General features: G+C 41.4%; 1 protein-coding gene across 2 annotated transcripts; it reads left to right on the top strand.

The window, feature by feature from the left end:
- Positions 1–160,652: 160,652 nt before the first annotated feature.
- On the top strand, positions 160,653–280,050 carry NECTIN3 (nectin cell adhesion molecule 3). Of its 2 annotated transcripts, XM_084638406.1 has the most exons (9): positions 160,653–160,992; positions 196,569–196,907; positions 202,343–202,639; positions 206,600–206,717; positions 216,202–216,353; positions 232,764–232,902; positions 242,065–242,149; positions 271,551–271,613; positions 272,196–280,050. In XM_084638406.1, exons 1-9 carry the CDS (start codon positions 160,836–160,838, stop codon positions 272,370–272,372), a joined length of 1,527 nt encoding a protein of 508 aa, XP_084494532.1. In that variant the 5' UTR covers positions 160,653–160,835; the 3' UTR covers positions 272,373–280,050. The 2 variants fall into 2 exon arrangements, with proteins under 2 accessions (XP_084494532.1, XP_084494531.1); XM_084638405.1 differs by lacking the exons at positions 232,764–232,902; positions 242,065–242,149; positions 271,551–271,613; positions 272,196–280,050 and adding an exon at positions 225,689–228,637 and having other exon boundaries at positions 160,664–160,992.
- The last annotated feature ends 8,308 nt before the right edge of the window (positions 280,051–288,358 follow it).

Genomic DNA, 288,358 nt, shown 5'->3' with positions numbered 1-288,358 from the left:
CTCTTACAACTTGAATCAGTCAGCTTTCCCAGTTTGAGTATAGCAATGACTATCACTTCCCACCAGGCTTTTAGGATGATTCCAGATTCCATGGTTTTGGTGTTCAGTTTTGCCAGCCATTAGAGTCCCCTGGGGCCTAGTTGATGAAGAAATTCTGGGGGGGTGGGGAATACTATCTCCACAGGCCACCTTCCCTTTCTTCATTGTGGCTAAACCCTCCTTCATTTCATCTGTACTGATGGTGAAGGGGTCTTGTGAGGGGATTGAGGTCATTGTCTGATGTAGTTGACGATGGATCTCTCAGTGTTTGTCTTGGTCCTTTTGTGCTATGGAGTTGGGCCAGACTTTTGAGGTCTGATATTCCATTGGATTAGCAGCTCCAAGATGTCATAGTAAGGCTCAGGCACGGCAATGAAAGTGTGTGAATTTAAAATCTTCAACACACTCAATCCACTGCTGGCATCTGGCTGAGTCTAGAGACTCTAATAGAGCTTTTGCAACATGTGGGCTGCCTGACTGGTTGTACTGCTGGTGGAGGTCCTGGGTCTCTTTTTTGACCAGCAGTAGCCAAGAAGAGTAAGGCTGCACACACCAGTCAGGTTAAGGGCTGATGTTTCATCAAATAAATTTGAGCCACAAGTACTCCTGTTCTTCATCCAATTGAGAGAGACTGTTTGTTTCAGTAATAAAAAGCAAACATGGTCACAGTATGTATGATAGTATGGCATATGTTGAGTACTATTTCTGGTACTTTTGAGAGTTTTCAGTTGCTCTTTTTTAGCAATAACAAATTACTCTTGGGTTGCAAAGAACAGTCTGATTTCCTGAACACTAGCATTGACTTTCACAGGGGAAATTTCAATTCAGTTTTATAAGGGGGACTCGGCTAGAAAAAGCTTCTACCTAGGATCTCAACAGAAATAAAATATTGAGGGTATTAATGACCTTAACCTTTAAAATGACAAATTGTTGAGGGAGATGGCATCACAGATATCCTTATCATGCTCCCTGACTGCAGGCAACGCACGCGGCATTGGGGATAGAGGTTAGAACTCATGGCCTTCAGCATTAAATGCAGTCTCCTAATTGACTTGCATAAGAACTGCAGTAGCCTCAGTATAGGATATGTGTTAGAGCAGAGCTTTGAGGTTTTGAGTCAGATGTTCACACCAACTTTACCTGTTTAAGCTTTTATGGTTTTACATCCTTCCATCCCTCACCCATGTTTTGCTTTGAGAATGAATGCATCCAAAAACTGAAGGAAAAACTGAGTACCAACTGCTAAGTCTGTTTAACTTTCTCTGCCAAATGCATAAGCTCGTATAACTTTCTCAAAGTCTCTGTCCTCACATACCTTGCAGAACCTTCCATTGAACCTGGCCTCAAATTTGGGTTTGTAACAAAACCTACCAACAGCACATTACACCTGAGAACAGGTCTAACAAAGCAAGTATCCAGAAGCAAGTGTGATATATTCCATCCAGTAGAGAGCAGTGGTGCTCAAGCCAATGTATTACATCCTCAGCATTGTAGTGGTTAAATCAGCGGATCACAGGTCAGCTTGACTATTGCCTCTTCATTATCTCGAACCAACACATTATGACTCAACTTATTTAATATGCAGTGAAACTCAATCTGGTTCTATTACAGCCATTGTTAAAATCAGTATGCCAGCCTATATCAGAACTATATCCGTACAGGTATATTCAGCTACATGCAAGCTACTTAACCCATAGCAACAATAATCCTTGAATACTGCAGATGTTTTTTAGTAAGGCCTTCGGAACCCTTGTACTGGGTTACCAAAAGCTTAAATGCCTGTGAGCCAACTGAGAGTGAAACAAATTGAATTCATATCTTGAGTTTAAGGACAGAGCTTCTCAGAATGTAACCATAATCTGAATTCCTATCAACTTTATCACCACATCCCTGTGGGAATTCCTGAAAGGACTGAGAAAAACAGTCAATTATTCAACTAATGAGGAAGCTTAGCTAAAAAATTTTGACACATACTTTTGAACCACAGGTTTATTCAAAGCTGGCAAAGGCATAACAATAGTGTTTTGCAATCAGTAATCCTGATAGTCAAGGGATGGGCTATTCTTATTCTTTTGTTCCCTGTCAAAGTGGTTGTGCTTCAGCAATCAAGCCATCCATAAGAGTAGCCTGGCTAAAAGCCTGAGCATCAACTCATTAACTCTGTGATGATTTTCTATAAAGATTCACAGATTCCAAGGCCAGAAGGGACCAATGTGATCATCTCACTGGACTTCCGGTATAACACAGGCCATAGAACTAACAGAATTTTAACTTCCTTCTTTGTTACAGCTAGGTTATCAAAATGGCTTAAATTCTCTCAGGCCTTGTCTAGACTAGGAAAAATTGTGCTTTCTTCCAGCCAGTTGTTAAGCCTGTTCAATTGAATGAACTGATGAAAAATGCTCTAGCCAAGTTATCAGAGGGTAATATAACACAATGTTGGTCTCTACTAACTAAGGTTCACTGGGGTATGAAGTTTACAATTGGGCAGTATTACAGCTGCTAACACCATGCCAGTGTGTAAGAGTGGACTTACTGGTGTAGGCGCCATTGTGGCTGGGTATGGCATTGCAGCTTTTGTTTACAGCGCTCCTTGCTGATGGATGCTCCCATCCTATGGGAGTCTCTCTTCTTGCAATTTGGCCTTTCAGTCAGATCACATTTTAGCTCTACCTCTTGTGATGGAAAAGCAAGTCCAACAAACTGAAGTTCAACCAATAAATCCAAGACCTTCTGTCATATCTCCAGCCCCTTCTCACCACTTTTCCAGTGGCTGGCGGGAGAACCCAGGCCCATCCTCCACACTCAGCTTCAGTCCAGGGACCCCAGGATGAGTTCTGTTCTGTCAGATACATTGCAGTTGCCTCCCTGGATTCCTTCCTTATCAGGCCTTTTTGCCAGCCCTTTCCTGGGTTCTTTGTAACAATCCCAGGGCTTTTCCCCAAAGGTCCAGTTCCTGCCCTTGTGTTAGGGCCAAACACAGAAATTTGCTCCAATCCTGTGCCTTTTAGGCATCTTCTTCCCAGGCTTCCTCCATGCCCTTCAGAAACCTTCTTGTCCTCCACAGGTCTTGCCTCTCTACCACCAAGGGAGTATATATAGTGCTTCCCGTCCCTGCAGCCTCTCAAACTTCAATGCAAGTGCCCCTTAAGTCTTACCATTACGCCCTTTTGGACTTCACTGCCTCAGGCTTTCTCCATGTTCTTCCCCCCCTCCCGTTCCTCACATGTTCTTGTCAACTGCTGGAAATGGCCCACCTTGATTATCACTACAAAAGGTTCCCTCCCTCCACCCCCGCTCTTCTGCTGGTAATAGCTCACCTTACCTGATCACTCTTGTTACAGTGTGTATGGTAACACCCATTGTTTCATGTTCTCTGTGTATATAAAATCTCCCCACTGTATTTTCCACTGCATGCATCCGATGAAGTGAGCTGTAGCTCACAAAAGCTTATGCTTAAATAAATTTGTTATCCTCTAAGGTGCCACAAGTACTCCTAGGCTTTCTCTGGGCTCAGAACAACCTGCCTCTGGCCCCATGCTCCATTTCCTCCAGCTCCACTTCCTCCCAGGCCTCTTCCTGGCTCAGAACCCTCTGGCTCTAGCTCCTGGCTTCCCAGGCTTCCCTCTGTCTTTAGCTGAAGAAGAAATTCCCACCTACCTCTCTCCTGGGTTTCCTCACTGATGTTCAAAATCAAAAGTAACTCATCGCATGAATTAATGAACAGGGTGAATTCAAAATCATTATGCGCCATTCATAGTCTAATTATGTCTTGTCACTGACTGTTGGATGTTGAAATGGACGATATACAGAGCACACTGCATCGCTCACCTAATACATAGCATCAAGTCTGTTCAGATTTTTTTTCCCCATTGTGACAATTGAGAACATAGAGTCACTTTCCTTCAACACTGAAAAACGTTCCTGATTGGTATAAATAAGTCAGTTTTAACTGTAAAGCTACTCCCTTGTTAAATGGAGCAGTACTGAGAGATTTCCTCGGCCCTCACCCATCTGGCTTTGGGCAGTGTATTTAAATCTAGCCTACATCTTCATAATAATATTAACACCAGGTTAGAACATTTCCCTAAGCATTAAAAATGCAGCTTAGGTTAAAAGACCATTTCCAAACCCCCTCTAGGAGTCTGGAGAATAGCTTTCTTACTGCAAGTACATCCCCCAAAATAACTGACTAGTTGGAACTCCCATCTTAAAGCTTTAATTTTCACCTTTCTTGCCACAAAGCATGGTCTGTACAAGAGCTCCATGTTCATCAGTGACGTTCACTCTGCACAGCATGAAGTTCTGATCAGATTAGGTTGGGTTTCAAGACTCCAGAACTTTATTGCTTACCTTTAAAAAAAAGAAAAACTATTTCCATTTTGGTTTTGTATTGTAAGCTCTGAGTCAGCCTCTTCTGCGTACATAGCATCTAACACACATTTGGGTTCTCAACAGTGGGAATGCAGTATTTGAATATTCAAAGAGTATAAAGACTCTTAGGGACATCCTCCAAACTCTTTAAGTCCCTTTAAGTCTCTTTAAATAAGGCATCTGACTGGCTTAATAAGCCACTGTGGTAGTCCACATCACCTCCTTCCATAATCCCAAATTCTGTATAGAATTTCACAGTAACCAGGGAGTTTTGATAGACAATAAGGGTGGTTAATGTAAGCATTTTGTTCACACTCACAGTTAGCACCCCCATTGATACAAATAGAGCCTTTGTTATCTGAACCTAGCCAGCCAATTGCTAGGATCAGTGTCTTTCAGAAAAGCCTGATTGCTTTATAAAATCAAGTTTTGATTTTTTTGAAATCAGGTTGTACCAACAGCTAATTTATTTAACTGCCCACATTTCTCTGTTCTGATGGGAGCCAACAGCTGCTACTGTTACACATACTAGAGTTCTCTTAGCATGTGAGTATTGCTGAGTATTTGAACAAATGCTGCATTGTTAGTTTTTTGATGCATGATTTCTGGGGGAGCTGTTGCAGGCAGCAAGAAAGTTTGTCTGATTTAGGTTCTATAGAGCCATTTCTAGGGCATAGTTTTCCCCTGGGAACCAGGCACGAGTACACAAGTTGAAATTTCTGAAAAAATCTGAGCTATTTGTCCACCTCTGTTCAAGGACTGGTGTATATTCTAAATAAAACCCATTACACTAAGGAGATACCTAGAGACCAAATCACCAGTTTCTTCAACAGGGCCCAGACATCTGCAGAGGTGAGATTGTCAATATATATTGGTAAGTAGCTAGCACCATGAGGGTCTAAATTTGAGGGGAGCTTTTAAATGCCACAGTAACACACAATATTTCAGGTTAATTGGCAGACTACTTGAGGACCTTATTCCAAAGCAGTTTTGCTGTTCTTTTCAATGGGAGTAACATCGGACCCTTAATTAGCATCTTTTTGGTACAGTACAAAGACTAGAAACTTTAATTAAATAGAAGCTTAAATACTGCAGTAATGTGAGGCCATTAGTAAAATACAGGCACTGTCTCAGCACCCACAACTCAACATATCATGTGCCTTTAAGACATAGAACATATTCCTATTGCCCTTTGTCATAAGCTCCAAACAAAATTGCACAGAATTGTGAGGAAGAGACAAGTTTTGTTTTTCAGTGTGATGGGATACCTGCCCATCCAAGGGTACTCATCGGTTTGTTGGTAAACTAAATTTACCACCCTCAGTCCTATATCTGAGAACACCACCTTCTCCTTTCATCCTCATTATACTTAATTCAGCTTCTACTACTGAAGGTACTGAGGTTTGGATTCTCTTTTGAAGCTTTAGAACTAGTGATCTCCAGAATTACATTTAAAAAAAAATAGTTAGGACAGGTCTGCCAAACCCACCAAATGTGCAAGCTCACTTGCTGCAAATTTAATCAGATTCACATGTTTAATGAACTTTCAGCCTAAGAAAACAAAATATGAACTATTATTCCTGGGGGAATTCTGTACCACTGTAGATGTGAGGAATTTGTCCCCCACAGATTTTTTTGCTTCCCCGCAGAAAAATGACTTTCTGATGGGTAAGCAAAGGGAAACCACAAGAGTGGTCATCCAACCCTGCCCCGTAGTCTGTTTCAGGTGCCCAAGGCAGCCGGCAGAGAGCTAAATCACTGTGGAGTAGGGGGCAGGATTGGAGAAGACCTGGCTGGTGGCTCCTACCCTGTACTGGGCTCAGCTGCTAGTCCCAGCTGGGGAGGACAGGACTTCCTCTTCCCCTGTACGGCACCCAGACCCATGTCAGACTCAGCCCCAGATGTCTCCCCTGGCTGTAGGAAGCTCTGCAAACTCTCTCCTGCCCCCCGCTTCCTGTACCCATTGCTCCTCAGCTGCAGGGGGAGGGATCACTGTACAGGGAGCTGCTCCCCCATCCACCCAACCCCCGTGCATCCAGACTCCCTTATACCCAGACCTTCCCACTGAGCTTCACCCCCACACACCCAGAACCCCCCATGATGATCCCCACGCCCCCTGCACCTGGACCATCCTGACAAGCCACCCACATCCCCACCATACCAAGCCCCAACCAGCTGCACATGGATACCCACCCCACTCCCCCAGCATCTGGAACCCCCCCCCCCACCCCGGCTCCCCTGCTGAGCTCTATTCCCCCCCCCCCCCAACACACACACACACACCCAGACCTCTCCCTCTTGCTGAGCCCCAACCACCTTCACCTGGACCGCCCTGCGGAGTCCCATTACCATTGCTCCCAGAACCCCCCAACAAGACCCTGTGTATCCACACACACCCCCGCACCTGGATACCCCACTGAGTTGTCCACATCCTGATTGCCCCACACAGAAACCTCTGACCCCACATCTGGATCCCGTCACACTAAGCCCTTCCACAGTTGGATCCTGCTGGTCTGAGCCTGCTCACCCACAGCTGGTGCACCTGGCACAGAGGGGGCAGGGCCCTGGGGTGTTTCTGGGGCAGGAAGGATCCTTGTGCTGTATCAGGGTTGGGTGCAGCCTCACTGCTGAATCCATGTCCCAGCGGGGAGCTGAACAGTGATCTCTCACCTCTATGCAACCAGTGGCCTATGCTCCCCAAAGCTACGCTGGAGCTTCCACATTTATCTGACAAATAAAATGTGCAGAGTTTTAAAATACTGGGCACAGAATTTTTATTTTTTTATTTTTTTTATTTATTATTTATTTATTTATTTGCACAGAATGCCCTCAGGAGTAAACTATTTATGTGATGTATACTACTGGGCAGACAATACTGTATTTAAGTTATATAAGGATTCACTCCTTCCACCCTCATATATACAACCACCTTTTAGACTGCTCATGAAGAGTAAGAGCAGTAGGGATGGAGGAAACCTACAGGTTCTTTTTACACTTAATATTATTTTATAGATTTTTACAGATTTCTATAGAGTGGCTCAAAAGACTAGAAATGTGATTCTGCATTAGAAAAGCAATCCTCAGTTATGCTATGATTCAATTACCTATGGAACATTCTTTAAGGCTATTCTGTAAGTTATACGATTCAGCAGCTATTTTAAACACCATCAACAATAGTACATTACAACATATAATCAGGGGATAATGTATTTGCCTACTGAACCAATGCTAAATTGGAAATTAACCAGGACACCTAACCTAACAGCTATACTAAAAGTATTTCTACAGTGTGTTTAAGGTCCAGCAGTCCTCTCAAGGCCCTGTTTATCTACTTGGCATTTGGCACAAACATTTTTCTAAAAGGAGCCAGATAGCATGACCATGATAAGCCATATAGGCACCACACTGAGCATCATCAGGGAAACATGGAATGTTAAATTTGCACTGTGCCCTATGGGGAACAAAAAGATTGTTACTACATGTAATGTAATCACTAAGTGAAATCCAGTATTCCCATCACAGTTAAATGTATAGCAATGTATTAAATGTAATGTATTCTATTTAACGCCATCCGTAATGAGGTTAGTATTCATTGTTCCCTTAAAGAATGAAGATGCGATGCAAGGGATGAAACATTAAGTTATTCTACCAAATTACCATTACTAAATATGGCAACAGATTTAACAACTGCAACTTTATAGCATCCTCTAAATGAAAATAATAAGGCACTGAAGTTAAGACAGTGTATTATGGACTCTGAAAGCAACCCTCCCTTTTTATAAATCAAGGACCCGGCATTTGGTGTTAGGGCTGGATGAATTTTTTTTTGGGGGGGACAAACAATGCAGACTTGAAAACAGTGAAGCTTTATGCAAATTTGGTGTCCGTTTTGCTGAATAATTTTGGTTGAAAATATTTTAATTTTTTCGAAATAGCGTTTCAATAGTTTGGTTTGAAATGATGGTTTCAAAATTTTGTTTTATTAAAATCCAACAATAGATTTAATGGTTCAAGTCAAAGTGAAACATTCTGATGTTGTTGTAATGAAATGTTGTTATACTTGAAACAATTTTCTCAGATTTTGGAATTGCCAGCAAATCAAAAAATCTGTTGTTTACACAGCTCTATTTGGTGTGCTCTCTACAAATGTAAGACAGGCTCTCTTCTGGACCTGTAAAGCAAGTTAGGTTCTTGTGTTGTGGGAGTTGAGGGCTACAGTTGTTTCCCTATTAATTTGGAAGCAGGAAGATGGCAAGCATTTAAGAACACTCAACTACCACCTTGTCTGAGTCAGAGGAACATGCTTTATCATCTTCTCATTCTGCTAGGATGGGATTTGGGAGCAGATTTTGGATAGATTTTAATGGTTAAGTGGTGCAACCAGTAGTAGTATCAAGTTACCTTTGTAAGCTCTTGCTTCTTATTCAGTGCCTTGATCTGGGGCTTATGCAAATCAATTCATAAAGATATCTGGGAAAATTGTGAGGACAGTGAAGTCTGTTATTGGGCCTGCTTCCTGCTCACAACCACTTATGCTAGGATTTCTTCCTGATTGTCTGGAAGGCCTCTTGCATTTTAACACATTATTAAGGGAAGACAGTTCTAACCTAGCACTGGCCTCATTCAGTACTTCCACTAGTTTCACTGCTAGGTCTTTGCACACCAACATTGCTATAGTTCATATAATAAACCACCTAGCAGTTCTTCTAAAGGCACGTTTCAGATGCAAAATCCTTCCTCAGCCTCTCTCCCTATTACCCTCAAAAGTCCACACACCATCTGAAATCCCTTACTTTAATAGGAAGAAAATGTTCCAAAACAATGTACTTTTATCTCAACAGCCCCAAATTCTAGGAAGTTTCACCTACGTTTATTATGGGCCCAACCAAAACTATGTTTAATCAAAGTTGGAACAAAGTCCTAAAGCAGCTCTGACCTTAATTTCTCAATTCAAGTCCTTTTTTGACAATGCAGTGTTCTTCCCACATTAGGTGCTCCAGTTCTCACTCTGTAATCATCCGCAAGAAGGTAATTTCTCTCCGTGAATCTATCAGTGTCAGCACTGACTCACTAACTTGGCCAAGCTGATGTTTCATCCAAAGTTGAACATCTTTGTATTAAAATGTTTCATCAACCCCAGTTCCCATTCCTCACTCAAATATACTAATATTCACAGTGTTCTTCAATGTGGAACAGAAGCCCAACAGTAAGACAGTTACTTGTGCTGCAATCTGTATTACCTTATTTTTTCTTCTATCTACTCTTTGTTAGCATAGTTCTTTGCTAAAATGTTGCAGTTGGCATTAAGGATGCCAACACCTGTTTGTATTTCAGATTGAAAGATTCTCTTTTCTCCTTCTGGGATCTAGCATCTCCGTGGTGTGACCCCTGAGACCACAGAGGCATAAATCATACAACTAGCGTAAAGTAACAGCTGTGACCTTGTAGCCTCCCTGCCTCAGAGGCCTCAAGGAACAAAAATCAACACCCATGAAAGCCTGATAGAATGCATTCAAAGTTTGTTTGGACATTCCACAGCATTTGAAGTATGGCTTAACTGCCTCAGACACATGTCAGCTTCCTGAAGTCCTGTTCTGAGTAGCACAACAACATGGCCATATCATGTACTAAGCCCTGGGTTTTCCCATATCAGCAACTAATTTTCCATAAGCTGATCACACACCACTCCCTCTGTCACTGAATTTCCTACAATAGTTTCCCCGGTACATAAAGTAACTGAGTCCTTTTATATTAGGAAGCCGTATTTCCAGACCAAGCTCTTGCTGTCTCACTTTGCATTATTGTCAAGTGTATGTGTATCCAGAGGTTCAGATGCTAAATTTGAGACCCAGCAAATCTGGGGCCATTTGGACCCTGGGCTTTTTCCTGCAACTTCACAGAGCTGTATGGGCCCGTTGCAAAGTTGATGGCCAGCAAAAGTTAGAGCCAAACCTCAATGTTTTAAGAGTGTTTGAATACTAGAAATTGGCTTGGGCACACCTAATTTTTAGTACTTGAAAAATGTATATTGGTAGAAACTTTTGACTGACAGCAGCAGGATGCCTAGCCACCAACTTGTCTGCAGATATATTTACCCAGGAGTCCAAGTTTTAAAGATGAACCAATAAAGCTTAAAAATGGGGAAACCAAAAGAGATATCTGTAAATGCTATATATATCTGTAAATGCTATATACAGTTTACATTTGAAGCATTATTAGTTGGGGCAACTGCTTTGGTATGAGGAATATGCAGGAAGAGTACTTAACTGAGTTTTGAAGGATGCATTCACTGTTTCACCAGCTAACAAGTCAAACAATTTTTCCCCCCCTTCAATGAGACTAAGGGCTCTGTAGGTCAAATTGAAATACATGCTTAAATGAACAGAACATAGAATGTTTGCCTAATGCTTAATTGTTATTTGGATGAGCAAGTTAGAGTGTAATTTGACAACTGTTTTAAAAGGCAATGCTGGGATAGGTATGCAATTTTAAACTTACCAGTATGGATTGGGAACAGAAAATGATACACTGTGTTCCAGGTGGTGTTAATGGAGAATTCCTTGGTGTCTCACGTATTGTAGGTCCTGCCAAACTGTATGAAGATGCCAATCCTTTAGTCAATCCACTATATTGATATTAAATACATAGGGCTAGGGTGAAATTGCTAGCAAACTGCACTTCAAGTAAATACATGAAACTTAGCTTTAAAACCATTAGAAAAGGAAACCACAGGGATGCTTTCCCCCAATTTAATTTTCTGTTCATTTAAGCTCTTACTCTTCTTTAAAGATGAAAATTGAGACTTGAAATTTTTACTCTAAGGGGTTCAAAATATTTCTCCTGTTCAAATCACACTTAGTGCTAATTGTCCTGTCTGGGATGGTTAGCTCCAGTGCTAACATCACAAGAACTGAAAAGCAAGTACAGTCCCAGCCACTCAAATTTTTCAAATTCAATAGATACATGATACCTTCACAAAACAAACTCTATTTCTTTGTCTTTGTCCCTACCTCCTCCTGTTGTATCTGTCCCCTCCCCTAACCTCCTCTGCTCTCTTGTACAAAGCAAATAAAACTCCAGTTTCAGATTTCTAGACCAAGTACGGGCACACCTCCAAGACAAAAAAGCATTACAGTATGTGGTCGTTTTTCACCCTACATCCAACACAGGTGCATTAAAGGTCATAAAAGAGAAGCCAGTCATAAGGGGAAATTATTTACAACTCAAATGATATATGGGAACAGATTCAAATAGAATTAAACTATTTAAGCTTAAATTATTTACAGTGAATAAGACCCTGGCCAGATCCAAAGGTATAAACAAATGAAAACAAAGTTCTTTGGTTTCAGAGTAAGTAACAGGGCCCCTACACTTCGGTTTGGCCATGGTTCTACTTACAAACATATATGGCAAATCTTTGGGTCCCAATCCACTATTATAACATTTAATTAAGTAGACAAATAGTGGCTAGTCAGTCTCCCCTGATACCCTTGAGGGTCTATATTAACAAGCTCTAACAAAAGCAATAGAGCACTTCCACATAGCTACATTTAGCAAAATTCTAAGAGTCAAGAAAGCCACCAGTCCACCAAATTCCTCCTTTCCTATGAGGAAATGAGTTACAGTGCTTTTATATCACAGAGTGATCAAAGGATGTGTTATAAATAGGAAAAAGTGTTTTGTGAATTTTTCTGCCTTCATTGATGTCAAATTTCTTGCTGACTTCATTAGAAAAAATGCAGCCCCTGTGAGGACACTGGAAATTTAAATGTTGAAATGGTTTTTTTACCTAGCATTGCATTAGAGACTGCATTTGCATGTTTGAGATTTTATTTTTTCATCTTTTATTTCGGTTAATGGAATCGATCTTTTGGAAGGAGGTGGGGGCACTACTGTACAATATATTTTTCTGTAGGTTCAGATCAATGAGAGAGATTCTGCATGGGTTGGGAAGTATGGAGGAACCTGTCTTTTTGAACTCCAAAATTGATCGGAACTTACTTTTAATAAACTCACTTGAAAAAAACAAATCTGCTACCTCAAGAGATTGAGAAGTGTAGACTCCTAGGATGTATTTCTACTGCTATACCACTGACTTGATGTGTTACCTTGGACAAATAACTTGATCAGTTTTCTTTATACATAAAAAGGATGTTTCTCAATGATTTGTTGAGTTAAAATGTTTGTAGTGCTTTGGATGCAAGATTCTATGTATGTTCCTCATCACATACTGGGTGAGAATTTTAGTATTAGTAGGGTTTTAAGAAACGCCTGCTTCCTTTCCATGTATCCCTGGGTACTGTATTCTTCCAGAAAGTCGCTTTTCTCTTCAGTAGATGGTACATGCTTCAATTATAAATTGAAACAGTGGTCAAAGGAAGCTGCTAACCTATTAAATTTCTATGTCTTTTTAAAGATCTAAGTAACTCAGTATCTAAAGAAATTAAACAATGTGTGCTTTTTTCCCCCTTAAATAGAGGAGCTTTGAACATTTCAGCTTGTTTTGTTACCTGATGTTCTTACACACTGACATTGTGTATTCACAGTTTGGAAGCACATATACTCTATAGGCTATGTGGACCTGATTTAAAACTTGAAATTTATACGGAAGAGCAATTCTTCTGAGATATGAGATCACGTACAAAGAGTGGCTGCATACCCAGCATGTTTCTTAACTTTCTCCCATAATAGCAAGATTTTATTTTATTTTTTTCTTTAAAGAAATAGCTCGACTGTTGTGTAGTTTCCCTTTGTTTCCTTTTAGCAAAAGAGCTAGTTCCTCTGTTCCAAGCCATTTCCCCAGACAGATCTATTTACAGCACCTGAAAGCTGCCAGGGACTCATTTGATAAAGTGTGCTGTCACTTAACTCATGTTTGTAAACTAGCTGCTTATTTCAGCCTACAGTATAGCAGGTCACTGTAAGTGTCAAGGCAACCATGACAGCCAGGGAAGGTCTGATTAGTCAGGGTGCAATAAACAAGAAACATGCATATATTTAAATCTCTGCAAGAGGGTATAACCTGTTAAGTCTTATTTAGAGCTTGCATCCCAAATCTGGATTTAATGTTTTTTCTTGCTAATTTAGTGTTAGGCAAAAAGACAGGTTGACAAAGAGAAAGTAGTAAGCTATGGAGAGCTATTGTACACTCCTAGCTTCTTATTCATGCCTGTTTCCCCCTACTTGCTTTGGACCTATACACATGAGAAGACAGAGTTAGGGCCTAGAACTTGTCCTCCTTGATTTAAGTGCTAAAAAGTCTGCTAGTGAGTGCACAATGAGTCAGTCAGTGACACCAAGGGTTGGAAGATGCTTAAATACTATCCCCACCTATATGGGTCTACAAATCTGGTTGGAACTCAAGGGGTTGTTATCACTTGTGACGCCCAATAAGTCTGGAAGCAAATCAAAACTAGCTTGTCACGATAGAGCCATTTCCTTCTTCCAGTCTTAACTAGAACCTCAAAGTGTTGAAATCTGGCTGGAGTAGCTCACTTAAGCTCAAGTTGCATTTTGGGTCAAGCTTCTGGCTAGTGGGGTTTTTTTGTTTTTGTTTTGTTTTTTAATTCTTTTTCAAACTTGCTAGTCCTACAAGAGGCTATGAGATATATTTTGTAATATGTTCACATCCCCAATAAGTCTGACAAGTAAGTGCATCCTTCAATTTTCTACCTATTCCCCTCTTCCTGTTTATCATCACTAATGACACGGCAACAGGCTGCTTCTTTTGTTCAAAAACACTTCAAATGTTAATATCACTTTGCCTTTTAATTAAAGGGCCTTTTTGTTTTAGCCCTTGTAATGGGACAGCACCCACCTCTCATGAGCACCCCTTTGTGGTTGGGTGTGTCTGCAGTATTTCAGTTCTGGTGACCCCTGTCAGTGGTTTCTCGGGTGTTTTTTCAGTGACTCAGCCCTCTGGCCAAGTCTCACACACTGTCTGTATGTAAGTCAGACCAGACCCTTTACGGGGTATACAGTCTTTAACTTGTCCTGACCCTGGTATGGGGCTCTACCACCAGGACTTCCGCCCTGGAGACACTGACTTCTTGCAGCTAGTCCTTATGCAGTTCCAGCAGCCAGCCAGGAGCTCCTTCTTTGCTCTCCTGGTCCCTGCCCACACTGACCTGTTCTTTTGGACTGCCAGGAACTCAGTCCTCTCTCTTCCAGCTCCTGGCAGCAACTATTGCTCTGCAACTCCTTTTATATGGCCCTGCAGTGTCTCTCATTGACTGCTTCCCTGCAATCAATCTAGGCCTCTTGGAGGACTTCTCCTCTGCTCCTTTGTGGGACAGGGTGTGGCAGCACCCTGAGGCCTCCAGCAGGGGGCCCCTGGCCTAGTCTGCCCCCCCTCACTTCCCTCCAATCAAGTCATCCTGCTTTCTGTTATGGTGCTTGACATGCAATGGCATTGTTATGAGCTGAGTGAAACCCTGTTAAGAGTTGAGTTAAAATCCACTTGAGAGTTATAGGTGAGAACTCACCCTTCAATTGTAACTGTAAGCATAAGACCTCAGGTTAAAATAAAAGGTGTGTGTATGAGCCCAGGCGGAAGATTTTGGTGAAGTATTGTTCTGGGTAGGTGCATGTGGAAGAAAGAATACAGAAAGTGAGAAGCAGACTCAAAAAAGCAAGAAACGCATTGATATCCTAGAAAAGAGTAGAGAGAGAGCACTTGGCTCAAGAAGCTTAGGGCTATTAAACTAAAACTGAAGCTTTTGTTCTTGATTTCTTGTGCATTCAGAGAAGCAGGCCTTTATACATTCCTTGTAAATGAATAAGATGGCATCAAAGAGAAAATACCAGGCTCCATCAATATCTACTTCCAAATGGAACATCCCCAGGGCCCTGAAATTTGACTAGCTTCACAGATTGAAAAGGGACAACGGTATTTACTCCTGTACTGTAAAAACTAGGAAAGTCTTTGGCGTGGAGAACCTGCTATCTGTAAGAGGTATCATTAATGGTTTTCACTAATGAGGATAATATTTCTGCTTCTCTAAAATGTGAATTCCTACTTTGTATCATCCTATTGACTTTGGCAAAATCCAGCTTATCTATTACATTATACTGGATGATAAACTTTATACTGTGCCACCGGACGTAATGCATGACATTGTATTACAGTTATCTGTGCAGTTGGTTCCATCTGCTGATACTAATGCAATCTGTAAAGTATGCTATAGTTCACTGTCTACCATGTTCATATCTGTTAAGCAACAGTTTTCAGTAGTTTTGGTCACCACCGGAAAGACTGTAAGAATAGGCTAGAGGTTTATTCACATATATCCTCTCTAGATGTATCTCTGGCTTTTCCATATTTTCCCAAATGAAAAGTCCCGCTTTCTTTTTAAGTGTTTGTCATAAATATAAAGGGAAGGGTAAACCCCTTTGAAATCCCTCCTGGCCAGGGGAAAGCTCCTCTCACCTGTAAAGAGTTAAGAAGCTAAAGGTAACCTCGCTGGCACCTGACCAAAATGACCAATGAGGAGACAAGATACTTTCAAAAGCTGGGAGGAGGGAGAGAAACAAAGGGTCTGAGTCTGTCTGTATGCTGGTTTCTGCCAGGGATAGACCAGGAATGGAGCCTTAGAACTTTTAGTAAGTAATCTAGCTAGGTATGTGTTAGATTATGATTTCTTTAAATGGCTGAGAAAAGAATTGTGCTGAATAGAATAACTATTTCTGTCTGTGTAGCTTTTTTGTAACTTAAGGTTTTGCCTAGAGGGGTTCTCTATGTTTTTGAATCTAATTACCCTGTAAGATATCTACCATCCTGATTTTACAGGGGGGATTTCTTTATTTCTATTTACTTCTATTTTTTATTAAAAGTCTTCTTGTAAAAACTGAATGCTTTTTCATTGTTCTCAGATCCAAGGGTTTGGGTCTGTGGTCACCTATGCAAATTGGTGAGGCTTTTTATCCAACATTTCCCAGGAAAGGGGGGGTGCAAGTGTTGGGAGGATTGTTCATTGTTCTTAAGATCCAAGGGTCTGGGTCTGTAGTCACCTAGGCAAATTGGTGAGGCTTTTTACCAAACCTTGTCCAGGAAGTGGGGTGCAAGGTTTTGGGGAGTATTTTGGGGGGAAGGACGCGTCCAAACAGCTCTTCCCCAGTAACCAGTATTAGTTTGGTGGTGGTAGCGGCCAGTCCAAGGATAACGGGTGTAATATTTTGTACCTTGGGGAAGTTTTGACCTAAGCTGGTAAAGATAAGCTTAGGAGGTTTTTCATGCAGGTCCCCACGTCTGTACCCTAGAGTTCAGAGTGGGGGAGGAACCTTGACAGTGTTATTTAGAGAACAGCCAGGGAGACGAGTTGCATTGAGTACCGTATTATTCCAGCATAGATGCATGGCTCCATACAGGGTCATGTCTTGGGCTGAGTGACCTATAGCAGTACACAGGCTTGCTCTTAGGGCACCCATTTGGATTCCATAGCCAGGCAGCACTTCCACTCAATGGGGCTTGTTAGCAATGGCCTGGGTTGAACAGTTAAGTGAAAACCTGCATCAGGTCATCTCTCCTAAAGTCTCTGGCAAGGCTTTTATGGCTCTGAATGGGTGACTCTCCCCAGGGTGGAACAGATCCTATTGGCTGTGCTGATGTAGCTATGGGAATGTAGATATATTCTCAGCCTCAACACTTAGGTCCAGAGACTATATGATTTAACCTCCCTTTCTACCATGTTGCTGGAGAAATAAGGGGTGAGAGGCTAAAAGCAGAACACTTCACTTTGAACTGCACAGTCTCACCATGCAAGGAATTAAGGCAATCAAATTTGGATTGAACATGTTCATCAGTTCCAAAATAGATCATCAGGACAGGAAAACTGGGGAATCCTGGAGTATTTAACATCTTTTACAAAAGGAAGAGTTTGCAAAAGTTGGGATTTATCACATACATGTAAGCACATGGAGAAACTGGTCATTACAGATACCCATCTGTGAATTTTGACTTGACAACCTTCAAGGGCTACCACAAACATGTACATCCAAGGAGACATTTCCCAGACTTTAACAAATCTTTTAATAGCCAAGATTATAACAGGGTTCAAAAAAGAACTAGATAAATTCACTGAGGATAGGTCCGTCAATGGCTATTAGCTAGGATGGAAAGGGATGGTGTCCCTCGCCTCTATTTGCCAGAATCTAGGAATGGGCGACAAGGGATGGATCACTTGATGATTACCTGTTTTGTTTATTTCCTCTCAGGCACCTGGCATTGGTCAGGTTGGAAGACAGGATTCTGGGCTAGATGGACCTCTGGTCAGATCCAGTATGGCTGCTCTTATGTTCTTAATCTCCATAATTTTGTTTTGCTGTTTACATTGCCTGAGTCAGAAGGCAAGTGTCGAGAAAGGCAATGATGTCTCTCATTTGTGAGGCATAATGTAGTTGGGACATTTAATGTGTTAGCAATTTACGAGGTAGGTGCAAGAGCCCACAATAAGTACTTTTTATGCACAAAAAACTGCTGTAACGAGCAACCAAACTATAGCAACTAAGCTAAATCAAGTCATCTGACTGTGCCTCATTACTGAAGCACATACATTAAGAATATACCAGTATAGCATCTGACATTGCAGTTTGTGCCAGAACATATTTGAGTTCATGTTACTTGGCATCTGATCATCATCATATACCAACACAGTATGGTAGTGTTGCATCCAAAATTCTGACAGCATTAGAAGTCATATTTTAATCATCAGATTAAATGTTTACCCCATTAACATCCTACTACTCAAGATCAGAGTTTATGGGATTACCTCAACCATCAAAACACCCATGAAAATATATTTTAATGTAAAGAGTCAGAAACTGAGCCATGTCCAATAACACAGCACAAAGGGGTGAACCACATTTTATCTATAGATTTAAAACCATTTTTGTTATCTGAATATTTCAGAATGGAAGGATTTGGATTTATTTGGCTGGCCATCCCAAATTCATAATTCACAGAACTCTTATGGCATGGTTCTAGTCAATTGCACTGGCTGTCTCCTATTCAGGAGATTCAAAACCATCTGTCCTTAGGCAGATTTCCTGCCCCATAGATGTAACACAATTAAGCAGCTTTGAGTTTCTGTAAAGCTCTGCAGCCCAAGTAGCATGTAGGTACAGAACTTTTGAACTTCTGAATCCAAACTAGGAACTCCTGATATAGTTGATACAACTTCCTGCAATTTAAGAGTCCTTTATAGAATAATGGGCTATTATGAATTTCCTTGCTACAGAGCACTTATTGGACAATGTGATGTAACATAAATGGGCTATTAAAAACACTGTATATCTGTCTTAATTGAAAGAGAAAGTAAAGTAGGTATTAGGGTCTGGGTCTTCAGTCATTTTCAAAGTTCCATGGTGCTGTATATGGACTGTGCCAGTAAACAGCCTCAGACATTCAAATGAGATGATAAAGCTATATTAGTTATATATAATATAACTAATATATATAGGGCATATATAAAGTCTATATGCCCTATTACTTATCACTCATCAGTAACTGACCCTAAGCCTCTTTATGGAACTTAAAATTCTCAAAAGAGCTTCACAATGAATGGCACGCAGTTGACATGTGAAAGAATGTGAAGCCATTTAGGGATTTCAAGTTGCATTTAGTCAACTGATTTAAGTACTTGTGGTTTGCATCATGGTGAACAGTACACTGCTGTCGTGCATTTTTATCCACCTTGGTATCATTTTCTCACCTGCTTCATTTTTCCCCCAAGAAGTGTTCATCCTTCATGGTAATATCATAGGCCAATATCATCCATGCTTTAAGAAGGAAGTTTCAGTCAGCTCAAGCGAGTTGCACCTGTTTACCCTGTGTCACATTCTGGCTCCTTATATTCAGGCATTTTTAAAAGTGTTATTGCCTAATGTTGCTTAGTGAACTTGTATATGGGCAGAATATGCTGTCTACTAAGAGTTTCTCCTCATTGTAAAAAATAAAGTAGTACATTTGTGGTGCTCTGATTAGTTGCTAGCAAGGGGAAGAACGTGGTGTTCAGTGATCGCCCCAGAGCCAGGGAGCAGGATAGAACTCTGCTTCATTCAGTGTCTGAGTTCTAAAAGATCAGAATTGCATAACATGAGCCTCTGCATAACTTAATCTATTCCAACTGATTCAAGCCAAAACTTCAAGATACAGTTCCCCAAAAAGGATTAAGCTGCAAGCAAGGTAGTTGTTCCAGTGAATTACAGCAGGTCCTACCACTAGGTGGCCTTAACAGCCTCATCCCATTGAGCAGCTTGACAAGTGCAAACAAATGCAAACAGATTTGTTTCAATTACTATGTTCTACACCCATGAGAAGTGTCCAAAGCTATTAGTTCAAATTATTTACTCATCACAAATTTATCTAGACCTTTGAAACTTTGCTCTTCAAGACACGCACTGAGAAGAGACACAAGCTGAGGTCATGGGCTGACACCTCTGAACTGCTCTCCCACTTGAGTTGAGGGCTAAACACAGTCTTCTAAAACTGTAGTGACAAAATATTTGTAAAAATACTGCCCCCAGACTTTACTCAGTGAATTCAGAATGCAATGTTCTGTAAAGGACCATCCAGTAGGTCTGGCTTGAGTTAATGTGTAATGTGGGGAGGAAACAAGCTCTCGATACCATGGGTCAGTGACAGAGTTAAGTGCACCGGAAGTAATTGTGAGTCTTCAAGCGTTCACCTTCTGTTGCTGAATTTTATAGCCTCTGAATATTTGGCATGTTTAGTGTAATGCTGTTTGCTTTATTTCTAGAATGCAGTGTCTGCACATTAAAAGCTATTGAATACGACGGACCATGATTTTAAATAATGTCCCTACTACATTCCCAATTATTGACCATTTTTATACGCTACGTTTCCATTATTAAATCCTTCACTTTTGGGTTTAGCTAATGGAGATGAGAGAACTGCTTTTAGAAGGTAAAAATCAGGCCACAACGTTTTCCCTTAGGTGGTATGAGAGGGTGCTACTATTTTTAGTTTCTTCATTTTCACACTCAGAGGTGATTGGTGGTGTTAATTATGACATGCAATATAAACTTAAACAGGTGTTAGTGATGCCCTACCCAGCTGAGGTCAAATAGCATATTATATATTATGTGAGCCTTTTCTCAGCCTTCCAATCCAGTTCCTCTAATTAACCATTGTATTTGTTTAATCATTCAAACCCAAATCATTTGGACAGCTGGCTCATCTTTACTTCTGCTTACTCAGTGAAGTTATTGATTTTTTTTTAAAAAAATGCTGATCTTCAAATTAGGACAGTCCCTCCAAAAACCATCTGTTTTAGTGTCTGTAGAGAAGTTCTATGATCAATGGATAATAGAGACTTATGATCACTTTGCATCTCTAATACAGAAGTGTAACTGGTTATCTGGGACAGCATCAATAAACATGTATCACAGTGAAACTGTGGCAACTGTCTCCCTTCCCTCTCACCCCACCCTCTGCACACACTAATGTCATCCAAGTGCACTAAGTTAACAATGAATGCCAGACCAATCCAGCCTCTCCCTTGCACCTCAGTTTCTGTAACAAGCCATGTGTTCTGTGGCTATGCAATCTTCCTGTTTAACTGACCCAGTAAGACCACATCATTAAGTGTTTGCCACTGAATTCTCCTTCTCTTGCCCCATCACTTGGCACTGCATTGTTGCCGAAGTTTCGGGGGCTGTGTTTATGGGATTTTTTTTTGTGTGTAAGTCACTTAATGCACTTGTACAGGGTCAGTTATGCAAGTATTCAGTGTCTTAAAGCAGCAATTAGCATCTTGACAAATATCTTCAACAGAGCTAAAATACTGAATTGTAAGATTTATATTCATGTGACAAGGCATGTTCCAACTCCTCTTTCTGCTATAGCACACGCACATAGCTGAGTTTTTATCTAACTTTCAGGACTGAGGTACAAAAAGCTATGATTAAAAGATCAGCTATGAGTATCACATTATCAGTGGTTAGTCATCATAATATTTCTTATCTTAATTAAGAGAGCTAAGTGCCATCAATACTGTTCAGATAGTCTCCATGTGATTCCGATAGTTTATAGTCAAAATAGAAGAAAATTACAGATGAGATGTTTCTCCACTATCTAGCAACCTTGGACGTTTGCAATATTAAAGTTGGTACTGAACTGCTTCTTGGCCATGAGTAGACAAGAAGCACCTTGGAGGTGTACTTCTCATAAGCAGAAGCAGTTGAGCAGAGAATTAAAGTATAATGGATATAGGTAAGCAGAAGGCAAGAGAGGAAATGCAAAGTCAACAAGAGGGGAGAAAAGAAAGTGTGACGGAATGGGAAGATAGAAGGCAGCAACAAAGCTGGCGAACAAAAAATTGTAGTCAATGGAGTCTAATCAGAGACTGAAGTTTGAGATGAAAATGAAATCCAACACTGACAATGCAGAATCAGTCTTTACGTCAAGTCTACCTCTATTAAACTGGACTATGCGCTTTATTTCCTCTGGGAAATGATTCCACAGTCCGATAGACTGTGTTGCTATTAAACATTTCCTTATTGTGAGCTGTAGTCTCCCTTCACTTAACTTAACCCCATTTCTTTAAATTATACCTAAGACATCATTATGAATTAGGAGACCCTTTCTGCACAATATTCTCCAGGGAATCACTTTGCTTGATTAGAATTAGTATAATCAAATGGGTAATAAATTCCTTTACAGCAATCACACACATGCCTTTTTTTACCCATGTTTTTACAAAGATGTGAAGATATACCATGAAGTGCTCCCCATGTGTTAATTGTTTTTATCAGCTTAAATCTACTAAAGCAATGTTTACATGATACAAAAATTTCAGATATGTACCCATAGAAACAGCTAACCCAGACTTATATTCCGTAAGATGAAAGATCAAGCCAGAAAGACAATGTTATGACTTAGTTCTAAATTAGGGTGAGAGGTGGGAAGGTCACAACCCAATAAGATTAGAGTATGTCCAGTCAATTCCATTACAGTATTAGAGGAAAATATTTACATAATGGTGCTGCTTTGAATCAATACTCATTGTCCTTATAGAAAGGCGTTAAATGTATTTTCTCCAAGGAAATACAGTATTATTCTATTACAACAAATCATCCATTTGAACATGGCATAAGAAGTAGGGAAAACCCTAGTCATAAAAAGAACAGGCTCAAATGACATTGGAAAAAATAGTGAGAGTCTAAAAAAAACTTAACTAGGTGACTTTTTTTTTTTCCCCTGAAAGTAAACATTTTACTGTTAGAACTGCAGCAATTTTCAGATGGTTTATGATCCATTACTTAGAGGATTTAAGCATATATCCTTGTGAGAGGGTGGACTCACCACTGCAATACCTCCTGCTGGCTGTCCCAGGGATTAGCTCTGCTAGCCAGTGTGCCTTCTGGTGATGTCTCACCACCATCACTCCTGTTCCAGGACCCACCTCACTCCCAGGACTATGATGTCCTCTTTATGACACGGCCCTCCAGCCATATCATGCTCTGTTCTCCCCACTTCTAGGGGAGATGTACTGTAGTCCAACAGTTCAGTCACTTCCTCAGTGACAAGTGGGGATGAGGGGTGTGTGACAGGTTGGACCCCCTTCTGGGGTGCCACCTTATGTGCTAAGGTGGGCTCAGTGAGACCCTTTCCACCAGCCTGTGTTTCCTCACCATGTTCTTGCTGTGCTAGGCTCTCAAGCCTCTTCCAGCACACACACAGGTCAGGCACACCCAGCTGCAGACACAGACTTAGCTCAGGGAATGGTCAGCACTCATGTGCACAACTCCTTTGGGGTATAGGCACAAAATAATATTGTCTTGCACTGTATAGAAAGATCTGAACAGTGCAAGCTCATAAAAAATTCACCCTCTCCCTCAATCTGCAGAGAGATATGCACAGCTTTTTGCCCCATATGAATTGCACAAACTGGGTTTTGAAATAAAGAAATAAGTTTATTAACTACAGAAGGTAAATTTTAAGTGATTAAAAGGGATAGCAAGCAGAACAAAGCAGATCACTGAGCAAATAAAACAAGAACACAAACTAAGCTTAATACACTCAAGAAACAGGTAACAAAATGTAATTCCTCACCCTAAATGTTGGTTTAGGCAGGTTGCAGAGTTTCTGTAACTTGGAATTCCAGTTATTTCTCTTTACAGGCTGGATCCCTGTCTCAGCCTGAACTCAGCCCCTGCCTTTCCCTTCAGGTGTTTTTAGCAATCTTCCTTCTTGGACAGGGAGGCAATCGAGAAGAGTCATGATTGACTTATTCCCAGCCTTAAACAGAATTTACATAAGGCGGGAATCTTTTGTTTCCCAGTCTGACCTCCCACCCTCTTTTAATGGAAAAGCACTGAAAGCCCAAGATAGGGGTCTAGTACCAGATGACACAATCACCTGACCGTGTAGTGTCAAAGCAGCAACCCTGGGAGCTTCTCAGGAAGACGAGAGATTTGTATCTTCCGAGTTTGATTGCTCATCCTAATGGCCCATTGAGGCTGATTGACTACTGTCTAGTGAGTGTTCCCCCAAATACACAGTTGTAATGGTTGCATAGTCAATATTCCTAACCTCAGATTCAGAAATGATACATGCATACAAATTGGATAAACACATTCAGTAGATCATAACCTTTTCAATGATCCCTCACATGACCCATCTTGCATAAAACATATCTAGTTGTGCCATATTCATATCATAACAATATTTCTATGAAGAATATGGGGTGTAACATCATAGGGGGGAACCAGGCCCACCTACTACTCTGGGTCCCAGTCTAGGTACACTGCAGATGGCAGCCACATGCTGCATCCCCTCCAACCTCTCAGTCTACTTACCTGGGCTACTTCCCCTCAGCCCCAGCACTTTCTCTGCCTTTATATCAGAGCCTCAGCCTGCCAGTCTTAGGAGTCGACCAGGAGCTCTCTCTTGCTCTCTCTCCTGTGATCCTGCCCCACACTGCTCTGTCCACAGTACTAGATTTCCTTCCTCTCCTTCTACAAGGCAGCCAATCCTCCCTCCTAAAGCTCCAGGGAGCAACTCTTCTTGCTGTGCCCAACAGCTCTTCTTATAGGGACCTCCCAGGCCCTGATTGACTGGTCCTCACAGCCCCTTCCTATTGGCTGCTTTTTGCAGAGCCTCCCTAGGGCCCCATTAACCCCTTATGGGCCAATGTGGTGCAGACGCTCCATCACAATCCTGCACATGAGTTACTATACAGTATGTGGCAGCCCGGTGTACTTCTACTTGCACTCTACAGCAAAAAGCTTCGTACAAGGGGTCAGTGAGCTAGCTCATGACAATGCAGGAGAGAAGGCTTTACCACCAAATGGTGGCTATGCATATTCTCAACTATTTCTACTGTATTGCAGGTCTATGTTTCCCTTACGTGTAACTTATTCTAACATGCTTATGACTGAGTATTCCACAGCTTCCCTTTACTCCAGTAATAACTTCTCATTCTTTCTTCAGCTTTGATCTTTTTTGTTTTTGTTTTTGTTTTGTGACTTCTGAGGTACTTCTATTGTTGCTGTCAGAGGCATAAGCTCTGAGCAGTCCCCCTGAGGAGACTGACAGAAATGGCGTAGCAGGCCATCATACTCAGAACTGAACCCTGTTTTCTGTAATAAAAAGACAATCCATAATAATAAACAGGCTATGATTGTAAGCTAAAGTTGCTGACTGAGCTTTGTGTAGTGGCAGAACTTGGATAAGTTTTTTGTTACTTCAGAGGAAGTTTATCTTTTAAGAAAGCCACATGGATGTGCACTTTTAGTTCATGTTGTGTATTACCTGAACTTTTAGTATCCAAATGTTCCCATAATGTCATAAGCAAAGGTGTGGACAAAGGAGCGAAGGAGGTTTCAGTGTCTGATTCTCTGCACACAGCACCCAGCAAACTTGTCTTTGATCTATGGATTGCAATTATTGTCCAAGGTCTCAAAGTCTACTCTTGGCTGCTACAGAATTCCCATCAGTTAATTCGCAAGTTTGAATTTTAAGCACAAGCTGGACTTTTCAACCAAGGTGAATGTACAATGGATAACATGGAAAGTAATACTGTTCCACAAGTTGTAGAAGTTCCTGTGCCCCTACAACATCTGACCCTGTTGCCTTAATACTGCTTGGTTGTTTGTGTGCCCCCTTTATTTCATCTCTTGCTCCCTCTGCCATAATTGCAATACTCTACAATTGAGATGCCACAAGAAGAGCAACACCAGGAGAAACAAGGTGAAGATGTGGGAAGCGACTGAGTTGGAGTTAATAGACAGAAGCTACTTGGATGTCAATTCCTACAGCTATCTTATTCTTACAGATAGAACAGAACAGCGACAACAGTTTACAATCTGCTATGATGGTAGCTGGCTTGAGCATTATGTAGGGGCTTGTTTATTTACACTGACCTAGAAACAATGCCAGTATTTAGTCAAAATCCATGCGACTGCCAGCTAATGGAAATTCTTCTGTAACTCAAGTGATAAGGACCCATACTTTTGAAGCACAACCACCAGCATTCAACCTCTTATTGCCATCCAGTCTTAAGCAGCTACAGTATGACATGAAGCACTAGTCATGAACTTTTAGATAACTTGCAGTTCTTGTGTGTAACATTTCTATGATTGTCAGTAAGGCCAAATATTTTATTTAGAACAGAGAAACAGGATTTGGAGGGCAACGGAACATGAATGCAGAGCCTGGCTGCCCAAACCAAACTGCAGTTCACGTCCATCATCTGACCGGAACAAGTGCCATTGTTATTCATCTCTTCAAGTTTTCCAGTATTGCAGGCATTCACCAGCAAGACGTATATATGTTTTTGCTTTACATTTTCCTCATTCTGATTAGACTTAGATATGCAGTAATTACATTTTTGTCAAGAGCATGTATTCAATCCCATCTCTTCCCTCTATTTTTGTTTCCTTGGTGTCGCACCTGTTGTCTTTGGTCACCTTAGTATAGTTATCGTCAAAAAACATTTGATTACTGGCCGCATTATTAGTACGTTACACATTCCGATATCCCATACTACCTGAATGCTAGAAACACCTAGACTGCCAGAAGCTTGTGAAATGCTTTTAAAAAAGCAACTGCCTTCCACAGCGTAATCTGCTGCCTGGTAAAAGTAGCTGCTTTTAGCTATGATTATCAAGAACACAGCCCAGTCTAAATCTACCCCACAGTACCAGCTTCTTAAAGAGGGCACTATTCACATCTAATTAATGGGCTGCTTCTGACTGAAGATCAGGCTGTGCTTTTCCTTCTCTCCCCTTAATACTACTACTTATAGTAAAAAGTATGCATCGTCATCTACACCATACTATTTCCCTAACATGCAATTTTGACATTAAGTATTTTATTCATTTCATTTTAACATGAACTTTCATTTTAATGTACCTTACTATTTTTCTGAAAGAGCTTTAGAGCAATCAACTTGGTGTGTAAATAATATTTTGCAGCTTTTGCTAGTAGGCAGGTCCTGGAAATATAAGTGAGGTAGACAAAAAGTACCCTGGAATTTTTGTAGAAATTATCTAAAGAATTTAAATTTCTCTAGAAGTCAGTTAGGGGTTTGCAAGAAATTGTAATGGCACAGTTTTAATAGAAAGCATATGCCTTCTGTGTAATGTAACCATGTTCTACATAGTTACACAGGTATATTACAAACTATTTAATTTTCCCCACTATTAAATTTCCCTAAAGATCAGCCTGCAGATATTTATTGACACCCTTACCAGCTGCCTTATTTCTGCAGAGATTCCTTGACAATTTACTATTTGTTTTCTTGAAATACAAGTACAAAATACATAGAACTTGCAATATGAAGGTTCATGTCAGTATGATACGATCCTCAAATATTTGTATCAAGACTGAAAAGAAGAATGACCAAGGAGAAAATAGTAATTTGTAATTTAAGCAAAATTTTACAGAAAGTGGCACAAAATATTCTTGTGCAGGACATATTGGGTAGTATCTGATTTAAAGTGATTAATTCCACAATCCACACACACACACACACACACATTTGCACTTGGGAAGGGTGGCTGGCTCAGTCAACTAGTAATGCACTATATGACTTGATCTGTTAGGTTCACATCTACACTTAAGTAAAAGGTTTTTTAACACATTAGCTACCATGTGTCATCTACATGAACATGATCACACCTGAGTTCAAGTCATGTCATATTCTGATGATTGCTTGGTGCCAATGGAAATTATTTCAGTTCACATCGGTAAATGGATACATCACAGAAGCCACAATAGAGAGGAAAGGTGGTTGAGGTAATATCTTTTACTGGACCAACAAAAGTTATATTACCTTACCCACCTTGCCTCTCTAATATCCTGGGACCAACATGACTATAACAACACTGCATACAAAGCTACAATAAACATTAAATGGCAACTTACTTGAGAAGTCAGTGATTATATGTGGAGTGCGGGTATTTAACTACCCTCATGCCACCAGGGGTGGTCTCTGTACAGTTGAGCTCTGAGGGTCATTTTCAGAGCAGTGTAGGAAAGTTGCCTGCCATTGTCCAGGCTGACTGCATTCCAATGATGACCTAAGGCCAGGTCTGCATTATAAACTCAGCCCACATCCATCGGGGTGAGATCCCTGACCAACGGGCAGTCCCAACAGAAGCCCCTAGTCTAGAAGTAGTTTGTCCATCAAAGTTGTGCTTTACCACTATGTATCTTATTTCTCTCAGGTGGGGGGCTGAAATAAACCACTATGACAAAACCACAAATTTGCAAATGTAAGCTGATCCACTCTAGGAGCCCTTAATGTGGTAGTAGATACACAAAAGGCTTCTGGGCCAATTAATCCCTACCCCTTTCACTAGGACTACAGTCAAACTAACTGTGAGCCAGCAGCCAGACTCACACTTGTTTTTCTCCTTAAGTGTTTCTGTGAGTTGTTTTAGAGTTTTTAGATAATCAACAGCACCTGTAGAACATGCAGATTTTGCTCTCTGGGTATGCTCAGTTATGCTTTTAGTCAGCATCAACTAGCAGTTCAATGTTATTTGTGTTAAGAACAGTTTCTGGCATCTTAAACTCTCCCTTTTAGAATGATTGAAGATTTTCAGACAAAGTTAGAATTTAATATCTCAGCTAGATGAAAAGCCACGTAATAAGTACCAATCACTGCATTAGCCGTAGGAAAGGCCATGGGTGCAGTGTTTTCAGGAGAGCTCTTACTACTTTTGATTTATGTGCGTGTAGTTTACTAGTTGGAGTGCTTTGTTGCTTTCCATACAAAATAAAAATGGAATCAATGCACATCTTAAACGCTTTATGCTGAGATGCTACAAATGGAAATTGCCTGCTACCTACAGAGTAGTTAAATATCAGCCTGCAGTTCCCAGTTACTTATGAACAATTTAGAAATCCCATCTGCAATTTGATTTTGTTTTCTTTAAGTCTTCCAGCCTTGTATTTTAAAGGAACTTTTTGTCTAAAGAACAAGGAACAGCAATCCCAGACACGTGGATCTTCCTCCCCATACCTGCTCATCATCCCATTCTCCACTGAAAATCAAAAGCTTGACTATCTGTTAAATACTTTAAACCTCTTTCACAAGCCAGGGACTTGTGCACACAAGTGCCATCTCACAGAGGGAACTGTAAACCAACTCACAGTGCAGCCCCAAAGGAATCTTTGTCTGGACCCACAGATGGAAGACCATTATTGCCCCTACAGAGTGTCCCCACTTCCTATTCCTCCTTCACAAGATAGGGGCAGCTGGGAGATGGGATAGATATCACCTACGCTGATAGCCTGGCCAGAGGAGCTCAACAAAAGTCCATTGGTTCCTGCACCTCTGAGGGGACAACATGTAAGCAGTTTCCCTATGGATGAAACACTGTTACACAGGAAACAAGTAGTTCCCCAGCTTACACCACTGTCGTTAGCATAGGACTGGGTTTGGGGGCCTGTTGTGGGCATAGTGTTTTTCACCTTTGACTGGGAAGGAATTTTTCCCTTATTTCTTAATTGACTGGGAGAAGGTGGATTCCCCTCCTTCCCGCACGTGCCCCCATCTTCCCACAGCAGCCCAAGGATTCAGAGGTTAGGTCAGAAAGTATGGTTCAAGTTCTCAACTTTGTAGGCATCCAGTGCAGGGACTAGTTCCATAGATGATCTGGTTCACTGGTAAATCAGAATGGAAAGTAGACTTAGGGGAAGGCATCCTTTAAAAGAAGCTGGGCAATGGGGTTGGGGCTCCTAATGTCTAGTTCATTGATTGGAAAATCCCCTTTCTCCAGCCCCTTACCACTCATGTAAGGGGAGGGTCCCAGCAATAGGCTGGGACCGTCTGAAGAGCAGTTGGAGGGTCTGATGACAGCCCTCCAATAGATAGAACAGATTACAAATGAAGGATGGCCTGCGCAGTACTAGGTATTGCAAAAGTGTTCCCAGATAAGTTAGAATCACAGTCTAGTTAATCTACATCCCCTCTGTCCTGTCTTTCTTCCTGCATGCCCAATACAACATTTACCTTTCTAAGTACTAATTTCAAGTAAATATTCAGTACCCCATGACCCTTTTCAAAGGGTTAAAGTGTAACTTAAGTGTTGTAGCAAACATCCAGGCCCCCCGTTTAACAGCTTTAGTAACCAAGGCTGTTTGAGGTTTGTTTTTTGTTTTGTTAGTAAAATGACTCCTATTTAGCAACTGAAGATTGTCATATTAGAAAACATCAGGTTGAGAGAAACTTCTGTTTCAAATAATTATTGAATCAGACCTCAAGAATCAGCACTCAGAGTCACACCTCAAATTTTTAAACTAGTTCTGCACGCAGATGTCTGAAGTCATTTATCCTCATGGGGTGGATAATGCCCTGCACGCTTTCATCGCTTGGTCACTACTCCAGATGTAGACTTGCAAAGGTGTAGCTAAGAAGCTAGTCTTCCATTCTTCAACAGTGTAGTTTATTTGATGGTAATATCTGGTGACAGAAAAACAGACTGAACAATTTCATCTCTTTACTGGGGTATTACAGTGATGAGGGACTCCCCAGCTATGACATATGTAGCCCCACCCACTTGTGGGCTCCACATAGTAGGTTATCGTGAGCAGGACCATCCCTTTGAGACCATTATCAGATCGTTTACTTTGAAGTCGTCATAAGGCTTTTCTAAAGCATGGTGGAACTGGGGTCAGATTACAATTAGTAGATGCAGCAGGCTTTCTTCCAGCTTAGCCATAACCAAAGCAGGGTATAATTGGGTACAGTTTAAGAACTGAGGTCATATTCATGATAATCAGGCCCACACCTAAGTAACTTAAATGATGTGTAAAGAAGGTTGATGTGTTTGCCTTACTGTTGAATAGACTTGGTAGTGACAGTGTACATGCTGGGGAGATGGCATTATGTGGACATATATGGTAATAGTGGGGTTGTTTGTTTTTTTGCAGTTCTATTAAAACCCAGGACACTGTAGTTCACTCAACAGTTAAAGGTACATTATGGCTACTGTTATGTTTCTGTGCAATGAGACAGATTGAACACAATTTAAATTAAGCGCAACCAGTCATGTTCATGAACTATAGCCATGTATAGAAACACAACATTCTTATTTTGATTACTAACCTACAAAAGTATTCTACTGCATTAAGTCAAACAGCATTATTAGTCTCAATTTCTATGTGACTGTAGTTATCTTGGCAAAAATGCTTATTGCTTGCTTGTAATATGCTCAGCTCTGCAAGTGAATTTACTGTCTCTCTCTTAACCAAGTTGAGTTTTTAGTTTGAGTTTCATTAAACCTTTTAGGCTGTAGATACAAAATATAATATTAAAATCTATTAATAATGAATTAAGGGCCTCAAGCTAGCTTTTATGTTTTTCAGCCTTTCAGTGATAAGTACTGCACTTACATGGTTACCTTGGACTTGGAGGCCCAAGTGATAAATTAATGTTTAACTTAAGGACTAACTGGTCCATTATATGAAGCAGCAGCTCAGTGAAGTTAAACCCATAATATTTCAAAATAACAATTGTTCAAGGATGCTGTTGTGGGGTAGGTACACCCTGTCACAGGTGCTGGGTCACATACGGTGAGAGTGGAAAGAACTGTATAGCTGAAAATACGTTTTACAGCTACAGAGGCATCAACTTCTGACACTTGGTGCCAGTCACTGGTTTACAGAAAGCAGATTTCTGAGCAATTTCCTTAATTAGAATGAATGTTTCATATCATAAATAAGCAACCAAGACAAGCATGTGGGTCATCATAATCTCTAAGCATCATGTATGGAATTTTAAATGCAAATACATCTCATAAATGCAAATTTATAATAACCTGAATTAAGATTAAGATTTAGTAACCATTTTTTCCAATTAGTAATAAGGTCTATCCCATATTGTTACTTCTGCTATTTAACAGTGTTCCTCTTTGCAAAGTATAGCATTGATGTATGACCTGTATTATAAGAATGGTCATACTGGGTCAGACCAAAGGTCCATAAAGCCCAGTATCCTGTCCTCTGACAGTGGCCAATGGCAGGTGCCCCAAAGGGATGATAACCAGACAGGTTATCATCAAGTGATCCATGCCTTGTCACCCAATGCCAGCTGCTGGCAAACAGAGGCTAGGGACACCATTCCTGCCCATCCTGGCTAATAGCCATTGATGGACCTATCTTCCATGAATCTATCCAGCTCCCTTTTGAACCCCATTAGAGTATTGGCCTTCACAACACCCTCTGGCAAGGAGTTCCAGAGGTTGATGGTGTCTTGCGTGAAAAAATACTTTCTTGTGTTTGTTTTAAACCTGCTACCTCTGCAACCATCCCAATACATCAGAAGCAGCTTATCTCTTAACATTTCTTTTAGTAATGCTGTAGTTCAATCCCCAAACACTACAGTTAACCCAGAAAACTCTAGCCATCTTAACTTGAACATTTTCACTAATATGACAAATAGCCATCTCTGGCAATTTGCCTTCAATTAACCTAACACAAAATACAGCATATTTGACACCCACTATCCTTACATGATATTGGATTTACCAACATATTGTAATTAGTTAAACAAAGCAACCGATTTGCCACTGAATAGCTGAGAAGCGAGTTGTTTAAGGTGAGAATTGGGCAGGAAATCAGTTTTCCTGTCCCATGAAAAGTTAATTTGAGAAATTTTCCTTTCCCAAATCAGGACAAAAGTCAAAAATCAGGAAAAAATGGGTCTTGTCAATCAATATTTCATTTTACCATTTCCCCCACCCCACCCCTCCAATTGTTATAGTCAGGTTACATTTCTTAACTAAAAGTTTCCAGCTGGGTACCAGATTTATTGAGAACAACCGCTGAAAGTTTTTTTGAAGAAAATTTTTAAATTGCTGAGTAACATAAGTCAAAATGAACCTTCCCCTCTCCCCCCCCTTCCCCCAATGTAAAGTTTTTGTTTTAATCATCATTTTCAAACATTGTTGAAAAATTCCTAGCTAGCACTTTAGAACTGTGATATTTTATTGTTCTATGAGATAGTTGTTCCAACTTAAACTCAGTTCTAGGTGTTGGTTCAAATTCAAGTAAACTGATTATTTCCCCAACATTGAGCCATTTTCACTAGAATTTTGCACTAATTATTTTTACTAGACAATACTACTGTAAAAGGGAATGAATGTTCAGTTTCTGACCCAAATAGTTCTCTGAGGTCTCCTGATTAGTCAGGAAGCAAAATTCAAATATAACTTGCCATATGTCGTGACACAATACAAGCAATAGCCTGAGCAAACTGTCATGCTAAGCTGATTAAGGGTAAGACACTCTGTTCGGAGTTCGCAAAGATACTAAAAATTCACAACAGTTCCAGGAAGTGAAACAGTTTATTCTTTGCTGGGAATAGCTTTGCCCATCTCTAGTTTTTCAGTCTGATCCTCTTGACTTACTGCTATCTTATTGTAGGTAGAAGAACTACTTAATGATATTCTGTCTCGTTTGTCAATCATTGATCTCACTCAGATTTGAATGAATATCATCCAATCATTTTACAGCTTTCCAATTGCCAACATCAATTTTTAGTTTATTGCTACACTAGCAACAGGAGTAGAATAGAGCTGATAAGTTAGTACATTGTTTGCTACAAGCTGTTAAATGGTTCTCAGCTTATGGAATACCCATAGACCAACACAAATAACCTGATAGTTTGATATTATACATTTCTTCGTTTTCACATTATAAATTGGCATGCTGTGACCCAGGAACCCATTGGTGCCAACTGGCAGAAGGCAGTGGGGTGCATAAGATTTTACAGAAATCCCCTTAATTAGATATCTCCATAATTTTTACCAAAGGGTAGCATGCGAGGTCTCTACCAAGAGCCAGTTGTTGTAATCATTGTGAAATGTATGGATGGATAATATTTAAGAAGATATTATCTATACTAAAAGTTATGCTCTTAAGATCTTGGACTTAAGGCAGGTCACCAGGAAGTGACATACCTCAGGGATATTCCTTCGATGCAGAAGGTAACTAACATGTATCTTTCTGTCTGCTTGTTTGTGTACTGTATGCCTCTTTGCATACTAAGCCAGGTGACAACTGAAAAACTGAAATCGACAAGAGAGGAAATCTATAGAAAGAAACAAAGACCAGGGCATGTCCCGTTTAAGGAAGACAAAGGATTGGTCAGCTGTATCTTGGAGTGCAAAGAGACACATTGAATCCTTCACCTAGGTGGCAAACTGACAGTGTGCATATCTCAGGAACAACCTAGCTGTAAAGTACTACAAAGATATTGGGTGAGTACTACTTTATTAGCCATAAGTGTATCTTGTTAACTAGGTCTAGGCTCTAGAAGCCATGGTATGATTCCTTTTATGTGTAACCTCTTGTTTCTAAGACTTCTATTTGCATCTCTGTTGCTTTGTTAGAAAAATTCGGTTTCACCATAAGCAATTGTAAGTGCTATGAATTAAGCAGAGCAGTGATCTGAGGCGCAACTGTGGGTGGTCTACTTCTTTAGAAGCAGGGGAGCAGTGAGCACTGGGACTGTCCAGTGGAATAGAGAGATGAGTGGAGAGCTTGGGTGGTTGGGATGTGCAAATCACTAACCTATAAAGTAACAGGGCCTGCATGGCTGTTGTGGGGCAAGCATACCCCATCCCCTCTTGGGGCAGGGTGATGGTAATTATTTCCCTGCAGCTGAGTCAGTACAGCTACCCTGTTCAGGAGGGCTGCATGGCCTAGTGGCTGATCAGGAAGGTGGGCCCACCATCTAGGGGTGGGTGGCAGCTGAATAGGGGGACCCAGCCCTCTCTGCTCTACCAGGTCCCAGCTCAGGTCCCAGGCCCTGATAGTGGCAAGTATGCTCACCACTGGGTCAGCAAGGAATCCACCTGAAACACGCTGATACCACCTGGCACAAGGACCAGTCCCCCTGAGCTACATCCTACCCTGTCCCTGGTGCAGTGGTCCCTGGGTTCCTTGAGTTGCGTGGCTCTCAGCATCACTCCTTGGGCATCCTAGTGGGTCTCAGCATTTCTGGCTTCCACTGCCTGGTGCCACTGGAGCCTGCAGCAGGGTCCTCCCTCCTCAGCAGTCAGCCCTGAAAGAGCTGACCTGCTCCCTTTTATACCAAGTCTCCAGCCGGAGCATGCCCAGCAGGGCTGAGGGGGCTTGACTTCCTCAGCCCAAAGACTAGAGTTAACCCTTGCCCTATCAGTGTGGGACAAGCATGCCTCGTCACAGAGGCCTAGAGGGGAATGCTAACATGGCTGGTGCAGTTGAGGAGCTGATCCACGTAAAGCACAGACAAGGCTCTCTCACACTCAGGACAGTTGGTAGCGAGGTGCCTTACAACTCTGGTTACCCCCAGCTTACCCACACATGCCTACTCTAAGTTTGATCTATGTTGCTTTGTATGATTAGAAGCAAAGCTATGACTGACTTGACATGAAAATCCAAGATAGTATCCATGGAACAAGTCCCTAAACTCTGGATCCAACTAATATTTGCAACAAGCAAGATGTGGATACTCTGTTTTGTGGCCTCAGCAGAAGCTGAAAGCAGCTGTGTTACCAAAGAGGTCAATGGCTTTTTAGCAGGAAGCCCGAAGTGAGTCAGAGAGAGGTTTAGTACTACCTTTTGGGGAGCCTTCCATCATAGTGTTATTTGTTTAGTGGGTCATCAGAGTTGTACTCTTTTACCCAGCTTTATTTTCATGTTGTTAACCCTGTATATAACTCTAAATTGTTATTATTGCAGTCTCCCGCTCTAGACCTTTCTTTCAGGCCATCCAGAAAGTAGCTGCTGAATTCATCTTCCTCTCTTTACCCTGTTACTCATTTCCTAATTCCTCCAACTTCCACATCAAGTACAAGTTTCTTCTTCACTTTCAAGGCCTTTGTCCTCCTCCTCTCCTCGCAGCCTCACCTCATTTACTTAAGTGTCATATTAAGATTATTCAATAATCTTAACATGGGCTAGAGCTGCTGCAAATAAATACATCTGTAAATACAACACTAGTCCAGGTGAAGTTACTGTTTAAATTCCCATTTCTTGTATTGTATCCCCTATTTTTAACAACAGCTATCAAGTTAGCATAGGCAGTACCTTACAAATATGGGTTGTTACATTTTGCAGTTACGATTGCAGCATTGTGACAATGCCTGCCTCAGAACTAAAAAGCATATGGCAAAGCTTCTCTTTTTGGCTGTGACACCTTCTCGAATGTGGCATGCCTGTCAAACTCCTGAGTGATGGACCTTTTGTTTGGGAGTCCTACCATGTCAGCATACACTCAAGGGGTGAAATGAATGTAGTATAAGCCTTTCATTCATTCACTTTGGTTTCTCTCCTAAAAATAGAGCTATAATCTCACTTTCGTTTCATTTTGCCTTCAGGTTACAGTGGAATCATTTGTTAAAAAAAAAATGAGAACTACTTCTGACCTGTGAAAATTGACTGCATGTGGAGTAATCCATTTGTTAGATTATAAATTTAAAGTGTCCAAAATTATTCTAAATCGACAGATTATTCCAGAGGGCTTAATTTCTCATTGGATCTCTATTACTCAAGGGATGGTAAAGATGAATTTAGAACATTTAATGATGCAGATGTGTTGATTCTTTCAAGTACACATTTAATAGTGAGTTCCTGGAATGAGCCAATTGATTACAAACCAAAAGAATTGTGTTAACACCTATAGTTACTAGCAATTCCTACCTTTGAGCAAGCCAGTTGTCTGAAAGGGTTCTTTTCATGTACAATCTTTCAGAGCCTCCTTTTCCCCCTGTTTACTTAAGTTAAGTGTCGATACTTATTACCTCGTGTGATCAACAGGGAAGGATTACACTCTTGGATGAGTCCATTTAAATTACAGTGTGTTCCACATAAAGGATGTGACATGACTGTTTATAGCACTGTGCAAGAGAAATAACCTTTCGCGTTCTAGGTACCACTTTCATTTTATTTTCAATCAGTCATTTTAAGGTCAATATGGAATGCAGGTTATGCTGATAGAACTTTCACCTATGAATGACATGGTTGTATTCCATCTGGGGATTAGACACTGGTAATGCAATTCTTAGCTGTTGTCTTTCCCAGGCTTCAGCCTGAGGTTTCTGAGTAAAGAGAATATTGGTTGTTACAAAACTTGGGATTTATTCCCAACTCTGCTATAGACTTGCGGTTTGATTCTGAGCAAGTCACAGAATCTCTTACCCTCAGTTTCCCTCTGGCTTATGATGGCCTCCTTAACTACCTGAGACATGTGAGGTTTAATTCATTCACTGTTTGTAAAATGCTTTGAGATATTTAGATGGAAGCAGTGAAAACCAAGGAATCAGGTAAAGATTATTCAAGTTTAAAACCTAAAAATGAGATTGCTTTACTTCAAGGGAACCATTCCTTCATTTTCATGTACTTTTCAAAACAACCCTCTTAATATGAGGAAAGATTTTGAAAAAAGTCAACTGATTCTGTTAACACAAAGTTTTCGATGGGCACATATTTAAGGCAAAATTAAGTTAGTGCTAGAAAATATTCACCTGCCCACACTACAAAGGCTCACAATCCACTACTCGGGGGGAAAAATAGCATTACACTCATCCTTGAAGGTTAAAAGTGCTCTGTTACATTTTGTGGAAAGCCAATTTGAGACTAGAGAGCTTGATACTGAAATCTCTCCATCCTGTCAGCAGAGAACTGATAGTTCTTAGACTTTTGCATTTAAAACCCACAGTACTTGAACCTCAAAAGTTCCATTTTTTCCAGATATACTAAGGGTTCTGAACCATTCCCATTGGGCAGGTAAGTCAAGTTTTAGGCAGATCCAAGTTAGAAGAGCAGAAATATACATAACTTAAGTTTTATATCAACTCCGATTCTTACTTACTTTTATCTGTGCAAATGTATAGTATTTTTTAACTTCAAATGCCCATAAATCAGCAAGTAGTAAATAATCTGTTATGACACAGGAACAATGAGTGAGAATTCAGAATTTAAGGTTTTAGAGATGCAGTCTGAAACTCATTTTCATGCCCTGCATTATGTTCAGAGTCACTATCCCTTTTGTCAACAGTAAATAAAGGAATTTAATGACCATCTGATACAAATGTCTACAGTGATTGCTTTGCAGAGAATCTTTCAAAACCTTAGAAACAAGCTTTATTCAAAACACCCAGATAAATGGAGTCACATAATACCAGATGGGGAAGTCTGAATCCTGAATTGTGTCTGACATTCCATTGTCCTGCGAATTCTGAAAGCAGCAGTGGAAGAATTGAGATACTTTGCTATATGCAATGCACATTTGACTAGCTTGTCATGATATAGCAGTAGAGCCATTCAGAAATGGTTCCGATTCCTGATGCCACACTATACTACTATTTTAGCCTAAGTGAACACCAGTATCTATTATTTTGAGCTACCCTTTTAACACATTAACAGTCTGCTTTTGCCAAATTCCAATTCATATATACACAGCCTCCACAAGTCAGCTAACGGTTTGTCGGTTGACTTTTTCTTGCTGGGTACTAAACTTGAAGCATGTCTGATACCCAACAGGAATTTAAGCAATAGGACACCAACCATTTGTTAAATAAATACTGTATAGGATTACCTATGTTCAATAAAATACAAAATTCTTCAATTTTGTATTGTCATTTTTAATCATAAAGTTCTCCATAATTTATGCAATGCCATAGATAGAGGAGGCAATGTTCGCTCAACCCTTCGAAACTGAGGCAGTTTACAAGTCATGAAAATGGGTTCAGGGTTGTATATTTAATTGATATGAACAAAGTTTTACCCTCAGAATCTGTTATGTTTACAGCATACACACAGAGGAATTAGATAAATTCACCATTTTTTCTTGCTGGAAGTTTGCAAGGTAGCACTACTTCATTTTTTAGAATTCAGAACCCAAAAATAGACACAAAGAAGGCTGCTCCCTAAGGTACAAAGATATGACTCATGTTAGAGGCTGGCTTTTCCTCTGATCGCACACTTCCCGACAGAGTCCCCAAGCCTGCAAGCAGAACCAGGAAACCTGCCTCTACCCGGCTCCACTAGCACTCTTAAAAGTGATAGCTTGCAATTCCAACACAGTCCTCAATACACCACAGGATTCAGTTACTGTTAGGTCAGAGCACTGCCAGGTGTCTCCCCCTGTAAGAGCCAGTGCTGGCCAGGCACCTCGCTTCAAAATCACTTGAAAAGATTACTTGGACAGCAGGAACAAGATCCATCCCTTCAGGAAAGCTGGTACCACTTCCCCCGCTTTTATCTTAGCACTGAAGTAGATGTTAAGCTTATTACCATGCAGAAAGTTTACAGCACAGAATATACAGTTAGTTTTCCCAATATATGATAATTCCCTTTAACATGCATTAGTAAACAAGTGCAAAGTAACTTTGAAATCTTGGTTTTTTACTGTCTCTCTCCATCTGCCACTTGCCACTCCCCTCCCCTCGCACTTTAAAATATTAGTTTGCTTATCGTTGATTTAACTCATGATTTTAGACATTTTTGGGAGACTAAAATTTTGTTGTTAAGGAAGGTGGCCAGCAGCAGAGAAACTCACCAGTTACAGTGGTTTAACACCCTATTCGGACATGTGTATTCTGGAATAAGTGTATACATATGGGGAGTAACACTGTTGTAATTATAATTGTATATGTGTAGTTAAGCTGATAAATGTCCCTGTGTCCACAAGCCCTGAGGATATTGAGAAGCAGGGCAGGTAATGAGAAGCAAGTGAGAAAACCCAAGCAGCACTTTAACTGCTGTTAATGACCATTTTACTGTTTCACTCTTATTAGACACATACCAGAATCCATCCTGAAAAATGGCCAGAATCATGAACAACTAAATTATTATTCTGGCAGTGGTGTTTTGTAGAAGTGGATTTCCACTAATTCCTCTCCCTCAGAATTAAAAAAAAAAAATCCACATTTCGCTGATGCATAGTGATTAAGAAATCCCACCTCTTTATTTTATACTTAGCCAATAAAAAGGTGGCCTCTTTAATAGAGAGCATGTTTAAAAGGCTGCCATTTACAGCTCTTGCAGTGTTCCTGTTCCACTGTTCCCTTCCCTCCACCTGTTCCACTGGCATTATGTCAGTTTGACTATTCGTCACATTTTCATTCACTAACAGAAGGATATTGCCCAGTGAAACCCGTGGCCTTAGAGATATGAAAATTTTACTTTTATTTGTCTATTTGTTAGCAAATTGTGCCAGTTTCAACATTAACCAGTGACACAGAACCAAGAAGCTGACTTATTTCTATGAAATGTTGTATATACCTAGTTGTGGCTGGGTAATTGTCACTTTCTAGATTTGTATTATGGTAGTTGCAGCCTTCCCCAACAGTATCTATGGTTTTGTTTTTTTCTGATTGAGTTAATCTTAGCAAAGCTTTCTGAATCTTCATAGACCCCGTGCTACATAGTCAGTGACTGAGTTATAAACTGGTTCCAGGTGAAACTAGATGGAGGGGAATAAAGTCTACACAATATTTGCAGTTCTGCGTAATAGCTTGTTCATTTGTGGGCCTGTTATGGACCTTGTACATTAAACATGAAAAGCTCAGCTGCTATGAGGATTAAGAAAGCTGAAACTTAAATCAACTTTCAGATGCAGTGGGAGTTTCTATTACTGAAATAAGTAGGTTTTGAAAAGCCTAGGGGCTCGCATGCCCGACATCAATGGCTCTCAGAGTAATGTTTAACAAAGAAATGTCTCTAATGATTAGCAGCATTTGAAACATTTTCAAGGACACTGATTGATATATAGTTTTGTCAACCCATTAAATGACCTCTACTAGAGGCACAGAATAGCCCTTCTAGAAATTCCCCCAGTAAGAAATTGAAGTAGGCATTCAGCTCAGGAAGAATTTGTGGGAACAAGCACCTGTCATTCCAGCTCCTCTGTTGCTATTCAGCTCTTCTGGTCCCATTAAGATTCTCAAGTGGGAAAATCAAAGTTACAGTAACTATTGGACTAAAGTTAGTAACCTTTGAACTTCAGCTCAGAGACCAACTGCCCAAGTTACTTGAAACTAGTAGGAGAAAGCAGTATACTCTAGGGGAACTATCCAATCTCACACTAGCAAGAGGCTGAAGGTGATTTAACAGTAACAGATATTGTATGCAACTAAATGATGGTTCAGATTAGTGTATTGTGCCATTCATGCATGTAAGCCAGTTCTATTTCAGCAAAGATGGAATTCACTCTGTAATCTTAAATTGACACCATTCACGTCCATATGGCAAGTATATGTTCTTTTCTTGTCAGTGTGCCTAATTATATGCCTCAAACTCAGCCCCTGGGCTCAGGGCACCTGTGTTCTCTCCCTCCACCTTTTAAAATTATTTGTCATGATAGAAGAAACATTTAATATAGCTCTGACTATCCTAGCTCTATATAGGAATAACAGCTCTTTTAACTCCTCTCCAACCCTCTTAGTAGATATTTATCTGCAGACATCACTTCTTAGATCATGGGAGGGTCTGATATCAAATTGAATCACTACTGAACAGATGGTGACTCTAACAACAGTAGCTGAAACTTGTGGAAAGCAAAGTATGGTTATTAACACCCTTCCCACTGACATAAGATGCATCAGCACTAGTACTTTGATTCCCCTGGTCATGGAGCATGCTCAAAGGCAGATCCACTCTGGCTACCCTAGGATCACTGGTGCAGGAGTGGAGCATCTCAGAATTGGGAAGTTTTACACTGCCTTTATTACCTAGGCCTTAGTGCTCACTGGTGCATCCTTTCAGCTATAATGATTTTAGCCAGGGGTGAAAGTAACTTAAAGGACTTACTGGTACGCCAGAGTCCTGAGTGGGGACATGGCCTTAACCGGAAGATTTAAAGGGCAGGGGCTCTGGCTGTGGCTGGGAGCCCCGGGGCCTTTAAATCACCCCGAAGCTAACATCTGCAGAGGTGGCTAGGAGCCCTGGGGCTCAGGGGCAAATTAAAGGGCCCAGGACTCCGGCCACCACTACTGCAGCGGCAAGAGACAGATGGGAAGTTACATTATGCACCTGGAGGCAGATGGGAAGTTACATTATGAATACAAAGCCTATCAAACATGTAAATCAACTAGATGGGCTGTCAGTGCACATCATGTGGCAAATATGGTATTTTATCAGTTTCAGATGGAATTTCATCTGTCAAAACTCATATGACTATGTATAGGGAAAATTAGTTTACAAGTACACTGTCTTCATTTGTAAGCTGCAGCTTTAATATTTAGTTGTTTTCCCTGTAGCTTTAAATCAACAGCTTCTTCAGAATTAGGGCAGCGCTATAAAACGCAATTTCTTTCCCCTTTGGATTGTACATTAAGATATGACTTCTGAATGAGGGCTAGTTAACAGAGGGTGATCTTTTAACTGAAGGGTTGAAGACACAAGCTAATGTGATCCACATCAAATTCCTCCCGTATTTGCCAACCACAACAGCTTCTCACATCACAAGTTAGAAATTCAACCCACATTTAAAAAGCTGAGTCTAGGCCAGTATTTGCTGTCAGCCATTTTGCTATTGACAAACGTTTTTCCAACAAAGAAGATTCCCACACTGTAGGGTCTGCCTAATCAAAGTTAGCAGACAAGGCATGGTAGACCAGCTTTGTGTTGTATCCTTATTCTGCCCATACTCTCTCCAAGAAGGTTTTTATAGAATTTGAGTATCCCTACCCTTTTCCCACTCCATAGGTATTTTAATATTGCCACTATGCTCATCCTAATCAGTCCCTGCAAAAATCATTTTGAGAGAAACGTGGACTGAGTTAATTACCTGTAAGTCAGTTACAACATCCCACCAACCTAACCCACACATTTTAACTGACAGGAGGTCAAGCGCAGTTTAAGCTACAGTAACTCCTCACTTAAAGTCATCCCGGTTAACGTTGTTTCGTTGTTATGTTGCTGATCAGTTAGGGAACAGGCTAATTTAAAGTTGTGCAATGCTCCCTTTTAATGTCGTTTGGCAGCCTACTGCTTTGTCCACTGCTTGCAGGAAGAGCAGCTGGTTGCAGTGAGCTGGTGGGGGCTTGGAACCAGGGTGGACTGGCAGCTCCCACATCAGCTCCCCGCTCCCCTAAGATCCCGGCAACCGCCTAGCAGGCTATCAGTTGCCAGCAGTTCAGCTGTCCCTCCCCCTACTGCCCCATGCTGCTCCTGCCCTCTGCCTTGGAGCTGCTTCCCGGAGCCTCCTGCTTGCTGATTAACTTAACAAGGCAGTGTACTTAAGAGTGGGGTCAGCGTACTTAAAGGGGAAATGCGCATCTCTCTCTCACACACAGGTTGTGTGTCTCTGTCTGCCATGCTGTCTCTCTTCCTCCATTCATGCTGCCTTGTAGAGTGTGAGGCCACATTAACAATGAGTTAACCCTTGAAGGCTCAGCCAAGTGTTCGTTCATCCTTTAGCAGTAAGGCATTCCCTGGGAAATATCCCACCCTCTGACTTCACCACCTCAACCAAGCTTCACAATCATCACTGCTGTGTACAGTATTATATTGTTTAAAACTTATACTCTGTGTGTGTGTATATATATAATATAGTCTTTTGTCTGGTGAAAAAATTTCCCTGGAACCTAACACCCCCACCACCATTTACATTAATTCTTATGGGGAAATTGGATTCACTTAACATCGTTTTGCTTAAAGTCACATTTTTCAGGAACATAACTACAACGTTAAGCGAGGAGTTAGTGTACTTGACCACGGGTTCAGAAAGAGTTTTAACCATTCTTTCTAGTTGTAGAGGTGGACTGAACTTGTTATACTAAAAAGTAAATGAATATTGTGAAGAGTTGCATTTGATAAACTAGACAAGCCATTTGCAGACATTTAAGCTGAACATTGTGTGCTAAGTTCTATGACTCCTAGACCCATGTTTGACCACACTAACATCCAACTGAGCATATAATTTACTGAAGTTATGTGCATTTGTGCCTAGCCTTTGGCAAAATCTGAGTGGTAATATTTTAATAAGTGTGTAAGTGACCTACAGGTATTAGGACTGGCTTCTCCCTTCACAGTTTGTACTTTAATACATAGGGTAAACAAAATGGATCATCCACAATTGGTGCTAACAAGACACACAAAAAAGGTGTGAACCATTTTAAAGCCAGGGTAATGTGAGAAAATTTTAAGAGAAAGCTCTAACCGTGTTTATTTAGGTCACCCAGTCCCCATTATAATACAACATACAAAACTGACACTTCCCATTTCTCAGAGAATGAGTGTTGGGAAGCAGCATGAAATATAGATATACTGACACATGTCTTTGCTCAAATTATGATTTGCTGGTTACAGGAGACAGGAGAATTTCCATCCTAGAAGCTTTAGTGTTCTAAGCTAAACATGATTAACTTGAACTTGGCCTTTTCAGAAATCAACTTTTAATATCCCCTTCCTCTTCAGTATTCTGAAATAGCAGTTTATAAAACCAGTGCTTCATGTAAGCACATTTTTCATTACTTTTGCTTAGACAAGAGTGACATCTTGCATGATTACATTGCAGTGCCAATCAAATCAAAGCCTTAAGCTTGGTAACTTATGGAATACCCATACCATACCCAGTCTAATACACATTCTAGCACCTTTAAGGAAATTTTCAATTTTTTATTCAACCAGTTCTGTATGGATTATTTGTTACAAACAGAAGAGACTTTTCTATTTTTAATGTTCAGAATGACATTTTTTAATGATGAGCTTTGAAGACCCAAGGGAGAGAGCTTTCCCCATGAAACACAAACTTAAGTTTGTTGCTATCCCAACAGGGTGTTTGAGCCTCAGTCAAAGGAAGGTGGTCCTACTTATATAGCTAAGTGGCAAAATAAAGTTCAGCTTGTTCACAATAATTTACAAAGATGAAAAGGACATAATGACCTTTCCCTCCCCTTTTCTGCTCTGGTGTTTGATAACCTCTTCAATGGAATGTTGAGTGTAGCAAAGCTCCCAAGAAGCACCAAGCTGGAGCGAAAGCAACACCTAATGACCTTTTGTTATGAAGGAGAAGGTATTTTTAAAAAATTAATAAATAAAAAAATCTTGGTTTATTGTTTTAAAACATTGGTAAAACAAACAGAAAAGAACAGAGGGCAGGAGGCTGATGCCCATTCCATCTCCCCAGCTAAGACAAAATTTTCCAAATACAGCACGAGCCCCCTGGCTCAGACTGAGTGTTTGGGACTGAGGAGGGGCCCTAGGAGAAAGGTCTCTACCTTTTCAGCTTCAGGCGCCACTTCCCTCACCACAGAACAGAATGAATTCTTCTGGGTTGTCAGTGAGGCGAAAGGTCTTCTACTTAGGTTATGTGATTCACCCCAAATTCTCTATCGATGTGTAAAAGGGCCTGGACTAGGGGAGGGAAAGGTGTCTGGAGGTTACAACAGAAATGGGAATGCACCACACCAGGTTTGGCACAGCCCCCTGCAAGCAACTCCTGCTCCAAAGTTGAATACAAAGTTGATTGGCTGCTCCACTAAGCCTTCTCCCTATTGGCTGGCTCAATAAGACCTCTTCTAATTGGCTGGGTTCTGCACAGCCTCCCTAAGGTTGCTTTAACCATTTTTCTGTTTGTGTGGGGTAGCTGCCCCACCACAGGGCCAAAGAGGGATATGAATTGGCCTAACAAAATGCACCCCATGGACTTCTCCAGTTCCAGTACTGTGACTGGAAAATACAACCACTGAATGATCCATCCAGAGCAACCCCACAACATCTGGATTTGGGGGCTGAGAAAAAAGTCATTAGGTCATTATTGCTTGCTTAACAAACATGGTCCCTACTCAGCACAACCTACTGAGAATTTTAAAAGTTCTCATAAAAATTCTCATTTATTAGTCTCTCAGCTAAGGTTTGTTGGTTTAACAGGGTTAAACTTTCAGAATTACGTTTTAGGGTTTTTTAGCTGTATGTCAATACATGGTAACTCACTTCATCACATTTTGTGAGCTCAGAAGCGTCAAGTTCAAATACTTCATTACAGATCCAAAGCAACCATCCTGCCCATCAAGTTCAGCTTCATCTTTCCTCTTTCCTCTGGACCTTGAAAGCTATTTCTCCCTGTTGGTTTGTCATTCTGTTGTATCTGTCTATCACTTGACAAAACTTGAAAAAAAAATCTGTTGCATATGTTAAACCAGCTGTTCTTAATCTGGTTTTAGCACAGGAAAATTTGCTTTTATGGGGAGAGACCTAGCAATCACACCAGGGAGCATGCATGCCTGCAAGTCAGGGCTGAAGAAAGTTGTCAAAAGGGAAAAGGCACATACAAAGAGGAAAAATGAGCACTTAAAGCTTCATTTATATAATTCCACTAGCAGGGTGCTAAGTGCCTTGTATCAAACTGGTGGGCTAACAAGCTCCCTGCCTCAAGTAATACCATTTTAGTTGATGAGCCAACCCACTTTCTGAGGCTAGCAGATTTTACATTTAAATGGTTTTAATTTCAACTTTTATGTGGTGCATAGATTTATTTTCAAACATAGTCAGCTCTGACTGACAGTAATGGATCCTTAACTAGGGTTGCATGGTTGTGTTCAACAAGCAAATAAAATCCTTGCACACAATGCATTAGTCAGGATGTTCTCTGCAGTAGAACATGCAAATTTCCCCATTCTGGAGGGCACTATACGTATGCACTTTTTAATTGAGGAGCAAGCCATGTGCTTTGCATTTTGAAGGAAGTAGACCACAGTTTTGTTGTCTCCCCTTTGTCTTAATTTTTTATAAAAACAACTAATTAGGGAATTGCTCTGATCTCTTAACTGTGAGTTTTTATTGTTTATGAAAAAGACCAACTCAAGAAATACTGGAGATGTCTATTACCGTGAATAATAGTCTCTGAATAAATTCAAAGCAGTTAAGCTGATCAAAACATATGGAAATTAATTGAGAAGTTAGCTACTCCTTTCTCAGCCCCTATGTTTTTGACACCATCAGCACTTGATTCTGTCATTATTAATGTGTTGCACACTGCTCTTCCACTTCAGTGTGATTCCTCTGAGTAGTATACACAGAGCTATCCCTTAGGATTAGAAAGTCCTCAACGTGGATGCAAACAGCTAAGAGTCAATCCATTTTGTCTTCCATCTGCATCCTGCTCTGACAAAATGCCATACCAATGATATGATTAGCTCCACCTTCTTGATAGCTTACTCCAGTGGTTCTCAACCAGGGTTACATGTACCTCTGGGGGTACACAGAGATCTTCTAGGGGATACATCAACTCATCTAGATATTTGCCTAGTTTTACAACAGGCTACATAAGAAGCACTAGCAAAATCAGTACAAACTAAAATTTCATATAGACCAGGACTTGTTTATACAGCTCTATATATTATACTCTGAAATGTAAGTACAATATTTTTATTCCAGTTGATTTATTTTATAATTATATTGTAAAATGAGAAAATAAGCCATTTTTCAGTAATAACGTACTGTGACCCTTTTGTATTTTTATGTCTGATTTTGTAAGCAAGTAGTTTATAAGTGAGGTGAAACTTGGGGTATGCAAGACAAATCAGACTCCTGAAAGGGGTACAGTAATCTGGAAAGGTTGAGAGCCACTGGCCTACTCCACAGGCATACCCTCTCCAACCATTCTTTCATTACTGGGATAGCCAGCTCTAGCTTTTACTCCTTAAAGTGAACAACCTGTGCCTTCTATTCCTGCTGAAAAGGGCGGAGACCTAACACCTTAGGTGTTCACAGTGACAGAGTCAAACTGGAAATTGAGTTACCCAATAAGAGGTTAGCTGAAACTCAGAACTTCAGTTCCCATCTAGTATTTGCTGCCTGAGTCAAGGTTCTTCTGTGGTGCAGTACATCCTAATGTCAGTGTATTAGGTGACAACTACCTGACCTAAGTGAAAAGAAAAGGAGTACTTGTGGCATCTTAGAGACTAACCAATTTATTTGAGCATAAGCTTTCGTGAGCTACAGCTCACTTCATCGGATACACCGATGAAGTGAGCTGTAGCTCACGAAAGCTTATGCTCAAATAAATTGGTTAGTCTCTAAGGTGCCACAAGTACTCCTTTTCTTTTTGCAAATACAGACTAACACGGCTGTTACTCTGAAACCTGACCTAAGTGAAGTCATTGAGCTCCAGAAACATTCACAAGAGAGAGAATAATTCAAACTCTTCACTGGAGATTAATATCAAGCAACAGCAGCACAATGACTAGGTAAGTAGTCTTCACAAAAGGAATGCTGTTTATGTAGATCAGGAGCAGAGCCAGGTTTTGAGCAGTGACAGAATCAGGGTGTGACAGGTAACTGTGCTTCTGCCTTCAGTTATACCTATGGTCTTGAAAAAGCACCACACATCCCCCAAAACGCCCCCGGGGGGGTGGTGGTCACCTCCTCCCATTAGCTCTGTCACTGTACTAGGTGACCATCTATTTTCTTCTTCTTCCAGCAGGCCTATCATGTCTGAAGTTGGAGGTTCTAGTCTCATCTCCCCTGCCCGACAGAAATAGTGCACCATTTTCACCAGGCTCCTTTGTATGTCATTCAGTTAATTTAATAAGTACTATACTTTCCCAGTTAATTATTTTTCTAACATAACTGACAGAAACAAGAGATGCCCAACCAGAGGCTGACTTATATTTATGTCTGACAGAGCACCAAACAACCCAAATGCAATTGAGCAGATGTACATATTGTCTACACTATGCCCATGACATACTGTCATCAATATATAAGCTGTTCAGTCAGTAGTTAGCCCCCGGTTCAATATCCAGCCAGTAAAGGGCTCCGTAATAGTAAAACACAGGAAAGTGAACCACTACCACAGGTCAGAGAGGACCTGACTCAGAAGTTTCAAGGGAGCACCTGTAGCAAGCTAAGATAGCAGCTGGGAGCTGGTTGCAAGTAGGTGGTTTGGGACTTGTCTGCACTAGAAATGTACGTCAACCTATCTTAGGTCAACTTACAGCCACCACAGTAATTACTACTGTGGTAACTACCACTAGCCTCCTTGGGTCGGCGGTGAGCGTCCTCATCAGCAGCACTTCCACCAACCTCAGAAGGGAGTGCTTGTGGCTGCCCCACAAGCTCACAGGCTCCAGGGGGGGCTGCCCCTTCGCTCACTGTTCCCTGCCGGGTTTCATGCCCCTGGGGAATGTGGTCCAGCTGCTCCGGCTTTACACCCCGCTCCCCACCAGGAGCGGGGCAGCCTTGTCAATTTCATTGCTCCATGAGCTGAGAAACTGACAAAGGCTGCTCAGCTCCTAGCTGGGTCTGGACTCCCGGCTTCTCGCTCCAGCTGGGAGTGGGGTCTATTTCCCCCCACTCCCTGGCTCCTAGCTGGGAGCAAGCTCCAGCCACCCAGCTCTCCAGGGTAGTGGGGGTACCTGGGCTCTAGCTGCCCGGCTTTCTTGTCAATTTCATGACATTGTAATACAGTTGTCAAGAGGCTTGGGGAAATGCACATTTCAACTGTCCCTCAATGGCAAGGAAAGTTCAGTTTACATTCTAAAAGCTAGTCTTTGAGCCTCAGGCTATATGTGTTTTTTACCTTATACTATATAGTTCAGTGTTCAATACAAGACGTTGAGACACAGGCTGATAAGTAACTCAGTTGAGAAAAGGCAGCTGGAGAGGTACAGGGCTGACGTCCACGAGCTATACTGAAGAAAAAGCTAGCTGTGTGCCTTCTCTTCACTAGGATTTACAGGGAGTACGCTCTGAGATATTGTTTCCATAAGCAACTGCTACTCTAGGACCTCTTCTATTCCAACCACCGACTTTCTCTGTCTACCACCTCTATTTGCAACTGAAAACTCTGAGATAATGTTGGACCCAGAGGCTTACCGCACACACTTGATCAAATACAGCATGATATTACAAGTGTGACAATGCATTAAGAGAAGGCCTGATAAAAGAAATACATCCAGGAAACAACAAGTTTCATACTGTGACTCCTTTGTGATTGACACCCATGGCTTGTGTATATTCTCTCCTCAGTGTGCATTGTAATTCCCCACAGCCATTCTCTGTAAGATGGTAACCAAAGACCAGGTTTTCCTTTGTATTTAACAGAGAATTCTCAGTCCTTTTCCTTGTCAGGAGGTCTGTCTTCACACCTTCAAGGCTATGATCAAAACCAAGCCACTACGCTGTGTTTATGCAGGAAAAAAACACAGGGTTTTTTGGGGAATCCTTAAGATCCGCACCCACATACAAGAGGAGTCCCTTAGGTTTAGGATATAGGCAAGGTAATTCTCACCGACCCCAAAATCCATTATTTGAGCCTGTACACATCAGCACACCAATGTTTGAAAGAATAAGTTTGTCATGTCCCGCTTTTCATAGCCTCCCTGTTAAAAGTGTTGAAGTCAATTCACATAATCACTGTGAATCAACAGTAGCTGCATCAAGAAGACAATTAACCCTTTATTCTGCATTTTTCTTTTAGAATAGTCTACTTCTCTCTTCCCTGCACAAGAGTACTTTTTTGGAGTTCTGTTTACTGAAGATGTTCTTGTAACACTGATGAACAGTCACAGCCCCTTTCCTTTCAAGTTCTTAAGTGATTTATTAGCTTCAGGAGTTAAGTCGTCTTATAATATTACATCTATTTTGTAGTTATGTAAACGGAGGCAGAACATATATCATTGGTAATATCACAGCAATGACTTTCAGAACTGAATCTAATAACCCCCCCAAAAAAACCCTTCCTGACCCCTCTCCCCACCAACAAAGTCTTAACTTTTTCCTCGGCTGACTGCTGGACCACGTTGGAGAGCTGTTCTATGTTAATTTGATGCTCATAGCAGTGTCATGGATCCTTTGTCTGGTTTGAGAGGGATAGTTTTTCAGAGATCCAGCTATTGTATTCAGTCATCAAATGGCTCATAAAACCTACGTACTGTGAGGCTTTAATTGCCTCTGTTAATTGCCTTATCCACATATTTTGCAGTTGTTGACTTCATGTTATGGAGATGCAAGAGATTTCCTTGACATTGGATAACTTTGTCTTTTGATGGAATTTTTCTTCATGTGTACCCTCTAATTTTGCTGTACTGTATGTACTTGCATAAGATATTAAAATAGAAGTTTGTTTCTTTGAGAACAGAGACAACTGATTGAAGCATAATACATTATACATAATAGAATGCTAAGTTTAAGTCATTATAACCATTTTTTATGACTATGAGTTTTTTTTATTCTGGGACTGGTTCAGAGTACTCCTTGCTAAAGCAGTAAAGAAACATCGATGCAAAATGTTGGCAAAGACAAAAAAATGGCCTTTTAGAATCCTAATACAATACTGACTTCTCTTCCTGGATTTTTTGAAAGCTGATGGAAGTAGATACCTCTGATCCATCAGGAGAAGCTGAAGTAGGAATAGTACAGAACAATTTAACAATGTATGTAAAAAAGTTGATACAAAGATGGAGCAAGCTCTAGCTAGATTTTGTAGCTTGTACCCATCTAGTACCAGTCCCACCGAAATATGTGCTACTATTTCAAACAAGCTTTTTGTCAACAGAAACTCAGTCTAGAATTTTATTTCTTCAGTTTCACTTCACTATTGTAATGGCTTTTAATTCCAACTGCCCAGTCCTACCTTCTGACTGGCCATTTGAAATCAGACATCATAGCTTGTTTCAATCGTCAGTGATGCACAAATCAGAAATCCAAGAATAGTCAACATCTCACCAAGCAGCATACAACAGGCTAAGTAGTCTGTTGGGGAAATATACCCAACCATGTAATCTACAGAGATGGACTAAAAAGCACAAATACATAAGGTTCTTCCCAAAGCCACTATTATTCTCCCATCAGGAGGATTTGATCAACTCAAAAAAGGTGCAAGCAATACTGTGCTATTAGCTAGGGTAAGTTGAAAGCATAACTCTAGTTCATCACATGTTCTGCATTCTTGCTTCCTCCAGCTGCAGTAGCTTCAACCAGTAGAAACCCGGTTCCACCATGTGGTAGTGACCGCTGAGCAGCTGGCCATGTTTTTAATTACTATGCCTCATTCACATTGATTCTGTTGTCTTAAAGGACTTTAGAGACAAGTCCTTTTGGTGTCTCCCTTAACTTCATTGTCCCTAGTGTCGCTACACCAGCTGTTTAAAATTTTAAGGCCAGTTGCTGATAACTAGGTTATCATTTATCTTAGCGTCAGATATCCTTCAGTGCCAGATTAATAGGTAATTGCTTGTGATTGGCTTGATATTGAAAATTAAAAAAAAAAACATTATGGCAACAAGAAATTCAAGTAGCCACCTCTTAGGCTTGGGTCCCACTTGCAAAGTCTTTTGGATCTCCAGAAACCGTCAGAAACCTATCCAGTTGTTACTGATATACCTTGATCATCCATCCTTGCTATTTTTCTATTTCATATTTGTGTTGCAGTTCTAACAGTATCATTTGTTTAATCTGCATTTAGTATCCATTTTTATTCCCTCACTGGATTAGAGCTGGTATCTTAAAATTCACCATCTTTGCTTAAGCCATCCCCCAAATACTTTCCTTCCTTCTTACACCCCAGTAAGAATAAGTAAATCTTATAATATTTCTTCCAGTTATGTCCAGAGCCTAGTCCAATTTACCATGAATTTTTCTTTGGTTTAAAGTGGACATAAACTAGTTATCAGTCTTAGAAAGTTCTGACTCATCTATAAATTAGCTTTTTATAAATCGAGTTAAAAACAATTTTTCAATAATGATATTTTCCCACCTTTGTTATTTCAGTAAAAATCTTTTATAAATTGAACCTTACCTATCACTTATTACTTTTGAGACTTTCATGAAAATGAAAAGGCAAGCAGCAATTAAATTCAAGCCAATCATGGTATGTACAGACTCATTATTGAAATATTAAATCTCACTGTCTCAAAATTACTGTATGTTAGATGATTTGAACACCTGTTGAAGTAAATGACTACTGTTAGATGCACCAGTAATTGGCTCCCTTGTTATTTTCTTAGGCTAAAGGGCACAGGATTGAAGATACATGACAGTGTTATCAAATCAAGTTTTATGAAAGCAGGAATTTGCTACATCCACCTTCTAGTGGCTAAGAAGCCTTTAGGGATTTGGATTAACAGGAAAACCACTTCATGTATAGTTTACTCCACGGCTCTTAAAAACAAAAATTCAATACAAGTAGGATCAAAACAGTAAATTGTTAGCTTTTTCTTGACACAGTCTTCAGACTTCTTACAGCAGCTAAATATATTTTTCATTTATCTGAAATGCCACAAAATTTTAACTCACTGGCCTGTCTCTCATTCCTGACCATTCCAAGTAGTCAAAAGCATGTTAAGACTGGATAGTATTCCAGTCAGCCTAAGGTTAAGACCAGATTGGAATTTAAACTACAAAGTTATTTTCTAATTTAAATGTTCTGAAAAATGTAGTAATGAATGGAGTGTTATAATTTTATCTATACAATGTACTTTTGTAATACATACCATATTAACAGCTGATTTTCCTGTTTCAGTGCACATTAGTCTTTGCCAGCATGTTTTATGAGCATAATGCTACATAATGATGACATATTGCTACACAATGATGACAGGAGAATGGTTACAGGATTGGAAAACCTGCTCAACAGTGATAAGTTAAATACATTGAGCTCTCTGAGTCTAACAAAGAGGAGGTTAACGGGTGACTTGATTAGTGTATGAGTACCTAGATGGGGAACAAATACTTGATAAGGGGGTTTTCCATCTGGCAGAGAAAGGTATAACATGGCTCATAGGCACCAACTCCGTGGGTGCTCCGGGGCTGGAGAAAGGGGTGGAATGGGGTGGGGAGAGGGTGGTGCAGGGGCGGGAAGAGGCGGGGCAGGGGTGGGGCCAGGAGCGGGGGGGGGGGAGTGAGCACCCACCGGGCAGAAGGGAAATCAGCGCCTATGGCCTGGCTGGAGTTTGAAGCTACACAAATTCAGATTGTAATTAACCACTGGAACAATTTACGAGGGGTCATGATGGATTCTCCATCACTAGCAATTTTAAAATCAATATTGGATATTTTACTAAAAGATCTGCTCTAGGAATTATTTTGGAGAAATTCTAGGGCCTGTGTGATACAAGAGGTCAGACTAGAGGATCACACTGGCCCCTAATGGCCTTGGAATCTATGAATATATGAACCGTGAATGCCTATCATGCTGACTCACACTGAAGATTTCCATATTAGATCAATGCTTTAAATTAGGGCACTATACCCCAACAGGACCATTGCTGACCCTAGCATCAGGTAGCCCTGTAACAGACTTTATGCATGTTCAAGTCTTCCATTGTGGACTTGAATTTTTAGATTATTAAGTTCTATGCTCTGTATAGCAGTTTTCCCTGCAGTCCGGAAGCTACTTTATCACCAAGGTCATGGTCAATCTGAGCTCACAGTGAGGGCTAGAAAGATGACATAATGGATTAAATGTTAACTTGCAGGGTTCATTTCTCTATTAGCATGCAGACAACCCTGCTTAACTTACTATCTGAGAATCTTTAGTTTACACTCTGAAAAAACTTAGATGAGAATCAGCTTCCCAAAACTCAAGTATCTTGTGCATATCTCAGTTCATGAATTGCTCCATTGGATTTTGCCCCACGTTCATTTTATTCTTGTTTTCACAAAGTATAGCTAATCACCTTATTTAATCATTTCATTGTTTTCTCTACTGTTGTGGTTAATTCATACGTAATCCATGTGTGATGACTAGTTTTAAATGGTAGGTATCGTTATAGGAATAAGCAGGCTAGTATTTTAGGGGTATAAGGTTAAAAGCATTTATGAGTGTATTAGGTATACAAGCGAAGGAAGTCTAATGCAAGGCCTTCAGGCTGTGGCCTGTGAGATTTTATCTTAGCCATATTTGGCCTTAGATCTAAGAAGGGTTGACAAGAGGGGGTGACCCAGGAGTGACCCTGTACCAGTAAAGTTAACAGGTTACTGTATAGTTGAAAGAGAGCACCTGAGACATGAGGACTGGTATAAGGAGCTTGGTGTAAGGCCTAAGGCCTGAACTAAAGTTAGGATCTGCTGATATAAAGCAAAGTAAGCAAGACTCAGGCTATAAGCAAAAGTCAGGCCCTGTTACAAAGTAGATGCCTGCTCGTAGGTTCACTATCCGAATTATGAACTTGGCAAGAACAGGAGTGGTGTTGCAAAAACACAAGCAGAATACCCCAATACAAGGCTATGGTATAAACACTCCTCAAAGATGAGACAGGGACGTGATAATACAGTCCTTAGGGAATGCGAAACTTTGGTAAAGGTTACTATTATTTAAGGTACCATTTGTAATATCAACCCATCAATAACATAAAGATTACAAAGGCCTTCGTTTCCATATTGGAAATGGCAACTTATCACTTAAGGCTCATAACTATTAAAGAGCATGTTAAAGTTACATCTTTCAGGATTCTTTAAGCTCCCTCTCCCACACACACACACATCCCGAATTGTATTTGGTAGCAGTAATGAACAGCTTTGACTTCTGTTTTCAACTTGCAAGTCAAGCCTGTCTGTTCTCTTTTAGTGTCCCCTGACAGGAATTCTGGAGAACAGCCTTTTGTCATTTTCACTGATCCTCCTCTTTGTTGTATCTTTCATTGAAATTTCTTATTTACAACTCCATTTCAATTCCATTCTTTTCATCATGCTCCTTGGTCACACTTTTAATGTGACAAATCAAGGTGATAGCATATATATGTTTTTTCTAGTCCTTATTCATGCTTCTTTTCAGCAGTAGGCAAGGCCAAGGGTGACCTAAGTACTGTTGTCTAATAAGTAAGCTGTGATATGACAACATAATCTAAGCATTTCTTCCCTTGGCATCCCTGCAGTTTATCCTAGTCAGGAAAACCAAGCTGCTGAATTTGCCTTGTCCTTAAACTTAGTTTTCCATTCCAACCTGGATAGACTGACAACGCTATGTGCTCTATCCTGGATTGCTGAGTAAAATCTCATATCTGCAGAACATGATAATAGAATTCAAGCTGTTGTGCATGTATGATGGCTTCCGGTCATTAAGACTTTAGAAATTTTTACAAAGCAAAAGTGTCACCTAGAATATGAAGTTTGAGCTCTTGGTCCCATTTAACTTAGATCTGAACCTGAATGTAAGGTACTAAGTGGCATGAAAAGTTTGGCTTCAGAGTCTGAGCATCTACTCAGACATTTTTAGCACCATAGCACGAGTAAGTAGACCCAGGCTCTGAGCCATACAGTTGATTAAAACCGGGGGTAATGGGGGTTTTAAACCTCAGTGTAGACATACCCAACTGAAGACTTAATTCCTGCTTCTGTTTAAGGGCAGGGCATTTTGCTACCCACTTCATTAGGTAGCAGGCAGCAAGCTCCAAATCCTTGCAATATACTTAATTGTGCTATTTGACTACAAGGTCAAGCCTGCTCTGCTTTTGCTTTTTCATGTCTTCACAAAAACCCTCTTTTATGTAGTAGTTTGACTTCCTTTATTACCAGTTCAGCCTTTGGGGCCCCCTGCTGGAGGCCCTGCAGTCCTACTACACACTCTGTCAGGAAAGGAAAAGCGGAAATTAGTCCTCCAGGCCTGCCTAGAGAGGCCTTGTGGACAGCCAGCTCAGCTAAAAGGAGCTGAAGGGCCTTAGCAGGGTGGTTCCTGGCTGGGGCTAGAGGGTGAGGAAGGGGCCCTGGCTAAAGGTGCTTGATCGGCTGCATTTCCTGGGCCTGGAAGGGAGAGGGTCTAAAAATTTAACCCTAAGGTGATGGGCCAAAGGAAAGGGACCAGTTGAGAAGACAGCCAAGTAATAGCAGCAACAATTAATTAAAGGAGGCAGAACATGGCTGCAGTTTTATAGGGTCCCTGGGTTGAGACCCAGAGCAGTGAGTGGTCTTGGGTCTTCCCACTAGTGAAGTGGCCTAAGCCCTGAAAAGAGGACACGTCTCCTTTAGAAGCCCAAGCAAAGGGCTGAATTTAGAGACAGAGAACTGAAGGCCCTGGGAAGGGCAGATGGTTTATTGAACTCTTTTTTACCCTGGAAGGCTTTCATTTTTTGCTGTATGACTTGGAGAGAGACCTGAGCCATTGAAGACCCACCTAGGGAGATCAGAAACCTACAGGGAGCACCAGGAGCTGGCGGGGGAAAGCTTGCAGTACGACACCCAGCTGCGAGGAGGCACTCAGCCCCATCACAGCCGTTGATACAGAAAATACATATCTCCCACTATTCAATGGAAATATTATGTTCTCTCAGCTGGGGAGACCAGTGCCTGCCACTTGCCGCTCCCTCTCCCTGACTGTCTCTATCTTTGTCTGCTGCCCCCATTCCCTCATTTTCAGTCACTTAAGGAACAATTTTAGTAGGCCAGCTGCCTCAGCCAATCCCAGATAAGTCCTACTATCATGGCACTTTCTTGCTCCATTCCCAACTTTCCTTAACAAGTTAGTAACATTTTATGCTCTCGCTACTCTGTTGAAGTACTAAGTGTGAGACCACAGACACCCTGTTTCCCCCTGAATTTTAGAGGTGGTTTCAGAATAGGATTTATGACAAACATTCTGCCGAAATTCAAATGTTTTCCAGTGACAGTGACTCAAGTTGCTAATTCATAATGTAACAAGCAGTCAATTTTTTTTACCCTATTTTGAATGGGGTCTGGAAATATACCTGAAATATATTGCATGTCAACGTATTTATCTTTCAGAATTTTAAATACTTTCAACCCTAGAACCCAAGTAGTTTTGGGCATACAGCAAAACACAGAATGTAAGGTTCTTCCTCTTACTCCAGAGCAGACTTCCACAAAGTAGTTTCAAATACTAAAGTTTGAATTTACCATAAATCTTTATTCTGTACTTTGCGCTTCTTCCAGACTGCAACACCTACCCAGGCATTTCTCCATTATGTATGCTGTTTGTTTCAGCACAGGTGTTCTTCCTTTCATATGAAAGGCTTTATTATTATTATTTTAGTATGGTTTTTAGTTTTAAAAGAAAAAATAGAAAACTGAAAACTAATTTTTTTATATGATGGTCCCTATGGAATCGGCAAGGAGGCTCTTTTGCATGAGTTGGTTTTTTTGTTTGTTTGTTTTTTAAACTCAATGAATCCAAATTGAAAGTGTTTATATTTCTTTCTTTGTCACAAATGCAAATATCCCAATTGCTGCTTCAAGAGGAAGCACTCTGAATACATCTAGAATTATGTAGTTAATTAACTCTGCTAGGTTTTTTGGGAGTTAGGTTTGTGAATTTGAGCCTATAGAGAATCCTGCTCATGAGTCCCCTACCCTCACTTCCTCAAAGTAACAACTGAAAATGAAGTGTCTAAATACTTTGTTTGCTTTTGAACCCACATTTGTACTTTGACTTGAAGCTATAGATAAAGTTCTTTAGAAGTCAATATTTTTGGATTCACTAAGGTCTTTATTCTCAGTCGATTCCTAAGTATGATGTACTAGTCACCATTCCCCCCACTTTCATGAGCCTAATCTAATCAAACTATTTGATGCCATAAAGCAAGATACCACCGGTTATACTGCAAAAATATCTTGATTTTACTAACTACTGTTCAGATATCTTAGGCACTATGTAATGTGACTTTTTTTCCTCTATTCCAAGAGCTCATTCTTCCTTAATATCTTAAGACACCCCTTGTGTAAAAGATACTCACTTTTGCCTTACAGGAAGACATGGTAGTTCTGCACTAAATTAGGCTCCCATTGGCCTAGCCTCAGCCTCTCAGTTCAAGGAGCCTGGAAAATGTACTATGGTGGCTTCCTCAACAGGTCATTGCCTTCAGCTCTCCTCCCAAAGGATGCTGAGCATCATAGACAAGGATGTGCAATTCTAAATAGCCACAGACACGCTTTTTGCCTGTAGCCCTTTTCTGGAGCAACCCAATGATGGTAGAATATATTCACTCCTTTTTAATTGGTTCTGTAGACCACCTTAAGATTTTGTACTCCTCAGGCTGATGGCATCTGTCAGCATTGATCTTGATGACACTGAACTATATTTAGTACTCAATGCCTCCACTTAATATCTAGGTCAGTATCCCTCATAATCTCAAGGATTCTGACATATTACCCCATATCCTATACTTTTGTAATCAAGGGGGAAAGATACTTGAATGACTTAGTCTCATAGTATCAAAGCCCATCAATTTAATCACAGGTTGGTTTAATGTTTAAACCCTTTAGGCATGACATAGACTAGAGGATAAGTTTAAAAGATATTTGCGCTCTTCAGGATAAGATGACTGTGGCAAAGTCAGCCTACCCACTGTATAGCTAGTATGACAACCACATACTCTCTAGGGGACCATCTATGTGTCTTAATCTTGCAACTACTTCCTCACTTTACATTATTACTTCAATGTGCATTTCCATTCTCAGCTTCATTTTAATTGGCAGGAGATGCTGTTATTATTTTTGTTCCATTTGTTTGTAGTCTCAGACACAAGGCTTTTATTTTAAGGTCAGAAGGGCAAGCAAAAAGCATGTCTAAACCATCATCTGTGTGCTTCTTACCCCTTTTTTTAAGTTCTGGTGGGCCACCTCAACAAACGTTCAGTAACAAATTATCTCTAAATTATAAATAAACACCAAGACTACTCATGTGGGGATGGTAGAATTTGGTGGGCAGAACTTGGGTAACAAACTCATTCCAGTTAAGCTGACAAGTTTCCCTTGTATATTTGCATCTCACTTCCATAGGGAATTCTGGCTTTGTTTGGACCTATAAACTATGGCTCTATGGTCATGAATGCCTTGAATAAATTTTGTTTATTTCATGACTAGTGTTAAATCCCAACCCTGATTCCCCCAAGCCAGTTTACCCTAGAGAAACCGTTTGTGTCCTCTCAGTTCATTTCTATTTCCTTGAAGACATTGTATTTGATTCAGTTTAGCTCCTTTTTCCTTAATCTGGATAACTGTGCTAAGGTATGTCAAAATGCAGGGTCAACCCCACACATTATCTGAAAGGAGATGTGCATCACACCAGTGCATTACCTAATTTACTGGTAACCTCTGAAATCAATGGGTCAGGGACAGTCTTCCGTTTTTGTACCGTGTCTAACACCAAGACTAGGTTCTGTGGTGACCTGGAATCCTACTTTCGACGTCTCCGACTCAAAGAATATTTACATATATATATCTTACTATATGTTCCATTCTATGCATCCGATGAAGTGGGCTGTAGCCCACGAAAGCTTATGTTCTGATAAATTTGTTAGTCTGTAAGGTGCCACAAGTACTCCTGTTCTTTTTGCAGATACAGACTAACACAGCTGCTACTGTGAAAAGTGCTACCGCAGTACACCTAAATCAAAGATTTCACTTTACATGTTTTACAGCTGGGTAAGTGCTATGCATTTGCTTTTATCTTCAGTGCGGTTCAGCAATGTCCTTTTTTCCCCATTAACATTCCCACAAACTTACAGGAAAGTGAATTTTGTTGGTATGAACGTTCATAGGAAGTGGTAGCACAGGTGGCACGGGCTGTATGCAGGGATTATTTAACCAGTTTGGGAGCTGGATTTGTTTTAAGTATTCTCATGCAACTGACCCAACAGCTGAACATGTCTGAACTTCAGTATTTGATTAATACATGCAGAGAAATTTGGCAAAGAAACCTTCCTAAGTAAAGAAAATATAAACAATCTGCTTATGAATATGCTATGAGCATACTTTGTCCAGTATATATTTGTTTTTCATTGGTATTTGTGAGCATACCTGGAGAGACAGCTTATTCCTTATACAAAGACTTCAGTAATTGTCTTTGAAGATTTCAACTTAGATTTGTCTTCCATGATGAAGGTGCGACTATCGGCCTCTAAGAAGTTCTATGGCAAGACAGGTTTAACAGGAAGTTTGAAATGTTTTTGAAAATAGACACTTTGTTTTTTTAAACTCGTAGTGTGTCTTAGCCATCACTCTGAGACTAGATCATCACTCAGCCATTACTCCAGGCTTAGATTCAAGTAACAATTTTATCATGTTTATTGGATGATAAAAACAGATTTTAAAAAAAATCAGGCTTCCTCTGTTTATCCTTTAACTTATAACTAAGGCTTCTGATTTTTAGGTTTCATCTCCCTTCCCAATCCTTTACAGGTAAAACATATGGAAAAGCAATTCTTTACACAGCCCACTTACTTACTAGGGCAACTCTGATCCTCAAGGGAGGCAGAATAACTTGTTCCTCCCTCTTCAGGACTCTGACTCCTGGACTTCAGGACCATTAGAGCCAATGAGTCCTGGGTTCCCATGAAATGGTGCCTTCTCCTAGTGTATGAAGGGCCACCAACCCTATGACCTCTGGGATATTACGTTACTAGCAGAGTAAATCCAATAGACAACTGACAGTTTATTCACTGTGCAGGAAAGGGGTAAACTAAAAGAAGGGGAGGGGGACAGGGATGTAAAGGTCTCAGGGATGACGACTAAATAAGGCCTACCCAGTCTTGCAACAATTGAGACCACAAATGAAATTAGTTTGATAAAACCCCACTCCTCCTCTAAATCCCTCCACAACGCTGAGTAGACAGGATGGAGAAAGCTGGTGCCAGAATTATTATGCTTGCTTTGTAAGAAGGGTCCTCCAGGCTAAGAATGCCCCTTTAGCACCTCCACAAGATACAGCTGTAATGAGCACATTGCAACTGATCAGCTTGCACCTTTGCCTGAGGCAGAAGCTATCAATATCTGCTGGTAGCTATTGACTACTTCACAAAGGGGCCTGAGGCACACTCAGCAAGAAACTAGGAGGCTGAGAGAGTAGCTGGGGTCCTCATAAATGAATTCTTAAGATTTTGAGGCCTGGGTAAGTTACACAGACCTGGTGGGAGGGGAAACAAGCTTTGAATCTGAAATATTTCCACATGTTTGTGAGATTCTAGGGACCCATAAAAGCTGCATTACCCCGGGACACCCACAATCTCATGCCATGGTGGAAATATTCAAAGGGACTTTGGGGAGTAAGCTGACTATCTTCATACAACATCACCAAAGGAACTAGAACCAACATATCCTATTGATTTTTGACAGCTTAAGGAACAGCAATCAGCAAGGTACAAGTTGAATCCCTGCACTCCTCATGTTTGGGCTTGACATAGGGACCCCATCACTCCTCTTGTATGGCTTTTCTGAACAGGAACAGCGATTTGAACCACTTGGATCACGTAGAAACCCTACAACTCAGAAACTCAGAGAGCTCTCAACTTTGTTAGGAAAAGTTGGAGGATTGTCTCTAATGATGACTATGATGTAAGATCACTTGGGGAAACTTAAAAGAGGGGACCTGGTCTGGTTCCACAATCTTGGAGAAACAAGAGTAGGAGCTCTAAGCTGGATAGACTTTGGGGGAATAAACTACTGACCCAAATAAATGTGGTGGCATACAGGATACAGTTGGGTCACACAACCAGACTTGAAGTTCTCTGCAACAATCATCTGAGAAGCTATTGAGGGACAGGATTTCAGCTTGGTTGCCCCCTGAATATACGGGTGTAGCTGTGGAAAATGAGGCTGGAGAAGCTGTGATAGAAATAAGTTACTGTGATGGGGTGTACCTGGTCCTTCGTGGCCCTCTGCTAGAAGCCCTGTCATTCTACTACACCCTGCCTCCGGAAAGGAGCTGTGAAGGTGGATCCTTCAGGCCTGACTAGAAAAGCTTTATAGAAGCAATCAGAACCCAGCAGGCTCCGATAAAATGAGCGACAGAACCTTAGCGGGTCAGTTCCTGGCTGGAGCAAGAAGGATGCTCCTCTCTGGCCACAGGAGAATGACTGGTTATGTTTATTAAACCTGGGAGTGAGAGGACCTGAGAACGCTAAACTTAAGATAATGGGTGGAGGTGTAAAGGAACCAGATGGGAAGTGGCCCAGGGAATGTAGCAGCAACTTTAATTAAAGAAGGCAATAAGTACATGGCTGCTGTTTATAGTGTTCCTGGGTTGGAAGCCTAGGGGCAGGCCTAGGTTCCCCCATTGGCTGCTGGCAAAGTAGCCTAAGCCTTGAGAAGGGGATAAGGCTCTTTAGAATCCTGAGGGGAGGGTTGCATTAAAGGACCAGTGATGGGGCTGAAGACACTGGTGTTGTCAGATAGATTGTTTTTCTTGGATACCCGAGAAGAGGTCCATTTCTGATTGTGTGACTTAGCTGAAGGGCTGAGCTGCTGAAGAACTGACTATGGAGGTCACAACCTACAGGAGTCACCAGGAGCAAGAAAAGAGACTATGGCACCACAACCAGCTGCTAGACAGCCCTCATGAGGTGAGCTTCACAGTAACCCAATGGAATGGACAAGGACCATCATCTGGAAGATTTAACAGAAACAACAGACACATCAGAAGCCCCTCACAAGAGACCCTTCTCTGGTGATAGGTTGTTTTTTTTTTCAATCAGGTAATGAAAAAATTATAAAGTTTGGATGGGAATAATATCAATTTGGGTTGGTGATGTGAAGACAGTCTGAGAAAAAGACATTGTAAATATGAAAATAGTTAAACTTGTATCATTTGCAGTTTAAGTTATTTCTTTGTTTATGTCTGGGAGGGGTTGTTGGGTGTCAATATTTTGTGCTTCATTGAGGCAGTTAGTGAAGTCAGGGCAGGAAGCATTGTTATAGGTTGGGTCAATGCCCCTTAAACTGATCCATTTAGCAGCTAACCTTCATCCAGATTAAATTTAAGAAACAATAGGGGTGTCATCTTGTAGCACAACCATGGGAAAAGCCTAAAGAGTTTTCCGTGGTGTGCTGACTGAAGCGTTTTTGGTGCTGTGAGCAAGGAAACTTCTTTTGGTTCCTCCTGTGTTCAGAGAAACAAGATTTTGTGAACACTTCCTACTTTATCAGGATTGTCAGTCTGAAACTTGGTTCCCCTGAAGCCAAGGACTCTGTACAGGCTAAGTTATGGAGATGCTAGAGCAGCTGCAACAGTAGAGTGGGGAAAGCCAAACTGGACTTATACCCACTGGATTTGGCACCTGTGCCCCTGGGAATCTTTGTTATGCAATTAAAAAAAGCTTTATTTTTAGTGTTCGCTACTACAAGTTAACACTAAAGTCAAGCAGTGACAAGGTCAAGACGCAGGCTGCATCTTTCAGGACATTTTTATGTCTCCTCAGAGAGGTTATAAGCCATTTTGGCCGATGGATTACTGGAATGAGTACACAAAAGGTGCGTAATTGTCATTTTCCATAGTTTTTAATTGAACTCCACTCAATTTTTAAAATTCAGTCACTTCCACGGGCATTTAGTGTGACACAGGAAAGGTCATGGGAAGAGTCATTTGTTTTTTCTGACTGATTTGGGATGGCTTTGGATTCACTCACATGCTTTCTATTAAATGGAATGCTTCCATCTAAAATTTATCTTCACACACCAGAACTGCTGTATTATGGGTCATACGCTAAAGCTCCCTTTTGTTTTCATGTTTTACTGTATTTGCTTACTTCCCATAGTTAGATTTCTTACTGTTACGTATGGTCAAGTTACCAATTTATTAGAAATGGGTACATACCAGGTCATGTTTTAAGGTAGTCACTGCAATAAGTTAGTCAACACTCCAGCAGTTGGTGTTCTGGATTACATAATAAGCGATACCACTCGGTTCACCTAAGAATGCAGCATGCCAGCTCAGGAGAAGACACAGCCAGTTTAAGAGAAGGTATGCACGTCTTTTGTTGCTGATGGTACATTCTTTTTTTCTCAAATGGAAATAAGGGTACATATTTTTGCAAAACCAGAACTAGTTAGATTCACATATAATAGAGCATGTAAACTTCAATAGTTGACCCAACTTAATTCATGTAATTTGTTTCAACTCCATGGACATGAATGAAGCTATATCTGCTTACACTAGCAGTCAGATTGGTCCAATATCCTGACTCACTTTCAACTGCAAAGCAAACTTTATCAAAGAGGCATGCAATTAACTCGTAAGAGGCTGCCTGGACTACTGGGAGAACTGGTCAAGCATCCCTGTCAGCATTTGACCAGACCATAAATTATTTTTTAAAATCCATCTACAGTTATCCCCAATTTGCTAAATGACAGGTACTTAGTTTTGCATGAACTACTGTCCATATTACTATCAAGTTAGAAATAGATGTTCACCTTAACAGTTAATAGCTAGCAATCAACTATGGAAGCATTTAATTTCTCTGACACATTAGCCACCTCTGTCCTACCTCTTTTCCTTCCTAAGTTTGAACAGTCACTTAGGGGTTTTGTCAGTAGGCTGACGTCTTTCCCCTAGAAGTTCGTTACATATGTTTGGGGAGTTCAAGAATTTGTTTAGAACCCTTGCCCCTTGTAGATGTTACCACTTGGTACAGATTCTAGAACTGGTCCTTTTTACATGATCAGCTAAGGAAAATTCAGGACCCTGATACCCTGGTATCCCAGTCTGAAGTAGAAACTGATGATTCAATCTCTTTTATTTACAATAATGTACCAAGTCTTCTTTCTCTGAAAAGAGTAGCAGGCAAATAGCAGGAAACATTTCCAAGCCTATTTTTCTAGCCTATTGTGATGGGGTGTGCTGAGCCCTTTGAGGCCCCCTGCTGGAGGCCTTGCGGTCCTACCACACCCAATGCCAGAAAAGGAGCAGTAAAGTTAGATCCTCCAGGCATGCCTAGAAAGGTTGCAGGGAAGCAGCCAATCAGTGCCCATCAGGCTCAGTTAAAAAGAGCTGCAGGGGGTGAGGAGGACAGTTGCTGGCTGGGACCAGAAGGGTAAAGAAGGACTTGAAACTCCCCAGGTAAAGCAACTGCTGAGAAACTCTGCTCAAGCAGTGATAGGGTTGTGAAGCTCCAGAGGCCTGTGAGAGAGTACCGTGATTAAAAATGGGGGAGAGACTGTTACAACCTCTAAAGGCAGAGAGGCCTGAGAGAAGAGGTTGAGAAATCAGGACAGAGACTGAGAAACTCTCCAGGCAAGGAAGCCTGGGAAGGACCCTGCTCAGGGAGGAAACAAACAGAAACCAAGAGACTGATGGTCTAAATAACAGCAGCAACCAAGTAAAGGAAGCAGTATGTGGCTGCTGTCTTTAGGGTCCCTGGGTTGGGAGCTGGAGTAGTCGGCCTATCCCCCTCCCCCCTGGAAAAGTGGCCTAAGCCCCAAGGAGGGGATATAATTCTGCATGAAAAGACCAAGAAAGGGGCTGGGAGTTTAAACAGGCCTAGGGATGGAACCAGAACACCCTGAAGAGGGCCAATCATTCGTTGAACTTTGTTACCCCTGAAAGGGGACTGAAGTTAAGGAGTAACCTGGTTGGAGAGCTGGAACACCAGAGAATCACTGAGGACAAAGGGTCTGCAGGGACAAAGCCCTGGAGGCAGTGCTCCATAACGGGCAGGGACAGACTTAAAGCTAGCCTAGAAGAAGCTGAGAACTGAACCCAGAGACAGGATTGTGGATACTGATAAGGACACAGTGATAGACCCTGTTGGACCTTTGTTACCCTGGAAGGGGTTCATCATGCATTTAGACTATGTGTGACTTAGCTGGAGGACTGAGTCACTAAAGACCTGTCTCATGAGGGCAACAGCTGATGGGGCATCATGAGGCAAGACAGAGTACAGATTGTCACCCAATTGACAGGCAGCACTCACAAGAGGTGAGCGGGCCCTTGACACCCACCCTCTTTACCTCAAACAAAACAAATGTCTCAGGAACACATTATTCCACTTCCAGGCTGTCTCTGCTTGACTTTCTCTCTTCTCTGGCCCTGTTGTTACCACTTTGTGTCTGTGGATAGGACAGACAAAGCAGAAAGTTTCCCCATCCTTTACCCAAATATGCAAAACCCTTTCACCCAGCAGTCCAAATTCTCAGTCAAACTCCAGTATGCCTTACTTTAGGTGGGACACCTTAACATTTTTATAGCTATATTTTAAGATTGGAGCATTCTCACCCATTAGTTCTAACCCAACACCTATTTCTTGCCACATTAACTGTCCCCCTTCCCCAAAAAATAATCCGCTTTGGCCAGATGAGATCTTCTCTGCAGTAGTTTTTGCAGGTAGCTATCTTTGAGAATGCTCTCATGTGGTGCGACTGATACCAGCTGCCACTCCTATGACTTGTATATTCTTTTCTCAGTTGAATGGCAGGGGCTGTATTATGACCTGTTGGCCTTGGTTTTCGGAAAAGTTTCCAGCCCGACTGCGAAGACTTAATTTGCCAGGGAACCACCTCAGTGACCAAAGCCTGATACATCTTTGTGAAAGCGATTTGTCCCACTATCTTTAAGATGAGCACTTAAGCTATGGAGCTGTTTGGTTGAGGGACACCTGAAATACCATCAGTTCATGATAACATTGCATATGCTTTGCATGAGTAAACCATTGGGTTGCTATCTGCAGCTCCTAATTACTCCCTTTTACAGCAGTCTCAGACCCATGACTCAATTCTTTGAGGTTTTCTTCCATGCTGCGCTCCCTGAAGGTAAGCAGGGCTAGGGGACATTGATTATCCACTACACTGCAGTCTGTAAGGGTGGCCAGGAGAAACTAGCTGAGGGCCTAGAATTAAATCAGTCAAGCTTTTTTTTTTTCTCCCCCCTACCAACCTCATCTTCATATGGGATGCTTACTCGCACCATTGCTTCTTTTCTGGAAGAGCAAAGCAGGACATACCTATATGTAGCAATAGCTGAAGGATAATTGCTTGGTAACTTACCAGAATGCAAATACTTATTGCTCTTGTTTTCCCAGGTAGCATGATTATATAGCTGTAACCTCATGCAAAGGTATGAGCAGTCCCTGCAGGCCCCCTTCCAGTTCCATGTGGCACTGCAGGTGTGACCCCTTTACTTTTCCCTGATTGGGCGATAATAGGTCTCTTTTCAGAGCAAGGAGAAGCCAACTCATAACAAAGTAGCATCTCCCTTTTTCCATAAGGACTCACTATAAGAAGCTATTACAACAACTCATGAGGCTGGGTTTGAGGGCCTGTGATTAAGATCTCTACAATTAGCTCTCAAAAGTCATCCACCTTTGGTCCAAGGTAAGGAGGCAGCCAAAATTTGCAGTCAGGAAACATGGCTGCTGATTCCAGCTATAGGAAGCTTAGATGCTAACTTTGTTCTAGCACACTGCTTGCATCACTCTTGCTCACATATGTGAATAAGAGCCACTTGTCTTTTAAGTCAGCTTCTCCAATCTTGCCGGGGGTACCCCTTCCATATTAGCAAGGTGAATTTTGTCCAAAATCTGTTTTTCTCCTAGTAGATACAATCAATAAGGATAAGGATGAAGCATGAGGCAGACTTTCGCATCTGCCTTGGTCTCTCAGCCCAACTTTCTGCATGGTCAACTGACACTGGGGGCTCAGAAGAGGAGCTGAGCAATAAGACTTGCAAAAGCTAAAGAGATGGCTAGACAACCCCTCATTTGACAGTCAAATGGAGCCTGATAATTTAGTCCGAAATTTCAGATACAAAGCTGGCACATATTAGTAAAGCCCTGCAGTTGAGAGGACTTAAAACCCATTTTCCCTGCTGTGGAATCAGAAGAAAATTGACAGGAACTTCCAGGAGTTGGACATTTCTCTGCTGGTAGTGACAGGTCTGGTTCTGCCAGGTTTTCTAGGTTTACAGTATAATTCCTAGGTGACCTCATACAAGAGATCAGTATTCCTAAGATCTGTGACCAGTAGTGGTCCCAGACATTTCTCTCTTTGAACTATTTAAGTTCATGGTGTTTATTAAAGGGATTTTCTGGGGCTTATTGCCCCAGAAAGTGAAGCAATCTAATACATTCAGAACATGCTGAACATTCAAATAAATTGAACATTCAAATAAAGTTTGCTAGAATAATTTGACAACAGCCAATGAGAGTCCTTCAACAGCCATAGCTGCTAGTGTCATCAGAAGTCTCGAGTTTGTGTCTACAAAATTGGTGTGATCATATAGTGGCAGCTCTAACATTTTTGGTTTTATGTTTTTTAATTTTATCACCTGCTACAGTAAGCAGTCTTAGGGTATGTCTACACTGGCAGAGTTACAGTGCCATCAGTTACAGAGCCACTCAGAGAGCACTGAAGGGAAACTGCTGTTGTGTGTTGACACTGTCAGCTGCCTGTGCAATAGCATATTCACACTTGTGGCACTTGCAGCGATATTTGAAGCGATGCACTCTGGGCAGCTATCCCATAGAGCATCTCTTCCTCTTCTGCCGTTAACAGTTATGGGAAGGCAGAGGGGGTTGCAGGGCATCCTGGGTCCTGTCCCAATGCTCTGGGATGCATTGCTTTGCATCCCAGCAATCCATGTGCTTCGGTCTGTATTTGGCAGCATCTTTCAACCGTTTATGTACTGCGTGCTTTGCCTCTTCAGTCTGCAGGAATGGATCCCACACTGTTGACCAATATGCTACTCTCTCTGACTAACACGTAACACTCTGTTACGAGTGGCAGCGGAGTTATTCCTTAAATTGCAAAGGCAAGAGGAATGCAACATTGATCTTGCCATGTGTAGTAGCTATGACACAAGATTGCTTGTGGCATTCATGGAGGTGCTGACCACAGTGGAATGCTGCTTTTGTGCTTGGGCAACAAGCACTAAGTGGTGGGATCCCATCACCATGCATGTCTGGGATGACGAGCAGTGCCTGCAGAACTTTCGGATGAGGAAAGCCACGTTAATGGGACTGTGTGATGAGCTTGCCCCAACCTGTTGTGCAAGGACATGAGAATGAGAGCTGCCCTGCTGTTGGAGAAGTGCGTGGCAATTGCACTGTGGAAGCTGGCTACTCCAGACTGCTATTGATCGGTCGCTATCCAGTTCAGAGTGAGAAAGTCAACCGTTGGACTCACGTTGATGGAAGTGTGCTGGAAGTTAATCGCATCCTGCTCTGAAAGACCGTGACTCTGTGCAACGTGTGTGACATTGTGGGTGGCTTTGCACAACTGGGTTTCCCTAACTGCGGAGGGGTGATAGATGACATGCATATTCCAATTCTGGCACCAGACCACCTAGCCACCGAGTACATTAATCGAAAGGGATATTTCTCAATGGTTCTCCAGGTGCTTGTGGATCATCATGGGTGTTTCACAGACATTAATGCAGGCTGGTCTGGAAAGGTGCATGATGCACACACCTTTCGGAACACTGGCCTGTTCCGGAAGCTGCAATCAAGGACTTTCTTCCTGAACCAGAAGATCACCATAGGGGAAGTCAAAATGCCCACTGTCATCCTGGGAGACCCTGCTTAGCCCTTAATGCTGTGGCTTATGAAGCAATACACAGGGCACCTTGACAGCAGAAAGGAGCAGCTCAGGCTGAGCAAATGCAGAAAGGCTGAGTGTGCTTTTGGCCATTTAAAGGCCTGCTGGCGCTGCCTATATGGAAGGCTGGACCTGGCCGTTGACAATATTCCTATGCTTATAGACGCATGCTGGATGTTCCATAATAATTGTGAAGGGAAGGGTGAAAGCTTCACTCAGGGCTGGACTGCTGAGGCTCAGCACCTGGAGGCTGAATTCGAACAGCCAGAGACCAGGGCTATTAGAGGAGCGCAGTGCAGGGCCATAAGGATCAGGGATGTCCTGAGGCAGCAATTTGAAGCTGAAAGCCACTAATATTTGTTGCTATGCTCAGGAGGTGCAGTGCTTGTAATGCTAGGAGGTGTTTTGTGATTGGTGCAGACGATGCACTATGAAGGTGTAAGAAAATTGCCTGTTGCTTTGCAGGGCTCTGTTTCCTTTCAATTAATGGAATAAAGATTGCTTTCAAACCAACACAATTCTTTTATTAAGAAACAACAACCGGAGGAGAGAGAGAAACAAATAAACAAATCAGCACTGAGGGGGATGGGGGAAGGGAGGGTCCCAGGAGGAGGTGGGGTCATGGGACGGTTAAAGATTTGTGTATGTCTAAGTATTATATCCAACCTTTTCCTGTGGAGTACAGTGCAGCGGATACTGTACTTCAGCAGGGCTAAACTGCAGAGGGATGGGTGATGAGTGTAGTGGGTACTGGGAGTCTGCAGGGCTGGACTGTGATGGGGCAGGAGTGGAATGCAGCAGGTACAGACTGGAGCCAGGAGGTTGATAAGAGTGTGTTGATAAGAGTGTGTGTGGTGTCTGGGGGGCGCATGAGAGTTTTGTGGCAGTGGCTGCGGGGAACTGTGGGCACGGAGCTGCTCGGTTTGCAATGCTAGTATCGCCTGGAGCGTGCCCACTTGCCACTCCATAACGTTTAAGAGCCGCTCTATGGCTTCATTCTGGCACGCCGCGTTCTCCTTTTGGTCTCTGTTATGGCTGTCCCTCCACTCCTTCATTTTTTGTTTTTTGGCCATGGAGTGCATCATGACCTCAAACAGAAAGTCCTCCTTAGTTCTTCATGGCTGCTTTCTAATTCTGCACAGCCGTTCAGCTAGCTATAACAAAGAGGGAGGCTGGACTCCCAAGGTCATCTCTGTGAAGCCAAAATGCAACATTTTACAGAAGCAGTATGGTTTGCAACACAGAGAACACTGATTTAAAACACAGCCACTATTCACATACCTGACCGTAACTGGCTGACCCCAGGCAAGCACACATGAGCCACAAGACTCCCCAAATTGTGAGTAACCTTGGGGGCAGGGGAAATCAGTGTTCTAGGACCATACTGTACACTGGGCCCGTGGCTCTTGGGAAAAGCCAGCACTGTAGGGGGGGCCTTATAATCATTACTGTCCCCACATTTTCCACAGGATGTGTTCATTATGGAAGATATCTCACTGTTGAGGGTGAACAGGGAATCAAGGGAAGGTCTTCTCCAAGATTGCGGCTTCTGCCCTGGCCTTTATGTGACTTGCCTGTGTGCAGCAATGGTCACCCCCTCAGTGATGGCAGAGTGGCATGGGAAAGTTACCCTTAATGGGGCAAGAAACAAAGCATCTCTGCAAAAGACCCTGTAGCAGCAGATTGGCCAGTATCTCGAGGAGAGTTTCATGGAAATCTCTGAGGCAGATTCCCATGAAGTGAGGGAGTCAATCAGCAGCCTGTTCCACCGCTCAGACTAGGCATGTGGTCATATGTGCATCATACAGACACAAGCCTGCTTTCTGCAACCCTCCTGCCCACAACGACTCGCTTCAGCAATCTCCAAAATCAAAGCCACTTACCGGGGCCTCCTCTGCTGTTTGCGCTTCACCAAGCTCCGACAGCTGTGACTGGGTAGCCTCCTCTGGGGTAGAAAAGAGCTCCGGGCTGCATGAATCTCTGAGCTCCAAGTTGCCCTCTGCCTCTGGGTCCCCCTTCCCCTCCACGTCCTCGTCCAAGGTTTTTTTCCTGGCTTGATACACTCTTGACTGGCATGTGAGCCCCCGAAGTATCCACAGTGGCCTTCGCAGTGGAGGTGGGAGTCACTGCTGAGTATCTCGTCCAGCTCTCTGTAGAACCGGCAGCTCATGGGCGCAGCATTGGAGCAGCGATTTGCCTCCCGTGCCTTGTGGTAGGCATTCTGCAGCTCCTTCACTTTGACCCTGCACTACAGGGTGTCCCGGTCATGGCCCCTTTCTGTCATGCATCATGAAATCTGTCCATAGGTATCATAATTCCTATGTCTGGAGTGCAGCTGGGACTGGACAGCTTCCTCTTCCCAAATGCTGATGAGGTCCAGCAGCTCGGCATTACTCCAAGCAGGGGATCTCCTGGTGCGTGGAGCAGGCATGGCCACCTGGAAAGATGCGCTGAGACCAGTGCACACGTTACCAAGCAAACAGGAAGGGGACTTTCAAAATTCCCAAGGAATTTAAGGGCTGGAGTTGATGGTTGGTCACCTGGGCAGGACAGTAGAGTTCAAACCGATGACCAGAGAGGCAAGAACAGGCATTGTGGGACACCTCCTGGAGGCCACTCGGAGCGCTGTAATAGACCAGGGTGTCTACACTGGCACCACGGCGCTCTACCCCCAGCACAGAAAGCTGTACTCCTCTTATCATACAGGGTGGATTTTTTTACAGCACTGCAACTGTGCAGTTTCTGCACACTAAGTGGTTTGGCAGTGTGTACACCTCGGGAGTTACTGCGCAGAAACTTGTCAGTATAGACAAGGCCTTAGCCAGGTTCTTCATTGTTTCAGTGGCTTGATAGTGGTTTAACATAGAAGCTGTTCCAGCTCACCATATGTAGCACCTAGCCTGCGAAAAACCATCTATTCATTTGACTTTGCTTCTCATTATATGGAAATCGTGTATTGCCACTGTATTATATTGATAGCTTATCTGCAAGTCTAAGACGGCAACATGCTGCACTGGCTCCAAAAATCTTGCATCAATAGGAAACCACACCCACAAAGCATTAATTAGGAATTTAGCCGAACGTAAATTCATGCACACCTGGTGTAGGCTTTACAGTGATGCTAGGGAAATTGAGTGGTATTAAGGGACAGAGGCATCAGTGCCTGACTTCATGGAGTCACTTCACTTCTAGCACAGGTGTCGTCCAATAGTTGAGCATCGGACTTTTGATATCCCACATTCCTGATGCAAAAAGACTTAAGATAAAAACTGAATCTTAAATTACAGACCTAAAGCCAATCTACACTACAAGTTTTTGCTAGCATAGCTAGATCTGACAGGGGTGTTGTCATAAATATAAAGGGAAGGGTAACCACCTTTCTATATACAGTGCTATAAAATCCCTCCCAGCCAGAGGCAAAACTCTTTCACCTGTAAAGGGTTAAGAAGCTAAGGTAACCTCGCTGGAACCTGACCCAAAATGACCAATGAGTGGACAAGATACTTTCAAACCTGGAGGTGGGGGCAGGGGGGACAAAGGATTTGGTCTGTCTGTGTGATGGGGACAGACCAGGAATGCAGCCTTACAACTCCTGTAAAGTTAGTAAGTAATCTAGCTAGTAAATGCATTAGATTTTCTTTTGTTTAATGGCTGATAAAATAAGTTGTAGTAGAGGGAATGTATATTCCTGTTTTTGTGTCTTTTTGTAACTTAAGATTTTGCCTAGAGGGATTCTCTAGGTTTTGAATCTGATTACCCTGTAAGGTATTTACCATCCTGATTTTACAGAGGTGATTCTTATACCTTTTCTTTAATTAAAATTCTTCTTTTAAGAACCTGATTGCTTTCTCATTGTTCTTAAGATCCAAGGGTTTGGGTCTGTGTTCACCTGTACCAATTGGTGAGGATTATTATTAAGCCTTTCCCAGGAAAGGGGGTGTAGGGCTTGGGGGGATATTTTGAGGGAAGACGTCTCCAAGTGGTCTCTTTCCCTGTTCTTTGTTTAAAACGCTTGGTGGTGGCAGCATACTGTTCAAGGACAAGGCAAAGTTTGTACCTGAGGAAGTTTTTAACCTAAGCTGGTAAAAATAAGCTTAGGGGGGTTTCATGCAGGTCCCCACATCTGTCCCCTAGAGTTTAGAGTAGGGAAGGAGCCTTGACAGGTGTGATCTCTGATCTTTTGCGAGCACAGTTCCATCAAAGGTCATAGTGCAGGTGGAGTTATACTGGTTAAATTGCAGTTGTGCCACTAAAAGCTTATTTTCACTTGGTCTGGTGTAATGAGCAATGTCGGCCAAAGTGCAGCCATCCTCGTGTAAACTGCATCCATGTAATCTTCATTCCAAATGCTTTGCTGGGAGTGTCCTTATACAGCTACACTGGGAAAGAGCTCTTATTGTAGGCCTGGTGTAATAGTCCCATCTTCTGAGGTTCAGATACTTGACTCCGTTAAGAGCCACCTTCTGCCCTCTACATTGCAAAAACTATATTGGTCAGTGCACCATTTTATTTCTCAGATAACTAATCCGAGAAAGCTTCACTAGTTTTCATAGTGAACGTTCAGCAACTGTCATTTTTCTTGAGTTTTATTTGGTGCTGTAAAGTTGACATCATTAATAATCATATTGGAAATGAGAAGCAATGAGTCAACGGTTTCTTTTATACTAATGAGTCAACAGATGGTTGCACCCTTTCTCATTACATCTTTTGGAAATTGTCACTGTGCTTTCTGATGAGCAACAGCATGTAGCATTTTTAAGGTTGATTAAGCAAATATAATTGGCTACAGTTAATGTTTTTGTGTAAATGTAAAATATTCAGCTTAAAGATGATTGTTAATCTTTAAATACCTTATTTAAAGTGATGTAACCAACTCTGTATTTAACATTTAGCAACTCAGTGACTCTTTTCTTCAACTGTATTTTGTCACAAAACTCCACTTAGGGCTCATAATTAGTGCTAATCATAGGTTTTTAACCCGTTCCCACCACATTTGCCTTTCTTCTTTGTGTAGATTATACCCTAGCTGTGTCATCAGCACATTTATCCATTTTTGGTTTTCCTAAGGCCCTGTCTACATGAAAGTTGTACCACTTTGTACCACAGTAGTATGAAGTTGGACAAGCCTCTAGTGTTGATTCCATTAAACAGGGTAAGCTCTTACAGTAATACAGCTCCTTACTTGAAAAGTAGTGTGTGTGACATTACCCAGGATACAATCTGCACTGTTGAAATGCATGTCATCACAGTTCTCCAACCTGGGGTGCCTTTCTCACTGCTTCACTGTGAGAGCTACCACTCTTGGGTCTGCTCACACACAGCATCCAGCATGTAAATCACTCCCAGTTATATTGTATGAGTGCTATACCCAGCCACGCTTGAATTACACTGCAGAGAAATGCCAACAAATTCCCAGTCCCAGACTTTCCCCAGAATATACATCTTGTACTACCCAATTCTCGCCTGGACAATACAAGCTCATAGAAAGTCCATCATTTTATTAATAGAAAATGATATGCACAAATCCTGTTATCCCAGATGGAGTTTCCCCAAACACTTCAGTGTAAACACACTGGCTTTATTGTTTTATCTAAACAAGTGTATTAACTACAGAAAGATTTTAAGTGACTAGAAGTAATGAGGCAAAAAGGTCAGAATTGGTTACAAGAAAATAGAAGTAAAATGCAACTAATGCCTAACTTAACAAGCTAAGTGAATTCAAAGCAAAGTCTTTCTCACCACATGTTTCAGCAGTCTTATTGGCTGAATTTCTTTCAGTCAAGACTCACCCTCCACCCCACCCACCCCCACGACAAATGCTGTTTCCTTTGTTCTTCATTTGTTGATGCCATGAGTAGAGAGAAAGGGAGGAATAATTTGGGGTGTGAACTCTCCCTTCTTACAGTACTTTCTCTGCTTTGAGAAGAATCTACAGCCGAGGTTCAGGTGACAAAGTCTATGTATATGGGAACTGCTAGCTGTTTCTTTGTCAAGATGTGAAGTTTTTTCACCCACACCCTCTTTTTTGCCAAAGAATTGCCACCTAATCAGGTGATGGTCCATTTGATTTTTTTGACACCTGGGTGATGTATTGGCTAGCCTTTTGTCTCTGGGAACTGGTTTGAGACTGCTCCCCAGACTTGAAATATGTCATAGTAATATCATTCTGTAGAATCTTTTAACTTTACATACAACATTGCCACATATTTTACCAGGACACTAATGGTCAGCAAATCATGAGTTTTCAAATGATACCTCATAAGGCATAGTTTGTACAAAATGAATCATAGTCCTGTAAAAGGGGTGAACATTGGGATACAGTCTGTCACAGTGAGTTCTACTGTTAAACACATCTGCACTGGTATAACTGCTTCCATAATAGAGGGTTGTCAAGGTTCCTTCCCCACTCTGAACTCTAGGGTACAGATGTGGGGACCTGCATGAAAGACCCCCTAAGCTTATTTTTACCAGCTTAGGTTAAAACTTCCCCAAGGTACAAACTGTTTGTTTTACCTTTTGTCCCTGGACCTTATGCTGCCACCACCAAAGTGTCTAACAAAAACAACAGGGGAAGTGCCCACTTGGAAACTTCTCCCTCCCCAAATATCCCCCCAAGAACTACACCCCCTTTCCTGGGAAAGGCTTGATAAAAATCCTCACCAATTTGCATAGGTGAACACAGACCCAAACCCTTGGATCTTAAGAACAATGAAAAAGCAATCAGGTTCTTAAGAGAACGTTAAATAAAGAAAAAGTAAAAGAAAAACCTCTGTAAAATCAAGAAGGGAAATACCTTACAGAGTAGTCAGTTTCAAAACTGAAGAATAAAGGAGTTGGAGGCGCAAGTGGTGTTCTCGTCCATCCTCCCCGTGGAAGGAAAAGGCCTAGGTAGGGAGCGTCGAATCGTGGAAGTCAACGAATGGCTACGCAGATGGTGTCGGAGAGAAGGCTTTGGTTTCTTTGACCATGGGATGGTGTTCCATGAAGGAGGAGTGCTGGGTAGAGACGGGCTCCATCTTACGAAGAGAGGGAAGAGCATCTTTGCCAGCAGGCTGGCTAACCTAGTGAGGAGGGCTTTAAACTAGGTTCACCGGGGGAAGGAGACCAAAGCCCTGAGGTAAGTGGGAAAGCGGGATACCGGGAGGAAGCACAGGCAGGAATGTCTGTGAGGGGAGGGCTCCTGCCTCATACTGGCAATGAGGGGCGATCAACAGGTTATCTCAAGTGCTTATATACAAATGCACAAAGCCTTGGAAACAAGCAGGGAGAACTGGAGGTCCTGGTGATGTCAAGGAACTATGACGTGATCGGAATAACAGAGACTTGGTGGGATAACTCATATGACTGGAGTACTGTCATGGATGGTTATAAACTGTTCAGGAAGGACAGGCAGGGCAGAAAAGGTGGGGGAGTAGCACTGTATGTAAGGGAGCAGTATGACTGCTCAGAGCTCCGGTACGAAACTGCAGAAAAACCTGAGTGTCTCTGGATTAAGTTTAGAAGTGTGTGCAACAAGAGTGATGTAGTGGTGGGAGTCTGCTATAGACCACCGGACCAGGGGGATGAGGTGGATGAGGCTTTCTTCCGGCAGCTCACGGAAGCTACTAGATCGCATGCCCTGATTCTCATGGGTGACTTTAATTTTCCTGATATCTGCTGGGAGAGCAATACAGCGGTGCATAGACAATCCAGGAAGTTTTTGGAAAGCGTAGGGGACAATTTCCTGGCGCAAGTGCTAGAGGAGCCAACTAGGGGGGTGCTTTTCTTGACCTGCTGCTCACAAACCGGGTAGAATTAGTGGGGGAAGCAAAAGTGGATGGGAATCTGGGAGGCAGTGACCATGAGTTGGTTGAGTTCAGGATCCTGACGCAGGGAACAAAGGTAAGCAGCAGGATACGGACCCTGGACTTCAGGAAAGCAGACTTCGACTCCCTCAGGGAACGGATGGCCAGGATCCCCTGGGGGACTAACTTGAAGGGGAAAGGAGTCCAGGAGAGCTGGCTGTATTTCAAGGAATCCCTGTTGAGGTTACAGGGACAAACCATCCCGATGAGTCGAAAGAATAGTAAATATGGCAGGCGACCAACTTGGCTTAATGGTGAAATCCTAGCGGATCTTAAACATAAAAAAGAAGCTTACAAGAAGTGGAAGGTTGGACATATGACCAGGGAAGAGTATAAAAATATTGCTCGGGCATGTAGGAATGTTATCAGGAGGGCCAAATCGCACCTGGAGCTGCAGCTAGCCAGAGATGTCAAGAGTAACAAGAAGGGTTTCTTCAGGTATGTTGGCAACAAGAAGAAAGCCAAGGAATGTGTGGGCCCCTTACTGAATGAGGGAGGCAACCTAGTGACAGAGGATGTGGAAAAAGCTAATGTACTCAATGCTTTTTTTGCCTCTGTTTTCACTAACAAGGTCAGCTCCCAGACTGCTGCGCTGGGCATCACAAAATGCGGAAGAGATGGCCAGCCCTCTGTGGAGATAGAGGCGGTTAGGGACTATTTAGAAAAGCTGGACGTGCACAAGTCCATGGGGCCGGACGAGTTGCATCCGAGAGTGCTGAAGGAATTGGCGGCTGTGATTGCAGAGCCACTGGCCATTATCTTTGAAAACTCGTGGCGAACCGGGGAAGTCCCGGATGACTGGAAAAAGGCTAATGTAGTGCCAATCTTTAAAAAAGGGAAGAAGGAGGATCCTGGGAACTACAGGCCAGTCAGCCTCACCTCAGTCCCTGGAAAAATCATGGAGCAGGTCCTCAAAGAATCAATCCTGAAGCACTTGCATGAGAGGAAAGTGATCAGGAACAGCCAGCATGGATTCACCAAGGGAAGGTCATGCCTGACTAATCTAATCGCCTTTTATGATGAGATTACTGGTTCTGTGGATGAAGGGAAAGCAGTGGATGTATTGTTTCTTGACTTTAGCAAAGCTTTTGACACGGTCTCCCATAGTATTCTTGTCAGCAAGTTAAGGAAGTATGGGCTGGATGAATGCACTATAAGGTGGGTAGAAAGCTGGCTAAATTGTCGGGCTCAACGGGTAGTGATCAATGGCTCCATGTCTAGTTGGCAGCCGGTATCAAGTGGAGTGCCCCAGGGGTCGGTCCTGGGGCCGGTTTTATTCAATATCTTCATAAATGATCTGGAGGATGGTGTGGATTGCACTCTCAGCAAATTTGCGGATGATACTAAACTGGGAGGAGTGGTAGATACGCTGGAGGGGAGGGATAGGATACAGAAGGACCTAGACAAATTGGAGGATTGGGCCAAAAGGAATCTGATGAGGTTCAATAAGGATAAGTGCAGGGTCCTGCACTTAGGACGGAAGAACCCAATGCACAGCTACAGACTAGGGACCGAATGGCTAGGCAGCAGTTCTGCAGAAAAGGACCTAGGGGTGACAGTGGACGAGAAGCTGGATATGAGTCAGCAGTGTGCCCTTGTTGCCAAGAAGGCCAATGGCATTTTGGGATGTATAAGTAGGGGCATAGCGAGCAGATCGAGGGACGTGATCGTTCCCCTCTATTCGACATTGGTGAGGCCTCATCTGGAGTACTGTGTCCAGTTTTGGGCCCCACACTTCAAGAAGGATGTGGATAAATTGGAGAGAGTCCAGCGAAGGGCAACAAAAATGATTAGGGGACTGGAACACATGAGTTATGAGGAGAGGCTGAGGGAGCTGGGATTGTTTAGCCTGCAGAAGAGAAGAATGAGGGGGGATTTGATAGCTGCTTTCAACTACCTGAAAGGGGGTTCCAAAGAGGATGGCTCTAGACTGTTCTCAATGGTAGCAGATGACAGAACGAGGAGTAATGGTCTCAAGTTGCAGTGGGGGAGGTTTAGATTGGATATTAGGAAAAACTTTTTCACTAAGAGGGTGGTGAAACACTGGAATGCGTTACCTAGGGAGGTGGTAGAATCTCCTTCCTTAGAGGTTTTTAAGGTCAGGCTTGACAAAGCCCTGGCTGGGATGATTTAACTGGGAATTGGTCCTGCTTTGAGCAGGGGGTTGGACTAGATGACCTTCTGGGGTCCCTTCCAACCCTGATATTCTATGATTCTATGATTCTATGAAAACCTAGAGAATCGCTCTAGGCAAAACCTACAAAAAGACACAAAAACAGGAATATACATTCCCTCCAGCACAACTTATTTTATCAGCCATTTAAACAAACAGAATCTAACGCATATCTAACTAGATTGCTTACTAACTCTTTACAGGTTTTAGAGTAGCAGCCGTGTTAGTCTGTATTCACAAAAAGAAAATGAGTACTTGTGGCACCTTAGAGACTAACAAATTTATTTGAGTATAAGCTTTCGTGAGCTACAGCTCACTTCATCAGATCTCTTTACAGGAGTTCTGACCTGCATTCCTGCTCTGGTCCCAGCAAAAGCATCACACACACAGACAGAACCCTTTGTTTCTCCCCCTGCCCCAGCTTTGAAAGTAACTTGTCTCCTCATTGGTCATTTTGGTCAGGTGCCAGCGAGGTTATCTTAGCTTCTTAACCCTTTACAGGTGAAAGGGTTTTTCCTCTGGCCAGGAGGGATTTAAAGATGGTTAGCCTTCCCTTTATATTTATGACAGGGGTTGTACCAGTATGACCATTTGGTATAAAGATTATATCCTTAACCAAATTAATTACACAATTGAAAATAAAATTGTGATTAGACCCAGCCTAACTTAACCTTTCCACTTAGTCCCTCCCCTACAGTTGCATTACTTTGTTCCTTGTTTAATTTCCTCCACTTCATCTTTCCAGTTGAGGTTGATGTTATCTGCATGGAAGCAATGATTCAGAAAAGCACTTCAGCAGAAAAACTGGGATCTGCAAGCAGCTTCCAAGGTATAGCCTCAAATTACGTTTTTATTTTAGCTTTGTCTTTTGACAAGTTTTCCACTGAACTCTGTGACTCTGACTACATCTTAGTAGCCACCCACTAGATCAACTGCAGGTCAGAATGTTACTTGTGACTTTTCTCTGGCAATTGAAAGATTTCAAGTGAATTTTATATATATTATATTTTACAGTATACTCATGTGGAATTATGTACATTCCTCCCACTCTTCACCTGAAATGCTTAGCTAAAGCCCTGTTAATGGCTGTATGTTTAAGCTCTAAATGACTTTTGAAGTCAATAAGTTTATTATGAGCATTATCAAGTGACATTTCTACAATGTGATTAAGTGTAAAATAAGGACCAGATCTTGCAGACAGTATGCAGTAGTGAAGGCAGGTGTACTGGAAACAGTAAACTTCATGGTCAGCGTTTGCAGGATGGGGACCCATCTCAGAGCTTTTCAAAGCCAAGTATTATATATTCTATTCTCAGGAACTGAATGGACTTACAACCTTTGGTAGCTGTTAACCATTTGGCTGTTTGCTTGGGAAAATGTTGTATTGAGCTGGTCAAAAATTTCAACAGAACAATTTTCTGTTGGAATTCTCCAATTTTTTGAAATCATCAAAATTAAACAGTCTCTAAAGAATGACTCAAAGTCCCTTCAAAAAATCAAGCAGTTTAAATCAGAAAGCATCACTAAAAATACAGAGCTCACATTAACTTAACTGATCACGTTCTTCCATGTGATTTCCACTATTGCTGGCCTCAAAACTGCGCAGAATTAAGCTTAAGTGATAGTTTTGATTGGTCAGTTCTCACATACTTCAGAATCTTCCAATCCATTTGTACTACACAGGTTTCTACTGTAGTCATACCTGTAATATCTGATCCCCTTCCAGTAGCACATTAAGCAACTTTATTAAAATCTGTCACATATTAGTTATCACATCCTCTCCCCAGGAAAAGAAGTATGTGCAGTGGAGTGTCTAGTTTTGGTAGGGTTTATTTAGATATAAATGTTGCCATATTCGTTAGATAAGGCACTGTTAAAGCAACATGCTATGCAGTTGGAATGGAAGATGATGAGGTTTAGGGTGTCCTTGATTCCCACCCATTTCATCTCCTCAACTTGGGGACTGATTCTTTCAAAGTATCAGCTTGGAGGACTTGTTTTCAGCATTGATCCCTTGCTTGAATTTGATACAACTCTGAGTGAACTATTTTCAAACTCACAGGTACTGATATAATGTCATTTATTCGACATTTCAGCATGGTAGGAAGTCCTAGACCTAATAGATCGATAAGTCATATGAACATACACCTGATATGTTCATGCAAAAAGTCACTTGTGTTAAGACTTCATCATCTAGGGGTGGTTGAAAAGTTTTCTGGCATGATTTTCAAACCAAAAAGCCCTTTTCAAAAATCTGAGATTTTCTGTGGTGAAGTTTGTTTTACTGGAAAATTTTGATTTTTTTTTTCTTCTATGGGAAGAGGGACAAAACCGGCCCCCAGCTGCCTGCCTAGCAGGTTCTTGTCATTCACTTCTGCCAACAAAACTGACAGAAGCTTTCTCATAGGGCTACCAAGGCTGAGAACTGAATCGCTGCATCTCAGTTATGTCTTTTGCACAGTTCTGGTGGTGCTCCTTAGGGCTAACTGCAACATGCCAATCTAATCCCAACTGATTCTGCTAATACCACCACAGGTTAGTGCATGAAGAGAAGCCCTTCCCCGTCAAATACCCCTATATACTATCTAAAGCCACACCTTCATTTCTTCATGTTGGAAAGGCTGAATAACTCTCAATATTAGATATTCACCCACCTTTTATCTATTCCAGTTTTGTAAAAAGCAAGAATTTTTCTTTGATAATAGCACTCAGGTTCTAAGTAAATGCTCTTTTAAAGTATTATCCATTTATTCATGCTCTGCACACAGGATCTCCCAAGTAAAGTACCTTATTAATAATCTTCTCTTCATTCCTATATTGTACGAACAGAAATCCTACAAAGAAAAATCTCTTAGGAACTCGGCAACATCAAGGTGCTGTAAAAAGCATAAAGCTACTAAGTGAGCTATGATTTTTCAAGAAAAAACTTGAACTCTCAAGGATTCCCTTGCAAATAGAACAAGAATCAGTTTCCATATCCTGTACTGAGAGCTAATGGGAACTTGATAGGTCAATTTAAAATTTCTGATGTGGATCACTGTGTTTCAGTCTTAAAAGAAATGGGTTGAGCAACCAGACCCTTGCTCTTTGTCAGACAATAGATCATGCAATGACAGCATGTATGAATATACTTATGATCTTTTGAAGTTCAAGGCTGTATGAAGGCCACTGCCTCAAGTCTCTTGATATGTCACCTCCCTCCTCCCCATCTCAATTGAAAGTCAGGAATGCATGAAGCAGCGACACATACAGATTATATTTAATGTCAACTATGGGACCACTTGAAATTCAGACACAGCTTCTTTGTTAGTACTTGAATACACTTTATTTCTTCTAATGCATTACTTGAGTACTCTTGCACAAATGCAAAGATGGAGTCAATGGAGACTTGCTGGGTGTTAGCAGGTAATGTCAACTGTTTAATTCTTTGAAGGGTTGCTGTAATCATTCACCTAAATATTCTGATGGAAATTGTTAGCATCCCATCCCTAGAGAAAGGTCTACTTACTTTTACATGTAGTAGATGCAGCAGCAATGAAAATGTGCCCCCTCTTCCCTGCAAAATTACTTCCATTCTGACCTAAGGGCATTGCCACTAGCAACAAAATGCTACTTCAGATAGAATTTTTATTTTTGACCTCTAGTGAGATGGCCACCAAGATAGCTATGCAGTGCCAACTGATGTCAGTTTTCATATTTATTTTTCCCAACTAATGAAAAGTAGGTGTAAATAATCACACCCTTTGGTCTGTCCCACCCCCACCATCCCAATTTAGACACAAGCACTACTTTACTGCAGCCTGCCTTTGAGCCATACATTCCTTATATGTGGAAACCTACCAAGTAACCATGTTTCTTCCATTAAAAAATGATGGAACATATGTTAACTGAATTAATGCAGGGATATTATTCCATTCCGCCATACATGTATATTCATAATTTGGAGTCAAGGCAGAATACTGAAGCAAGAACACTGGGGTTTTGGTTCCACAATAGGGGATATTTGTTTATAATTAGCTACCTGAGTAGCTTTCTCTGCTCATGTTGCATCTTCTTAGCATTTTCTTAGTTATTCTGAGCGAGCTTCCAAGAGAAAATATGCCAGGGACAACTCCTCAAGAGTCCTAAGCCCTGGGCCAGAGGATGGAAGAAATCCTATCCTGATATCTTGAGCCACACCATCTCTGGAGGAAGGAATGTTGGGACAGGGCACTGGGACTGTTAAGTTCTCCTTCAACCTTGCACTTTAGGACAGGAGTACATCTGGTAGCTAGCCAACTATAGCAGCATGTTCCATGGACTGAAAGAGGTAGGTTCTCAACCACAATTCTTTAGGTAGTATTTAAGAGCTGATCAAGGACCAAGATGTTTTTGTGGGGTTTTGTGGTGGGACATAACTTTATTTTTGTAATCCATAAATCCAGTGCCGTGTTCCTGGGGTGATAGGCCTCAGACAAGCCAAAAAACCCCTTGGTTCTCTTCCAGAATTTTTGGGGAGACCAGAATTAATCCCAGAAATAGGCACTGCACTCCCTATCTGGGAAGGCACTAAAGGCCATTGAAGTGGCCTCTCTAGGGAGTCATGGATACACTCCCAGCAATAGCAAAGGTACTGACTCCTTAATGCTCAAAAATATTGTGACAGAGTCCAAATTGTTCCCCAGCCTTCGTCCCAGAACAATGTACCCACCGGTACCTTGTGCTTGAAGGCTAATGTTTGGGTGGGGTGAGTTTTGAGTAGTCTTTCAATCGCTGCTGCATGACCTGGTGTCCGTCCCCACATATATGTTAGGGTCCCTCCACTTAGTCTCCACTGCAGCTGTTCTCCAGTCTATTCCATGACCCAGTCCCCAAGCCCAAGGTACTAGCTGAATTTCAGCCTTCTCCATCAATATAAACTATGGTGACCACCCAAACTCAAAGGTTTCAGCACAGTCCCTGTACCAGACAACTGGCCCAAACCAAAGCCAACAAGGTGGCCTGCACCATCTTCCAACTTGGGCAGGGCTGAGCTCCTGCTCTGGAGGGTGTGACACTAAGTACCCTGTATTCCCACACAACAAACTAGTGTAATAATCTTTGTACAAAATATGCCTTGTGAGGTATCATTTGAAAACTAATATTTTTTCCATGAGGTATTCACACCGTGTATGAATGGATATATGCTGGAATTATGACTAAAATGTGTTTAAACCAGGCGTGCCAGAGGGCGTTGGTAAACAGGTCTGCCTTAGACAAAGGAATGTGTATTTCGTTCTCTACCCAGCCTAGGCTCTGTGCAAATACAATGGAAATCCATTTTCACATATTAAGTAAACAAAGCTATTAAGCTAACAAGTGCGGGAAGAAAGAGCATGGAGCTTCCTTCACCACCAGATTCCATGTCTCTTTCCTCAGATGGGCCAACTCTCCTGTGCCTGTCCCCTTAAAGTTCATAATGTGGAAAAGACCCACCATATCCATTCTTCCAAGCTGTGTCTGCAGCAAAAGTCTCCACACTTGTGGTCATAACTTGTTGTACAACAGAACCTTTCATAGAGCCCCTTTTTACCTATTCTTTCCCCTCTCTTTACTGGCATTTAGTGTTAGCTCATATATTTGGCATCATGATATGGTTACTGAGTTAAGTCAGAGGGTAGGTCCTACGATCTTGAACCCTGTCAAGCACTGTAGTGGTCTCAGTTCATACATGTTGCAATATCTGTTCCCTTGGCAAAAGAAGTGTTGCACAACCCTGTACAGAATACTGAAAAACATACAAGTATTGTGTATTCCTTGCAAACTGCAACTCTGCTCTATAGAAACTACACTGTACAGAGAGGGCTGGGCCAAACGATTTATCTCATGTCATTCAGAAGTAGAGCTGTATGGGAACTGGAATTGACCAGAAGGAAAATTTTGCATTTCTGGAAAACTGTAATTCTGAATTCGAACCAGGAGATGGATTTGAGATGAAAGGGACATCTCCAAAAAATTGTTTTGGACCAAACAAAATTGTTGCTTCCCAAACTTTCCAGTCTCATCTCCACAGATACATGGTCACCAGCCCTTCCAGTTAGCTGCATATGACGAGCTTCCTGGCTCCTCAGCAGCCCGGCAAGCTACCTGGAAGTGTGACATTGCTTCCCGCATCTCCCATTGGCCGGGAACGGCGAACTGCGGCCACTGGGAGTTGGAACAGCCGTGCATGTGGACGCTCAGGTAAACGAAGCGTCTCGCGGCCACCAGGGGCTTATCCCAAACAAGCTGCGAACCAAGTTTGGGAACCCCTGATCTAAGAGGATTCATTTTCCCCTTCCAACCCAAGGGATCTGGCCAACAACCAGGCCAAACACTGGAGAAACAAGTTGCTCCTTCCAACATGACCAATGTAATCCTTTGGATGAACTGGAAATGCTTTAATCAATTCAAGCACCATGTGTTTAAGGTAAGATTATGCCTTGGAAGACTTTAAAAACTGAAAGCTAAAAGGAAGGTAGTTAGTCTTAGGCTGTTTTTGCCACTTCCTCTATAAAGTCCCCTAGGTACAGTGAATGTCAGCAAAAATTGGCTCAAATTTGTTTAAAAAACATTATGAAATACTTATTTCTTTCCAGACTTTTCAAATGCTAGGCTCAAAAAAAGTATGGTGCTGGTTGGATTGTTTTGTTTTGTTTTTTTTTTGGCAAAGTGAAATACATATCTCCTTATAAATATTTAAGAATGTTCTCAACACTTCTGAATTTGGCAGCATATCCATGAAGGTTTACTTCCCATTTCAATCTTTATGGCAAAAAAAATTAAGCATACTACCCTAATGCCTCTGATATTCTGTAATCCAATACTGCAACAGTTCTGAATAAAGACTTCTGCCAACTAAGTGGGCCAGTAACCAAACAGAGATTGTTTGGTTGCCACTTCAAACATAGAGCTGCTTGTTTACAGTAGATTAGTAGCAAGGAAGGATTCAAAGCCTAAGGTTAATTTTTAAGTTTCGTACATTCACCTGACCAACATTCTTTTTGGGCAGTGAAGTATAGTCAAAGGAAACAACCTCAGATTTTACTTTGAAATCACCCAGTATGAAATAATCCTATCAATTCCTATAGTACTTTTGGTGACCATGTTACTTCTCAGCTAGGAAACCAACCTAGTAAAATTCTGTAGGGAATTGCAATTCTCACACCTGAAGCTCCCTTTCTCAAAAGTGCAGAATAGCTCATAAGTTCTGATATTTACACAAATGCTGAACTGTTAAAATTTAATAACAAGAAGTATTACTAGGTAACATACCTCTTGTTACATGCTTGAATGTTGCTGGAACAAACTTTGAATTCAGACTTCAAGTTGAGTCCTATCTGCAGAGTAAAACAAAAGTTCCACTTGCTCCTTTGGATGTATATGCTTCAAGTCTTAACAAGTTGTTTTTACCCTAAAGCAGGGGTGGGCAAATTTTTTGGCCTGAGGGCCACATTGGGGTTCCAAAACTGTATGGAGGGCTGAGTAAGAAAGGCTGTGCCTCCCCAAACAGCCTGGCCCCTGCCCCCGATCCACCCCCTCCCACTTCCCGCCCCCTGACTGCCCCCCTCAGAACACCCGACCCATCCAACCCGCCCTGCTACTTGGCCCCTGACCGCCCCCTCCTGGGACCCCAGCCCCTAACCGCCCCCCCAGGACCTCATCCCCTATCCAACCCCCTCGTCCCCTTGCTGCCCCGACCCTTATCCATGCCCCTGCCCCCTGACAGGCCCCCGGCACTCCCACGGCTATCCAACCCCCTCTGCTCCCCGTCCCCTGACTGCCCGCCCCCCCCCCAGAACCAACTGCCCCCTGTCACCTGACTGCCCCCTGGGACCTCTTGCCCCTTATCTAACCCTCCCGCTCCCCGCCCCCTTACCATGCTTCTCAGACCAGCAGGATTGGCAGCCGCACCACCCAGCTGGAGCCAGCCAAGCCGCCGCACTGCCTGACAGGAGCTCGCAGCCCCGCCGTCCAGAGCGCAGGTGGCAGGGTGAGCTGAGGCTGCAGAGGAGGGGGATAGCAGGAGAGGAGCCGGGGGCTAACCTCCCGGCCAGGAGCTCAAGGGCTGAGCAGGACAGTCCCACGGGCTGTAGTTCACCTACCTCTTCCCTAAAGCAAAGCAATAGTGGCTTGTTTAGAAACTATTCTTGTCTGTACCTCTTTGGGGTCAAGCTGCTTGACATGTATTGTTGTATCCTGTACGTGTCCCAAAACAGTAGGTGTGTGCTTCCTACGCTCTATTGCCAGCGTAGACACTTGATTGCTTTCTGTGCTGTAATTGGCCTCTGGAGCTGTCCTGTAATGCCTCAAGTGACCACTCTGCTCATTCTTTTGAACTTGGCTCCCCTGGAGACATGCGCCTCTCCCCCTTGCCCTTTCAGAGCGCTGTTTCTGACAGCCCTTGTGTGCTGTGCAGATTTGCTCCGGGACACAAAGGAAACCATTAATGTGGAATGTTCATGCTGTTGAACACAGAGGCAGGGGGGGTGTGTGTGTGAGAGAGAGAGAGAGGTGTGTGCAGAAAGCCCAGGGAGAGAGGCGGGGGCTGATGTCAGGGTTTCCCCCTGCCTCAGGACTGGTTGCTTCCTGCCTCTATCTGAACTTACAAGACAGCATGCTGACACACCCTTTGTCCCCGAAAAGACACGGTCCCTCTTCCCCCCTCCATACACGCATACACTCCCTGTCACACACACTCCCCCCACCCCACTTCAGTTGGAAAGCAGCTGGCCATGTAGTAGGATGCCCATGGAACAATGAGATTGGGAAACCTGCATCATGGGATGCTGTGCCTGCCCCATGAGGCATTGCAAACCCTTCCCAAAGCACCCTGCAGCCAGTGGCACAGTGGAATAGCGACCACAATGCACTGCTGTCTTTGCCCTTGCAAGAGCTGCTAATGTGGATGCGCTACACCGACACAAGGAGCAGAGTGTGGACACACAACAGCTGTTTAATTCCAGTGTTTTAATAAAAGTGGTATAAGTTGTGGTGCAGAAACTTGCCAGTGTAGACATATCTCTAGTTTCACAGGACTCTAAGTCCATTATTGCCATCCCCAGAAGTTCAAAAATCTTGTAAGTCATTTTACTAGCCCAAAATATATGAGGTTCTTTCAAGATTAATTATTCGAGCTCTTCTGTTCTGTGTCCTCCCTGCCCACCCTTTGCTGTGCTTCTGACAAGTTAGACTGACTTTAAGGTCAGAAGGGACCATCATGATGAGTCGAAAACCATCCCGATGAGTCGAAAGAATAGTAAATATGGCAGGCGACCGGCTTGGCTTAATGGTGAAATCCTAGCGGATCTTAAACATAAAAAAGAAGCTTACAAGAAGTGGAAGGTTGGACATATGACCAGGGAAGAGTATAAAAATATTGCTCGGGCATGTAGGAATGATATCAGGAGGGCCAAATCGCACCTGGAGCTGCAGCTAGCAAGAGATGTCAAGAGTAACAAGAAGGGTTTCTTCAGGTATGTTGGCAACCAGAAGAAAGCCAAGGAAAGTGTGGGCCCCTTACTGAATGAGGGAGGCAACCTAGTGACAGAGGATGTGGAAAAAGCTAATGTACTCAATGCTTTTTTTGCCTCTGTCTTCACTAACAAGGTCAGCTCCCAGACCTCTGCGCTGGGCATCACAAAATGGGAAAGAGATGGCCAGCCCTCTGTGGAAATAGAGGTGGTCAGGGACTATTTAGAAAAGCTGGACGTGCACAAGACCATGGGGCCGGACGAGTTGCATCCGAGAGTGCTGAAGGAATTGGCGGCTGTGATTACAGAGCCATTGGCCATTATCTTTGAAAACTCGTGGCGAACGGGGGAAGTCCCGGATGACTGGAAAAAGGCTAATGTAGTGCCAATCTTTAAAAAAGGGAAGAAGGAGGATCCTGGGAACTACAGGCCAGTCAGCCTCAACTCAGTCCCTGGAAAAATCATGGAGCAGGTCCTCAAAGAATCAATCCTGAAGCACTTGCATGAGAGGAAAGTGATCAGGAACAGCCAGCATGGATTCACCAAGGGAAGGTCATGCCTGACTAATCTAATCGCCTTTTATGATGAGATTACTGGTTCTGTGGATGAAGGGAAAGCAGTGGATGTATTGTTTCTTGACTTTAGCAAAGCTTTTGACACGGTCTCCCACAGTATTCTTGTCAGCAAGTTAAGGAAGTATGGGCTGGATGAATGCACTATAAGGTGGGTAGAAAGCTGGCTAGATTGTCGGGCTCAACGGGTAGTGATCAATGGCTCCATGTCTAGTTGGCAGCCGGTGTCAAGTGGAGTGCCCCAGGGGTCGGTCCTGGGGCCGGTTTTGTTCAATATCTTCATAAATGATCTGGAGGATGGTGTAGATTGCACTCTCAGCAAATTTGCGGATGATACTAAACTGGGAGGAGTGGTAGATACGCTGGAGGGGAGGGATAGGATACAGAAGGACCTAGACAAATTGGAGGATTGGGCCGAAAGAAATCTGATGAGGTTCAATAAGGATAAGTTAGGACGGAAGAATCCAATGCACCGCTACAGACTAGGGGCTGAATGGCTAGGCAGCAGTTCTGCGGAAAAGGACCTAGGGGTGACAGTGGACGAGAAGCTGGATATGAGTCAGCAGTGTGCCCTTGTTGCCAAGAAGGCCAATGGCATTTTGGGATGTATAAGTAGGGGCATAGCGAGCAGATCGAGGGACGTGATCATTCCCCTCTATTCGACATTGGTGAGGCCTCATCTGGAGTACTGTGTCCAGGTTTGGGCCCCACACTACAAGAAGGATGTGGATAAATTGGAGAGAGTCCAGCGAAGGGCAACAAAAATGATTAGGGGTCTGGAACACATGAGTTATGAGGAGAGGCTGAGGGAGCTGGGATTGTTTAGCCTGCAGAAGAGAAGAATGAGGGGGGATTTGATTGCTGCTTTCAACTACCTGAAAGGGGGTTCCAAAGAGGATGGCTCTAGACTGTTCTCAATGGTAGCAGATGACAGAACGAGGAGTAATGGTCTCAAGTTGCAGTGGGGGAGGTTTAGATTGGATATTAGGAAAAACTTTTTCACTAAGAGGGTGGTGAAACACTGGAATGCGTTACCTAGGGAGGTGGTAGAATCTCCTTCCTTAGAGGTTTTTAAGGTCAGGCTTGACAAAGCCCTGGCTGGGATGATCTAACTGGGAATTGGTCCTGCTTCGAGCAGGGGGTTGGACTAGATGACCTTCTGGGGTCCCTTCCAACCCTGATATTCTATGATCATCTAGTCTGACACCTGCACATTGCAGGCCACAGAACCTCCCCCACCCACTCTTGTAATAGCCCCCTAACCTCTTCTCATATGTAAAATGAGAAACTGAGTTTTAGCCACCACACTTCCATATGAAATTAGTTTTTGACCCAGCCCCACAATTTAGCTCCACCTCTTTGTTCTACAGCATCTCTCTGCTCCTCCTGCAGTTGTGCAGGTTCTCCATCCCCTCTCAGGCCTGGGAAGGCAGCTCCAGGGGGTCCTCTTCTACCCCATTGTAGCCTTGGAGTTCAGGAGATGGGAGAGATCAAAGCAGACCTATTTTTCATAAAAGGGTAAGAAAAAAGGGAGAAAACCTTTAGCTGTTGGGCTCTTACTGCTCCTTTCCCACCTCCGCTAGCCAAAACTGTTGCTTTGCTCCTTAGCTCTTCTCACCCTCTGCCGCAGCTATGATTGGCTGTTTCCCAGGTGGCAGGAAAGGTAGCCAGCAGCGTTTACCCAAGGGCAGTCCAAATATTCCATGCAGGCTTGAACTTCTCACATAGTCTATGAAAGCCAGTCCCATGACAAACACTTTCTCCAAAAAAAACTTTGGAGATGGCAACACTGTCTACATTTTATTTGACAAAGCAGTGTCTATCACTTATAATGGTAGCCATTTACTTGAGCAAATCTTTGATACGTTTAAGTTGTCACAAGAGCTGCATTTACTTGGTCAGTCCTTATGCTCTTTGCTTTACACCATTATCCTGTCAGTTTCAGTTTCTCAATCTAATTGGCCTTGTCAGCTAAAGCCTGTTTCTTTAATTGTATGGAACATGTTAGACTCAAAATTCCCACAGCTGGATGTTTGATTGGCAGAAGTCACTGAGATGCCTTTCCACGCTCCTTGGGCTTGCTTGAATAAGAAAAGCAGTGATGGTACCCTTCAGGCTCCTTAATTCACAATGCCAAAATGAGCTGTCGTCCATATTAGGTTTACAGCTATTCCTACTTAGTTTATCTGCTTGGTCTTTGTAAAGTTAACTATTGATCCATTTTGAAAGTCATCGGGAGTAGAACAACTATTAAGATCAATAGGACGGTTTATCCCCTGGAGATACTGTTTAAGGCTCTCTGCTGACTCAGGTAGTTATTGCTTCATCAATTACACTGTTCAAGTTTTCAAAATAGGTTGCAACCATAACAGCTGAAGGTATTTTATCTCGGACTCCAACTCTAGAAGGCAAGGTAACTTCTTGGGATTGGTGCCAGTATAATATAATGTGTACCAGTGCAAAACAGCTATAAGATTTAACTGCTGTTAAACAGAGTATCACTTTGTTGATGGGGGGTGGGGGAATGATGGCCCCAGCTCCAAGTGTCAGCACATATTACTGTCCATATTAGATAATATTAGGTTGATGGGAATTGCATTGTACTTCCATTCCATACAAGTAATTTAATTCAAGTATAAGGGGTACAAAAAATCATTTTTATGTTAACACAAACTTGGTAAGTATTCTATGCTTGTTCTATTGCATGGATTTGAATGGATCCTGGTCAAATACCATTTCAGTCCTGTTTGGGCCTCATGGTTTGTTAAGTGTGAACAATGGGACACTGTCTGAAACTGAAGAGAAGCTAATGCTTCCTAAGTATGTTATTGCCTATTCACTTGGCTGAAATTCATCTGATCATCCATCTGTGAAATCATTTTTTGGCTGAATGGTGATTATGCAATTTTGCTTTGTAATTATTACTGTTAAATAGCTATGTTTTCTTATATGCATTGCCTTATTTACATTACCACTTAGAAAAGCTTGAGTAAATATTGGCTTCAACTACAGTGAACTGCCTTTATTTCCCACCATTGCACTATCCCAGGGGAAGATGACTGGTGGGAGCTCTAGTTAGTCTAGTGTAAACAAGGTACTAGAAACCACTGGCATTTACTCTTGTGTCCAGACTCTCTCCAGTCATATTTCAGCTACATCATTACTTGATCTACACCAGACCCCTACCACTGTGCAAAATACGCTGGTGGAAGCTCAATATCACGAAATAAAATATATTCAGTGTGAACAGCCATACAATAAATTCTATTTAGAGTAGTCAAATTATTTACTTATTTTCTGTAGTCAAGCAGATCATTGATAGTTTGTTTGCATGACGGCTTAAATGTTTAAAAAATGATTTTTTATTTGTTTCAAACAAACTGAAGTTCTACTGGGGGTGGGGGGGGGGGATTCTTGCCAGAACGAGAGACCAAAACAATATCAGATTGATTCAAGGCAGTATTTTTTAAATTGTTGGTTTTGTTAATGTTCAAATGAACTATCTGGACTTGTTCAAAAAGTTCTTCATATTTTATTTAGCCAAAACTGTTTGACAAATTCAGTGCACAATTGCACAATAGTCATAGCTGAAATTTCCACTTAAATGTACTCTTTGCAGGAAAGGTTTCATTCAGCTCTTTCGACGTTGACATGTCTGTTTTAATAAATAATAATAGTTACACTTAGTCAGGCAAGACGTTTTCATCAGGTACAGCTTTGTCGTCTGAAATACCACTAAAATCCCCCTACATCTTTATTTTTTCATTCCTGCTTTAAATCATCATCTGCATGGCACATTTTGGCATTGTCTACGCTGAAATACAGCATCTTATTGAAGTGGATTCTACCCAAATCTAAACAATGGAGAAGCTTTTGAAATGTGCTGTTTGATTGTGATTAACTCTGACAAATAATAATCCCCCTCTAGCATGCGAGTTTTTTACCTCGTTGCTTATTGTTTCCAAACAGTACGAAAGTCAGAGTAATTTAGAGGTGCAGCCTCTTTGATGGTATTACCAACTTAACCTTTGCATATAGCATCATGTACTTTTATTATTGTGCTTGAGCACTAGCATTATTGTATGACTAATGTCTGCTCAGCTTTGAAAATGGTGACTGCCACGACAGCTTTCTTCCAAAAAGCTTAAGCAGAGATGGAGTTTGTTTTCATGTAGTTAAGGTGACTGTCCATCATGTTAGCAGCTTTAAGGCTTATAGATCCTCTTCCACCTGCATGTAGATGGAGAAAAGCAGACCTGGGTATATGAGTCCCAGGGTATATGCCAGCACCTAAGTGGAAGTTACCTTAAATCTAAAAGCCAAGATGTCCTTATAAACTTACTATCCAAGTCAGCATTGATTTAACATGGAGTTTTGGTCGTTTTACTATTTTATTTAGCTTAAGTTTAAAAAATAATAATAAAGCTAGGGATGCTGTTTTCCAGCACTGTTACCCAAGGGATGAATTTTCAGCCTATGCCCTGCCATTTTGATGTTGAACTGACCACTGTTGCTGCTAGGTACAGGAAGTTCTCAGCTTTACGACGTTCAACTTAAGACGAACGGCACTTACGGTGTTTCTGAATTGACACCCTGGTTCAACTTACGACCATTGGTTTCAACTTTACGACACTCGGTCCCGCAATAGAGTGGATTGCTGTTCCGAGTTACAATGTTTCGACTTACAATGCAATTTTCAGGAACCTCTCGGACTGCCTGTATTTAAAAACAAGTGTTACTTCTGGTGCTCCAGAGGTTGGCGAGCTTCAATCTTATAGACCACAAGCACACATTAAAAGTTTGGGAACTCAGGTTCTCTATTGCTGCCTGGGTAGCAAAAGCTTTTGTCAGAGTAAGATTAATGAGTAAATTCAGGCACTCAATGAACAAAAACTCTTCAGGCAGTCATATAGAGAAAGGAGAGATCATCCTGTTAAAGCTTTGACTGCCTTTTGAGCACAAACATTTTATAATTAGTGAACGCTATAAAAGCCAGGATTAGGCCTCCTCCTTTCTTCAGAAATCCATTCTAAGTAACCCCAGACATTCTGTTCTATCAGATTTTTATTACAAGACCATGTTCGTCAGGCACCAGTTTTTAAATCCATTAATCAAGACTACCAAGAGTCACATGCATTTGCAGCTCTTGCTCATCTACCCCATCTCAGCAGCTCTCATATGTGAGCTGAGCTATGGGCTGGATGTGGGCATTTGGTTGCAGTTGTGCCTTCTGGCCAGGTGTGGTTACTGTGACTTCTGCGAAACAAGCTGCTGGGTACTTCTATTGACTGCTCCTCTGGATGGATTACAGCAGGAAGGAAACAGGGAATGGAGGATAGTGTGGGGGGTAACAGCACCAGCACCAAAAGATGAGGAGCCCCACTTAACTCCCCAGGTTTCCTCACCACTAGCCAGCTGCACCAGGCACCACCCCTCCTATGCATGTCCCCACAAACATCCCCACCAGCCTGGACCTTCCAGCTTATCTAGTTCCTACCCAGCTTAGCCATTCGCAGACTGCTTCTTATGTTCATGGCATACAAAGACACACACTCTTCCTGAAAGGTTGCAACATAACACTGTTATTCCTTAGAATCCATAAATCTAACACAGGGGTGCCCAAACTTGGTTCGCGGCTTGTTCAGGGTAAGCCCCTGGCGGGCTGTGAGACGCTTTGTTTACCGGAACATCTGCAGGTATGGCTGCTTGCAGCTCCCAGTGGCCATGGTTTGCCGTTCCCACAGCTCCCATTGGCCGGGAACGACGAACCACTGCCACTGGGAGCTGCAAGCGGCCATACCTGTGGACACTGAGGTAAACAAAGCGTCTCGCAGCCCGCCAGGGTCTTACCCTGAACAAGCCATGAACCAAGTTTGGGAACCTCTGTTCTAATACAACCAATAACACTGAGACCAAGCAGAGTGCTACCTAAGGCAAAGAGGCTCAACTTAAACTACTTTGCTCTCTAGGCTGGCTCTTTTGCAGAGTGACTGCTGAGCATCCATCAACACAGACCAGATGCTTCCTTCAGCACCTCCTAGTCTGCAAGGAGGATCGGGAAACCCCTTAGCAATTAAAGTGACAGCTTGTAATTTTGACAATTTCCTTTACACCACACTATCCCCACAGACAGCCCACAGTTTCGTCCTCTGGCTACCTACCCCCAAAACAACTTCCAGTACCTACCCACAGACTTAGACTTGGCAGAATTCTTTTATTATTATTATTGTTGTTGTTGTTGTTTAGACAGATAACATCAATGTTTGTCTTTAAGCATTTTTTTTTCAATTTATCTATTTAAATTTTCACAGTTGTGCAAAACTGTAGGGGTTGGACAATAATTATTTAGGGACAGACCTTGAGATTCAAAAAGTCAAAGCTTTATAACCGTTAAAAGAAACAAATGTAAACATCAAAATATTCAAAGTAAATAGCCTTTAATCAAACTCTAAGTTTTCAAGCAGCGTTTTTTTTTTTTACTTTGCCTATCTGTAAGTTTCCATTATTATTGATGGGACTATTTTTTAATCAGTTTGTGTGTATGGTGAAATTGATGTTGATAGATATTTACCGATAACAATCTAATCTTCCATGACTATACATAATGCAGTTACTGCTGCCAATTATGTACAGCTCTGTCTTGTTTTCCACTGATTGCTAAAAGGTATCATTATGTGCATGTTGCTCATTAAGTAGCGTTTGCAGAAGATGTAAGTAGCTAGGCTTGTTAGCTATGATACTACAGGTTGCAATTCACAAGTGTGACAAACACTGGGTATCATTTTGCTCCTATTGAAGTAAAGTCGATTTGTCATTTTTATTTTTTTTCTGTTGAAGGGAAATGGAGCCAATTATAAGTAGCGTGAATGGTGGCAGTGCTGGTGTAGACAGGGTCCCAGCTGGACTCCAGCATTTTAACCTTGTCATCTAACCCTGCCGGAAGATTAGGTGTAGCGGGGCGGTCACCAGTTCTGGTTAGGAAGGGATTAAAAGCAGCCAAGGGAGGTTGGTTGGGTAGTCAGCCACAGGTGTGGTTGCACCCAATTAGGGCACAGTTGGCCCTGATAAAAGGGCAGGCTCAGGGCGTGATAGATTCTTGCTCCAGCTGAGGAGCAGAGAGAACCGGGCTGCCTGGGAGAGCAAGCAGGGTACCTGAGGCAGAGCAGGACTGGGGAAAGGTAGGCAGAGCTGTGGAGCTCTGGCCTGGTGAGTCCCCAGGCTGAGGCCTTGCTAAAAGCCAGGGGAGTTGCTGGGGCTGGAAAGGCAGCAGGTCCAAACCCCCTTGCCGATAAGTGGCCACTTCAGACTGCAGTTTGCCCCAGAGGGAAGGGGCTAGATGAGGACTGGCAGTGGGTCACTGAGGCGAGGTGGGCTTAGGGGATTGGGGTTCGCCGGGGAGGGGAGACCCAGGGTGTGGGGGCACGGCTGTGGAGCACCCCAAGGTAAGGGGCACCAGTGTCCGAGAGGAACGTGAGGACTGAAGTGCTATAAATGGTGGAGATCAGGAGGAAGCAGGCACTGGTAGGAAGACACTGGCCAGCAGGAGGCGCTCCGAGGCTGGAACTGAGCTAATTCCCAGATGACCAGCAGGAGTGCCGTGGTAGCGAGTGCCCACCATGCTACAATAGGAAATTACACTAGCATTGTCCTATAATGACCAGTGGTGAGCTGGAGTCAGTTCGCACCGGTTCGCGCGAACCAGTTGTTAAATTTTTAAGCCTGTTTAGAACAGGTTGTTAAAGGGGTGGACAAACTCGAGCTCGCGGGCCACATGTGGCCCACAGGACCGTCCTATCTGTCTCACCTGAGCTCTCGGCTGGGGAGGCTCCCCTGTGAATTTTTACTCACCCGGGGGCACTCCGAGCCTTCGGCGGCAGGTCCTTCACTCGCTTCAGGCCTTCGGTGGTACTTCGGTGGCGGATTCTTCAGTGGCGGATCCTTCAGTGCCGCCGAAGACCCAGAACGACTGAAGGAACCGGTTCTTCAGCTTCTGACACATCATCACTGATAATGACCCATTATTTCCTAGACCTTCTCTCCACTAGGACTTGTGGCTCAGTTTCTCCATCTTTCAACTGAGATTAACATACCTCACTACTTTATAGGGTTGTCAGTAATAGCAAGTTAAAATGTTTCTATTATGTCCAAGATGGCATCCTCTGAGAGTTTTATAAGTGTTAGCCACCAAGTAAAAACCTACTTTGCTGAATTGTATAGCCACATCATTTGATAGATATGGTCTGTCATAAATATAAAGGGAAGGGTAAACCCCTTTGAAATCCCTCCTGGCCAGGGGAAAGCTCCTCTCACCTGTAAAGGGTTAAGAAGCTAAAGGTAACCTCGCTGGCACCTGACCAAAATGACCAATGAGGAGACAAGATACTTTCAAAAGCTGGGAGGAGGGAGAGAAACAAAGGGTTTGTGTGTCTGTCTGTAGTCGTCTTGGCCGGGGACAGAACAGGAATGGAGTCTTAGAACTTTTAGTAAGTAATCTAGCTAGGTATGTGTTAGATTATGATTTCTTTAAATGGCTGAGAAAAGAATTGTGCTGAATAGAATAACTATTTCTGTCTGTGTATCTTTTTTGTAACTTAAGGTTTTGCCTAGAGGGGTTCTCTATGTTTTTGAATCTAATTACCCTGTAAGATATATACCATCCTGATTTTACAGGGGGGATTTCTTTATTTCTATTTACTTCTATTTTTTATTAAAAGTCTTCTTGTAAAACACTGAATGCTTTTTCATTGTTCTCAGATCCAAGGGTTTGGGTTTGTGGTCACCTATGCAAATTGGTGAGGCTTTTTACCAAACCTTGTCCAGGAAGTGGGGTGCAAGGTTTTGTGAAGTATTTTGGGGGGAAGGACACGTCCAAACAGCTCTTCCCCAGTAACCAGAATTAGTTTGGTGGTGGTAGCGGCCATTCCAAGGATAACGGGGGTAATATTTGTTACCTTGGGGAAGTTTTGACCTAAGCTGGTAAAGATAAGCTTAGGAGGTTTTTCATGCAGGTCCCCACATCTGTACCCTAGAGTTCAGAGTGGGGGAGGAACCTTGACATGGTGGCACAGCGGTGGGATTAACCTGAAATCATTTTGAGATCCAGTTGAGATTTTTTGAACTAGAAATACAGATTTTAAAAAGGAATTTTTAGGAAGTCCAGAAGGCAGCTTTGAAACTGAAAGCAGCTTGGTTTCTCTCTGCTTTGTGGCCAAGCAGAGACAAAAGGGGATTATCTTGTGAATTGCAGGTTTTCTTTGCCTGGAGGCAGGGTACTTAACTCCTGCAGGGAAATTCACAGTCTTCCAACCCAGAGGTTTTTTTTTTTTTTTTTCTTTTCTTCCTAAAAGTAAATAGGGGGTGTGTGCTCTACCCATTTGCCTGGAGACAAAAGTGGCAGGGTTTTTTTTTAGGATTTTGATTTTTTTTTTTGTTTTACAAGGAGCACAGGTTTGAAAAGAAATTTTTTTCTTCTTTGGGCTGGGTAAGCAGGTTTCCAAGTAGTTGGAGGTTTTTTGCTTTAATTTGGGCCCAGAGCAGAGACAAGGGAATTGTCTTTTTCTGTAGGCTGACAATCACTATCAGAGAATAGGTATTCTATTCCAGCACAGCAAAATTTTACAGCCAAGTTTTGTTTGTTTATTTCTAAACCTCGGGTGTAAAGTTAGTTAAAAACAGAGAGGTTAGAATGGCCAAATCCTCAGCTCGACTACAGCTGGAATTAGCCAAATTTCAGGCTGAGGAAAAACAAAGGGAACATGAAAGACAGATAGAACTCATGCAGCTGAAGAAGGAACAAGAAAGGGAGGCAGAACAACACCAAGAGGCTGCCCACAAGAGGGAAATGGAGGCAAGGAAGCCTGTGGAGGAGGAGAGGGAAAAAGAGAGGAAGCATGTGGAGGAGATGGAGAGGATAAAGGCCCAGCAGAATATACCAACAAACCCTAGCAATCCTTCTCCAGGTACCACTTCCCATCCCAGAAAGTTCCCCACCTACAAGGCAGGTGATGATACTGAGGCCTTCTTAGAAAACTTCGAAAGGGCCTGCCTTGGGTACAACATCTCTACTGACCAATACATGGTAGAGCTGAGGCCGCAGCTCAGTGGACCCTTAGCTGAGGTGGCAGCTGAAATGCCTAAAGAACACATGAACAAGTATGAACTGTTTAAATCCAAGGCGAGAGTCAGAATGGGGATAACACCCGAGCAGTCTCGTCGGAGGTTCAGAGCCCTAAGGTGGAAACCAGACATGTCATTTACCCGACATGCCTACCACATTGTAAAACATTGGGATGCCTGGATATCAGGAGCAAGTGTTGAATCTCCAGTAAATTTGCCCTTCCTAATGCAAATGGAACAATTCTTAGAGGGTGTTCCTGAGGAAATAGAAAGATACATCCTAGATGGGAAACCCAAAACTGTAATTGAGGCAGGAGAGATTGGAGCCAGATGGGTGGAGGTGGCAGAGAAGAAGAAAACTGGTCGCAGTTGGAGCGGAGACCAGAAGGGACCACCCCAGACCACACCCTATTACCGGGGGCCGCCCAAAGCCCCACCTACCTCCCAAAGAACCCTCCAGACCCCTTATCGTCCCACCACCCCGTTCTCCAGCAACCCTCCTCGCCCCAGTGACCCGTCAGCTGGACGATGTTTTAAGTGTAACGAGCTGGGGCATGTAAAGGCCAACTGCCCCAAGAACCCCAACAGATTACAGTTCATTGCACCGGAATCACACCAGAGGTCCACAGGCCCAGATACCTCCCAGATACCCTTGGAGCGGAGGGAAACTGTGAGTGTGGGTGGGAAGAAGGTCACCGCGTGGAGGGACACCGGAGCACAAGTGTCAGCTATCCATGCTTCCTTAGTGGACCCCAATTTAATCAACCCAGAGATCCAAGTGACGATTCAACCCTTCAACTTGCCAAGGGTTCAATTGTCCAACTCTTTCAATTTGCCTACAGCCAAGTTGCCTGTCCAGTACAAGGGCTGGTCAGGAATGTGGACTTTTGCAGTCTATGATGATTATCCCATCCCCATGCTGTTGGGGGAAGACTTGGCCAATCATGTGAAGCAGGCCAAGAGGGTGGGAATGGTCACCCGCAACCAGGCTAAACAAGCCGTGAGGCCTAGCTCTGTTCCGGAAACTTCTATCAGGACCCAGTCAGAGGTGATGGACCTGGACCCCAGGCCAATGTCTGCAACAGCAGTAGTGGATCCAGTCCCAGAGACCCAGACGGAACCAGTCCCAGAACCGGAACCAGCCAAACAACCAACACCAGACCCCGTGTCAGCACTGAATCCAGTACTTGCAACCTCAACACCAGAGGGCCCCACCGAACCTGAACTGGCAGCAGCCGATAACCCTACACAAGAGGCTCAGCCGGAGCCTGAATCCCAACATAGTGCACCAGCGGAGAGCGGTTCACAGTCAACAGAAACAGCTCCATCCCCTATATCGCTTCCAGAGGGACCAAGCCTAGGTCCACAATCCCATGAGGAACTGATGTCTCCAGCATCAAGGGAACAGTTCCAGACCGAACAGGAAGCAGATGAAAGCCTCCAGAGAGCTTGGACGGCGGCACGGAGCAACCCACCGCCTCTCAGCTCTTCTAATCGATCCAGGTTTGTTGTAGAAAGAGGACTTTTATACAAGGAAACTCTTTCTGGGGGACACCAGGAAGACTGGCATCCTCAGAGACAGTTGGTAGTTCCAACTAAATACCGGGCCAAGCTCTTGAGCTTAGCCCATGATCACCCTAGTGGCCATGCTGGGGTGAACAGGATCAAAGACCGTTTGGGGGGGTCATTCCACTGGGAGGGAATGGGCAAGGATGTTTCTACCTATGTCCAGTCTTGTGAGGTGTGCCAAAGAGTGGGAAAACCCCAAGACCAGGTCAAAGCTCCTCTCCAGCCACTCCCCATCATTGAAGTTCCATTTCAGCGAGTAGCTGTGGATATTCTGGGTCCTTTTCCGAAAAAGACACCCAGAGGAAAGCAGTACATACTGACTTTCATGGATTTTGCCACCCGATGGCCGGAAGCAGTAGCTCTAAGCAACACCAGGGCTAAAAGTGTGTGCCAGGCACTAGCAGACATTTTTGCCAGGGTAGGTTGGCCCTCCGACATCCTCACAGATGCAGGGACTAATTTCCTGGCAGGAACTATGAAAAACCTTTGGGAAGCTCATGGGGTAAATCACTTGGTTGCCACTCCTTACCATCATCAAACAAATGGCATGGTGGAGAAGTTTAATGGAACTTTGGGGGCCCTGATACGTAAATTCGTAAATGAGCACTCCAATGATTGGGACCTAGTATTGCAGCAGTTGCTCTTTGCCTACAGAGCTGTACCACATCCCAGTTTAGGGTTTTCCCCATTTGAACTTGTATATGGCCGTGAGGTTAAGGGGCCATTGCAGTTGGTGAAGCAGCAATGGGAGGGATTTACACCTTCTCCAGGAACTAACATTCTGGACTTTGTAACCAACCTACAAAACACCCTCCGAACCTCTTTAGCCCTTGCTAGAGAAAACTTACAGGATGCTCAAAAAGAGCAAAAAGCCTGGTATGATAAACATGCCAGAGAGCGTTCCTTCAAAGTAGGAGACCAGGTCATGGTCTTAAAGGCGCTCCAGGCCCATAAAATGGAAGCATCGTGGGAAGGGCCATTCGTGGTCCAGGAGCGCCTGGGAGCTGTTAATTATCTCATAGCATTCCCCACCTCCAACCGAAAGCCTAAGGTGTATCATATTAATTCTCTAAAGCCCTTTTATTCCAGAGAATTAAAGGTTTGTCAGTTTACAGCCCAGGGAGGAGACGACGCTGAGTGGCCTGAAGGTGTCTACTACGAAGGGAAATGTGCTGGTGGTGTGGAAGAGGTGAACCTCTCCATGACCCTTGGGCGTATGCAGCGACAGCAGATCCAGGAGCTGTGCACTAGCTACGCGCCAACGTTCTCAGCCACCCCAGGACTGACTGAACGGGCATACCACTCCATTGACACAGGTAATGCTCACCCAATTAGGGTCCAACCTTACCGGGTGTCTCCTCAAGCTAAAACTGCTATAGAACGGGAGATCCAGGATATGTTACAGATGGGTGTAATCCGCCCCTCTGAAAGTGCATGGGCATCTCCAGTGGTTCTAGTTCCCAAACCAGATGGGGAAATACGTTTTTGCGTGGACGACCGTAAGCTAAATGCTGTAACTCGCCCAGACAACTATCCCATGCCACGCACAGATGAACTATTAGAGAAACTGGGAAGGGCCCAGTTCATCTCTACCTTGGACTTAACCAAGGGGTACTGGCAGGTACCGCTAGATGAATCTGCCAAGGAAAGGTCAGCCTTCATCACACATCTCGGGCTGTATGAATTTAATGTACTCCCTTTCGGGCTGCGAAATGCACCCGCCACTTTCCAAAGACTTGTAGATGGTCTCCTAGCGGGATTAGGAGAATATGCAGTCGCCTACCTTGACGATGTGGCCATATTTTCGGATTCCTGGGCAGACCACCTGGAACATCTACAAAAAGTCCTTGAGCGCATAAGGGAGGCAGGACTAACTGTTAAGGCTAAGAAGTGTCAAATAGGCCTAAACAGAGTGACTTACCTTGGACACCAGGTGGGTCAAGGAACTATCAGCCCCCTACAGGCCAAAGTGGATGCTATCCAAAAGTGGCCTGTCCCAAAGTCAAAGAAACAGGTTCAATCCTTCTTAGGCTTGGCCGGTTATTACAGACGATTTGTACCGCACTACAGCCAAATCGCTGCCCCACTGACAGACCTAACCAAAAAGAAACAGCCAAATGCTGTTCAGTGGACCGGAAAGTGTCAGGAGGCCTTTAACAAGCTTAAAGCGACACTCATGTCTGACCCTGTACTAAGGACCCCAGACTTTGACAAACCGTTCCTAGTAACCACAGATGCATCCGAGCGTGGTGTGGGAGCAGTTTTAATGCAGAAAGGACCTGATCAAGAATTCCACCCTGTAGTGTTTCTCAGCAAAAAACTGTCTGAGAGGGAAAGCAACTGGTCAGTCACTGAAAAAGAATGTTATGCCATTGTCTACGCTCTGGAAAAGCTACGCCCATATGTTTGGGGACGGCGTTTCCACCTGCAAACCGACCATGCTGCACTAAAGTGGCTTCACACCGTCAAAGAAACTAACAGAAAACTTCTTCGGTGGAGTTTAGCTCTCCAAGATTTTGATTTCGACATCCAACACATCTCAGGAGCTTCTAACAAAGTGGCTGATGCACTCTCCCGTGAAAGTTTCCCAGAATCAACTGGTTAAAATCGTCCTTGAGATGTGGAAAATATTGTTAGTCTTTATGTACTTGGTAGTATATTTAGAGATGCATGTGTCTTATTAACTCTGTTTTCCTAGAGCTCCAGGAAGAAATCCCAGCCAGTGTTTCACCCTAGCTGAGATTTGGGGGGCGTGTCATAAATATAAAGGGAAGGGTAAACCCCTTTGAAATCCCTCCTGGCCAGGGGAAAGCTCCTCTCACCTGTAAAGGGTTAAGAAGCTAAAGGTAACCTCGCTGGCACCTGACCAAAATGACCAATGAGGAGACAAGATACTTTCAAAAGCTGGGAGGAGGGAGAGAAACAAAGGGTCTGTGTCTGTCTGTAGTCGTCTTGGCCGGGGACAGAACAGGAATGGAGTCTTAGAACTTTTAGTAAGTAATCTAGCTAGGTATGTGTTAGATTATGATTTCTTTAAATGGCTGAGAAAAGAATTGTGCTGAATAGAATAACTATTTCTGTCTGTGTATCTTTTTTGTAACTTAAGGTTTTGCCTAGAGGGGTTCTCTATGTTTTTGAAACTAATTACCCTGTAAGATATATACCATCCTGATTTTACAGGGGGGATTTCTTTATTTCTATTTACTTCTATTTTTTATTAAAAGTCTTCTTGTAAAACACTGAATGCTTTTTCATTGTTCTCAGATCCAAGGGTTTGGGTTTGTGGTCACCTATGCAAATTGGTGAGGCTTTTTACCAAACCTTGTCCAGGAAGTGGGGTGCAAGGTTTTGTGAAGTATTTTGGGGGGAAGGACGCGTCCAAACAGCTCTTCCCCAGTAACCAGTATTAGTTTGGTGGTGGTAGCGGCCAGTCCAAGGATAACGGGGGTAATATTTGTTACCTTGGGGAAGTTTTGACCTAAGCTGGTAAAGATAAGCTTAGGAGGTTTTTCATGCAGGTCCCCACATCTGTACCCTAGAGTTCAGAGTGGGGGAGGAACCTTGACATGGTCATTTTATTCATATTACAAATTGACATTATTCACAATCTGCCGCTATGATCACTTATATAAGCAAGTTGGTAGTTTGCTCAAGTTCTCTGATTCCTTATTTGTTAGTAGACGTTTCATGTCACTTTGTCTTTCTATTATTATTATCATCATCATCATTCAATAACTGCAGCAGATAGGCAGACAATTCTGGCCATCCTTTTGGCTCAATAGGCAGTTTGTGAAAGTTAGGTCTAGTCACCCTAGTCACCAGTGGTTATCAACTGTTAGCTCAACAATTTCAGCAACTGACCAGCAGCTCTAGGACCCAAAATTTACATTTGACTACAACTGTAGCTACTTCACAATGGTCTTCTGGTTGAGCTTTGCAATTTCAGAGTTTCAAGGAGCAGAAGCTTGCCTGTTTATGTTGTATCCCTTTCTCTCTGTGGGTTCCAAGTGCACCTCTTTCTTCCAACCACTAGCCAAGACCTCAGGGCATTCATCCCAGCCCACCTGGCCAAACTCCTCTCCTGGGTGAGGAGGGATTCTGTCATTCCAGAATTACCTTGAAATAGGTAGGGCCTATTACTATTAATACTGCATTATTAGACCTGTTGCTCAGTTAACTCACAAATATAAGACTCGTCTATATAGTTAGGTAAATTGTATAATGTAAAGCCTGATTAACACTGTAATTAAGACCGGACTTGACAGTTTACATAGGTCAGGTTCTTATGTTACACCCTTAATCACAAGACTCAGCTTTTCAAAGGGAACATTGTTTATTCTGAGAGTTTAAACCTTTTGCTTTAAGAACTTCTTGCAGGCAAAGACCTGCTCAGGGCCGAGTTACAGGCCCACCTCCAATGGCAGGCAAAGTGCACGCATACACAAGCACGCTCTGCACTCTCTAGCTTCTGCAGTAGCTCACTCAATGTGCCCCCATGCTACTCTTAAAGGGATAGCTTCCATTTCCCTTCCATAATTTATATAACCATTAACAAAAGTATGTACAGTAAACAATTATTCAAAATTATTACTGAATATAAACAAGATTACTCTATTTCTAAAACATCTACTTCAGGACCTCACATGTATATCCTACCTAATAACTAATCAAAAATCTAGTGAGCCTTTTATCCTGCTTTTAGCTGCTTACATACTGCAATACAATTATTAAAAAAAAATTCCGCTTTTTTCCAAATACAGCTTAGTCAGTCCAGTCTCTGAACCTTAACTCTCTTGATTATATGAGATAGTGTCTTATTTTTTTCTATCAAAGGAAAATAAACATTCCTCCTCACTTACCAGTGTGCTGGGAGGCAATCTCTATACCCTGGAGAGTTAACAAGAATAAAAACTAAGGCTTTCATGAGCCTATTTCAGCAAGTAAAATCCACCACCAAATCTAGACAGCTCATTTCACTACAGGGAAATCAAAATAAAAAGAAAATAAACATTTTTACCCGAGTGTCTCAAAGGAAAACTTCCATGCTCTGACAGAGATAAAACAATCCAACTCACAGGAGCACCACGTCCCTTAGCCACACTTTCTCTGGAAGTGTTCTGACTTTAATATCTCCATGAAAAAAGGAAAGGAGAAGAGAAGGGGTGGGGGACTGAAAACTTCAATCTTCCTTCCAAAACCATTGTTATAATCTTTTGTCTGTATATATATATATATATATATATATATATATATATGCCTTAGTGATTCCTGGTGGAAATAATCTCCCCCTATTTGGCAACCTGAAACTTTTCCATGCTTCCTCTCATGTAGGATATGCACACCTCACCCCAGTATCCTATAGGACTCCACTCAGTTATTATAAATTCAGTTTACATCCAAGAAATACTGCACAGTAAAGTCAGACCATATTGTGTACACATCATCTTCCTTTTTGCAATCAGCAAAGAATAAACCTTGTTAAATCCTTTAAAAAAATATAGGTGTCAGTACAAACTGACAGCTCGCTAATAATTGTGCTTACAGGACACTTTACAGGGTATAAGGAGGTGTTTTAATATATTAGGAGCACATGTACAGTACCATAAAGTGTACTGTGAGTCTTATTTTCACTGGCCATTTTTAAAATTGGAATGCTAGGGTCCTAGAGAGTTGCAGTTTCCACAACTTTTTGCCTCGCTCTGGAAAAAGTGTGGTGTTCCAGACTGAGTGCTGGGGAGAAGAGGAGGTGGGTTCAGCTGAAAAGAAAGCTCAGGGGAAGGGAGAGACTTTGCCTTTTGTTTTGCATGTAAGTTCCAAAAGAAAAATGGGCGCAGGCAAGAAGTAGATATCAACACTGTACAGAGACCACAGTTACCAACCAAGCTGGAAAACTCTTCCAGCGCTTCCTTCAGCAATATCTACAGACTTGTCATTTAGAGTTCTCCTTCAGAATCCCAGTTCACCCACATCTGTGTAGAATTTCCTTAAACACTTCCACGATGAAATCTCTCACCATGTCAGAAAGCTACTTTTCTTGATATGTGAGCAGAGCCCTCTTTTTCACCCAGTATAACATCTAGCACAGCTAATTGCAAGAACCACTCTCTTTCCTTTAGGATGTGCAGAGGAGCTCTTTTAAATACTATGGGCCAGATTGCTTCACATGAAATTGGCCCCCGGGGGGGAGGCGGGGGAGGTGCTGAGCAAAGGTGGGTTTTTACCACCTTTGTGCCTCCACTGTGTACAGGTCAGAGAAGCCTCTTATATACACTCACCTGCCTTGTCCCCTCTGTGCTAGCACTCAGGAACAACAGGAGTGTAGGCACGTGCTCCCTGCCCACTGAGATTGCCCTGGTGTGTCTCCTGCAGTAGCAGATCCCTTGTGGGTGGTATGTGGCTATGCCAACTCTACACCTTCCTGAGACTCCCCTATGTCACAAGAATTCCTTCGGGGGTGGGAATGGAATAATATTGATTATTATTGCCAGCGGTGATGTGGCAACCATAGGCTCTTTGAATTCTTCTTACCATAATGGGCCTTAAAATATTATTAGCTGAAATATTACAGGTATTATCTATAGTGTATATGTAGGGAAGAACAAGGGAATAGCACCGACACTCAAATGAAGTTATATTTGTCTTAAGTTGGGCACATTTGAGGAGTCACCCTTGTAAAAGTTGCTATCAATTTTTCTGTCATATGGGAGAAACATTCATATGCTTTCTCTTATTCTGTAAGTGTTCCATCTGAGCAATGAGGGCATCCGAATTCTTTTGTCTTCAGTGTCCCCTGGGAATTCTTCAATGCTGTGTCAGAGGGAATAAATTTCAAACCACTCTATAACTGTAACATGGCAGGAGACCTGGCTACAGTGAGGCTATCTCATGACACAGTTATCACATGGTTAAAATTATAGGGTAGAGGATACCTGACTGGTCCTATTGAGACAGGTTAAATCCCAGTTTGTCTATGGGTATGTGAACGTTGCAGGTGGCAGCATGCTTCCCTACTTGGGTAGATAGGCACATACTAGCACTGCTCAAGCTAGTGTACTAACAATAGCAGTGTGGCCGGGGGCTAGCCACCTGAGTACAGACCTGCCTGGATCCATCGAGTCAGTCTGTCTTCCCAATCTGGGAAGCATGCTCCCAGCTGCAGTGTAGATGTACCCTATCATCCAAGAACCCAATTTGGGGATATTTTCACACTGAAATTGAGTATGTGTTTTTATCCATACATGGACCATTTTTGTTAATCATTTGGATAGAACATGTGCATATGTCTTCTAGAAGGATATGACTGACAGTCTTAAAACTTCCAAATGACCAGGAACAGATAAAAGAAATCCATGATTTTATAAGGTTTCTATTGACTGAGTAAGTGTAAGATACACATCTAAAAATCATTTAATGTTGTTTACGTTGTAAGAGGTATCTAATTCTATTTTGAAAACCGGCTGCCCTTAAAATGCATTTGTCAGAACGTACTGGCAAATGGATGTCTCATGTAAGTAGATTTCTCATTTTGTACTCAAGCGCACTTTGTTCTAATCAGAACGAATTTTTCAGTTCACTACAGGGTAGTCTCCAATACATTTTGGAATAATGTGTTGCCTTTATCTTTCTGAATGAGAACATATGGTATACCAAAGAATTTCAAGCTGGGGAAAAATGTTTTACTCCCGTATGTCAACAATAACCCATCTGTTTGTACTAAGAACATGGCAAAGAGGTTACTCAATTAAAGCAGCTATTCTAAGCAGCCGTTATTTGACACTTCAATTCGTGAAAAAAGTTCTGTTATATTATGATGGAAAAATACATAATCTATTCAGTGGATAGCACACTGCTCTGCCACATCTTTCTCTCTCTCTCTCATTCACCGCCCCCCCCCCCCCCCGAGAGGTGACAAATGTAACAGAGATGCAATATTTCCAGTTTTAAAGAGAGGAAGAAAGGAATTGCTTCAGTATTGCTCCTAAACTCAACCTAATGCTTCTTTTAGAATAACACTAGAGCCTGAAGAGTGAACATCAGCTTGTCAGATGCAGGCTGATGAACCTCAATATGGCTTCTGTTTTAATTTGTTCAGTCGGGTCTCCCAGCGGCAACTCCTAATCCTGGAGTGAGGTCTTCGGATCTCCAGAACTTATTCTCACTTACACTAAGGCTCCCTAAATTATATTTAAGTCCCCTTTACACTGTCATAGTACTGGGATGGTGGCCTTAATGTAAATAAGACTCAGGCTCTCCACCTTTTCACCGTATGCCCTCCACCTGCTTCACAATTTTCTTCTACCTCTGCGTAACAATACTTTTGGTAAGTATACCTACCCTGAAGCATTGAAAGGTATTGAGAACTCTTGATCAAGAAGAGGTTAGCAGCACATTGATAAAACTCACCAATGACACTAAACTGAGAGGTGCTAGACGTATGAATACCAGGATGGCATTGTTCTCAGGAACCCCCAACACTAATGCAATTCATTTGGCGTGATGGACAAAAGGATGTTGTGAATTGATCCTTTACTCACAATGTAGAGTTTGTGAACAGGAAAAAAGGGCTGAATTCAACATAATAAGTAGTTCGACTAGTTCTGCCTGGAGCACTGCATTTTGTCCTGGGTACATCAATACAATTAGGCTATTGACAGGGGACACTGAAAGAAAAGCAGCAAAAATTATTAGGAAGATGGAGGCTTAGATTTATGAGGCAAGATTAAATGAGCTACAATCAATATGTATAGCGGGGCTAAGCAATGACTAAAGGTTTGATAACTCTTCTACTATATAAAGGTGGAGACTTCAAATATGGAAAGAAATTATTGAAAGATGTGGATTAAAACTAGGAATAATGGGATGAAATTAAGAAAAGAAAAAAGGCTGAAAATCAGGAAATAATTCCTGCTAGTGAGACCAATTTAAATGGTGGAATAGTCTCCCAAAGGAAGTGGGGAAAGCTCTGATCCTTGGAAAATGTAAAACTAGGCAGAAGAAAGCACCAGTAAATAAAGTTTGCTGGCAGGGCAATGGATCCATTGTTTTAATAGGTACCTTATGTGTAGAACTTCTATGATGCTTTAGACCAGTTAGTAGATGTTGCTATTCTGTTACTCAGTTTACCATTCCCAAGGGTAGCTGAGCTCCCAGGCAGTGCTGCTGATCAGCCAAACGTGAGGCTATAGTTGAACTTGGATATGTCACATGGCAAAGTAGGTTGGTCCACCTACTTTATTTGCTACCATTGTCAACTTAAGAACTGTGTTTCTCATTTTAACTGATGCTTCATCTACAGTAGAGTTATGTTTTATCTTTAGCAGGCTGGGAATCTGTATTTCTAGCATTTTAATACAGTAGTTTCTATCTAGCAGTGACTCCAGTGCAATTGGTAAATTATACATATTTTAAACCGAAACATTGGAACATGGCTGAGCACAGTGATGAATTTATAATCTGAAGCCCACTTATAAGGTTCCGCTATGACGAGGGGACATAATTCTTTCTGCAGGCTAAGGATTGTCAGTAGACTGCTCCATAAAATAATAAGGTTTGCAGTAATAATTTCATGGATTGACTGCAATTTGATAGTCTTTATTTGCAGCATAAATTCGTGGAAAGCTTCAATAGTAAACAGCCTCTTAAATGAAATATGTGCTCTTAATATTACGATTTAAATTGGGGTTTTTTCCTTCTAATTTTAAAAAGCATTCTGTTGCTGCTTTATGTGGTTGTGGAGCCTCCAGGATTTAGTAAAACTGCATGCAGCAACTAAAGTCTGGAATATTGCAAAGAGGTTACAGGACTTTGTTACTGGTCGGTCAGAAATCATAATAAACAGAAGCCTTTGGTATGAGTCTGATCTTACCTTAGTTTTACCTTAGGGCAGCACTAATGACTTTAGTGGAATTACTCCTGATTTACACCAGCATAAATTCAGATTCAAACACTTTGCATTCTTCTTCTTTGTGTGAGAATTTGGTGGTAGTGAAAGGTTTCAGATTCACATCCCTAGAGATTAATCTTCTATTTATTCACAGATGAGGGACAACACCGGCAGTAGCACTTCAATCTCTCCCCACACAGCTCCATCCATGAGCCATAGGGCTTGGCTACACTTGGGAGTTAGAGCACATTAAAGCAGCCACGGGCTCCCTAGCTCACTACCCGTCCACACTGGCAAGGCACATAGAGTGTTCCTGGTACTCCACCTCGGCGAGAAGATTAACGCTTGCTGCGTCTTGGCTGAAATGCCCAGGAGTCAGTGTGAACGAGGTGTTGCATTACTGCACTCTGATCAGTCTCTGGAAACATCCCATAATCCCCTTAAGTCAAGTAGCCACTCTTGTCATGGTTTTTGAATCGTTGCAGGAATGCAGATATGCCCTTTCAAAGCTCCATTTCTGACAGCCAGCATGCTTATCTGCTCTGAGACAAAGCAATCATTACTATGGAATGCTGTGTGTGAGAGAGAGGAGGTGGAGGTGGGGTCTGCTGCTGTCTGAACTTACAAGACAGCATGCTGACATGCTCTCAGCCCATACAAAAACCCACTCTCTCTCTCCCCAAATACACACAACACACTCCCTGTCACACCCCACCCCACCCCACCCCACCCCCCATTTGAAAAGCACATTGCAGTCACTTGCATGCTGGGATAGCTGCCCATAATGCACCGCTCCCAATGCCGCTGCAAGTGCTGCAAATGTGGTCATGCCACTGCGCTTGCAGCTGTCAGTGTGGACTCTCTCCCTACTGCGCTCTCTGAAGTCTGGTTTAACTCAAAGCGTTCTACATCTGCAAGTGTAGCCATGCCCTCAGTCTTGACCTGCTTGTATGGCGGAGAGGATAATTCATTCTCCATGCCTATTGAATTCTTAGTTTCATTAATGAGAATGCTGAGAAGAGTGTGAATTAGTGTCAGTTGCAAGGTGGACACCTGTCCATTGAGAAATGGACTAAGGCCACCAGACAGTTATCATAGTAATGACTTTAGTAGTGGTTTACTACTGACTTTTGACCCCAGATAAACTGAGCTGGATTTCAACTAGTAACCTAGAGATGAAAAGCTCTGTATTCTGTTACCAGACCTTTGAGACATAAAAAGTCTTCTTTATTTTATATGCAAGAGTTTCTCTTACAGAATAGTAAATCTCTTATTTATAACTCCCCTGCTGATTAATGGTGTTTAACGCCCACTTGAGTATGGGTCACCTCCTTTGTTGTCACTGGAGAACTAGTAGTGGGAGATTCCCAAATTTACAACATATTTTAATATCAACCATACAGCAACATCTAGCAACTATCAACCAGTGTGACAATCTGTATCTCAAAGTAGCCCCCATATTCATCATTCATATATGGCTGTGATATTTCACATGGTATCTTACATGGCATGCTTTGTTTGAAATATCACAGCCATATATGAATGATGAATATGGGGGCTACTTTGAGATACAGCATGTCACACTGGGGGCAACCTTTTATGGAACTTGATTTCTCCCCCATTTTTAAAGTCTCTTTCTACTATTTCACCTGGGTTACTTTGGATTTTAGTATACTGTTGTCCTTGCTCTCGGTCTTTCTGATGTGTAGTCTTTTTTACATACCTTTTCACCTTCTTTCTCTACCAAACATTGTTTTACTTCTGCTCCCTTTTCATTTCCTTCTCCCTTGGGATCTTTCCCAAGGTCTTTGGGTTCTTGGCTTGTCTCTTGTGTCTGTCCCATTTCATTCTTCTCTAGCCCACATTTGGCTTCTACACCTATTTCTCAGGTCCTTCAGTCTCTAGACATCTTGTTCTCCAGGTATTCTTCTCCTTCCTTCAAGGAACAGGGCTCCAATCTATCCTAATCAACAGAAATTGGGGCAACATCCTGACCAACCTAAACTGCTTCAATTGAAATGTTTCCCAAATCTCTAGAGGCACCCTCGCAATTTAGCAGACTTTATCCTTCCCGGTGGATTACATATTAGCTTCAATCTTTTCCCCCAGCACAATCCATTAAGACTTCAGCCAGTCTCTCCTAACCAAGTGTGTCCCCCCACAGCATAAGGATCTTCAGCTTTTTTGCCTTTCCTTCCAATCTCTTCCTTCCTGTTGCCTACTTAACCATCCCCCTTCTGATAAGCTGAATCCCCCTATTAACTGATTAAATCACCTAGTCCGTAATCAATTATCTGCCCAGTTTGGCCCTTAGGGGGAAGCTTACAGATGAGTCAGCCATAGGCTACTTCCACTATACCACACACCCCTACTTTACATTTATTTTGCACACTTGTAAAAGACTATTCAAAGTGCAAGGCTGTCGTGAATCAGGCCCTAAGAGTTTATGAATTAAGGATACTGACATTATTTTCACAATTCAAAGCTGGCAAGATAAAACCATATATTGATTTTAAAAATCGTTCTGTAACTGCTGTAGACTTATGCTCCAAATGGAAAAACTATTACATTATTATGAGGAGGAGGCAGCACTGTATGGTGGTAATATCAAGGGACTGACCTGGGTTCTGACTCATGTCTGTCTGAGCAAGTCATTTACACTCTGCGCTTCAATTTTCCCTTTCTGTAAAATGACTATAGAAATGTTTGTCAAGTGCTCTGAGAGTCTCAGGTGAAAGATGTTCTATAACTGCAGATTACTGCTATTATGCATTTATATGAAGAAAATGTCCATTTTCACTTAAATGTTTTGTTCAAAAGAATGTCTTGTTTACCCATAAACTCATAATTAGGGTTTCGGATTTTCCGTTTTCACCAATGAACAGCAATTAAGCACCCTGATACCAAAAAAATTGACATTAGTGTTTATCCAATAAACATCAGCAACTGTTACTTGTCTGTAAGGAATTGTCTACATGGAGCAGTAATGCGGCCTACAGGGGTGTGATTTCTAAAGCACATTAACATGTTGCACATTCTTGGGTCTATATAGACCCTGCTGGTGAGCACTTAAGGTTCCTTAGTGCACTTTAACATAGTACTGTTGCAAACAGCACTACATTAAAGAGTACTATAAAGAGATTACTCATTATAGTATATAGTATTGTAACCTGTTTGGGTTTTTTTTTTTTCCTTTGACATCTACAAAAATCTCAAATGACTAAAAATAAACCCCCAAAATGAAATTAATAAACTCTGAGAAACAGAAGCCCTACCCATAATTTTATGTAATAAATATTCTTCAGTGTGATTGTTGTTAAAACGACCAGGTTGAGTGATTCTTTAATTACTGGTGCTTTTCAATAGCTTTCTGTCGTAGTAAATGGGATTATGATCCCAAAGCTTAGTAGCCTAAGGCCTAAGAACACTTGACTGAGAGACCTTCAGGACTCCAGAGGCTGCAGTAGGACTTTAGATTCAGTGGGTGGCATGTTTCCTCCCAAGTCAGTGCTGAACCAAAACTTGACATTAGAAGGAGGTGTAGCCTTTATGGTGCATTGGTTTTACTGATTGATTGGTCTCTTAAACCACACTGGTCAATAAAAGTTCGGTTTCCTGAGGGCTACAGCATCAGGAATATTATCAGTATTATTAGACTGAGACACTAGAAGCACAGGAGAAACAACTGCAATTTATCACAAGTCCCTTTATTAACAAATCTGCTAAGCAAATAAACAATCCCTGAAATACAACAGCGGTTAGAGAGAGATTGCAAAATGTTCAGCCATAGCTATAACTGGCATCACTCACATCTCCTGTTGGGGGACCCTGGAGTGTCAGTCATTGTATTCCTAGTCATCATCTTTATTCCATCGTTATCATTGTCACCTGTAGTTGTCCTCCTGGAGTCACCCCAGGTGTTTCCCCGCTCCAGCACACAGGCAGTACCTTTTATCCTGAGTTACACTGAGACCCACTGGAGGTGTCTTCTACCACTTATAACGTAATATAGAGAATCTAGCCAATTGTGGTTATTTCATGTTCTGTGGTACTTTCTGCCAGAGAAAAGGGGTTCACCCCAGTATCCTCAAATAAATTTGTTAGTCTCTAAGGTGCCACAAGTACTCCTTTTCTTATTACTTGGATAGTGATAACGAATGGGTAGGGTTCAGAGAAGCAGATCCTGTACACTGCTACATGTGTTAGCCCTTTGGTTTGCCAACTTTGACTATACAGCCCTGTGTCACAGCTCTGTTCCTGGCTGCTCTGCTGATTCTTCTACATCTTAAATGCCTGGACTGCTGCTTTGTGCTCCAGTGCTGGCATTCTCTCATTGCCATCTAGGTCTGCTCCACTCTCATTGCTAGTTCTCATCTGGAGCCCACCCACTCCTGCTAGAGAAGTCTCTAGGATACTCATCTCCCATCTGTTTGCTGTGGCACTTGCTGCTATGAGACAATGGGTGATTTTCCCACTCAGCAATGATTGCTAGATAAGGTGTGACTTCCAATGCTGTTGTCGCCATTGATCTATATTAGGGTTTTCTATAATGCCGTCAGAGTATTATCTAAGCACTGTAGAGTTAAAATCCAATTCAGGTGGCTACATTTTGCTTACCTGAAGTCTTTCTTTTATTTCAGTTTAGCAAGTTATATTCAGTTAGTTAGAAGCATCCTCTTCTAAATGGTTGTGTAGTGTCAGCTACCGATGGTAACAATGAGTTGCATGTAACTGATGGTTGAGGGGATCCTTGTACTAGGTCAGATCCTGCATTCAGGCTAAGCAGTGATTAGTTTAAGGTTGTAGGAGAGGCAAAGGTGGCTTTAAGCCTCCTTTGTGACCCCTCCCCCACAACATCCTGGGTTTGATCTGTGCCCCAGCACATGTTGGGACAACCTCAGAGCTGCTCCCACTCATGTCAACAACCCACAGCCACCAAGGGGCAATTTCACAAGTGTTGGCCATGTCTTTACTTCAGATGTGCCCTGTGCACCAGTGGCCAGTCGGGGTACAGGAGCTCCTATGGTCACTGTACTTCATCTGGAGATTCACCAGGCAGGAGGAATCCTCAAGGGGACAATTAATGAGGCATACTGCTTTCACCAACTGAATGGCACAAAGCAGCCAGATCAGGGCAAAGGATGTGGCCCATATGTCTGTAAACCAACATGAGTTTCGTAAAATAGGTGTTATATAAATGTAAGGTATTATTAGCTTTCACCTACTGTTATTTAATTCCTCATTTTCCAATTGTTTGTGTTGTGAACAGATTTACATATACACAGTATAATTAATTAATGCCTGCTTGTCACTTTCAGTGACTTGGTGTTAGTGTTCAAAAGAACAGCTTGTTCCATGCGCTTTGGTAAGTGTTACCAACAACTTCCCCATATAACATTAGTCCTTCAATTCCCAGCTGTCTGGGTCAGGTGACTACTTAAGAAATAATCTGTACAGCTGAGTTTTGAACTAAGGTTATAATCATAAAAAAATAAAGTTAATGAGTTTCAATTGACTTGGGAGGAGCCAGGATTGAGTCAGAAAATCAACTGCGTCAGTACCAGAAAAGGACTTTGTTCTGACGGGGAGCAGGAAATCTTCATGGGAAAATCAACTCATTGTAAGACATAGTGTGAATCTTCTACTCTCCACATGTCTGCTGTACATGTTCTAGGGATAATGAGATAGTGTGTTTAAGTAATTAAAATATAGGCTAGGCTGGGGAAAGATTCTTAATGATTTCACCTTTTGCCTTTTATGTAGATTACTTTGGTCTGAAGTGCTGAGAGAAAAGTTAGTTCACTGTATCTTTTATAAACGTATTATAAGATTAAGCAACAGTTATAAAACATATAAGAATGTATGCAAAATATGTCACTAGCTACCTTAACGTATTGTTTTCCTAACCCAATTTACAATAAAACAGTGCAATCATCAAAACAAGAGTATGTCTGTGATATAGTCAATAGGTCAGTGGTTCAATGTATCTGACTTCCCAAAATTACTACAATGAATAAATAAATCAAATTGTAGCTAACAAGTTAAGGAAAACAACCCTCTCAAGGTTTTATGGGACGGATAAGGGGAGACGTCACTCTCTTCGATTTAAGCCATTTTCCTAAGGCCAGGTCTATACTATAGACCTACGTCAGTATAATGCGTGACCCAGGAGTGTGAAAAATCCACACCCCTGAGTGACATAGGTATACTGACCATAGGCCCCCGTGTAGACTGTGCTATGTATCGACATAGCTACCGTCTCTCAGGGAGATGGATTAACTACGCTGGCAGGACAGCTCTCTCCCGTCGGTATAGGAGCATCTTCACTTAAGTAGTACAGCAGTGCCGATGCAGTTTTTTAAGTGTAGACCTTGCCTGGGTATCTATGAAAGGTAGAAGGTATTTCTTGCTTTGGGTAGAAGGAAGTACATCTCTTTACATGATTTTCTTGATAACTTCCTTTTTAGGTTGTTCTCTCCCATGAAGCTCCACTGCTCACAGAAATTGCATCAAGTTTATGTCTCTCTAGTCTGTTTCCCCACTTTAACACAGTGCCTGCATCCTCTTGGCAGTCTTGCACAGATACAAAGTGATTTCTAGAATCCCACACTTATAGCAGCTTTAGAATGACACTGGTTTAACCCAGAGACCTCTTAGTGTCTACCTTGTGGAACAGTTAGTGACACACACACATGCATGAACACTAATGGGTGTTGGCACAATTCAAGCATCTTCTAATTGCTCTAAAAAGTGTTTTCAGACCTTCTTCTCAAAGTCTTTAGCTCAAGTAGCTGGAACTAAGTTTATATTTATCAGTATTTCTATTGATGACAGGATGAATTTGAAGCTATTTCGCATGCAGCAGGAGGGAGCTTGGGCTCTTCTCTTTCAGTTGCAGACTTCAAGTGTGGCTTAGCCAACAGTCAGAATTTTTTGCCTCTTTCTTTGGACAACCAGAACAGGGAAGATGCAACTTTGGGTGTCCTTGTGGTTGTGAGAGAGCCCCCCCACTTCTTTCAGCATGGTTAGGGTCTTTTCTGGGGATTCCTTTTCCTCTGCCTCAAAGGACATCCTGATATCTTCAAAGGCTAATTAGGTGTTAAATCCTAGTAGCTGTGCTTTGATGTGAGCCAGTGGACTGGCATCATGATCTTGAAGACACATTAGAGATTCCAGGTTAGTGTGTATGTGTCTTCAACAATTCACTGATAGCAGCAAACAGATGTCTCTCAAAAACATGACTTGAGATGGTGCCATGTGATAAGGAGCTGGCAGGCAAACTTCCACTTTGGTCCAAGACATAAATGGCTTTAAATATAACTAATGACTCATCAGCATTACATGTCCACTCGTTCCTACACATCGTCATGACAATGAGTTAGTTATGACACTGGGATAGTAACTCTAATGGCTTGTCTACACAGCTTGTCTACACCAGTGGCAGTGTAAATTTTAGTCCACACCAGTGTGTCATGCTGATGCACACTAAAATTTCTCTAGCATGTGTTAATGTAGTCCCATTTCAAACCGTATTATGTTAACGCTCACTAGGGAACTTTTAGCACACGTGCACCAGCAGTATCCACATGGGGCAGTTAGTGCCAGACACGCTGGGGCGAACTAGAATTTACACTCCACTGGTGCATGTTAGAGCACCGTGTAGACAAGAGGTGGGGGCAGAGTCTACAGCAAGTGGGTGACTTTACCCTAATAACCTTTTGCCCACAAGTGTAACCTCTCTTAGTAATGCTAACTTTCATTAAACATTTGGCCAATTAAAGTTACTCAGGCCTAGGTTCCCTACAATGTTTGTAGCTGTTAAGGTTTGTGCGGGAGAGAATTTGGTTTTGACGACTGTTCAGAATTGGCTCCTGCTGCCAAACCATGTTGGACAAGTTATGGGCTAAAAAGCACCCAGCCTTCCTGAGCAGCAGGGAAAACTGAGCTCATCAAGCTAAAAATTGAGTTGTAAGGATGCACACTTGTCACCTCATTGACTTCTCATCCGTTTTGATTGACAGCATCCTCTTGTCAAATCACTCTAATGCTTCAGACATATCATCACTCACTCATTTTTGTTTGTGTTTTATTTTTACTAGGAACATTTGATGGGGTTCTTTTTCCCACAACTTACCTCACTTTTTTTCCCACACAGAGAACCTCCTTAACACATTTGGGGGAGGAAATTCAAAGCGACATTACCTCAGAGTAGCTAGAGGTTTTCCAGCATGGAGCTGGTGGTTCTCTTATGGCCAAGATGGGTAAGCGTGAGAGGGGAGGTATTGTATCATTTCATCATGCGGCTCCCTTTGCGGGAAATTAACCTTTCAGCTGGTACATGCACCCTCTCATCCCATGGAATTCCTCCACTATTGCAGGGCCCCCCCACCACACACACAAAACAAAGATTGTCCTGTTTCTTCAATAGCTCTGTGGTTTGGGGACACTCCAGGTTAGATAGGAGGGAGGGGAAGGGGAAGTTGGAGGGGGAGGAAATTAATCAGAGGTGTGAAAGTGAACCTGTGTGTCTTGGTAATTCTGCACCTTGCAGTGTCCCATATGGATCGCTGCAACTGGTGCACAAGTTAGTGTAGCCCTCAGGCTGCTCTAGCCTGCATCAGGAGAGGAGTTAGCTCCAGCAGCTCCTGAGTAGATGAGAAGCAGCAGATACATGCTGGTGCATGGATGAACCAAATCTAAAACCAAGGGTTGGATGATTTCTTTGAGCTAGATACCTGCCTCTTCCTCAGTGAGATTTTACACATCCTACCAGACTCTGTGTCTGGCTCTCTGCAGTCCCTGAGAACTACTGAAAATTTCAAGTTTCAGAGTAGCAGCCGTGTTAGTCTGTATCCGTAAAAAGAAAAGGAGTACTTGTGGCACCTTAAAGACTAACAAATTTATTTGAGCATAAGCTTTTGTGAGCTACGGCTCACTTCATCGTATGCATACCTTCAAGCAGTTTCTCACTCTTCCACACCTTTGTTATTTTGTTTGCATTCTGATGCTACTGATTGGTGTGTTTGCTGTGAGGTGAGATGTACAGGTACATTTCCCTGCTTGACTGGTAGAAGGAGGCACCGGTTTTCCTGAAGGAAAAAAAATTATAAGGTGTTCTATATGTGGCTTTTTCCTTTTTTTTTTTTTTTTTTTGGTGGTGGTGGAGTTTCCTAATTCTGCTCGTTACCGAGGTATATCGTCTGTAGCTATGTAACTGTTGTGAATTCATTTTCTGCCTACCAGACCTTATACATTTCTGGAACTCTGCTCTTATTTCAAGACAGCTACCATTTTATGATCATTCTGCATAGGCTGTAAGGGAAGGCATCCCCTGTATCTTTGTTATGGAACTTAGTTTTTTCCACTGTCCCTCTTAATCTACAATAAAGACTGAAAAAAATATGTTGCTTCACTTATATGATCACCATTAAAAAAGTTAAAATTTTACCCACACGTAACACAGTGGTATGAAAATATTGACATTCTTCTGGTGATGCTGGTGTATGGATGCAACTTCTAAAAGAAAAGCTGTTGGAACACAGGACCTTTTTAACCCCTCTTTTAAAAAAAAAATAGGGAAAGTGACAAAAGGAATAGGGAAGGGGGGAGTCAGAGGAGTGGGGGAACCTAAAAGGAAAGAAACAGAAAAACATGACCATATGAAGAAAAGGAGGACTAGTGGCACCTTAGAGACTAACCAATTTATTTGAGTGTAAGCTTTCGTGAGCTACAGCTCACTTCATCGGATGTATTCCACTGAATGCATCCGATGAAGTGAGCTGTAGCTCACGAAAGCATGAAATGAGCTGTAGCTCACAAAACCTTACGCTCAAATAAATTGGTTAGTCTCTAAGGTGCCACTAATCCTCCTTTTCTTTTTGCGAATACAGACGAACACAGCCGCTACTCTGAAACATGACCATATGAATGAGTTTCATCGAAAAGTGGAAATATATATGAATATAAGGTTGCTGAATTAGAATTTTGTGTTGAGAGAGAAAGAAGTATGATGTAATTGGAAATAAACCCAGAAAGAGACTGAGAGGTTAAATTACCAGGGCACATAAACATATCAGAAATGGTAGGTGAAATAAAGCATGGGGGGATAGAAATATGGGTAAAAGTGAATATTGGCTGAAGAGAAAGAAGATTAATATCTGAGGTGCATCTGTTTAGATTGAGATAAGGGAAAAAAGGGGGGTTCTGATTGTAGTATACTTTCCATACACAGACAAACCATGTGAAAAAGCCACTACAGTGATTGCAGGGGGTTAATTTATTTAAAGTTCTTTTGACAGGGTGCAGATACCCTGCCTGAGCACCAGCAAGCAGAGATCTCACACAGGTATTCAGGGCAGGGCAGCAAAGCAAGGCTGGAGATTGAAGAGCCAAAGAGATGTTCACAAAGAACATAGAAAGCTATTAGAACAGCTACCTTGTAAAAAGGGGGAAAGCAAAGTGTGGAAAGGTGGGGAGCCACGCCCATTCACTAGGTTTCTGCATGACTGTTCTGGTTAATTGAATGTACAGAGCTTTGGACAACACTTTCCATCCTAGGTGCTTACAGTAGGGCTTTTAGGGCTTGGCTACACTTGTGAGTTAGAGCACATTAAAGCAGCCCCGGGCACCCTAACTCCCAACCCGTCGACACTGGCAAGGCACTTAGAGCACCTGGACTCTGCAGCTGGAGCGCTCCTGGTCATCCACCTCCACGAGAAGCATAATGCTTGCTGCTCCTCGGCTGAAACGCCCGGGCGTCAGTGTGAACGAGGTGTTGCATTACTGCTCTGCGATCGGCCTCCGGAAACGTCCCTTAAGTCAAGTGGCCACTCTTGTCATTGTTTTGAACAGTAGGAATGCGGATATGCCCTTTTAAAGCTCCGTTTCTGACAGCAGGCATGCTTATCTGCTCCGGGACCAGGCAACCATTACTGAGGAACGTTGCTGCTGTGAGTATGTGAGAGAGAGAGATGGGGGGAAATGGGGGCTGCTGCTGTCTGAACTTACAAGACAGCATGCTGACATGCTCTCAGCCCCCACAAAAACCCACTCTCTCTCTCTCCCCACATACACACAACACATTCCCTGTCACACTCCACCCCACCCCCTTCCCCTTCTCCCCCCTCCCCATTTGAAAAGCACATTGCAGCCACTTGCATGCTGGGATAGCTACCACAATGCACTGCACTCTGTGGCATTGCAAGAGCTGCTAATGTGGCCATGCCAGTGCCCTTGAATCTGACAGTGTGAACACACTGCATCGCTTTCCCTACTGCACTCTCCGAGGGCTGGTTTAACTCACAGCTCTCTACATCTGCAAGTGTAGCCATGCCCACAGATTCATGGTCAGGCACCAAAACAGAAGCCACCTGGTTTACAAAGGTGCTGAGCGCATATTGTTCCCATGGACCTAAATGTGAGTTGTGGGTGCTTAAGGCTTCTACTGTAGTACCTCCTGCCCTACAAAACTGAGATAGAACATATCCCTCTGAATGGCATAGCTCTAGCACTGTCCATTAAAGCCATGACCCTACAGTGGTCACATCCAACCCTTAACTTCAAAGTGTGATTTATGACAAAGAAAATTCATGTAACGCCCAGGTGCAGAAGGGTAACTCACAAGCCGGTGTGCCCCTCATGGCTGGGCACAGTGTAGCAGCCCCTTCAAATCTGGTGCCCCCTGTGGACGGCCACTCCACGCCTGAGGTGGTTTGCCCCGCCTCACAACCCAGCCCTCTGGCCAGGTTGTTTATAGTCCCCACCCCTTCTAGGGTAATAAAGAGTATGATCAATCAGTCCAGTCACCATGTGCCAGGTATATTTTCCCTACCCTAGCCTCTATAGTCCTTGCTCTCATATATTTGGCAAGCATTACATCCCTCTTCTTGGAGGCCTCCTTCCTCTCTGGGTTCCAGCCCAGGGAGTCTGACGTAAATATCTACGGTCTGCTTCCTCAGATTTACTACTGCTTCCTTGGGCCGCTTCCTACCTTCACCTGCCTCCAGCCCATCACAAAGGAGTCAGAGGTGTGTTGCCAGCTGAGAAATGAACAGTGGAAGAACCTATCTGTGGTGGAGAGTACACTATTAGTAGGAATGGGCAGAGGACTAAAATAACCCATAAAGTGAGAAACACGGTGTAACATACTCTTTCCCTGAGGGAGCAATCAGAACTACCTATTGGCCCTTTTCTGGGGTGGGATTCCCATATACCCGCTTCTCTTGCACTGTAAAGCTCCTCGTGAAGTTCAGGTCCATGATACAGTGTGTTAGCTTTCAGCCTACTATGACACTCACTTAAAAATTATAATACCATTATCTTGCAGCCCCATCTTATGCCTTTGAAACACTCATCCGTATATTTGTAAGGCACTCTGGGGTACTTCATCAAAAACCAGCCAAAGGATTACATAAAGTGATGCAGTAAGAGGATCTGGACTGGTGATATGGGAGGAAGTAAAGAGCTACATGAGAGGGGATTTTATGGGGAAACTGAGTCACACCAAAATTCAAAAATACTCTGAGAGTTGGAATTGCTGGGGAGAAAGGCATTTTTCCAAACAGACCATTTTTATTACTTTCATTGCTATTACCTCACCTATCTTGTCTATTTATATCTTTTATTGGATCAACTTCCGCTAGTGAGAGAGACAAGCTTTCAAGCTTACACAAAGCTTGTCTCTCTCACCAACAGAAGTTGGTCTAATAAAATATTATTTTACCCACCTTTTTGGCTCTGATATTCTGGGACTGACACGCCTACAGCAACACTGCATACACTGATACAGGCACTTTGACAGGTACAAATTTGCAATGTTTAAACAAAATTAATATTGCAATTTCCCAAATAAATATTTGTCCACATACATCTTTGTTTGTATAGCTATGATACAACCAGCCCAGACAATAATCTCATTCATACACTTTTTAATATTTCATTTTGTTCACACATTTCTCTGGGTGACAAAGTTTCAGCAAAGTTTTCCCTTGAACTCAGAAGGCACAACACTCCCAAATACCCAGTCACAGAACAATTAAAGTAAAAGGATGTAATTTAAAAATAATGAGCATGGGGCACCTGCTCCTTAGTTCTCCTGAGACTGTAGTAAACTATTTCCCTAAATATGCCCTGCTTTGTTTCACTGTTTCCATGGCCAGTTCAAAAGCTCAAATATACCTATTTGTGAAAAAATGCTAGTGAGCTTATAACTCTTCACTGGCTGATGAAGTCACAGAAACAAACTCCAAGTTGCAGGAAGTTTATTGAAGCCCAGTCCTGGCTTGTATTTTGTAGGTTTTATATGAAAGCAGAGTCCACTACACACCTTTCAATATCTGTCACTTTGAAAGTCATCCAGCCGTGCTCAAACAGCTAGTGCTCTAGGTGAAAGTTGAATTTTGTCCTAGGTGGACACTGAACCACTTAAATCACACACTTCAATATGCTTTCAGATATATTAGGTGCCTTCCCCATAGACTGCTGGTAGCACACTAAATGACCTCAAGGGCAGTTTCAATATTGCTTTGAGGAGTATAGGGGATTGACTATTGAGACCTGTCGACTATCGGTTACGGTGGTGCTACGTTTTGGGTATTCTGGCTGTGAATCAAGTTGCATGAATTACATATTGTCTCCTTATCAGCATTTTAATTTTTCCCTATGAAGGGGGCTGGAGCCCACAAGAAAAGGACCGAGAGCAAAAAGTTTGCAGAGAAGACGTAATTTCCATGATATTTTACAAGTTCATTGTTGAAGCTGGAGGCTTTTCATGGTAATATTTTCCATATATTGTGTAAGTATAAGTAATGGAACTTGATATCTTGCAGACTAACTGGTTGCAGGGTGCCCATAGGCCTTAGCTAAATAGACAGTGAAGGCACTTTCGATAAGGAGGAACCACTGATTAGTACGGGAAACTCTGACAGGCCAGTCCTGAACTACTTTTCTCTGACTCTGCAGTTTCTTAGCATCCGGGATACCTTTGATTTTCCCTGAAAAACAGCAGGACAGCACAGCTGTAACTGCCCACTCAACTTTGCCTTCTTCTTATAGACAGCTTTTTAAAAAAAGTAGTGCTATTATAATGCAAACGATAATACTAGTCTTCCCTTAATTGGCTTTCTTGTTCTTCCTGCTCGGCTGCTGCTGTTAAGATTATCTGAACTTTTAATACATACATTTATGTAAAAAGATCTGCAAATTGGGCATGTCACTCAGGCTCCTAGCATGTGGCCAGTGTAATCCTCCTTGTGAATCTTGGGCACTCTTGATAGACACACTTGTGAACAGATTGTCAGCATTCTCAGTGGGCCACGCTGCTCTCGTTCATAAATTCCTAGTCAGAGGGCATTTGAAGCAGCTAAACAATTTAAAGTTCCACTGATGCCCCTACCTGCTACAAACAGCTTAGCTGGCTTTGGAACGGCAATCAGAGACTTTTCACTGGATTATGCTTGTGGAAGATTTTGGATTATTTTGTACGACTGAAACACTTATTTATATCAGAGCTGGTTATGGTATAAAACAATTACGAATTTTTTCTTTCATGGGAATTCAAATCCTTTAGTTTACTAAAAATTTCAGGATTTAAGCCTCTTGATGATTTTTTTTTCAATTTCATTAATATTGCAGCAATTGGTGTGTTTCTGAACATTGTTGAACATAATATATTCTGCGTCTGATACTCTAAACATGTCAAACATGCACCTCCCCTTGACTTCAGCAAGTGTTCTGTGCACAGATGAGCTGCAGCTAATAACCATTTCAACAAGAGATTCAATCAGTGTTTTAATTACAAGTGATACATTGTATTATTAGGTTTCAGAGTAGCAGTCGTGTTAGTCTGCATCCGTAAAAAGAAAAGGAGTACTTGTGGCACCTTAGAGACTAACAAATTTATTAGCGCATAAGCTTTCATGAGCATGCATCCGATGAAGTGAGCTGTAGCTCACGAAAGATTATGCTCTAATAAATTTGTGAGTCTCTAAGGTGCCACAAGTACTCCTGTTCTTTTTATTGTAGTATTAGGTATTTTGTTATTAAACATGTCCATCCCTCTTATTTCCTTTCCAAATAAATTATTAGTATTTACACAAGAGACCCAGGGTGAACTTCAACAATGATATGATGTACAGGTAAGATGTACATCAAATATAAGTTGATCCAAAAAATGTATGTAAGTAGCAATGTAACCTGCAGCTATCTGGTAGTCACTGGACTGCAATAAGAATGTAACCTCTTGTAACTTTCCTCTTGTAACTTTCCCCCTCTTGTCTTCCTTGCCTCCTCTTTGAACACATTATGGAGCAAGTACGACCAAAATCAGAGATGGTAAGAGCAGGAGGAAATTCCCACTTAAGTGAATTTAACCATGGGAGCATTGGGGATGGTGCAGGCAGAAGTTAAAGTAGAGAGAAGTAGCGAGAAGTAGTGGGAATGTCCACAGAACTATCTGGAGGCCCCAGGATATTGAGGCCCACAAGAGCCCTGTGAGTCAAAGTTTCTTTCAGTCTATTGGGCCACACATTTCAGGAAGGGGACCTGATAGGAGGAAGAAAAGCTGGTAGACCAGTAGGACACTGGAGCATTAGGGTATAAAACTAAAAACTTCTACCATTCCTATTAAATCATGTCCTCAAAACAGTACTAGTGGCCAGCTACACTGAAGTTATATGTCAGTCTAACACTGATTAAGGAAAACATTCCAAAAAAGCTTGGTGCCAATTGACAAAAGGTACTGAGCAGCTGTTGTCCCAGTGGAAGCTAATGGAAGTTATAGACACTCAATATCTTTCAGGATTCTGCCTTAGATTTTTAAATAGTAATCCATTCCCAGTTTGTTTCCTTTTCAGTACTGTAAAATAGTATTACTATCCAGCCAAAAAAGGATCCCAACCTGATCTAATCTCTATGAAGCAGTTTCTGAAAACAATGATTCCTGTTGTTTGTTTTACTTATATGATATTTCTGTGTTCTAGAGAGTCTGCTCTGAAAGGAGCATGTGACCCTTAAATAGAAGTTTAAAGCACTTGAGAAATGCCTACGGTACTTGACAAAGGCAGTTATGCATACCCCATAATCACTCTCTACAAAGAAGGGCTATTCTGATCTGAGCTGTGCAATGCCGCATACAGTGTTTCTTTACTTGTGCCTGCAATTGCAGTCATATGGTTTCTGAGAGATGGTGCAATGTATGCTGCATGAATTAGAAATTAGGCTTATGTGTGTTGACTGGCAAAAGGAGGAATTTGTAAAGCAGGAGGTACACGGCTGATCTTTCAGATTCACTGACCAAGCGTTCCACCTCACACTTTGTTAAATAAAATTTGAGTTTTCAGTTACAGATTCAATCTTAGTGCTTACTTTGTAATGAAAGAGGTGCTGGGGCTCAAGCAATTTTTCTACATTAATAAATGATGCAGCAAGCCCAAAGTTTACAGGGCAATGAACTGCCAAGACTCGAGGCGTCAGGGCTCAGCCCTGACAAGCCCTGGCACAAATTAAGCACTGTTCAATCTACTCTATTACAGATAAGCATGCGTTTCCACACAATCTGGCATCTTGAAGTCCAAAGCCTGCTAAAGGCATAAAAAACATGTAACCCTTCTGCCTGTCAGAGTTGGCAGCAACAAGGGCCGGGTTCAATATCTAGGGGATCCATTCCAATAACACAATGCAAACCGGCTCGAGCCCCCACCCAGTGACCTGGGACAAATATATACCACCCCCGCTGGGCGCCTCCAAGAGGCAAGACTTCCCCTCTCGCAGGCACATAGTCTGAGTGTAGCAAAAAGCCTTTTAATAACAGAGAGAAACAATTTGGCATTATGTTGGGGAAACACCACCAACAGGATTCATAACACAACCCATGAGCAAAAAAACCCACCCCAAGCAAATTGGGGCATGCCCCTTTCCCTTTTGTTCTTGAGTCCAGCAACCCAAATCACCCAAAGTCCCAAAAGTCCAATGACCCAAAAGTCTCTGTCCCTGGTCAGGGCAGCCCCAGAGTTCGAAAGTTTATCTGCGGAGCTTTACCTCCCAACCTGGGTGGAGATGGGACGGGGGTAAGAGGCACCTTACATGATCTGAAGCTGACCGCCCCACAGCTCCATAGGCCTTCGCTTCGCTTCGCTCCGCCAGCCGCCCCACGAACTCCTCCACCAGCCAGTCCACAAACTGCTCCACGTCCCACCAGCAGCTCCCGCCGTCCTATGAACTGCTCCACCAGCCTGTCCACAAGGCACTCCAGCCGTCCCGCAAACTGCTCCACACTATATCTTCAGGCTCCCCTACTACTTAACACAACACCCAGTGATTTCAGCTCTGAGTCAGTTCAGCTCTTTGGTGAATTCAGCTTGTAGTAGGGGAGCCTCAGTGCTGGTGCACTATTAGCCCAAAGCGAGCTCAGCAGCCTATAACTAGACTGCTAATGGAATCAAAATTAGCTCTGATATTCCACAGTAGAAAGAGGAGGAACTGCAATTAGCATGTAAGGCCCTCACCAAGAGGCCCATACCACCACATATTAATACTTGTCCCCAGCCTCTCTCAATTCACAGAGTTTTAAAACCCATGACCCTTGCCTAGCGAGTGCTACTTAGTTGATGGTGAGTCCCTCCATCATAACAAAAGGCCAAGTACAGTTCCCATAATCAGGGTAATAACAATTTATTCTTCCTGCCCCAATAACAGAGACACTGGGGATCCCACAGCAGCCAAAGTGACCATTTGGGCAGCTATGGCCTCATTCTAGGCGGGGTGGGTGTGCCTATGCAAATGAGATCGGCCCCTGAAGTTCTTTTCCACAACTTGCCACACCTCACCACCAGATGTCAGGGTGGAGCTCATCCTGACACTGCTTACAAACAAAATCAGTCAGGCTGGGAAAATTTTAAACTGGGAGAGTAGTTTTAGTGGTCTAAATTGAGAGTCTCTGGGACCAGAGGCCTGAGCTTAATGAATTCAGATTTTAATCTTCCCTGTTTATCCTAAGTTCTGTCCCCACATCCTGGCTTTTGTAGCTGTGGAACTGTATCATTACAACTAATTCCATCTTCTGCAGAGGTGAAAGATCCATGAAGCTCTGAGAGCTGGAAAAAGGGTAGTGGTTGTTCCTCTTGGGCTGGGAGCTTGACAGAGGTGTGGTTTGAGGAAGGGAGTTAAGAATTAACAAACTTTTGAGCTTATACAGAGCTCTTCTACAGGTCTGGGAAACATGCACAGAGTGTCACAGCTAAATACAAGGTGGAGCAGATTGTTCAGCATAGTAGTTAACACAGATTTCAAGGGACCATTCAAGGTGAAAATGATAAAAGACAAAAAAAACCATATCACTCGTGGGTGAACACTTTTCACAAAGTGATTACTCTATATCTGACCTCTCAGTCCTCATCCTCAACCTGGACAACTCTTTCAAAAGATGAGCCTGGGGGCTTAAATTCATAACTTTGCTACATATTACAAATCATTGGCTGAATAGAGACACTGGATTTTTGGCTTATTACAACAATCTATAACCCACCAACAACTCCCCACAGCTTTCCTTTTCCCCCTATGACTGGAGGGGTGTTAACAGGCCACTTCACCAGGAATGGTCCCTTGAAATATGTGCTGACTACTTATGCTAAACAATCTGTTCCACCGTGTATTTAGCTGTGATACTCTGTGTGCATTTTCCCCAACCTGAAGAATAACTCTGTGTAAACTCAAAAGTTTGTCTCTCTCTCCAACAGAAGTTGGTCCAATAAAAGATATTACCTCACCCACCTTGTCTCTCTAATATGCTGGGACCGACACGGCTACAACAACACTGCATACAACATTGAAAGCAAAGTATCGGTTTCAGCAGATTTTCCCATCTTTTTCATGCTTGTTAGCTCTTCTAATTTTCAAGAGAACATAATTTAGAGTATCATCCAGACTTCTTGTTGGAATTTTTTAATTAACCCCACACTGTGTCCTTCACTTATAGACCAGGCTGCAAGATAAATCAAATTCAATCTAATCATTTTGCTGATTAAGGACACAATTTGTTTAAAAAATTGGCTGCTTCCAATCAAAGATTTGCAGCATTCAATGAAAGCCCAACTTTTGAAACTTGATATTTCATAACAAAGTGAGACCAAAACTGATTATCCGGAAACTGGTCATTCTGCTTGCATGACGAAGTGAGAGAGGAAACAGGAGTGCAATTAATTTTCTCTGATCTTCTATGAATTAAGACAGAAAAATTATTAGTCCCCCCAAAATATTTATTAATTTAGAAAAAAATAACTTGGGTCAAGATTTTCAAAATTGGGGGCCAGATCCTCGGCTGATGTAACTCCTCATAGCTTCATTAACTTCAATAGAACTACACCAGTTTATACCAGATCAGGGTCCAGAGCACAAGGCCTGCAGTTAGGCTCCTAAATTCGTATTTGTTCACCTGAATATGTGACCCGATAGTCTAAAGTGCTGAGTACTCAGTGGTTCCCACTGACCTTGAGCTTTTTCATTATAAAAAAACAATGCAGGGCTTTTTATGGCAGTACTTTCACTTCTTCCTCAGCAAACAACAATTTAATTATATTTGCATAGTAGCCCTTGTTATCTTCATACTTTCTTTATGGCTTTAAAGGGAACTTCTGTTGCCCCACAATGATGCTGACTTAAAATTTGCAACAGCTGTGGTAGATCAAGCTATTGGTTTTTCAAGACAAAACCTCCTACATCAGTTGGAAATACATTATGAGTTGAAAAAAAGAGATAAAGTTCCTTCCTTAGTGCCTGATCCTGTCCTGAATCCTCAGTCCCTGTGAAATGGGAGATAAAGGGGATGGTTGTGATGGTTTAGGCAACTGTGAGCTAACAAACTATTGAAATAAATTGCTAGCTCAGCTCCGAACAAAAACAATAATTCTCAGTAGAAAACCTACTTCAGTTAAAGTAGCTTTATATACATGGACAAAAAGCTTCTTGATATGCCTCTCAGGGAATAATTCCACTGTAGAGTACAATATACAAAATAGTGTAAATTATCATTATGACCCCATTGAACTATATATTAGGCTATCCTTTTTTCTTTTTTTTCAATATCACACAAAGAATCCTTGCATTCTTTGCAGCCTGACTGCAGATTATAGAATCCTAGTGGGCATGATTCTCATCTCACAATGGTTTATATCTGTGCAGCTCCATTTACTGGAAAAGTGGTACTCTGATAATAATGTATAGTAAAGGGAATTAAAACCTCAGAGCTTATTTTTAATCAGGGTTGTGCTTATCCACTGTAAGGGCCGAATCCTATTTAGCATTGAGTTAGTTTAAATTTGGTAGATAACATGATGTATTTTTCTAGTATAAACAAACCCTTATACAAAGAGAAACACAAAAGCCACTCAGAACTTGGTGTGTATCTGAAAATACATTGTTTTGTCATTTTAAACCAATAGTTGTGTTATATAAATGATCTGAAATCTTAAACAGTTTTTTTGGGCCAGGGTCTTCTTTTATGTACAGTAAAGGAACACAGGCGGAACTTCAATGAGTTCAGTTGACTTCCAGCAGTGTAAAACTGGTGTGAGAAAAGAATCAGAATCCATCTATCCATCCATCCATCTAAAATTTCATTTCTCCTGTAACCATTGTTCATTTGTGCTTTTAGCTACCGCTTTGTTACCCTTGTTATAACAATGATCTTCACATTTGCAGTAGTAAAATACCATACATTCCCATGGACAAAACCAGGGCTTAAAAAAAGCTCAGAAAAGATTTTGCACAGATCACGTGTCAGAGAAGCATGTGTAGGCTCAAATTGCAACAGGAGACAAAGATCAGAAATTCCTGGAGGTCTGCGCACATGCAGTTGTGTGCAGTGTTTTGCATGCACAAAGGAAGAAAACAGTGTTTTAGCAATATTCTTTATTAGCAGTTGGGGATTGTGAAATTAAGGAAAGACAGTAAGTGTGTAGATTTCCAAAGGTATTTCCGTTATGGGAAGAAAAACATGGTTCATCTTCATTTTTAAATAAAATCTATTTAAATGATTTATAATATAAATAACAAATACAAACCAAATGATAATACAAAAAACATGGATAATGATAATGTGATAAGGATTGTGTGTGTGTGTATATATATATATATATATATATATATATATATATACATAATATATGACTAAGTAAAGGAGATATCTCATATTAAATCAGAGTTGTGTGTGGGTGTGTGTATCTATATCTTTCTAGTATTCATAGGGTCACCCTGTCCCCACAAGAATTCCCATAAGAGGAGAGTCTAAGGGGGGAGGAAAACTTCATGGGTGAAATCATGCCCCATTGAAGTCAATGGCAAGACTGTGATTGACTTCAATGGAATCAGCATGTCACTCCATGAGAATCACTTCACATAGACCACATTCCTACAATAAACTTTGTGCAAGTTACCCACTGCACCCTGCGTGAGGCCTCATTGACTTCAGTTTGGCTCCACTCAGGTACAGGAGTATTCCAAGTAGGTGCTTATTGTAGGATTGAGGTCACAGTTTTCTCCAGATTATTCTCTGGGCAGTGGTTCTACTCCCAAACTCTGTGGGTCTTAGGAGATATGCAGAAGACCAGGGATATAGTCAGAGAGAACTTGTGTGTCTCTGTTCTGGCTCTCAGGTCCCTGGTCGCCTCTTCTTTCCCAGGCTACACAGCTCCATAGTGGACTGAGTAGCAAGAAGTCCTAAAGCAACAGCTGACCCACCTTGAAGCTGGAGCTCCATGGTGCAGAAGGAGGGCTTGCAAATGTTAATGCAGCCTCATACTGCATTATCTGCACTATATTTCTCATGGGGCTTGGTGGATGAGAGGATAACAAAGTACTTTTTTATGGAGTGCTTGAGTTTGCACTTCCTTTCTACTCTCTAAACTTATTTTGAAGATCTGGACAGAATTGTGATATAATTGATAAGGGTATCTATTGAAAATTATAGTCTGTACACATCTCAAAATAACCAAGGTGGGGATTATGTTTATTATTGATACAGCCTTGAACTTACATCAGTGTGATTCCAGAGGTGCAATAAGCATCATCAAGGCAAACTATCACCTTTCTAATTGCTGACTTTTGGTGATATTTTTTTCCTGGGCATTACAATAGTTTATTTTTTTTAACAAAAAAAAAATTATTCAGAAAAGAACATAAGCTGAATTCTTGAACTACACTTCTTACTTGCACACATACAGCCCTTAAATTGTACGGTAATCACTGTATTCCATTTTCCAAGTGTTTGTGTTTTTTTATTCTGGTACATGCTATTTTTATATGAGCTGCCTACATTAGAACCACTGCTAAAATGCAGACATTCTGAGTACATTTTATCATTAAAATACCTCCCTTTCTTATTTCCACTTATTATTGTTCAGAAACTTGCAATTGTGTGTAAAGCTGGCGCTTTTACCATTGTCATTTTAAAAGCCCATCTCTTAAATGAATAGCAATAAAATAAAACTTTCAGTAACATTTAGCTACAGTCCATGAGAAATAATGACCCAAATTACAAACATGGCAGTATCTAAGCTGCCTCCAGTAACACAGTTCCTTTGGAGCATCACACTGAAACACTGATTTAGCTCTGACTCAGAGAAAGTGACACCTCCAGAGACATTAGCACTTAATTTGTCATCTAGGTAGGTTTTTTGTAGGTTTCCTATATGAGTAGTAACTTTGGATAGCAACTGGACTGCACACTTTGGAGAGTTTTTAAGGTGCTATGAGAAGTTTTGCTGGTGACTCTATGTAGTCAATATTTGATTAATTCCTTATCATACCAGCAGGGGCTCTTTGCTGTCGAAAGGTGCCATTTTTCAGAGATTCCAACCACTTGTGACTATAAACCAACTTCCAGCCAACTTCTTCAGAGATTCCAACCACTTGTGACTATAAAAGCTCCCATAGCACCTACTACAAGAGTAAGTCCCAGTGTTCTGGCCATATTCTAATTTGGGGAAATAATATTCTATTTCCCTAAACTTCCCCTGCATTTTTCTTCAGGAATTTATTTTCTCCTTTCCCTTTTATAAACTCTTCACCATACCACCAATTCAGAATACCTCAGGTTCTGCTAGGGCTGGTTTCATCCTCATTATATTAAGACCATTCCATTTCCCACAAACTTAGGGGACTTTCAAAGGTCCTGAAATTACTTTTGAGGCCTATTAAATGTCGTCATGCTCCATCATAGCTTTCGTTTTCTTTTTTTAATAGAAAATTGTCATAGTGTGTCAAAAATGTCATGATGCTGCATTGTTCCATCTCATGGTAGAGCTCCTGGTTGGGTGGTGGTGAAGTTGGTCCCACCTGACAAACTCAGAAAGGTGATAACTGTAACAGTAGCCACTGGAGTTAGTCAATACTGACCCTATCATGTGACAGGGATATTAACATTCTGTACCATTGTCAAGTGCCTGGGTTTATGCAATAAACTTCAGTGTCTTACCAGCACTCATGTGTCACCTAGAATGAGATAACACCTAGAATGAGACCTGTAAAAGGTATTGTAACTATTTGTCACTGTGCATAGTTCTCCTAGTCTTTAAGCTCTCCCCATGCAATCCGTGTGAATATATAAATACAATATGCACTTGGCTCAGGAATATTATGATTTTAGCTAACTTTGTGCAAAAATAGGAATTATGTTTGATGCTGCATCTGAACTGAGGGATTTGTCAAGACAATTCCAAGCACTAGGTGTGTTTTTCTATATGTGGCCTTTAACAGGGTGGAAGGACATAATTTATGTTGACTCAAAAAGGCAGGTGAATCTAGTTAACTCTAACCAGAATATAAAATGGGTTGGAGTATCACTTTCTGGGGAGAGGGAATTAAGGATTGGGATAGATTGTTCCTGCATGGAGAAATTCTAGGGACAAGCCAAGCTCTATATGAAATGTAGGCCAAGGGGTGGTTGTTTATGTTAACAGTGAAAGGCAAACTCCAGGAAGGGTTGAGAGCGAGAATCAGACTTGTGTGTGTTTCAGTGATTGACACTCCTGGACTTCATAGTTAAGAAAATGAACAAGCTGCGCAGAGCGTGTCATTTCAAAATATCAATCTCCATCCAGGCATGTTTAAAATTAATGCTGGAGAGTTCTTCAACATGGAAAGAAGACTGATTATTACTAGAACCTACAAAACTTCCGCAGACTCAACCCTTAATATGTACTCCTTGGAAAACTTGGCCCCAAAGACCTGCCTCGGTACTAATGGTATATATGCTCTAGGGAGGAACAAAATAAGAAGCCACTTGTAAGATAGTCGACATCAGTTAAGTGAAAACATTAAGCAAATTTAGAGCCTACAAAAATAGTGGAGTCACCGCAGTGCCTTTCGATTCCCCAGGTGATAGCAGGAGGCCTAACTCCAGAACACGGTCCTGAGTCAGAGGGCCTAAATAGTGAAGAGCTTCAACAGAGAAGACAGATGGGCTCAGATGGGGAAGAGGGATTAATATTAACTTGTTCCCCTCCACGTCAGCTAGGACATGGGGGGAAGGACTTGCTTGCATGTTTGTTCACCCTTTGTTTAAATAACCTAGATCTCCCCACACCCCCCTTCGCTATATACAAGTGAATTTATTGACAACCATAAGTGGAAATGAGGCAGGGACACACCCACTGCTCACACCAAGCTGCCAGGGCGCATACGGTGTGATGCCAGCATTGACAAGAGTGGGCATTCCAGGGGTGAGTGCCTACACTACTATAAATGGTCAGATATTGGATTTGCCTAATCTCTGAAAATTCATTCCATAGCCTGCTCCCTTCACAAAGAATGCTTTTCCCCCAGCGCTCAGGCAGTTTGTGATCTGCGTTGTCCCACAGGGAAGCAACTGTCTCAGCAGTTTACAGATTGAAACTGGATGTTTAATTTAGCTTGGGCTTGATCCATTAATTGCTTTGGAGATAAGAATCAAGGCCTTCAGCTGACATTGGAAACAAACTGGGAGCCAGTGGAAGAACAGGAGCATGGACTGGTTGTGTTCACAGTAGTCTAAACCGTGCTGGGGGCAGGCAGCCACATCTTCCATCACCTGAATTCAACGCACTGTCTGCACATTCAGCTGCAGATACAGTGAATTACAGTAATCCAGTCCACAACTGACAAATCAATGGATCACGGCTTGTCACGGTTCCTCCCCCACTCTGAACTCTAGGGTACAGATGTGGGGACCTGCATGAAAAACCTCCTAAGCTTATCTTTACCAGCTTAGGTCAAAACTTCCCCAAGGTACAAAATATTACCCCCGTTATCCTTGGACTGGCCGCTACCACCACCAAACTAATACTGGTTACTGGGGAAGAGCTGTTTGGACGCGTCCTTCCCCCCAAAATACTTCCCAAAACCTTGCACCCCACTTCCTGGACAAGGTTTGGTAAACAGCCTCACCAATTTGCCTAGGTGACTACAGACCCAGACCCTTGGATCTTAAGAACACTGAACAATCCTCCCAACACTTGCACCCCCCCTTTCCTGGGAAATGTTGGATAAAAAGCCTCACCAATTTGCATAGGTGACCACAGACCCAAACCCTTGGATCTGAGAACAATGAAAAAGCATTCAGTGTTTTACAAGAAGACTTTTAATAAAAAATAGAAGTAAATAGAAATAAAGAAATCCCCCCTGTAAAATCAGGATGGTAGATATCTTACAGGGTAATTAGATTCAAAAACATAGAGAACCCCTCTAGGCAAAACCTTAAGTTACAAAAAAGATACACAGACAGAAATAGTTATTCTATTCAGCACAATTCTTTTCTCAGCCATTTAAAGAAATCATAATCTAACACATACCTAGCTAGATTACTTACTAAAAGTTCTAAGACTCCATTCCTGTTCTGTCCCCGGCCAAGACGACTACAGACAGACACAGACCCTTTGTTTCTCTCCCTCCTCCCAGCTTTTGAAAGTATCTTGTCTCCTCATTGGTCATTTTGGTCAGGTGCCAGCGAGGTTACCTTTAGCTTCTTAACCCTTTACAGGTGAGAGGAGCTTTCCCCTGGCCAGGAGGGATTTCAAAGGGGTTTACCCTTCCCTTTATTTATGACACGCCCCCCAAATCTCAGCTAGGGTGAAACACTGGCTGGGATTTCTTCCTGGAGCTCTAGGAAAACAGAGTTAATAAGACACATGCATCTCTAAATATACTACCAAGTACATAAAGACTAACAATATTTTCCACATCTCAAGGACGATTTTAACCAGTTGATTCTGGGAAACTTTCACGGGAGAGTGCATCAGCCACTTTGTTAGAAGCTCCTGAGATGTGTTGGATGTCGAAATCAAAATCTTGGAGAGCTAAACTCCACCGAAGAAGTTTTTTGTTAGTTTCTTTGACGGTGTGAAGCCACTTTAGTGCAGCATGGTCAGTTTGCAGGTGGAAACGCCGTCCCCAAACATATGGGCGTAGCTTTTCCAGAGCGTAGACAATGGCATAACATTCTTTTTCAGTGACTGACCAGTTGCTTTCCCTCTCAGACAGTTTTTTGCTGAGAAACACTACAGGGTGGAATTCTTGATCAGGTCCTTTCTGCATTAAAACTGCTCCCACACCAGGCTCGGATGCATCTGTGGTTACTAGGAACGGTTTGTCAAAGTCTGGGGCCCTTAGTACAGGGTCAGACATGAGTGTCGCTTTAAGCTTGTTAAAGGCCTTCTGACACTTTCCGGTCCACTGAACAGCATTTGGCTGTTTCTTTTTGGTTAGGTCTGTCAGTGGGGCAGCGATTTGGCTGTAGTGCGGTACAAATCGTCTATAATAACCGGCCAAGCCTAAGAAGGATTGAACTTGTTTCTTTGACTTTGGGACAGGCCACTTTTGGATAGCATCCACTTTGGCCTGAAGGGGGCTGATAGTTCCTTGACCCACCTGGTGTCCAAGGTAAGTCACTCTGTTTAGGTCTATTTGACGCTTCTTAGCCTTAACAGTTAGTCCTGCCTCCCTTATGCGCTCAAGGACTTTTTGTAGATGTTCCAGGTGGTCTGCCCAGGAATCCGAAAATATGGCCACATCGTCAAGGTAGGCGACTGCATATTCTCCTAATCCCGCTAGGAGACCATCTACAAGTCTTTGGAAAGTGGCGGGTGCATTTCGCAGCCCGAAAGGGAGTACATTAAATTCATACAGCCCGAGATGTGTGATGAAGGCTGACCTTTCCTTGGCAGATTCATCTAGCGGTACCTGCCAGTACCCCTTGGTTAAGTCCAAGGTAGAGATGAACTGGGCCCGTCCCAGTTTCTCTAATAGTTCATCAGTGCGTGGCATTGGATAGTTGTCTGGGCGAGTTACAGCATTTAGCTTACGGTAGTCCACGCAAAAACGTATTTCCCCATCTGGTTTGGGAACTAGAACCACTGGAGATGCCCATGCACTTTCAGAGGGGCGGATTACACCCATCTGTAACATATCCTGGATCTCCCGTTCTATAGCAGTTTTAGCTTGAGGAGACACCCGGTAAGGGTGGACCCTAATTGGGTGAGCATTACCTGTGTCAATGGAGTGGTATGCCCGTTCAGTCAGTCCTGGGGTGGCTGAGAACGTTGGCGCGTAGCTAGTGCACAGCTCCTGGATCTGCTGTCGCTGCATACGCCCAAGGGTCATGGAGAGGTTCACCTCTTCCACACCACCAGCACATTTCCCTTCGTAATAGACACCTTCAGGCCACTCAGCGTCGTCTCCTCCCTGGGCTGTAAACTGACAAACCTTTAATTCTCTGGAATAAAAGGGCTTTAGAGAATTAATATGATACACCTTAGGCTTTCGGTTGGAGGTGGGGAATGCTATGAGATAATTAACAGCTCCCAGGCGCTCCTGGACCATGAATGGCCCTTCCCACGATGCTTCCATTTTATGGGCCTGGAGCGCCTTTAAGACCATGACCTGGTCTCCTACTTTGAAGGAACGCTCTCTGGCATGTTTATCATACCAGGCTTTTTGCTCTTTTTGAGCATCCTGTAAGTTTTGTCTAGCAAGGGCTAAAGAGGTTCGGAGGGTGTTTTGTAGGTTGGTTACAAAGTCCAGAATGTTAGTTCCTGGAGAAGGTGTAAATCCCTCCCATTGCTGCTTCACCAACTGCAATGGCCCCTTAACCTCACGGCCATATACAAGTTCAAATGGGGAAAACCCTAAACTGGGATGTGGTACAGCTCTGTAGGCAAAGAGCAACTGCTGCAATACTAGGTCCCAATCATTGGAGTGCTCATTTACGAATTTACGTATCATGGCCCCCAAAGTTCCATTAAACTTCTCCACCATGCCATTTGTTTGATGATGGTAAGGAGTGGCAACCAAGTGATTTACCCCATGAGCTTCCCAAAGGTTTTTCATAGTTCCTGCCAGGAAATTAGTCCCTGCATCTGTGAGGATGTCGGAGGGCCAACCTACCCTGGCAAAAATGTCTGCTAGTGCCTGGCACACACTTTTAGCCCTGGTGTTGCTTAGAGCTACTGCTTCCGGCCATCGGGTGGCAAAATCCATGAAAGTCAGTATGTACTGCTTTCCTCTGGGAGTCTTTTTCAGAAAAGGACCCAGAATATCCACAGCTACTCGCTGAAATGGAACTTCAATGATGGGGAGTGGCTGGAGAGGAGCTTTGACCTGGTCTTGGGGTTTTCCCACTCTTTGGCACACCTCACAAGACTGGACATAGGTAGAAACATCCTTGCCCATTCCCTCCCAGTGGAATGACCCCCCCAAACGGTCTTTGGTCCTGTTCACCCCAGCATGGCCACTAGGGTGATCATGGGCTAAGCTCAAGAGCTTGGCCCGGTATTTAGCTGGAACTACCAACTGTCTCTGAGGATGCCAGTCTTCCTGGTGTCCCCCAGAAAGAGTTTCCTTGTATAAAAGTCCTCTTTCTACAACAAACCTGGATCGATTAGAAGAGCTGAGAGGCGGTGGGTTGCTCCGTGCCGCCGTCCACGCTCTCTGGAGGCTTTCATCTGCTTCCTGTTCAGTCTGGAACTGTTCCCTTGATGCTGGAGACATCAGTTCCTCATTGGATTGTGGACCTAGGCTTGGTCCCTCTGGAAGCGATATAGAGGATGGAGCTGCTTCTGTTGACTGTGAACCGCTCTCCGCTGGTGCACTATGTTGGGATTCAGGCTCCGGCTGAGCCTCTTGGGTAGGGTTATCGGCTGCTGCCAGTTCAGGTTCAGTGGGGCCCTCTGGTGTTGAGGTTGCAAGTACTGGATTCAGTGCTGACACGGGGTCTGGTGTTGGTTGTTCGGCTGGTTCCGGTTCTGGGACTGGTTCCGTCTGGGTCTCTGGGACTGGATCCACTACTGCTGTTGCAGACATTGGCCTGGGGTCCGGGTCCATCACCTCTGACCGGGTTCTGATAGAAGTTTCCGGAACAGAGCTAGGCCTCACGGCTTGTTTAGCCTGGCTGCGGGTGACTGTTCCCACCCTCTTGGCCTGCTTCACATGATTGGCCAAGTCTTCCCCCAACAGCATGGGGATGGGATAATCATCATAGACTGCAAAAGTCCACATTCCTGACCAGCCCTTGTACTGGACAGGCAACTTGGCTGTAGGCAAATTGAAAGAGCTGGACTTGAAGGGTTGAATCGTCACTTGGATCTCTGGGTTGATTAAATTGGGGTCCACTAAGGAAGCATGGATAGCTGACACTTGTGCTCCGGTGTCCCTCCACGCGGTGACCTTCTTCCCGCCCACACTCACACTCACAGTTTCCCTCCGCTCCAAGGGTATCTGGGAGGTATCTGGGCCTGTGGACCTCTGGTGTGATTCCGGTGCAATGAACTGTAATCTGTTGGGGTTCTTGGGGCAGTTGGCCTTTACATGCCCCAGCTCGTTACATTTAAAACATCGTCCAGCTGACGGGTCACCGGGGCGAGGTGGGTTGCTGGAGAACGGGGTGGTGGGACGATAAGGGGTCTGGAGGGTTCTTTGGGAGGTAGGTGGGGCTTTGGGCGGCCCCCGGTAATAGGGTGTGGTCTGGGGTGGTCCCTTCTGCTCTCCGCTCCAACTGCGACCAATTTTCTTCTTCTCTGCCACCTCCACCCATCTGGCTCCAATCTCTCCTGCCTCGATTACAGTTTTGGGTTTCCCATCTAGGATGTATCTTTCTATTTCCTCAGGAACACCCTCTAAAAATTGTTCCATTTGCATTAGGAAGGGCAAATTTACTGGAGATTCAACACTTGCTCCTGATATCCAGGCATCCCAATGTTTCACAATGTGGTAGGCATGTCGGGTAAATGACATGTCTGGTTTCCACCTTAGGGCTCGGAACCTCCGACGAGACTGCTCGGGTGTTATCCCCATTCTGACTCTCGCCTTGGATTTAAACAGTTCATACTTGTTCATATGTTCTCTAGGCATTTCAGCTGCCACCTCAGCTAAGGGTCCACTGAGCTGCGGCCTCAGCTCTACCATGTATTGGTCAGTAGAGATGTTGTACCCAAGGCAGGCCCTTTCGAAGTTTTCTAAGAAGGCCTCAGTATCATCACCTGCCTTGTAGGTGGGGAACTTTCTGGGATGGGAAGTGGTACCTGGAGAAGGATTGCTAGGGTTTGTTGGTATATTCTGCTGGGCCTTTATCCTCTCCATCTCCTCCACATGCTTCCTTGCCTCCATTTCCCTCTTGTGGGCAGCCTCCTGTACCTCCTTCTCCAGCCGCATGAGTTCTATCTGTCTTTCATGTTCCCTTTGTTTTTCCTCAGCCTGAAATTTGGCTAATTCCAGCTGTAGTCGAGCCGAGGATTTGGCCATTCTAACCTCTCTGTTTTTAACTAACTTTACACCCGAGGTTTAGAAATAAACAAACAAAACTTGGCTGTAAAATTTTGCTGTGCTGGAATAGAATACCTATTCTCTGATAGTGATTGTCAGCCTACAGAAAAAGACAATTCCCTTGTCTCTGCTCTGGGCCCAAATTAAAGCAAAAAACCTCCAACTACTTGGAAACCTGCTTACCCAGCCCAAAGAAAAAAAAATTTCTTTTCAAACCTGTGCTCCTTGTAAAACAAAAAAAAATCAAAATCCTAAAAAAAAACCCTGCCACTTTTGTCTCCAGGCAAATGGGTAGAGCACACACCCCCTATTTACTTTTAGGAAAAAAAGAAAAAAAAAAACCTCTGGGTTGGAAGACTGTGAATTTCCCTGCAGGAGTTAAGTACCCTGCCTCCAGGCAAAGAAAACCTGCAATTCACAAGATAATCCCCTTTTGTCTCTGCTTGGCCACAAAGCAGAGAGAAACCAAGCTGCTTTCAGTTTCAAAGCTGCTTCCTGGGCTTCCTAAAAATTCCTTTTTAAAATCTGTATTTCTAGTTCAAAAAATCTCAACTGGATCTCAAAATGATTTCAGGTTAATCCCACCGCTGTGCCACCATGTCACGGTTCCTCCCCCACTCTGAACTCTAGGGTACAGATGTGGGGACCTGCATGAAAAACCTCCTAAGCTTATCTTTACCAGCTTAGGTCAAAACTTCCCCAAGGTACAAAATATTACCCCCGTTATCCTTGGACTGGCCGCTACCACCACCAAACTAATACTGGTTACTGGGGAAGAGCTGTTTGGACGCGTCCTTCCCCCCAAAATACTTCCCAAAACCTTGCACCCCACTTCCTGGACAAGGTTTGGTAAACAGCCTCACCAATTTGCCTAGGTGACTACAGACCCAGACCCTTGGATCTTAAGAACACTGAACAATCCTCCCAACACTTGCACCCCCCCTTTCCTGGGAAATGTTGGATAAAAAGCCTCACCAATTTGCATAGGTGACCACAAACCCAAACCCTTGGATCTGAGAACAATGAAAAAGCATTCAGTGTTTTACAAGAAGACTTTTAATAAAAAATAGAAGTAAATAGAAATAAAGAAATCCCCCCTGTAAAATCAGGATGGTAGATATCTGACAGGGTAATTAGATTCAAAAACATAGAGAACCCCTCTAGGCAAAACCTTAAGTTACAAAAAAGATACACAGACAGAAATAGTTATTCTATTCAGCACAATTCTTTTCTCAGCCATTTAAAGAAATCATAATCTAACACATACCTAGCTAGATTACTTACTAAAAGTTCTAAGACTCCATTCCTGTTCTGTCCCCGGCCAAGACGACTACAGACAGACACAGACCCTTTGTTTCTCTCCCTCCTCCCAGCTTTTGAAAGTATCTTGTCTCCTCATTGGTCATTTTGGTCAGGTGCCAGTGAGGTTACCTTTAGCTTCTTAACCCTTTACAGGTGAGAGGAGCTTTCCCCTGGCCAGGAGGGATTTCAAAGGGGTTTACCCTTCCCTTTATTTATGACACGGCTCCCATAGCTTTTTATAATGTGGCTAGTAATTTTTACTCACATAAAACACCAAAACATTAAACATTCATACATCGGAAGGGATATAAGACCCCATAACAAATTTTTTAATATCATTGGTACCACCTGTAAATGGGAAAAAAAGTAACCTAGTGAACTGTCAGGTAAGATTCACATGCAAGGTACTCAAAAAAACAATTTCCAGTGGCAGGAGTGCGCGTTTTGAAATTACATTGTTTATAAGTTATTAGTGTTTAAAGACATCTGCATTGCAAGTTTCAGTCTGGATCAATCACCCTAAAGTGGGGAGACCTGCAGAAAGATGGAGCTTGCCATGTGGTAAAGCAGCAAGAGAGACTCTGCCAGGAGATTGATTGGTACCCAATATACTTGAAGGGAAACTGCTATGGCAACCAAGGTGAACCAAGATGAGACTTTTCTAGGAGGACCAGACTGGACAAGACTTGCATGGAGAAAGGAACTGGACCTCTTTATAATCCCTCCATCCTGAAGGCCCTCAGTCTAATTCTCCACTGGCACATTGCATGGGGTGGAACCAGCTTTGCCTCTATCTCTTTCCAGCTCCAAAAGTTGGACTCCAGATGCATTTTTGCCCTCAGAAAACATAACAACTGCCTTTTAAAACTTCAAGTTTGTCATGGACCGAGTCCTCAGCAAGGAAATTGAATATTAGATTGGGAAATGAAAAAACTACAAGAAATGAAGAAGTCATAAATGACTTAAAATGGCATACTTCATCTCGGAGGCAATACGCACAAAATCACCATAAAAGAAGAGTCTGTGGTACATTGGAAACCAAGGCAGAAATTAGCAGACTAACATTGTTCTTATATTTGCCACAATCAGCAGGCACCTTGTACTTAGTTTTGGCCATGAAATGATGGCAGAATGGCTTAGTAAGTATTTGTTTAGCTTTAAGGTATTAGGACTAATCCCTGCAGGTTTCCTTCCACACAAATGTGAAAAGGTTGGTATGTGGAAACTCCAATTCATTATTGGGAACCCAAAGGGATAAAGAGTCATTTTTATTTTTGAAGGGGTTTACATGGACAATTCCAAAACAATTATACCTAACAGTAGTAATGTAAATATTACTTAATAGTCTTAATTTCCAAAAGGTGACATTCAGCTCAATTCAGAGGGCCAACACAGGGCATGAACACTAGTAAAATGTCACCTAAGTGAGAGTATTTTGCACTGGGAACTCCTGTGCTCTGCACGGTGGTAGATGGAATACTTAATGGTGGGTCAGTGTATCACTTTCACATTTACTCACAATCTAAACAGAAGACAATGCTCCAAATTCCGCTCCCACTTACACTAGCACTACTTTACTACGTCTAACATTTTCTAAAAGGGCAGGTCAACAGGAGAATTCGGCCACAAAATTACAGACCCTTTCTGCCCACCTTATAAGATGTATAGGTTACACTCTCTGACTAGAGACAGTTTTAAAATGGGAGTTTTATTAACCTTAGAATCCAAACACAGACAAATGCCGTTTGCACAAACCCCATTGTTGCTGCGTCCTTTCAGATGGCATAAATTCTGTTGCCCCATCCACACTCCTCCATCCAGAGCTGTGACCTTTGACATCTTCAGCCGTACCCCCATTCTTTACAGGGACAGGACATAGGTAAATATAACCCGGGCATTTACTTATGAGTGCTACACTTCCCCCTTATAAGTGTAATATCCCAACATTTCTATTAACAAATTATAACATTCAGTCCATTCATCTGTCCACAAATTTCACAAGCTCATAACAGTTGTTTTCAGGTGCGTCTTTGTTTCTCTTTTCTTTCATAAGCTGTGCTAACAAAGGATGGAAATGTCTGCATTTCTCTTCAGTATATTGTATGCTCAGTGTCTGTGACAATTGTGGCAACTCAATGGCCAACAGAACAGTTTAAATTCCCAATGATATTAACATTTTATTAAATAATGGTTCCTATATGGTCATTCAAAGTCATTGGCAATATGGCAAGCTATTGAGAAACACAGCTTCTAAATAAACATAATAACAAATCATCCAGAGCTATAAAACACTTGATTTAGACCAAACTCTTAGCATAAGTCAATATCACTTAATTTACCAGGATTATAACAGTCTTGAATAGAATGCACAATAAGATACAGAAAAAGGTATTTGGTATGACATTTACCAGACTGGAGGATAACCCCATGGTGCATTCACCAGTCCAAAAATTGGATTAAACACTGATAAGTAGGTGACCCTAAGGGCACGTCTACACTGGAATAAAAAACTCGTGGCACAGCCAATGGTGGCTCAGGTCAGTTGACTAGCTGTGAGGCTAAAAATGGCTATGTAGATGTTTGGGCGTGGTCTGAAGCCTGGATTCTGGGACCCTCCCGCATTGTGGGGTCCCTTAGCCAGGGCTCCAGCATGAGCCTGAACATCTACACTGCAATTAAACAGACCCAGAGTCCAAGCCCCACGAGCCCAAGTCAGCTCACATGGGCCAGCAGCTGGTGTTTAATTGCAATGTAGACATACCCTCAATATTCATAAGTCAATGTCTTTGGGGATCTCCTCTCTCTAGCTGGACAACTTTGAATGCCAGTGAATGATGATAATCTGCCCTCATGTGCTCTATTACATGCACTTGTGAAAAATTATGGTTTCAGGTTCTATGGCCTTATTTTGGCATTCATGTTTTTCAGTGGTTGGCAAAAATAACACACCAGTCCTATCAGCACTTACCAAGTTTACCAGATCAGTAACATTCATATTTTCCAGCCATACATAAAATGTTTCTTTCTCTGGATTCAGAGCTTCTCAGCCATGGACAGTATCCACTATCATTACATAATGTAGTTGATCTTCACTCTCAGCATCAGAATCACTGGAGCCTAAATTCTTGTCCTCATTTTGATCTCTTTGTACTATTTTTCCTTGTTCTCTATGTCTTCCTCTGTGGTGGTTTAGAGAGGGTGGTGTTATATCCAACAGTAAGGAGTCACAAGGAAAGGCGATGAAGAACTCTAATAGATCCTTTTCCATCTGCTTTGACTTCATAGACTGGACTATCTCTCATTCTTTCAAGTAAGAAATGAATTTTATCTTCCCAATATGATCTTAATTTGCCTTGTCCTCTCCCTCTCTCTCTAAAAATAAAAAAAAAATCGTATTGGGGTGTGGAAAATTTCATTCTGATAGGTGAAAACTTTAGGGAGTTATGAATGACTCAGAACAGTGATATAGAGAGGAAATGCTTAGGCAGCATATTAGCTCCTATAGTTGTGACTAAACACTCCAATTATAATTGATGCATGCCCTAAAATGGAGCAGCAACAATAGACAGTAGGGCAGGTGAAGGCCTCATTTCTGTTAAGAGTTACACACATGCTTAACTTTACATGCATGAGTAGTCCTGTTGTAGTCAATGAGACTATTCTGTGTATAAAGTTAAACACATGCATATGTCGTTGCAGGATCAGGGTATAAGATAAACGAAGTCACAGCTACTATATATGTGGATCACACAGAATGATGTCTAGGCTACAGTCAGAACCCTATTTCATTTAAAAACCAAGAAATATTCCTCTTGCAATGCTTAACTATAAAACCATAAATTACTGTCTCGCTTCTAACTCTGTGCCCTTAACTGTTAAAAGATACACTTATGTATTAATGGAGAAAGGCATATAAATATTTAAAGCTTTTCTATAAATTTCTGCATATCATAGATTGAATTAATGACCGTAGCATTTTTTCTTCTATAAAACAGTTGCACTGTTCATTATTTATAATATTTTCCACTTATTTCACACATACAGTAATAGAAAGTAATGTCTTCTGTTTATTCACAGAACAGGCATAATGAAGAGACTGACACTGCTACCCTTCCTCATACAGCCCAGCTGTTACGTCTAAAGCAGGGGTTCTCAAACTTCGTTACACTGTGAACCTTGTCTGACAACAAAAATTACTACACAACCCCAGGAGGGGGGACCAAAGCCTGAGCCTGCCTGAGACCCACTGCCCCGTGCACGGGGCCCAAAGCCAAAGACCAAGCCCCACCACCCCAGGCAGGGGGCCAAAGCCCAAGAGCTTAAGCCCCAGGCAGGGGGCCTGTAACTTGAGCCCCGCCACCCAGGGCGGAAGTCCTTGAGTTTAGGCTTCGACCCCGGGTAGTGGGGCTTGGGCTGCAGCCCCAGGCCCCAGCAAGTCTGATGCCAGCCCTGGAGACCCCATAAAACTGGGTTGCAACCCACTTTGGGTCCTGACCCACAGTTTGAGAACTCCTGGTCTAAATCCTTTCTGCAAGAACTATCTCTGGAGGTGAAAGGACAGTTGTCTTGCCATGCCAATTCGTTCTCTTTCCTCTACTAAGACTACCAAGAGGAATATCAGTTCATGTTAATTTTAGTGGTGTTATGTCTGTCTGTCTAGAATTTTACATTAGAGAGACAAAGTAAGAGACGTAATATGTTTTCTTGGACTGATTTTTACATCAGCACCCATCACCATCATATCTCAGGCCCTTTTTAGTGATGGGGATTCATAAGCATGAGAAATTGGATTGAGACTACTGACACATTCATGCAGCTAACGAATGGCCATCAGATGGTAGTTACTTTGGATTATCCTCATTTTGTGACCTAATTATAGCTAAGGAATATAGGACTGGACCTTTGATATCAGTCTTACCCGCTTACCCATGGAGAGTCTGAGCAAAATTGATTCAACTATTTTTGTGTTTATCCAAGTGTGAAACTATTCTATCTCTATGTGTTCCAGTGGAACTGTTTGTGCTTTCACCATATGGCCGGTTTTCTAGTTGTCACTGAAGAAGGATAAACCATTTGGGTCAATTTCTGTGCTGACATTCATTTTGGAGGACCCTATTGAAGTGGATGGGAATTGCCAAATTGTTCATGAAGTCATGAAAGCAGGTCATTCCAAACTCATGTCAGTCAAACCTTTGTAAAACATTTGATCATCATGGGTTCTCCATGGATTTTACAAAAAAACAAAATGTCTTTTTGAAACATTTTAGGTAATTTAAAAATAACGGTTTTGGGACTATTTTTTGTATCTCTACAGCTGCTGCCTTAGTTACCATGTGTTTGACAGTAGACTCTCGGAGAGAAAAATATATAGTTCATAAATTTAAAACACCTCCAACATTGACCTAAAATAGGCTTTCAATACATAAACATTTTTAAAGTTCAATACCTTGGGCATCCAGGGATAGAAGCAATGATGTGTCTTCCATGGGAATATGAAATCTCTCTTCTTTCCAAATAAATAAATAAATAAATAAAGGTCCTAGCTTTGATTCTCCTTTGTCCTGCTTTGTGTATAGTTAAGGCTACAAGTCGGTCATGGAGGTCACAGATTCCGTGAATTTTTGTGACCTCTGCAACTTCAGGGCTTTGACTGTCTGTCACTGGCAGCGGGGCTCTAGCTGTCAGCTCCCTTGGGCAGGAAGCATGGCTTTGGCTGTCAGCTCCCAGCTCCTTAGTCATGGGACTAGGCTTCAGCCCCATGTTGGGGAGGCTTGGGCTTCTGTGAATTCTTTTTTATTGGCCATGATCTGTCTGTGACTTTTACTAGAAATAACTGATACAAAATCTTGACCTTATGTGTAGTCCTTTATGCCAGTGCAAAGTTGCTATAAAATACTACCAGGGCAGAATGATAGCATTTTACACCCATATCGCATGACCATAAATGGCTGCCCAAGTGTCACAACCGCAGATTTTCTGTGACATGGTCTTGGTTACCTGTTACCACCACGAAGCTTCTGACTTGGTACTTTTACCTCAGGGAATGCCTCCATCTGCTCCATTGTTACAAGGAAGGAGGGTCTTCTGATAGGGGTGGTGGGTATTCTTCAAAGGACACCGAAGAAATCCCCATTCATCGCAGCTCCACTCCAGACTGAGTTAATGAATTTGTAATTTATTACATACAATTAAAATCTATGAATGACTATGGTATCAATCATCTGCTGTTGCTCACTGTCCTTTTAAAGCCCTGGAAAATCAAACTTCAGGCTTCCTTTTCGTAAACCACAGAGTCTGATGTTCTCTCAGTTGGATCCACCCTTTCTGCAGCCTGGACCTCAATCATCCTTTATAGACTAGTCTCTGGGGTCTGAAAAGACTTTTCTTGGTAACTTCAGCAAGAGTATCCCAAACCACCTCCAGCTGGCAAGTCTCCCTAATCCCTCTCCCAATGGGCTTCCCCCCACATTCTGGGCTGGCTAAGAGTCTTCAGGTTTCAAACCACTATCTCCCCTCCAAATACATATTTACCATATATCTCAAACCTAAAATAATATAAATGCAGCATATTCCCTAATGCTCTCCACAGCATGGTACAGGGCAGCAGAGAATCAAGCCCCCTGTTTTTACCCTGCAGTGTCAAATGTTATTTGAACTTAAGAACTTAAAGCTGTCACTGATACAGGGCTGAATACTGCTATTCCTGCCTCTAACGGCTGAGTAAATTTTTGGGTGTGGGGAGATTCCAAATGCTGTGAGTAAAAAGGAGATGTTCTGATAATTTAACTTTTTATAATGGCTGTTTTTTGAGCTGCTCTAGGGCTTGGGGTATAGGAATAAGCTTTGGGGGAGATGGTCAAATGTGTATGATAAACATCATTTATTACATGACTTGGCAATTTATCCAGTGTCTATGTCACTGCTTTGTGTGTGTGTAATTTTTATTTAGAGTGACTATATGTGGGGAAAGAGAGATACAGCAATATTTGGGATTATATGATCCATAAATAAAATGTTATGCATATTTATATAAAAGAAAGGATTCATTTCTGGGGGTTTTTTCAACACAACTATTTTTCTCAGTTGTGCTTGTTATTTCACCCATTATACTCAGAACAACCACAGAGGATAAATAAATAAACACAGGCCATTTTTTTTCACATACAAAGTGTGAATTATTGTGTTTCATTGTTTTTCTTTCACAGAAACCCCAGCGGTGTGGATGAGTTGTAAGTTCTTTTTCAGAAAAAAAAATCTCTCTCTCTCACTGCAGAGCAGACTTTAACAGGGCACTTCTGAGTACAAAAGTGAAATGAATGAGGAAAAATGTTAAGATTGGCATAGAACCGTCTAAAGTCAGGAGATTCAGATTTAAGGCTGATAATGCTTTCCTGAATCCACAGTGTAAAATAAGAGATACCATATGCTTAGGAGTAAGGATGGGGTGGATATACTGAAACAGAATTACAGAGACTAAAATAAAAACAACTACTGCTGTGTTGATCCCAGGTGACATGCTGTTGAGTTTGGTAGAATAGAAATGAACAGACAAAAAATACCTTAATGAAATATGCAATCAGCCCTTGGAATTTGCTGCTGAAGGACATTTCTGAGGCACTACTAGTAACCTGTGAAACATTCATGTTGTTTAATAGTATTTTAGCTTATTGTTCTTTTTGAGCAAGGTACATAACTTCAAGCAGGGGAGTGCTCCCATTGATTTCAGTGAGATTTCCCCATTCTTAAAGTTACACCTCTGCTTAAATTCCTTGCCAAATTGGGGCCTCTATCCTTGCTGCAGTCACGGGAGAGTAATATGGTATTACAAGCAAGTCTGATGTTCCACCAGCAGAGGAAAGCAGTCCACACATACAAGGTGTGTTTTAGTGCAAGTATATATGTAGACACTCTGATTTCAGTGGTTTATCTTTGATTAGTTTGATCTGTTTTTAATGAATTAGCAATCCATTTTTAATGGATTAGGGTCAATTGAAATACCCTAGTCTTAGTCCTTGTCTACACACGGTTTTTGTACTGGTATGACTATTTTGTTTGGAGTCTGATTTCTTACTGAAATAGTTATATGGGTACATCCCTTAATGTGGACACTTTTTATTGCTATAAAAGTACCTTGCACTCATACAGCATATTCTCCTTCCCTTACAGGAATAATCTATACTGGTATAAGCATCTTGATACCAGCAAAACTGCATTCACACTAGGAAGGTTGCATCAGTATATCTATACCAGTATAGTTAAAGTGATACAAGTGTAGACAAGCCCTTAAACTTCAAGACTAATTTCTACACACAAATTTGCACCAGTTTAATTCACTTGGTTTAAAAACACACTTTGTTTTTAAACGATGCAAGTTTGTGCATAGACAATTTATAAACTGCCTAATGAAAACTTCTATTCAAAATCTCTATAAAAAAGAAATACTGCCTGTGTGTAGTGACCAGTTTTTACATTTTAACAACTTTCCTTTACTTTTAAAAATGTTTTCAGAATATCAGTAGCAAATAGACCACATTATAGGCTACTCATTTGTCATATTTAAAATGGAAGGGAAAAATTCTGACCGCATATACATATGCGTGAGTGCAAAAATAAACATTTAATAAACTTCCAACATTTCTTTTTTTGCACTCATGCACTCTTAAAATAATCAAACTGAAAAATTAAAAATTTGATAGAAAGTTAATTCCCAGGATGAAACTTTGACTTTGCTCCAGCCTAGGGCTAATTTTTATAGTTCAAAAATTTAATAATAGAAACTCCAATTTATTCCAATCTATAACTGGAGAAATGTACAATTATAATAAAGCTACATTTTTTTCTTACTGAACTGTGATTTTTTTACTGAACTATGAGCATGCTTTGGTGTTATACACCGTTTTGAAGTCACAGAAGTTAATATGGCCTTCAAGTACAAAACATGGATGAGCGCAGAAGGTATATAGTATGTTGGTGTATTCACCTAGTGACCTGACTTTGATGATGTGTCTTTTACACATTATAGTTTCAAGCCACATTCCTAGGATACATGCAGGCACAATTTTTATGTCAGTCTACTCCACTCCATCATACTGTGGAATCCCTGCTGTACCTAACAAGCAATGGACCATTAGACAGAGGGAAAGCAGAGGAGAGCAAAATAATAAGATGGTACAGGGGCCAAGGGTCAAAATCTAGCCAAAATTTTCTCATTTCTAAAAATGGAAAATAAACACTTCGATAATTAAAAGACTGAAAGGGAAATAGTTGTGAAAATAAAGCGAGGAAGTGTAAACAAAGGACAAATAGAATTAAGGCAAGCTGCACAGAAAGATACTGAGCCTAATTCTGCTCTCACAAAGGCAAAAAGCAGGAGTAACTTCACAGAAACCAACTTCACAGAAACCAATCTTCATTTCTAAGAGGGGAATCAGGTTAGTAAAGAGACTTGGAAGATTATTCTGAAATGTATATACATGTTATAAAACTGTAATCTCATTTGGATCACTTTTTCTTTGTGGCTCAGTATGTGAACTTTTTGATCCCCTGAAGAGCAGGTTTAATACTGTTTTCCTTTTGTCATTGAACATTTATTGAAGCAGCAAGCATACTGTTATGAATTTCACGACTATCATAATGATCCTGATCCTGAGACATCCTGGCCTCCAGCCATTTTGTGCTGCTTAAAGATGAAAAAAAACCCCTAAACCTTGAAGATACCACCCCACTGGGTCTCTCCTCCATAATGAATCCATCCTCAGTTGTTGCAGTGATGCCATAGAGATTCCTACACTGCCCCCTCCCTGCAGCTCATGCAGAGGGCATTGGCTAGGTAAAAATCTGTGGTGTAGGGATGCCCCAGCAATCCCCAACTGCTAGAACTGCACCTTAGGGTTGTTGGCAGCTGGTACTAGTTAAGAACCACCAGCTGCAAAGTGGAGTGCAAAATGTGCCTTTGAACCATTCCTCAGTTGCAACCAAGTACTTCTCAGCCACAGCTGAGGATCTGGCAAATTGTTTTATTAATTATTATTATTATTGTACAACTGCACTTATATGTTTTTGAAGCATGTAAGTGAACAAAATAAATTGTACTGTCCTTCTCTTTCTTTTTCTTTTAGTTCTTAAGTATTGATAGCTTGTACCTGAAATATGAGTATTTTAAAGACAAAATATTTACCTTATATGATTTTATATGTATTGTTTTCTTTGTAAGACATGAGCTTAATCAATATTTATTTATTGATGTAACAATGTCACAATTATAAATAAATGGTTAAAGAAAGAGAAGGAGAGAGGCTATGGTAAAGGGAAGCAAAGCAGAAAGAAGACCCGGGAAGTATTATATGATTTGTAATCATTCTTTCAAGAAGAATCCTCACTGTTTGTGTTCCCTTTCTCCGTGTGATAAAGGGCAATCAGAAAGATCTAATTGGAAACTGTTCCATTTCCCTGCTTTTTATTTTTGTTTGTTAGACATGTGAAAGAAATTTAATTAATTGTCTGTGATTCTTAAAACTATTTGGCTGAAACTATGGGAATCTCTGTCTTTTGAGGGTGTAGATCATATGTACTTCTGACCATGGCTATGAAATGTACTGTTAGGGTTATTGTCGTCACTATCTACATTACATTATACAAAGGTAACTTTGAGGAATCTACTGGGACAAAGAAAAGATATTGCATAAACTATGACAAGTAGGCCATTATGTGTGCCAGGGAACCATAGTTTTCTAATTGTATTCTAGTTATTGTAAAAAGTAGTGAATGGGCCTTCAGATTTCTCCTTAAAGGGATAGTCTTTCATTGAAATAACAATAAAACGGGTCATCTTCACCATGATAACACCATCAAATTAGGCCTGAATAAAGACTGGGAGTGGCTGGGTCACTACAAAAATAATTTTCCCTCTGTTGATACTCACACCTTCTTGTCCACTGCTGGGAATGGACCACATCCACTTTGATTGAATTGGTCTCGTTAGCACTACAAAACGTAATTTTCCCTCTGTTGATATTCACCCCTTCTTGACAACTGTTGGGAATGGGCCACATCCACCCTAATTGAATTGGCCTCTTTTGCATTGCCCCCCCACTTGGTAAGGCAACTGCCATCTTTTCATGTGCTGTATTGTTATACCTGCGTACTGTATTTTCCACTACATGCATTTGATGAAGTAGGTTATATCCCACAAAAGCTTATGCCGAAATAAATTTGTTAGTCTCTAAGGTGCCACCAGGACTCCTCATTGTTTTTATGTGGAAAGAGGCATTCTTTTTTGTTTGTTTGTTTAAATGTCATCATTGTGGTGATGCATGAACTTTGCCAGGCCGCTACTGTCACATCCATTAGAGTGGGAGCTAGAGTTTTCAAAAAAGCACATTGTGCTATCACAAATCTATTTACAAATTCCCCTTGAAGTGAATAGCCCTTCATTCCAACTGGAATTTGTGCTGTCACATCAATGTTATGCATATAAGCTAATTTCACACTGCTTCAGAACTTTGTTTTCAAATGACTAAAAGGGTTAAAGTCTAAGGACAAAACACCTGCCAGTAACCCCCAATCCTAATTAAGCTAGTTTCTTTTTTGAGGGGAGTAGAGGGTGGGAAATGGAGGGGGGGCTGGAAGGGGAACACGACAACTAGAAATTGTAAAAAATAAATACTGGAAATTGTTTTGAAATAAAGTACAGTATTCTGAATGTTTAGAGCTCAAAGATTGTTTTAAACTGGACAACCTCCAACTTTTAAAAAATATATGTATTTAACAATATGCCAAGACCAACAGATGTATATGGATTGAGCCAGTAGGCCTTACAGATGTCAACTACTACACTGTGTAAAAGGAATTATTCTGAATAATTCACCTTTAGTGATGTTCTAAAAATCTAAGGACTAAATTAAGTCCTGTGGCATTTGATTACAACAGGGATGAATTTGGCACTAGAAGATGTTACCTACTGGCTAGCTCCATTTCTATTGAAATATGACAAAATTTCCTTGGCCAGTATGGACATACTCACTTGTTTTTGTGAAGGGCCTTGAGAGGCACAATAGGCATAAAATTTTATTTTAATAAGACTTAACCTATTTTGTTATTTTGGAATGTAAAAAAATGAAAATTGTTTGCAGTTTGCAATTTGATAGCAGTTGTCACAAATGGCATACTAAATATTAAAGAATACTTTCTCAGTTACACTACTGCCTCATTACACCTTTCTAGCAGAGTAAGAGGGCCTTAAAGTGGGTGTAAGTGTAATTACTAAATGTAACTTTAAGGTCCCTTTTACACTGACCAAGGAAAGTGTAAAGGAGCCTTAACACCCCAGGAAACTGAGTAATTATACCAGAATGGAGATAACATTATAAAATTATACAAGAACAATAAACTATACCATGGGCAGTGCCGGTGGTGGCCCACTGGGGGCCCTAAGCAGGAATATTATGCCCCTCCCACAACACATACTAATAGGAGGGCGCCCCCTTGAGCAGCTTGGGGGCCTAAACCAGTGGTTCTCAACCGGGGTACGTGTACACCTCGGGTACTCAGGGGTCTTCCAGGGGGTACATCAACTCATCTAGCTATTTGCCTAGTTTTACAACAGACTACATAAAAAGCACTAGCAAAGTCAGCACAAACTAAAATTTCATAGACAATTATTTGTTTATACTGCTCTGTATATTATATACTGAAAGGTAAGTACAATATTTATATTCAAATTGATTTATTTTATAATTATATGATAAAAATGAGAAAGTAAGCAATTTTTCAGTAATAGTATGCTGTGACACTTTTGTATTTTTATGTCTGATTTTGTAAGTTTTTAAGTGACATGAAACATGGGGATACACAAGACAAATGAGACTCTTGAAAGGGGTACAGTAGACTGGAAAGGTTGAGAGCCACTGCCCTAAGCAATTGCTTAGTCTGCTTATGCCTAGTGCCAGCTCTGAACACACGGAGTTACACAGGCAAAGCTATAGCAGTACAATCATTCTGCTATTGCCATTCCAGTCAATTTCCTTGTAGAAGAGCCCTTAGTGTAAATAAGAATCAGACAATGTGTGCCTAATTCACAGCTGGCATTACTCCAATTTTACTGCAGTAATGGATTACACATATTTCAATGCAATTACAGTGTCATAAAACTGGAGTAACACAGTGAAGAATCAGGCCCTAAAGTTTAGAATAGAGCTAGGCTAACACTGACATTCTTTTTTAAATTCATTTTATTTTTAATGAAATAGGCTGCAATTTTATTTGCACGTGTTCCCCACTGTACCTGAGCTCTCCTGAGTCTTATCCACTCAACTTTGTTGTAAATTAAAACAGCATGGGCACAGCTTTACATCCCCTGAGGATATGTCCTAGAGAAGTAAAATGATGAAATTTTTTAAAGTTTAACAATGACCCCCATCAGTTATGCTAATTTACACACAAAAATGTTATTGAATGCAGAATGTCCATTGTTGCTAATAATTTGCCTCTAGCGACTCTTTGCCTGATCTTTGTTTTGTTTTTCAGTTACAAATTAGTGAGGCCTGTTAATTAGTGAACATTCAATGGAGCTGAAGACTGGATGAACACAGTTTTCTGAGTGTGTGATAAACTTAACCCATGAGTAGGTTTTAGAGAAACATGATGGTTCAGCTCCATCACTAACTAATGTTACTCAGTCTTGTACATGATGTAGAGCCTGTATCTAACCTCTACTAGAAAATCAAATGATAGAAATGTTTCCACCAGAATTCTCAACAGCATAGGTGCTTATACGTTTATGAAAGCCTTGTTGTATTTTCCATGAAGACTTTCAGTGGCAATCCACCAGAAACAGATGAAGAAAACAAATGCAGACCTCATCGAAACTGGACTCTCAACCTGTATATCATAAACGCCAGTATTTTTATCTGAATCAGGCACCACACCTATTTCCCTGTATACAGAAATTACATTCAAATCAATGGGACAAATTCTGTACCAAGGCACAGAAGGTACAGCCTTTGCACTGCCACCTTTGTACTGCCTGGGTTCTAGGTTGAGTGGTGTCTGCTCTAATGTATAGCAGCCTTAGTCAGGCAACTTATGAGCTGTGCCGCAGCCAAGAATCTCACCAGCACTTAGTGCTACAGATACTCTGCCTTCTGCTCCTGACACCCTCCTTCTTACCCCATGCCCCAACATGTATTCTACTTTGGGGGCTATGAGGGGTTGAGGAGGTTGCATAGGAAAACATTAGGTGGTCTTAACCAACTTCTGTGCAGAGGGAGTTCTGCCCCAGTGGTTGCATCCCCTTTATGACCCCTATGCACTGCCAGAATCAGCCCCCAGGAGTTCTGTGTGTATTGCTTTCAGGCTTAAGGCAAAGACCATGGTTTTTCTCCATTTGTGCCTGTTCCTAGGGTTGTTTTTTTTTTTGGTGCACACATATATGGGATAGAAGCACTACAAATGTGTTAAATAGATATAGTGAAACGTATATCTGATAATCAAATAATACATAATATATAAAATTCAACAATGGTTGGAAAAGTTATATGTTTTAAGACTAAAGGGGAAATTGTGATTAGCTTGTAGTTAGTAAAAATAACTAACTGAATAAGAAGTTGTGAAAAATTGACAGGATATATAAAATGATACTTTCATTGGACTAATAATTAATAATGCATATTAATCTGACACCAAAAATACAGATTCCTGAAGAAGGGACCCTAATGATCTGAATGTTTCTACATTATAAGGTTTATTTAGCTTTGTGAACTTTTATTTATTACAAGGCATAATAAAAACATATGGTGGTCCTCTAATGATTAAATCATCAATCATTAGGTTCATCCTTAAACTTTTCTGTACCTCATATGTAAAGACTACATAATAATTTTCTGTTGTCAGTACTTTTTCTCAAAGGATCCAAATATAAGAGGTGATGAGCCCTTTCATTTCCACCGAAGTCAACAGGTTACTACTAGCACCCAGCAGGAATTACTCAAAATCTTGCAGGATCTGGCCCATGAAAGCAAATAATAGCGCCAAAATTTTAAAAGTAGCCATAGCATCCATGTGAGGAACATAAGAGTTGTTCATATTTCACAGTTTATAAATATCATTACTTCATCTTTAAGCCACAGGCATCTCCTCAAAGACATTACTTGTTAAGAGATCTAGATGGCAAAGAGGACTGGAAACATGATACAATGCCCTTCACTGATGCCAGTTCTAATTTGTTTCCCCAGAGCAGCAATGAATGAAACTTGTTATCATATGATGTCTTTGATGGACTGTGTGAAATGAGTTTAGTCTCAGACCACTTTGTGGAGGACAGGTGCATCACAAAACAACCCTTACAGCTGGTACAGATTTGTACCCTGGTTGGTATTCTCAGCAGAGATGCCAAGTGAAGAATGGAGAAGGGAAATAAATTATCCTCTCACCTCTAGAAGTGTTGCCCTCAATAAAAGTTTAGACATATTGATGGAGAAGTGTATGGAAGTTTGCACTGCTGCTGCCCATTGTGTATCTTTTCTGACATATAGAACATAAAGCTGTCAAGACCAGACTGGCATAATCAAAAGACAGTAATGTACCACAGAAATAAGTATTTGTTGATCCAGTAAGCAGCCAGCACCTAACTTTGTCATAGGGACTACATCCTTTTTTCCTGTCTTTCTCCCTTTTTTCCAAAATAACTGAAAACACTGTTAATCCACAGCATTTTTATGCCAGCTTCTAGAAGCATTTCCAAAGAGAAAACACATTTCTTAGCAGGAGGGGTCACTTGCTGCACGGTTGGGCTGCTGAGCTCAGGTGGATCACCAGCACCAGCAGGAGAGTGAATTTGTGTGAGGGGGCAGAGGGTGAGAAAACCTGGATTTCTGCTGGAAATGGCCCAACTTGATGATCACTTTAGATAAGCTATTACCAGCAGGAGAGTAGGGTGGGAGGAGGTATTGTTTCATAGTCTCTGTGTATATAATGTCCTCTGCAGTTTCCACGGTATGCATCCGATGAAGTGAGCTGTAGCTCACGAAAGCTCATGCTCAAATAAATTGGTTAGTCTCTAAGGTGCCACAAGTACTCCTTTTCTTTTTGCGAAGACAGACTAACACGGCTGTTACTCTGAAACCTGAGCTCAGGTGGATTACTTGGAGCCACGTCAGGACTTGGTCATGAGGGAGCCCTGTGGTCCCACAGCTGATCCGTGGAAGAAGCTCTGCACAGTACACTTTTTTCCGTGTCTTGCTGCGTTTCTGGGTGTGCCTGTGTGTCTCTCAGCGCCTCACCTAGGGAATCCCCGCACAGGGGAAACACAGGCTGCCCCCCGCTCGAGAGTCCTCCTGAGTGTAGGCTGGGGGGCGGGGGGGGGGACTTTCACAATGGGTGGCTAAAGCCGCCCTCCCGCCCCCTAACATGAGGGGCTCGCCACGCCGCCGGATAACTTGGGGGGGAAGTAAGGCGGAAAGGTCGGAAGAAGGAGGGGACGGCCCGGAGGCAGGGTGACCGGGGGGAGAGAGAAGGCAGAAGAGGCGGAGAAGAAAAGCCGAGCCGGGAGGAGAGGGAGAGGGGCAGCGGGGGAAGGGCGGAGGCAGGGTAGGAAGGAGTCGCAGGGAGGGACGGAGGGACCGCTCCAGTCAGCGGGCGAGTGAGTAGCACTGATTTCCCCCAACCCTCCTCCGGCGGCGGAAAGTGGGGAGGGGGAGGAGAGGGGAGGGGCGGGATGGGACATACCAATAAGCCCCCGGGGGGGGGAGGGCACCGTGACACCCCCAGCTCCCGGGGTGAGTCCTTTGGCCGGTAGGGGCTGTGCCGCCCTTGGTGTAGGCGGGCGCATTGGGGGGGGGGGGGGGGAAGCGAGACGGTTTGTCCCGGGAAGAAAGAGGGGGTAGGAGCGAGCAGCTCCCTCCCCCCCCCAGCGGGGTGGTGCGGCCCGTTCCGAGGAGGGCGCTGCGCCTCCCCGCTCAGTGACACACAGACCCGGCGCGGGGAGGCGGCGGCGGCGGCTGGTCGGGGCAGGCTGGGCTGGGATCGTAGCGGCGGCGGCTGGGAGCCGAGTCCGGAGCATGGCGGGGACCCCGGCGGCCGCTCCCCCGCCGGCTCCTCCCGCCAGCGGGGAACTTCCCGCTGCCGCCACCGCGGACGCTGCCTCCTCCCCTCCCCGGCGGCCCCCGGCGCTGCCCGGCCCGGGGCTGCTGGGGCTGGGGCTGCTCCTCTGCTGCGGTAAGTGAAACTTTCCCTCGGGCGGGGCCGGGCTGCGGGCGGGGCCGGGGCGGTTGCCGGAGTTCGGCGAAAGTTTTTGCGGCCGCGGGGCGGGGCGCGGGGCGAGCCGGGGCGGGGGACAGACCCCAGAGGGAGCGGGGCGGCTGCGGGTGAATCGGGGGGTGGGGGGAGGCTGGCTCCCGGCGGGGGTGTGTGTGTGTGTGTGACGGGAAGAGCCCGCCTGGTGAGAGCCCCCCGTGTGCTCAGGAGGGTGCGGGGAGGGGGGGTGCCCGGCCCGCGGCTCCCGCGGCTCCCGCTGCTCCCGCTCCCGGGGTCGCCGCGGCCGGGGCGCGGTTGCTGGGCGCGGGGTGTGTTTAGATTCCACTTGTCGCGGCGGCGGGACCGTTACTGCGGGCGGGGCGCAGCCGGGGTGTCTTCCCTGGGGCTGGAGCCTGGCCCGGCGCCAGCTGGCGAGGGAGGCTCCAGCAAACCTCCCCCTCTTCCAAAAACGGAGACTCCGGTTCGGAACAGCTGGTGGCTGGAGCCGCGTTGACTCCGCGTAAAGCGGCGTAACTGCAGCCGCCCAGCTCTCAGCACGTGGGTCTATAAATCACTGCCCGGGGGCTGGGCGCTATTTGTGGGTCTACGGTCCTTCCTCTCCCCGCGCTCCCCCGCCCCGCCCCCGATACGGCGAGAGTTGATACCGACCAGCTTGGGGTCTGCCCGGGGGACTGTTGATGATCCTCTCGCCCCTCGGCTGGAGACATAGGAGCTAGCGGTGCAGCGCACGCAGCCGGGCGTGTTGCGGGAGCCCAGGGGGTGGGTTTTCCGCACGTGTGCGGCGGTGTCTCTTAGAGGGGTAGAAATGTTCCTTGGCTTGTGATGCTGTCGCTTGAACGCTCCCCCGCGTGTGCTAGCAGGGGTAGTGGCTTTGCGGGGTGTACTTGTTCAGACTCCCTCCCTGCCGGGAAAGCGTGTTTTGCCCCCCCCGAAGCGGTCACACGTCCCCTTCACGCCTGCTGAGGCTGATCCTGTGAGTGGGGACTTAAAGCACGGGGCCCCACCTGTAGTTTGATGTGGCCCTGTGGGGAAGATTTACACTCCCCCCCGCAACTCTGCTCTTGCGGAGGGTAGCTGGGTCGGCAGTATGGTTGAAACTACTCAATGTCTTCTTGAAAAAGAAAGGGGGTACAGCCTGCTCGCATTAGGCGTTTATGCGGGGATACAGGAGGAAAGTGGACTTGATGTTCGTTACAAAAAAGAAATGAACGCAGCAGCAATTAATGTCACTTTCCAGCGCAGTACCAAGTACCTAACGAGGCCTCGGCTGCTTCTTATCGCTCGCTGTGCACCCTCTTGGAGGTGGGTTTCATACAGCGCCTGGGAGCAGTGTGCCGCGAGAGTGCGTTGCGGCAGCGTTTTTGTATTCAGCGAGATGCCCTTGCAGGGAGGGAAGGAGAGCGCTGCTGCTGGAAGTGCGAACTGCTGCATCATTGCCTGAGGGGGCAGACTATCACAAAGTGTGCTTCACAAGGGTGGGGTAATAACAATTGGAATCGCAGAGAACGTGGACGCGCTCAGACTCAGAGCTCTGGATAATCGTCCACCGTACTTTACTGCTTTCTGTTCTTTGCAAGATGAGGTTTTCTTGGGCTCAGTCACGCTGATCGTGAGCACAGCTTTGTTTTGCTTTGAATTGGGAGATGATAGTGTGTGAATGGCTAACGGGCTTAATTTCATCTGTCCAGGAGACGGTTATTTTTTGAGTTTGGTGCAAAAGTTAAATGTGCAGCATTTGATTTAACAGCTTGGGTTGTGCAGAATTAGGTAACTGAGTTAAGTCCAGGCGATATATGGTCTTGCTGGCACATATATGAAGTACTGTATGATCTAGAAGTGCTACAGAATTAGTGGAGTTGCAAGTGGTTAAGCAGAGCTTTCATTTGGTGTGTGGCATGCAGAAATCACTTCCAGAGTACAGCATCAAATCTTTGTGGACTGTCTTCCTTTTTCTGACCTTTGGGTTGGAAGTTGTTAGACAACTAAAATTCAGCTGATCTACTGTAATTATTACACTGAACAAATAGATTTGAAAATTAGATGTCAGAACTACAGTTACCACTTTTGTGTACGTTTACAGACATGTTTTTCTTAACTAGAAAATTGCCTGATAATCACACATAGTTACCATGTTTTATACTTGGCTGAAGGGACTCTCAAGACAACCATATTTTACTTATTATTCGTTAAAAGATATTGATTAAAATATAAAACTTCATGCTGAGCTATATGCCAACAACTTCTTTTCTCTAGACTGAGACAAAAGAATAAAAATCAGTTGGGATCTCATGCACCATACCTGTACTGTAGTGAGGAGGGGTTGCAAACACAGTAGGGACCAACACGGTTATAAGAGACAAGGTGGGTGTGGCAGTGTCTTTTGTGGAGCCCAGAGTGGAATGCTAATGCTGCCAATAGCACGTAGTTGTAAAGTCTCTCTCACTACAGAAAATGTCACAAAAGTTCAATCATACAATATCAGGGCTGGAAGGAACCTCAGGAGATGCTCAACCCCCTGCTCGAAGCAGGACCAATCCCCAATTTTTGCCCCAGATCCCCTAAATGGCCCCCTCAAGGATTGAACTCACAACCCTGGGTTTAGCAGGCCAATGCTCAAACCACTGAGCTATCCTTCCCACCTAAAAGATGCTACTTCAGCCAGGTCGTGTCTCTGCTGTAAATCTTGTAGAAGTGTTTCCCTGAAACTGATGAGTTGAATCAAACTGGGTTTGGTGTTAATCGGCTCCATTTAGAGCCCTGAGGGGCAGCTCTAAATATTGCAAATCTGTAACGTATGTTAGAGTAAAAGGAATACAAGACCTATGGAGCTCTTGTATGTTTTTCCTGGGTGTCTCATGAATAAAATAAGTCGTTTTTTGGGGAAGCAGTTCAAGAACTGGTGTCTCTATTGCTGTATGTCAGAAGGTTCTGTGGCTTCTAAAGAGGAAACTACTTGGCACTGGTCATTTATCAATATCCCCACATCTTACACAAGTGCAATTAGACAGTAGCAGACTGAATCAGTGGTAAACTGGTGGTCAAACTTTTAATTATCAAGCCTAGTACTGTAATACATTTCTTGGGTTATAGTTACCTAATAACCATATTGCAAGTGGTAAAAGGCATGCTTTCCTAGCCTTGATAAACTGGATGGCTAAAATCTCTGTTGTTTCTGGAAGACTTTTGATCTATGTAAACTACATTGAATTCCATTATCCATTTCATTACACTTAAACAACACAAGGCTTGTCAAAAAGTTGGAATGCCTGCTTTATGTAGTGCAATGTTTTCAGCCTGATCAAAAACTTCTACAGTATTGTGTAGGTGTCTTGTATAGATGTAGGTAGAAGCCTGAAGCACAAGGAAAATATTTAGTGATTTTTCAACAGCATTTTGCTTTCTCTCAACAAACAGTTCTTAAACTGTCTGTACTAAATCTTTGGCTAAAATTGCCCACTTGCATGATTTCTTATCTCTTCCTCTGCTGCTACCACCACGATGCTTTAATGCTGCCGGGTACGAGAGTGACACTTCCTGGGCATGAGAGAAACGTATTTGTGCCCACCAGAGTAAACCTTTCCTGTTATAGCTAACCTTAGGCTTCACGGCCCTCGCTTTTTCCCAGTGCAGGTTAGCAATATACATCCCTCACTTTGGTACACTTGAGTGCCCACTCCTTTGCTTTCAGTGTGCACTGCAGGTGTCCAGGTTTGCTGCCTCAGAGAAAGCGGTACACCTCGGTTCATGCTTTCCTCAGCACAAGGAGCTTAGACAGATTTATAGTAAAAACAGACTGAAGTTTATCAGAGAGAAAGATTTGCGTAAAAGCAAGTATTTGGAAACATAAGGTTGTAGGTAAATGGAAATACAACGTACAATCTATAGCTTATATTTATTTTCCTGTCTTATAAGGTAACTTGTTAGTATCTCTCACTCACAGGTCATTCCTTGAAGTACTTGTCCATTTCCAAAATCTGGGATTCAGTTCTTGTGAGGGTCATGCAGGCAGAGTTCCTTCTCCTGTAATAGATCATCACTTGTGCCCCTTCATTTCTTACAGTCACATATCATTGTTTCTTGCCCCAAGGGGTCCTGATTTCTGAGAACTCTCCTAGGTTTGCTGGTCTTGGAGTATGCTCAAGGTTTCATCTTTTTTTTTTAGACCATAAACAAAACTCTCTTCTTTGTTTGAGGTCCGTTGTTCCTCTGTGGATTGGGTCAACCCTGTGACTTCCCCTTCTCAGGTGATAAGTTTCACTCCCAGTGGATTTGGAACACCATACTTCATGTACTAACATCTTACAAGAACAAAGACAATCAACTAGTTCTTTTCTTTTGGTAGAAACCACATATGACCCTCTTTGCTCTAACATTGAGAAAATGGTCAGACACAGATATAGTCTTTCTGCCAGAGCTTGTTTGGGCATGTTGGTGTCACAGTCAGAGCCCAGGTCTACTCTGGGACCTGCTCTACACTACAGAGTTAAGTCTATGTAAAGCAGCTTACATCAACCTAATTACGTGTATCTATACAACAGCCTTGCTCCTGCCAATGTAAGTGCTGCACTACACCACATCATAACTTCAGCTCCATGAGAGGAGTAAGGCTTATGTCAGTGTAGTTAGGGGGACGCAGTGTCCATGTAGACACTGTGGGTTATTTACATTTGCTGTTGGCTGTTTTTCTTGTCAATTTCATGGCTCCCCTAGGGAGCCATGAAATTGACAAGAAAGCCAGGTGTGGGTTCTGACCCCAGGGCAGGTTGGGGGGCCCCAGGGCAGTCTGACCCCCCCACTGCTCCTCTTAAGTTGATGGAAGTGCACCACCGACAGAAGGAGGGTAGTGAGGACATGAACCACCGCAGTAATTATTACAGTGGCTGTAAGTTGACCTAAGGTAGGTCAGCTTAAATTTGTACTGTAAACATGCCCTGGGTCTCACATTGTTACCACCAGTGCATTATTTCACCAGTCCTAGCAATAATGGGAAATAATAAAGAAAAATACCATGTGATATACACTGCTATAGTGAAAAGTGAAACTTTCTGGTATGTAACCAGAGAGAGCCTTAAAAGTTCTGAGCCCTTATGGAAGAGAACATTATGATCAAGGGGTATGGACCTTCTGTCATTGACCTTCTGTCAAGCAGAATACTAACCCTCCTGGGAAGAGGATGTATGTGGGAAAAAAAGACTAGCAGCACCTTTGGTTTTTATTTAATGCTGCTTTTCCAGCTATACAGTAGAACCTCCGTTATTGATGCTTATTGATCCATAACTTGCCTGAACACCCAACGCTGTTGCATTGCTTACCGTTAATGTCTGTCGTGGTGCTGTAGTGAAGTTCTGAAGGCACATCTACACTACAGGTACTACAGCTGTACTTGTGCCGCTGTACTGCCCATGTCGTAAAGCAGTTCTACTCATAAGTGTAAACTAATGACTGCTCCCTTACTTTCTTTCTCTTCTTAGATCTGTGGTGTGTAAAACTGCAAATTGAAGCAGAGAGCTACATAAACAAAAGTGTGGTGAATGGAAACAATATAATAAAGTATGCCGTTTTAAAAGCAAGATAGCCCCAAGGAAATATTGTATGTCTGGTTTGTTTGTTTTTTTAAAAAAGCTTTCTTCTTGAAACAGTAGTTTAAAATCTTTTTTGCTTTTTACTGAAGCTTGACAAGAAATATCTCCGAGCGGGGGTTGAGTTTAAGTTGGTGGTGAAAAGATTTATATTCCTTAAAGGAAAGATTGGCATATCAACTTGAGAGTATAGTGAAACTTTTAAAAAGAAGAATGGTTAAATAGGTTGGATTGTTGAAATTGAAGTGCAAGTGTGTGGGGAAGAACAAGGAAATGGGAGGAAGAGGCTACAGTGTGTTCATAAACTTCTGTTGTGTTTTTTGTCTACCAAAATTATCAGCAGACTGGTCATACAGAGTGTCAAGCTTCCTTCCCCACTCTGAACTCTAGGGTACAGATGTGGGGACCGGCATGAAAACCTCCTTAGCTTACTTTTACCAGCTTAGGTTAAAACTTCCCCAAGGTACAAACTATTTTACCTTTTTGCCCTTGGACTTCCGCTGCCACCACCAAACATCTAACACCGGTTACTGGGAACGAGTCTGGGAACCCCCAAAAATCCTCCCAAATCTTACCCCCTTTTTTCTGGGGAAGGCTTGATAAAAATCCTCACTAATTTGCACAGGTGACCACAGACCCAAACCCTTGGACCTTAAGAACAATGAAAAAGCATTCAGTTTCTTAAAAGAAAAATTTTAATAGAAGAAAAAGTAAAAAGAATCACCTCTGTAAAATCAGGATGGTGAATACCTTACAGGGTAATTAGATTCAAAACATAGAGAATCCCTCTAGGCAAAACCTTAAGTTACAAAAAGACACAAAAACAGGAATATCCATTCCATTCAGCACAGCTTATTTTCTCAGCCATTTAAAGAAATCAGAATCTAACGCATATCTAGCTAGATTACTTACTAAGTTCTAAGACTCCATTCCTGTTCTGTCCCTGGCAAAAGCATCACGCAGACAGAGAGGCTTTGTCCCCCCCCCCCCCCAGCTTTTGAAAGTGTCTTGTCTCTTCATTGGTCATTTTGGTCAGATGCCAGCGAGGTTATCCTAGTTTCTTAACGCTTTACAGGTGAAAGGGTTTTTCCTCTGGCCAGGAGGGATTTTAAAGGTGTTTACCCTTCCCTTTATATTTATGATACAGAGTTTGACATTACTTGATTTCCATTGAAAAGCTAGTAAAACTGAAGCCAGTAGACTAAGGCAAACTCTAGTGTTAGATTAAATCAGTTTTCTAAATTCGGGTATTTCAGAACCTCCTGGCTCTTTCTATTATTGCTAAAATAGTTTGACAGGTAATCTAAGAAGGAGAGTGTGACTAGGTCTACCTGTTTGTTACTGCTAACAGAAAAAGCAGATGGAGTTGTGTAGAGGGCCTGAAAGGAAGTAGAGAAACATGAGGGATAACTTCCAACCATGAATAAGATGATGGCTACTGCTGAGATATATTGACATAGGAACATGTTAATTCAAATACTGGATCACAGCCAAGGCTCATCTAGTCAGGTTTCCTGTCTCTGATAGTCGCCACTGTCACAGTTCAGGGCAGCTGCACCTGTATTTCCCTTTAATGGCCCAGCACTGGCATCCACTCTCAGGCTTCCAGTTCTGCAGCTGTTGCCCCTCTTGGATGGAGAGATGTATCCCTCTTCCTCCTAACTAGGATATTTTCAGGCAACACTGTTTCTTGCCTTCATTGTGTATTTCCCAGCACAGACTGGTCGTTAATGGCCACCTGCTTGCTTTCTCTTTAGAGATAGCCAATAAGTGTAATTGCTACAGTTGGAAGGTACCACACAGTGTTTCCTATGCAAGCCTACTTTAGTCTTAAAATAAAAAGCTGAACAGAGAAAACGTGTGACAAAAAATGAACCTACATGCATGTTAATAAGCTTACCAGATTTAAACCCAACCCTAACATGGATTTGGCAAGACAGGACTTTCAAATCCACACCAAAGGAGGATTCCACAAGTTCATTACAGCTTGAGCTCAGAACAAGCACCCCGTCCTTCCAACCCTGTGCTAAGGATTGGGGCTTTTATGTACCGGGGATCATGCTGGTCCTTAGAGAATCCAGCTTGAACTAGTACATGCGTATCTTTCTAGAACAGTGTCTTCAAAGTGTTGATAATGGAGGAAGAATATTAGTATCCCCCCTCCCTACTAAAGAAGGTATGTCTGCAGCATCAGTGCATATCAATTGCATTTTTAATACAATGTACCCCAAAAGTATTAATCTTAATTCAATAAAACTTTATTGAATGCAATTAAGATAGGCTTAATTAATAAAATTTGTTCAGGATATTGTCAGTCTGTCCAGTCGCCACCAGGTAAGTTAGAACATCAGGTAAAAACACTGCTGTCGGCAGATGTGAGTTAATGTGCCCTAAACCTGGTAAGAAATAAATAAGATGGTGTCAGAAACTTGACTGTCTGTGAATTGGCAGAAATCTAAGGAAAAGAAAATGCCCAAGTTGACTCCTCTACAAGAAACTACATTTAGAACATAAGAACTGCCACACTGGGTCAAATCAGTGGTTCATCTAGCCCAGTATCCTGTCTCCAACAGTGGCTGGTACCAGAGCTCAGGGGAGTGTAAAGAACCGGGTAGTTGGAGTGATCTTCTGTTTTCCCCTTCTGGCTTCTGATAGAGGTTAGGGTCACTCTGAGCATGGGATTGCATCCCTGACCATCTTGGCTAACAGCCATTGATGAATTCTCCTTTGAACCCAGTTATACTTCTCACCTCCAACATCCTGTGGCATTGAGTTCCGCAGGCAAATTGTGTGTTACGTTAAATCTGCTGTCCATTAATGTCATCAAATAACCTCTGGTTTTGTATTTTGGGAAAGGGTAAATGACTCTTCTCTATTCACTTTTTCCACACCACTGATGATTTTACAGAACTTTATCATATGCCTCCTCCCGCTTGGTGGCCTTTCTTCTAAGATGAAGAGCCCTAATCTTTTTAGACTTTCCTTGTCTGGAAGCTGTTCCACAACCTTGAAAATCATTGTTGCCCTTCTCCGAACCTTGTCCAGTTCCACTATATCCTTCTTGACATGGGACAGCTAGAACTAGACACAGTATTCAAGGTTTGGGTGTACCATGGTTTTGTATTGTGGCAGGATATTTTTGGTCTCTTTCCTAATAGTTCTGTTAGCCTTTTTGATTGCTGCTGCTCAGTGAGCTGAAGTTTTCAGAGTACTCTCTGCGATGACTCAAAGATCTTTCTGAGTAGTAGCAGATAATTCAGGACCCATCCTATATATGTAGTTGGGATTATTTTTTCCACTGTGCATTACTGTGTACTTACCAGTGTTGAATTTCATCTGCCATTTTGTTCAGGCACCCAGTTTAGTTAGATCCCCCTGTAACTCTTTGCAGTCAGCTTTGGACTTTACTGTCTTGAGTAATTCTGTATCATCTACGCACTTTGCCACCTCGCTGTTCACTCCATTTTTTAGATAATTAATGAATGTCGATTAGCACAGATCCCTGTATTTACCTCCTTTCTATTGTGAAAGCTGACCATTTATTCCTACCATTTGTTTTTTGTCTTTTAACCGGTTACTGATCTATGAGAGGACCTTCCCTGTTATCCCATGACTATTTAGTTACTTAAGAGCCTTTGGTGAGGGACCTTGTCAGAATCTTTCTGAAATTCCAGATACACTATATTAACTGGACCACCCTTCTCCACATGCTTGTTGACACCCTCAAAGAAATCTAATAGATTGGTGAGGTCTGACTTCCCTTTTCAAAAGCTGCATTGACTCTTCCCTAATGGCCTGAGGCCTTAATGGCTTGACCAGATAAGCAAATAGAACAGAAAAATTTACAGGTCATCTCACTAACTCAAACAGTGGTGAGTTAAGTAAAAAATATTGATAAGTTTCTCGGAAGTAGATAAGAACCGTTGCGTTATTGACTAGAAATTGAAAATGGAGTTTGTTACACAGAAGAATGTAATACCTGCATGGATGTGTTTTTACTCAAAGTGAACAACCTAGAGAAAGGATGGAAGTTTTTAAATGTATGAATAAACTATTGTCACAGAATCAGTGAACAAGTGAATTCAATAGGCAGTCTTTAAAATAAAAAAACAAAGAATAAAAGGAAAATAATACTTGATGATGTTGTAATAGTGATCCAACTGGTGTAGCAATCTGAGCTTCTGAAAGTGTAAGTCACCTTCAAGAAAGCAGTGGCGCTATAGTGCAACTAGTAGTGAAAGAACTTAGGTGGAAAAACAAACAATAAAACACTTCCTCCCTTGATACATGGCAGGTATGGTAAAGAATACAAAACAGATGAAGTCTACGCAGCCAGTGGAAGTTTGTACAGGAAAATGTTCAAGAAGCTGGCGGGTGGGGGGACTCTCTTTGGAAACAAAGGAATTCAGGAGATGGGTATGATTTACTTTGCTTGGGTTCTCTACCTTCCTTCCATGTCAGATGGATGTTAAGCCAGGGATTGTGGGTTCGAGTCTCATCTGGGGGGAAAAACTTTTTGGGGGGAGGGATAGCTCAGTGGTTTGAGCATTGACCTGCAAAACCCAGGGCTGTGAGTTCAATCCTTTAGGGGGCCATTTAGGGATCTGCAGCAAAAATTAGAGATTGGCCCTGCTTTGAGCAGGGGGGTTGGACTAGATGACCTCCTGAGGCCCCTTCCAACCCTGGTATTCCCTGATTATGGTAGGTTATTGACTTCTCAACCCCTTCTCAATAGCAGGTGGAAGAAGATGAGATCTTCAGCCCCAGAATCAGTCTTACACTGAATTTGTTATATATAGTGTTAAATTAAATGTATATTACTTAAATACAGTGTTAAATTAAAAACTGGTTAAGGTTCAGAAGTGACTGATTGCTGAAGAGAAACCGAAGGAGATGAGCCCTAAATTGGAGTAGTCTAGAGCTGCAGTCAAAGGGCTGGGACAATTGCATGGCCAAATATTTGTGCTAGATCCTGTTCCTTCATGGGATCAGTGTGGCCAACCTGATGAGCTTCAATAAAAACTGTGTTAGTATTTGATGGTAATAGGAGAACGAGTACAGACCCTCTTGCAAGAAGGAGCTGTGCTGTGGCCCTCAGCACAGAGCTAAGGCTAAATTCTGCTGGTTACCAAAGTGAACAAATGATGGAGAAGAATTATAAAGCCGAGCACTTGATTTTTGCTGACAGTAGTATGTCCCATGGTGACTGTGAAGGTAGGCTGGGGGGAAGGTGATGTACCTTGTAGACTACAAGAGGCAAGGTGGGAATGTATACTTTTGCCATTGAAGATAATTTTTTGGAGTTAAATGATGCAACAGGATAATTACACTAAATGTAATTAGCACAATCGGGCACATTTTAGTTTAATGTGATGGTGCCAAGCTGAAAAAAGTCATGCCACGGGGAAGCTATTCCTCTAGCTTTCTCAGAGATGGCATGAGAATAACTCTAGAAATACTACATCGGAGAGAAAAATTTCCTACTAATCTTGGAGGGAGCGGAAGCTTCTCTGGGATAGACATCAGAAATTAAAATTAAAACAAGTTAAGAAGGCAGCTGAGACTGCTGGACTAAAAATGGAGGAAAAAGTATGCCAGAATGAAGACTCTGGCAATTGGAATTTACAATGGATGGTTTAAAAAACAACAAATTTCACTACCTGTGAGTGTAAAACTTATAAAACTTATACAGCTGCTAAATATAATCAGTGTTTCCCAAACTTGGGACGCCGCTTGTTCAGGGAAAGCCCCTGGCGGGCCGGGCCAGTTTGTTTACCTGCCACGTCCGCAATTTTGGCCGATTGCGACTCCCACTGGCCGCGATTTGCCGCTGCAGGCCAATGGGGGCTGTGGGAAGCCAATGGCCTCTATTGAGAAGGGGGTTGAGAAGTCAGTACCCTACCATAATGGAAGTATAATGGAGAAGTAGTTGGAGGGGAGGGAGGAGGTATCCTGGGAAAGAGATCAAGGCCTGGCACTGGTCAAGGTAATTAAGTGCCCTGTGCGCATATGTGGGTAGCTTTCCTAGGGCCAGTCCTCCACCTTCCTCTTTTGGGGGTGAAGGATGCAATGAGGGGGGGTCCCAGTTGGCCCAGGCCCACCAGATGTAGACAAGGAAGGAAGATTGTGGTTTCTTTGCGGGGGGAGGGGAGAGAGAGGAGTATTGGGAAGAGTTTTTCCGGAAGGAGGGCAGGATGGGGACATGACACTTGCTGTGAGTCCAAACAACCTCCCTAATTGGTTTCATAAACATCCCTAAAAGTCTCAGCACAAGGTTGGCATCTCTGCAAGAGGTAAGACTTCTGCCAAATTTAGAGGTAAGGTGATGGTTTTTAGTGATCTTGTTTCAAGGATGTGTGGCTGAGAGTTCTCAAATAGGAGTCTAAGGCTTTTTTTAAACTATTGAAGTCAAACTTTAAACTCACTAGAGTTGAAACTATGACACCTGGTCCTGCAAAGCTGAGAGTTGATTCTGGATAACAGCTGGATGTAATAAGGGATGTGTCTGCAACAAAAAGTACATAGTTTGGGCTGAGGTGCTTGGTGCTGCAGAAACAGCTGTCCTCAGCTGGTTAAAAAACTGCATTTCCATAGCCTGAACAAAGGGAGCCAACAGGCTTAGAATTCCTCAAATGGGTTAACGGTCATCATTAGTTAAGGGATTTGATCACCCAAGTAAAGAAATTGGGGCGAAATTCTTGAATGCCAGAAGATGGCTATATCTTAAAGCCAAAGTGTGAAGCCAATGATTTTCCTAGAACTGTAATGTTGCTGAAAGACTTTTTTTTAGCTTGGTGTGGAAGAAGGTGTGAGAGATCCTAAATCAATAGCAGAAAGTGAGGCAGAAATTTAATCTGCCAGGCAGTAACTCTACAGTAACTCTAATGTGATAGAATGGCATCAGGGATTATACAGTGGCATTAATCAAAGATGGTGGTTAATGTTACTTCCTATGAGTTCAAATACCTCATGGTACTAGGAACAAGGAGAGAGTCTGTCTTAGTGGGTACTAAGTACACAGTGCCTGTTCTTTACTCTCTAGGTCTGGAACCTTCCAAAGAATTCCATGAAAATCGGAGTTCGTTCCCTTAAATTGAATAAATTGAATTTGCAAAATGGGCATGCTTTAGATGAATGGTTTTGCAGTAGCTGTTACTGGGGAGAGGAGGAACTCCTTGCTCTGTAGGTTAATTCTGGAGGCTCTATAGAAATTGTAGTATTTGAGTCTTGGTCTTAGGGGGAAAAATAATTGGGTTCAGCTGCTTCTGAGATGCTTTCCCATAGAGCTTTCTTTTCTCCCCCCACTCCTCTGACACAGTAGTCTCATCCCAGCTGGCAAGTGAAAGATGATGCGTTAGTAGAAGGGTAGTAGAAAGTACTTAGGAGGTGAACATGGCTACTACTGTAGCCTAAGATGGATAGCCTTAGGTAAGTGCGAATACACACTGGAATTTGCACCCCTCCCATCTGAGGATAATGATGTTGGAGGAATTAGCGATGTAGCAGTGAAGTAGTCCTGGGGAGCTCACTGGGTGGCAATAAGCAGCACTCTCAGTCTAAGTGAGCTCTCGCATGCCTTCAAGAATAAAAATGTCTTAAGTCCAGGATTCTTTTTCTGGTGGTTCTCAGCTGATGTTGCTTTGAGGGGATAGAAGAAATGGGGGTTTATAATTGCTTAACCAGACATGTTTCCCCTTCGATCAACAGGCTGCATTCTTCCTTGATCAAGGGAGTATGGGTGCTTAACCCTCTGAGACATGACTATTTCAAAGAGATGTAAAGCCCTAATATTTCCTTTCTGATGACAGCGGAGTAAGTTCTGGGAGGTAAAATATGACTGGTGGTTGCTTTACAGAATTTAAATGTAGCTGAACAAATCCAAGTGAGCAAAACACCAGAGTAAATAAGATATGGGGCTGGGTTCTGTGACAGTGAATAAAAATGCAGAGCCAGACCTCGAGTTGTATTTGATCAACTGTAGGAGTGAATAAATTTGGCCTTTAGAAAAACAAAAACAAAACATACCTATAGAAAGGGAAAATAAGTGAAAACATGAAGCAGAAATGAAAATCTGACACTGTTTCATGGAAAATCACAGGAAGGTGTTGAGTTCTGATATGTTGGGGTAAGAATAGGATTGGGATGTCCACTGGGTGTTTCAACATAGATGTGTTCCTTCCATCAAGTGTCAGCCTCATGGCTACTTAGCAAGTGACGGTGAACTTGAAGGGTATGCCCCATCTACAGTATTGTAGCTGCTAGCCTAGAGTCTGGCTCTGTACAAGCTTCTTTTCAGAAAGATCAGAGAGAGCCTGAAGTAGCCAGTCATGGAGTAAACTGACCATGAAGGGTAAGCTGCTTTGTAATTCCCATTAGAGGCCAGTATATACATGGAGGAACAAAAGTATAGAGCCCTGTTGATGCTCAGTTACAACATTTTATTAAATCTCAGTTGATTTGAGGTCAATCTTGCTATTGAAACTCCAGTCATTCTAGTTAGCATATAAATATTAATGGCTGGTTTTTGCTAAGAAACCACTTGCCTTAGTGCCTTGGGACAATGAGTTGCACAAGCGATTGTGTGAAAAAGTTTTTGTACCAGATTTAAATGAACTGCCGATAAACACAATGAAAGTCCACCCTCTCAAAATACAAGTGTAATAGAATTAAGTGTGCCTGGCATACCTTGTACACTGTTAAATATTTCATATGTTTATCCTATCTCCCTCCCCCCTCAAAGATAAAATGTTCCCATCTTAACAAACCCTGTTAATATGGAAGCATTTTCATGCCTTTAATTTTCATAACAATTTCTGAATCTCTTTGATTTCTGCTACCTCCTGCCTTGGAAGGTAACCAGGAATTAGTTATGTACATATGATCGTATGTTCGATATTCTTTTGCATCCTAACACTTGAGCTTTTTAGACTGAGGCTGCATGTTAGCAGGTCTTGATTGAGCCTATGACAATGACTCTTAATTGAAATGAATTGAACTTTTTTAGTATAGAACAGGGTAAGACTCATTGAAAGGGGAGATATGATTGCTCTCTATAAATATATCAGAGGGATAAATACCAGAGAGGGAGAGGAATTATTTAAACTCAGTACCAATGTGGACACAAGAACAAATGGATATAAACTGGCCACTAGGAAATTTAGATTAGAAATTAGACGAAGGTTTCTAACCATCAGAGGAGTGAAGTTTTGGAATAGCCTTCCGAGGGAAGTAGTGGGGGCAAAAGATCTATCTTGCTTTAAGATTAAACTCGATAAGTTTATGGAGGAGATGGTATGATGGGATAACATGGTTTTGGTAATTAAATATTCATGGTAAATAGGCCCAATGGCCTGTGATGGGTTTTTAGATGGGGTAAGATCCAAGTTACCCGGGAAAGAATTTTCTGTAGTATCTGGCTGATGAATCTTGCCCATATGCTCAGGGTTTAGCTGATCGCCATATTTGGGGTCGGGAAGGAATTTTCCTCCAGGGCAGATTGGAAGGCCCTGGAGGTTTTTCGCCTTCCTCTGTAGCATGGGGCACGGGTCACTTGCTGGAGGATTCTCTGCTCCTTGAGGTCTTCAAACTACAATTTGAGGACTTCAATAGCACAGATATAGGTGTGAGGTCTTTTTTAGGAGTGGTGGGTGAAATTCTGTGGCCTGCGTTGTGCAGGAGGTCGGACTAGATGATCATAATGGTCCCTTCTGGCCTAAATATCTATGAATCTATGAAAGCTAGAATGCGCTTTTTTCAGCGAATAAGTTCATCTACTGCTGTTGCCTGTTCTTCTACTTCAGTTAGGTCACTCTTCGATTTCATTCTCTGTCACCTCAGTGTCAACTTCCTCTAGCAGACAGTTAGTATACCAAACACTGACCCTAGTGAAGAACCTTGCAATGTCCTCCTAATAGCTTTTTGCTATAACAAAAATTGACTGATTTCTGATCTTCGATAGTCATTTGTCTCTCCATAAGTACTGTACTTTGACCATCTTTTGAGGGGCTTTTTCAGATGCTTGAGTCATAATTTGGTCTCTTTTTTTTCTTTATTTACTACTTGAGATGGTAAAAGTTAGGACTAAAAGAAGGCAAGTAAAGATTAAACTTGGACTGAATAAAAAGGATGAGGTAGTAATAACTTAGCTTATGCAGAGGCAGAGCACACAGGAGGAAAACAAAGGAAAATATACACTGACTACATTTTTTTTTAAAATTATTTGAACACATGTTTAGAAGACCATTATTAGCAAAAATCAGATCACAAATACATGTATCTTTGTCAGCGGAAGCTGGCAGATTCCCTCTTAAACTATTCAAGAAATAAAATGTAGTGACAAGAAGAATGAATACTCTAAGTGGTGAGAGGGCAGGAGTCAAGAATGAGGGAAGAGGAGAGAATGGATCTTCATATTAAAAAAAAAAAGTAAATTAAAATCCATTACTTCAGCATGTCAAAATGACAATCTTGGGCTTTTTAAATGCCAAAAACATGGACAAACTAAAGTCTTGTCTACCTTGATTTGTCTGGACAACTAGATAAAGTGAAGTGTTGTAAAGGCCAAGACTATAACAGGGTTCAGAAAAGAACTAGATAAATTCATGGAGGATAGGTCCATCAATGGCTATTAGCCAGGATGGGCAGGGATGGCGTCCCTAGCCTCTGTTTGCCAGAATCTGGGAATGAGTGACAGGGAATGGATCACTTGATCATTCCCTCTGCGGCACCTGGCATTGGCCACTGTTGGAAGACAAGATATTGGGCTAGATGGACCTTCGGTCTGACCCAGTATATCCGTTCTTAAAGTGATTGGAGGCTAAGTCCTCTCATAAAGAGGTATTCCAATTGGCCACCCAAACACTGAGTCAGGTGTTTAAGGTAGATGTTAACTAAAGACTGCCTTACAGCCTGACAAAATAATAAGCCAGTTGGTCACGGAGTTGTATGTCCTGTAATGTGGTAATTACATTTGTTAAAACAAAACTGAAGACTTGGTATTAAAGATTAAAATAAATAAATAAATACATTTTTTTAAAACTTTTTGTGGGATGAGTGTAGAGAAAAGTAGAGCTCGTTTGTCCCATTTCCCTCCTACAGCAGGGAAGCCTAATGACAATTGAATCCCCTTTTCCCCCACACAGCACAAGTCACTTCTAAAGAATGTCTCAAAGTATATGCCTTTGGACTAAAAACAAATGCAGACAAAATTATGTATGTACTGAGCAGGAAGAGAGGCCAGGGAGGGGCTCTAGTGTGGTTCCTATTCAGAAGCATTTAGCAAGATAGAAAAGATAAAATTACTTGGATAACAAGACTATCCAATGTTGTCATGCCTCACTGTTTCAACCAATCTGTAAGTACTAATGATTGATATAAGATGTAATGTGTGGGGATGGATTATTATCTGACTTCTGTGTGGTGGTTACATTTTTGTCTAAAGTACGTAGTGCTGGCTACTGTCAGAAATGAGATATTAAAAAAGATAAATCTCGGGTCTGATCCAGTGTGGCAACGGACTTGTTTTTCTATGTAATAAGTCACATTTGTACAAAGAATGCAAGTATTTTCACTCTTAAATTAAGAACCTGTAGCTGAATAATTTGTGACCATTTGATTTTATAAAACAAAGGGTTCCCGATCACCGGTTCTGCTGCTAGCCTGCTGGGTGACCATGGGAAAGTCACTTTATCTCTCTGCCTCCATTTCCTCATCTCTGAAATGGGGATAATGATACTGACCTCACTTATAAATGTTTTGAGACTTACTGATATGTGCTATGCAAGGTCTAGGTATTTTTGTCTTTTTGGTATTGTAGGTTAAGGTGGAAAAAAAAACACAATTAAGACCTTAGTCTGTATTGAGTAACCCTCTTCTTGACATAAGTATTACGAAGTAGCCTCCTATTTAGTTTACTAGGGCCCTTCATTTACCTTTGTCAGAAAGCTTGTTGCCTTGGTATGTCAGACATATTTCTTACATGAAATGATATTAGACAAAATATTAAAAATGTTAAGATTGTTGCAAAGTGAAGTGCTTACAAATTAAATAACATGAATTAAGACTGCCTTTTGAACATAACTTGGGCCGCTTGAGTACATAAATTATGATAGTGTTCAATTACATGAACATATTTTTTCCTCAGGATCCCTGCCTCCTTCAGTTGCAGAATGAGCAACTGTTGAATATTCATTTTATGTTCAATATGTGACCCCTGCTTTATTTACTGCATATCATTCAAACCCTGCTCTGAGTAGAGAATCTTCTCATGAGCTTTTCTGTGGGCTGCTCATTGAATCTGAGTGCTTGACAAGCATCAATGAAACTGTCTTTACAATGTGCTTATAAGGTGATGTGATATTACTTCTTGTTACAGAATTGAGCCACAGATAAAGGCAAAAATTGTCACAAGTTACCTCTTGCTATGGGTGCCCAATTTGTGATGTATAAGTCCTGTTTTTGTTTGTCAGATTAAATTTTATAGCATATTGGATGTTCGGATAAGAGCTCCCATTAACTTAGATTGTAGTTGTGGTTGCTGAGACCTTCTGCAAATCAGTACGTAGGGTCTCAAGTCAGCACCTAGAAATGAGATGCTCACAATTAGTGAACATGTGAAAAGTTGGTATAAGTGACTTTGTGGCACAGGAAGAAAATTTTTCCAGGGCCGTGTAAAACTGCCCAAACTATGAGACTGACCGTTATGTTCCTGCAGTTCCTTACCTTATCACAACACTTCCAACTTTGATTTAAAAAAAAAAACCTCAGTACACAACTGTTTTCCTCTTTGAGTGATTGTCCCTATGCATATCACACATGTAGGTATGCATGCTTGCCATGTGCCCAAGTCAGGAAATTCTTCAAAGCAGCATCCATTGGTCTGCACACATGTGGTAACTCTCCTTATGCTCCAGACTAAGGATATAAGAGGCAGTGTGGGTTGACGCCACTCCAATTCTTCCTTACCACCATGTGGTGTGAGCATAGCGTAGGTGCCGACTCCGTGGGTGCTTCAGGGATGGAGCACCCACGGGAAACAAATAGTGGGTGCTTAGGTGTGGCAGCTGCAAATCAACTCTTGTGGGTGCGGCCCCCTCCCCCTCAACCTTTGGCGAATGGCAGGATTAGGTGTTTCCAACCAATCAGGCTGCTGCACGCCACAGCTATCCGCTGTTTGGCAGGGAGCCAGCAGATGAGCTCTTTCGCAGCATGTGGCTATAATTCCTAGCCCGGCTCCCACTGCAGGTAAAAGGGTGCCTTTTCAAGGGCAGAGGGAGCAGAGTACCATTTAGGAAGGGCAGAGAGGGCTTCTGCTGCTTCCTGAGTTTCCTACCACAGCAGAGTGCAAACAGGAAAATGAACTGCCTCTGCTCCACTGTCACCAGAGGAAGCTAAAGCCCTTAGCTGTGAGCTGAGCAAGAAGTTTCTTTGGCGATAGGGCTGTTCCGGAAGAGCTGGATAAGCAGCTCCTCCCTCTCCCTCGGCTGTAGGAAATGTAAATGCCCCCTTGTGTGGGCTGCTGTGTTTAGACCACATCCGAAGTTCGCTCCCAAGATGGCTTCCGTGTTTCACATAAATCTGGTTATTCAGCTTCCAGCCTTTTATCCCAAACCTCATCAGGATAATAGGGAAGCCATCCTCAATACACTCGTATGAGGAGAGCCTTGACCTTCTATTTGGACAAGATAAGAGCCTTCAGAAAATCTTAGACTCTTCCTCTCTGTTGCAGACAGGTCAAAAGGTACTACGATTTCGGCTCAGAGACTCTCTAAGTGAGTGCTGGGCTGTATTAAATGGTTACAAATTGTGTAATGTAACACCCCCTTCTTCAATATGCCTGCATTTTACAAGGTCAGTCTCCTCGTCCGTCACTTTCTCCAAGGGTATCCCTGTATCAGAAATCTGCGGAACAGCTACTTGGGCATCGGCAAACACCTTTGCAGAACACTCTGCCATCCTGAGGGATTCAGCTGCAGATGCCAATTTTGGTGCCACCTGTTAGACTCTACTCCGAAGTCCCAGCCTCCAGTCATAGGAACTGTTCAGGAGTCTCCTACAGTTGAACACCCATAGGGACGCTACTCGAAGAAGCTACTCGCCTTGTGCAGTAACGATGGTTCTCTGAGACGTGTGTCCCCGAGATGATAGCACCATATAGCCCTCTGGATGGAAACTGAGTCCTTGGTTTGTCTTGTTGTGTACATCACAGAACACAAGGATGCGCTCCAGTATTTTTGTTTATGGGATGGAATATTATAATTTTTATGAAGACAAAGAACCTGGTAGCAATTGCCACAAATGTGACCAGAACCCAAGACTTTGAAGAGTGCCAAGTGATAATTTGGTGCCCAGTGTATGGGCCTTATTACTAGCGAACACCAAGTATCCATCTTTAGGAAATTGGGGCATCCAAAAATAACTCATTTTGATCAAAGTTGACATTGATTTAAAATATTTACTCAGTCTACAGCAGAAACTTGACCCTCTCTCCCACCTGGCAGGTTACAAAGTTATTCATTAAAATGTGGGTTCTGAGAGATGTGCAGAAAACACTGCTTGTTGTAGTGCTAGGTGCTCAGTATGCATTAGATCTTGTGCTTAATTTGTCTGAGAAGTAGGTAAACCACTGAAGTTCAAGTAGACTTTCAGAGTATGAAATATCGTGGTGAAATCCTATTAACCATGGGATCTGAGTATTCTAATACCTTTCCCTACTTATGCTTAGAAAATTGTTTTATTTAACTTTTAACACACACAGCCAACTCAAAATTAAGACCATCATGGAAAATTAAGAATATGAAAGGAAGTTACTGACTGTGAATCCTACCTTTTACAGGAGTGTAGAAAGTTAAAAGGCTGTACAAGGTGTGCTTCCATTGTTATCTGGTGTAATCAACAGGATTCATACTTTTCATGCGTAGTCCTCCTAAAGATGGCTAAACTTATCAAGTAATGCAGTATTGTAAGGAAAGAAAGAAGTTACAAGGTGGTATGGTAGCTTTCAAACACAGTGTGAATGTTTTGTAATTCTTTAAATTCCTTGCAGATGGTAAAATGTGAATATAAACAGTAATTTCTCTAATTAATTGTTGGTTTTGTTAGCATCACTAAGATTGAACCGTAGAGCCAAGTTTAACAGCAGGTAATTAATTTTGAGATTTTAATTTAACACTTGATACAAAAGACCTTCTCATTTACCCACGCACAGATATGACCCTGCTACAAATAATAGGAGTACTGTTTTATCAAATATAGCTTTTAAATAGTCATGACTGACTTTCCTACTTCATATCACCGTGAAATATTCTTTTCAGGCACAAAACTTTGAAACTACACCACCTTCAGCTTTTAATCTCACATTTTCTTGACAAAAAATAGCTGGAGCTTAGACTCGAAAGCCTACGGAGGAGGAGTGGGCTTCAGAGCCTGAGCTCCAGCCTGAGATGCAACTTCAAAGTGCTGTCTACGTAGCTATTGTTAGCCTGTTTAGTGTGAGCCTCACAAGACTGGGTCTGCTGACCAGGGTTGGGAGGCTTATGGGTGCAGGCTCCCTTTAAGAAGTGTTCTGCTCAGCAGTTGTTCCGTCAGGGAGACCACATTAGATAACTTCCTAGCCAAAGAGACCAATTTTGATAAGTGGTTCCTCCAAATCATAGAGTTCTCTTCTGTGCAGCCAGTTTGCTTCTTCCTCAGCTGGTTCTGCACGTAATGACCCTATGCTACAAAGGCATGTTCCTCTGTTCTCACCTGCCCAAGTTTCCTGTGTCTGAGGTTTTTTTGAGCCTCTTAAGCTCTGCTTTAAGACTTACCATCAGTGCTTGACTTTGTTTTCCTGCTTTTAGACTTTGTTCTCCAAATTCAGCCCTTTCAGACAGACTTGGTCTGATTGGGAAAACAGGATAGCTAAAGCCTCAAGGAATCAATGTGTTTCCATTTGAATGGGAGCAATCAAGATATAATGAACCTCTGTTGTTCTGGATCTGGGAGATGCATGAGACAGCCCTGACAACAAACGGCAGATTCAGCTGACATGGAGTTATTTAATCATAAGCAATTTAATAACATCCGTCAGAATTCAAAGTTGTACTTAGTCCTCAAATTGTCAAAGTCCATTTCTGCTCTACTGAATAAAGAAAGTTAGAGGAAATTTTAGGGAGAATGACGAGCAACCTTGACTTCAGACTGGTATCTCTGCAGTAGAGTTGTCTAACACCTTATTTTATGGTGGCAGAAAAGATAAATTAGCTTTTCCTATTAATTCAGGTCTCCTTAATCTAGCCAAGGAAATTTGTGTCTCAGCTTCATCATCATCAATAATAGAGATGTACCAACTCCCTTGGGCAAAATCCATGATAGTATCTGTAACATACAAATTTGCTTAGAGGTAGCAGTTTCACTCCATTCACTGGGACAGGGAATTGCATAAACTGGATGTTTCTGATAGACCTATTCCAGCTCCTTGGTCTTTTGTATCACCAATTACCAGGCAGCAATGTCTTGTAACTACGTATTATGGAACACCATTGAGCTCCTTTAACAGCTGTTTACCAGAGGAGCAAAAGGAGGTTGCCAAGACTCTGGTCAGTGTGTCGAATTCAAGCAAAGCACTTACTGTGAGCAGCTTATGATCTGTTGAATATTAGCTCAAGATCTATGGCCATGGGCACAGCCTTAAGGAGACGGGGTTTGTTTAGATTATGTATTGAAAGACCTCAAATGGCCTAGCTCACCTTGACACATAAGAGGGGTGAGGTAATGTCTTTTGTCTCTCACCAACAGAAGTTAATCCAATAAGCTTCCTGTGACCAACATGACCACAATAATACTGCATAGCTCAATTTGGTTTATTAAGTCAGGTAGCCCTGTGTCATAACCAAATAGCTAAGGGTAGCCTAGAATTCCTTCTTACCTGTAAGGGGTTAAGAAGCTCAAATAACCTGGTTGGCACCTGATCAAAAGGACCAATGGGGAAAGAAGATATTTTTAAATCTGGGGGTGAGTGGTAAGACTTTTTGTGCTTTTGGTTTGTGTGTTCTCTGAGGAAGCAGAGAAGCATCAGGTCAGAAAACTCCTTTTCCTAAAATTATCCTAAAATGAGTCTTACTTTTTTTTTTTTTTTTTTTTTTTTGCAATATTAAGTAAATAAGGCAAGGCACGTTAGATTGATTTTTTTTTTTTTAGCTTGTGAATTTTCCCTGTGCTAAGAGGGAGGTTTATCCCTGTTTTTTTTTTTTTGTAAATTTAAAGTTTTGCCAAGAGGTGAATCCTCTGTCTTTTAAATCTGATTACCCTGTAAAGTTCCCTTCCGTCCTAATTTTACAGAGGTGCTTCTTTTACTTTTTTTCTTTATTATAAAGTTCTGTTTAAAAATCTGTTTTACCTATTTGGTTGGTAGATTATTCTCAAGCCTCCCCAGGAAAGGAGGTGAAGAGGTTTGGGGGGGATATTTCAGGGAACAGGAACGCAAAGTGGTCCTTCTCCTGAATTTTTGTCTAGCACACTTGGTGGTGGCAGCAGTACCCATCCAAGGACAAGAAAGGATTTGTGCCTTGGGGAATTTTTTAACCTAAGCTGGTAAAAATAAGCTTAGGGGGTCTTTCATGTGGGTCCCTACATCTGTACCCTGGAGTTCAGAGTGGGGAGGGAATCCTGACATGGTGGCAGAGTGGTGGGATCATTTTGAACCAGAAGCACAAACCTCAGGATAGTAAAAGGACTTGTTTTTTTTCTTCTTTTAGCTGAGAGCAGCTGGAGGGTTTTTTTCCTTCTGCCTCTGTGTGGAGTAGTTAAATCCTGCAAGGGAATTCACAAGCTGTGTGGGGTTCCCCCCCTCCCTTCCTTTCTAGCTCTCGGGTTAAGCTAGGCTAAGTGCAGAAAGACTAGGATGACGGAAAGTGACTTCCAGAAAAAACTGGAAGTAGACAGATTTGAAGCTGAGGAAAGACAGAAGGAATATGAAAGACAGCTGGAACTCAGACAGATGGAGATTGATGCACAGGTGACCAGAAAAAAAAAGCTGCTTGGGAGGTAGGAACAGCCAGAAAAGAGGCTGCTCATGAGAGAGCTAGGGAGGCCCAGAAGCATACTCAAGAGGAGAGGGAAAGAGAGAGAGAGCATGGATTGGCTGTTACGGAGTTGAAGAAACAAAACCCTTCAGCTGCTGACTCAGCTTTCCCAAAAGTCCACAAATGGGAGCACCTTTGTCCGCAGTACGATGAATCCAGTGATATTGCTGAATATTTCCTCATCTTTGAGAGACACTGCACCCTCCATGCAATTCCTGATGATCACAAGATGACCACATTGGTAGCAAAATTGACTGGAAGAGCTCTGGACATATTCAACAAGATGCCTGTTGAGAATGCTTCTAACTATGGTAAATTTAAGGATTTGGTTTTGAAACTGTTTCAAATTACACCTAAAACTTAGAGTAAAATTTACAGTCCTTAAGAGAGGGGCTGGACTAAGTAAAGTGGCTTATGTAAACCAGATGAAGGATCTGTTGGATAAATAGGTCAAAGGCAGGGATGTAACTAGCTTTGAAGGGATGTGTGATTTGGTTGTCCAGGAGCAGTTCCTGACTATGACCAATGATGTAAAACACTGTTTATGGGATAAGAAAATGGACTCAGCAAAAAGTCTTGCTTCTTATGCTGATCAATACGAGCAGTCCCAGACTGTCAGAAAGGCGGGGCAAATTGGAACAAAACGGGTGGAGGTAGCAGAGAGGAACAACCCTGGTTGCAGTTTGGCTGGATACCAGAAGGGACACCGCAAGACTACACCCTACCACCAGGGGCAGCCCAAGGCCCCAGCTACACCCGAAGGAAAACCCCAGACACCTTATCGTCCCACCACACCATTCTCCAGCAACCCACCCCGCCCCAGTGACCAGTCAGCTGGGCGATGTTTTAAATGTAACAAGCTGGGGGCATGTAAAGGCCAACGGCCCCCAAAACCCCAATAGATTACAGTTCATTGCATCGGGGTCACACCAAAGGTCCTCAGGCCCAGATGCCTCCCAAATACCCTCAAAGCGAAGGGAAATTGAGAGTGTGGGCAGGAAGAAGGTTATCGCATGGAGGGACACTGGTGCAGAAATGTCGGCTATCCACCAATCCTTAGTGGACCCCAACTTAATCGACCCAGAGGTCCAAGTGATGATTCAAACCTTCAAGTCAAACTTTTTTGACTTGCCGACACCCACAGCCAGGCTAAGCAAGCCTTCGCACCTAGCTCTATCCCTGAGCCTTCTATAAGGGCCCCGTCTGTGTTACCAAAGACCCAGACTGAGGTGGTGGAACTGGAGCCCATGCCAACGTCTGCAACAGCAGTAGTGGATCCAGTTGCAGAGACCAGCCAGAGCCAGCCCCAGAATTGGAACTGGCAAAGCAACCAACACCAGAACCCTAGTGCTTGCAACCCCGTCTACAACTTCAATGCCAGAGGGCACCACTGAGCCTGCCCTGGCAGCAGCAGATAAACCTGTGGAAGAGGCTCAGCTGGAGCCTGAACCCCAACATAGTGCACCAGCAGAGAGCTGTTCACAGTCAATGCAGCCCCATCACCTGCATCACTTCCAGAGGGACCAAGCCCAGGTCCACAATCCAATGAGGAACTGGTGTCTCCAGCATCAAGGGAACAGTTCCAGGCCGAGCAGGAAGCAGATGAAAGCCTCCATATAGCTTGGACTGTGGCCCGGAGCAACCCACCACCTCTCAGCTCTTCTAATCGATCCAGGTTTGTTGTAGAAAGAGGACTTCTGTACAAGGAAACTTTCTGGTGGACACCAGGAAGACTGGCATCCTCAGAGACAGTTGGTAGTTCCAACTAAGTACCGGGTAAAGCTCTTGAGCTTAGCCCACAATCATACTAGTGGCCATGCTGGGGTAAACAGGAACAAAGACGGTTTGAGGGAGTCCTTCCCCTGGGAGGGAATGGGTAAGGACGTTTCTACCTATGTCCGGTCTTGTGAGGTGTGCCAATGAGTGCGGGGGGGGGGGAACCCCAAGACCAGGTCAAAGCCCCTCTCCAGCCACTCCCCATCATTAAGGTTCCCTTTCAACAAGTAGCTATGGATATTCTGGGTCCTTTTCCAAAAGAGACACCCAAAGGAAAGCAGTACATACTGACTTTCATGGATTTTTGCCACCCGATGGCCCGAAGCAATAGCTCTAAGCAATACCAGGGCTAAAAGTGTGTGCCAGGCACTAGTGGACGTTTTTGCCAGGGTAGGTTGGCCCTCCGACATCCTTACAGATTTGGAAACTAATTTGCTGGCAGGGACCATGAAAAGCCTGTGGGAAGCTCATGGGGTGAACCACCTGGTTGCCACCCCTTACCACCATCAAACAAATGGCCTGGTGGAGAAGTTTAATGGAACTTTGGGGGCCATGATACGTAAATTCGTAAATGAGCGTTCCAATGATTGGGTCCTAGTGTTGCAGAAGTTGCTGTTTGCCTGCAGGGCTGTACCACATCCCAGTTTCGGGTTTTCACCATTTAAACTTGTGTATGGTCGTGAGGTTAAAGGGCAATTACAGTTGGTGAAGCAGCAATGGGAGGGTTTTACTCCTTTTGCAGGAACTAACTTTCTGGACTTTGTCAACCTACAAAACACTCTCCGAACCTCTTTAGCTCTTGCTAAAGAAAACCTAAAAAATGCTCAGGAAGAGCAAAAAGCCTGGTATGATAAACATGCCAGAAAGCGTTCCTTCAAAGTAGGGGACCAGGTCGTGGTCTTGAAGACGCTCCAGGCCCATAAAATGGAAGCATCGTGGGAAGGGCCATTCACGGCCCAAGAGTGCCTGGGAGTTAATTATCTCATAGCATTCCTCACCTCCAACCGAAAGCCTAAGGTGTACCATATTAATTCTCTAAAGCCCTTTTATTCCAGAGAATTAAAGATTTGTAAGTTTACAGCCCAGGGAGTAGATGACGCTGCGTGGCCTGAAGGTGTCTAGTACGAAGGAAGTGATGGTGGCTTGGAAGAGGTGAGCCTCTCAATGAACCTCGGACTTTTGCAGTGACAGCAGCTCAAGGAGCTGTGCACTAGCTTTGTACCGATGTTCTCAGCCACCCCAGGACAGACCAAACGGGCATACCACTCCATTAACACAGGTAATGCTCGCCCAATTAGACCCCAACCTTACCGGGTGTCTCTTCAAGCCAAAACTGCTATAAAATGGGAGATCCAGAACATGCTACAGATGGGTGTAATCTGCCCTTCTAACAGTGCATGGGCATCTCCAGTGGTTCTAGTTCCCAAACCAGATGTGGAGATATGCTTTTGCGTGGACTACCATAAGCTAAATGCTGTAACTCGCCCAAACAACTATCCAGTGCCACGCACAGATGAGATATTAGAGAAAGTGGGATGTGCCCAGTTCATCTTTACCTTGGACTTAACCAAGGGTTACTGGCAAGTACCGCTGGATGAATCCGCCATGGAAAGGTCAGCCTTCATCACCCATGTAGGGCTGTATGAATTTAATGTGCTACCTTTTCGGGCTGTGAAATGCACCCACCACTTTCCAAACACTAGTAGATGGTCTCTTAGCAGGATTGGGAGAATCTGCAGTCGCCTACCTTAACGATGTGGCCATCTTTTCTGATTCATGGGCAAAACACCTGGAGCATCTGCAAAAAGTCTTTGAGCGCATAAGGGAGGCAGGACTAACTGTTAAGGCTAAGAAGTGTCAAATAGGCCTAAACAGAATGACCCACCTTTGACACCAGGTGGGTCAAGGAACTATCAACCCCCAACAGGCCAAAGTGAATGCTATCCAAAAGTGGCCTGTCCTAAAGTCAAAGAACCAGCTCCAATCCTTCTTAGGCTTGGCCGGATATTATAGGCGATTTGTACCGCACTACAGCCAAATCGCCGCCCCACTGACAGACCTAACCAAAAAGAAACCGCCAAATCCAATTCAGTGGACTAAAAAGTGCCAGAAGGCCTTTAACCAGCTTAAAGTAACACTCATGTCTGACCCTGTGCTAAGGGCCCCAGGCTTTGACAAACCTTTCCTAGTAACCATAGATGCATCCAAGCGTGGTGTGGGAGCAATTTTAATGCAGGAAGAACTGGATCAAAAATTCCATCCTGTCACGTTTCTCAGCAAAAAAAAATGTCTAAGAGGGAAAGCCACTGGTCAATTAGTGAAAAGAAATGCTATGCCATCGTGTACGCTCTGGAAAAGCTACCCTCATATGTTTGGGAAAGGTGTTTCCACTTTCAAACGGACCATGCTGCGCTGAAGTGGCTTCATACCATCAAGGACAATAACAAACTTCTTCGGTGGAGTTTCGCTCTCCAAAATTTTGATTTTGAAATACAGCATGTTTCAGGAGCTTCTAACAAGATGGCTGCACTCTCCCATGAGTTTCCCAAAATTAACTGGTTAAAATAGTCCTTGAAATGTGGAAATTGTTAGTTTTATATAATCGGTAGTATATCTAAAGGTGCGTGTGTCTTATTAACTCTGTTTTCTCCTAAAGGTCCAGGAAGAAATCACAGCCAGTGTGGTACAGGCTGTCCAGCACCATCTGTGATTTGGGGGGCGTGTCATAACCATACAGCTAAGGGTAGCCTCGCATTCCTCCTTACTTGTAAGGGGTTAAGAAGCTCAGATAACATGGTTGGTACCTGACCAAAAGGACCAATGGGGAAAGAAGATGCTTTCAAATCTGGGGGGTAGAGGGGGGAGGCTTTGTTCGTGCTCTTTTATCTTTTGTTTTTAGTTGTGAATTTTCGCTGTGCTAAGAGGGAGGTTTATCCCTGTTATTTTGTAACTTTAAAGTTTTGCATAGAGGTGAATCCTCTGTCTTTTAAATCTGATTACCCTGTAAAGTTACCTTCCATCCTAATTTTACAGAGGTGGTGCTTTTACTTTTTTTTCTTTATTATAAAGTTCTGTTTTTTAAATATCTGGTTAACCTATTTGGTTGGTAATGTATTGTCAAGCCTCCCCAGGAAAGGAGGTGAAGGGATGGAGGGGGATATTTTTAGGCAACAGGAACTCAAAGTGGTCCTTTTTTCTGAATCTTTGTCTAACTCACTTGGTAGTAAGAAAAGGAGTACTTGCGGCACCTTAGAGACTAACAAATTTATTTGAACATAAGCTTTCATGAGCTACAGCTCACTTCATTCACTGAATGCATCCGATGAAGTGAGCTGTAGCTCACAAAAGCTTATGCTCAAATAAATTTATTAGTCTCTAACATGCCACAAGGACTCCTTTTCTTTTTGCGGATACTGACTAACACTGCTGTTACTCTGAAACCTGTCACTTGGTAGTGACAGCAGTACCCATCCAAGGACAAAAAAGCATTTGTCCCTTGGAAGTTTTTAACCTAAACTGGTAAAAATAAGCTTAGGGGGTCTTTCATGCGGGACCCCACATCTGTACTTTAAAGTTTAAAGTGGTGAGGGAACCCTAGCACCCTGACTATAAAGATAACCGCACACAACAGAAAGGTAAAATTTTGCAATCTGGAGCCCAACCTTCTTTGCTTGCATCTGTCTGAATGATTAACATTTTCAAGGTGGTTATACATTACTCGTTTACCTCATAATAAAATTAGAGGTTAGCTGCATAACTTAGCATTGTCCAGTTATTTAGAAAATGTCAGAAGAACATATTCCATTGTGCTTTAAATTTCCGGTTACAGAGAATCAAAACAGACCTGTTAAACAGAGCATACACGAGTCTTAACCAATCATTGTGCTGTTTCTTAATCTTCATAAAGAGTGGTGTGTGCTTGCTTGAATTTGAGATTTCTGAGATGCAGTTCTTGATTTAGATATTGAAAGATTAGGCAGTGGGCCTAGTGTAACTATTACAAAACAGTGTCTTACTAATTGGCTCTCGTTTTGTTTGTTTGGTTTTTTTAATCCTGCTATTCAGTGTGTGACTGAATTTATTTCTTGAAAGTAAGTAACAACTAAAAATTGTTTAAAAAATATACAGAAGTAGATAATTCCTTTCAGAGATAATTTTAAAAGGGCTAAATATTTTCCTTCAGTGTCAGCAAACAGAATTCCGTGGCGTTATGCTTGTGTTGTTGTACCGGAAAGTGAAATGGACTACCAAGTGAACTCCCTGAATTTCAAACAAAAACTTGTTGAATATTGTATTTGATTGGTGGGAGTGGTGAATAATGAAGAGGACATGTCATCAGGATGTATGTGGTACAAGCAAACAGGGTTTCAGTATTGCCAAATGTAAAGACCTCCATGTAGGAGGGGGAAAATGTAGGCCATATTTCAAGGATGGAGTCCTCCATTCTTGGAAAAACACTGAGTCTGAAAGACATGGGGATTATGGTGAATAATTAGCTGAATATGAGCTAGCAGTGTCCAAAAGGCCTTAATAGGGGAGTGTTGATTAGGAGTAGGAACGTTCTGTTATCTCTACAGTTGGCACTGGTGTGACCACTAGTGGAATACCATGTCCAGTACGTCGGTGCCCACATCAAGGAGGTTGTTAATAAATTGGAGAGGGATTAGAGAAGAGCAAGAATGAAGGATTAGAAAATATGCTTTTGCAGTGAACTAAGGTAGTATAGCTTATGAAAAAAGTGCTTTGACTACTGGTAGACATGTATTCCACTTCTGATGTGCATGCACCCCATATATTGAAGATCAGAATTCTTTGCAGCAGTGTCCACTGGTCACATCTCTTCCTCTGACCCCTTCCCCTTCATGGGGAAAAAGAGGGTAGAGGGACTAACTGATCCTCAGTTCCTTTCAACTGCTAATTACTGTAGGACAGACCCAGTTAGCAGTGTTTACTTTTTTCCTGTCAAACGTTTTATTATGATTTTTCTAGTTGAATATTTTATTACTATTTTGTAAATGGTTAATTATTTAGTCTAGGTATTAAGTGTAGTGTGTGTGCGAAGTAGTTTTTAGCTTTCTCTAGGTTTTATTGTTTGCCTTAAACCAGTGGTTCTCAACTCTGGTTCGCCGCTCCAGGCCAGTGGGGGCCTGCACATCCCTCGGCCCACGCCGCTTTCTTCAGCCCCCATTGGCCTGGAGCGGCGAACCGCGGCCAGTGGGAGCCGTGATCAGCCGAACATGCGAATGCAACAGGTAAACAAACCAGCCTGGCCCGCTAGGGGCTTTCCCTGAACAAGCGGTGGACCAGAGTTGAGAACCGCTGCCTTACACCATAGTGTGATGTGGGGACATAACCCGCTGGACTTAAAATTTTGGGAGTTCTGTGGGGCTGTTTAACCCATTAGTGACTCACATTCAAGGTATTGTTACTGTTTACTCGGGAGACGTGTTTAAATAAAAAGAGTAAGGACTGTAAAATAGTCACTAAGGGGGCAACTAAATGTAGGGACAACAGGATGAATTTGTTCATTTTAGAGAAAGCTGTGAAGCCAGTCTTAGAACCAAATGGAAGACAAAATCTCCTAGTCCCAGACAGTCGTCAAAAAGGGTCCTGGCAACTGCATTATGTCCAGGCTCCGCCTGTTCCATCCTCTGTACTGCAAACAGTGACTGTCATTGCTCACCTCTGAAGTACAGAGGAAAAGTCCCTCAAAAGACTTTCTCAGAAAAGAAAAGACAGTTGGTTCACCTCTTTCTATCTCCAGGAAGAAATAGTGTTCTGAAAGCAGCAACTGGCTCTTTATTTTGGCAGGAAGTAACTTGGAAAACTTGTTGACTGTTATCTGCACCCAAGCAGAGCACTGCTGCAGCTGTCCGTCTGCTGCTAGCACCTATGCTCTTGGCACTGGGTCAGTTCTCTCAGCTGCCTGCGGCATCAGCTTGTTTTGTGCCAGGCCAGTTACAGCCCCTACAGGGCTGACTTGCTTAAGTGCAGGCATACTCAAAGAAGCTGATGCTTGTACCTGGATCTGGAGGCTGTTGCTGCTTTTAACATGTCAGCTCTGGCTCTTCTAGCTGTAGAGCTACTAATGCCATTATTAATATTGCCAGGTCAACTTATGGAGCAGCACCACTTGAAACCAGTGTGTACAGCATGGAGTCATTTGGCAGTTTTCATGCAACCTGACCTGACTTTGTCAGGAGTTTCTGTTAATCAGGAAGTGCTTTCGAGGTCATCTGGGTGTTGTTGTGGTAGGCCTTTTTCAGTGGATAATTCTCAGATGTTCACACAAGCAGCTCCTTGCCCCCTTAAAATAAAGATCATGGGTATTCCTCTTTAAAGCTCTTTTCAGAGTTGGAATATTTTACCCTCTTACCCTTCAGTGTCTTTTTTTATGACCCATACATATTAGTGTGTCAGATCAGATATGGGTAAAAACATGTTAGTTCAAAATCTCCTTCCTCTCTCTTCCCCTCCCCCCCCCCCCCAATCTATACTTGTTTTATCCATATGAACAAACTGCTTGGCCTCACTGGTCCCCATGGCCATATCCTAAATCAGAACCTCCTTCAGTTTCGGTTTCTAGCGTTAGATCTCCTTACCATAGGATCCACCGATCATGCAAAAGCATTCACAGCAATCGGTTCATATTACTGAGACAGACTCTTCTCCATATCTGTCTCTGTATGAACGTATAAATCGGCAACAAGTTTCTGAAACAATTCCAGAGCATATTCCATTCTTTTCTCAGAATGAGGCTCTGGCTCTTCATCAGATAATTATGGGTTATTTCAGGGCTTAGTCGGGAGAATGGTGGATGCTTTGGAGATCATGGTTCAGACTATTCAAGGAAAAGGACGTAATATTTGACTCTTGGCATACATCGTTGTGAAAGGCTTTCGTTTCCTGTAAGTGAAGCCTTATTAAAACCAACCTAACTATTATGGCAGACTACAGTGTCTATATTGCCCACCTACAAGAAAATTGGAAAAAAGTATTGAGTCCCTTCCACAGGCTTAGAATATTTCTATATGCATCCTGATCCAGGGTCTTTGGTGGTGACCACTGCACAAGAGAAGTCAAAATGTAAGTTCTTTAGGACTACTGCAAAAGAGTTGTTGAGATTGGACATTTTAAGAAAATGGTATTTGTTGGGTAGCCTTCAATTTGGCATAGTGAATTATCAGAGCCTTCTGTCACATTTATGATACCTTATGTGGAGCAGAGTTACTGAGGACAGGCCTATGCTACAGGGTTCAGTCGACCTAAGCTACACAACTCCAGCTACTTGAATAATGTAGCTGGAGTCAATGTAGCTTAGGTCAACCTTTTGCTGTGTCTAGTTGGCGCTGGGTCAACAGGAGAAACTCTCCTGTCGACTTACCTTATGCTTCTTGTTCCGGTGGAGTACTGTAACTAATGGGAGAGCGATCAGCAGTCGATTTAGCGGGTCTTCACTAGACCTGCTAAATCGACCCCCTGGTGGATCGATCACCATGCATCAATCCCCCGGTAAGTGAAGACAAGCCTTGAGTATGTTGATAAACTTTGATCACACCTTGGAGAGTTGTTTATGGAGAATCAGATAATTGCTAAAACCTCCCTACAGGTCTCAATTGATGCTTCTGATAAGGCATCAAGGGCACCAATGGTTACTGTGTGGTGTTCGTCATGGCTCCGTCCTCTGTTACTAAGGGATGTTCAAACTATGTTGAAAGACCTCTCCTTTGAAGAGTCTTCTACTCTGATCTAAAACTTAATGACTCATTAGCTATGTTAAGACTCTGGTGCCACATTACTGTCATTAGGCATCTACCTTTCCCAATATAAAAAGCAGTTTAATATTATACTTAACCAAGACAGCATTTCACTACTCCTTTCTTTCATCCTTATCAAAGAACATTCGATTTCTGTAAGAGGATAGATAGATATGACGGAGACCTTTTTCAACTTTGAATGCTGCTAAGGTGGCTCAGTCATTTTGATGTGTATGTCGAGAGCTGCCAGCCAATTTGGATCAGCTTTTAGGGACATGCACAGCGGCCCCACCTCTCTCCAGAGAAGCTGCCTGGAGCTCCCAAGGAGTCTGCATGATGAAGGGTGCCGATCCCTTCTGCGACCACAAGCGCAAACACCATGGTGATGCATTGCATTGCTGTTGGTAACAGCTATTCAAGAGAAACAGGGAGGGGACACTGCTTTGCCTCCCCAATTCCCTACCTGTGCTATGTAGGCTGTTGTGGCTGGAAAAAAAATCCACTGGTGGCTGCATTTAAGGAACGCTGTTCTATGTACAGTGACACAAAAATTTGGCATGGCCCTTGAGGATGAGCTCTGTTCTTAATTTCTAAAACTAATTGTCTTGGTCTTGAACACTTGATGGAGTTGTAAGTATTGTAGAACTTTTAATAAAAGCAGTGAGGTGTCTGGCACACCCAAAGAAGCTAATTTGTAAAACAGTGGATTGGGACTAAGTGCTGATAAATGGTGGAGTGAAAGTTAGTAGTGTAGATGAGTATTAAGCAGAAGAAAACGGATGAGGAGTGAAAGCAGGACAGACTCTCGCCAAGATAAGACATAAACAGTTCTGACTGGCTATTGCCTGTTAGGCACTTCCCTGAACACTAAGGGCTTGGTTACACTTATGAGCTAGAGCGCATTAAAGCAGTCCCAGGCGCCCTTGTTCACTACGCATCCGCACTGGCAAGGCACGTAAAGCGCTCTGACTCCATGGCTAGAGCGCTCCTCGTACTCCAACTCCACGAGAAGATTAATGCTTGGTGTCCCTTGGCTGAAACGCCCGGGTGTCAGTGTGAACGAGGTGTACCAGGTACATGGAGTGCTCCTGGTACTCCACCTCGGCGAGAAGATTAACGCTTGCTGCGTCTTGGCTGAAACGCCCAGGTGTCAGTGTGAACGAGGTGTTGCATTACTGCACTCTGATCAGCCTCCGGAAACATCCCATAATCCCCTTAAGTCCAGTGGCCACTCTTGTCATTGTTTTGGAATCGCCGCAGGAATGCGGATATGCCCGTTGAAAGCTCCGTTTCTGACAGCCGGCTGCTTATCTGCTCCAAGACAAAGCAAGCCATTTGTGTGGAATGCTGTGTTGGGGGGCGGGGTCTGCTGCTGTCTGAACTTACAAGACAGCATGCTGACATGCTCTCAGCCCCCCCTAAAACCCACTCTCTCCCCCTGTCACACCCCACCCCACCCCATTTGAAAAGCAGGTTGCAGCCACTTGCATGCTGGGATAGCTACCACAATGCACTACTCTGTGGCCGTTGCAAGAGCTGCTAATGTGGCCATGCCACTGCACTTACAGCTGTCAGTGTGGACAGATTGCAGCGCTTTCCCTATTGTGCTCTACGAAGGCTGGTTTAACTCAAAGCACTCTACATCTGCAAGTTAGCCATGCCCTTAGACAAGATAGAAGTTAAAGAAAAGAGTCTTTTGGTGGATGACAAAAGTTAAATGTCTGACTTGGCCACAGACTTATCATATGGCATTGGACATTTCACTTGCACTCTTTTTTAATCGGTAAATGTTGGTTAACATTGATTTCACCATAGATGCGCAGACTGACAAAAATATGCCTGTTGATTACATTTTATGGATAGCTAAAGTAAGAAAAATGCTGTTTAGGAACTTATTAGAGTTTGATTTAAGGATATTTACATTTTGTTTTGACACGTGACATTTACGATGTGTGTTTGATGGTTACAAAACTTCAACTGTTTGAATTTCAACATCTATTCATTATAATTGTCGTGACACCTTCATAATTTCATGCAAATATGAACATTAAAATTGATCTTTATTTTTTAAAAGGTTTAAACACAGTTCTTCAGTTATAAAAACATAAAAATAAATTTCTGCCAAATCTAGTTGAGTGTTGGTAATGGAGTACATTACTCAGCATGGGAACCCAGGAGCTGGTTGTCCACTTCTGTGCACCAGTCCCTAAATCCTGCCTCCAGGGAAGTATAATGCAATAGAGTAATAAATTAAGGTTTTAAATGAAATGCAAGAATTACAGCTAAAGGTGAATAAGTGTCTTTAGATTTGATACTCATGTTTGATGAAACTCAACTAACATAACATTTCTTTTTTTTTTTAGGTGCCTTGGCTGGACCAGTTGTTGATCCACATGTAACAGCAGTTTGGGGGAAGAATGTCACCCTGAAATGCATAATTGAAATAAATGAAACAATAACACAAATCTCATGGGAGAAGGTACATGGTAAAAGTACACAGACCATTGCTGTTCATCATCCTGAATATGGATTTTCTGTTCAAGGAGAATACCAAGGAAGAGTGTCGTTTAAGAACTACTCACTCACTGATGCAACTATCATCCTAAACAATATAAGCTTCTCTGATTCAGGAGAATATGTATGCAAAGCAGTTACATTCCCACTAGGAAATGCTCAGTCATCAACAACTATAACTGTATTGGGTATGTTTGCTTCTTAATTTTATATTTGATTTTTTTTAACCCCACTATTTTATTCCGTCCGCCCCCCCCCCCCCCCCCAAAAAAAAAAAAGGCTAAACAAACTTCATAGGACTTGGCTACATGGAGACATTATGTGTGCCAAGCTGGGGTCTGAATCTACAGCACACTATCTTGCCACGTACTGATTGGCTGTGTTTATCTTCCTACTGTGCACTGAAAGTTCAGTAGTGGGGTTTGACAAATGTTTCAAATATTGTTAGTGGGCTCCAGCTTCGAAAGGAAGTGATCAAGTTTTTTAATGCTGTGATTTACAAAAGTATATAACTTATTCTTCTGACTCAGGTTTACTTTAACAATCCTCATGGCTGACTTAAGATAACACAGAGCAGGTGTTGTTATGCAGTATTAGTTGATTCGTGAAGGTTTTTTGGTAGACGTAGCCACATCCACGAGAGGGCTACAAGCCTTTTTGATTCCAAGTCATTCTTAGTGATTTGGGGAGGATTTACATATTTTAAATCGGAAAATCCAAGCACTCTGTCAAATAATCCTAAAGATGAGAATAGTGTGTATGTTAAAAATAATAATAATAAAAAAAAGTAGGTAATATAGTTGGGCCTTAGCTGCGAGAAGGAGAAAATAAACATTGAGTGATGAAATTAATATACTGGGCAGTGCTTGCTGAGTGAAGAGTCTCTCTGATGGATTGCAATAGGCTGAGATGAAATTGCTACTACTTCAAATGTTTGACAAAAATTGGTAAAATATTGTAGTTAATTAAAAAAGTTCACATTCTAGTATATTTTTAAAATAAACTGCACATGAATGGGAGAAATTTCAAGCTTTTTTATTTATAAGCTTTCTTCTCAAATTTTTGAAACAATTCAACTAAAAGCAAAAAACAATTTAACAAAACTTGTCCTGAAATTTTGAATAATAAACACAGCTGTTGACTTGAATGGAAAAATCAATATATAATTTAAAGGAGCTCTGTTAAGGACGTTTCAGATGTATTGATCTGATGAGCTACTAAATGACTATAGGAAGGCTTTTGATGGTGAAATAAGTAAATTGCTGTGTACTATTTTAAAAAGAAACTTAATGGCTCATTAAAGGATTAAGGAGGGAGGTCTAGCAAGTATGAAGTAACTCATTTTTTTTTCCAAAATAATTGGGTATTTTAAAATGCTTGAAGTAAAAATTTAACTGGGGCCTTGTCTTACTAATCCACATTCTTATGTTTTCTTATTTGTTTAATATTAATGCCATGAACAATAGTTAAAATGAGATTAGTTTACTTACAAATTAGTAATTTTAACTAAAACTCTGCCTAGAGATACATACATGGAAGAAAAAAGTGTAGACAAACCCTCACCAACGTGAGGTGAAACTCATGAAAGCTTATGCTCAAACTTGTTAGTCTCTAAGGTGCCACTAGTACTCCTTTTCTTTTTGTTTCCATTCTGTAAGTAACTTTGCTCTTGGGTGTAACAACTTTTTTGTAAAAAAGACCACTGTACTTAAGCAAAATAAAAATATTTTTCTGAAACCACTATTAATATGATGGAGAAATACCTGAAAATAGGTGAATAATATATATCTTTAAACATTTTCAGCAATAATGTTAGTTTTAATACACAAGGGACATGTTTGTGGCAATGACTGTAACATAGCTCTAGAATTAATTTTTTTTGGTATTTGTCTCCCAGTTACTCTACTAGCACAGTAAGTCTCAGAACTGCTTCTGTGAAATATGGACTATTGTTTTCATTGTGTGATGCTGTTTTTTTACAGCTTGGATTTGAAGTAACATGTTTCTAGTTTCTCAGCTTTTTTCTTCAGTAAAGAATTAAGTTAAAAGGTTGAATGAGTAAAGAGTTCCGTGTTAAGTAAGGTACAAAAGAATTGCTTGTCAGCTGAAGACCTCTGTTGGTGAGGAATGGGGCACCTTGAAAAATAGTTGGATATGAAGCAATTGTTTGTTGTAAGGACAATCAGGAAGACGTTTGCCCTTCAGACTGTCATTGTAAGGACAGATAAGGCAGTGATAATGGCTTAGATGGTGCATTGTAGAATACCCATGAGGCAGATGATGATGTGTGGATAGAAAGTCTCTGGGACTACAGTAACATGAAGAACAATACATGTGTTGAGTTTAGACCTGATACAGGTCATGCTACATTTTGACTTTAACCTGTAGCTGATGGGCAGGTTTTTGAGGGATGTGAACTTGGAAACCTTTGACTTGACCAGTAAAGTGAGATGTCCATAAATATTGGTGGAGTTAAAGTATTACCATGTGTTGTCAGACAAAGGACTCTTCTCCAAAGTCAGGAATCCTGCTTCAGTTTCCAGACAGGCTGTGAAAAGCACTTGACTCTCTCAAGTGCTAATTTTTTTTAGCTGCTGCTCTTAACCTGGGAAAGTGTTAAAATGAGTTATCAATAGGTACCATCCGTTCATCAGGAATGCAATGTCTGATCAAGTCTTGATGTATTACTGAGATCTGTTCCTTCCTCCCCTTGTCTGTGTGGACTGTAGAATAGTCTATTACTGTCTAAGCCTTAATTTATTGTGCTTTGTTGCTATTATTTGTTAGGTGAGTTGGTTACATTGCACTGTAAGCCCCCCAAACCCCTCTCTCAAGAATTGGGCATTTAAGTCTCTCCCATGCTTTCTTTCCTTCCTAAGGTTTCCTGTAGGCTTCATCTTGAGCAGGATGGTTCCTAGCTTCAGTCTTGATACTTTTCTCGAGGAAATCTCTGCCTCAAAAGTGTTTTGCCTACTTGAAATGTTAGTTGCCTCACTTGAACTGGATTTTACCAAATCATTGAGTTTTGTCTTGAGCTATTTAGTAGTCTTAAGAAAAAATGTCACCAATCTAGTAGTATTCAATGGATCAGAAAGCTTAAAAGCTGTTAGAATTGTAAGGGATTTTAGAAAACAAGTGATAAATTGAAAAGGAATGGTTTTCTCTTGTAAAAAAGATATATATGGCCTCTATTTGATCTCTGTGAACAATAAATTCCATATACATTTTGTATAGATTTACTGCTTTGAGCAATTCTATTCATGGTTGTGTTGTCTTGTAGCTTTTCTTCACCTCTTGAATTTCTACGATGGAACGTATTGCTGTTAAGATGCAAGCATATGGAAAATAGAGAGATGTATTATCAAAGGTGTTCACTTTTTTTGGCAATGTGCTGTTTCAGACCCAAAAGCAATAGTTCTTCCACATGTGGGTGCACATGTGTAAATAATTTTTTGTCATTTTCATAGTGTAGTTCAGTATCATAAACATCCTCCCTGGTTAAGGGACACAATTGCTTGTCACCTAGGGACTATGCCAAGGATCCCAGGCTTCAAGAACTGTCACATGCTCATTCCTTTTCCATTAGCGACGAGTATTAATGGCGTCTCTACTGTCTGAGTGAGGCACGCATTTCAGTGAAGCGCAGCATCTGTAAGGCCTTCCTACCCAGAACTAGAGTAGCCTGTGAGCCCCATCTCTGCAAGTTCCTTATAGAAGAGGTAATGAGGCCCCTGGTGCACTCGGATCCTGGCCAAGTAGATTGCCCTGTACAGTGGCCTCGACTAATATGTAGTGCCCTCTGAGCAAGTGCCATTGTGTGGAGCTGTTGGCACTGAAGCCTAAGGACAATCCCCACCACAAGAGTAAGAAACACTCTCATGGGCATAACAGCAGATCCACACAGTGGACTGCTTATAAGAGATTAGTTCCCTCCCCTACCTGTACTAGGTCAGGTAAGATGCAGCACTTGGATCCAACAGAACCAAAGCTGATTTTCTTCCTCCCGCTCCCCCCTGGCTGGGGGGTAAAGCAAAGAAGAAGCAGGAACTGTCGGTAGTGTACCAGTGGTGACCTCGGTTCTGGGACACTTAAGAGCATCAGTCTACAAGCATAGCTCCGGAAGCTCCATCATTGCTGCCTCGCCAGCATGCTGACCCAAATCCCTTTGGAGTCTCAGTGGGCACCCCATGGACTCAGGATGTAAAGACTTTCCTAACATCAGAGGAGATATGCCTGCTGTATCTGCAGTGTTCACTCCCCAAAGAATGGACCGGCCCATGAGATATCCCCACACCTGAGGATGAACTGCTGTTCCTGCTGTGGGAGAGGCCCCTTTCCCATCCATTGGACCGAGCTCTCTGGTACTGACAGTCCTAGCAGTTTCTGACAGAAGTGATAGCTTGACTTTTAAGTTAAAACCGACTACTGTAAGAATTATTTTCTTTTAAATATAAACTGCAGTAGAGATGCTCTGGACACCTAAGTTCACAAAATGTTGGGCAGTTGGATATTCTCCATTAATACCTTGCAGCATGGGAGTGAAATCAATCTCTTATTTGTAACAGGCTTAACATTCATAAGTAGACTACATTTCCTTGCACTTAAAAGTTTGATTTCTTCGTAGGCTTCCCTTAATGTATACGAGTTCAGCCTTCCTTGATGCCATTGATTCTTGGGCATCTCAGGTCTTTCCTGATGTTGGGTTTTTGCATGTTGATTGTCTCAGTAGATATGCTTAAAAAAAAGGAGAGCTTAGTTCGGACTAGTAAAAAGAATGTTTTATGGCCAGAGCATAATGCTGCAAGCCACACTGTTAACTACCAAAGAAAGTAGGCTAAAGGACATAACGTGGTCTGATTTGTTTAATAGCTTGTGGAGCAAGCATCTTTAGTACTGCTTGTTCTTTAACCAAAAACAAACAAAAAACCTAAACAAACAAAACTCCACTCCCGTATCTATGAAACTAGCTAGATGATAGCACTTCAGGTACACAACAAAGAAGATTTGGGTTCTAAGACGACACTGGAGATGTGCACTTGTAAATAAGTGCATCATACATTCCTATAAGTGTGTGTGTTTTTAAAAAAAACAAACAAAACCTGAATAAATGTCTGTTAAGCTACAGAATTGCTTAAGTAATTGTGTAAAATATAGTCTCTCTTCCTGGTTAGTAAAACCAATCTCCCCAAATGTAGTCGAAAGGCTATATTTAGTTTCAGTTCACATGTTTTAATGGTTACCAACAAATGAGTGTCTCCATTACCTTGGGGGGGTGGGGGGAGAAATCAAGTACAGATGTTAAACTAGATTAAAATAAATGATTTAAAACAAGGTTTCCTGCTTGCTGATTAAAATTTGACTTCTATCACTTAGATTTAAAATCAGTCCACCCTGGCAACGTGCAGCACAGGGGTGTCAGAGCTGTCAATTGTTCAGATTACTTTTAAGTATCCATTGTGTCATCAGCTTTACCTGCTGGTTAACAAATCAGCCTTGAAAATGAGTTGTTAGTTGTAAGCTATTGGGGATAAAATGTACATACAGGAAATGAAGTGAGGTTAATGAAACTTTTTTTTTCTGTCTTGACTGAAAATATACTTATACTTTTTTTTTATTTCAATAGTTGAACCCATTGTGAGCCTAACCAAGGGACCAAACTCTTTAATAGATGGTGAAAATCAGACCGTAGCAGCCATTTGTACAGCAGCCACTGGAAAACCTGCTGCAGATGTTGCTTGGGAAGGAGGTCTTGGAGAAATGGAATCCAGTTCTATTTTATTTCCAAATGAAACTGTGACTGTTGTCAGTCAGTACAAACTCATACCCACCAAATTTGCCAGAGGAAGACGCATAACTTGTGTTGTGAGGCATCCAGCTTTGGAAAAGGAGATGAGATATCCTTACACATTGGATATATTATGTAAGTATATAACAAGTTAACTATTGCTTTTACAGCTGTTCTGTCATATTACAACTAGGCCTTATAGTACGTTCCATCAGTAGATGTGCAAGCAGTGTACAAAGAAGGTCACTGTCATTGCCCCATCACACGGATGGGGAAACAGAGCAATGGAGAGGTGAAGTGAGTTGACCAAGGACTTGCAGCAGGCCACTGTCCGAGCTGGGAATAGAACTCAGGTCTCCTGAGACCCAGTCACTTGCCCTACTTGCTGAGAAGCATTGCCTCTTAACTTTTAATTAACTTGATTTAATTTCCCATTTATATTCCTCATATGTTTCTTCAGGGACCCTTATTTTTTAACAAATGTGACTAATACTCAGATGTTTAAGCTGAAAGAATTCAATTCCTCTTCTTCAGCTTTACAGGGACTTGTTAAATGGGAAAATGGAGTTTGCTTATAACAAGAATTGAAGTATTTAAAAATACCTGAAATGGTGGTTACCATTTCACACTTGGAATAATACAAGGCATGATATTCCCAAAGAACTTCAGTGATGAAAAATGTTATGGGGTAACTACGCTTAACCAGATCACTCACTACACTACTGAGAGTGTTAGAGAGAGTGGATAACTTGAGAATCCTTCCACTTGGAAGTCTTATTTTCTTTTTTAATATAGATTCTTTTTTTTTTGGTTTGTTAAACTTAAAGTCCTGGAAAGAAACAAGTGACAGAAGATGATAAATTGCCAAGCCCTCCTCATTATTTGACCCAAAGGCCTACCTTGTAAGAATATTCTTTAATTTCATAACTTCACCTTCTATCTCAGCTGTAGAAATATGCAGAGCTTTCATCTGTTAGCAGTGTTTGTTTTTTTGCAGCAAAAAAGTTTGTGTATGACCAGATTGTTTTGGATTCTGCATATTTACTATTGTTAGCATATCACAAGCAAAAAGTATGGCACATGTACTACTTAATTTTCAGTTCAGTAACAGATAAAACGATAAAAGATCTCTTTCTAGCCCTTTGCTGTTAAGCTTCTGGCTACCTGAAAAACTTTGTCTTGATGGTCACAGATTAAAGCCCTAACAAATTTAGGGCTTGTTTACAGTGCCCTACAGTTTGGATTATGGGAGTGTGAATCGCATTGAACAGCAAGTGCTGAGCTGCAACTCCCCCATGTGGATACTGTGGGTGTGAACTAAGAGGTTCTTAAAACAGGACTACATTTAGGAACCTCTTAGTTCACACCCACAGCATCCACACAGGGGAATTGAAGTTCAGCACTTGGCGTGCAGTCCTTTTTACACCCCAAACTGAAGACATAGCCTTAGCATATCTCCCTAGATTGACCAGTAATAATGCTGTGCTCTGGTGGCCAGCTGATTTTTGACAAGAGTTGCCCCCGAAATAAATTCCAGTCCGTTTCTTCCCATTGAAGAGGAACTTCTAACTTATCATAAATAAGTTGAATTTCTTAAAACTTTACATTGTACGCTTTGTTTGTCATTTTGATGTGCTATTACAAACTTTAGTCCACATAACCCAAAATGGATGCCTAAAGTTGGGCTATCAAATATATGACCAGAGTTTTCAAAAATCCAGAAAAAATGGGTTCCTACAGATTCAAAATTTAGCTTTAGGCATCCATTTTCAAACGTAAACTATAACACACTAATGGGTGCACAGGAGATGGGGAAAAGGAAGTGTAGGATGTAGATCTTGGAATAGAAGAAGCTTGTAGTTTACATCTATTGATGGGTTAGAGTACCTTAATTACTACTTCAGAAAAGCAGCTGAGTGGTGAAAAGATTTCAAAAAGATACTTTCCCTCCTTCTTACTGAACATCCGGTCCCTTGCTGTAATCTGTTGTATCAAAAAAATAAATGTTTACCATCAGTTACTAGTTGGTCACATAAACACACGACCAAAAGAGAATTTTCAGTTAATTTTAACCTATTGTTGCTTTTTATGGTTACCACTTGTAATCGATTTAGTGTATTAGGGACTGGAATGACCTTGAGACAAGTATAATTATTGATTTTTGCCTTCAGCCATCTTGGGAAATACCATAATAAATAAACTTACGGTCTGAGAATGCTATTGGTAGTAAAATTGTTAACATGGAATCAGGAAACATTTGAAATGGTATTAAAAGACTAAAATTGTGACCTATTCCAAGTAATACACAGCCTCCTCGAACATAACCTTACGGTAGCCCATCAAGTAAACCCACTGTTAAAAACGTGTAAGAATTGTAAAGAACATTTTTGAAAGACAAGTATGTTCTATTGACTCAATGAACTTTTAATAATTTTAGAACAGTCTGTATTGGATGATTGGCTGGTTTTAATGTCTAATTGAATTTGGAAAGAACTTTAGACTACGTTACACATCTTTTCCCCAGTATTAATTAGAAGTGAATAAACTTTAATACCTTCCAAAACAAATTATAAAAAGCTACTGGACTTCATACTCATGACAACTTGCTTAGTGTTCTTATAAAATTGTGTTGAGCATGAATAGAGAAGCAGTTCTGCTTAGTGCTTTGTTTTAACGTATACTAACAGTCTTCAAGTGAGTTCTGAATCTCTACACTTGAATCTGAGTAGAGTGTTTTAGTGGAGTAGTCCTAAATATAAGAATAAGAAGCAAGTTGTGAGAACTGTAAATACTCCATCCAGGCCCTGTGCTCTGATGCACAAATAAGGAAGGAAATTATCATAACTTTTTTAAAGTGTAAACATAAAATGAAGATTAATTGAATACTGAGGCAATTCTGTTAAGAGAGACTACCAGTTTTTAAACTGCTACTCCCTACATGTCATTTGCATTAGTGTGCAGTCTGGAGAGAGAAGCTGCATCCTAACACAATTGATGACAATAGCTGAAGAGAGACAGGCATAACAGGAAATTTCCAGTCTCTATAATGTAACCTTTCTGGCCTAGCCCAGTAGCAATAACCAATATCCATAATATGCCTCAAACATAAATTAATAACACTAAACTATGTATGAGGTGGAAAAATGTGGCTTCAGTGAGAAGAGAGAGATTTCAAGTCTTGCTCTCCTTTTCAACCTTTGTGCCACCTGCATTTGGAGGAAGTAGTTGAGCCTGCTGTCCTCGACTGAGAACAACTATCCTACTCTGAATTCTGACCTCAAATTACTTAAGTGTGCTGGGAATAGAACTTTTTACTGTAGCAGACCCTTTCAACTGGTGCTTCAATTATATTTGAATGTTTACATTATGTTGCCGTATACTGTGAATTTGCCCCAAGCATACCAGTGGAAGGCTTACAATAAGTGTATATTTAAAACTGTCAGACAGTTTCTACAACTGGGTTAGGGTGAGATTCTGGGGGCAAGACTGCTAATACTGAGGGGTTGAAAGAAGTTGGGAAGATGGGATTCAGATTGGAGCCATTATCACTATTGTCTTTTGGGTCCTTTGAAAAGAAATAAAACAAAATTAAACACAGAATACACTAAAGTTCCTTGTTGGTTTGACAAGTAGTATTAACATAGGCACAGTGCAGATACCTACTACAGTATAAATCATTAGCCAAAAGTTACTCAGGTAGTATGTGCAATTCATCATTTACCACTGTGTAATATGAATTTTTTTTGAATTAACAGAATTTGGTATATTTTAACTATTGAAATTAACACTGCATTATGCTAAAAATTGGCATTGTTGGTGTAAAGACTATAGTTATCTCGGCTTGTTTCAGTTAACAAACTGAAAACTTATGAGGCCCACTGATTTGCTTTATGTTAAGCCCCTGATGCCAACCACCCAAGGACACATGTCATTTACTAAGCTTTCCAGATAGTACTATCACCATTCATTGGAGATTAAGCACTGCCATACTGGTAATTAAATACAACATATAGATATATCATTCTAAACAATGCATGTCTCCTTTTAAAGATTGTACTTTGAGTACTGGCTTTTGAAATTGCACATATTTTATAGATGCCCCTGAAGTTTCAGTAACTGGGTATGATGGAAACTGGTTCATTGGAAGAGAGCATGTTCAGCTCCGGTGTAATGCTGATGGAAATCCACTGCCCATGGAATTTACATGGACCAGGTAAGTGTTCATGAAAATCAAACTTAAATGGAAAAATTAATATTTTAATAATAGAGTTTTGAAGGGTGTTACTGGCTAATGACATAGTGGAAACAAGGCCCTTTCACTGCTACTAGCTTGTCTGGTTCCAGTATGTGACTAATGCACATCATATGTGGTTAGAAATGACTGCTATTGAAATATGTCCCATACTGATGCATCAGACATGGATTCATACATGTGGACTTTTAAAAGAAAAACATTGGCCTTATACAGTTGATGGCCCCTAAGGAAAGGGGAACAGTAGCAACTGGGGTGGCAAAGTACAAATAAAGAATTATTGTTACTCTGAAATCTAAACAGTTACCAATACTTTAGGATAAATCCATTTATTTTTATAAATGGAATAACTTCTTTGACAGGTGATTGTGATATTGAGTTTCTTGGGCTTCGTGTAAGATATTGCAAGCACCTGTTGTCTAGCCTTCCTCCTCCGTGTGAGTTGGGGACATGTTTAAAGCAAAGATGTAAAAAGACTGGATATTATTTGAATAAAATTATATAAAACTGATTACATTAAAAATTGGAGTGGAAAACACTTAAGTATCATTTCAATCATCAAATTTACCATGCCTTAATAAAGAGTAAGGCCAACTGTATCTACTTCCAAATAAGATGCATGAGAGGCTTGCCTCATGACTCGAAACTTAAGTCAATCTGTGTTGGTATTTGGTGTCTCTGTATGTCTTTCTGTTGTGTAATAAAAGCTGTATTTCATGATTGTCATATGAATTGGATGTCTTTACTGTGAGTCCTGCTGCCTGCTATCTGTAGTCTTGCATGTTAAGTATGTTCCCCTGGAGGGAGCCACCTCCCAGGAGCATATAGATGGCCCAAAAAGGTGTAACTTTCCTTTATTCCTCTTAAAGTAATTTCACTTGGTCGGTCTATCTGAAACAAAGAAAATTATTTTGTGTGAGTGTTTAAGCATATATAATACACTGTAGTAGTGCTGTGAGAATCACTGATACATGATCATTAAAGATCAGTTGTGGTACCATCTTGTATCCTCAAGTTGCTTCCTGAATCAGTTAAAAGAAAAAAGACTAATAGTTTTAGCTTTGTCTTTGTCTACACTGGAACTTCATTGGCAAAACTTGTGTCATTCAGGAGTGTTAAAACACAGACATGCACCCCGAACAGCAGAAGTTTTACCAACGAAAAGCGCCAGTGTGAACAGTGCTTTGTCATCAGGAGTCACTCATTGTGCGACTTTTGGCAGCACAGGAATGTCACTAAAAGCTGCATGGTGTAGACAAACCCTTTAAAATTGTATTTTGAAATGCGTGGTTAATAATAATAAACATATAACCAAGGTTTTTCTTGAATGGAACCTCCTAAACGCAGAACAAAATATGCTATCCAACTATTACATTAAAAAATTAAGAAACAAATCAAATGAAGTAGTCTCAATTAGATCACATTTAAACCAGGTTGATTAAAAAAAATCCACTCCTAATACAAATAGTAAAATCTAACAGTGGTTGTCAGTTAATCCCCAATTAAATTTCATTTAAATCAGTTACATTCAGTTTTAGCTTGGCTAAAATGCTCAACATTGAAACAATATACATTTGAACCAGTGATCAAACCATAATCACAAAGGCAATACAAGCTGCTTTTCCTGATGATACATGCAAGGTGGCTCAGTTTCTCTTCTCCAACATGTTATGGTTCAGGTTAAAAGTAATAAGGACAAATAACTAATCTAGTTTTAAAAGATATTTTAACCTTCTCAGTAATAGGGGCTTTCATAACACTTAAACCAATTCCCAGATTTAATTTCATTCCTCATGTGGTATAGACAAGTGTAACATTTTTTGTAAAAGCAGAGAACTTAATTTCAAGAAATTGTAGATGAGCTTGTATACAAATTTCTTGTAATAAACTCTTTGGCAGAAACTTAATCATTAAAAGAATGCTGACTTTAAAAAGTTGAGGTAGAAATTTATTGGCAGAACACTGGGCTACAATGCAGAGGGTCAGACCACTATTATGCAAGGGTAGAGAGCTTGGTTATGTGAGGGGTATTTACTTGTACTTGCTTCTGAAAAATTAACAAAGTAGTGGCATTTGGGGAAGGCAAAGGCAGAATCTCATCTGCCTCTTTGTCCCAGGAAAAAAAATTCAGTTGAAGTTGATTTCAAATCTAGTTTAAATTCTAAGTAATGCTATTGAAGAAATACAGAATTGAACTGGTGCAGAATAGTGTATTTTTGCATTTTGTCCACTGAATGTTAAGGTGAAGGAGATATGTTATATTCTCAGTAATAGTAATAACATTCTGAGCAATCTTAATAACCTGGAAGTAGGTGGACATATCTGTACACAACAAAGTAAATGAAGCCTTGTTTGGCTGGGGAGATGAAGACAAATGAGTGTGTATTGCGGCAGTGTGTGGTGGTGTTGCAATGAAATGACACAAGTCCATGTACAATCAGAAATAACTTAAAATAAACAAATACAGATTGGTGCATGTTTAGCCATTTGACTCCTATAGTGGGAAGACTGAGATTGGCAAGCAGGATAGCTATTAAGCTGCAGAAATAAAATATTTCTACAGTTGCTAGCAGTCACTGGCCTATAGTCAACAAGATCTCAAGTGGAAGAATGTCTGAGGATGTTCATTCACTGTACATGTTGAATTTTTGGGATATCATTCATGAAAAGTAGTTGCAGCATGTGGCATTGCATGGCAGACTGTGTTGACACTTTACTCATGGAAATCACACACTCGCGCTCTCTCTCTCTTTCACTCTTCTTCGAGTAGTGTCCCTGTGGGTGCTCTATATCAGTACACTGCCTGCGCCACACTCATACCCCAATAAACTACCTGTGGCTTGCAACAGAGCAGTCCGTGTCCAGTAGTTGAACTATGCAGCTGGCTATCCTTTGCTTTCTTATGCCTTTTTCATTTTAGTTTTTTCTTAGTGTTTTTTTTAGCACAAGTTCATGCTTTGAGAGGGTTCACCCCTTCTTTCCTCTGGGTCCCCATTCTCCCCCTCCCCTCTCCCCAGCCCCACATGTGGGATATGCCGAAGACCCTGGACTTCAGACCTTTCCATATGTGCCACAAGTCCTTCTCTTGCAGTGATGAACTTCCCTCTCTGCTGCTTGGGAGAAATCTGCATTCCCTCTAAATGTAAAGTCTGTTTAAGATTTAAAAACCGATCTAAACAATTGAAGTAGGAAAAATCGCACATTCCTATTTATGCAGTACTTTGAGATCCATGTGGTGAGTCACCCCCAAATAGACTGATTCCATTGACCAGCTCTGCTTCGGCAGTGACCAAAGACCCCAGACTTTCCAAGAAAAGACCCTATTCTCCAGAATCGGACGAAAAAGGGAAAGTCACCACCTCGATCTGGGTCCCAAGAAACCTCCTCTCCAAACACACATATTGCTGAGGCTCCCTTTCCTTCAGTACTGTGACTACAGTAGCATACCTAGAAGTCAGTTTAGAGAGCTTCTGACACTGGCATCTGACTCTGCCTCCGAATGTCAAAATGAAGCCAAAGTCCTTATTGGTACAGTCTTCCATAGCCAGAAGTGCAAACTGTGCCATACCTATTCTGGTGCTGCATCCGGCACCAGCCCATATGCTTACTCCTGAGAAAACACATCCAGACGTCCTGCTACTGTCCAGGCTCCTATCTTACAAAGACGTCCGAATCCTCAAAGAGCCCGAATCACCATTATTGAGAGGTACTGAGAGGCATTCCTCACTGGTACCAACTCATTTCTCTGAGCTTTCTTACCCTCCTTCCTTTTCTTTGATGGTGACTCACCCTCTGGTACCGACACCTTCCCCATGCAGGCTCTTTGAGAGAGACCTCAAATGGTACTGTTACAAGATTTTCTGGAACTGCCTCACCAGCTTCTTTCTAACCCCAATATTTATGCATGTGCAGGTCTCCTTCTGGGCCCCGTACCAGTCTGACCATCAGTACCTACACCATTTTCCTTCCCATTTGGATAACATCCTCTGACTCAGGTGTCTGTATGAGATTCCTCCACCTTCCAGCCCTTCTCCCTAGAAACTGACATTTGAAGAAGGAGCTCATAGCAAGAAATACACCAGTTACCATAGCAAGGAAAACGTTGGGATCTTGCATTATTCCTTTATGCCTCATCACAGTGCGCTTGCTGGAACCATGGGCTTCTTATGTCAACCCTTGTTACATAGGGTACTATCTCAAGAATTCGCTTCAGGAACATCAGCGAGTACATCTAGGTTGTGCCCCACAGACCCATCCTCTACAGCAGGAACCAGTGGAAGAGGAAGAAACGTCACCTCCCTGCAAATCCTCCTCATCAGATGAGGGCCATGCATACCTTAGCATCCTGTCCTAGTGACTTTAAGGCCTTTCAAGAATCCATGAAAAGGATAGCAGACACCTCGCAAGTCTTGGTAAAGGAGATTTGGATTTCCTGAAACTCCTTGTTGGATAACCTACATTCACCTCAGGGCAAGATTGTCTTGCCTATCTGTGAAGCTTTGCTTATTCTATTCCGTGGCAAATGGAGTGTGGTGAACTCTCATATAGGTTGTACTTCCATATAGATGGGTCTACAAAAATTATTACATCCCCCCCAGAGGCTCAGTATTTATTCTCTTAGCTCTCTGGTGGTCAAGGCTGCTAACGAATGGAACAGACAGCATTAGTCCTGTTCAATGCCATCGGACAAGGAGCTAAAATGATTGGATCTGCTGGGTCGTAAGAGCTGCTACTTGGCCTCCTGGTAGTTCAGAGTGGCCTGTTATCAAGCCCTGATGGCTAAGGGTACGTCTTCACTACCCACTGAATCGGTGGGTAGTGATCAATCTATCGTGTCTAGACGAAATGTGACAGAATCGATCCCCGAATCGATGCCTATACACCACCTTGGCAGGAGGAGTAAGCGGAGTCAATAGGGTTGACTCGGCACCGTAAGGATGGCCAGGTAAGTCGAACTACACAAATAGCGTAGCTGAAGTTGCATATCTTAGTTCGAACACCTTCCCCCCCCCACCCCCCCAGTGTAGCCCAGACCTAAATGTGACTTCAGTTTATTAAAAATTTTCATCTTATTGAATATGTGCCTCAGGAGCAGAGAGAACAATTTCAGGCTCTCATTACAGAGGGTCAAACAGTTGCCAAGGCATCTCTCCAGGCTTTGTGCAATTGTCAGTTGCATCTAATGTTCTATGGTTATGGCAGCCAAGCTTCCTGGGTGTAGTCTTCAGGCCTCCCCGGGAGGTACAAAATACTCATAGAGGACCTTCATTTTGAGGGCCCTCAAGTTGTTGAGTGACAACCTGGATGGGTCGTTCCATTCTCTGAAGAACTACTGTGTGACACTAAGTTCTCTAGGCATCTATATACCTGCGAATAAAGAAAATGCAGCAGGTTACAGACAGCTCAACAATTTTGCCCAGTCCACTACCAGCCCATGAGAATGGCTGAACACCCTCCCGCGCGCACACACACATAGAAGAAACCCAGATTCCCTAAGAAAATGGCTTCCCCTGCAGCAACCTCCCAGCCAGTGACATCTTCAAAATGTATGTTTCAACCCGTTGGTTGACCGTGGTAAACTACTTCTTGCTGTAGAACTTATATTTCACTTATTCCCCTCGTACCCTTATGGGGATTCTCTCTCCTATTATCTGTCTTCCTGGGAGCTCATCACTTTGGACAGATGGATCCTAGAAGCAATTTTCACAGGCTTCTCCATCCAGGCCAGCTCCTTACCACCCCATTCCTCGCTAAGGACCCTTCTCACAAGAGGAAAAAATTCCTCCTGGCTCCAGGGGAAATTGAACCTGTCCCATCAGAGAGAGGATCCTGTTTTATCAGGATAGAATTTTCTTCTTAGTATTTTCTTGTCCAGAAGAAAAATGAGGGGTTGGGGGAGGAGACCAATTCTGGACATCAGGACTTAAAATACTTCTATCCGCTCCTGATAGTTCAGAATATGGCCCTAGGAACAATAATTCCCTCTCTGGGAGTCTTTATTCCTTCAACCTTCAGGATTCTTGTTTCCATATCACCATTCATCCCTCACACAAGCAATTCCTTTGCTTTGTGGTATGCAAGGACCACCTTGCCATACAAAGGTTCTGCACTGCAAAATGTATCAAGAATCTATTCAACCTCTTCTCTCCTATCCAGGAACTAACACCAGCATGAGACCTCACTTGAGTTCTCAGCGCTTCGAGGAAACTTCCATTCGAACCTATGGGGAGTTCCCTCCTTCATTTGACCCTTAAGATCTTGTTCCTCGTAACCATTACTTCAGCCAGAAGCGTAAGAGCTTGGAACCTTGATGGCAGACCCACCAAATACAGTGCTTTACCAAGATGAGGTGACTTACTTCCTAAGTCTCCTGCTTAACATGCAATTCAGAAGAGATTAACCTGCCGGCATTTACCCCAAGCTTCACTGTTATAGAGAAGAAGTGAGCCACCATACACTTGGTGTTAAAAGAGCTCTTGGCTTTTACCTTGACAGCAGTAGGCCCTTTTGGGTTTTCCCTAGACTTTTCATCTCTGTTGCAGAAAGAATGAAAGGGGACATCTGATATGGACTCAGTCTGTCCAAATGTGTTGTAGGTTGCATCCTCTCATGGTACGAAGTTTCTTTGTTAATCCACCCTCCTCCCCTGAGAGTTACTGAGTCCTGGTGGAATGAGCAATCTAGACCCTTTCAAATATACACCCATTTCAGACATTTGCAGGGCAGCCACCTGGTCTTCGTCACCCATGTTTTACCAGCATTACACTCCTTCATGCCTGCCTCCAGGACCGACATGGGCTTTGATGTACTGTGATCCATACTGAATCCACTTCCTCGTCACCCTGCTCCATGATGGGAGTCTGCTGACATGGTGCACCCATAGGGACGCTACTCAGGTAATCTCTCATCCGTCTTTACCTTGTATAGTAACTGGAGTTCTTCCAGACATATGTCCCTAAGGGTGTGCCACAACCCACCGTCCTTCCCCTCTGCCTCAGAGCCTTTCTTGAAATATTAGTGGTTGAGAAGAAACTGCACTAGCATTGGGTGTGCCCCTCTCTTGATATATTCTTGAGTCAAGGCACAAGGGTATTTAGGGTTCACATGTGGATCCATACACTGCTGACTGAAAACTCTTATCAAGAGAGCAAGGGTGTGTGCATATCCTGATGTGGAGCATGCATGGAGGGGAGGGGGGCACCTTTTGAAGAACTCCAGTTACGGTACAAGGTAAGTAATGTCTCCTCTCCTGTCCTCCTTTTTTGGTTAGTTGTAACTCCTCTATGCCCTGAAACAGTCTGATTCCTTAATTAGCGGTGAAGGACCATTTAAAGGTGCCCCTAAATGAAAATTTCTCAGCACATTAACAAAAAACAGTTGGCAGAGCAATACCTATGTGAAATCATACAGGCTGTTCAAGATACAAATGAATTAGTGTTAAGCACTACATTGAATGCTGCAAATATACTCAGCTCTTCCTCCTCCACACATTTGAGTTGTAGGCCCTTGATAGTAGTCCCTATCTCTTCCTCTACAGATATCAGTGCGGAAGATAGGCATTTCCACTTGCATCAGTCTTGCCTGTACTAACAAGATAAGGAGCTGTAGGTGGTCCTTTGGGCTTTGTAACTTTGTTTCTACAAAGTTTTTCTTAAAATATTGCTCCCTAGTCAAAACTTTCAGATAAATCATGAGACATAAATTCAGGTCTTATTAAGCCCAAATGTATTCTCCTGACTTTGCTTCTCAGACTTCTAGTAATGGCAATTTGAAGGACTGAATTAGTTAAGTTGTTCTATTGTCAGTAAAACCATATTGTTACTAGTAAGAAGTCTTTTTTTTATTAAAAATTTGACAGAACTTTGCTTTAGTTTCAGGCCACATCATTCCTTAACTTAATTCCACTGACATGATTTGGAGCTAAACTGGTGATTAAGTTGGTCTGTTTTAAGATTGCTCATTCTTGTAATAGTCTTTGAAAAATGTGTCCATCAATCCTTACCTCAAAAGAGGGAAGATGATTTGTTTACAGCCTATAAACCTGCAGAAGAGCACAAAAGACTACTTCTCAGGGCATTCTGCGCCAAGAAATTCTGCACACAATATTTATTTTAAAATTATTCAAATTTTATTTGTCAAATAAATGTGGAGGCTCCAGCATGGCATGGGGAGCACAGGCCACTGGCTGATGGAAGATCACTGTGCTACTCCACCGCAACACCATCTTCCCCCCGGGCATGGACTCAGCGGTGAGGCTTCACCCAACTGTGACATAGTGTGCCCCAGAAACACCCCAGGGCCCTGCCCCTATGTGCCAGGTGCACCAGGTGTGGGCAGGCAGGATCCAAGTGTGGAGGGGATTAGTGTGGGGGGATCCTGGTGTGGGTTGAGAGGATTCTATGTGGGGCTATCTGGGTGCTGGAGGCTTAGGTGGGGATCTGGGTGCGGGGGGATCTGGATGCACAGGGCTTGTTGGAAGGTTCTGGGTGCAATGTTAATGGAACTCTGCAGGAGGGTCCAGGTGAAGGTGGTTGGGGCTCAGTGTGTGTGTGGGGGGGGTGGGGGGGGAGGAGGGCCTCAGTGTGTGATTTCAGATGCTGGGGGTGTGGGGCTCAGTAGGATAGGGATCCAGGTGCAGCTGGTTGGGGCTTCATAGGGTGGGATCTGGGTGTGGGTGGGTTGTTGGGGTGGTCCAGGTGCAGGGGGAGTTGGGCTAGTCGGGAGGGTTCTGGATAATAAGGGGGTCTGGATGCATGGGGGTTGGGTGGATGGGGGAGTAGCTCCTTGTACAGCGATCCCTCCCTCTGCAGCTGAGGAGCGATGGGTACAAGAAGTACGGGGGGCGGTAGTGGGAGAGGAGGGAATTGGCAGAACTTCCCACAGCAGGGGGCAGAAATCTGGGGGTGGATCTGACATGACCCCAGATACCATGCAGGGGAAGAGGAAGTCCCGTCCTCCTTAGCCCAGCCGGGACTAGCAGCTGAGCCTGGCACAGGGTAGGAGCCACCAGCTGGGTCTTCCCCAGTCCTGCCCTGTGCCCCACAGTGATTTACCTCTCTGCTGCCTGCCCTGGGCACCCGATACATACTGCTGGGGAGGGTCGCATGACCGCTCTTAGGGCTTCCCTTTGCTTCCCCCATCAGAAAGTCATTTTTCTGCAGGGAAACAAAGAAATCTACGGGGGACTTAAATTCTGCGCAAGTGCAGTGGGGCAGAATTCTCCCAGGAGTAAAAGACTCAAAATAAACAAATTGACTTGACATTGACATTGGTTTTTAACTGAAAGGGCTTTAATAAATATAACAAAATTGCATTCCACAGAGCAAGCTATTGTAAACATAAAATAATTATAGTTGGAACCTTTTTAGATAATACATTTTGCATTTAATTTTATTGTGTAATTTCTGAGCATGCTTAAACTGCCTCCAAATATTGTCTAATTCAGGTTGGATGGACAATGGCCTGAAGGTTTAATATCTTCAAATAATACTCTGCATTTCAACAGTCCATTGACTTACAATTATACTGGGACTTATGTCTGTAAGGTGACCAATTCCCTTGGACAAAGAAGTGATCAAAAGACAATCTACATATTAGGTGAGTTGTTTCTCCCTTCCCTTCCTAAATGCTTTGTTAAAATACTGTGTCAGAAATTGGACTAGGTGTCTAGTTGAACATGGTGTTTTTTAGCCATGTTATATATCAGGTTACCTAAAACTCAGTCTTTGATTAAAGGAAATATAAAACTGGGAAGGACAAATGGAAATAAATATTAGCCCCTTGAAATAGTATCAGTACTAGTTGGGTAATGTCATTGTTCTGTCACATATGCTGTCTATAAATCGTAGTACTTAAAAGGACCACAGTAGTGTCTGAGACTGTATACCAGCCCTAAGTGATGGTAATAAAGATAAGGAAGTAACCTCTGCCACCGCCTAAGAGCAAGTGTTTCCCTCCCTCTGATGAAAACAGCATTATTGACAACATCCATGCTACCTAATTTGAGATCAGTTGACAAATGGAAGAGATTTTAGCTGGTAAGGAATTAAATAAAATTGAAGTGTTGGGGGTGAGGGGAAGAAATGTTATAAAACCCAACTTAAAACAGTTTCCTGAGGGAGTCTGGTTTTATTCCTTTATCCTCCGGTGAGCTAGTCAGAATAACAGTGACACTTCTCACTGCTCATACACTCCTACAGAGCAAGCATAAAGCTAATTACAGGGGGCAGAAGTGGTGAGAGCACATTGCTCCTCCTGCCCCTTCCTGTCTGTGTGGTGCTCTCTTGTGGGTGGGGTATTGACACAGCTGTTGGCGGACTTTCAGTTAGTATTTAAATCAGGAAAGCACTTACTACAGTGCTGGCTAAGGTAAAGAATCTCAGGAGCAGACAGAAGTGCCACATTATCATAGTACATGTTCCTTTGAGTATAGCAGCATATTGAAAGGGTACCGTGTCTTATTGAAGATCATATGTAGTAGTCTCAATAGTGGAGCTGAGACCTAACATTATTATATTACCATGACGATGGGGGTAAACTAAATGGAATTACTTAATTGAAACATTTGCATCTATTGATAAAATTAACGGGTGGTAGCAGCATTCAGAACATTAACTATAAATTCATTATATTCTTTCTACGGTCTCGAGGGCCAGTCTTCATGGTAAGGTCTGAATCCATTCGTACCTCAGTAGCTACTATCCTGGTGGCATTGTAGCTAGGGAAAACTACTGATTCAGCCTGTAGACCACTGAGAGTGAGAAGTAAAGTAAGTGCCTCTTTGGCTATTGGGGCAGAAAAATGATCTTTCTTAAATGCTGTGAACGGAGAATGCAATTGAGCAAGATGGCACCAAACAATCTACAGATAAAACTTTTGAAGTCACACCCTCTGTATACCAATTACTTACTTGAGTAGGCTTCACTAATTCATAGCAGTGTGGCACATGCTGGTATATCTCAGAGCTGGTTGACTGTAATCGAATGGGAGGGAAAGGTGAGCAATATTGAACTCGGTACACCTTCACTTGGTTTGGGGAGAATTCAAACAATGCTGTCAGAGGTGGAATTTCAATATTTTTAACTAAAATTGTATGAACATTATACAAAATATTGCCGCGTTTAAAAAAAAAACCTATGAAAATAACACTTGAAGAAGTTCATAAGTATGTATATACAATTCTGTGACCTAAAAATAAATTTGTCCTAAGTATCAGTATCTTCATGAGGTTAAATCACCTGTAAATTGTTCTGTGATTCTCTGCTTTTTTTGTCTTAGTTGAACTGTTATCAGAGTAGCAGCCATGTTAGTCTGTATCTGCAAAAAGAACAGGAGTACTTGTGGCACCTTAGAGACTAACCAATTTATTTGAGCAAAAGCTTTTGTGAGCTACAGCTCACTTCATCGGATGCATGAAGTGAGCAGTAGCTCACAAAAGCTTTTGCTCAAATAAATTGGTTAGTCTCTAAGGTGCCACAAGTACTCCTGTTCTTTGAACTCTTATGTTACTGAAGAAAGCTAATGCTTAATTGTAAAGGTTGACTAAGCTCTGGTCTACGCGAATAGCATAGCTGAAGTCGGCGTATCATAGGTCGACTTACCTGGCCGTGAGGATGGCGGCGAGTCGACTGATGCCGCTCCCCCATCCCCTCTGGAGTCGAAGGGGAGCACAGCGCGTTTGGGGATTGATTTATCGCGTCTAGACGAGACACGGTAAATTGATCCCTGATAGATCACTACCCACCGATCCGGTGGGTAATGATTACCTGCCCTAAGAAGCTTTGGAGAAACTCTACAAAACCTATTTAAGGTTTTTAAAGCTTCCTGGGTATTTTAAATCAAATCATTTTAAACAGAGATGGTTATTTGTTAAAATAGTAGTTCAGAACTATTTTAGTCCTGCAGCAGTGATGACAAGAACTCCTAACATATATGAATGGGAACAGTAATCCTTGAACCTGTTCAGTTGCGTGTTAACTATTTGTAGAAGAAATCAGCTGGAACTAGACATACAAGGTATATAAAGGAAAATATTTTCACTTAATTAAAAGCATTGATATTTTAGAGTTACTGATGCTTTCTGATCATGATTTTTGCAGTAACTTTTTATTAAGCTTTTCTGTTAACCTACTTTTAATGGCATAAAAACATTTAAAAATTACCTATAGCACTTTAGGTTACTGAAGATGAAAACTCTTGAAAAATTGAAATGATTTTCTATTCAGGTGAATCTTTGCATTTGATCAATAAAACAAACAGCTCATTTACACTACACATCTCTCCTCTATGAATACAAATTTTTGTCCTGTTAGCAGCATTGCAGGAAAGATGAAACTTGAACTTTTTAAAACAGTACACTAAAACAAAGTTGTTGCAAAATCTTCAACTGCTTGATGATCCCCATTAAGTGTGAATCAGTCTATGATTACAGCATTTAATTACACAAAACTCAACTATGACGAGATATGTGCAATGATATTTGAATAAAAGCAGTTCAGCAGTACCTCTTGGCCAGTTAAGCTGTCCTAAACTTAAGTCTAGTGTTGTCTTTTGTGCTCACATTTCACCAGTTAATACTGGATATTATGGGGGAAAAGCCACATGTGAACCACTTGGTCTAGGAAATTAGTTACTTCAGTAGTATAGTAAACATTTAAAAAACAAAGAAAACCCAAAACTTTTTATAATAGACTATTGACAGTATCTTGGTCTATATATGGGAAGAGTAGCTAAATCCAGAAGGAACAAATGTATTCAGAAATACAACATGAAAACAAATTAATTCCAACCTGAAAGCATGGCTTGATGTGTCTGTTTTAAGAATGGAAAATCTTACCCTTTCAGGGTTACCCTTTCAGTCTCTCCACTTACTGGCTTTTGTAAACATATTACAGAAGGCTCAAGAGCAAATCTTACAATAGGTTTTCTGACTCTTTCAAATGTGAACATGAAACCACTAAAAGTATCCATTAAAATTGGGCTGTTGTAAAGAGGGGAAAACTTATTGATACGTACTGTTTCATAATTTTTTTTGTAAATTTTAAAAAGCAATTTTATTTGCTGTTACAGATTATAATACATAGAATTTGAACGTTTAAATATAGTTGATCTTGAAAAACTAGTTACTATGGTTTTTAACAAACAGATTGCATCTATTGTTAACACACATTGAGCATAATGTGGCTGCAGTCTTTGTAAAGTGAAATAACCGCAATTATAAAATTACTTTGTTCCCCTTTTTCAATTTCAAAGATAACAAGGGTTCTTAGACTTTTTTCCACTAAAAGTTAGTATTAACTATTTATATCTTAAGCTATTTCAATTATCTTAATATGCCTGTCCAAAGCTTCCAACTGATTATCAAAAAAACTTTTAAAATTTCAACAGTGCATACCAGTCTGGAAGAATGGTCAGAAAAACTTGCCAGCCAGTCATTAATCTGTAGGTAAACAGTCATAATGATGGTGAGCTAAGGAAAAGGACACCTTAGTCGCTTGTCCAAAAAAAAAAAAAAAAAAAAAAAAAGTAGTAATATCTAAACTGAAATTTGCAAGGTTGTTGAGCTAAAAGAAATTGCTTGGGTGCTAATTTATATGATTGCAAATATACATTCTAAGATAAATTGAGGTAGATACAATTGTCAATAGAACGATTAAGTCCTGTTTGTCAACTTCTGTAAACTAAGAATTTCATTCAAAAATAAACTTAATAAATAAACAAGAAAAGTAAAAACCAAATTGAACATCAAGTTAATCTGTTTCTGTGCAGTTTCCTAATGGAGGAGGATAAAAAGGATTTAAAAATGAGCTTAAAGTTGATGAGGAATTTTACCTGATCACATACCTAGCACTAAAATGCCATAATGTGTGTGTGGGGAGGGGAGGGGGTCATTTTTTTGTTTTTGCTTTTGCGGTTAGATACAGTAAAGAGCTTATAGCAGAAACAATGTCTAGTGCTGCACAGCTTCTCCTTCACACAAATGAACAATGCCTTTGAGCTGGAATTCAGAGGCAGTCCACTGTTGCTGGAGGGTCCAGAACTGAAACCTGCCTTTAGACTCAGGCCACCAGAAATTATGCAGCTTGTGCTGGAACTCATCTTGTCCCATCCACTTGGTTTACACTTTTTTGATTTTTGTCAACTTCTAGCACCGGTGTCTCTCTCTCTTCTCCCCCCCCCCCCTCCCGCCCCCCCTCAGATTAGAGATACTTATAGTAGTAAGGGTGTAGTTTTCTGGTTTTTCCAGTACAGCAACTATCTAGCAAGTTCCTTCTGCTCCCACCACAACTATTAGAAATAGCTCTGCAAGCCTGGAGCAAAGTCTAAGAGGTCTGACTTTTCTGGAAGATCAGAGGGCAAGCTATGTCCTGCTGCTGTAAGCCACCAACCCTTTTAATGGGAGGGTGTGGTGATTTGAGTTGGACAAGCTGGGTGGGAGTCTTGACTCCTGTCTGACGTCACAGCTCTTCCGCAGCAAGGCTTTCTCAGGGTCATGGAACCCCTCTCAGCCTACTCATGGAGGTAAGTCATGCAAATTTGAGAGGCTATGGGTTGCAAAAGTACAGAAGTAAGCATCCCCTTCACAAGGCAGCAACTCTAAAGCTTCAAACATAGGATAAGAGATTTCAGGTGCTAGCAAAGGGTTTTGACCCAAGGATTTCCAGTGCCTTGGGTCATAGTCCAAGCTGCACAGGAAAATTCAGAACAGACTTGGCCGACCATCAGAGCATAGGATCCTAAGAAACTAGACGTCAGAGAAAGTATATCCGTCGGAGTCTCTAATGCGGAGTTGCTAACTACATTGGAAGCATCCTTTGGTAGGAAGATGCAATTGGGTTAGTTCCTGGATAATTCCTTAAACTATATAAAGCTTTTGCTTTATATCGTGGGTAGGAGGGAAGCGTGCTTCTTCCTAGTCCATCATCATTTCAAAATTTGCTTCTCGCCCACCACCCCATTTCTTTGAATCACTGCTTACTACCTTTTGTTTTGTTATGAGGAGAGAAGCTATGCAGCAGAATGAGAAACGAGTGTTACATGATCTTCTTTCTGTTAGCAGCTTGTCTCCTTATTCAGCCCACCCTGATAGTCTAATAAGAAATGGAATTTTTTCTGGAGAGACAACCTTAATTACCTTAAGGTTACCATCTGATTGCTGTTAATTGGTTGTTGGAGTGTTCCTACAGCTCTGGAAGAAATCTTCTAGTGGCTTGAGTTGAAGGGTGCAGCTTAATCCTGGAGTCTAAAGCAACAACTTTGGATCATTTCAGAATTCTACAGGTGAGAGGCATTATCTATTTTAAATGAGGAGAGAAGCTGCTAACAGAAAATTATCAGGGCAGAAATTTCTCATTCTTGAAAGACAAATTACATATTGAACAGAAACTAATACTCCATTATAAGCATTCAGTTGAAAGGTGCTTATTTGGGGTACTAGACTGTAAAGTAGGAGAAGCACAAGTCAGTGGGTTGAGGCAGATCATTAGCTTTATATAAAATTAACTGTATTACTTCCTTAGTTAGCATGTGATGAAGTGGAAATAAAAGTTAAAGAAGCTCTTAAGCCAGCAGTTCTCAACCAGGGGTACATAGAGGTCTTTCAGGGGATGCATTAACTCATCTGGATATTTGCCTAGTTTTATAACAGACTACATAAAGCACACCTAGCAAAGTCAGTACAGACTAAAATTTCATACAGACAATGACTTGTTTATGCTGCTCTGTATACTATACACTGAAATGCAAGTACAATATTTATATTCCAACTGATTTCTTTTATAATATTTTAAAAATGAAAAAGCAAGCAATTACTCAGTAATAAATAGTGTGCTATGGCATTTTGCAATTTTATGTCTGATTTTTTGTAAGCAGTTAGTTTTGAAATTAGGTGAAACTTGGGGTATGCAAGACAAATCAGACCTTTTGAAAGGAGTACAGTAGTCTGGAAAGGTTGAGAACCGCTGTCTTAAGCCAAATTTTGTCAAAATGGACTAATTTGTGTGTGTCAATTTTCAGGTGCCCAATATGAAACACTGTTTCACTGGGTTGGGTATGAGATACTTTCCTGGAAATGAGATGTCTGAAGTTCACTAACAAAAAAAACAATAGTGCTACTTGCTTCTGGAAGTTTTGGCCTTGAGCTGTTATAGCAGCAACAGTGGAGAAACTCTGGCCTTGACATTTGGTAGTTGGGGAAGGAAGGGGCAGGGGGGAAAGAAGACTGTACCTTTATTTAAAAAAAAAGTTAAATTTAAAGGGACATTTAAAGACAGAGTTCAATTTTAGAAAATACTAGAGAAGCATTAATAGCTGTTGCTTGTTAAGAGTATGAATTATCAGGTCTCCAAAATAAGTGTTCTGGATTATATTTTCTAGAGACTTGAACATACATAAATGAAAACTGAGGCAATAATCCTATTCTAATTGACATTTTAAGATCGCTACTTCTTGCAATCCTTTTAGACGGTCTGGTTGTAGAATATAACACAAACTTGTCGACAGTATTACATATTCAAATTAATCTCACTAGTTCAGGTTTTCAGATAAGAAATTTTTTTAGAACGCTTAACACTGTATAAATCAATTTAAGCAAAAAATCTGCAGTTGACACTGGTTTTACTTGATGGCAATTGGAAAATGCTTTCCAGGAAGCAAGCATTGCTTACTTCTGAACACAAATGGAAGAATTAAAAGGATGAAACTTCAGAAAACAGTTCTCTCTGGTGAGGAGAACTAAGGAAGGATTATAGCACTAGCTTTTATTTCTTAAATCTTGAATTTGCCACCATTGCCTGGTTCTGATGCCATCTGAAGTGTTGTAGATATGAATCTAACCTTTATTTCTTTAATATAACAAATAGTTGTCAGCCTTGATTTGGGGGCTGGGGGGGAAATTGATTTCAGTCTCTGCCCTTAAATCTAAGGATGATGATCCTGGTAAATTGGGGTTGTTCATCCTTTTCCCTTTATAGGATGAAACAAAGCTTTTTTTTTTCACTTCAGGTTGAACTTCTGGATCACTAAAATCATAATCTGAATTCCCTTCATTACTTTAGTGCATCTTCTCTCTTTTCTTATCCTAAATTCACTTAATTTTATATATAGATGTGTTAACAAATCACTATAGGCCACAGTTTGTTGCTTTCAAAAGATTTTTTTACAAAACTAGCAGTAAATACATTGAACAGAACTTGGCAACACAAGTAAATCATAACGTGACACAATACATGAAATGCAGATGAAGAAATCAATTGCAGTAAGTATTGTGTGCATTGAAAAGATAAATTACTCAATGTAGTATAAGAATTTTATAACCAATTCTACACAATTGTTAGTGTTACCTGTTTTTAAAAAATTGAAAAAGATTGCTCAACAAGAGCCTGTAAACATTGCATTTGTCAGAGGCACTGAATTTTCTTCTATCTTACTTCTAGTTTTGTTCAGTTACTACCATTTCAGGCTGAGCAGCTTAAATGCTACTTTAACCAGTCTCATTAGTTTCACTATTGGTGTTTAGTTGCCTCATTAGTAACAAACAGTGTTAAGAATGAGTTAAAGATAGCTTGATACTTGGGTATCTATTGTCTAAGCAGGTTTTTTAATCTCTCTAAAATGTAAACTGAAGTCATGAGTCAAAATTTTTCAGTTTTAAAAACTCTTGGATGAATTAAGCTTGCAGCTGGTGATAAGCTACTAATTCATACAGCATTTAAGAAATTATACTTAGTATATTTGATTTTTCAATTTAAGAGATCATGAAGTCACTTCATTTTAAACCACTTGCAGATATTAGGCAGTCTTATGACTCCAGGCGCTGCTTACATATAGAAGCATGTACATCGCCAGTTGACTTCGAAAATCAAAAGAAAAAAGGTCTCGTACAACCCCAGTAGCAGATTTTATAAGTGATGGTTCAGTGCATACTCTTGAGAGAGCAAGATAAAACTCAGAATGTATGCCATTATGAAGGAGACAGGGAATGTAGGGGGAAAAAAATTAAAATTTGCTTAATAACAAGAGTTAAATCAATTGACATTCTGGAAATGTACTATTTATTACATATTGCAAAAAACTATTTTCAGTGACTTTCTTCAACTGGTTTCTGTAGACTATTTTTCTAAAACAGTGATTATCAAATATCAAGTTGCATTGTTACACTGACATCCTTCCTTCTCTTAAAAGGAAATTCATAACTAGAGAACTGCATAACATAATTAACTTTGAGTTCCTTCACCATTCCCCACTTAGGCTGTTGAGGTTCTATTAACACAGCCAATGTTTTGGGGAGAATAATTAAAATCAATAGCTTACTTTCTGCTAACTTAGCACACAATGTATAGTTTTTCATTCTTTAAGAGTTTGTTTCAATGCATTGAAAAATTTCAAAATTTAATAAAAGTTTAAGTTAAAAGTGAACTATTATTTGTCCTTCGCCAATATTAATTTTTCAACCATTTCTTACCTTTTGGTTGAGGAATTGGTTAATGGTTGGTTTTGTTTTGTTTGTTTGCAGTAGATAATATCCTCCATGGATGAGATAAAACTGGTTGGAAATAGTAAACTCTAAAACCTACATAAACTGAAAGGAACTTCTCCATTTTTTCAGGAGAATTAATGGTTACTTTAAAATTTGACAGTGATTGCTTTTGTGCCATAAAAGCAGTTCCCCACCCTGCTTATCGTATAGCGGAAAATGAATACACAGAAGCCAATTCAGAATTAGTTGGAAAACTATAATCTGTATTGCAAAAGTACTTTATAATTGCTCAGACTTCTTAGAAATTTAAGAATGAAAAACTATTGTCTGTTAGTAGAGAACCACATATTTACATATTCATCAACTTGGCTTTCTTATAAACCCTCTACTGATTTAGCTTGCATTGACATTCTTTGCCTTTTCTGTGTCTTGTCTACCCCATTCCTCTTTCCATTAGATCCTCCTACTACTACTACACGACCACCCACGGTTCCATGGCATCCTTCAACTGATGGCATCACAGGTTTAGCAACAGAACCAAAACTAATACATTTTCCAACATCAACCTTGCCAGCAATGCAGGAAGACAGTTGGGGTACCATCATCGCTAGTGCAGTGGGTGGGGCTCTCTTTCTGATACTTGTAAGTGTTTTGGTTGGAATTATCTGCTATAGGAGAAGACGGACGTTCCGTGGTGACTACTTTGCTAAGAACTACATTCCACCATCAGATATGCAAAAAGAGTCTCAAATAGATGTTCTCCAATCAGATGATGTGGATTCTTACCCTGACAGTCTAAAAAAAGAAATAAAACATCCAGTGAACAGTCTAATATCAAAAGATTATTTAGAAGACCCAGACAAACCAGAATGGAACAATGTAGACCATATTAACAGGTACCAAGAACGATATGAAAGACCAATGGATTATTATGAAGGAGGAACACTGGGAATGAAGTACATGGGTGGCGAATGTTATGATGACAATGAAGAAGACTTTGTGTCACATGTAGATGGCTCAGTAATATCCCGGAAGGAGTGGTATGTGTAGTAACCACTGGTACCTTAACTTGATTCATACAGTTCCATTCATTAGTTGATCACTTTCAGGTTGTTTATATTTTTACTTGAGGAAAAACAAGCTTTTTGAAGTTGATTTTCAAGCTTTTGATATTGTAAAATTCTGGGTTAAATGTATCTGAGCTGCTTTATGATTTTTCAATGCTGTACTACTGTCTTTGAAAATATTGGAATTTTGATGCATAATGCTTTATTCATCTACTGCACATGTAAGAACCAAGTGCTAAATTAAAGTTACCATACAAGGTTAGAGTTAAAAAGCAACTGTCTTGGCTTTGTGATTTAAAAACAGTTTACCTGAGACTATGATCACGTATGATCACATTGGTTAAGCACATGTGTTTTTTTTATATATATACATTTTAGACAAAAACGAGTGAATTGGTCTCAAAGCTGAAGGTTATCGAAGGTAAATTCAATTCTTAAAAGTAATTTTTACTATACAAAAACATGGATTTGCTTAAATCTGTTTTTTCAAAGATATATTCTTTTCTACACAAAAATGAATACCTCTTTGTTTTAATGAGCCTTCCTGTAATACGATGTGCATAGTTAGTGGTAACTTTGTAAAGAAAACATGTTGCATTGAAAAAGTTAGAATTCTTGGTGAAGGAGTTTTAGAGGAGAAACAATGAAGATATGGAAAGTTTTGTCTTGTAGCTGATTTTTGAGAACCATTTTTTTTTTACACACTACAGTTCATTTTCAAAAAGTACTATTACAGTCTATGTACAGAATTAGTCCGTTATAGTCCTGTTCTTCACGTGAGATCAAAAACTGATTCTCGATCTTAAAAAGAGAGAATTTTCAACTAGAAATAAGATGATGCCTGGAAAGTTTTCACTGGGGATTGGGAAATACAAGGAGTTAATTTAGCTAAGATATATATGTTTAAGACTCTAGCAGAATACAGCATAACATGGTGTGCAGAACATAAAAGGTAAAGGGCAAATTTTTACAATGCTTTGTGATTACATCATTGCTTTTAAGAGTTGAGCATACTTTTTTTAAAAATGCATATTTATGAAAAGGGGTTAACGTAAAAAAAGTGCTATTTAAAATAAAGCAAGTAGGGTAATAAATATTGTTATTTAATGCTGTTGGAAAAATAATTTGTACAAGCACACTGTGGAATCCCCAGAACAACAGTTGTATGTATTACTCAGTTGGGTTTGTTTGTATTGCATTGGTTTGCTTTGTTACAAATAAACAAGTGGAACTGTTGACTAAAACAGTAAACAGTCTTGTAGCTAGGAGAAGCAGATGGTTACTAGAAATGAAATTGCATGCTTGGAAGTCAATTTCTTCAAGAACTGGAATAACCTTTCTTCTTATTCAGTAGTAGGTTCACTACCTCAGCTTTGCAAATGAATAGAATGGAATCTGAATAAAGTTAATTCAGATAATCTAGTTTGACAGCAGTTAACTGTTTATCACCTCTAATTTTTACAATTTCTGTGGTGAAATCCATATTTTAAGCTCTCAACTTGACATGCATTCATGAGTTTAAAAACTCTCTTACCCAGGAAAACTTGCCTTAATGTTGAAGTCCAGAAATGGGAAAAAAACTTGGGGGAGAGGGGAGATTTAACAAGCTTGGACCAGAATTTTAAGAATACTTAATGGCTACTTCTTTGAATGTTTCTTTTAATAGTAAAAGCACTGCAAAATGATGGAGTATTTAGAGCTTTATAACAAATACAGCATCTGCATTAGACTTTTGACAGTAGTCTGTGATTCCAAATGACTGCATGTCTTCAAAAATGAAGCGTAGACTAGTAAATTCATATACAGATTAAAACTGTTTCCTAAGGCTAGTTAGGTTCATAGTTGAGAGCTATGTGATATGTATTAAATTAATTGACCAAAGTCTCAACTTAGCACAATAGCAAAGGGGTCTGTGCTCAGGTGTAAACTCATGCAAATGAGTTCTCATAACACACAAGGACTACTCCAAAGCCCACTGAAGTAACTGGATCAGATTCTATATATAGAACTTCTTGTTGTCTCTGAGAGATAATTTAACTTAGAGTTTACAGTTAACGTTCTCTTATGTCCATGTGAGAATTTATTTGGGCCTTCTATAGGTTTTGGTTTTTGTAACAAGTTGAGATTTAGAGATGAGTATTTCCTAAATTCTTAAGTGTTCTTCACCATCTTAAATTATTAAACTTGGAGGAGTTAAAAATTTTAACCTGAAGAGGTTGGTGATAGAGTTAAGACTCCAAAAGAGTTGCAGTGTTTCCTACTTGATGTATGTTTGCTGTAAATAGAGAATTGATTGTAAGTATGCTGTTGTGCGAAATAAACATCTGCTGTTAAATTGAGTTCTTGAATACAGGTAGTGTGCAGAACTGATTTGAAAGACATGAAATAACGAGCTAAAGTTCACACCCAAATATATGTACATTAAGTGTAAAGGTTTTTGGGGGGAAATGGCGTTCAGCAATCAGCCTTCAACTAGAATTGTTTCAGTATCGCTAGTGCTTTGAAAATTATTTCTACATATTTAACTGCCTTTCAAAATAGCATATAGAGAAACTTAAGCAATTAGCATGGCTGATATTTAAGGACAATTCTACCTTTATTAACGGTATGTTAATCACTTAAAATTAATGACTTCATTCATTTCAGTTAACGTCTAACGTTTATTAAGTATTTGGACACATTACCTTCTTGTAAGCAAAAGCTGTTCCTTAGATGACATAACTCATTCTGACAGAAGTTATGACTCAACAAAATTTCTGCCCAGTCCAATGTGATGGAGTTTGTTACTCTGGATTTGCCTCTGAGACTCGTCTTGCTGCCTTCTTTTGCTAAACTGACAAGACAGTTTAGGAGGTGTCTCCTGCCATACATATTCCTCATCAGCACACTGACCACCAACAATCCCCTGGAAAATAGATCACTTTATTTTTTCCAGGAGTTTTGAGTCTAGAATGGAGGGAAGCTCTAGGAACAAGCTTGCTTAGCACCGCAGATGACCCTGTGATTACCACCTTCCCAGTCTTCTATATTCAGCGGTTCCTTACCTGCCACTCTATCCACTGATCTGTTGCCTCCCATGTTGTTGTGAGAGATTGGGACTAAAACCAGGGAGTTCAGTGTGGTAATAGTAGCAATTAAAGCAATACTTGCTCTCTTCACCTGGGTCAACATGACTCCATGACAAGCCACTCCACGTATCTGACACATGCTTGTGGATGCTCTAAAGAAAAGCAGGATCAGTTAGTGAACCAGTAGTGCCAAAGTGTAAGATGAAACAAAGCCTGCAAATATACAAAGCCTGAAAAATACTCCCTCAGTGAAGTCATATTCACATCGTTCAAATGGTTACTTTTACTCCAAGGGATTAAAAAGCAGTAGCCTGTATTTTTTTTTTCCTTCCACCTGCAGTCTTTCAGCCCCAGTGGCTATAATCTTTAGACAACTTAAAGCAGTGAGGAGAAAAAAAAACAGATTCCTCCTTGAAAGGCCAACTCCAGGAGAAGGTCAAATCCCAGTCCAAGACATGTACAGTACAATTTTTTAGGCACGTTAAGTGTCTCTTTGGAAATCTTCCCATCAGATAGCTTTCTTCCAAAAAGGATAATAGTTGAAGACTTACTGCTTGTGAAGTTGACATACTGCACTGTACTAATATCCTGGATAACCTCTGGCATGAGTTCAGTCATGTCAATTTGGTAGGGTTCATCTTCAATAATTAGGTTTTTTATCTTGTCACTGACAGCAAAAATAGCTAGGAGACTAAACTAAAAACGATTAATGGCTATGCTGTTATCCTTTCTTGGCCGAGACTACCTTATTCTGGCCAATTCTGCATGGGTGTCAATCAAACCTTGAATTTCAAGTAGTGAAGTATATTGATCAGAGGTATGGAGGTTTTTAAAGTTTAGTGCCTGAAGCTGGAATCGTAACACAACTTGGGTCCTCAAGCTTTCTAGAGATGGTACTCTTCATGTAGGGCTGGCTAAAATACTTATCTTGGTGACTGTTGCTCTACAATTTCTTATGCAAAGAATTCTATAGTCTGATAAGCATTTCAGCAATAACATCTTACTTTCTCTTGCTGAAGTCCTTGGTTCCATCCTTGTGCTTGTCAGTCCCATTAGAATTTGCGTCTCACTGTTGCCTGATTCTACAGCACATTTAAAAATAGACTCTTAGCCTTAGAATATTGCCTTGGAGTTTGCAGAGACAGTCCACTCATATGGGTGAATGAGGACCAAACCATTAGACTGGTATCTTACTATGGGAGTTTGGGTTGGGGGAGTAACTGTTAACCTTCAAGGCTCTAATTAGCTTTTAAGATAAACCTTGAGATAAAAATAATGATCCTTTTGTAGTATGAAAGAGTACTTATTCCTGTCAGTCATTGAGCTACCCATAGACTTTACAGGTGGAGAACCTGAGGAGGGGACAGAATTGAGATGAAAAGTAGGTATTGACTGAATAGCTAAGAGGTGAGGAAAATGAGGATGAAGCAAAAGATTAACAGGGTGTCTTAGTTTGGGGTTCACAAGCTAGAAGCAGTAGACACCCATGTGTGCACTCCCAGGCAAGCACGTGAAATTGTACACAGATAATATATGGGATATGAAGCCAGGTCTTACATAGCGATAGAGCTTGAAGCTAAACAGGTGGTCTGGGAAACTGGAATGAAAGCTTGCATATCCTAGTCTGCCCAAGGCTGTACAAAGCCAGTGGGATAGCAGATGGCCAAAATGTGAAATGCCAGATTGTCACAGCTTCATGCATTTGACAGTTGAAGTTCAAAAGCATGCATGGTATCCACAGCTTCAGATGGATTAGTACCTGCACGTGAGTTGGCTGCTTGGCTCTGTGCACAACAACAAAATCAAACTGACAAGCTCTGTTTCTGAAGTACTGTTCTGTTGCATTCTCGACATACTGCCATTTAAACTTGGTTTTTAGTATATTATGAATGTGCCCAATTCACTTGTGGTTAGAAGAGGCAAGTAGCAGAGGGAACCTCAGGCTTGAAGTAAAAAATGAAGCCCCATGCCTTGGGAGGAAATTAATCTAGATTGTACCATTGTGACTTTCAGTGTGATAGGTTGTTTTTTTGATAATATGAGGCTTATGCATATGGAGAGAGGTGACGTATCGTTTGTAGAAAATAAGTGACTGGCAGTCTCTTTGTGAGAGATAAGGAGACAAACTTGAGACAATGATCTGTAAAATACAGCTGCCTCAGAAGATTATTTTTTTTATAGCCTTAACTACAGTGTAAGTGTAAATTGTGCCGTAAAATTCTATGGTGTGGAATACTGGAAAGACCTTCCTATGGGGAGTGTAGTCTGGCCGATTGAAATTAATCCACTCTCGCTGATGGAGACAGGGCGTGTTTTCATGATTAAAAACAACCAACCCCCCACCTGACATTTCTGTAGCATTTCTGTAGCAGAGGATACAAAGTCTTTTTTTAACTTCACATTTAGCTATATTTTACTGTTAAATTTTGAATTCCTGTCCCTTTCCCTCTGAAGTCCATGGAAGTTGTTTTTCAACTGTGTGATACCTTTGATTTGATTACTGTGAGGATGATGAATAATTATCAAACTTGTGCAAAATCACCGGTTTGCACAAGGCAAGGTGTTTGCAACTGAAAAAGCTTCCATTTGAAGCTTCCAACCACATTTAAAATACTTGGGGGGGAGATGAGTACAACTGTAGCACTTATGACATTTTTATATCAGACTCAATGGTTTCAAGTATTTGAAATTAAAATTAGCGGTGATGTAGCTATGGTCAGTTGTCACAAAGTACTTATTTTTAATGTTGTTGGGGGTCACTTGAAATCTCAAAGGAAATTTTCTAGAAGTCTGGGTGGAGTAGCAGTTTGTTAAAACTTGGTCAAAATAAGACATGCACTGAAAATTCTTAATGCTTTCTAAAAGCGTTAGGTCTTGGAGAGGACATGGTATTAAGTGTGGTTTTGGTAAGTGTTAACTTATTAGTATTTTTGCATGTTGCATTTTGCAGCCTGTTTCATTTTTTTCTTTAAAACTAATTTGCTTGGTCCCAGTTTTTGCAATTCTCAATAGTTTTTTTTTAAAAAGCTGTCACCTGAGTATATTGCACTGTCTCTCTAAGTTTGAAATAGTAATAAAAAGCATGCTGTTACTGTATTGTTTTCTTCACTGATTTTATTAATCAATCTCAAAGGCTTAAAATAGAGAGCTAGTTTATTCATAAACTGCCTTTTCTTTATATCCACAAACTAGCTTGTTAAGTAGAGTTAATGAGATCTGGGCAGCTGGCATTGATTAGGAAGACTTTGAAAGAACATCTTGCACTATAAAAATGGCTTTTGCATGATGATGCAAGTAGATATAGTTTCCAAAATGTCGCTTAAATGACTAGCTTTGTGAGGATGGAAATCACAAAATAATACCTGAAAAGGATAATCTGTGGTGCATTACATTACAGATGTGCCATTTAAGCAGACATCTTCTGTAGCTGTAGCGGGGGCTGTAATTGGAGCAGTTCTTGCTCTCTTTATCATTACCATCTTTGTGACAGTACTATTGACTCCAAGGAAAAAAAGGCCATCCTACCTTGACAAAGTGTAAGTATCTTAATTTTCTAAATTAGAAGCAATAAGCATGAAGTTTTTGGCTGTATTTATAGTTACTTGGTAAGAAACAAAACTTTAGTGTGTACTACAGTCAGTCTCTGAACCCAAAAGTGGTGTTGAGAAATTGAACATTGCGGAATCACCAGGATTTATAAAACAAAAAAACAAGCATAGTTAAACCAAGTGTGTTAAGTATCTTTCCCCTAGAAAAGCGCAGCTGTTTCCAAGGCAAAAAAGGGGTTTCATTTTTTAAAGTGCCCTAGTACACAATACTCTTAACATCTGTTAAAACTAAAATATGAAAGACTAGAGAAGCAGTTAGTCATACACAAAACACAACAAATAAAAAAATCAAAGAACTAACGTACCTAATAGTAAATAACATTTATCCCCCACCCACAAGCATACAACTTACTATTGCCACAGCTACCTAGCAAATGACAAATCTCAAACTTACCTTGAGTCACCTTTCTGCACATTCATTTATCAGGTTTTTTTTCTCCAACAGTATAAATTACGGATGTTTAGTGTAGTAACTTGTTCTAGTAGTAGATAGGTAAGTGCAAAAATTGTGTGCAGAATGGCAGTTCAAGGGTGAAAACTGTCATCCCTAGGAGGGGTTGAGTTAAGGTTGCCTAGTTTGAAGTTAAGAAGCCTCCCCACCTCCAAGTGGCAGTTACATGTTCTCTGAAATAACAGCACTGAAGGAGCAGTGTCATAGTTAAGATTAAAACTACATCCCCTGAGATCATGTACTTGAAATGAGAAAAAAACAACTTTTAGGCTGAAAATTTCATATTCTTGACATTTTAGTACATGGTTAAAATGTGGCCCAACCTGTTGTTGGAGTAATTTTTACAAGCTCTTATATACTTGGGAGCTTTGCTCATATGGTGGTGAAACAGTTGTCCTGGAAGTAGTCCTAAATTGGGGAAAAAAATGCTTACAAGGATTTGATTGTGCCCTTCAATAGAACAAATATAGTTGGTAATTGAATAGACACATATCCTTAAACATCGAGGTACTCTGAAGATACCTTGGGGGGGAATCAGTTCTTCGTCAGTGTTACAGCAAACAAGTACTGGAAAAACTCACTTTTAAAAAAGGTTAGACATGCCTACTCCACAAATTAGTTGCCTATGCTTTTTTACATGAACTCCTTTTAAAGATGATCAAGCAGTAATGGATTAAAAAATGCTTCAGGACACTGTTTTAGTAAGTTGAAGTAAATTGCATAAGCATACTACCTTAGTATTTCAAGCAACCTATAATCTGTTAGTGTTTTTAAAACATTTGTTGCCAGTTAACCTAACAATTGTTACCTCAGACATAATAAAAACAGCTTTGGTTTAGGAGTTGATAGAAATCTAGCAAAGCCTAAAAGGAGGGACAAGGTCCTCTTAGAGGTAACTAGTAGTAAGGAAAAAAGTTGTTGACTTTGAAGTATATAGCATAAGGTAACAGTAAATTACAGTTTCAACGTTTAAAAAAAAAAAGCCTGATAAACATTCTAATGCTTGAAACTATAATGAAAATGTAAGAAATTCTATCATTTGTCCCAAATGAGACTAAATGTATGGGTTTAATAACAGGCAAGCTGACGGTCAGGGAAGAGCCTGGGGTTAGAAGATGCACGTTTAGGGCATGTCTACACTTAATGGTAGATTGACACTGCTGCAATTGATGCAGCGCGTGTTGATTTATCAGGTCTGGTGAAGACCTGCTAAATCGATGGGAGAGCACTCTCCCATTGATTTGTGTACTCCACCTCCCGGAGAAGTGTAAGGGAAGTCACAGCGCAGTGTAGTCACCGCAGTAAGCGGATCTAACTACATTGACTTCAGTTACATTATTCACATAACTGAAGTTGCATGAGTTAGATCGATTTACTGCAGTAGTGTAGACCAGCCCTTAGAGCCAGGTTTTAGCTGGATTATTTGGGGAGGTGCGGGGGGAGGAGCTTAAGAAAACTAGGTACCCACCTCCCATTGAAGTTAACTTAATATTTGGGTGAATGTCTCATTTAAAAATAGCAGCTTTTATTACTTGAAAGCTACATGTTGATCAATATCACGTCACTCTTTCCCCCTTTTTTTCTGTTTCCCTTTTCTCCAAAATACTATCTTAAGGTATGTCTACACTACAAAATTAGGTCAAATTTATAGAAGTTGATTTTTTAGAAAGTGATTTTATACAGTTGATTTGTGTGTGTCCGCACTAAGCGCATTAAGTTGGCAGAGTGTGTCCACAGTACCGAGGCTAGCGTCGACTTTCAGAGCTTTGCACTGTGGGTAGCTATCCTACAGACTCCGCTGCCCATTGAAATTCTGTGTTGAGCTCCCAATGCCTGATGGGTCAAAAACATTGTCGCGGGTAGTTTTGGATACATGTTGTCAGTCGTCCCTCTCCCCGTGAAAGCAACAGCAGACAATTGTTTTGTGCCTTTTTTCCCATGTGGGCGCTATACTGCTTTCATCAAACGGGTGCAGTAGGTCCACAAACAGTAGTCATCCAACAACCGCTGCCACTCTGCTCTCCTGGTGGTCCCGCAGAACCTCTATATGACCATCGTCATCTGCTGCTTCTGCTGCAACTCTGCTCAGCTGCTCTTGTCTCGCCATACCATGGCAAACATGTGGCCCACTCAGCTGTTGTGTCCTGGCAGGAGATGGTGCAGTAGGTCTGCAAAACTGGTCATCCAACCTCTGTGTCCCCTGCAAGTCTGCTCTCCTGCAGACTCCATACCACAGCAAGCATAGAGCCCACTCAGATCACTGTAGCAGTTATGAGCATTGTAAGCACCTTGCGCATTATCATGCAGTATATGCAGAACCAGAACCTGCAAAAGCAGGTGAGGAGGCGACAGCAGCGCAGTGATGAGAATGATAAGGACATGGACACAGACTTCTCTCAAAGCACGGGCCCAGGCAATTTAGCCATCCTGGTGGCTCATGCCATGGAACGCCGATTCTGGATCCGGGAAACAAGCACAGACTGGTGGGACCGCATAGTATTGCAGATCTGGGATGATTCCCAGTGGCTGCAAAACTTTCACAAGTATAAGGGCACCTTCATGGAACTTAGTGACTTGCTTTCCCCTGCCCTGAAGCGAAATAATACCAAGATGAGAGCAGCCCTCACAGTTCACAAGCGAGTGGGGATAGCCCTCTGGAAGCTTGAAATGCCAGACAGCTACCAGGCAATCGGGAATCAATTGGAGTGGGCAAATCTACTGTGGGGGCTGCTGTGATCCAAGTAGCTAATGCAATCACCAACCCAAGGGTAGTAACTCTGGGAAATGTGCAGATTATAGTGGATGGCTTTGCTGCAATGGGATTTCCTAACTGTGGTGGGGCAATAGATGGAACGCATATCCCTATCTTGGGACTGGAGCACCAAGACAGCCAGTACATAAACCGAAAGGGGTACTTTTCAGTGGTGCTGCAAGCACTGGTGGATCACAAGGGATGTTTCACCAACATCAGCGTGGGATGGCCAAGAAAGGTACATGATGCTCGCATCTTCATACAGACCAGCGTTCTGAACAGCTGCAGCAAGTGACTTTCTTCCCAGACCAGAAAATAACTGTTGGGGATGTTGAAATGCCTATAGTTATCCTGGGGGACCCTGCCTACCCCTTAATGCCATGGCTCATGAAGCTGTACACAGGCTCCCTGGACAATATTCAGGAGCTATTCAACTATAGGCTGAGCAAGTGCAGAATGGTGGTAGAATGTGCATTTGAACGTTTAAAAGCGTGTTGGTGCAGTTTACTGACTAGGTTAGACCTCAGTGAAACCAATATTCCCATTGTTATTACTGCTTGCTGTGCGCTCCACAGTATCTGTGAGAGTAAGGAGGAGATGTTTATAGCGGGGTGGAAAGTTGAGGCAAATCGCCTGGCCGCTGATTACACGCAGCCAGATGCCAGGGTGGTTAGAAGAGCACAGCAGGGTGTGCTGCGCATCAGAGAAGCTTTGAAAACCAGCTTCATGGCTGACCAGACTATGGTGTGACAGTTCTGTTTGTTTCTCCTTGATGAAAACCTGCCCCCTTGGTTCACTCTACTTCCCTGTAAGCCAACCGCCCTCCCCTCCCCGATTACCGCTTGCAGAGGCAATAAAGTCATTGTTTCAAATTCATGCATTCTTTATTAATTCGTCACACAAATAGGGGGATAACTGCCAAGGTAACCCGGGAGGGGTGGGGGAGGAGGGAAGGACAAGGCCACACAGCACTACAAAACTTATTGAATGCCAGCCTTCTGTTGCTTAGGCAGTCCTCTGGGGTGGAGTGGTTGGGTTCCTCCCTCTGCCCCCCCCCCCCGCATTCTTGGGCATCTGGGTGAGGAGGCTATGGAACTTGGGGAGGCGGGCAGTTGATTACACAGGGGCTGCAGTGGTGGTCTGTGCTCCTGCTGCCTTTCCTGCAGCTCAACCGTATGCCGGAGCATTTCGGTTTGATCCTCCAGTAGCCTCAGCTTTGCATCCTGCCACCTCTCCTGTTGCTTCACCTATCTCTCCTCTCGCGCGTCCCTCCTGTCCTTGCGTTCATTTTGTGCTGCCTGGATTCTGCCTTTGTCTGCCTCCACGCATTCTGCTGAGCTCTTTTAGTGCAGGAGGACTGCATGAGCTCAGAACATTTCATCACGAGTGCATTTGTTTTCACTGCCTCATCTGCGCTAGCCTCTGGGAGGGAAATGCTAGTTGCAGTGTTGAAACACTTGCAGCTGTGGGAGGAAAAAAAAGAGAGTAAAATTGAAAAAGACACATTGGCCATTTAAAAGGAGGAGCTGATATTTTCAGGTTAACATGCAGCACAAACCGAACTAACCCCCGCCACACACACACACACAATTCTCTGGGATGATCGCTTCACCCCTCCCCCCACCGCGTGGCTAACAGTGGGGAGGATTTCTTTTCAGTCCCAGGCAAACAGCCCAGCAGGAATGTCCTCTGAATGTTCCCTTAATAAAATTCCCCTATTTCAACCAGGTGACCATAAATGATATTACTCTGAGGATAACACAGAGAGATAAAGAACAGATGTTGCTTGAATGCCAGCAAACACCGAGACCACATGCTGCCATGCTTTCTAATGCAATGATTCCCAATTACATGCTACTGGCCTGCCGTGGTAAAGCATCCTACCATGGATGCAATAAGGCTGCCCTCCCCAGAAACCTTTTGCAAAGGCTTTGGGAGTACCTCCAGAAGAGCTTCATTGAGATGTCCCTGGAGGATTTCCGCTCCATCCCCAGCCACATTAACAGACTTTTTGAGTAGGTGTACTGGCCGCGAATGCATCCCAAGGCTTCAGGGCAAATTAATCATTAAACACGCTTGCTTTTAAATGGTGTATTTTATTTACAAAGGTACACTCCGCCTTCAAGGTCCGGGAACCCGGGTTGGGATGGTATTGGCTTCAGGGTGATAAACAGTTCCTGGCTGTCAGAGAGAGTGGTTTCTCCACTTGCCTGGTGTGTGCTATCTTTACCCTCCCCCTCCTCCTCCTCCTCATCTTCCTTGTCCCCAAAATCCTCATCCCTGTTGTGTGAGGCTCCCTTGCAGGAGTCCACGTACAGGTGTGGGGTAGCTGTAGGGGCACCCCCTAGAATTGCATGCAGCTCGTCATAGAAGCGGCGTGTCTGGGGCTCTGACCCCGAGCAGGCATTTGCCCCTGTGGTTTTTTGATAGGCTTGCCTGAGCTCCTTAAGTTTCACCCAGCACTGCTGCTCCCTGTGATAGCCTCTGTCCTTCATGCCCTTGGAGATTTTTTTCAAATATTTTGGCATTTTGTCTTTTGGAAATTCTGATAGCACAGATTCATCTCCCTATACAGAGATCAAATCCAGTACCTCCCGTTCGGTCCATGCTGGAGATCTTTTGCGATTCTGGGACTCCATGGTCACCTCTGCTGATGAGATCTGAACGGTCACCTGTGCTGATCAGCTTGCCACAGTGGCCAAACAGGAATGAAATTCAAAAGTTTTCAAGGCTTTTCCTGTCTACCTGGCCAGTGCATCCAAGTTGAGTGCTGTCCAGAGTGGTCACAATGGAGCATGCTGGGATAGGTCCCAGAGGCCAATACCATTGAATTGCATCCACACTACCCCACATTCGACCCGGCCATGTTGATTTCAGTGCTAATCCCCTTGTCAGGGAGGAGTACAGAAATTGATTTTAAGAGCCCTTTAAGCCAACAAAAATGGCTTCGTTGTGTGGACAGGGTTAAATCGCTCTAATGCTGCTAAATTCGACCTAAACTAGTAGTGTAGACCAGGGCTTTAGTGACTTTGGATTTTTAAGAAAGCAAATTTTAGGAGGTGACTGATAGGCCCGTACAATGATTGACATGACTATCTTACAAAAGTATCCCCGTATGAGGTAACTTTTTAAAAAGAACGTAGGCTTTAAGAGACAAAATAGAGTTTAAGCAAACTTAAATTAAGGACTTCTAATGAACATACACATATGTATGTCTTTGTTACACAAAAGAGAATATCCACTAAAATGTACGTAAAGGTCTAAATTTAATTTAATGCTTTAAGTCACTGTTACAAGAGAAACTTAAAAACAACTTAGTTGACTTATATAAATATAACTAAATAGAGACTTCCTGAAAAGTGAAGGGAAATCCTTGTCTTGCAACTCTGCCGTTTAACTACATTTCATGTTGAAGGGGAAACAATAGAAATTTAAGTTAACATAAACAGGGTGGTAAGAAGTCAGAAGTTGCTCTTTGACTTAAATGCTTTAAGTACCATGTGATGATAATCAACAATTCATAGTCTCTCATTCTTGAGTTTACACTTCTCCATCTCAAATTTAACCACATAAATATGTAACTTAAATTTCTTTGACTTTCACATGGATTAAACACTTAAATCAGCTATCTATATAGTCTTAAACTGCTATATTATGTAAATTGATGCTAATGAAATGAGGGGTGCCCAACCTGCAGGCTGTACACTGTGTACCAGAGCGTTTCATAAGGCCCGTGGCCTGCTGAGCACAATAAGAGATGATTCATTAGCGTTTTGTCCTCATGTTTACATCATTTTACAAGTGTGTAAATACACAATACTGTATAGAGGTTGTTTTTATCTAAGTAGATATGAAACAAGCTGAACTTAAAATATAAATTAATACAGGTGACTTTAAATCTTGTGAAAATATGTATAATCTGTTTGGCCCACACAACATTGTGCTAAGGTTTGAGGCCCTCCTGTGTAATAAGGTTGGGTCCCAATGAATTAAAGGAATTATCTGGGTACCTCAAATGAAATGAATTGATTAGACGCAGACTAAAAGGGGCATTTTTTTTCCCCCTCAGGAACATTACATATGAAATACTTAATCAAAAACTAAAACACTTAACTAACCCAGGCACAAAGAACAAAATCTTGAAAAGTGCTTCAGTTACTTGGTGCTCAGTTTAACGTTTAAAAAATAGACTGTTTTGAGGAGGGAGGGAGTGCCAAGGATTGATCTAGTGAAAATCCAAGGTCCCTACAAAGGGTTTATCTGGATAGAATAGAAAATTTGCATTAAATCATACGTTCATTCTTAGGTGCTGCTTCACTTGTTCGTAATTGAACTACACACTACAGTAACATAGAAAACAAAACTCTAGGCTCAGATGTTTAACTGCAGTTGAAGTTCATGGGATCATCATGAATATTAAGTGGACAAAAATAAATCCATGAGGTACTAGTCAGATGGGACTTAACTGACTAACTCTTCATCACTAAAAGAATCCTTAAACTACATGTTAAATGAAAAGTAATATAAACAAGTGTAGTTCAGTCTTATTTTTTCAGGTCTGCAATGCATTGTTAAAATCATTCTAGTTTACTTTGGCTGTTCTGGGACAGTAAAGATTTAACAGCTCCTCCAGTTGCCTAGCACCTACACACTCACGTCTTCCTTAGTATATATTATGAGCTCCAGCTTCCAACTTCCCCTTCCATGCCGGTACTTGGAGACAGATGTAGAGAACACATTTACTTTTTTGGTTCTCTCCTTTTCTGTGTGGAAATACTTTATCTTAATTAATGAAGATTCACAAATTAGGTATTCTCAGAAGAGAAGAGGTAACTTTCAAAGTAAGCACTTACCTTAAGATTTACTCAAATCTAACAAAATTCATTAAGGATGATAATGTTGGGATTCCCTCAGACCTCTCTCCATGAGCTTCCCAAGAACTCAATTCCACTTCATCACTCAGGTATTTTTATTTGGCGTACAATAGTGCTATGCGGAGTTGATAAGACTCAAAAGCGGGGGGCTGGATGCAGGGTACTTCACAGCTCCAAAGTTACTCTCTCACTTTTATATACATTACACATCCCTTTGCATTTACTATGCATTACATCACATATTTGTGTATTGGCTTGGTTACTTTGCGAGAACCAGTGCCCGTACAGCATGTATTGTCCATGCTCTGTCCATGGTTCGGCTTCCTCTTTATCTCATCTCTACATTCCTAGCTTATTTGTCTCTTATGTAGGTCATAACAAATAGTTCACTGTGTTCTCCCTCTTAGGTTAGTTTGCTCAGATATTCTTTTTAGTTTACTGACCTATATACTTACCTTAGTGCATATGTCCTGTTTTCAGTCCAATGATTGTTACTACCTAATCCTGTCTTCCAAAGAATGAGGTCTCCCTGTGTGTGTTAATTACTCATGTCAGGCTAGGCCTCAGCTAGAAATTATATCCCTAACATTTGAGTATTCATAGTTAAGGTTCTTAGTACACTGAAGTCTTTCCCATAATTTAAAAAAATATTTTTAATTTGAACATAGAGAAATCAAATAATTCCCATTGTTTCAATTAGTACTTTTTTTCTGTACTGCAGACAGTTATCCAAAGTAAGCATCTCGTATGCAAATCTGATTACAAAGAACACATACCATAGGAAGAATAAGTAGAGTTAAAGAATACGAAGGTGCATGTAATTGGTGGTTGCCAATAAGTTACGTTTACAAAACTCAGTTTCATTGTAGATCTATTAGTGGTGCGAGGAAACAAACTGTAGAATATGTATCCAGGGCGTTTCTGTGAAGGTATTACTGTGGAGAATACTGACGTTACTGTTCATTTGGTCTTCACAAATATGCCAAGTTAAACTGTATAATCTTTTTATGCAGGATTGATCTTCCACCCACACACAAACCACCACCTTCATATGAGGAAAGAGCCCTTTCTGTATCTCAGAAAGAAGTCATGCTTCAGGTAGGTGAATGAGTAATTTTAACATTTCAAAACAGAGAATAAGCATGTGCTAACTAACATTATGTTGCTTACAAGAATACTTCAGTGTTATATGTACAGGTCCTTGTAACGGGAATTGACTAACGTTGGATTTTTGCAACATGATGTTGATTTAAACTTAAGTGGAAGAAACAACTATTTTACTGAAGTATTAAAGCATTAAAAGGGTTTAATTTTAATTAGCTATTTGTTTTCTCTATAATATATTAACTTTACATGGAAATGCTGTAATTTGCTGAAATTGGCATGTATTAAACACAACTGCCATAGCTGCTCTAAAGCAAAATAACTCGTAAATGACAGTTGATTATTTTATGCTTCAGAATATTTTAGTGCACCTGAAAAGATGGGGACAGAACTGCATTGTTAGAAGTATTAATGGTTTGTCAGTGTAAGCTTCCTTACACAGATGAATTAATAATGCCCCCTGCCATGGAAGAACCACAGGAGTGGCCATCCTGTTAGCCTAGTGTATGGTCTTTCAGTAGCGGAGGTGCCTTACAATGATGGCTTCTGTGATTGCGGGAGTGGGGGCGGCAGTATAGGCCCCTGAGTACCTTTGTCATAATTGAACTAGTCAACTCTGCTGTCAGTCAGACTTGGTTGATTTACTAGAAAGGTTTGTTCTGTATTAAGCAACATACATACAACTAATTTTAACATTCATTACTGAAAGCATCCTCAATGGGGAATATTAGTATTTAACTTTATGTAATGCACTATACCCAACCCCCTCATAAAATTTAGAGGTGTTATGAGCCTCAAAACTGAGGCTGGATGTGGATTTTGAACCTCAGACCAGGAGTGAAATCCTGGTCCCATTGAAGTCAATAACAGAAATGACTTCACTCTACCTAGAGTTTCATTCATTAGGAGTGCTCTAATCTGGGCTTCAGTTCAGTATTTCAGTATCCATAGTATTTAATGAAATTTTTGTTAAAGCTTTACCATATCAAGCTCCATTGTAATACAGGTTTGTAAAATACTTTGCAAATTCAGTCAATGGGCTGAATTTTTTCTGTAATTCCTTCCTCTTAACTTACTAACCATATAAAGCAAGAAAACTTTGATACACAAGATACTACCATTTGAATATTGACTGCTCATTTTACCACAATGAGGTGAGAGAGAGAGAGAAGATGCAGCTGGGATAGCCTGAAATAATTAAGGCTCTAGTTATGTGTTAAGGGGAGAAAAAGACCAGTGTGACTGTCTTGTACCTTAAATAGCAGGGAAGGCATCTGTTAGACCTTTGTTTTTTCTTTCACACAGAATCACTGAGATGAATTGGGTTTAAAAGCAACGGGACTTATTAAGGTGAAATGGGAAGAAAAGGGTGATGGAGATTTGGGCACCAGGAGAAGACTTCAGCTTTGGAACAAAGCTGAGTTTTCACACTGAATGCAGATTTGCCACTTGGTTCACACATTCTATAGTTTTTGTTCAGAATTGCCTGAAGGAAAATTTCTGCAAAAAAACAGCATTTCCTTCACCCTAGTTAAATAGTGAAGTCCTTAATTATGGAGTTATGGACCACTGTAAGACCAAGAACATTGTAAGCCTGATGAAAACTTCTTCTCCCTCTCCTCCTGCTCCCCCCCCCCCCCATACACACACAATTCGGTCTCACTCTGATATCTCATAGAGATTGCTTTAAGCATCAAGGCTTAGTGTCTTGCAAAAGTATTAATTATGAAAACTGATGCTCTTATTGATGTAAATGTCCAGTCCCTTGTTAAAATTTGAACATTCTTGACTTCAACTTCTTGAGGCAATCAGTTTCACAATCTAATCACAGATTGTGTGAAAAGTTATTTCCTTAATTCAATTTTGAATTTGCTGTCCGATAGTGTCGCTAAATGTCTACTTGTTCTTGTGTAATGAGACTGGGAACTTCTGTCCTCCCTGTCTACCTTCTCTATTCCATTCATTATTTAAATTTTATCATGTCTGCTCTTATTCCTTTTAGTTCTATGGTAAACAATCCTAATATTTTTGCATGCCCTTGATCATTCTCACCACTGTTCTCTGAAACCCTTTGCATTCTGCAATAGACCTTTCTTTGAGATGTGGTGGCCAGTACTGCATCCACTGTTTCAGTTGAGGCCACACAAGTGATGTATGCAATGTTCTTATATAAAACCTTTGTATTAGTCGCTATCCTATTCCTTAGGCATCCTGATACCATTTCCTTTTTTTTTTAAACCATGTATCTACCTTTAGTAGAGGTCTTCATTGAGCGGCCAACATTGACATCTGTGCCCCTTTCGTAAGAAGATTAAGTCTATTTAGACCCTTGGGAATTGTAAGAGAATTCTTGATTTTTTTTTCCATACAGTGTGCTTTTCTTTGCATTTTTTGACATTGCATTCACCTACTGTCATGCTGCCAAATAACCTAACTTGTTTAGGTCCGTCTGAAAATCCTCAGTCCTTTGTGGTTCTCACTAATCTATAACTTCATATGAACTGTAAATTTTGTTTCCTCATTACTGGCCTCTCTCCCTACTCCAGACTATTAACAAATATATTAAACTCTTGGCCTTGGTATATAACCTTGGTGCGCTCTACTGTTAATCTTTCACCATAAGAAAAATCAGCCATTTAATTCTACTTTTGACTTTGTTTCCTAGTCAGTTACTGAACCATGACAAAATTTACTTTCTCATGTGATGACCATGTGGACTTTTTGTGGTAACTTATGAGGAATCTTGTCAGAGAATATTTGGAAGCTGAAATTAATATATTTTATCCATTTATCCTTTATCCATTACTTCATTGACATATTCAAAGATCTCTAAGATATTGAGATGCAAATTTTCTTTGCAGAAGAGGAGGTTTGGAATGAAGGTATAGAAGAACTTTAACTAAAAACACTGTCTTAAAGTTAAAGGTCCTAATGGAGAAAGCAGTGCTGCTTCTTCAAATGCTAGTCCCCATTGTATTGCATTGTGGGGTTACGCATACGCACCATGCATTCAGAGCTGGAGAATTTGAAAGTAGCATCCACTGGTCTGTGCAAGTGCTCTGGTTCACCTCATGCCTCTGTCTGAGGGAATAAAGGGCAGGTCATACTAACTGCCTCTCCAGTTCCTTCTCACCACCAAATGAGAACCTTCAGCGTCCATGGCTTTGGCTTCATTCTACAAAATAGGAATTACTTAGTTCATAAATAGTTAACATTTTTAAGAGTTTTTACAGTTAGTGTTAGTCTCCTGAGGGGACCCCCATACCCTGTTTGGGTGCCAGACTAGGCCCAGGACTCCAGGCATCAAACTCTGCTTCCTGTCTGCGATTCTTCTTGGTCAGTGATGAGCACCAGCACTGCCTGTATTACCTTGGGGAAGTCCACATCATGGCGAGGTGCAGTATTTCCCAGTCATTCCCTAGCCATACCTGAGAAGGGCAGGAACTTTTGTCTCCACAGATATCTCATGGAGAAGACCATGTGTCCTCAATCGGACCCAGAATGGGAACCCTCCTCCCCCCTCTGGGCTTCATCAGGGCAACCTCAAATTCTACCTCTGCAAGAGCATATCTGCCCAAGAACAGGTTCCAAGCCATGAAAACTATCATCGCTCACGTCCCAAACAATCTTTGAGTACCGGTCAAGTCATGTCTGTCTCTTTCCTAGGTCATATGGCCTCATGCACCTATGTCACCCCATTCAGAAGACTCTCTCTTTGTTGCTTTCAAACACAGCTGCAGTCAGTATATTCTCTAAATTGCCATTCCATGAACCTCTTGGTGACATTTCCAGTCAAAGTAGTATTTTCTCTGCTGTGATGGACAAACCCTCATCAGGTATGCATGGGAGTCCCTTCTTCGAGTGTTCCTGTGGGTGCTCCACCTTAGGTGTGGGTGCTCCCTGTGCCTGAAATGGCACAGACACCTGAGGAGGAGCACTCCCCACAGGAACAACCATCTTGAAGAACCTCAGTTACTGCACAAGGTGAGTCACCTTCTCTTTTCTCCCTTCCACTCTGGACAGGAGCGTTATTACAGATCCATCCCTGTTAGGTTGGAGAGCCCACATGAACAGCCACACAGCACAAGGTACCTGGACCTCTCGAGTGTTCAGGAAAACTGAATCCAAAAGAAATCAAATCAAATGAAATCTCTTTAGTTGAAACCAAAACTAATATTTTCAGGCATTTTTAAAGTGCTAAATTCACAAAAGGGCCAGAGGTGAGCATAGTGCTGCTGCCCTCCTTGGTAAGTTGTAGCTCAGTGGTTAGGACATTCACCTGTGGTGTGGGAGATGGGGTTCAATTCACCCATGTGAATTGGTGGGGGGAATTGAATTTCATTGTCCCTTGTTGCAGGAGTCTGGCGGGGAATATGGAATAGTCTGGCGGGGGCTTTGTCAGAGTCTCCTAGTGAAGGTGTAATTATGTGTAAATAAATAATAATTAGTCATTGGAGCATAGACTTGAATATAAGTGTCCTACGTCCTTGGTGAATGATCTATCCAATGCTACAGAGTCATGCCAGGTTTCTGGCTGAGTGATTCTATTAATTGCCACACTGAATGACCATTGCCACCACCTCTCTCCGTTGGGTATTCTGTGAATGGCCTGTAGGTCTCAGGGAAAAGAAACTTGCTGCAACTATTGGTCAAATTAACAAATTGCTTTGGGTTGATCAAAACTGCATTTTTGGCAAACAAACTATTTGTCAAAAAAAACAACTTTACCAAGCTCTACAGAAGACATTAGTACCACTTGTTGCCTCTACTTTTTGTTAGGGGTCATTAAGAAAAAGGCCTGGTGTTTTTATGGGGAATATTGGAAAAGCAGCAGTACTGTTGTCATATGTGCTTACTTAAAACAGGAAAAGCACAAATTGAACTTCAACTAATTGACTAATTTGAGTGTGAAAGATGAAAAAAATTGAGCAGTTACTGAATCAAGTACGTCTGATGGGTTTCTATTGGACAATGTATTGTAATCAATCTCCTACAACTACTGTAGTTTATAATATGCTGGCTAGACATAATCTCACAGTACTTTATGGATTCTAAGGCTGGAAGGGACTGCTGTGGTCCTCTAGGCTGACTTCCTGTATAGCACAGGCCATGGAACTTCCCTAAAATAATTCCGAGAGCATATCATTTAGGAAAAAGTCCACTCTTGATTAAAAATTCAGTGATGGAGAATCCATCACAACCCTTGGTAAATTGTTCCAATGGTTAATTACTCTCACCATTAAAAGTTTGCCTTATTTCCAGTCTGAATTTGTCTTCAATTTCCAGCCATTGGATCAGGTTACATTTTCTGTGCTAGATGGAAGAGTCCCATTGCTAAATATTTGTTCCCCATCTTATAGACAGTAATCAAGTCACCTTTTAACCTTATCTGTCTTAAGCTAAATTGATTGAGCTCCTTGAGTCTATAAGTATAAGGCATGTTTTCTAATCCTTTAATTCTTCTCATGGCTCTTCTCTGAACCCCCTCCAATTGATCATCATCCTTCTTGAATTGTGGGCACCAGAACTGAACACTGTATTCCCACAGCAGTTGCACTGGTGCACTAGTAAAATAACCCCTCCACTCGTTCTTGAGATTCCCTTGTTGATGGATCCATCTTTTGGCCACTGTTATTACCCTGGGAGCTCGTGTTCAGCTGACTTATCCACCATGACGCCCAAAAGTTTTTCAGAGTCACTACTTCCCAGGATAGTCATTCTGTAAGTATCACCTAAATTCTTTGTTGCCAGATGTATATATTTACATTTAGCCATATTAAAATACATATTATTTTCTTGCACCCCTGTTACCAAGCGATCTAGAGTGTTCTATATCAGTGACTTGTCTTCATTATTTACCACGCCGCCAGTTTTCAAGCCATTTCAGATTTCATCAGTGGTGATTTTTTTTCTTCCAGCATTGATTAAAAATCCTAAATAGCATAGGACTAAGAACTGATGTCTACAGATCCCACTGAAAACAACTTGCTTAGTAACAATTCCTTGTTTACAATTACATTTTGAGACCTATCAGTTAGCCCGTTACTGTTAATCCATTTAATACAGAGATATGCAGTGAGAAGTTCATGGGCCAGATGTGGCCCACCGAGGCTTCCAGCGTGACCTGCTAGCTCACCTTAAAAAATGTTTAGAATTACATTCACGAACAGTGATGCACTGCCTATCATTTGTCTATGACTTCCTTAGTAAGTAACTTACTGGCAGTGCTTAATTTGTAATGAAAAAGGTGCCGGGGCTCAGCTCTGGGACAAATTAAGCACCAGCTGGGCGGCTGGAGAGCAACAGCTGCTTGCCGACTGCCCAGCTCAGAAGGCAATGCCACTGCTAGCAGTGTGGCGGAAGTAACAGTGGCATGGGGTATTGCCACCCTTACTTGTGCGCTGCTGCTGCTGGTCAGCCAGGGAATGGCAGATGCTGGCTGGGAGCCCAGAGGTGCGAGGGCTCATCCCCAGTGCAAATTAAGCATTTGTTACTGGATCTTAAGTTCTCACAATAGCGATACAATTGTGTCCTTTTTTTTTAGTTAGAGCCAAAAATCAACACAACTGGGAGTAAATGTCACACAGTCAACAGCAAAACCAAGCTTTTAATCCACACTGGACAGCAGATTTTCTTTATTAAACTACCCCCTTTAAATGCAAAACCTTTGTGTTTTAATATGCCAAATGACTGCATCAGTCTGTAAGGCTGTCAACATGAGGCACCACTTTGAATCAAACCACAGTAACTTCAACGTGGCCTATCCTCCTGGCAGTGTTGTGAGATGTGACAAAATGGAAAATCTGAAGTCTTTGTATCACACTTAAAATTTTATTGTCACAGCATCAGCCAATCTACAAGAAAAAGCAACACTTCCTTCTCTTTGGATCATGTTGGTACTGGTTAAAAGGAGAGCCTTTCCTGGATGTTTGTGAAAGAGTGAACATTGGAAATGCTGGAAGAGCTTTTTGTTGAAGATAAAAGCAAAGATGATGTGCCCCATGTGAAGCAAGATCCCCTGTCTGATTCCACTGCAGTGTGAAGATTGGATGTAATTTATGAGGATTGGTTGTGAGCACTGCTTTCCAATTTAAAAAAATGCCAAATATAGGTTTCTTGCAGTGGATGATCAAGTGATTTAAGTGACACTGCCCAGCTATCGCTGTTTGTTAGATTTTATGATCTTCAATGAAAATTTTTGTGCATAATACAATTAGAAACCTACACCACAGAAGAGATAATTTTTGAAAAGGTAAAAGTATTTTTTTGAAAAAAAAAATAGTAGTTTTAGACCTGGAGAAAGTTAACTTGCTTGTTACAGACTGATGTCCCTCCATGACAGGGAAAGAGAAGGGCTTTGCTTCACATTTGGCAGCAATACATGCTTCATTAAATATACTTCACTGCATCATTTACCAGACTATTCTGTGCAGTAAGTTTTCTGGGGACATGAAAAAAAACAATGGTGTTGTAATTAGATTACATTGTGTATGTGAACCACATACACTCAACTTCTAGCTTGCATCATCGTCTTTTTAAAGCTTTTTTACAAGACATTTTGGCTGAATACGGAGACCTGTTGCAGCATGACTAGTTTCTCTGGTTAAGGAGGGGGAGTGTGTTAGAGATGTTTGTGTACTTCAAAAAGAAATAATAGAATTTCTTTCAAACCACAAGACTTGCAAGTTCCTGCAATTTATGAATGATGTTCCCTCTGTCACAAGTAGCCTTTTTGTGCCATATTGCTGGTCACTTGAATTTTCTCAACTTGCAACTTCAAGGCCATGCAAGCAGTGTCAGGAATCTGTTTGAAAAAGTATGTGCCTTTCAGAGGAATCTTGTAATCTTTCGGGGAGACGACAGGAGAGATGTTGCACTTTCCCACATTGCACGTAGTAGCTACAGATGAAAGGTCTGTGAAAATGATACAAGAATTCCTAAACAATCTGAGCGAAAATTTTAAAATGAGATTTCAGAATTTTAAAATTCTGAAGGATTTGCTTTTATTTGTTCGTGATGCATTTTGTTGTCTCTGCTGAAGCAAAGAACACTGGCCTTCTGAAGCAAAGAACAATCTTGATTCAGCTGATGAAGGTGCCTTTCAATTAGAAATTGTAAGGCTCCAGAGCTCTGATGTCTTGAAGGCAAAATTCAGAGTAGTGGGACTTTGTGATTTCTGGACTCAGTAGGCTGACCAGTTTCAGAATAGCCAGAATCTAGTAATTATCTTTTTAAAAGATGCTTGGATCAACATCTCTCTGCTAATCTGGGTTTTCTACCATAAATATGATAAACCAACACTGTGATTGCCTGACAGATGAGCATCTTCACCAGTGCATTCATGTTGCCCTGGCCTCCTACAAATCACTCTTCACAAAGCTTGCCAGAGATCGTCAATGTCTCCTCTCCCATTAGAGATTGCAACGTTTATCTTTTAATAAAGTTTATAATCAACATTACCACCCGTGTTTGTGGCAATCAGTCTTCATTTATTGGCAGCCTAAGTTTGTGGTTTTTGGGGGTTTTTTTTGGTCAGCTTTCTGCACAAATGGCCTGCCTCTTGTCATGAAATTCTCGAATTGGCCTGCAGGTCAATCTAATTGAGTATCACTGATTTAATGTGTGTGCCATGTTAATTTTCTATATTCTAGTTTTTTAATCAAAATGTTGTGTGGTACTAAGTAAAATGCCTTACAGAAGTCTAAGTATATTACATCAACACTATTACCTTTATCAATCAAACTTGTAATCTTACCAAAAAAAGGTAAGTTTTGACAGGATCTGTTTTCCATAAACCCATATTGATTTGCATTAATTACATTGTCTGCCTTCAGTTGTTTGTTTGAGTCCCATATCAGCCTTTCCATTATCTTTATGTGGGATCGATGTCAGGCTGACAAGCCTATAAAACGTATAGTCTGGTTGGTCCTAGGATGCCATTTTCAGGAATTGTCATGCAGCACTTGAGTAACCATGGGATTATCATTTTGCCTATAAATCAGGTGAATAACTGGCATTTATTGAGCCTGTACTTCTTTCAGGGCTTGTTTTCGCTACCAGGGTAAGTCTACCTAAGTTATGTCGACTCCAGCTACGTTATTCATGTAGCTGGAGTCGACATAACGTAAGTCTACTTTCCTAAGACACTCTCCCGTTGACTTGACTTAATCTTCTTGGGGAGCTGGAGTGCTGGGGTTGACTGGAGAGTGCTCTGTCATCGATTTAGTGTGTCTTTGCTAGATCTGCTAAATAGTCACCTGCTGCATCAATTGCAGCAGCGTCGATCTCCCCGGTAGTAGAGACGAGCCCTAAATCAAGATAATAGAATTTAATAAAATTTGCAGATGACACAAAGTTGGGAGGTATTGCCAATATGGAGGAGGACCAGAATAACATACAAGAAGATCTGGATGACCTTGTAAACTGCAGTAATGGAAATGGGATGAAATTTAATAGTGAAAAGTGCAAGGTCATGCATTTAGGGACTAACAACAAGAATTTTCCTATAAGCTGGGGATTTTAGTGGAAAGTGGCAGAGTAGGAGAAAGACGTATGTCTGTTTGGCCGCTCATAGTCATCCTATGATCAACAGTGTGATGTGGCCATGCAAAAGGCTAATGAAGTCCTAGGATGCATCAGATGAGGTATTCCAGTTAAGACAGGGAAGTGTTAGTACCATTCTAGAAGGCACTGGTGAGACCTCATGTAGTACATTGTGTGCAGTTCTGGTCTCCCGTGTTTATTAAAGATCAGTTCAAACTGGAATAGGTGCAGAGAAGAGCTACTAGGATGATCCAAGGAATGGAAAACCTACCTTAGGAAATGAGACTCGAGCTTGGCTTGTTTAGCCTAACCAAAAGAAGGCTGATAGGAGAAACTATTGCTTTCTATAAATGTATCAGAGGGATAAATACGCTTGAACATCGGCAACTGCCAGTAGCAAAAATCCCCAATGGCTGGAGAGGGGACACTAGATGGGGAGGCTGCGAGTTACTACAGAGAATGCTTTCCCAGGTATCTGCCTGGTGGGCTTTGGCCACATGCTCAGGGGCTAACTGATTGCCACATTTGGGGTCAGGAAGGAATTTTCCCCCAGGTCAGATTGGCAGAGATCCTGGGGGGGGGTTCGCCTTCCTTTGCAGCATGGAGCATGAGTCACTTGCAGGTTTAAACTAGTGTAAATGGTGAATTCTCTGTAACTTGAAATCTTTAAAACATGATTTGAGAACTTTAGTAACTCACAGGTTAGAGGTCTATTACACAAGTGGGTGGGTGAGGTTCTGTGCCTGCAACGTGCAGGAGGTCAGACTAGATGATCACAGTGGTCCCTTCTGGCCTTAAAGTCAGAGTATGAATAATAAAATTGAACTAAACTATGCTGACATTTAGTCCAGTGGTAGACACAGTCCAATCGGATGTGATTAATCATGTCTTTTATTTGGGCACACTAGCCCAAAACACTTGAGATGCTAAAAGAATCAGTCAGTAATCAATGGCCTGTGTGTCCTTGCATAATCTGAAGGATAAGGGCTGTTTCAAGGTCTAAAAAGACCAGGGATACAAGTCAGTGTTCTGCAGATGTTGAATGCTGAAAATTTCAGATTTGAAAATGTCACTCAGATTATATGTTTCAGAGTAACAGCCATGTTAGTCTGTATTCGCAAAAAGAAAAGGAGTACTTGTGGCACCTTAGAGACTACTCTTGCCTCTCTATTTGCTCACACTGGAATTCCAACCTATTGCTTGTTCTTATTTCAATACAGTGATTAAGTGTCTCACTCCATCTGAAAAATTATAATGCCAAATTTCACGTGGAATATAGCGCTTGAGCCAGACTTCCACATAGTTCTTGATTTTTTTTTTTTTGTATGTGCAAATTACTCCAGGCAAAAAACATGGAGACTAAGGCACATGCAATAACGCCCTACAATTCAAATTCCTGGTATTAATGGAAACAGATTGCTAAAGTCATGACGACATTGAAATGAAGGATAATGTAGGACAGGCAGAATAATGTGACTGTAAACGTACATGTCATTAAATTTATCACTTTTTCTTTACTGGTGAAATGTTAAGTAGAGAAACTCATGGTTTTATAAAGAATATTTTTACAGAGGCTATGATTTTCCATCTCCATCAAGTCTAAGGTGGGTTGAGTACTATACTGCCACTTAAGAACCTAATGTTCTTCTTTTCAAGGATTTGGTGAAACATTTCTTATTGTAGATGGTTGTATCTGGCACATCAATACATAAGACAAAGAGGTCTTCTCTGATGCAGGACTCTATTATACAAGATACATAGATTAAGCCAAAGCCCAAGTGCCTCTAAAGGCAATGCGTATGGAGATTTGTGTTTGGATATCTTCATCAAAGTGGATTGGACAGAGTGAGTAAAGATGCTGGGTATACATGAAATAGAACTACTGCAAAAAAGGAGAGCATGTAAGAGCAAAGCAGAAAGTGAGACTGAGATAAGAGGAATAGTAAGATGTTCAGGAGTATATGGAATAAGAGGAAAAGCAAAAACAGACAACAGTGTGCAGTTAAACAGAACCTTGCAGCTGAAGATGGTTGAAATCAAAATATGGAAGTTTGGGGCTCACCAGAGAGGGGATGTCACCAGTGTGTGAGAAGAAAAATCATCATTTTATAAGCATATTGGAGTTATGTCAGCAACTCAGAGGAGCCAACTTGATCTGAAATGAAAGATGAACCAGGCTTTAGTGGTGGAGAAAGAGAGAGGCTGATTCTTTCCTTTCGTAATCTCTCGTAAAATGATATGATTTAAGAAGAACCTTCTTGTTGAGAGTTGTCTTGTATTCCCAGATGTGTGATATGGCACCCAGCCTCAAGCTGCAGAACTTCCTTGAAAAACTGTCATTTGGGAGGAGAGTGCCCAAGAGATCTTGAAACAGTGATATCACTCTACTCTATAAAAGGGAGTGCAAGTAGTAGTTTAAAAGAAACCCCTCAAATGAAAATATTACTTTGTACCAGAATGGACGATCCAATAAGTACTTGGCTAATTTCATGGAATCTCTCTAGCCACAGTTATTTCTAAAGCTAATATAACAAATAACCATTAATTGACTCAAGTTGTATTGAGTTTAAATAATGAAATTGACTATTCAAATCTGAGAATTGATCAGTACATAAAATCTTGAGATTTATTTGATACTCATGTTGTAGTTTTATTTAAGATTTAAAACTCTTGATTTTAAGTAGAGGATGCTCTGATTAGAAATATAAAGCTCTATTCAAACTTAGTTTTCCAAGAACCATGGAAGTCTCCTTGCAAGTTAAACATGTATGTATACAAGAACCTTCACAGTACTTTAGAAGTGCAAAATATTAGTTAAATAATGTTTCAGGTTTGCTGTATTGCACATTTTACAGCTAATCCTGGCAATAGCTTGATGAAGGGAACACTAATCTTAGTTTAGTCCTGTGGTCTTGAATATTTTATACTTCGTTTCCCTGAGTAAGTATTTTAGTTGAATTGGAGGTATGCTGTGCTATCTGAGGAACAAATGTGTCCAAAATGAAGTAGGGAGAGGCTTTTTGACCAGAATAAATGGTATAGATCCTAATCGTTACTAGGGCATTATTTTAAAATATTTTAAAACAGTGTACATGATCCTAAATATGTTTACTTGACATTTGCTTTTACAAATATTTCAGATTGAAGGTGGACATAAAAATACTAAGCATTTGTTTAACTCTTTCTTTGTTAGTCATCTTGAATTATATTATTAACTTCCATGGGAAGAGAATTAAGCCAAGGGTGGGTGAGTGGTAAATTGCTACCAGAAATGTCTTAAACATAATACTTCCCCCTTCCTCTACATAATATATTCCTTTTTCAGAGGTGAGGTAATGTACGAAACAATTTTGGGCTAAAGCATCCAAAGAAATTGATAGATGTTTTTGAGACATTGGCCAGTGGGTTTTGACTTGGGCCATTTCAGATGCATCAAATAGTATTCAGGTGCTTTCCTCTGTTTCAGAAATGATGTAAGAATATCTCTATATTGGTCTATACAGTTTGTACTTAACACTAACTACTATTAAATGTTGAAAATGGTGATATTGAGATAAAAAATTAACTTCACTCTGGATTGTTTGAAAAAGAAATGGACTGCTAAGAAGGGTGATGGGAAATCTACTTCTCTTTCTAGATGCTGTCCTTGGCCCTTGAACTTAATAAAGATAAATAATTCAGTCTCGTACAGTTTACTGACTGAATTTGAGTATTCTAAATGTAGAACTTGAATCAAATGAAGATGCTACAAATGCAAAAGGCATAGTATCTATTAGCTGAGACTCAACAAGTTAATAGTAGGACTTTTTAGGCTAGATTAAAGAAAATCACGAGACTTCACAAAGTGTGCTTTACATGGAAATACTTCTAAAGATGTGGATTACGAATTGACAGTCTGAAGAAGCTGTAATCTTTCATTTGCTTGATCAGCACCAGCTCTTCAGCATCTAAATGTTACATTACTAACTAAAGCAAATGTCTCGAGTAACTGTATTCTGATTTTAAGTGGTTGGAATTTTAAAATACTAAATCACCCTTGATTATAATTAAAGATGATGGGTCAGTGCCACAAAGATGAAACTCAGACTGCATGTTCTCTAAATTTTGAAGGCATTGTGTCTTAGGTCTTGAGTTGCATAATGGGTCCATCTGCTGTTAAATTTATTTCTGAAAAGCACCCACTGTAAACCTTAAAATGTTGCAATTTTTCATTAGAAACAGAACACTAAATTGAAACATTTCAGTGCATAAAAAATAACAGTAAATTATAAAATTTAACTGAGTAACCTAATGATAGAGAGTTGGTGTGAAATGTTGATTGGAAGTTAAAAATGAACTGAAGTCTGACTTCATATTTTTATTCAACTACTGTTCATTTGTTTTTTTTCCAGCAGCTGAACACTGAAATTCAGCTACCCCTGGGGGTGAGGGTAGTAGTCAAACATCTGGCCGAAGTTGTGAAATACTCATGACTAAAAAGCTAACTTGCTAAGCCAAAATTTTGGCTGTACTATGTTTATGCATAGCTAAGCTTTCTATATAATGAGTATTCTCCCTTCCAGAAGTGTGCACAGAATGTGATGGTCAGTGTTCTACTGCCTTAATTTTCACTTAAACTTTAATTACAAAATACCATAGTCAGGTTCTGTCTTGCTGTGACTGCCGAAATAATGTCCAATTTGATTAAATCCTGTGAAGACAACCTATTAAGAAATATATGCATGGTGTGGAATAGCAACAACGCTAGCACTTCTTATAATATTGGTATCATTTTTTAAGTGGGAATAAAACCAGACTACTTATTGTCACTGGGATAGTTAGAAACAAAAACTTAGGAAATGACCTCACCACACATTAAGCAGTGGGGGGTCATTGTCTGGCTTGTAGAAAAAGGTGTATGGCCCTTTTAAGGGCTAGATAGCCAGAGAGTGACTTGCTGCTGCAGCAGCTTCAGCCTGGGGATGCTGACCCATTCCTCCCCTGATGACACGAAGAGATGGAGGACTATTTAGGTCCATGTCGGCACAGGAAAAGCCCTCTTTTACCTGGACCAGGCAAGTGGTGAGGTCCCAGCACCTGCTTGGGTGGGATCAGGATGGGTAAATGATTAGGGAATTACCTGCACGGTATACTTTTATCTGCTGGGTACTCCCTGACATTTAGGAATAAAGTTGTAGCCTAATTAAACCGCATCTAGTGTGTCCTGATCTCCTGGCATATCTGGATGCAGGTTTGAAGGTGAGGTGGGAAAAGAAGAAGAATGTGAACAGTAAGACATCTAACCACTTAACAGAGCTTGGAAATAGAAGCAGGACTACCAAAACTGTCTGAATTAATGTTTGTCCTTGTACTTTTTTAACATGAGTGAGTAATAACTTTGCTATTAGTGGTCACATAAATCTTTAGTATAATTAAATTGAACCTCTTTGCTCATAAATTATTTAGCCCTTTTGTATACAGTACTAGACAGCATTATAATCTTTAAGTCAGACTGAGATGAAGGTCTTGTTTTCAGAGTTATATGTTTTTTAGAATTATTTTTGGGCGACAAGCTGGTCAGTGGATGGAAATACTTTTTATGTAGGCTCTGGAAGTTTTACAAGTATCTTGTTGCATTACTGATGAATAAAACTTAATTATGGCAGCCTTGTGAATGGCTGTGTTCTGGTTTAACTTGTGTCACAGTAATACATGGATAATTATAGGATATAGAACCCAACTAAAACAAATAGTTTCTGTTAAACTCCAATCGTGCTGTGTAGTGAGGTGAAGACTCACCAGTGCAGCACCTCCTGCTGGTCATCTGGGAATTGGCTCTTTTCCAGCTTACGGAGCGCCCTCTGCAGGCCGGTGTCTCGCCTGCTGCTGGCCCTATGTTCCTCCCAGACCTCAGTGCCCTTTACCCTGGGGTTCTGCCCAAGCAGTACCCCCACACTCTGGGTCTCCCCTCCCTTGGGAACCCCCCCCCCAAATCCACCTTGCCTCAGTGGCTACTGCCAGTCATCATCAAGCCCCTGCTCACTGGGGCAGACTGCAGTCTGTAATGGCCGCTCATCATTGGCAAGGGGTTCAGACCTGCTGCCTTTGCCTATCCCCAGCTGCAGCCCCAGTACCTTTCGAAGGCCTTCAACAAGGCCTGCAGCCTGGGGGTTTACCAGGCTGGAGCTCCCCAGCTCCCTTTGTCCTTCCCCAGCACTGCTCTGCTCTGCTTCAGGTACTTTGCTCCCAAGCAGCTAGCCCTTCCCACTGCAGGACTAGAGTGAGATTCCCCTCCCAGGTTCTGGCCCACAGCCTGCTTATAAGGGCCAGCTGGGCCCTGATTAAGCCAGCCACACCTGTGGTCAGCTACATAGTCAGCTTTCCCTAGCTGTTCTTAATCCCTTTTCCCAGCTGCAGCCCTCTCCAGGGCTGCTTTTAACCCCTTCAGGGCTGGAGTGGGGTGATCATCCAGCTACATGCTGGAATAGGAATGTATAGCTAACTTTTTGTGGAAGGGGAGACCATTTAATTCCATGTAACTAGGGTAATTAAAACTGATTATTGCACATTGTCCCTTTCAAGACTAACCACAGAAATCGAGCAACATGTAGATGGTCTGATTCTAAGCACTCTGAGAGCACTCTGAGGGATGTATTAGACTTTGTGCATCAACAAGCACTAAACTGAAGAGAAGAAGCCCAGAAATATCAGTTGAAGTTGGTTTATGAAGACTCTCTTACTTTAAAAGCTGTTGGGCATTCTCTCCAGATGTTAGGCCAACTATCTTGTCAGATAGGTTTGTCTTTAAAAAGACTGAGATTACAGGCAAAAGGAGAAAAGATACAAATAATGGAGCAAATTCTTTTCAATAGCAAGTAAACAGTCCAGATAACTGAAAAATATTTTGGACAAATTCTTAATACTAATGAACATGAGTAGGGACACATGGTAGTTGGTGAGACCTGACTAATGGAAATTCTTACCAAATTATTTAATAAAGGTTATTTTAACGTTTCTAATTAAAATTTATAGTGTCTGCCATTAAAAAGTTAGGTTACTGAATACTGATTTCAGCCTAGGGAAAAGCTGATTAGATCAAATAACACTTTGTGGTAATTAAGTTTAGATTCCTCAACAGTAACCGCTGTAAAGTGTAATGTTACTGTATTGCTGTTAATATAGAACAGCAATATAATAGCTAAATTTATAATCATACCAATTAAAAGGAATAGGATGAGATTTGTCTAAGTCAAAGTGAATTGTTAACATGCAGCATCAGTAGACAGTTTTGTACAGCAAACCATCCTCTACAATATATTGGTAAAGTCTGTAGCATAGTGGGGCATCAATTCTGTTTAGGGTCACAAAATGCTGTTTATAATGAAAATGAAGGATAGGTCATATTCCCGACTATCATAATTAATTTCATATCAGATGAGAGGCAATTATTGGCCGCTACCACAATATTTTTTCAGTCTAAAGAGCTATTTAGAAAAACCAGTTACCTCAGTATAGATCTGAAAAAGAGATGCAGATAGAGGCCTGTCTATATTAACAAACCAAAAAGACTTCATAATGGAATACTAAAATGTCCCTGATGTTCTTTAGAATGACTACCTGTAAGTGCTTCTGTATAAAGATAAAGAAGGACATAAGGATAAACCTATTTAGAATGGATTCTAGGAAACAAGATGATAGGCATTAGTGGGGGGAGGGAGAAACTGCAGCTATCATAGGATTTGAATATTTGAAAGAGTATACATGTGTGTAAGAAACATGGATGAGGGAGAACATGGTATGGACTTTTGAAGTGGTGGGTTTTTTTTTCTTTTTGTTCTTGCGTTAAGCAAAGTGACTGAAGAAATGATGTATTGCAGCATCTCTGATTTTAGAAGCCTAGAAAACACAATTTTAAACATGGGGAAATAAAATTTGAATCAAAGTAAACCTTTAAGGCCCCAAATCAATTAACAGGATACCTGGGTATATTAATACTTGCAATAAAAATAGGCATTTATCTAACAGACAATTTCTGAGTGGAACTTAAGTGTTGTCACTAACTCTGTGACAATAAAAGGAAAGTAGTTCCCTGCTATGTGTTAGGAAGGTACCTTTTAATCATCTAGAAAAGTTATGCTCATCTCAAGCCTTAGCAAAAATAAGATGGAGTAATGAAAGGGCCAATAGGGTCATAGTTTAGGGCCACCAAGCTGCCGAATCCCCAGTAATGTTTGTCTGAAGTGGTGTATGACTGCATCTGTTTGAGCAGTGTCCAATAGCTTTGGGAGCAGCTTCATCAGAAGGCATTTTCTTTCTGTGTGTAAGGATCTGTAGACTTCCATTCTTTTCATGTATACCACTGATCCTGCTGGCCAAAGGAGTGAAGAGCCTAGATAGAGGAAGGAGAAGACAACTAGGAGAGAGGGGAAGTGAATGAGTTGGATGGATTGGTAGAGGGGACAGTGAATAAGGAACATTGGAGGGAATTTTTTCGATAAGGAATGAGTAGAGTGTGTCAATGGGGGAAAAGTGTTTATAATCACTGAACTTCCACTCAGCTGTTAATTTTCCAAGCAGAAAATGGGCGGCGGATGGGGGGAAGGGTCTCCAGCAGGACTAGTTAAGACAGTACCTAGCCTCAAACTTCAAATGTTTCGGGTCTCCTAAACAAATCTCTAACTCCCTTAAACTGGCCTCTCCCCACCACCTGCTTTCAATTTATGTAATACATACTGGCCCTGTTGTCTGGTATGTGAACATGCTGATCTTCTATTCTCATGGGAAAGAAGTGCTGGCTAATGTACCTTACAACCCTGAGTTCCAGAACATTGATATGAAGGGTGGACTCCTAGGTGGTCCACATGCCCTGTACAGTATGATCCTGTAGTTGACCTGCCAGTCCAAGGAGAGATGCATCCAAAACTGATGTAAGAGTGGGAGGGGAATGATCGAAAGGAACCCCCATAGCACATCTCGTTCAGATACTTCCACTAACATGCTTTGAGGGACGGAGACCAATTTGTTCAGATTGTCCTTGTTGGGGATATAGACTGACCTGAAGCAGAACAAATGCAAGCAGTTTTAAGGTGTGATGTGACACAGTTGCACGCTATTACGAACATAAGCAAGAGCTGGGATCTGGCCATGACATGAGGACTACACCTCGAAGAGCCACTTGGTGAGACAGGGAAAGACCATTACTCCATGTTGGTGAAGGTGTGCAACAGGTAGTGCCATAACTGGAGCGCTGCGCAGATAAAATATTTGTATCTGCATCCAATCGGCAGACACGGTTTGCGGATATCCACATCCCCAGAATGTATGTTGTCTATGTCCCCTGTAATTGACGAGGAACTCTGAAGGATATAAAGCTTCTGCGTCAAATCCTTCTGCAAGATATTCTGGTTTTGGTCATCAGGTTTTCACCTAGGGTTAAAATGCTTAGTTCAAAAAAATTATTTTTCCTAATCCGTCATGTTTTTGTGGCACCTTTTCAATTGTCCCCTTCTTTCCCCGCCCCCCGCCCTTTTTTTTTTTCTGCACAGTGGTTAAAATCATCGTAATCAAACCTGCATTTTCTCCCATACCAGCAGGCGGGAAATTATTAGAGGATTCTAAAAACATGTAAGATGTATAAGGTTCTCTTCATTATCTAGTTCCAGTATGCCAATACAAGTTGTTGATTAAGTCTATCAGGTCTTTCTGGCTTCCAACTGCATACATTTCCCTATGTACTTGTGTATATATAGGTTGTCCTAAAAATAAGACTTCACCACTTAACATTTTCTCCTCAAACTGCGATAGTTTACATGAACACAATCTGCAACAGTTCTACAATGTAAGTTTAATTAATCTTATATTACTTAATGACTATCTAGATATTGAATGTATCTCTAATTTCTTCAAGATTTATGTGATGTACTTGCATCTCTAAAGAAGTGAGAGACTGCTTCATATTGCCTATTTTTCTGTTGCTAGGGAGACTGTAATCTGGTTTTGTTCATGACACACTTGTATGAACCGAGTAACACTGTGCCATTCCAGGTCTGGTGGCTGACTTCCTTGTATCTCTTGGTTTTATCCATACCCTTTTTTAGAAGTCAGGCATGGAAGCTGATGATTACTGTTCAGATTACAATCATTTTGAAATCCTTAACACTTCCTTGTAAGCAGATATTTAACTTCAGTGGCTGCTCTCTTGGAATCCTTGCTTTTTAGTTAGCTCTTCCCCAGCATTCTCTTACATGGTTACTTTGTTTTTGTATCTTGACATAGCACAGAATATGGCAATACAGAGTATACTAACACTTATAGTGATCACATTTGGAAGAGAATATTCCTTCTCTACCATCCTGGAAATTCTATTCCTGTTCATGCAGCTGCTCTTCTTCATGCCTTGCAGTCTTCCCCGTCTCCTTTCAGACACTTAATCTTCCCAGTGTTTATACAGGCACCATATGTGTGTCCACACATGGTCATCTTCTTTGCACTTTGTCATGTAATCCTCCTTCCATTAATATTGGAGATCTTAGACTTGTAATAAAGCCTCATCCAGATGATGTTACCATTTTTCCATTCCATAATCTGTTACTGTATGAATTTCCTTTCCTTTCTCAAAACGTGGTGGTGTTCCACGTGGCTATATGTGATAACCTTATTCATTTTCCTGCTGCCTTTGCATTACTCTGCCATTTTTAGGTAATGTTCCCTGCTAGGTCATCACTTGGATGTATAGTAAACTTCCATGTTCTTGGTCAGAAAAATCATTTTCCTTTCTAACCTGCACACTGAGCCATAAGTATGTTCCTTTTTCAGCATTTGCCATTTCAAAAACATTTCAGGTGATCTCAACCCTTTACGTAGCCTATAATGTTCGATTAGGAAATAACTTTTTTCTGTTTGTTACCATCCTTTGCTGTGGTAAACAGGTGACCTACATTTCTCATGTAATTCTTCTTTTATGTACTACAGATGTTAACATTATTGAACTTTGTGCCCCTACTTGTGAACATCACTATAGGTAGATTTGCTTTCTGTGAACTAGATAATTGTTCATGTTCTGCATAATCCTTTACATGTTTCTATCTCCTACTATAGCATAAGGTCTTCCCAGCATCATGCTTTTGATTCTGAATCCCAGTGGCTTCTTTCAATGTGTACAGCCATAATTACAGAGGAATGCCTGTTGGAAACGATCTAAGACAAAGGCAATAATAGAAAAATGGTCATGACATTGCATACCGGTCACTTACAAAAGACATGATGTGTGTTGGAGGAAAGATGAAGCATGTTCCTCCTTGTATGGACTCAAGTTGAGACATTGTTTACTATAGCTGGGATGGCAAGGCAGGAATCTCTGAACAAGTTGTTTACTCACAGGTATGATGACAGCAGGTGAATGTCTCACTTCTACAGTGCTCCCAACGCTTAACAGTCCAAAACCAGAGTTGGCAGTATTATTGACTCCCCGGTGGCAGTACTATGACCTGTTCAGAAGCACAACAGGAATTCCTTCTGTTACAACCATTTAAATTTTCTTTCCCTGTAAATAGTATTCTGCCCCCACCAAATGTCAACTCCTGTACTACATCCTGGCAGGCTGTGATTCTCCTCTCAAAACAGCATTTTTTTCTTTAACTTTCTCTGCGTGCTCTTTCCTTTTTTCAAGCTCAATCTCTCCCCTGTGTACTCTGCTGGCCACTGTTTCCTTGCTGCTTTGTTCTCTGCAAGTTTTGTTCTTCTCCCTTTTCCATTGTCAGTGACTATGAATTTGCTGTGTTACTTCCTTGTCACATCATACTTCAGCTTTTTTGACCCACATTTTGCTACAAACAATTCATCCTTCTCCATGCACATAGTGTGACAGATTTCTAGCTGGCATAAATTGATTTAGCCGCATTCATGTCAACAAAGCTGCACTGACTTAGCCCAGATAGATCTGGGATTGTCCTATGTATTTATTGAATGCCTGCTATTCTTCATGAACACTGTATTCATGAACATAGTTCTCTAAACTGTGAGATAAAAGTAGGCAGTAATCTTTATACAGGGCAGTTGGTTGGACAGAACTGTTAGCTTCCATCACTCAGTTATGATGGTACAAATTGCATACTTTCCCTTTTGTGTTGAAAATGAGAAACCATAGCAGCAGTAGAGGTCAATAACTAAAAAAAAAAAAAAATGCCATTAACCACCCACATCCTTCTTTATATACTAATAACTACTTGAATTTGCAGTTCCAGACTGTACTTTTCATTCAGAGATGTTCATGGATGCATGTGTCAAATGTTCAGATCATAGTGGCTATGGAAGATAAATTTACTGATACAAAAAAAAAATGTAAAAAGGGGAAGTGGGGTGGCTGAGTTGGGGTGCAGGGACACATGGGTATGGAGACAGATGTTCCTGACTGAATGAGAGAGGCTAGGGGTCAGCCAGGGTCTGCATAGGGGAGGCTGCCTAACAATCCTCTCTTCCCCCCACCCCCACAAAAAAAAATCCTGTTGCATACTTCTCCCACCCATATCCAGCAACCTTCCAAGTTCACATGCAGGCTCTTTCCCAGCAATTACTTCCCTCTCCCTCAGCTCCTCCATTACTCCTGACTCCCCCAAGCCTTTGCATGGCATCTAAGGGGTGCAGGAAATACGTTTCCGTATTGTAGTTTAAATGAATTATTACTCAGAGTTCTGTATTAATATGTGTAGTAAGGAATCTATTTGTCAAAAAACATTTCCTGAATCTTTTTTTGTCTGTATTGTTACAGACATACTTGCTGACGGGTATTTTGAAATGAATTACCAAAATAATTGAAACTGGTGTGATTATATTGTTGTTTTGATTAAAATATGCAGAATTTTTTTTTTTTTTTGGGTGCAGAATTCTCCCAGGAGTAAGCTTATAGCAAAAATTCTTGTTGTTATTCCCTAAGTGTCTGACTTTGCACTATTAAATTTCATCCCATTTCTATTTCAGTTTACAAGATCATCCAGATCTTTTATGGCATTCTGGTCCTCCTCCTTATTGGCAATACTGCCAACTTTGTGTCATCCACACATTTTATTAGCACACTCCCACTTTTTGTGTCAGATCAGACCCTGAGAAACTGCAGTAGTAAATGCCCTCCAGCCTGACATTTCACCTTTCAATATGATTTCTTGTGGTCTCCCCTTTAACAATTTCCTTATCTACTTTTGAATTCTCATATTAATCCTCATCTTCTTTAATTTAACTAATTTCCTACATGGAACTGTATCAAATGCCTTCCTGAAATCCAGGTAGATTAGATCTACTGCATTTCCTTTGTCTAAAAAAAAAATCAGTTATATTCTCAAAGAGAGGAATTGGGTTGGTTTGGAAAAATCTCTTTTGTAAAACCATGTTGTATTTTATCCCAATTACCCATTCACCTCTCTGGCCTTAACTATTTTTCTCTTTCAAAATTTGTTCCAAGACCCTTGCATACAACTGAGGTCAAATTTACAGGCTTCTAGTTTCCCAGATTACTTTTTTTCCCTTTCTTAAAAAGAGTAACTACATTAGCAATTCTCCATTCATAGAGTGCAACCCCTGAGTTTATAGATTTATTAAAAATCCTTGCTATTGAGCTATTTCATGTGCCAGTTCCTTGAATATTCTTGGATGGAGATTATCCAGGCCACTGATTAAGTCCCATTACGAAGAGTTTGAGTTCCACCTCAAATATGGTAATTTCTACTTCCATACCCTTGTTCCCATTCACCACTCAGCCACTACTCCTGCACTCTTCATTTGCCTTATAAAAAAAACTGAGGCAAAGTATTTGTTTTGGTTTTGGGCCATGGCTAGATTAACTTTCATCTCTACCTCATCCTCAATGCTTAGTTGTCCCACTTCTTCTTTCCATGTTTTCTTTTTTTTTTTTTCTCCTTATGGCTATAGAACCTTTTACTGTTGGCTTTACTTTCCTTTGCAAGGTCTAACTCTGCTTGGCTTTTGGCAGGTCTCACTTTATTCCTACACTTTCTAAATGCCAAGAGGTAGCTTTCCTTGCTGATCCAGCCCATCTTCCATTCTTCACAGGCTTTCTTCTTTCTCTTGATGACCTGCTTGCTCATCCAACTTGGTCTGCCACCTTTCCCTGTGAATTTTTTCCCCTTGCTTAGGATGCAGTCTTCGGATAGTTTCTGCAACTTTGATTTAAAGTAATTCCAAGCCTCCTCCACATTCAGATCCTTGAGTTCTTCAGTCCAGTCCATTTCCTGAACTAATTCCCTTAATTTTTTACAGTTAGCCTTTTTGATATCAAGGACCCTAATTCCAGATCTATTTTTGTTTGTCCTTCCATTTAGTTTAGTTTAAACTGAATTAGCTCATGATGACTTGAACCAAGGTTGCTCTTCTATGAGGTCCTCACTACTTACCAATACCAAATCTAAAATGGCATCCTCTCTTGCTGGTTCAGTGCCTATTCGTGAAAAGCACATTTTTAATGGTTCTTCAACCAAGAACAGGTTTATTTCTTTGACTTTTTTTTAGCCAGCACTATCACCAACAGCACCGTACCCAATAACACCCACTAGAGCCTGGCTCAGCTGTGATGAAGAGGAAGCAATGTCTCTTGCTGAATCACAATATAGCTACTTCAGGTGTTTGCCTCCAGGGAGATATTCCATTTTAGTACTAAACCAATCTGACCCTCTTTAGGGAGTGACCAGTGTCATGTGATGTGATCTGCTGCATTGTGTGATATGGCTTTGGAGGCCTTTAAAAAATCTTCACCAGGGAAAACTACAGTATAAATGAGAATCATGGAAAATTTTTCTAGTGGTTCCACCAAAGTCTGAAGCATAGCGCTCCCTCCCCCCAACATACACACTTGGATTTTGTATATGATTATATTTTCTTTTTTGATGAGAACAATGTGTTTTCATATCCATCTAAACAAACCCATAATCATATTTTCAGTAGATAATAGACAGTTAGAGAAACTAATGCCAGATAACTTCGTGGGGAAGTCAAAAGGATATTGATGCCTGTTCTTGTCGCACACCATCCTTTATTCTCAACCTCTCCTCAATTTCTGGCATCTTCCCCAAGAGGTGATAAGGGTTTCTCTATCTGTGTCAACTTTATCGATTTTTATTTTCCATCTCAATGAGTTAAATGCCATCAATCACTAAACCTGAGAGTTTACCTTCAAACACATGAACTGCTGTCAAAAAAAGTGTAAAACAAATTTGTGGTGTAAAGCAGGGCTTCACAGGGAGGGGTGGTGGCATGAGGCAAGCGCTGCTCTCTTGTGAACAACTTTCTCCTGTTGACCCTAATATTGCACAGGGAAAAAATTTAAGGGTTTTTGTGAGCTCTATTGCTAATGATCATCTAACAAATTTTTCTTCTGACACTCTGCCTTAGTCAAATTTCAGCAAAGCCACAGATTAGATTCACTGGTTGCTAGACAACATCCTGTTTTCAAAAGGGGTATCCAGTTGCTGCAATCACTGAATGGGGGGAGAGAAGAAGAACTTGTCAAAGACAAATTGCTCATAAATTAGGAAGGATGGTTCTGCTTGAAATTTAAATTTACTCCTCCCCAAACACATCATGTATAATCTGGCTCTGAAATATGGATTAGGATAAAACTCAAATCCTAAATCATGGGTTCTTGCACTGTGGCCTGTCTAATTTTACTACTTAATATCAGGCTTCCTTACTCTGTGTGAAGGTCAGCAACAATGTCAGAATGGTCATCACCCAGAAGCAGCTGCTCGTGAGCTTTTCAGAAAGTACCACGGTTAGCTCACCTAATTTAGTGAAATAAGCAAGTTGTACTACTTTGAACAAGTACGTATTGAGTTCTCATTAGTACATAGGTGCTGGCATGGTCCTGTATTTATATTTCTAAATGGATTTGTTTATAAAGGAAAAAAAAATGTACTTACTGAAACAGTACAGTGAAGTTTTTCCATGGACATTTTTATACCACCCAACTGTGCAGTTTGGATGCATAGTACATGGTTTACACAGAGGCAAAAAACAATTATGCAGAGATCTCCGCTATTATTCTCCTCCCAGGCCCCCCATCCCTTCTACAGTGTTGATTTAAAAGGAAAGATGGGGAGGACGTTGAGACTAGACTGTCACACAGAACTTAGTTGTCTCTAAATGGGGTCCAGGTTGACTCTTAAACCAGGTAGGAGGGATGGCCCAGTGACTAGATGTACTCGTTTCGGATGCTGGGAAACCCAGGTTCAATTCCTTGCTCTGCCACAGACTTTGTGTGACCTTCGGCAAGTCGCTCAGTTGTGGTTTGCTTTAGTTACTGGCTAACCTCACAGGTGCTGAGCGTATAAATACATTAAAGATGATGGGGTACTCAGATTCTAAAGTAGTTGGGGCTGTGTCAATATGTTGGATCTCTCCACAACCAATAACTTTATCCAAGAGGAGGGTACGTCTGCACTTTTTGCTGAGGGGGATGCGGGTGGCAGTCCCAGCTTGAGGAGACCTATCGTCATTAACTAGCTCAGCTAGTACGCTAAAAATAGAGGGTAGCCACGGTGGTGGTGGGGAGGGGATAGCTTCCCTAAGTACAGACCTACCCAAGACACTAGGGATGTACTTGAGAGGCTTGATCCCAGTGGTACTGTGTCTACACTCTAATTTTAGTGTGCTAGCTTGATCAGAGCTATTCTGGGCTGGGTATGTCTCCTCAATCTAGATATCAGACTCCCAGTTCAAACCGTAGATGTAGCATGAGACGAGCCTATGCCTGACTTTCTCAAAATTCATGTTTCCTAGAGTTAGCTGAATAGATGGATTAGTTTATGAACACTGTTTGTTAGTGCTATGAAGTCTCTTTGGGCTTGAAGATTGCAAAGTGAAGCAGAGTGACTGCCTCAGATGAACTGTAGTCACGGGAAGATATGTGAGGGGAAAGGGAATGGAATAAAGTGAGCCAGCAGTGTGCTTTGGTGTTGCACAAAACACATTAGAGCACATAATCTCCATCCTAAAGCACTTGCTGTCCAAATTTGCCAAATTGAGAGCTAGAATTCACCACATGGCAGATTTATCACAGGAAAGCGCTGGGGTTTAATGCATTATTTCCTAACTACATGGATTTCATGTGACTAAGCTGTCCTAAATAATTGTTTTTTAAAACTTGCAGGAGGACGATGTAAGCTGTTGTAATGGCAAAAGTAGATCTAGTACAGGATGGTATCCCTTTTATACAGCAATATGAATTTTTGCTGTATAAATAAGGGGGGGGGTGATAATCTTAGGTTATGTAGCATAAAATGGTTACTTGGCACATGACCTGCAAAGGGCTATTTCCATTTGAATTCAGAAAAGAGAGGGAATGAGACCTTATGCAAGTTACCACGGTGGAATGATTATCACGATAATTTAAATGAGAGGTGTTAATTGGATAAGAGAATTTCAGATAGGGTTTGGAAAAGAGGCATTTTTAAATAAACAAGATGAAACTTCAATAACTGAGGGCCTAGTCTTAGTACTATAGTCAATACGAATTTTTCCACAGACTCAAATGGGAACAAAATGCTTTCGCAAGCTAATGGTCTAACACAGCAATCAATGGTATTTCTGTGTATTAACACAAGAACGTCATCCAACAGTGGTGTATTGACCTGAGTAACTTACTTGCCCCCATTTCTAGGAGAAAAACAACTCTTCCTACAGGCTATACCTTCTCAACACTTGGGGCTTCAGGCCAAAATATCACGATCTCTAACAAGTGATCGGGGGCTACCTTAGCAAATTTGAGTACCAAGCTGAAGAGAGTGCTTAGGCAGCCTCTCAACAGCTAGCTTTTGCTGGTATTTGTTGTAGGGATTGTATTTAGCCCAGAAACTGGTGGAAAACCAGGCACAGGGAACTTGAAAGGGAAAACCTTAGGATGATGAAGGAGGCTACACAAGAGGTTCTGTGAAGGGGCCTGTGGTGGCATACTGATAGTGAGTTTCTCAGACATTGTCACCTGTGAGGACACCCATAGTCAGACCACTTCTTGCCCACCATCCCAGACAATCCTTGCAACACCTGGACATCTGTTGGTGTACAGAGATGTTAGATACATTTCTCTTAACGCTCTTGGGTGCATCAGGCTGAGAGTGAATAAAGGAGCTTTTACCAATTCTAGTCGGTCTCCTTGGAAAAGAGGCCAGTGTGATTAAGATTAGATGCTGTGCTGCACAGAGAATTCTTAAGAGTTTACTTTACATGTAATTTGAGAGTTGTTCAGATAGCTTCTGTTTCAACCTAAGGTGCTCATCAGATGGAAATAGTTGCAGTAATCCGATAGTCTATTGTATATAGTGTGGAAATAGTGTTATCTTCCTATGAACAAGTTTTAAATATGTCAGATCTTACAAATAGATAAATGATTTCATGTAGAGGATACTGGTTTACCAACCAAGATCTACTGCTGGCTGTGTAACTTTATAAAAAGAAAAGGAGGACTTGTGGCACCTTAGAGACTAACCAATTTATCTGAGCATAAGCTTTCGTGAGCTACAGCTCACTTCATCGGATGCATCACTTTATGTAATTTTATGTAATAGTTATGTGTAACTTTATGTAATAGTAAGCAAATGGGAGGATAAAGCATCACAGTATACCTTGACTTGAACTAGTATAGTTCTAATTTAAGCCTCGTTGTATAGTAGTAATTGTAATATAGTTAGTAAGATTTAATGACTTCCCTACAGTATGCTAGATAATAGATACCTGCCTAAACTCTTGTAAACCTCAGATGTGTTGTGCTTGTTCAGTTCCTATTCTTGCTATAGAGGCTCTTTCTGTTTACCTTTCCGTTGTCTGTTTGTTCTTTACTCTTTCTTCCTCTGCTTGTCTTCATTGCTCTCTACTATTGTCCTTTTCTTAAAACTAGGACACTTTTGTGATAACTACCTGTTAAGAAAATTAAGGAATTTATTCTGTTAGCACTGTTGTGCAAATTGATTTAATTACCTAATGAGACTGTGTGGTCAAAGGAATGCATTCATCAATCTGAAATCACTAACTGAGCGTGTGCCTTACTTGTGACAAACTTGTGAATAAAAAAAGCACACATGCAAAAAATATGTGCAAAACTAAATAGTCTTCTGGGAGATATTGACCATGTAAAATACTCTAAGTGCAATAAAAGCGTCTTGAGTAATTGAAAAACTGTTCAATATTGGGGTTTTAGTTTACAAATCACTAAGTACCATAACAATGTTGCTTTGTTAGGCTCGTAAATGCAGTCACAAAAGAAATTATTGCTTTGTGTAGTGTACATTAAGTAAAATTTTCAGAAGCACCAGAGTGATTTGGGAGTTTACCATTAAAAAGAACTCCAATTCCTAATTCACTCCAACACTTTTACCTAGTTTGATTAAAGTTAAATATCAGAAAACCAGCAGTCCCTTTTTACTATAAGTAGTTAACATTTGAATACCTTCTCCTAGGGCGAAGTATTGGTATGAAATTCTGTGGCACTCTATCCCTATTATAGTGTGTGGAAATTTGTTATGACTTGGCTTCCAGGAGTGCCATGAATACGATTCCTCTGGGTTGACTAGCCTCTGCAGAAGTCCAGTGAACTACGAAGCTGAGACTGAAATGTTGTTTGCTGAGTTAAGGAACTTCAGTGAGTTTTAAACTTATTAGGGCTGTCTTCACTGCAATAGTTAGCTTGAGTTAGTACCCTTGAATTACTCCATTTGAGCAAGCCTAGTCAACCTCCTTTTCCTCCTGAAAGATGCTCTATTCAGACACTTGTCAAGGCAGAATGCTTCCTCTCATTTTATTGCTTTGAAGAAAGCACTTGTCAAACCTTTCTCCAGTATTGCAATGTAAACTTTCACTATCATTTTGTTCCCTGCAGAGAGAACGCTTCCCTTTGCAAAGCCAATACAGGGAGAAAGAAGCTGGAAATTTGCAGAACATAGTAAGTAATATGACTATATGTATTGAGCCAGAGCACTGAGCCTTCATTAAAGAATCAGTGGACTGATCTTGGTTCTTACAGTGAGTTTTTCACTTTTTTTTTTTTTTTTTTTGACACAAAGAGCTCCAGATTACTTGTCCATCCTATTCAGTAACAATTAAACAAGTTGAATTGCTGTCCATGTGGCATCTGAGTTTCAAACAGCATGAACTAAAAGTTAATGGCTGGGAAATAAGACCAAAGCCAATACTTACATTCATGTCATTTTGTCGTTGGCTTAATGTCTGTGCTTTTTTCATAGTCTTTTTTGTTAGTTTTCCTTTAATTGGAAATTGATTTTAGTCGTAATGTATCTAAGTTCTTGGAAGATATTTTCCATGTCCCCTTTTTGTAATGTAAGTTATTTCATTGAATCACTAGTGACTAAGGAAAGTGCATTAAACTATTATAAGGGGCTTATGGCAGAATAAAAGGTGGGTGCTGATGATAGTAATTAGTCTTCACGTGATGTGCTGTGGAAGCAGTATTTGAAGAATGAAATTGTTGATGCTTTTTAATGTATGGAGTTGTTTGTAATTTTAGAAATCAGTAAATGGCAGGCATCCTAATTACGAAGATGAAAATCCATTGAGCCAAGACAACCTTCAGCAGATGTACCCAGTTCACAAGCAGATATGTTACAAAGATTGGAGCAGCAAGTACCATCAAAACCCAGGAACTGGAAGAATCTACATTAATCCTAGAGAACACTATGTGTGATTGCTTCTCCTGCTGTGAATTTTTATACAGAATAAATTGGTGTTAGATAACTTAAAATGTTGAGAAGTCTGCAAGCTTAACGCTTGTTGATTATAGGACAAGTACGTACCCCGGTGTGTTTTAGCAGTTCCTAAAGAAGTAGGTACAGAGCCAATTAATAGTCTTTGTGTGTGTGTGGTGAGAGATGGTGAGAAATAGGCAGGCAGAAAAGATACGTATTTCTGGAACAACTCTTGCATTTGTGACTTTGATTGTGGATTTACTTTTTCAGTAGCATAGTGCTTATCTGTATTGTACTTTTAAAATCCCAGTGTGTGTTGATAGCTGAAGGGATCCTCCAGAAGAAGAGCCTCAGCTGCCTGTGTTAACCTCACCAGATTTAAGAAACGCCAGCCCATTCATCTGTAATTCAAATGTGTGTTAAATGAATTTAGAATCTATTTCCCTAATTCATTCTTAGGGATTTCTCTCTCTCTTCCCTCCCGCCCACCCCCAAAGTGAATGTGCTTAATACAATTACAGTTCCTGTGTACAAAAAATGAGGGATGAGCTGGAGGGAAAATGTACATCCTTTGTGTCAAGTGAGAAATTTGTGTCTAGGTTGTGGGGTTTTGTTTAATCTTTTAAGACACTTCAGAAGCATCACTACTGGTAAATAATTTTAATGAGATACTGACAGAACTTGACCACAGCTTCTGGTTCCCTCCCCCATTACCTCTATTCCCCATTCCAATAAACAGTCAGGTGCTGGTCTGTTACTGTGCTTTCTGGACCAGTACTGCCTGTCTACCCACCTCATAAGTGCTGTTCAATTCTTTTCTGCCATGAGTCTCAGGTCGCATGTTCTTTTTTTTTCTTCCCTTAGCTCCCAGTTCACACCTCCCCAGACTCAGTCTACCAAACCTAAATCTAGCTGCTAGAATCAGATCATACCTGTTTCTTATCTGGTTTAAAACATTCCCAAAAACCGCACATGTGCACCCCCATCTTGCCCACTCAGAACTCCAGACACCAAGACCTAATTCTCAGTGGTCCCTAGCAATAAAGTAAACAGGAGCTGTGGGTGCTCAGTACAGAAGAAAAGCAAGCTATCTGTTAGCTAGGGCCATATCTACTCTGTTGTTTGCTGACAATATAAATTCCAATAGTAGCAATGGGGGTGGGGGAAAGAACTTTACTCTAGCTGTGGGCAAATTTCACGCTGTCTTCTAACCCTGCCCAGAGCAGATGGAAGTAATAGTGTTGTGAAATAGCATGTGAATGGCTTGCCCAAGCTAGTAATAACACAGGTGACACTGCACTGGTGTTGGTAACCGTGGAAACCTGTGTGCAAATACAATTTGTGTTGAAAAGGCGCAGTGCTCTTGATGAGTACAAATAAGTTTCCTGTCAGTTAAAGAACCTGCACAGATAAGCCTGTGTGGTCAATTTGAGAATTTTTTTATTTGTCTAATTTAACAGGGCAAGAAATGGGACACTGAGTACAGATGACTTTAAAGACTTTAACTTGGATACAAGGGCATAAAGGGGAGTGAGTGTTCTGGAATACAAAGGAAGTGTCTCAATAGACACTAGACAATTTATTCCATAGCTAACTTACTAGGACATTTTGAAAAGAGTAATCCCCCTGAGCATTTACCCACTTGAGCTAATTTTCATTCCAAGTGTGCACGCTCGTCTCAGACAATGGATTTACTGCTGGTTTTGTAGACAGTCAAAGATACTGGAGTATTTTTTAGCTGCTGTATTAGCAAATCATATGGCACAGAATCACAGGCATGCATTGTCTGTCCTTAAAATTGTGACTAGCAAATCATCTAAAACATGAGTTTTATAAGTAACTGACTAATTAGTGCTGGTTGATGGTCGGGTAATTTATTTTACTGTAGTATCTCCAGCCTTTCATAAAATGAATGTTTAAATAATGAAAGTTACATATTGGGTGGTAATCAAAGCATGGTTCCCACTCTAAAGGTTTCTTCATGCCTTGAGCCACCGGTTTGAAAAAGGAGTTGCATCTTTATCTCTCCTAAAGTTTTCTTAGTTTTTTTCTAAACATACGTTTGTCAGGTTTCCCAGCTCAACAACTACCACCTTAACATGCTCTTTGTATTGTTACCATTGTAACAACTTGTTTTGCAACACAGCAAAATGTATAGGGCTTCAATTCTGAGATTAGTTCCCAGGGGGCCTCCTTACACACACACACACACACACACCCCATGCGGGCTCCAGGCTTTAGCTGCAGGGCACTGAGTCTTGGAGCTTTAGCCCTGAGGAGAGATGGGGGCACCAGGGCTCAGGTCTTTAGCTCCCCGGGGAAGAGGGCACCAGGGCTCCTCTCTGGTGGGCTCTGGCTGCATTTAAGCCTTGAGAATATAGCTACTGGGAACTGGTATACTGAAATTTCATTGACAATGCAGCAGAATGAAAGCTGAGATTGATCACAATGAAATGCAGCATGAAAAGTCTGCTTAGAGTGAAAATTCTCTCCAAAAAATGAAGGTTTCCAGTGTGTTTGCCCGTAACCCATTAACTTTTCATCTTTGTTCTCATACATGAGTCATTAACAATTAACTGTGGTGGCAGAAGAGGGCAGCAAGATTGGTTCCAAGTACTGAAGGGGGATTTTCATTTTGCAGCCCTTGTGTATAGCCTGTCAGAGATGGAAGTAGGGAGACTGTCTGGCTTCCAGCATTGTTGTAAGGGGCCTGAAGTGCAGGCATTTTGAGTTGAACACCAGTTTATATGATGTCCGTGTATACTGTGTGCGATGCACTGTGGCAATTGGAAAAATAGGGAAGAGTGGGAAAACCTGAGAAAGCAGCAGTTCTGCCACCAGTGCATAGATGCGGAATACATATGGTGGTGAGAAACAGAAGTGGGGAGAAGACACAGAGCGGTTTTCAGTTGAAAAAAATTCTCGCTGTGCGAGTTTCTCTCACTTGTTTCTCTGCAATGATCCCAGTGCTTTCGCTCTGCCTTGCATGATGGCAGATGAAGCAGCGTGGCTTGTTGCTTCATTTCTCACTGATTAAAACTTCAGTTCGCGAGGGCCCAGGAGACAATAGAACAAGGACGAAATGAGCAGGCATGAACTTGACGGGCAGAGAATGTCTTCACCACTCTTAGTTCTGGGAACATAAAAGGATGTTGGTGACTTTTCATCTGTTTCCCCTTCAGGCATCTTTTAAGGGTCCGAATAGAAACAATTTGCGTTTACGAAGCCCTCCTGAGCTGTAGATCTCAAAGCTAGTGGGTGGGGGAAATAAGTGGCTGGGTACTTACTGATGACTTCCTCCTGATGTGAGAGGAAATGCATACCGACGGAGACTCGGTATTGAAAAGGTCGATACAGGAAAAAAATAGCTGCTGCAATGTATAACCCTTTAGAAGTTGGGATAACATCTCGGACAGAACTTAAACATTCAAGTCCATGGTTGGAGGTGCTGGAGGAAAATAATGAAATAAAACCAGGTGCAGGAAAATGTACTGCAGCACCTACTCATCCACTGTTAAAACAGTGCTGCCGCTGTGACAAATGCTGCCCAACAACTCAGTGGAGCAGATTCCAACTGAATTGTGGCCACTGAGGTCTCTGCCTCCTTAACTCCCGCTAACAAATTCTGATACATTGCTAAGTGGCGTTACTTGGATACGCAGGCTGCTAGGAAAAGTGCCCCCCACATCATCTTGTCCTTAAGACAATTATCGTTATACATGTGAATGGAAGTTTTGTTTGTTACAGGCCAAGTCTCTAGTGTACTTACCCTGAAGCTGATGGAGTTACAAGAGGAATGCATTTCACAACAAAAGTGGTCCATTTATGAGCTTAGATAACTAAAGTTTTACCACTTGCCCTTTTACATTCATCCCTGTAAGCAGAGCTGCAAAAGTTAGATCTGGATTCCCGTTGCCCCAAAGATGAAGTGTGTTTGGATCGAGGGCTGTGGTTCAAACACATCCTAAATAAAACGTATATTTGCTGTCGGATGTTATCTGGCTGAAGTACTCTTGTACTACTGTACTCTTAATTAAAGAAAAATTTTATGCAAGACACAGATGAGACAGATGGCTGACAAAGTATTTGTGAAAGTTGGATTTATATAAGCAACAGATATTTAAGGCACTTGTTCATGAATATAGATGTTAAAACCAAAAACAAATCTAATCAAACAAATACTGAAAGCTGGAAAACCTGGTATGTAAGGTTGTGTGTGAACCTCATTAATTCACACTTGCTGGGGCTTTTATGGTAGATTACTTCAATTTGTGAAGCACTTGATAAATGTGCAAATACATCTCTATATCAATATGCTCATGATCTTAATTGCAATTTAATAGTCTAAATATACCAGTATTAGTATAACATTTGACTAATACTAGGTTACTATTAACCCCATATTTTTAATTACCATATGGATTGTGATTAATTTATTTGCCTACTTATTACCATTGGTATAATGTATTAAATTGAATTTTCTTTACGGCTGTTGTTGATTTTGAGTAGCATTCTGTTAGTGAATAATCAGATAAAAACAATAAAATAAATGTTACCGCATAGGAAGGATTTGGGAAAATGTAGCTAAAACTTACAGAATTAGACAAAGTGTAGAAGTAAATAAACTGCCTGTTTCATGTTAGTAATATGCAGTATCACCACAGCCTTCCACTGCTAAATCTTAGGGTACATAAGGAGAGGAAGATAACCAGTGTGTTACAGAAGCCTAGCAGGCTTGCTGATTGGTGAAGTAGGGTACTATTGTAGTTGAGGGTGAAGGGGGTTATGCCGTTGCCCTTAAAGTTTCTCTATGCTTTATGTATGTGAAGTTGGATAAACTGAATATTTGTGGTATAAAAGATAATTTCTATAGTAACAATAAGGAATTACCTTTGTTTGTTTGTTATGGGTAGCACCTAGGAACTTAAGTAAAGGATCAGGATACTAGTGTGCCAGGCATTGTACTAAAGACGAAGAGAGAACAAGCCCTGTCACAGACTGCTCACAATTCTACTTGTCAGAGAACACAACAGATGGATTAAACTGATTAATGTTGTGGGGGTGGGGAAGATCGGAGGATAATGCAACAATAGAACAAATAATTTGGTAGAAAAGCAGAAGTCACGGCACATCACTTGCCTAATAATTGAGAGGCAAGGGGGCAATAGAATACTGATAACTACCTTAAACAGTAGTATGGGTCATATGCAATAACATTATACGGATTGGTAAAGAGTCAGTTGAGTCTCTATGATCCTCCCAAGTCAAGTCCAACAATCCTACTAAAAGTTGTCAGAGCTGCTTCAAATAAGGATTTCTCACTTGACTGCATTTGAGAGCTGGAACTTCCTAAAATAAGCACTGGTGAATCTCGTTGCATCTGGAGAGTACAGCCAACTTCTACCTGCTCCCTTGTTTTCTGCATCTCAACTTGATGGTATCCAGGAAGTCTCCGGTATTTGCATAATTTAGGAGTTATTAACCAGTAAACAGGAGTTCAAGGATCTGTGTAGTTGATCTGATCACAAAGCTCATTTTTACTACCCTAGTCGTCTCAGACAGCCTTAGTCCCTGATAATCCTATTTTTGGAAGCTACCAACCGCTTGGCATCAGAAACATCCAAGTGGTATATTAATTGATGCCTGAAGTTTGAGTGAAAGCACTGACTAATGAATCCACGGAAGCAGGGGGGAAAATGCAGATACACATTTTCTTTGGCTTAAACAAAATATTATTCTGTTCAATATAACAATGGATGTTCAATGAAGTGAACTTCTTGTTGTCAGTTGTAGTACAGTGCCCTACTGAGCATCAGATCATAGACTGGTCCATGGCTTTGTTTCTGGGGAGAAACTTTACTTTAATCTTTCTACTAACTACCTAATTTGCCAGCAAAATGTTTCCATCATGGTTCTGGATTCCATATAACAACTTAATGTGTGGATTCCATATAACAATTTAATGTGTAGATTCCTCTGAGATGCGTATTAACAGTCCTCTAACAATCCCTCCCCACTCCGCATCAGACAAGTATGTCATCTTCTCCACCAATCCCCACCATATCTCTACAGTGCACTTGGATACCAATCTGGTAGCATCATACAAGGATAACTCTAAATTTTGGTGGGAGTTGTGTACGTGCAAGGACTGAGATCAAAGATTATTGCTGGCCCTGAAAGTAGTGGGTCTGAGAAGGGTGGTTTCCAAATCAAGTCTGTCTTGCTTTTCACTGTCATTGTGCTTGAGACCCAGCATATCTCAGTACAATACAATATGTAAACTGATTTTTTTTCATACTGTGGACCGTGTAATACAGGGAGAGTTTTGTGGTTTTGTCATGGCATTTGATTTTTGTGGCAACTTTTCATATCATTCATAATGGCATAGCATCACCATGGCAGGGCAGCAATTGCTTATGTGGAAAAGTAATACTAAAATCTTATTTATTCTATTTTCTTAATCAACTTGAAAGCTGGAAATAACCCAGAGGAGCCAGAACCATGCGGGCAGCAACTGTATGTAGACCACCAATGCTCCATGGGCCACAAGTTGGGAACCTTTGCTGTGAAGCATTGAGTGGGTCCATGCCAATAGCAAACTTTTTTTATTCTCTATTTCCTTTTTATGTAAAATAGAAAAAGGAAGACCTTGGCTGGAAAATCTCAGTGGCTGGCAGTTTTCAAGTGCTAAATGTAAAAAAATCCTTTCTGTTTAAGCACACAACAAAGCACCAAAAGAACAGAATGAAATTTCAGGTGCAACAGATTAAGTACAATGGCTATGAATATTATTTTTTAAAAAAAAATCCTTCATTTTATCAACTTCATTATTGGTTGGAAAAGCAAGTTTGAACGTATAGTACAGCAGGTTTCAAAGCTGTTGCTATATTTGCCATGTTTACTGTTACTACTGAAGCAGTTTGGTTCAGTCATGGGTAATTGAATACATGCAATAATTTTTTACCCTACACCTTTTCATTTTGCTTACAATATTCAGGAAACAATCCACTACCCTTATAGTCTTCTGATGTGGATTCATCTTTGAAGTTCTTTGATTTCAGTTTTGCAAATTAGAAATCGAGGGTTCTATCAAAGTGCCAAACAGAACTTTTTCTTTAAGGGAGATTTTAATCAACAAGGCTGCACTTCTATGTTAGCTTTTACCATTAAATTGCATAATGTTCCATTGTTACTCTGGTTCATAGACATGCAAATAAGTCTCTGAAAAATATTAGCGTTAAAGTAGGTTGCTCAAGGTACGTAGACATACAAATTGCAAATAACTTTGTAATGCAAATTGTGTACTAATGTGGAGTTTACAAGTATAATGATTAGGCAGGTACATTATTAAGGACTTTACCTGTACCAAGCAAAAAGGATTTCAGTAATGCATGCAGTGAGGCTTAGAATATTGAGTTGTGAAATGTTGCCTACGTTACTATTTAGTATTAGCACACAACTCAGAAATGTGGGTGGGAGGTCATGGGGGAGAAATTCAGAATACCTGGAGAGAACAGAAAAAAAGTATAGATGTATTATTTTGAGATCACAAATAAAAAGGACAACAACATTGTTGAATTTGTAGGCTATCCTAAGCTATAAGAAATAGTCCTTTACTTTGCACATTTTTGAAGTGTATGTATTAGACTTGTTTTGAATAAAAATATCCAGAACAAAGTTTTTCATCTTATATTTCACTGTATGGCAAATCTAATAATTGGCAGAATTTTTATATTTTACAAGAAGGTGTAGTGACTTAATTCAACAATCCCTAAATATGTGCATATAGGAGAAAACAAAGGTTTGCTATAATTTCATCAAGGAGGGTTGCTCTTTGATATATGACCCCACATGCCTATACTCACACAACACCTATGCTAGCTAAATTCTTTTTTTCCAAAAGTGATACATGATTTCATGGTGTCTTGAGATGTCTTGAAGGGGGCTTGAGTCTCAGATAGCAGGCACTCAGCATTTATTGAAAATCCTGCCCCTTTAAGGCTTCTTAAACTGGGCCCCCAAAATAACAAGTAAATTTTGGAGAAATATGCTTAACATTCATATAATAAAATCAAAGATCCTCATGGCAAATACCTTAGTTTAACATCTACAATTGACTAACCATGTTTAGTAAACGAAAGTGATCCACCTCTTTTGGATATAGTGATAAGGAAAGCCAGAGAAAATGGAGTAGGAGCTCAAGGAAAGGGAGGAACATCCTCCCTCCAGGAGTCAGTTACACATGGTCATGTAAGGAGTGCTACTGGCTGCCTTAACCATATTTAGCAGGTTGGCTACCTAAAGAAAGCTTGCTAGGAAAGGCACCTGTAAAAGTGAATCTAATGTTAGGTAAAATCTGGGCCCCACTGAGTCCAGGAGTGTTTTGACAGATGACGAGCCACATTTTCAGCTCTGGGGAACTGAAGCAGCACCACTGCCTGACAGCCTTGCCATTGTTAATGTAAGAAAAATGGTATTCAGCTCTCTGAGCACCATGGATTTGGTATTAAAACACCCTATTGTTTTCAGAGGTAACTGATACTTCCTTTTTCGTTTTGAGATGATGGGATAGTTGACCACATTTAGTTGTGCTCAGCTATGATGTTAGGTGGACACAATAAATTTGAATTCATTTTTGACACAAACGGCCTGGACTTGTAATGGACCACAGCATCATCATCACTGTCTGACCTAAGGTAATGCAAATAAGGTGGATAGAAAGCTGGCTAGATCGTCAGGCTCAATGGGCAATGATCAATGGCTCCATGTCTAGTTGGCAGCCAGTATCAAGCGGAGCACCCCAAGGGTCGGTCCTGGGACCAGTTTTGTTCAATATCTTCATTAATGATCTGGAGGATGGCCTGGATTGCACCCTCAGCAAGTTTGCAGATGACACTAAATTGGGAGGAGAGGCAGATACGCTCAAGGGTAGGGATAGGATACAGAGGGATCTAGACAAATTAGAGGATTGGGCCAAAAGAAATCTGATGAGGTTCAACAAGGACAAGTGCAGAGTCCTGCACTTAGGATGGAAGAATCCCACACACCGCAACAGACTGGGACCGAATGGCTAGGCAGCAGTTCTGCAGAAAAGGACCTAGGGGTTACAGTGGACAAGAAGCTGGATATGAGTCAACAGTGTGCCGTTGTTGCCAAGAAGTTCCTCTCTATTTGACATTGGTGAGGCCTCATCTGGAGTACTGTGTCCAGTTTGGGGCCCCACACTACAAGAAGGATGTGGAGAAATTGGAAAGGGTCCAGCGGAGAGCAACAAAAATGATTAGGGGACTGGAGCACATGACTTATGAGGAGAGGCTGGGGGAACTAGGATTGTTTAGTCTGCGGAAGAGAAGAATGAGGGGGGATTTGATAGCTGCTTTCAACTACCTGAAAGGGGGTTCCAAAGAGGATGGATCTAGACTGTTCTCAGTGGTAGCAGATGACACAACAAGGAGTAATGGTCTCAAGTTGCACTGGGGGAGGTTTAGGTTGGATATTAGGAAAAACTCTTTCACTAGGAGGATGGTGAAGCACTGGAATGGATTACCTAGGGAGGTGGTGGAATCTCCTTCCTTTGAGGTTTTTAAGGTCAGGCTTGACAAAGCTCTCGCTGGGATATTTAGTTGGGGTGGGTCCTGCTTTGAGCAGGGGGTTGGACTAGATGGCCTCCTGAGGTCCCTTCCAACCCTGATATTCTATGATTCTATGAAATGCAGTAATGGCATGGCATGACTGAAATTGTATTACCCGGATAGTGCCTTCTATCTGAAGAACACTAAATATGTAGCAGACCTAAATGAACTGAACTTCACTACATCACTTTGAAATAGGTAGCTAGTAATTATCCATATTTTAAAGATGGAGAAAGACAGAGAGAGGTAAGTGATTTGGTAAAGGCCAAAAAATGTCAGTTCAGTGGCAGAGCTCAGAACAAAACCAAGATCATCTGACAGTTTACCAATGTGTGAAATTTCAAGTAATTAACTTGGATGTTGCTTCTTATGCTATGAATGGCCAAATTATTAACTGTACTACTTCTGAAGTATTTGACTTGCTTCAGCAATAATTCTTGGGCTATAGATTGTCAAAAAACTATTCACTGCAAATATTTAAAATTGAACGTCACACCTGTGACAGACCACAGACTGTCAATGAATTGATACTTCATAACCAACGGGCATTAGGGATATACGTTTTAGATTAAGAAAAATTGCACTTAGCTCAATCAAGCTATTTTATCCCCAATAATAAAATGAGCAATATGCTAAGGGAGATGGCAATAAGATCAGTGAAGAGACATAGGTTGAAAGGTGGCTGGGTGACAGCACTCTATTGCATAATTGAGTCGTGTGTTCTCTGAATGGCTTATGTAGCCCAATGAATTAAAAATTGCATTCTCAAGTGTAAACCTGGCAGTTTAATTTAAATTGCTTGATTATGCACATAAGCACTGGCTTTTTGTACATTCGCTAAAAAAGTAAACCAATTGCAATACAATGAAAGTGAAATAGTTGTAAAAATTGAACTAATACTTGGAGATTTTATTTATTGCATCCTCCCTGTTGTAGAGAATCCTTTCCCATAAATTTAATAGGGACCCTTCCGTGACTTAATTTCAGGTAATTTCTAGCCCAATTTTGAAATTAAAAATGCACAACTGGCCCACTGTAAAAATTTGAATTTTGAAGCAAACTCTTTCAAACTACCAAAAGGATTTTTGTTAGCTCAATTAATAAAGCTGAGCAGTGACCAAAATTGACATGACAGTATGATGCCTATATGTTGATCTTAAGACACTTAGCTTCTGATCTTGGCTCACAAAAAAGAGAGATTTTTTGATTACATAATACATATCCTGGTTAGCAGAAGGCAAAGTATTCAATGGACGTAAGCTATACCGCTAGGAGACAGAGCTAAGCTGTTTATCGTACAGGGTTAAGCCAGGTTACTGGAAACCGTATGGACGAAGCCTGCATTGTAATGCTTACCTTTAATGAAAATTACAACTGTCAATCATAGCAAAGCCAAGGTGTGAGTTCCTCTGCTCTTGCCACAACAAGCAGCCAGTCTTAAATATTAAGATCTACTTAACATGACAATGCCACTGTCCAGTTTCCTGTTCTTGTAGGCATTCTCTAGAGCCATGAGTTTCACATAGTAGTGGACAGTTTCTCTTCAAGTAATGTGTCTGACATGGTCCCAGTAGAGTCAGGAATTCAGAGAGGCCCTCTAAAATGGTGATTTGATACAGTTACAGTCTGAAAAACACAAATGTATTGTTTCCATCTTTAATCTTTGCTCCAGATTACTTTTGTGCTGTATCCAAGTCAAAAGACATTTTAATTGCCAGCCCAACAAACTCCACCTAGGAGCCTAGAAAACAAGCTGTTTTCCTTCTGCCACCTACACATGACTGGTAATAAAGAATGTGCAATTGGACCTCAGTTCACTGTTCTGATTTTGAGGCAGAACAGACGCTAACTCCTCACCCTTGAATGAGTTGACTGTGCAGGGATACACACTGCGAACAGCTAAAGTATGCAAAATATATAAAAAACGTTAACTTAATAACTTGCTTGAATATAGCCACAACTTGATTATATTCTGCTTGGAAAAACTATGCCACCAGCATGATTTAAGAACCTACAGCCTACCATATGGAAAAGAGAATCAAAGCTTCTTGTGATCCTGGTCTGCAAGAGGAAAAAGTTTATAGGGTTTGCCGTATCAGAGTTCGCTGTTGCTCAACTGAAAATTCAGAATCTTTCTTTTTTAATAACAGCAAATATATCCCTTTAAACATTCAGTTGATCCACGAGCATGGATACCGTACAGAACTTTACATCCAAATTACTCTAGTACCTGCTGTAGTCAATTAAACTATCTAAATGTATCTCCTGGGCTGGTGCAAACAAAAGGTGAGTATCTTAAATGCAAAATAATACATACACACGCACACACGATAGCAAAATTGTAAGTAAAGAAGTGGTAGTAATGATGTTAGTCTAGATGCTTACATATCAGTGTTGGCTGTGCCTTACTAGTTTAGGTTATTAGTACCTCTGTTCTCTGTGGCCAGTATTTACTAACTTAATTTGAACTCATTAACTATTTTGTATTTATTGGCTAGTTCCCAGAGAACTTACACTTACCGAACTTTGAGTATAGAATAACGAGGATACACTGTGTCTGTCTTACATAAGAGATTACATTCTTGCTTGAAGTGCAAAATGGAACTCTCTTTTCTACAAAGTTGCTCTTAGTGCCTCTATGGCATTTGATAGTGGGGAAGCAAAAAATGTGTGTGTAATCTAAATAAGACTTAATATTTTCTTAACTATCACAGCTACAATTATGGGTAGTACTATCATGACAGCCCTTTGCCCTGCCTTTATGTAGAAATAGTATGGACTATTGTCCACTGTTACTCTGAAGTATTGGTTACAAAGTGTGTATTTGCTCATCAGAGTAAGAATCTTGGAATTCTGGCTCTCTCCACCAATTGTTCTGTTTGGACAATTGTCAAGTTAAGTCACAGCCAGTCAACTGAACTCTTCATTAATTAGTCTGTTGTGTTGCAAAACTAAGTTATGACCTGTTTTTTTAAAACATCACAGCCTTCATGTGTGTAAAGCATGTGTGTAAATTGTGACTTCACAATTGCATTTAAAAAAACTATAGTTACTGAGGCACTCAAATAAATCCAGAAATGTCACATTTTTAGTGTTACCCTGCACAATTTACCATTGCAGAGGATAGAGTCCAAAAGCCTCAATTTTGAGACCAAATGGGAAATGTTTAGAATGTTTGTTGAAACACGTTGCTATGAAATACCACCCAAGCTCAACCATCTGTTTGTTTGGAAAGCTGATTTCTGTACTCAAATCCAATAGATAAATTAGCTACACTCTGGCATACTCGGAGGTTTATGTGGAAAGCCAAAGACCGTAATTCAGTTTCTGGTGTCATTGGTCAAAGAGTTCTAATCATAATGAGATGAAAATAAAGTTTTGGCACAAAAAATGGCTTACCAGAAGGTCATTCATGCACAGGGGCAGAGGCTTATTTGATATTCTTTATACACTGTTTTACACTTTATACACTGGGATAGCTAACTATACTATATTGGGAAGGTCTCAATTATTTAATGAGCTTTCCTTTATAAAGCCAACTGATTTTCTTTGTTAAAGAAAAGAATAAAATACTCCCAAGAACCCAGAATGGTAACAATATCAGATTAAGATTACAAAAAGATTACTTGATTTTAAAACAAAATTGGGTAAACAAATGATAAAAAGGTTTAGCTTTTAAAGTGAGTTCTGGTGTGAAGATTCAAGATAAAAAAAAAATTTCTCACAAAAGTAGATGACCTTAGTATCACGGTACGAGGAATTCTGAAAACCCTAGGAAGATGCTTGATGACTGCAAAGAAACTTAAAAGGTCCCGGAAGCTGAAGACCACATTCTGAGAGGTGCAGGTATGGAGCAGTGTTGATAGTAGTCAATGAATGCTGTAAGTGCTCAGGGCTTCCCAAGCTTTGGGCTTTAGCCCTTTGCTGCCAGGATGTTCTCTGTTCTCTTACAATAGAGATGCTTACTGTACAAACCAAGACTATTTATGCAGACCTTAAGGTTTTTGTGAGATCAAGTGTTGCAGCTGAAACAGAATCAAACTCTGGTCTTGGCAGGTAAGTGAAAGAGGAACTATTTTTTCTACTCCGAACATTTTATTTCAAAATATAAATGTTCTTGTCATTGACACCAGCTATTACAGGGTTCCAGAGTTATAGCCGTGTTGGTCCCAGGATATTAGAGAGACAAGGGTGTGTGAAGTAATATCTTTTATTGGACCAATTTCTGATGGTGAAAGAGACCAGCTTTCAAGCTACGCAGAGCTTTTCTTTAGGCCTGGAAAAGATAGAGGGTCACAGCTAAATACAAGGTAGAACAGATAGTTTAGCATAAGGTAGATTAGAAGTAATTTTTTCCAGTTCACAGATAGGGAGAGGCTCAGTGAGATTCACTGATGTGCCCAAGGTCTCACAACCAGGCTAGCTCTTCACTATACATCGAGAGAATCTTTTCACAAGCAGTCTTGTACAAGATGCCACTCCTCCTCTAGCAAACAATTTATTGAAGAATTTCTCAAAATTGCCAGCGCACTAAATCAAATCAGTGATGGAGCTAGGGATAAAACTAAACCCTAGACAATGGTACTTTTTCGTTTCCTTGCTGATATTAGCAATAATGGTCTGGGGACATGTTAGGTTGTCCAAAACCCAATGTCTTCATCTTAAAGTATAATTTGGATGTTTCCTACAAAGAATTCTGCTTCGTGGCTATTTAAAATGTGGCATTTAAACAAAATGTATCAAGTGCATTCATTGTACAAGCTTCATAACTTGACTGCTGTTAATGGAAGTGGTTTTGCCTGAGAAATATATAAAATCAAGGGGAAAAATTGATAAATGACAGCCATAAAAAAGCTGTTGTAACTTCAGATCAATACAATTAAAATAAAAAATTATCTGGACAAAATTACTAGAAGTATTTCTCACTGATAGTGTACAAAGAAATGGGGCAATTAGTTCAAGGTGAATGGTCAACTAGGCCATATGTAAAGAGTCCCCGTTCAGCCAATAGTTATCTGGCCTATGGATCATTTGACAAAAGGATATGTAGTCCTTATGAACAGGTGAATAAAGGACAATTATTGCAATATCATGGTGTTTTGGCAGCTGGGTTTTGTTTCACCATTGTTCGTGTACATGCGCGCATTTACTGTCTCAGATTTGACAATGGCATTCACCTGCTTTTTCACATAATAGTTGACTTGAGCAATAAATAAAAACTGGATATTCATGTCTGAATATTGGTGACATTTTAGCAGAATTTTCAATAGCCTTCTCAATCCATCACTCTCTTTGAGCACTCAGTAGCTGATTTCCTATTGACCTGCTGCACCCCACCTATCCATCTCACTGATCATGCCCTGTGTGGTGAAACTGTAGAAAGTGAGACGAAATGGTGTGTACTTCATCAGTTTATCAGAATATCCGGATGTGCATCTACATAATAGAAACAATCTCTTTCAAGCATAGTTTGTATTTTATAGAATGCTACTGGAAACTCAACCTGCAACAAAAGAGAAATGTAGCTGAACAGAACACAGAAATTCCACAGTCAGGCTGTTGCTTTAAGTAAATCATGCAGTCAGCATACATGGTAACCTTTTGAGGAAAAAAAAAAAACTAGGACCTATTGAAAAATCTATTGTCAGGGCCAAACAGGTCATAGATACAGAAATTACAGAGAAATATGACTAAGCTGGGATACAGAAAGAGCATACCAGTACCTGAGACAGTACAGAAATACAACAGTCAAACTCCCTTATTCCCTTCTTGCACATAGCTGTTGTTCAGTTACAACAGGCAGGGGTTTGGGAAAAGCCAAGATCCTGAAATGCAGCTGTATTTCACTTGGCATGATACTGAAACTGTACCTCTTTCCATTTTGATGCAAGAGCATATGTGAGCCCATGTTCACTCAAAAATTTGTGAACTTCAGCCTGAGATCAGAGGCTCCAAAGGGTCACTAGAGTTTCCAGCTGAACACCACACCAGGTGAATTCTGCAGAGGTTTGGGTTTTTTCTTCCTTAACAATCATTTCACACTGTTTTACAACTCAGACTGCAGCACAATAACCCCTTTAAAAAGATAACATTCGCTGAGTCCGACAGTGGGGTCTGCTTCTCTCCAATAATATTCCTAATATTAGCATTCATCTTCTTTTCCATGCCAGAAATAGATAAAAATCTTCACCAGCACCAGATCTCAAAAGCTTCAATTTTCTTTTTGGCAGTCTCATTAATTTCCCACAATTCACATCCATAAGTCACTTTGGAGAAATTAAACTTTTCACCAATCTAACCTTTGTACATTTCCAAACTTCTTTGAAAGGGAGGCCACGGTGGAACAAGTCATT

This window comes from Lepidochelys olivacea (genome assembly GCF_965140295.1).
Source record: "Lepidochelys olivacea isolate rLepOli2 genome assembly, chromosome: 1".
Lineage (NCBI taxonomy): Eukaryota > Metazoa > Chordata > Testudines > Cheloniidae > Lepidochelys > Lepidochelys olivacea.
This window is presented reverse-complemented; position numbering and strand designations above follow the sequence as displayed.

Bases quoted from the DNA above. Each gene is read 5' to 3' on its own strand.
- NECTIN3 (XM_084638405.1), top strand. From the start codon at position 160,836: ATGGCGGGGACCCCGGCGGCCGCTCCCCCGCCGGCTCCTCCCGCCAGC. The intron at 160,993-196,568 runs GTAAGTGAAACT...TTTTTTTTTTAG, and splicing joins GGGGCTGCTCCTCTGCTGCG to GTGCCTTGGCTGGACCAGTT. The intron at 196,908-202,342 runs GTATGTTTGCTT...TTATTTCAATAG, and splicing joins AACAACTATAACTGTATTGG to TTGAACCCATTGTGAGCCTA.